The sequence below is a fragment of the Chlorocebus sabaeus genome, chromosome 18, assembly GCF_047675955.1.
Source record: "Chlorocebus sabaeus isolate Y175 chromosome 18, mChlSab1.0.hap1, whole genome shotgun sequence".
Classification (NCBI taxonomy): Eukaryota; Metazoa; Chordata; class Mammalia; order Primates; family Cercopithecidae; genus Chlorocebus; species Chlorocebus sabaeus.
This window is the reverse complement of record NC_132921.1, coordinates 62,076,344-62,364,701: the sequence shown is the minus strand read 5'-3', so window position 1 is coordinate 62,364,701 and position 288,358 is coordinate 62,076,344. Positions and strand designations below refer to the sequence as shown.

The following is a 288,358-nucleotide window of genomic DNA, read 5'->3' as shown; positions in this document are numbered from 1 at the left end:
GAACAAAGAGGAGAATAAAGACATTCACAGAGGAAAGAAAGCTAAGAGAATTTGCCACTACGAGATCTACCCCAATAGGACGGCTAGGAAGTTCTCTAAACAAAAAGAAAACGATAGAAGAAGGACCTATGGGGCATAAAGAGGGAAGAAACAACATGGTAAATAAAAATTTGGGTCAATACAGTAGGAGCTTTCCTTTTCTTCTTGAGTTTTTGGAATTATTTGATAGCTAAAGCAAAAATAACACTCATCTGGTTTAAAATGTATATACAAGAAATACCTAAGACAACTATATTATACATGAGGTAAAGTAATGTAAAGAGAGGAACATTTCTGTACGTTACTTGAACTGGTAAAATAATGATACCAATATACTGTGATAAGTTATGAATATATAATGAAATACTTAAAATAACCCCTAAAGAAGCTATGCAAAGAGACACACTAAAAAACACTGTAAGTAAATCAAAATGAAATGACTCACAGTGTTCATTAGCCAATATGAAGCAGAAAAAAAGAAAACAGAGAAATTAAAAATTGAGATAACATAGAGAAAGCAAAAACATAACAGATTCAAGCTCTTACATATCAACATTTACATTAAATGCTTCTACACCAGTAGAAGACAAAGATTGAGTGGATTAAAAATATTAAGCCGGGCACAGTGGCTCACACCTGTAATGCGAGCACTTTGGGAGGCCGAGGTGGGCGGATCGCTTGAGGTCAGGAGTTCAAGACCAGCCTGGCCATCATGGTTAAACCCCATTTCTACTAAAAATACAAAATTTAGCTGGGCATGGTGGCGTGCGCCTGTAATCCCAGCTACTGGGGAGGCTGCGGCATAAGAATCGCTTGAACCTGGGAGGCAGAGGTTGTAGTGAGCTAAGATCACACCACTGCACTCCAGCCTGGGTGACAGAGTGAAACTCCATCTCAAAAAAAAAAAAATTATATATATATATGTATGTATACACATGACCTACTACATGCTGTCTACAAGAAACTCACTTCAAATATAACAATACAAGTAAGTTGAAAGTAAAAGAATACAAAAAGATGTATCGTGTAAACATTAATCAAAACAAAGCAGAGTTGCCTATTTATATTGAGAAAACAAAGACTTCAGAGCAACTACAATGACCAGGGACAGAAGAAGACATTATATAATGTAAAAGGGTCAATCCACCAAGAAGTTATAGTAATTCTAAATGTGTATGCACCAAACAACAGAATTGTAAAATATGTGAAGAAAAAACTAATACAACTGAAAGGAGAAATTGACAAATCCACAATTCAAATTGCAGAGTTCAACACCTCTCTCTCTGAATAACTGACAGACTAAATAGACTTAACTCAGTAGGGTTATCGGAAAACTCAACAACATCATCAACTAACAGTACCTAATCATCACTTACAGAACACTCCAAACATTCCACCAAACAGCAGATACACTTTCTTTTCAAGTGCCACATATATATGTGTGTGTGTGTGTGTGTGTATGTGTGTGTGTGTGTGTGTATATATATATGCCAAGATAAACTGTATCCTGATCCATTAAACAAAGCTCAATAAATTTGAAAGAACTGAAACTCTATAGAGCATGCACTCTGACTACGATGGAATCAATGCAGAAAGATAACAGGAAAATGTAAATACTTGGAAACTAAACAACACAATTCTAAATAACAAGTTAAAGAAGAGGCATAGAAGGAAATTTTAAAAATACATTGAACTGAGTAAAGATTTTTTTTTTTTTTTTTTTTTTTTTTTGAGACGGAGTCTCGCTCTGTCGCCCAGACTGGAGTGCAGTGGCCAGATCTCAGCTCACTGCAACTTCCGCCTCCCGGGTTTATGCTATTCTCCTGCCTCAGCCTCCTCAGTAGCTGGGACTACAGGCGCCGCCACCTCGCCTGGCTAGTTTTTCGTATTTTTTAGTAGAGACGAGGTTTCACCAGGTTAGCCAGGATGGTCTCGATCTCCTGACCTCGTGATCCGCCCGTCTCGGCCTCCCAAAGTGCTGGGATTACAGGCTTGAGCCACCGCGCCCGGCCCTGAGTAAAGATTTAAAAACAGTATTTGTCGACATAGTTCAAATAGTATGCAGCACTAAGAAGTAAATTTAGAATACTAAATGCATACATCAAAAAAGAAGAAAAGTCCAAAATGAATAATGTAAGATTTCACATCGAATATATAGAAAAAGAAAAGCGAAACAAACCCACAACCAACAGAAGGAGAGAAATAACAAACAGCAGAAATCAATGAAGTTGAAAACAGAAAAGCAGAAAATCCATGAAACAAAGAGCTGATTCTTTGAGGGGAAAAAAGTCAACAAAATTGACAAACCTCTAGAAAGACTTACCAGAGAGAGAGAGAAAGAAAAGAGTGAGATAGTTACTCATATTAGGAATTAAACCAGGACCATCACCATATAGCATGTGAACATAAAAAAATAACAAGGGAATATTAGCAATAATACTACACAAATAAATTGTATACCTCAGATGAAATGGACCATATAAACTCATAAACCACAAACTATTGCAACTCACCCAGTATAAAATAGATAACTTGAATAGCTTATACCTATTAAGCAATCTGATTGTATAATTTAAAACTCCCCCAAAAGAAATCTTCAGCCAGGTGTGGTGGCTCATGCCTGTAATCCCAGTACTTTGGGAGGCCAAGGTGGGTGGATCACCTGAGGTCAGAAGTTTGAGACCAGCCTGGCCAATATGGTGAAACCCCATCTCTACTAAAAACACAAAAAATTAGCCAGGCGTAGTGGCAGGTGCCTGTAATCCCAACTCCTCCAGAGGCTGAGTGAGGCAGGGGAATCACTTGAATGTGGGAGGCAGAGGTTGTAGTGAGCAGAGGTCACACCACTGTACTCCAGCCTGGGGGACAAGAGGGAAACTCCAGCTCAAAAAAAAAAAAAAAAAAAAAAGATAAAAAGAAAAAAAAAAACCCCAAATCTTCAAGCCCATACAGCTTCACTGAAGAATTCTAACGAAACTTTAAAGAAGAATTAACTCCAATAATTCTTCCAGAAAATAAAAGAAGAGGGGCTGAGGTAGGTGAATTGCTTGAGGTCCTCTGGGCAACAGAGTGAGACCCCTCTCTACAAAGGAAAAATTTAAAAATTGGCCAGATGTGGTAGCCTGCCCCTGTACTGGAAAGGCTGAGGCAGGAGGATCACTTGAGCTCAGGAGTTTGAGGCTGCAGTGAGCCATGATTGTACCACTGTACTCCAGCCTGGGCAACAAGAAGACTGTCTCAGAAAAAATAAATAAATAAATAAGAAGAGGGCACACCTCCCAGTTCATTTTATGATGATAATATTACCTTAATACCAAATTAGCCAGGCGTAGTGGTGCGCACCTGTAATCCCAGCTACTGGGGAGCCTGAGGCAGGAGAATCGCTTGAACCCGGGAGGTGGAGGTTGCAGTGAGCCAAAAGCACACCACTGCCCTCCAGCCAGGGTGACGGAGCGAGACTCCATCTCAAAAAAAAAAAAAAAAATTACCTTAATATCAAAACCAGACAAAGACATTGCAAGGGGAAATAAAACCTACCAGCCCAGATCCCTCATGAACATAGATGCAAAAATCCTTAACAAAATATCAGCAAATAGAATTCAGCAATATATAAAAAAAAGAATTACACATCATGACCAAACAGGGTTTATTCCAGGAATGCAGGCTGGTTCAATAATAGAAATCAATCAATGTAACCCACTACAGTAACTAAAGAAGAAAATCACACAGTCATATCCATCCATGCAAAAAAATTTGACAAACTTTATGATATAAACTCTCAGAAAAATTGAAATAAAGGGTAACTTCCTCAACTGGATAAAGATTTAAAACACCTACAGCTAACATTATGCTCAGCAGTGAAAGACTGAATACTTTCCCCCCAAGATCAGCAACAAAGAATGTTCACTTTTACCACTCTTATTTTAATACAGTGCTGGAAGTTGTAGCCAGTGCAATAAGGCAAGAAAAGGGAATAAGAAATACAGACTAGAAAAAGAAACAAAACTGTCCTTATGTGCACGTGACATGATTATGTATATAGAATATTCTAAGGGATGTATTTTAAAAACCCCTAGAACTAAGAAGTGAATTCAGTAACATAATAGGAAAAAAGATACACAGGCAAACATCAATTATATTTCTATAAATGCAGTGTACAGTTGCTATATGCAATTGCTAATTGAAAATAATACAGGTTTGGGTTCAACATATAAACAGCTTGGAAGTCATCACTTCTGTCTTCAAAACAAGAATTAAGTTGGACAAATTGAAAATCAACAACTCTTCTTAGATTCATTAGAGAACTGAGGCTATGGAACAAACTCCAGCAGATGTTTTGTGTGCAGGCCCTTATACTTGCCTGAGTTTTACCTGCAGGAACCCCACCAGACTCTCAGGGTGAAGATCAAGAGAAATTCCCTTGTGCTTCCAACAGGGAGAGAGGAAAAGTAGCAATTTTGAAATACCCCCAGAGCTCTCTGTTCTCCTTAACAAAGCCAGACCGCAGGGAAACTATTTTACCACAGCTTGATAGACGGGTTTTACCAAAGCCTACCAACCTGGGATAATGGATACCTCCAACTGCAGGCCACTCTAACATGAGGAAAGGGAAAGGGGAATACTCAAGCTTATTAAAAGACTGAGACCTGATCACAGGACTGCTGAATACTTACTCCCATCCTCCCACCTTACCACCACATCAGCAGGGCTCCTGTATAATAAGAGGGGTTACAGGTAAAGAACCTCAAGCCTCACACCATATTCACGGAGACTCTACAGAAACCCAAACGTAACAGGAGAGACAAAAACAAGGGCACCAGAGGAAATTTTAGCCTCTGACACCAAAGCTATGTTAAACAGTAAACACAGCCTAACTCCAAGCCAGATAAACATAAAACCTCATATTAAAGGCCTGTTTACCTCAATTACTTTTATCTGATACATCATGTCTGGTTTTCAACAAAAAAAGATAAGGGACATCCTAAAAGGAAAAAACAGAGTCTGAGGAGACGAACCAAGCGTAGAAACAGACTCAGATATGACCAAGATTTTGGAATTATCAGGTTAGAATTGAAAATAACTATAATTAATATGCTGAAGGCTCTAATGGAAAAAGTGGACCATATGAGAGAACAAATGTGTATGTAAGCAGAGAGATGGAAACTCTAGGAAAGAATCAAAAGAAAATGCTAGAAATAAAAACCACTGTAACAGAAATGAAGAATTGCTGGGTATGATAGAATGGTGCATTTGTGCCACCTACTTGGAAGGCTGAGCTGAGAGGATCACTTGAGTCCAGGGGTTCTAGGCTAGCCTGAGCAGCATAGTGAGAACTGGTTTCGAAAGAAAGAGAGAGAGAGAGAGAGTCAGACAGAGAGAGAGAGAGAGAGAGAGAGAAGAAGAAGAAAGAAGAAAGAAAGAAAGAAAGAAAGAAAGAAAGAAAGAAAGAAAGAAAGAAAGAAAGAAAGAAAGAAAGAGAAAAGGGGGGAGGGGAGGGGAGGGGAGGGGAGGGAGAAAGCCTTTGAAGGGCTTATTAATAGACTAAACAGAGTCAGAGGAAGAATCAGTGAGCTTGAATATCAATAGAAACTTCCAAAACTGAAACACAAAGAGAAGAAGGAATGAAAAAGAACAGAAAATGCAAGACTTGTGGGACAATTACAAAAGGTCTGACATATGTGTGAGGGGAATACCAGAGGGAGAAGGAAAAAAGAAAGGAGCACAGACAGGGCAAAGGACACAAGCAGACTTCATCAAAAGAAGACATACAAATGGCCAATGGGCATATGGAAAAATGCTTGACATCACTAATCATCAGGGAAATACAAATCAAAACCACAATGAGATATCATCTCACCCCTGTTAGAAAGGCCATTGTTAAAAAGACAAAAATAATAGATGCTGGTGAGGATGCAGAAAAAAAGGGAACTCATATACTGTTGATGGGAATGTAAATTAACACAACCATGATGGAAGAGTATGGAGGTTTCTTAAAAAACTAAAAATACATCTACCACATGATCCAGCAATCCTACTGCTGGGTATTTATCCAAAGGAAAAGAAATTGGTATATTAAAGGGATACCTGCACCCCCATGTTTATTGCAGCACTATTCACAATAGCCAAGATATGGATCAACCTCAGCATTCATCAATGCACACATGGATAAAGAAAATGTGGTCTATATAAAGAGTGGAACACTATTTGGCCAAAAAAAGAAAAAACAATGAAATCTTGTTATTTGCAGTGACCTGGATGGAACAAAAGGTCATTATCTTAAATGAAATAATCCAGACAGAGCAAAACGAATACCACATGCTCTCACTCATGTGTGGGAGTTAAAAATGCTGATCTCATGGAGGTAGAGAGTAGAATGATAGATACCCAAGGCTGGGAAAGGTGTGTGGGTAGAGGGGATGAAGAGAGGTTGGTTAATGGGTACAAACACCCAGTTAGATAGAAGGAATAAATCCTAGTGTTTGAGAGCAGAACAGGGTGACTAGTTAACAACAAGGCATTGTATAATTCAAAATTATTATAACAGAGGACTTGAAAAGCTCCCAACACATACAAACGACACATACTCAAGGTAATAGCCCAAACACCTTGACTTGATCGTTACACATTCTGTGCAGGTAATGAAGTATTACATGTACCCCAAAAGTACGTAACATATCATGTATCAATTAAAAAGTTGGTGCAAGTTAAAAAAACACAAAGGAACAGAAGAAATATTTGAAGTAATAATGACTCAGAATTTTCCCAAATCAATGACAAGACACCATACCACAGACCTAGGAAGCTCAGACTACATCAGACAGGATAAATAGCCCCAAATCTACACATAATTATATCATATTCAAACTGTAGGAAATCAAAGACAAAGAGAAATTCTTGAAAGAAGCCAGAGGTATGAAACCACCTTACCTGCGCAGAAACAAGAATAAGAATTACGTCATTCTCTTCAGAAACCACATAAGCAAGAAGAAAGTGGAGTGAAATATTTAAAGTATTAAAAGAAAAATACGGGCCGGGCGCGGTGGCTCAAGCCTGTAATCCCAGCACTTTGGGAGGCCAAGATGGGCGGATCACCAGGTCAGGAGATCAAGACCATCCTGGCTAACACAGTGAAACCCCGTCTTTACTAAAAAATACAAAAACCTAGCCCGGCGAGGCGGTGGGCGCCTGTAGTCCCAGCTACTCGGGAGGCTGAGGCAGGAGAATGGCGTAAACCCGGGAGGCGGAGCTTGCAGTGAGCTGAGATCCGGCCACTGCACTCCAGCCTGGGCGGCAGAGCGAGACTCCCGTCTCAAAAAAAAATAAAATAAAATAAATAAATAAATAAATAAATAAAAGAAAAGAAAAATACACTAACCGAGAATTCTTCCCGTGAAATTATCCTTCAAAAATTAAGAAGATTTGAGACCATTCTGGCCAACGTGGTAAAACCTCGTCTCTACTAAAAATACAAAAATTAGCTGGGCATGGTGGCAGGTGCCTGTAGTCCCAGCTACTCGGGAGGCTGAGGCAGGAGAATTGCTTGAACCTGGGAGGCGGAGGTTGCAGTGATTCGAGATCATGCCACTACACTCCAGCCTGGGTAACAGAGTGAGACTCTGTCTCAAAAAAACAAAAAACAAAAAAACAAAAACAAAAACAAATAGTGGAACTAACCAGTGATTGCCCTTGACTGAAGATGTCCACCTTGCTCGAGGTCATCCCCCCTTCCTGGGGACTGCTCATGCCCAGTGACTGACAGTCAATGAGAAGTTTTAAAGGCCTAAATTCCTCGTCCCAATTTGGAATGCCTTGGGACCAGCCAATCTCTATCTCTCTTTTTTTTTTTTTGAAAGAGTCTTGCTCTGTCAACCAGGCTGGAGTACAGTGGCATGATTTTGGCTCACTGCAACTTCCGATCACCAGGTTCAAGCCATTGTCCTGCCTCAGCCTCCCACGTAGCTGGGATTACAGGAAGGCACCACCATGCCCTGCTAATTTTTGTAATTTGAGTAGAGACAGGGTTTTACGATGTTGCCCGGGCTGGTCTCCAACTCCTGATCTCAAGTGATCCACCTGCCTTGGCCTCCCACAGTGCTGGGATTACAGGCGTGAGCCACTGCACCTGGCCAGTTCTTCCCAATCTTTATAGCCGTGTTTCCTCATCTGCAAATAGTCGTCTGCAGATTTCCATTGAATTTTTTTGTGTTCTACTTTTGTAAAGACTAAGAGACATGGCTGGCCCAGCCAATGTATGATTAACTTATCTTAAAATTTAAATGCCGGTTTAGGCTTGTTCCAGTAGACCCTCCTCCCCTTGTCCCCATATTCTCTAGAGTATGAGCCTATTGAGAGGCAGGAGAATGCACTATTCAGTGAATTGAGAGGTTCTTCCCTGGCAGTGAGTGGGATTCAGAAATATTCTGGAGCCCCCTTTCCTTGTTTGGAATGGACCATGCCCTCAGGTCACCCCTGTAAGGCCTGAGGTGTGTGGCCAGCCCGACCGCTGGGCTTCAGCCTGGGTTCCTGGTTTTCTCTTCTATCATCTGCTGGGCCAGTAGCCAAGACTGAGCCCAGTCCAGTTGGCTGAGACTCTGCTTCTCCTAGTTTCTGCCAACTTTCTTTGTTTCTGGTATTTCTACTTTAATTCATACGTTGATCCTTGGGCCAAGACTCTGGTCAATAGTATACCAGGAACTCATGCTTCCCAGAATACCCCCTCCTCCCCCCGCCCTCAGATCAGGCCCTTCATACTGATGTTGGCCCAAGTTGCACCTGTTCCCATCCTGACTGCCCCTGAGTCCACACTAAGACCTTGAACCTGAACCATTAGCATCTTGCAGCCTGGGTGAGTTCCCCTGCCCTGTGCCAGGCACCTCAGCAAAATCCTCACAGTGAATGCTTCCATACCCATCACTTCAGCTAGTACTGCCGCTTTGACAAATTAGTCCCTGTTAATGAGAAGTAAGTCCAGGGTAGTTTGTTCCCCTGATTAGATCCACACCCTCTGAAGGGTAAAATTGCTGGCAAAGCAAGTGAAATGTTCCCAGAATTTGAGCATTTATTTTAATGGGGCTTTGTATGAGGATTTAATTTAGGTTTAGTTGTGACCAAAATATCCTGCCTTTTTGTTTTGTTGCCTATTATTAAAACACTAGTCAAAGCCTCCATCTCAGCAGATCTATTTATTTTCCCACAATTACATTTTAAAAATTTTCTTTAACTTCAGATTTGTAGATATTCAAAACGATAGATATCTTACTCCAAAGCAAGAAAGAATTTATAACAGAAAACAAGCAGTATTAACACATAAACAAGCCACAGTGGAACAGTTTACTGGGATTTGTAAAATAGAGCACTACTTAAATGGCAGACACTCTAACATCAACTATATGTCAGAGGGGCTAAAAGTCAAGTACCAAGAACCAAGATGTTCTAAGGATTGGCGGGGAGAAAGTGTCTTATAATCAAGCAGTAATAAGATGACTAAGGTTATAATAGTCTGATAACTAAGATATTTGTTGATATTTCCAAGGACTGTAAGTAGCTTAAAATGTTATAGTAAGGTATTCCCTACAATTTCCTAAACTAAGATCCTACATTTGTAGATATTTACTCAAAATCATTTGTTAGCATAACCTCTTAAGCAAATTATACTTTGCTTGGGCCAGTATTAGATTTTATTTTTATTCTGTAGCCCAGGTATACATACTAGCCCTAGATAAATGCACGGTGGACAATTTACACACAAACGAAGAATCAGTGGACAATTTACACACAAACGAAGAATCATTTGCACGTATGAAGCCAGTGAATAGTCTAAATTGCACAACGTACTACCACCCAAGCAAGCCTATTCTTTATAAGATTATCTGTCCTGAGCTTAGTAAGTTTGTAAGTGGCCACTCTGTTTTCCTTTAAACTGGTATTCAGCTAAGTGGACAGGCTAGGCAAATCTACTGGCAGATTCCATCTCATTATGCTGGAACAATGACTGGAATTTAAGGAATGATATATGAAGCAAGATAATTTAAGACCACCAAAGAAGTGACAAAGGCAATCACATTTTTGTGTGTCCCAGAAGTTGTCCTGCCTCCAGCTCAACGGATGTCTCTGCAAGTTCAGCACAGGGCAAATGGAGGGCGCACTCAAACTTCAGGGCCCTTTGTTTAACCTTATGTGCTCCAGGTTGGCTCTTGAGAATTAAAAACCAAAACTCACATTACAAGCATCTTTCAAATTCTATAATTGAACTACAGATATGGAAATAGATCTAGACAAATTATGGGGGTGAGGGGGTGAAGAAGGGACAGGCAGCCGCCGTCCTCTAAGGTTTCACAAAATGGAAGCGGGGAACCCAGAGAGTCACTTTAGCTTCTGAACCGACTTCAGTAAAGGTTGGTCTTCTTCATGATCCGAAGGAACTCCTCCTCATTCACTTCGCCGTCCCCGTCCCGATCAGCTTCGTCGATCATCTCCTGCAGCTCCTCATCCGTGAGGTTTTCCCCCAGCTCGTTGGCCACGCGCTTCAGGTTTTTGAACGAGATCTTCCCGGTCTCATCGTCATCAAAGAGCCTGAAGGCCTTCAGGATTTCTTCTTTGGTGTCCTTCTCGGACATTTTCTGAGTCATCACGGCCAGGAAGTCATTGAAGCTGATCTTCCCCGTGCCTTCCTTGTCCACCTCGGAGATCATCTTCTTCATCTCTTCCTTCCTGGGTTCGAAGCCCAGAGCTCTCATGGCCACCTTCAGCTCCTTCACGTCGATGGTCCCGCTTCCGTCCGCGTCAAAGAGGTCAAACGCTTCCCGAACTTCTTGCTTCTGATCTTCAGTGAGCTCGGGCTTAGGCGCCACCTTTCTCTTTTGGCTGGTGGGGGCGGCGCTAGGCTTCTTGAAGCTGGAAGCCATTCTCCCGCCTCGGCTGTGATCCCAACGGCGCCACCCCCCGCTCGCGCTCGGGCGCCCCCAGCTGGCGGGGCGCGGGGCCACCCGTAGTTCACCGCCAACCCCTAAGTCCGTTGGGGGTTGGAGCGGGCCTGAGGAGACTCTTCCTACGCCCCCACATCTGCGAGATCCTGTTCACGCGAGAATCCGCAGTTTCTTCGGTATTACCCAGTTTCCATGAGTTGACGCCTGAGCTGGAAAACAGCCTGTAGCCGCCGTGGTCTTCCGTAATTGACTGGCGCTGGCAGTTCTTTCCAAGATATTTGCTAGCATCCATAAGACCCCAGTTTCATAGTTTTATAGGTTTATTTAGAGCCTCTGTTTCTCTCTCTCTTTTGACAGGAGTGCACTGGTGCCACTCGGCTTACTGCAGCCTCCACCTTCCAGGATCAAGTGATCCTCCCACCTCAGCCTCCATAGTAGCTGAGACTACAGGGCATGCCACCACACCCTGCTAAATTAAAAAAATCTTTTTTTTTTTTTTGTAGAGATAAAATCTCACCATGTTGCCCAGGCTGGTCTGAAACTCCTGGGCTCAAGGGATCTTCCTGCCCCAGCCTTCCAAAGTGCTGGAACTATAAGCATGAGCCACCAAGCCTGGCCTCTCCTTTTGATACTAATTTAAAAACCCTCTTGTTCTGGCTGCAACACACAATGGGGTGATAGATTCTAAGGGTAAATTTAGGATAATCAAAATTGAGTGTGATCACTTGACATTCAATGTGGGGAAGGAGAAGGAAGAGAGAATATTAAAAGTCATACCATGTGTTCAACTTGACATAAATGGGAAACAGAGAAAATGGAAAAATTTATGTATAAAATTTGTAGAAGTTTGTCTCCTGACATTACACTCAACAATAATAAAATGTTTCTGGAATGTTCTCAAATATGAAATGTAATATCCAAATGTATGATTTACTTTCAGTGTTTCCATTTTACATACTCAGTATAATTACACTTGAATAATGGTCATAATTTCATTCACAAGGCTTTTGATTTGGAGGGAGGAAATTTGAAATACTACATTCTGGTATTCTAGTTTTTTTTTTTTTCCTCTAACCCCCTAGCAGCATATTACTCTCCTTGCTTATCATCCAATCAGAGCTGTGCTGAGACCCACGCTCTGGTAGCCTGCCTTTGGCGGTGGGCACAGGAGATGATGCAGGACATGTTGGGACTCAAAATTGCCTCCTGGGAATAAAGGAGTTCTCCTACAAACCAAAGAGCAAGAGAAAAATGGAAAAGAAAGAAAAAAATTACCAAATAAGCCCACCAAGGAATTGCCTGTAGGATTACTTTGTATTTCTTTAAATGGTTACAGAAAAGAAAGCTGACTTATTTTTTAGCATTCTTTCCCCCAGCAAATCTCAATCTTTTAATACCTTTTGTAACCTATGAAGGTTAAAAGATGGCATTTTGAAGAGTTTGTGTTGAAAAGTTTTACTGGCCGGGCACAGTGGGTCACACCTGTAATCCCAGTAATTTGGGAGGCCAAGGCGGGCCGATCACCTGAGGTCAGGAGTTCAAGACCAGCCTGGCCAACATGGTGAAACTCCGTCTCTACAAAAAAATATGAAAATTAGCCGAAAGTTGTGGCACACAACTGTAATCCCAGCTACTTGGGAGTATGAGGCACGGGAATTGCTTGAACCCAGGAGGCGGAAGTTGCAGTTAGCAGATATCATGCCACTGCACTCCAGCCTAGGCAACAGAGTGAGATTCTGTCCCAAAACAACAACAACAAAACAAAACAGTGCTTGATACACAGTAAGTAGGTGAATAAATATTCATTGAATGAATGCATGACAATTAATGTTGGTCCTAAAATACCTTCTGAATACAACAAGTGAAAACCCCAAAAGATTAAATGATGCCAGGAGTGTTTTACAAACTGTTTTTTAAAATTCGTGGTCAGGTATTTTTTACATGGCACATTTAATTAGCCATATATCACTACCTCCCCCAGCTCGATATGTGACTTAGTTGACAAAGAGCCTGGACACAGGGTTTCTTCTAAAAGCCAAGGAAACTTACATAGGACCTCCCCTCTCCTGCCTTCCAGTGCTTGCTGTGGACAGTGTCAACTCAAGGCACACTTTGGCAGGCAGACGCTACAGCCGCTGTTCTTCCAACACCGCAAATCCTTGTGACCTGCTTTCTTCCATGACAGAAGCCTGGGATCTTATCCCAAGTCCTTGCCTTATTATCTCTGTGACCTTGGAAAGTCACTTAAACCACCCAGAGTCATCGAAACACCTGCAAAGTAGGCATCATCATAAAGCTTCCTACTGCATTTTCGCATTTTCAGTGGGAGAATGGACACGAAAGCTCCAGGAACAGTGCCCCAGTGGGGCCATACAGATCTGGGTAATTGTTAGTTGAATACGAATTTTTCCCAGACATTGTACATTTCCTTTGGCACCCACCCCTCTGCCCAAACTCAAGCCAAGCTATGATGTGTTGGGAAAAACTGAAGTATAGAAGCTGCCTTATATAGAGCCACATTTGGGCCAAGCTGAACTCAAAGCACAACGGTTGTCATGGTTTCCAGATGTGTGCAATCAACAGTTACAACAAAGGGCCACCAAGAGCTCCCTTCATAGAAACAGTGCCCATAGTCAGAGTCAGCTCTTGGTGGGGAGTTATATTTTATGTTCAGAGTCCAAACTCTGACTTAAGAAGGGAAGGGAAACACATTTAATGTGTGCCTAGCTTTGGGCTTGCTTCTTATAGTTGTCATCTTATTTGATCCTTGCCATCACTTCCCATTTTGCAGATGAAAAAAAATGAGGACCAGGAGAGGCCTGTAACACATATCTAATGGTACATGGCCAATAAATGGTGGCTCTGGGATTTAAATCCTGGCCTGTTGAAGCTTTGTTCACTACATCGTGCTGCCTTCTCCACAAGTTGATTCTATATTACCAAAATAAAGAATCACTGGGAAGACAAGATACTGATTTTGTTTTTTTTTTTTTTTTTTTGAGATGGAGTCTCGCTCTGTCACTCAGGCTGGAGTGCAGTGGCCGGATCTCAGCTCACTGCAAGCTCCGCCTCCCGGGTTTACGCCATTCTCCTGCCTCAGCCTCCCGAGTAGCTGGGACTATAGGCGCCTGCCACCTCGTCTGGCTAGTTTTTTGTATGTTTTTTAGTAGAGATGGGGTTTCACCGTGTTAGCCAGGATGGTCTTGATCTCCTGACCTCGTGATCCACCCGTCTCAGCCTCCCAAAGTGCTAGGATTACAGGCTTGAGTCACCGCGCCCGGCCAAGATACTGATTTTGTTAGAGTAGGTAGGTAGTCAGGCAGGAGTAGGGCAGAGAAGGTCTCCCCTCCCAGCTGGCCAGAAATGTCAGGTGACGATCAGGGGATGGTTTGGCAGTTCTCACACTGCCGCTCTAAAATGATCATTGATCATGGCCGCAACAGGGAGAGGCAGTTTCCCAACAGATGAATACACTTGAAATTGGTAGTCAGCAGCTTCCAATTAAGATCTCAGGAACTGGGCCAGTGGGCTTGAGCATGCGCATTAAGAGACAGAATGGCAGAGTATGACCTTCTAGCGGCGTTCCACTGGAAAAGGGAAGAAAGCCTTAGGTGAGCACGCATACAACTTCTTAAACACACTGCACATGCTCACCTCCCAATCACAAGCAGGGCACTATGCACGTGGGAGGTTCACCCTAAGGGAAGAATGAGGGAAAGGGGCACAAGATGCCGGAAGTAGGCCAGCATATAAAATCCTAGGTTCAAGATCAAACGGGGCACTTGACCTCCAAGGTGTCCACTTGGCTCTCTTCCAGGTGTACTTGCGAAGCAGCCTTGTTGGCTGGGATGACACCCAAGGCTCTCGGTCTCACGGCCTTGGAGGTGAAGGATGCGGAAACACACAAAGGGTGGGGTTTAGAGCAGAATTTTAGTAGGTGAAAGAAAGAGAATAGCTCTCTGCCCCAGAGAAGGGTCCCGAAAAAATGAGTTGCCTATCCGTGGTTAAATGCAGGGGGTGCTACAGAAGAGCTAGTGGGGAGGTGGTGTCTGATCTACATAGGGCGTGAAAAACTGGTTAGGACCATGTGTGCCATTGGCATAGGGCACGAATCTCTGGTAGCCCCCACACCAATCTTTTATTATACAGGTGAGTAGCTACTTCATGTTGCTTATTTCTTTCTTTCCTTCTTTTTTTTTTGAGAAGGAGTCTCACTCTGTCACCCAGGTTGGAATGCAGTGGTGAGATCTTGGCTCACTGCAACCTCTGCTTCCCAGGTTCAAGCGATTCTCCTGCTTCAGCCTCCTAAGTAGCTGGGATTACAGGCGGGTGCCACCACACACGGCTGATTTTTGTATTTTTAGTGGAGACGGAGTTTCACCTTGTTGGTCAGGCTGGTTTCGAACTCCTGACCTTGTGATCCGCCTGCCTTGGCCTCCCAAAGTGCTGGGATTACAGGCGTTAGCCGCTGCGCCTGGCCACTTATTTCTTTCTTACTGTGCATGTGCTAAAAACAGAGGGGAGGTGGAGCCCCCATGGTGGACATTCCTGGCCCCAGGCACCTCTTTCTAACTGTGCAGCTGCTGACATCCCCTCGTGCAAGTTTCCAGCTTCCTTCTCTGTGTTTGCAGCCCGATCTCCCAGGCTGCTCTTTGTTGGAAAAGAAGTGATTTTTGGGCTCTTTGTTAGAAGCCCTTCTGCCGAGGACTCTTTTGCCCTCATTATCTGCTTAAAATAATTTCTGTCTCCTGTATCACTTGCCTTATGTTCCTGCTCTCAGGCGTACATAAACTTCCACTCCTGCTCTGAAACTTGCCTCAGTCTCTTTTTCTGCCTATGACCCTGAGTTGAATTCTTTCTTCTGAGGACGTAAGAATAGAGGTTGCTGCAGACCTATACGGATTCTCTGACGATAACTTGGATATTCACTACCAGTGATACATTTTGGTGCCATGTGACTCGGATACCTTCTGCCGATAACAATTTTCTTTCCTACACATAACAATAATTAAGCATCTTGCCTAGAAGGATTGAACAGGAATTTGTAGGATCTAAGACAGGCTCCCATTCTGGGGCAAGTCACTGAACCTGCAATATGCTTAGTATTTACATCTGTTCTTCTTCCATTCCACTTCACCCCATTCCCTGCTTTCAACTCTGTATATAAGCTGGGGAAAGCAATCTGGGCAAAATGCCTTTGCTTGGCATTAGTGAAAGTCTGTACAAGGCATGTGAAAATCAGCTTTATTACTTTAAAAGTAATTTTTAAGTTCTAGTGAGACTGACATAAAGTAAACAAGACATACTAGAAAATCAGTGGAGATGAGTGGGTTTCTGTTTGGTTTTGGGTTTTTGGGGGGCCCTCAATTTGTTTGTTGTACCACAATGTCCTAAGTTTTATGCAAAATTGGTGGTTGATTCTCTGAGAAGGGGAGAGGAGATGGTTATTTAAGTCCGGTCATGGAGACTTAACAGCTGGAAGCGGGGAGAAAAGAAGCACTGGAATTGCACAACAGGGTCTGGAGTCAGTTGAGACCAAGAGAAAGGACCCACCAGCTTGCTTATGCTGATTATTTGGTTTTCCATTTGACTTGCATGGCATGAAAAAGGTGAGGCTCAGGAGCCTTTTAAACTTTAAGTTGCACTCAGCAAATTCAGCAAATTCCAGGTGCCACCCAAGTCAGAAAACATGCATAATACAGCTTCTTTACTGCTGCTTATTTACTTTCCAGCAAATGCAGAAGAGACAAAATGTGAATGCTGGATGCTGCTCCTACAAACCAGGATAACTGTGCTGGGGCTGTGGAGGGGGACCCCAAAACCAACACTAACAGAGCTGAATTATTTATTCTTAAATACATGGAGCCAGTTACAAGAAATGGACTCAGCAGCAAAAGGTTTTACAATCCCAGTGGTCTCCGAATGGGAATTTGAAGTCAAGTCCAGTGACTCAACCCAAGTCTTTTTGGCAAGTCCAGGAACATATTTAAGTGTCCAGCCAAGGGCTACATGATTCCTTATTCCATGAACCCCAGAAATAAGAAAATACTCCTCTCAGATACAAAAGCAGACTTTTCTAAAAAGATCTGCCAGAATTTCACACGGTTTCTCAAACTTTCACCCAAATATTCCTACTAGCAAAAGAGAGTTGAAAGCTATCCCCTGAGACACAGGGAAACATTTGGAAGAAACCTGCACAAAGCATCAAATGTCTTTATAATCCTGTGTTTTAGCTTTTTAAAAAGTGAATGTTGCTTTCTGTTTCATAGTGCATTTGCTGGTTCTATGATAGTTTTAAATGACTGACCATTCCAAAAAAGTACACATTGCTTATTTTATGACTTTAAATGGTCTCCAAGGACATGACCAGGGGTTACAGAACCTTATATGTTTTAGCAAACACGGATGTGGGATTTAATGTGGGGCTTGAGGTGAATAAAATAAAGATCTACAATGTTTCTCACCCCTACCCAACCCCTAGCTGCTCACTTATACCCCATTTGGGTTTGGGAGTCAAAGAAGGGAAAGGATGGAAAAGTGTGAGGAGGAAGGGAAGGAAGAATGAAAGTCTAGAGCATTTTGAACTTAAGGTAGAGTAAAATTAAATGCATCCAGTGAAAGAATGACTGTCCTCTCCCCTTCCTTCCCGGAGCCCAGATCAGCCCCAATTAAGCATTACTTTGATGGAAACAGGCTGAGAAAAGACGAGATCTATGTTGACATAAACTCCAAGCAGAACCTCATGGGGTTTGCAATTCTGCAGTTGTCCCACCCTGTAAGTGGTCTTCAGAGTGCCCACCAGGTGCAGGCTTCCAACAGAAAATGCAGAACCAGGAGGCCCAGGAGTGGCTTCATTGAATTTTTAAATCTCATTTAAATCTCAGTCTATGAGCGATTGGTTTACTCTTTGATCCACCTTTTATTCTCCAAGGGCCCTGGAACGTCAGGACCTAAAGCTGTTTCTGAGGCTGTTAACGGAGAATTTTTCGTTCACCGGAGGGTGAAAGGTCAGAAGCCCACAGTGGTGTTAGGTAACACAGAATGAGCCGAGTGCGCTGCCTAGGAAGGGTGGATTTAGGGATTAACAGTGACCTGGAGAGTTTGTGCCCTTTTTAAAGACACTGACATTGAAATTAAAAGAAAAAAGAAAAAAAGAAAACTGTGCAGGTCCAAGAAAACAGGTGAAGCAGAACTTGGCCTGTAGGGTACACATTATCCACCCAGCCCTTGCAGAGGCCACCTCTTCCGCCGAGGTTCAAGCAGTAAGGACACTTCTCAGAGAAAAGGACAGAGACAGAGGGAAGATGGAATTCTAGCCTAAAGTCCATCTGTGCCTAGTCCCTTTAGCATAACTATCTTTACTAAAGGTTAGGCCTTACTACAGGACCAGCCCACAGGGGAAAGTCACCTAATGAAGATGTAGCAATTAACCTGTTTGATTTTTCTCCCCAAACCAGCTTGGAAGGAGAGAAGCCCACTCTGCCTGCCATGTCCCTGTGTCCTTCCCACTGGAACCTCCTTGGGCCTAGCAGTCCTCTAGGATTGGCAGCGAGGCTGATCTAGGTCCAGTCTTAGAGGCCATCCATGAGGTACATGGCACAGTGAGGGAACAGAACAGCTGGGGGCTAGGACTCTCTCCCATGCACTCCACAACAGTCTTGTTTCCAGAAGTCTGCTCCGAGCTCAGAGGGAATTGGAGAAGCCAAATGAAAGTGATGAGATGGGAGAGGAAACTTATGCCTTTTGTGAAGAAAAGACTTGCATTTTTAAAAATTCTGAGAAGTGGATTTTAGATAAAAATCAGTTCTCTGACTGAAATATATGTTTAAAAACAAGCTTCTGAACTAAATTAGAGTTCTACTGCATTTCAAAGTCCAGCAGTTGTGTCAGCAAACAAAACATCAAAGGAAAGCAATAGGTCATTTCAGTCTCCTCTGAAGCAGCAACTAGAAATCCCTTTCTCAACAAGTAATCATATTACAGCCCCCTCCTGCTGAGCTCTAAGTAGGAAAGGGGGGGTGCAATTAGGCAAGACGATGATGTCTCCCTCATCCTTTTGAGTTGGCAACTGACCATGCCCAGGGAGATTTTTTCATTTAGATGCTGCTTAAACATCTTTTGAAGCTCAGTGGGTTCCCCACCCCGAACTGAGGCCCTCTTAGTTTTCTTCATGTTCTGCATTTGCTCCTTTGCGTCTATAAAGTCTTTCCCAAATTCCTTTGGTTTCTGGATCATTCTTATCTGAAATCCATGTTCTTCTCCTTTTTTTCACGTGGCACTGGTCAGGGCTTCTTTTGCCTTGAATGCTGCACAGGGGACAAAGCTTAGAATGGAAACTGGGTTATTTAGTTGTACTAGTGTTTTCAATTACACCTCATGCAAAGTGTTTGCCTGCCAGGGTGATCTCAGACCCCATTGCATTACTATTGAGTCCATAGTTAATCTTAAAGCTCCCACAGCCTGTAAGAACAGATTTCATACAGGCACATTGAAAAAGAATATTTTACAGATAACATATGAGAATGAGGCAAGTGGGGGAAAGAGGAGGCAAACTCACTCTCAAATGTAAACTCACATCAAACTCATCTACCAAGCTGGACAAAAAAGGAGGGATACATATCTCACAACAGAAGTGTCTTCGTGAACTCAAAATCATGAGTATTTAGTGAATCCTAAGAAAGTGGTAGACATTCTTAGTCTCTCTTTCTGCTTTAAAGCTGTGAGCATCTTTTTAAAATATTTATATGTTTATACATTTTTAGAGACAGGGTCTCACTCTGTCACCCAGGCTAGAGTTCGGTGACACAGTCAGGGCTCACTGCAGCCTTGACCTCCTGGACTCAAATGATCCTCCCCCTTCAGCCTCCTGAGTAGCTGGGACTATAGGCACATGCCATCATGCCCAGCTAATCATTTTTACTTTTATTTTTATTTTGAGACAAAGTTTTGCTCTTGTTGCCCAGGCTGGAGTACAGTGGCGTGATCATGGCTCACTGCAACCTCTGCCTCCAGGGTTCAAGCGGTTCTCGTGCCTCAGCCTCCGGAGTAGCTAGGATTACAGGCGCGCACCACCATGGCTGGCTAATTTGTGTATTTTTAGTAGAGACGGGGTTTCACCATGCTCATCAGGCTGGTCTTGAACTCCCGACCTCAACCGATTTGCCCTCAACCTCCCAAAGTGCTGGGATTACAGGCGTGGGCTACCTCGCCTGGCCTCAGCTAGTTATTTTTAAAAATATATTTATAGAGATGAGGTTTTGCTCCGTTGCCCAGGCTGGTCTCAAACTCCTGGCGTCTAGTGACCCTCTCACCGCAGCCTCCCAAAGTGCTGAGATTTCAGACCTGAGCCACTGTACCTGGCTTAGACTGTAAACATCTTAATTTCCCAACACAGCCAAATTTTAGAGACTAAAACATAAGCTATATGTGTTATGCTTAGGTACTCTTTAAGATAAAGAGGTACCTTAGAATTCCTGATTCATTAAGGATGAATTATAATACACACAAAATAAATAAATTTAAATTTAGCATGAGGGCACTCCAGAAATTTATCAGACTAGGACTAATGTCTAGATAAATGAGATAAAATTAAGAATGTGTTCAGAAATTGTATCCCTGGTCTTAGGAAAAAGCAGCTCCCAGAGAGATGTCTGTCCTCTGATTCTCATCATTCCACTTCTGCCCGAGCCTGTTAATACTGCAGTGAGGAGAAGGCAGGAATGTCGCAGCTATAGAGTCCGTTTGAATCTGAGACGGGTTGTCCACATTACGTCGGTGGCATGTAAATGTGTAGGTAGTGGCCATATGACCACGTGTACAGGGCAGCAGTGTGGTGGGGGGCTTGAGTATGGACCCATAAGCCCTTTGTGACTGCCTTTGAACATCAGCCTCCTCCTTCTACTAGTTACTTGGCCACGGGCAAGCTGAACTTCAAATTCCTATACCACAAACAGAAGAATAATTAGCTCATAGGGTTGTAGTGGTGATTAAATGAGATTATCCACGTAAAGGACTTTAATACTGCGCATGGCCCACAGTAAGTAAATGTAGTGCTTTATGGTTTATAAAGCACTTCTCTATACACATACACTCATTTAACATCTCCAAAAGCCTGTGAGGTAGGTTGTATTATTCCCATTTTATCAAGGAAGTGCCTGAGGTCAGGCAGTCTCAGCTGTTTTCCCATTCACACAGAGAACAACACTGGTCTTCTGATCTTTTTATTTATTTATTTTCGAGACAGAATCTTCCTCTGTTGCCCAGGCTGGAGTGCAGTGGCACAATCACGGCTCCCTACAGCCTCGACCTCCTGGGCTCAAGTGATCCTCCCACCTAAGTCTCCCAAGTAGCTGGGACTATAGGTGTGCACTGCCACGCCCAGCTGACTTTTTTATTTTTTGTAGAGATGGGGGTCTCACTATGTTGCCCAAGCTAGTCTCAACTCTTGGGCTCAAGTGATCCTCCTGCCTCAGCCTCCCAAAGTGCTGGGATGACAGGGTGAGCCACCGTGCATGGCCGAGTCTTCTGATCCTGACATCGTGCTCTTCCTTTATGGCCCTCCCTTTAAGCACCAGGTGAGCAAGCTATTTTAGGTATTCTAGTGTCCCAGAGAATATCAGAGCTAAAACTTTCTTCAATCAGATTTAGCATAATGAGTAAAGCAGAGACTTCTGAGTCAAGCATACCTGGGTTCAAATCCCAGCTCTGCCAGTTTCGAGTTGGGCCACTTTCATCAAGTTATCCCCCACTCCCTGTACCTACTTCCTCCTTCGTAATGTGGCACAGATGTTTCCTCAAGTCAGTATGTGCACTTTGAAGGAAAGCAGTTAACACAGTCCCTTTATATATCTTATTCAAGGCTCTGTCAAATTTAGTCACTAGCTAAAAGTTTATTCAGTGAGGGGTATATTTAGTGTGCTAAAGCTATATCAATTCTTAATAACTGGTATGATACAATGATATAAAATAATCATATTTGTAAAAATCATCATTACATTGCTTTAGCTTAAAATACAGTGTGCTAAGGCTAGAATGTGTATATTTTATTTTATTTATTTACTCATTTATTTTTTGGGGACGGAGTTTTGCTTTTGTTGCCCAAGCTGGAGTGCAATGGCACCATCTCAGCTCACTGCAACCTCCACCACCCGGGTTCAGGCAATTCTCCTACCTCAGCCTCCTGAGTAGCTAGGATTACAGGTGCCCACCACTACACCTGGCTAACTTTTGTAATTTTAGTAGAGACGGGGTTTCACCATGTTGGCCAGGCTGGTCTCGAACTCCTGACCTCAAGTGATCTGCCCGCCTTGACCTCCCAAAATGCTAGGATTACAGGCGTGAGAAACTGTGCCTGGCCTAAGAATGTGTGTATTTTAAAAAGTATTTGGAGGGGTTGTGTTTGGATGGCAACCCATCCAGCGAATTCAATAATTCAGTGCCAGTTGTCACAATTGTTCTTTGGTGTTGCGGACTGAGCCAAACAGGTGAAATTTTCAATGTGTTCATCATACGGACCATGGCTTTGCTGCTTAGTAACACCTAAACTTTTTATTCGCTGGTCTAAACAAGTCTCTCCAGTTTGATGTTTGTAGCTCATGATTATCAAATGTACTTTTTATTAGTTTACACAGCAAGGGTTGCTTAAATGAAATAGATTTATTTCTCTCTTGTACAGCTCAAGTTCACATGGCTACTTAGATATTTCCAGGGTGCCAAGATCCTTCAGTATTATCGCCCCAGGCCTCCCAGGTGGTTTGCCCTTGTCTACATGGTCTGAGCTGGCTTACTACCACAGGCATCTTACCCAGCAGGAAGGGAAACTACTTAAAGATGACTTCAAATCCTCTCAGCCCCACCTAACTACTCCTGTGATGATCAGATCTGTGCAGACTTTGCCAGTTTGCACAATTGCAACCTGTTAGTACCTCACTTTGGCCCATGCCCCAAGCCTCTCAATTTCTGTTTTGGGGCTTCTAGACATCACAGCAGTGTAGACTTAACACCTTGATCAATGGCAGACTAGTATCAGTGGATATTTCTCCCTTGTGTCTTCCCATCAGAAGGTCCTGTGGGATTGAGCACCAGTCATCCATAAGAGTGTCCAACTTAGTACCTCTTTCTTACATTGACCTCCGCTCTTTCTTGCCACCCTCTCTATCCCTCAGCCTTGCTCCCTGAGATCACTTCCCAGATAAACCTGCAGTTGCGTTTTAGGTTTAGATTCTAGTCTCAGGGGGACCTTGGCCAAGACAGGGGAGTGCACAAGCCTTTTATGTACCAAAAGTTGTCTTCATCCTTTCTGCTCACATTCCACTGGACACGTGAAGCTGCAATGGGGGCTGAGCGGTGGATTTTTTATTCTGGAAAGACTTGCTCTCAGTTTAAAAGTTCATTACTGTGGATGAAGTCTCTGGGCATGCTTCATAAAATTTGAATTTGCACAACTAAATACATCATGGATAGGCTAGAGGTTATGACCACTGAACTGAGAGACCTGAGTTTTCATCCACACTCTTCCACCCATTTTCCAGGTGAACTTAGGCAAGTTGCTAAGTCTTCTGAGCTGGAACTTCCTCATTTGTAATTGGTGATCATCATAACTTCTTTCTCTGAGTGACTGCGAGAAAAATTACATTGCAGATGGGAAAACGCTTTGAAAGTTTTAAAATATGATGTATTAGTTTGGTGCAAAAGTAATTGCGGTTTTCTGCCATTACTTTTAATTTCTTTTGCACCAACTTAGTAAATATAGGTTAGATCTAGTATGAAAACAATAAACCAGTTGTAGAACATTTGATTCCATTGTGTTACTGTATTACTGGTTACACCTACAGAGCACGATCCAGTTTATCCATAGGTGGATGAGATTGCCCAACTCACCATCCCGAGAAGCAACCATCAGCACCAGGTAAGCATTTTCCAACTTAAAAGGTTTCATTGCGTGGGTCTCTTGCACATCATCTCTCATCATTTCATCATTGTTTTCCAAAAGGTTATCCACCTCTGGAATTTATCCTTTTAAAAATAATCATAAAGAGAAGAAAGGGAGAAAAAAGTTGCCCATGGTACTCATTATGTGAGCCCAAGGGACGAAACAGCATTCTCTCTCCCCATTAATAACCTAAACTTTCAAACATGTAGCCATGGTTAAGGATTCCTTCTGGACTATTTTAAGGAGCAAATTTATTAGTTCTATAGCATCTCGTAATCCTGAGGTATTTAGGAAAACTACATTCTTTGGATTCTGAAACCCTGGCTGTTTCCCCAAGCTACTTCAAACAATGCAGCTTTTGCTGACGGGGCATTCCGTGGGCCAGCAGTGTTGTTGAATTGTAAGTAAATAATCTGGAAACAAATCCATGGTTGACACACTGTCATATTATGCTTACTGCTCCAGAGGAGGGATTTATTCTGAAGATATTGAAAAATTCCATTGCTGTTTGGGGGAAGTGACAATTGGGATCACCCATAAATTAGAGTAATTGCCCTCTGTTCTGTTCCATAGATATGATCCAAAACATTGCACATGTACTGTATCATATGTGAAATAGAACAGTGCTGGATAAAAATATACAACATTACTAAATAAAAACAGATACCATGGATATGACAGAAGTTTAAATCGCCAAGTTTGGCTACAGCTAGCTTTGTTCTTCTTGAGCATGGGAGCCCAAAACTAGAGGAGAAAAATGAACCAGTCCAACCACATCCTCCTTTTTAGCATAGGTTTCTTGATGTAATTTTAAAAATGATTAATATTTAATTTTATTTTTTGAGATGGAGTCTCCCTCTCTTACACAGGCTAGAATGCAGTGGTGCAATCTCAGCTCACTGCAACCTCTGCCTCCCAGGTTCAAGCTATTCTCTTGCCTCAGCCTCTAGAGTAGCTAGGATTACTGGCGTGCACCACCATGCCTGGCTAATTTTTTGTATTTTTTGTAGAGACGGCGTTTCACCATGTTGGCCAGTTTGGTCTTGAACTCCTGACCTCAAGTAAGGAGTTCGGCCTCCCAAAGTGAACTCCTTAGCCTCCGTGCCTCAGCCTCCCAAAGTGCTGGGATTACAGGCATGAGCCACCGTGCCCAACCTAATGTTTAATGAGCCAGATCTCTCTTTCCCTGTAAGAAGAGGACTGGTGTTATAGCTTTTTAAAACTCAGTACCTTCTCTCTTCCCTCCTTTTCCCTCCACCCTGGCTCACTTAGGGGTTGGTGTGACTTTGCCTCTGGTGGAGGTTGGTGAAAGCGGTCATTTAATATGAAGGAGGAACCAATACACAGGGGAGGAGGGCATCAACTGCAGTCCTTTATTTCAGCAAAACTTGTCTAGGCTAACTTAATCTAAATCACAGCAACACATAATTATGGAAAATCGAAAAGAACAAAAACCAGGATTAAACTGCAACATCCCCTTGCAAACATAATCGCCCTCCTCTGATACTTTCTACAATCATTGAAATAGCAAACATATATTTTTGAGACCATTTTTCTATGTATAATGGTGGTCACAGAGATAGGAGATTGTGATTGGAAGAGAACATTTTCCTTCATTTTCTAGCTCTAATGAGTACCTCCTAACATAGAGCTGAAAACTCATCTTCGGATTCCTTTATAAGAGGGTCTGATATTTAGCAGAGGAACAGTTCAGCAGGGTGGAAAGAGCCAGCCATGTTGCAAATACTCATAGCCCCGAGGACGATGCTGTGTAGCAGAGGACGAACAGCTCTGCTTGGCCTGCGGAGTCAGGGAGACGCCTCCTTGGAGGAGGAGGACACACTTGAGCCCATTCTGGTAAAATGACTGTGAACTGCCCAAGAGAACAAGGGGTAGGGAGGAGCAGGAGGCTTTTATGCAGAGGGAAGAACGTGTAGAAAGGAGTAGAAACCAGAAGGGGAGCACGTTCAGAACTGCAGGGGTCTACTTGGTTAGGCATAGGAGGTGAGCCTGTGAACTTGGAGGGTGGAAGCTGGGGGTGGCCTGAGTCCTGTGAAGGGCTGATGGGTACTCAGGTATGGTGGGAACTGGGTTGGCAGCTGCAAGCCATGGAAGTCCAGAGTCAGGGTCTTCAAAGGGCAGTCAGAGTCTCAGAGTCTTGGAGTCGGTCTTAGAAGGGGAGAGTCTGGTGATGGGGCTTCCTCTGTCATAGACCACCCAAGTCGGGTGGCTGATAGCCAGTGTGGCACTACAGGATGGCCACAGCGTCCTGTTTGTGGGCTTCCTCTGGCCAGCCCAAGGGCTCAGGGCCACAGCACTGCTCTGAAGCTTTGCAGCAGCAGCAGCAGCAGCAGCGGGATGGACTCATACATAGCTCTAGAGCTGTCCATGCCGGCCTTCCAGATCCCACCTCCTCCCCCGCCTCCCCTGCCAGCCTGGCTGGGTCTTTCGTGTTCTCATGCTTGCACATTTTATGTGTTCTGGCCAACTAGACTCTTTCCTGCATGTAAAAAGCTGGCGAGTCCCCCTTCATTTTGTTCCCCTTTCTTTTTTAATCTCCTCTGTTTTATGCTTTATAGCAGGGAATGCTTAGCATTCAGATAATCCATAAATATCTTCACTTGTTCCAGTTATCTTCTGGTGAGGGTTCTCAACCCTTGTCCCCTCTTACCCCTCCTCCTCACACATACACAATAGGAGGGAGAAGAGTACAAATGAACCCAGCTTCAGCAGTGGCCAACTCGCGGTTGATACGTTGTATCATTATCTACCCCTGTCAGATTATTTGGAAGCAATTCCCAGATATTTCATCTCCAAGTATTTCAGTGTATGGGAACAAGAAAGGATTGAGTCACATGCCAATTTGAAGTCTTTCCCATGGTCATACATGAAAGTATCATTTTTCTGTTCATGTCATCAAGGTGTTTTGTTCTCAGCAATTTATTGAAAGATCCTTGCCACTTTAGAAATGCATTCTAGGCCAGACACAGTGGCTCACACCTGTAATCGTAGCACTTTGGGAGGCTGAAGTGGGTGGATCACTTGAGGTCAGGAGTTTGAGACCAGCCTGGCCAACATCTCTACTAAAAACTCCATCTCTACTAGAAATACAAAAATTAGCTGATGTGGTGGCGCATGCCAGTAATCTCAGCTACTTGGAAGGCTGAGGCAGAAGAATGGCTTGAACCCGGGAGGCGGAGGCTGCAGTGAGCCAAGATCGTGCCACTATACTCCAGCCTGGGCAATAGAGTGTGACTCTGTTTTTAAAAAAATGCATTCTATGTGCAGAATGTGTATATAATCAATACTCTCAGAGCTAAAAATATTTGAATAATATTTGAACAAACACCTATATAACTATGATTGAGCTCAAAGGAGAGAGAGTGAGAGAGAGAATATTACCAGTATCTTTGAAGTCCATGTTTGCCTCCTCCCTCTCCCCACTCCAGTTACCCTCAATTCTGAAATTTGGGCTAAGCATTTCCCTCATATGTGTGTGCGCGCGCACGCAAGCGCATTTAGAAGTTTGGCGCTCTAAACAATATATTGTTCAGTTTTCCTGTTTGTGAGCTTTGTATATAAATAGAATTACACTGAAATCACCTTCTGTGACTCTCTTCCACTTCAACATCATGTTTTCAAGCTTCATCCACATTGAGGCATATCTAGCTGTGGGTTATAGTATTCCATGATATGAATCCACTGCCGCTTATTTCTCCATTCAATCATTGATTGGCATTTAGGTTGTTTTTAGTATTTCCCCCCAACCTCCCAAATCCTCCTAAGAATATTATTTTACGTGTCTTCCGGACATATGTACAAGAATTTTCCCAAGAGTGGGACTGCTATGTATATACACTCATCTTTACTAGGCGATGCAAAATTGTTTTCTCAAGTAATGTGTAATTTTATACTCCCATTAGCTATATATAACAGTTCCCACCAATACTTGGTCTTATCTGACTTTCAAATTTTCACTCTTTGGTAGATTTAATATATTTTTCTTGAATAATGAGGGTAAACATCTTTCCATATGTTTACAGGCCATTCATGTTTCTCTTCTACGGATGTCTGTGTTTTTGCATTTTTCTATTTTTATCTTTTTCTTGATGATTCATGGGGATCCTTTACATATTTTGGATATTAAAACCTTATCAGTGCACAGAATGTCTGCAGAAAAGGCTGCCAACAATTCCTCTCATCCCTGCAGGTGCGTGCCACCTGCCACCTTTCATCATGAGGTGGGGTTATCGCACCTCCTCTTGGATTGGAGGTGGCCCTGTGTGTTGCTTTGATCAATAGAATATGGCAGTGATGCTGCGTTAGCTCCAGGCCAAAGCCTTAGAGGCCTTATGGTTTCCATTTCACCATCTTGGAAGTTAGCGGCTGTGTGAAAAGCTTCAGCTATCCTGATGGAGAGAGAGGCCATGCAGAGAGACTCTCCACAGGATGAGACATGGTATGCAGAGAAAGAGAGGCCCAGGCAGCCGCTACTCATTCAACCGCCTCAGCTGATGCTCTATCCATACAAATGAAACTGTCTTGGAAGCCTCAGCCAAGCTGCCAGCTGAATGCACCTGTGATCCCCACTAATGCCCCAGGAAAGAGAACTGCTCATTGAGCTCAGCCCAAATTCCTGATTCAGAGACTCACAGGTAATAAAATAGTTATTGTTTCCAGCTAGAAAATTTGTAGTTATACAACAATATAGAATAGAAACAATTCATCAAATGTGCTCTAAAAATCTTGTTTCAAGGCATACCTTTTTTACTGTCTTCATAATACAAAAGGCCGCCCTTATCCACTGTTTCACTTTCTGAGATTTGTTACCTGTGGTCAATCGAGGCCCAAAAATATTTCAGTATTTTGAGAAAGAAAGAGAACTAGAGACCACATTCATATTACTTTTATTAGAGTATAATTGTTATATTATTCTTGTTAATCTCTTACTGTGCCTCATTTATAAATTAAACTTTATTACAAGTTTGTAAGTATAGGAACAACTATACATACTATAGATAGGGTTGGGGACTATCTGTGGTTTCAGGCATCTACTGGGGGTCTTGGAGTGTCTCCCTAAGACATAAGAGGGGACCACTATATCTTTTGACTATCACAAATTGTAACATATACATGCGGTCCCCAACCTTTTTGGCACCAGGGATCGGTTTTGTGGAAGACAATTTTTCCATTGACAGGCGGGGTGAGGTGGGGGGTGGTTTTGGGATGATTTAAACACATTACATTTATTCTGCACTTTATTTCTATTATTATTACTTACTCGCCATAATGTAGAATCAGTGGGAGCCCTGAGCTTGTTTTCCTGCAAATAGCCCCATCTGGGAGTGAAGGGAGACAGTGACAGATCATCAGGCGTTAGATTCTCATAAGGCACATGCAACCTAGATCCCTCGCATGCACGGTTCACATGGGGTTCGAGCTCCTTTGAGAATCAAATGTCCAGGCTGATCTGACAGGAGGCAGAGTTCAGGTGGTCAAGCTCACTCGCCCACCACTCACCTCCTGATGTGCAGCTGGGTTCCTGACAGGTCACGGACAGGTACCGGTTTGTGGCCTGGGGGTTGGGGACCCCTGATTTATACTGTAGTTGAATTCTTCAATATTTTATAGCTAGTGATTTTTATATCTTATTTGAGAAATCTCTCCCTACTTTAAGGTACTGCATACTAAAAGTTTAAAAGTTTTGCCTTTCACGTTGAAGCTCCTTAATCTGTCTTGAATTGATAAATTCCTTAATTTACCTTGAATAGTGTAAGGTAGGGACACATTTTCATCTTTTTAAATATGGATCATTGCTTCAGCACCACAGATTGAATGGTCTCATCAGTTTTCCATGTATGCTGGGTCTGTGGCTGCTCCGTTGATTCGGTTTGTCTGTCCCTACACGATGACTGCATCATTTAAATTAATATAGTAGCTATAGAATAATAAGTCTTGATACCGGGTAAGCACATCCTTCTCTTTTATTTTGCATGTCTTTGCTGTATTATTGACTTTTTGGTCTTCCTTATAAATTTTAGAATCATCTTGTCAAATTTCATGATAGACCCTTTTTGAGATTTTGATTGGATTTACATTGAATCCATAAATCATTGGGGTGGGGGCATTTGTGACTTTAATTATTGAGTCTTTATCTATAAACGTGTCATCTTTCCAGTCTTAAAAACGTTTTGGCTGGGCGTGGTGGCTCACGCCTATAATCCCAGCACTTTGGGAGGCCAAGGTGGGTGAATGACCTGAGGTCAGGAATTCGAGACCAGCCTGGCCAACATGGTGAAATCCCATCTCTACTAAAAATACAAAAATTAGCCGGGCATGGTCACTGGCACCTGTAATCCCAGCTACTCAGGAGGCTGAGGCAGGAGAATCACTTGAACCCGGAGACAGAGGTTGCAGTGAGCCAAGACTATGCCATTGCACTCCAGCCTGGGTGACAAGAGAGAAACTCTGTCTCAAAAAAAAAAAGAAAAAAAAATTTTCTTTAATGCCTTCTTTAAAAAGTTTTATAATTTTTACATATAAGTCTTGTATATCTTTTGTTGGACTTACTCCTAGATATTTCATATTTTTATTGCTAGTATTAAATTATTAATAAAATGTTTTTATTAATTAAATATTCTAATTGACAGTAGCTGGTGAAGAGAAAGGCAATTAACCTGGTATATTGATTTAGTATTTGGAAATTTTACTAATCTTATTTTAATTCTAATAATGTGTAAGCTTCTTTGGGTCTTCCATGTGAACAAGTCTATCATCTCTGAATGGTAGCTTTGTTTTACCCTTTCCAACCCTATTAATTTTCCAAAAACTTTAATGTGCTGGCTGGAACCAGTTTTAGCATTAAGGTTAAGCTGGTGTCATAATATGAATTAGGGATTTATAATTTGAAAATATTGTAAAGCTTGAAGTTATTTAACCCTTAGATGTCTGGTAATATTTAACAATAAAACAATGGGTCTCATATTTTCTTTAAGGAAAGATTTTGAATTATTTCAATTTCTTTTATGAATTCTATTTCTTTAATTTTTTTTATGATTCAGTTTCTTTAACGCATATGAACCATTATGATTTTCTGTTTCTTCTTGTATCAGTTTTTGTAATGTATAGTTTTCTAGTAAATTACATATTTCATTTATGATTTTGAAATTTATTGGCATAGGCCGGGCGCGGTGGCTCAAGCCTGTAATCCCAGCACTTTGGGAGGCCGAGATGGGTGGATCACGAGGTCAGGAGATCGAGACCATCCTGGCTAACATGGTGAAACCCCATCTCTACTAAAAATACAAAAAAAAAATTAGCCGGGCGTGGGGGCAGGCGCCTGTAGTCCCTGCTACTCGGGAGGCTGAGGCAGGAGAATGGCGTGAACCCAGGAGGCGGAGCTTGCAGTGAGCCGAGATCGTGCCACTGCACTCCAGCCTGGGCGACAGAGCAAGACTCTGCCTCAAAAAAAAAAAAAAAAAAAAAGAAATTTATTGGCATAAAGTTGTATATAATATTATTATTTACTATTGTACATTTCTGCTATAATTACAGTTATGTCTTCTTTTCTATTTCTAATATAATTTATGGATACCTTATCTTGTTTTCTTGATCAGTCTTGCCAGAGATTTGACAATTTTATTAGTTTTTTGAGATAACCAATTTCTGGCTTTGTTGGTCCTCTTTATTAAAGTTTTTTCCACCATTAATTTCTGATCTCTTTATTATTTTCCTCCTTTTGCTTTCTTTTTTTTCCCCATTACTCTTTTTAACTTCTTAAGCAGCATGTTTAGTTCACAGAATTTCAGCCTTTATTCTTTACCACTATGAGCATTTATGGCTAGCAAATTTTCAAGTATTTGGATATGTAATAGTTAATAATAAGTATTAATATCTAATAATCTAAAACACTTATTAATGTTAAACAACCTTTGTTCTCACTTTACTGAGACATTAAATACTTCTTCATATTTTAAAATCTTGGTTTAACAGTTTAACCCTCAAAGGGTTTGGTTCTCAGTTCAGTTTATTTCCATATACTTGATTTTAATGGCTGTGATAGCAGAAAAAGATACCTCACAAAAAATATATATATACACAAAACTGAAAGATGTGAGTTGTTGGGTACAGTTACAAATAATTGTGTGTGTGTGTGTATATATATAGTATAAATATATATATATAGTATAAAATATACATATATATATTTTTTTATTTAGTGCCAAGCACCAACTATACAAAGGTTTTTGCTAAAATTTGGTTAGAAAATTTTCACCTAGGGCCCGGGCGCGGTGGCTCACGCCTGTAATTCCAGCACTTTGGGAAGCTGAAGCAGGCGGATCACAAGGTCAGGAGATTGAGACCATCCTAGCTAACATGGTGAAACCCCGTCTCTACTAAGAACACACAAAAAATTAGCCGGGCGTGGTGGCGGGTGCCTGTAGTCCCAGCTACTACTCGGGAGGCTGAGGCAGGAGAATGGCGTGAACCCAGGAGGCGGAGCTTGCAGTGAACCGAGATCGCGCCACTGCACTCCACTCTGGGCGACAGACTCCGCCTCAAAAAAAAAGAAAAAAAGAAAATTTTCAGATTCCCTCATCGGAGGATGTTGCTTTTTTATGTTTTTGACAAATGGTTCAAAGTACGCTGACATTCTCCATTTTGAAGAGTTGAAAAATCTTTTTTCAAGTCTAAATAGGCAGATACAAGTGTTTTAATAGGTGAGGCACATCTTTCAGGCAAGAAAGGTACATAATAGTGAAAAGATTTCTTAACATACTCTGCAGGGATCATCTAGTCTCCAGTTTCTTATCTTTGACATAAGTCATGTTACTGAGTTTCAGTTTAGCTGATACCTCGTAGTGCCTGATGGGTATTTTATTCCATTTACTCTTAGTGAAAATTTTTTATGTCAAAGATTTAGACAATGGATCATTTGAACACATTTATTGTTATTTATTATTATTGTATATTTGAAATACACAGGCAGGAGGGAAAATTGATAACCTGAACATCTACCATCCCTTTATTTTTGACCCAGGTGGCGTTAGCGTTCACTCACATCCCTAGGTAACTAACTGAGTTTTTTATCGTGACCTCAATGTGCGGTACACACAGTACATAGTAGGTGCTCAATAGGTACTATTTGAATGAATGAATGAACAAATGAACGACCTAATTGTTTTGACTTCCATAGATGGTGATCTGACATGTGGGACCACTTCTTATTTATCTTTGTATCCCAAGTGTCTAGTATAATGTTTGTACATGGTAGGTATTAAATGTTTTTGGAAAAAAAGACTATAGGGGAGAAGAAAAGGAGAAAAGAGGAGAGGGAAGAATTCTGTGTGTTCTTAGCTAGATGTCTAAGTTAAAAAGAATACTTAGTGGGTTTGGCCAGTTTCACTTTGACCTTATTTAAAGCCTTTCAGTGCTCATTTTGAACCAGAGCGGTCAGAAAAGATTCCAGAGATAGTAATTACCTCTCTATATGTGAAAATGTTTTCCCAAGGGATAGAGGAAATACAGAATTCTGTTTTCATAAATTCTCAAGGCTACTTCTGATTGCCTATGGATTGGAAAAAGATCCTTTGTCTTTGATGTTTTTGTTTTTTGCTTTGTTTTGTTTTGTTTTGTTTTTTGACTGAGTCTCGCTGTTGTCGGCCTGGGCTGGAGTGCAATGGTGCGATCTCGGCTCACTGCAACCTCCGCCTCCCGGGGTCCAGCAATTCTCCTGCCTCAGCCTCCTGAGTAACTGAGATTACAGGCACCCGCCACCATGCCCAACTAATTTTTGCATTTTTAGTAGAAACAGGGTTTCACCATGTTGGCCAGGCTGGTCTCGAACTCCTGACCTCAGGTGATCCACCTGCCTCGGCCTCCCAAAGTGCCAGGATTACAGGCATGAACCACCATGCCCTCCAGATGTTATTCTTTAACCATCTTTTGAAACATAAAAAGCCATCAGAGGTCTGTGACTGAATTGCATTCTTCCTACCTAAACCCCAGAAGTCTGTGGTGGGTTAGGATATAATAATACTTCAATTTACTCAGAGGTGAAAGTGATAAAGCATAGCAAATAGATGGCTGTTAATATTGCACGCTGCATTTTTTAAAATTTTTAGAAATTATTTTTAAAATGTTTGTGGGTACATGGTGTAATATATTTATGGGGTATGTGAGATGTTTTGACACAGGCGTGCAGTGTGAAACAAGCACATCGTGGGGAATGGGGCATCTATCCCGTCACACATTTATCCTTTGAGTTACAAGCAATCCAGTGACATTCTTTAAGTTATTTAAAACTATACAATTAAGTCCGTGCTGCATGTTTATATGTGGGATACACATCCTCATGCTGATACTTTGCCTCATGCCAGGTTGTTTAATCAGTGGCTTTGACAGAGTTACACAGTTACCTGCAGTGAGACTCTAGTAATACTTTTAGAAACCAACCCACCATGAGCTCTTGCTGTGAAGGTATTTAAATAATTAAAAACATTCCTTTATCAAAGGAGTCTCCTTCTGACAGTGGAATCCATAACTTTTGCAGTTTTTCAAAACATTTAGATCAAAGAGATGGTTGTGTTTTGTGCAGCACCATCAATTTTTTTTTTTAATGAGACCAAACTTTGTTCAAAACTTCATGGGTTCAGAATCTTAATAATTTTAGATTTGGGTACCCAGGTTCGCATGAGGATATGTAAAGTCTTCTTCCAAGAGAAGGGAATGCTATAACTGTGCTACGTAAGGAGATGTTCATATTTATTTCTTTGGATCTGGAGAGGTTGTTTTTGTTTACACAGGAAGTTGCAGCAGTTGGTTTCAGGCTGAAATCTCTGAAGATCAGTGAGGAGGGAAACAGAAGGGCCTGAATGCGCGTGTGCACGTGCGCACACACACACACACACACGATCATCAGGTCTTACTCATTGTAGAGGAAACACAAATAGCCTCGAGAAAGGCCCTGAGAGTTAAGATGGGACACATCTGGAGGGGAAGGTCAAGAGAGGACATGACGCCCAAGTTGGGGAAATACCAGTCTCTGAGCATCATTTTATTATTAAAAAGTTTTTTTAGTGACAGCCCTCTACAACAGCAATAGCTTCTGAGATTCAAGCTATTGAAATTCACCCAGACAGGTCCAGATGGTCCAAAGCGCCTTCAGAAGGAAAGGCCCTGCTGTGGGGTTTAGAGACGCTATGATGAGATTAACATGCCTCCAGAGATATGAGAAGGAGCAGGCATCATCTTGTTAACGTCTTGTGGCTGGATTGTCACTCATGGTGAGAACTGGATGATATGGAGAATAAGGAGTGTTGTCACGGTGACAGAAAAAAGGAGGTCACCAGGGAACCCGGAGAAGGAAGCCTCTGTCCAGCACACCAAGGAACTCCAATTTGAGTGGTAAATTGTTCCTGCCCAGGGCAAAATATCCAACTGGATGAAGATCTCAACTCTTTGCATTCTAATCTTCCATTCTCCAACCGAAACTTATAAGGAAAGGCATGTCCTGGCCAGTGGGCCAAGTATTCCCCTCTCCACTGCAAACACATCAGCGCGTAAGTCAATTTTCTCAAGTTTGGGCATTCCCCCAACTCCAGTACCTCTGAGTGAACTGATCAGAGCAACGTTTTGAACCCAAAGATAAAACCCGAGGCCCAGCTTCTAGGCCTCAGTGACTCCATGACCTCAGCTGTTCGTAAGGCCCCAGCTGACCTGAAGGAATGCTGGGTCTGACTCCTGCCACCTTGAATGTCCGGGGAGGGACTAAGGGCCCATAGTGTAAAGCCCCCTAGGTTGCCTCAGTTAGCAATCAGTTGTCCACTTTGTGCCTTTTCTGACCTTGCATTTCAGCTTTCGGCCCTGGGACCGTAGACGCCCCACCTTCATTAGTCTGAATTCCTGCTCACCTTTATGGGGCACTGTACTGTCTGTGAAGCTTTTCACATTCACGATCTCATTTGACCAAAATAACAAGCTTAAGCAGTAGGTAGTATTACTGTCCCCATTTCATGGATGAGAAAAATGAGGCTCAGAGAAGCGAGGTGACTTATGCATGATCACTTACTTGTACCCAGACATTCTGGCTTGATTTCTATATGACATGTTAGTCATATCCTTAAATCACTGATACACAAACAATTTTTAGCCTCATATTGCTGTGAAAATGTTTCTGTAAACATAGGTATATTTATTCATCTATGAATTGTAAAATCGATGACAATGTTAGTGTATTGAGTGCATTATAGAAGATACAATAAAACATGTTTTAAACAGATAAGAAAAAATGAAATAAATGATGTTTTAAAGATAACTCTATTAATTAAAAAATTATTTTTGCTTTTGCTTCAATTATAAGTAATGTTAATTTTTAGGGATGTGATAGTTAAAATGTCGGTGTTTATGAAAATCTTCGTTTAACACTTTATGATGTAATGATTTTCAAGTTTTGTCCTCAATTTATTTTGATTTTTTTAACTTATTTTATTTTATTTTATTTTTTTGAGACAGAGTCTCACTCCGTCACCCAGGCTGGAGTGCAGGGGCACAATTTCGACTCACTGCAACCTCTGCCTCCCAGGTTTAAGCGATTCTCCTGCCTCAGCCTCCTGAGTAGCTGGGATTATAGCTGCCACTACGCTCTGCTAATTTTTGTATAGTAGAGATGTGGTTTCACCATATTGGCCAGGCTGGTCTCGAACTCCTGACCTCAAGTGACCTGCCTGCCTTGGCCTCCCAAACTGCTAGGTTTACATGCAAGAGTCACCACGCCCAGCCTAAAAATAATCTTTTTATTTTGGAATAATTTTAAATTTATAAAAAGTTATAGGCTGCGCACAGTGGCTCATGCCACTGGCCTGCCAGAGTGCTGTAATCCCAGCACTCTGGCAGGCCGAGGTAGGAGGATCACTTGAGTCTAAGAGTTCAAGACCAGCCTGGGCAACATGTCCAGACTCTGTCTCTACCAAAAATAAAAATAAAAAAAAAAATTGCCAGGCATGGTGGCGCATGCCTGTAGTCCCAACTACGTGGAAGGCTAAGGTGGAAGGATGGCTTCAGCCCAGGAGGTCGAGGCTGCAGCGAGCCATGTTCACGCCACTGCACCCCAGCCTGGGTAACAGAGCAAGATCCTGTCTTAAAAAAACAAAGAACTTGTAAAGATAGTACAGACTTGTGTATATACCACTCCCCTCGTTTCTCCATTGTTAACACCTTACATGGTACGTTTGTCAAAACTTAAGAAACTGGCATTGTTGCATTATTTTCAGCTAAACTCCAGACTTATTTGGATTTCATCACTTTGTCATTAATGTCCTCTTTCTGTTCCAGGAACCTACCAAGGGTCCTCAATTGCATTTAGCTGTCATCTCTCCTCAGTCTGCTCTGGTCTGTAAGTTTCTCAGTCTTTCCTTGTTATTTATGACTTTGGCAGTCTTAAGAAGTATTAACCAAATATCCTGTAAAATGCCCTTCAATCTGTGTTTGTCTGATTTTTTTCTCATGATTATGGTTATTTTTAATAATTTTTAAAGAACATTTAAAGAATTTCTATTTAAAGAATAGCACAGAGGTCAAGTGCCCCTCCCACTATGTCGTATCGGGGGTATGTGATAGCCATCTGCTGTCGTAGAGGATGTTAGCTGTCACTTGGTTAAGACATTATTTGTCAGGCTTCTTCACTGAGGAGCTGCTGTTTTCCCCTTTTGCTATCCTATTGTTTGGAAGCAAGTCACTATGTGCAGCCCACTTTCATGGCAGGGGACAGGGAGTTGAGAATTAAGTTCTACCCCCTAGAGAAAGAGTATCTACATACATTGTTTGGAATTCTGTAAAGGTTTGTCTCTCCCTTTTTAAAATGTATTTATCCAATCATTGACTCATGAATATTTATTTTATAATTTGGGTTATAATCCTGTACTATATTATTTATTTTTTTGCTCAAAAATTACTAGCTTTGGCCATTGTAAATTCTTTTATTTTTAAAATTTATTTATTTATTTATTTGTGTTAATGAGATCCCTTCCCCTTGAATCTGAGTTGAGATTTTGTTTTTCTATAGGTTTTTGGGAAACAGGTGGTCTTTGGTTACATGAGTAAGTTCTTTAGTGGTGATTTGTGAGATTTTCGTGCACCCGTCAACTGAGCAGCATACACTGCACCCAATTTGTAGTCTTTTATCCCTCACTCATTTCCCACCCTTTCCCCCTGAAGACCCCTGCGTCCCTGGCCATTGTGAATTCTTTCAGATTGGCTCCTGTGTCCCTTTGACTTGCTACCATCCTTTTGTGGTTTTGGGAGACAGTTTCACGCTTTCAGGTATTACAAGATGCTCCTGGTTCATCTTATATTTTCTTTGCCCCAGTCCTGGAATCAGCCATTTCTTCTAGGAGTCCTGGTTTCTTTAGTAAGAGAATGGTATTTAGAGATCAAGATCTAAGCACTGGGTATGTTTATTGCTATTAGGGTGTCATTGCTTCTAGCCTCATTCAGTGGACAGGATTAAGATAGGCATGTACACTAACTTATGTATTCACATAACACTTGGTTTTTAACGGACTACATAGAAAAAGATTTCTTACAATGATAAATAGACACGAATAGAAGAATTGCATGATTGGCTAAACTTTCTGAAACATCGTACTTAATTTTTAATTGGATCCAGCAGTTATGCAAAGCTCTTTTGTTCAAATTCAGCTATTCCCTAATGTTAGTCAGTTGGATCTTGCAAATTAATGAAAAAGTGTTGCATTTTTGTATTGTGGATTCAAAACCATTGAAATTTTTAAAATAGAAGATTTTTTAAAGGTAGAAATTATCTTCCCAGGTTTTTAAAATATGCAGATATTAGAGACTTTATAGATGTCACACACTATTTTTGACAACAAAACTCTATGATTGTGGAAATATTTCCATTCATCCAGTTTCATACTGTATAGCATTAATTCCATTCAGATAATATTTACTTTCTCACTCATTGTGAACCTATCACCTTTATTGGAAAGTGACAGAGTAGGAGTGTTTATTTTTTTATGTTTATTTATTTTTTATTGTCATAAAATATACATCACATAAAAGTTACTGTTTTAATCATTTTTTAGTGTACAGTTAGGTGGCATTAAGTGTATTCATGTTGTACAGCCACCACCATCAGCCATCTTCAGAATGTTTTCATCTTGTAAACCTGAAAACCTATAGTTAAAAAATAACTTCATGTTCCTCTCTCCCCACAGACCCTGGTAACCACTATTCCACTTTCTGTTTCTACTCTAGGTACCTAATGTAAGAAATAGAATATTAATATAATCAGAAATCTCTATTTTTTCTTCTCATATACCAATGGACCCCTGCTCTAAACAGCACAGGAAGTAGTGAGGGTTGGGGAGTCAGGGGGCCTGAATCCTCTCTTTTGTTTGCATGTCCTGCTCTCTCCACCCTTGACAGTTTTCTCTAACCACTCTGGTTGACAGAGTGAGTCCAGGCCCCTCTCTCCTGAGTGCTCTGCTGTTCCCCTGGTTGGCTGTGCCACTGACTCCCATTAATCACTCAGGTTAACCCCTTAATATTTCAAGTCCTCAGCCCAAGACACCTGGCTGAGAGTTCATCCATTTTCTTTATTTTCTCATAAGCAAATACAGCAGAGGGCTCTGAGGCCCTGGGGCACCTCTGTCAGGACTTAGAGTAAAAATTTGCTCAGTGAAATTGCTCTGGCCAGGAGCAGTGACTCACACCTGTAATGCCAGCACTTTGGGAGGTCAAGTGGGGTAGATTGCTTGAGACCAGAAGTTCGAGACCTGCCTGGGCAACATGACCAAACCTCATTTTTAAATAATAATCATAAAAAATTTTTAAAAAGAGAAAAAAGTTGCTGCTGGGCTCAGGACCTCCTGTCATGTTGAGAAACATTCAAAAATTGCTAAAAGTTCTTGAGATTAATTGATGTAGGTAGAAAAGTTCCTGCAGAGACCTAGATATCAGGACTTTGGCTGTCTATACATGTGACAAAATAATTACCAGCCATTCTCACTGCTTTCTTATGAAGCTCATTAGCCATAACATATATAGAAAATTGCATGGTCTGTGTGTGCAGCTATGTATATGTGTTCAACTAGGAGTTAGAATTGGAACAGACTTGGAATTATTCTGTTGTCATCCGTCTAGACCTTCTTTTGCTTCATTCGAAAAGACAACCATAGTTAGATAGTTTAGTGCAAGTACATTTATTTAAACTGTCAGGCAACCCATTTATTCATGCTGGAGTTTCTTCAGGCACTCCTGGTGTTTTTTGTTTGTTTGTTTGTTTTTCTTTGTGATAGGGTCTGCCAGGACACGGATCAGCACCCATTTCCCCCCAGATCAACACTGACACTATTCTGGCTGAAAAAGATTTTTTTTTTTATTTCAACTTACTCATTTGGCAGAAACACCATGCTTCCATGCCAATCAAAATAGAAAAGAGAGAAGGGGGCATATGAAAAGAAAGGGAGAACTGTTTTCTAATTAACCTAGATATACATATCAGCACTTCATTTTTTACCCCGTAACGGCATTGTGCCCCACAAATGGATATATGGGGCTGCAGTTGAAAAATGTAAGCCTTTTGATATCATGAAAAAAACTGTTGAAGTGAAAGAAAGTATAAAAGAAGTTGGGATCTTCATCACTGCTCTGTCCTACAAATGTGCTCCAGTGGATTAAAGACTACATTGATGCACACAAATCTTTCTTATCAAGAACTTTTCTCAATAGTAAAGCCGAATTTCCAAAACTGTTATTATCTATGTGCAAATGGTTTCCCCATGGTTTTTTCCAACAAAAGTAACCTCCAGCAATGCAAGGAATATGTCACAAGTACGGACCTGCCTGCTGTTCACACAGTCAGCACTGGGTCCATGTCCATGATGCACATAAGCAAAGAGCCAGGAGATGGCCAAGGCAGGACAGGTGGTTTCAGGCTGGGGAGGAGGGAGTGTGCAAGGTGGGGCTTGAAAAAAGGATGGTGGCCGGGCGCGGTGGCTCAAGCCTGTAATCCCAGCACTTTGGGAGGCCGAGATGGGCGGATCACGAGGTCAGGAGATCGAAACCATCCTGGCTAACACAGTGAAACCCCGTCTCTACTAAAAAATACAAAAAACTAGCCGGGCGAGGTGGCGGGCGCCTGTAGTCCCAGCTACTCGGGAGGCTGAGGCAGGATAATGGCGTAAACCCGGGAGGCGGAGCTTGCAGTGAGCTGAGATCCGGCCACTGCACTCCAGCCTGGGCGACAGAGCGAGACAACGCCTCAAAAAAAAAAAAAAAAAAAAGAAAGAAAGAAGGATGGTGAAGGGAGGGCATTCAAGGCTGAAGAAATGGTGCTTGTAATCCGAGTGCTTTGGGAGACCAAGGGAGGAGGATCACTTGAGCCCAGGAGTTCAAGAGCAACCTGGGCAACATAGCGACATCCCATCTCTACAAAAAATTTTTTTAAATAGCCATGCATAGGGCCAGGCACAGTGGCTCACTCCTGTAATCCCAACACTTTTAGAGGCTGAGGTAGGTGGATCACTTGAGGTCAGGAGTTCCAGACCAGCCTGGCCAACATGGTGAAACCTCCTCTCTACTAAAAATACAAAAATTAGCCAGGCATGGTGGCTAATGCCTGTAATCCCAGCTACTTGGAAGGCTGAGGCAGGAGAATTGCTTAAACCCAGGAGGTGGAGGTTGCAGTGAGCCGAGATCGTACCACTGCACTCTAGCCTGGGCGACAGAGTGAGACTCCGTCTCAAAAAAAAAAAAGAAAGAAAAGAAAAGAAATCCACCTTTCTTGGCCAAAGATTGTCATGTGACCCTATTTGAGGTAGTAGGAAGCAAGGGAAGGTTTACTGGAGTCTTCAGAGAGAGCTTCTGGAAAACTCGGCTGGTATCAGCGAAATGGGAAAGCCAGGAGGAAACAGAATTGGATGAGAAAAGGTCATTTTCGATATGATGACTTTTATTCTTCCTTTTGGTAAGTGTTGGGTGTCTATCATATGCTGGACACCATGTTCCTGCTCTCGGGGACACACAGACCAGTGGGGGAGACTGACATGTAAAGAGATAATAGCAATACAACCAGCAAGGGAAATGGACTGGGTTGTGTTCACAGGGTACTGTGAAAGGACCCGTAAGTGACAGGGTCAGGGAAAGCTTCTGCATCGGTTACCCCCTAAGAGGAACCCCAAAGTGAGGTGAGGTGGGAAGGGAAGAATGGGAATTGCAGGCACATGGGACTGCCCGAGCCGATGTATATGGCACCCCCCACCAGAGCCACATAAAGAGCTGAGATGTTGAGGAGAGACTCTTACCCAAGCCTTCATCTGCAGGCACAAAGTGGAACGGGGCGAATGGTCACCCTTGGCAATGTGACCAACATAAGTGTGTGTGCTAATACCGCCGACCCTTGAACAAGACAGGCTTGAACTGTGGAGGTCCACCTATATGTGGATTTTCTTCTGCCACTGCCACTCCTGAGACAGCAAGACCAACTCCTTGTCCTCCTCCTCTTCCTCCTCAACCTACTCAATATGAAGACGACGAGAATGAGGACCTTTATGAGGGTCCACTTCTACTTAATGAATAGTAAGTGTATTCTCTCTTCCTTATGATTTTCTTAATCACATTTTCTTTTCTCTAGCTTACTTTATTGTACAAATACAATATGTAATACATATACAAAATATGTGTTAATAGACTGTTTATGTTATTGGTAAGGCTTCCATCAACTGTAGGCTATGAGTAGTTAAGTTTTGGGGAGTCAGAAGGTATACTCAAATTTTTTACTGTGCTGGGGGTTGGCGCCCCAATACCTGAGTTGTTCAAGGGTCAACTGTAATTATCACCTCCCAAATCACATGCATCTCCTCTCAGGGAGAGGGAGGTGTAGGTGGAAGAACAGACATAGCTACTCTTTGCTGAGTTCCTACTACGTTTCAAGAACTGTCTTAGTGGCTGGGCACGGTGGCTCACGCCTGTAGTTCCAGCACTTCGGGAGGCCAAGGTGGGCAGATTACTTAAGTCAGGAGTTCGAGACCAGCCTGGGGAACATGGCAAAACCTCATCTCTACAAAAAATACAAAAATTAGCCAGGCGTGGTGATGTGCATCTGTGGTCCCAGCTACGTGTGAGACTGAGGCAGAAGGATTGCTTGAGCTCAGGAGGCCAAGGCTGCAGTGAGCCATGATTGGATCACTGCACTCCAGCCTGAGTGACAGAGCAAAACTCTGTCTCAAAAAAAAAAAAAAAAAAAGAAGAAGAACTGTTAGATGTTGTCTCAATAATCATAACAATTCTCATGCTAAAGAAGATACATTTGAAATTCTGATAGGTTCTATGATTTTCCTAAGGGCATACAGCTAGCAAGTGGTAGGGCAGGGATTTTCAGATCATTCCGGCTCCAAGGCTCAAGTCTACACTTCATTTTGCTTATGTTGAATCAGCTTGAAACTTCAGTTTGAATGTAACCACTTGGTATTAATTAGAAAGAAGGAGAAATTGGCAAGTGCTATTTTAAATGCTTTGAACCACTCTCTGGAGAGCACATTAAATACCCAAAAGCGAAGCAAAAATGTATATTAAAAAGATCACAGTCATTCAAAAGGCAATTGTTTGCCATAAGTTCCAAAAAGAATAAAAGGGGGGGAGCTCAATTTCCCCAATTTTTCATGCCAAGTGCTCAGGTTCCAAGTTTCCCTCACGGCTCTTTCTTCACCTTTTCTCCTAACACGTTCCCCGTCACAGCTTCACTCCATAAGATGTAAGTGGTATTTATAGGAAATACTGATCACTGCCAACAAGAGAATACTCACATTAAACACAATTTAGAACAACCTTCTCTCCAGTTGTTTGTAATAACCTCTTGGAAGTTTGAAATTAAAATCTGTATCCCATCCAGCCTTTCTCCCCGCCTCTTCTATTACACTAAGCCAAGAGCTTGCCCTGAACATCCTTCAGCTCCCTGGCCCACCACCCTGATGTGCTCTGCAGCTAATTATCTCAATCCCTAAATATTAGTCCTTTCTCTTGTCTCCTCTGGTTTCCTGGACATGATTCATCCTCCCTGGGTATTTCATTATTTATGTCAGTGAACAAACTCTTTGTCCCTTGAACACGCTCTTTCCCCTTTCCTTACCTTATCTTCTCTTAATATCTTTTCAACAAAATATGTGTAGAATTTCTCTTCCTTCACAGGAAAAGACCCCAATGTTGAGATAATCCAACCTTCTAATTCAAGAGACAAGGTCATTAAAACCCAGAGAGATTATGCAACTTATCTAAACTCACGCAGCTAGAAAGAAGCTAAGTCAAATCAAGAAAGAAGGACCCTTAGGTTCTAGCTCAACACTTGTTTCAAGACCCTGCACTACCACCGATTCACACCCACCCCAGCCACTTGGCAATTTGGTGTCAGATTGTGTCTGTCCAAGGCTGGGGTTATGTCCCATTTCATTTCTCAAGTGACATGTAACATAGTGGCACAGGTGCAATTGTCCTAGTGGCTTGTCTTGTGGCCCAAATGCTGCATATGTACTCATTATTCTGCAACAAGGTTCTTAAAAGAGGTATCTTCCAAAAGCCTTCCCTCCAAGGCCATTTGCTGGTGTGTGCTCTCCCTCCTCTAAGGAAGTTTTAAGGGGACAAGGCGAGAATTGTAAGTCAAAGTATGTGGCTGGGTGGGCTGGGTGGGGCTTCTCAGAGGCAGGGCCCAGAATTGCTAAGCTTTGCAATTGTGCTACAGAGAATCTGGGAGGGGTGTGACAAAGATGTTTTGCTTTATTCCTATTGCCTTAAGGTTCTTTGGGACTATTGCTGTTCTAATGAACACAGCAAACTACCCAGAAAAAGCAGCCATCAAAGCCAGAGTTTTCACTGTGGCATGTGGGTCTATACAACAGCAGCCCTCGTGCCCCTTTGGGTCATTCATGTCTTGACATTTGCCAGTGTGGATATAATCATTCATTGTTCTTTTAAAGCCTGAAATGATTGTAAGTACCAGGACACAAAGGGTGAGCTTCTGGACATGAGAGGAAAAGCCCCGGCACCTGAATTTGGTGGGACAGGACAATGTTGGACCCGCTACCCAGGGCTGGCTTTGTGGGCATGCAACTTGTGCTCGTTGTGATGCTCCGCTAGTGTTGTCTTGAAGTTTTTTAAATTTTTATTTAATTTTTAATTTTATTTTATTTTTATTTGAGACAGGGTCTCACTCCATCTTTTTTCTTTTCTTTTTTTCTTTTGAGACGGAGTCTCGCTCTGTCTCCCAGGCTGCAGTGCAGTGGCACGATCTCTGCGCACTGCAACCTCCGCCTCCTGGGTTCAAGCAATTCTCTTGCCTTAGCCTCCCTAGTAGCTGGGATTACAGGCTCCTGCCACCATTCCCGGCTAATTTTTGTATTTTTGGTACAGATTTTGCCATGTTGGCCAGGCTTGTCTCGAACTCCTGACCTCAAGTGATCCACCCACATTAGCCTCCCAAAGTGCTGGGATTACAGACGTGAGCCTCCGTGCCCAGTCAATTCTTAATTTTTGAAATGGTTCTCCCATCTCATTTTCCAACAAGGCCCACAAATCATGTAGCCAGTATCCTTCCCTTGCCCCATTAACTCCCACATAGAGTTCCTTCTCTAAGCTAGGCTGAAAGAGCTATGATCTTTTCATTGCTATTTTCCATCTGTGCCTAGAAAATTGTATATTGATTATCACTGGACCCAAACTTTTTTCTCCCTTGCCAATGCCCAACTTTATGAGTTCTCAGAACTTAATTACAAACATCAATCTACATGGAGAACTTGAATTTTATTTCTTAGCTTTCCTAGCTCTAAGAGTCTATCATTCTAATTTTCTTCTGGCTTGGATGCTAATTAATTCTGTAACTAGGGTTTTTTTTGTTGTTTTTTTTTTTTTTTTTGAGACAGAGTCTTGCTTTGTCACCCAGTCTGGAGTGCAGTGGCATGATCTCTGCTCACTGCAATCTCCGCCTCCCAGACAATTGTCCTGCCTCAGCCTCCCGAGTAGCTGGGATTACAGGCACGTGCCACCACGCCTGGCTAATTTTTGTATTCTTAGTAGGGACAGAGTTTCACTATGTCAGCCAGGCTGGTCTCAAACTCTTGACCTTGTGATCCACCCGCCTCAGCCTCCCAAAGTGTGAGCCACTGCGCTCAGGCCTGTAACTAGGTTATTTATAGCAACTTCTCAAAATTACTTTTAGAAAGCTGAAAAGACGAGCTTTTTTCACTATAAATGAAAATTAAAATGTTTATGAGGTTGTTCCTAAGGAAGATGTTTAAAACTTTTTTCTAAAACATGAATAAAACATCAGGGATTCTCAACCTGGGCAACAAAGTGAGACCCCATCTCTACAAAAACTAAAAATGAAAATAAAAATTAGCTGGGAGTGGTGGCACATGCCTGTAGTCCTAGCTACACAGGAGGCTGAGGTGGGAGGATTGCTTGAGCTTGAGAGGTCGAGGCTGCAATGAACCGTGAAGGCACCACTGCACTCCAGCCTTGGAAACAGAGTGAGACTCTGTCTTTTAAAATAACAAAAAAACAGGCCAGGTATGGTGGTTCATGTCTGTAATCCCAGCACTTTGGGAGGCTGAGGCGGATGGATCACCTGAGGTCGGGAGTTGGAGACCAGTCTGGCCAACATGGCAAAACCCCATCTCTACTAAAAATTCAAAAATTAGCCAGACTTGGTGGTGGGCACCTGTAATCCCAGCTACTCGGGATGCTGAGGCAGGAGAATCACTTGAACCTGGGAGGCAGAGGTTGCAGTGAGCCGAGATTGTGCCATTGCACTCCAGCCTGGGCAACAAGAGTGAAACTTTGTCTCAAATAAAAGAAAAAAAAAAACCAGGGAGTAACTTAAATTTCAGTTGGCCAATTATAAAATTTATCTTCTAATTATTTGCTTTTGGGCAATCTTTATGGATAAAAGAAAGTTATTAGGAATACTAAAGCTATTGGGACTAGTAATAGATAATATGCCTGGTGTATACATTAACAATCATTTAATGTTAATATTGTTAAGATTTTTATTAGTTATCTTTAAGTCTTTAGTAACAAGGAAATGAGTAGCCGGTAACTAATCTCTTGACTCAACAGACCCAAAACAAATAAAATGTAAAATAAACAAGCCAACACAAGAGACGAAACGCTCTTGTATAATTCCCAGTAAGTCTCAATTTCAGGCTCTTCTAAAGCAGGAAAGAAGTTGAGTTCCTTCCCTCTCACATAACCCTGTATTCTTTTCTCAGTTTTGAAAAGTAAGTGGCTTTAATCATTCACTTTATGTTAAATGTGCTCATCCCTTCGGTAAATGGTTATCTTCGACTCCAGGGAACAGATTGCTGAAGTAGGTGCCAGGTGAGCAGAGAGGGGACCAGCTTCATCCTTGCCTTCAGGCAGCTCATTCTCCAGGCAGGAAGACTGAAACATACGCTAGCACCTCATCCACCAGATTGCGAGCTTTAACGGAGATATAAGTGCCTTTTTTTTTTTTTTTTTTTTTTTTTTTTGACAAGATCTGGCTTTGTTAACTAGCCTGGAGTGCAGTGGCATGATTACAGCTCAGTGCAGCCTCAACCTCCCAAATTCAAACAATCCTCCCACTTCAGCCTCCTAAGTAGCTGGGACTACAGGCGTGTGCCACCATGCCCAGTTTGACTCTGTCTTAAGCCATCTTTGTCTAGCACATGACTAGCACAGTGGACATAACTCAGTGTGCAATAAACATTTCATAACTGACTAATTAAATAAATGCACGCTTATGAGTGGGGTACTAATCAGCTTCTCTTTTTCTCATAAACACTAGCTCCCTTTAGACAGCATAAATCAAAATATTGAACAAAGAGCTTTCAGGGATAAAGATTTTTGGAGGAAACCATACAGGTCTATATGTGAGGCTACATCAATGTGATCTTCTATACTCCAATGTGTTCATATTGTCTTCAAATAGGAAAGGAGTCATAACAAATGATTTAGATGTTACTGAGGTTTTCAGTTAGTAACATAAAAAATCTGAAACAACCTTAATTCAACAACTCAGGACTGGCTACAGACAATATAGGGCATATGTACGGTGGAATTCTATGCACCTACTACATATCCCATTATGGAAATAGATTTGTTGGTATGGAAACATTTATGGTATGTATAGCACTAAGTGGAAAAAAACGCATGTTACAACCTAGGCCTCCTAACAGCTTTAAGTGTCATTTGAATGTTATTACAATTGTGGATCTCAAGGAACCATGGACTCTGACAGATATTTCGTGTCTTTGTTGGTGTTCCTGCCCTAGACTGCAACTGCTCGCTCTATCCTGAGTTTCAGGATGAGACTGATGATAAAACAGATGAAATACTTAGGCCCTAAAGACAGAGTACTAAATTTAAGAGAAGACCTTGGGTGAATGTATCCAGATTGGCCATGATGCTTCCAGGCTGAGCCAGGAAGCACCATCTGAGCAAATGGACTCTTCCAGAATCATTTTATAGCATTGACTTCACACTTAGGAGTTTATTGCTTGAACCAGATCATTTCTGTTGCCATGCATAAATTTGTGTGTGCACCTTTGACCCTAAAATACAAGTGTGAGCATGCAGTGGAAGACAGCAGTTGGCCCAAGACTCCAGAGTTCAAGCCCTCCTTCTACCACTTAATAGACAGGTGGCCCAATGGAAGACACTCACTTTCTTAGCCTTATTGTTTTTATAAATAATAATAGGATTCATACATAGCCAGCTGGCCTGATGCCTAGGCTGAGTCCCATATGGGAAAGTGTGCTTCTACAGTGCAGATTTTATACATGTCTAAGGTGTTACTGTTATCAGATGGTGGTGGAGAATGTCTGGGTGCTGGGAGCCCCAGTTTTAATTCCTACTTTAGTTGTGTAACAACTGGAGACAGTCACAAAAGCTCCTCAAGCCTGTTGACTCAATGGTCAAATGCAGAGATTTGCGTAGGGACTTGCTAGATATACTTCTGATATGAAAATTCTATTATATTGGAAAATAATCTCCAGTGTTTCACTCTTGTTTTTAGTTTTCTCTTATAATAAAAGATTGAGTGTTGGATTTGGCTTTATGGAACTATATGTGAGCGTGCTTATGCAGAGGAGTTACTGGGGAGAGGGAGAGAGAAGAAGGGGAAATGGTTAAGAGGAAGGGGAGAGGAAATTGGAAAGCGGAAGAAGGATAAGATGTTACAACAGGCGTTGTAGATTGGGAAAACAGACCACCCGGAACTGAAGGCCCCTGATTATGTGCTCTGAGGAAACAGGAACCCAGGGACAGGGCGGATATCAATGCTTTGACAAAGCCTGCTCTGGTCGTGAGTGACTCATCAGACTCACCTCCCTCTGTCCCCGGCCCCACCACATGCTGCTTCTGCTGTGCCAAGTGTTCCTGATTTGGGTGTGGTCTTCTGCTTTCTCAACTTGCTTCTCTGAGAAAAATGAGTTATCTAATTTAAGCATGATGACTTTGATAAGTGAAAAATTCCTTGGGAGTAATTACAGACAAATCCACATTGAACTATGGACAATTTTCTATCAAAATGGATTTCTTTCTGCTGTTCTCAATTAAAATTCTGACTTCTGGGACTCGGCTTCAAAGGTTGTATTTTTCTCCTTGTGGTTGCCAGAGACATTGTGTTACAATGACCATCTGAACACCAGAAGACCTGATTGCATCTAGCTCAGTCCTCCAGGCAAGACAGTAGGACATCAGAGATTGCATTATTTGGTCAAAGGAGGTCAGATAATTCAGGCAAGGCTAAAAATTGGACTTCTTAGCATTTTATTATTATTATTATTTTAATGGAGACAGAGTCTCGCTGTGTCACCCAAGCTAGAGTGCAGTGGTGCAGTCATCGCTCACAGCAACCTCAACCTCCTGGGGTCAAGCAATCCTCCCCCCTCATCCTCCTAAGTGGCTGGAACTACAGGTGTGCACCACCATGCCTGGCTAGTTTTTGTATTTTTTTTTTGTAGAGTCAGGGTTTGCCATGTTGCCCATGCTGGTCGCGAAACCCTGAGCTCAAGCAATTCCCCTGCCTCAGCCTTCCAAAGTGCTGGGATTACAGGCGTGAGCCACTGCACCTGGCCTTGTTAGCACTTCTTTTCGGTCTGAATCATTCTGGACAGTTAACTTAGTTCTCTGTTTCATCTTCTAAGACACATGTTCTGAGAAGGGAAATAAAGTGCCAAAATTAAATTTACAAAACGTATCACTCTAGGGAGGTCCTTTCTATTTTTAGAAGGGAGAAAGCTGGAGATCCTGGAGGAATAGCTCCCAGGATTAAGTGCTGGGGAGGACCTTACTTCTCAAGGGAGGATTTGGAAGTCCAGAGAGGTTGGGGGACTTGCCTACAGCCTTCGGTTTGTTCAAGGCCAGCCAGCAAGCAGAATGGCTCCTAGTATATTCTTTTTATCTTAATTTTTTTTACTGTGAGAGCCACATACAATTTATTATCTTACCTTTTTTTTTTTTCTTTGAGACAGAGTCTCACTCTGTCACCAGGCTGGAGTGCAGTGGTGTGATTTTTTTTTTTTTTTTTTTTAGACAGAGTCTTGCTCTGTCACCCAGACTAAAGTGCAGTGGCACAATCATAGCTCACTGCAGCCTCAAACCTTTGGGCTCAAGCAGTTCTCCTGCCTCAGCCTCCCGAGTAGCTGGAGCTACTGGCAAGCAGCACTACATTCAGCTTCAACCTTTTTAAAGTGTGCTGTTCAGTGGTGTTAAATACACTCATGATGTGCGGCCGTCACCACAATCCATCGCCACAGCTCTTCATCTTGTAAAACTGCAACTCTGTGCCCATTAAACACTAACTCCACATTCTCTCCCCTCCCCCCAGTCCCTAGCAACCATTCCACTTCCTACTCTATGACTCTAGGTACCTTCTATAAATGGAACCATACAGTATTTGTCTTTCTGTGACTGGCTTTATTACTTAGAATAATGTTCTCAGAGTTCACCCATGTTGTAAAATATCTCAGAATTTTCTTCCTTTTTAAGGCTGAATAATATTCCCGGGTATGTATAGATCACGTTTTGCTTATCCATGCGTCAGATGAACACCTGGGTTGCTTTGGTGTTTTAGCTATGGTAGTAGCTCATTCTTTTTTCCTACCACATGGCAAAGCCTGTTGGGTTAAAAAGAATTTTGAGCCTGAAAACATAACACGTCACAGGTAGTGCTATGGAAAGACATCACCAAGTCAGCCTGACTGCATCTAAACAAGCCTTTGTACTGAAGTCTGAAGAAATAAGCACAGAGAGAGATCATCTAAAAGATACCCGTTTCAAGAGAACGCAACCTCTAAGAACAGATTATTACCCTACAAAAGGACGTGTTTTGAAGAAGCTCCAAAATTGAGTGGTAAGACCAGGCATAGTGGCTCATGCCTGTAATCCCAGCACTTTAGGAGGCTGAGGCAGGCGGATCATCTGAGGTCAGAAGTTCAAGACCAACCTGGCCAACATGGCGAAACCCCGTCTCTACTAAAAATACAAAAATTAGCCAGGCATGGTGGTGCGCTCCTGTAGTCCCAGCTACTCAGGAGACTGGAGCAGAAGAATCGCTTGAACCTAGGAGGTGGAGGTTGCAGTGAGCAGAGATTGCCCCACTGCACGCCAGTCTGGGTAACAGAGTGAGACTCTGTCTCAAAAAAAAATTTTTTTTTGAGTGGTAAAAAGTGTGAACTCCATTGGGATTTGAGTTCTGATCCTCTGTCATCTCATCAAATCCCTCAAGTCTCAGTGTCTACATCTCTAAAATGAGGGGAATAATAATATCTACCTCATTGGGCCCAAGACTAAATGACATTAAATACACATAGAGTATTTTGCTTAGTGCCTGGCACATTACACATGCTTAATAGACATTCGCTATTACTATAATTCTGGTTATTAATTTATAGGATAACCAAATTTCTTCATTGCATACATTTTTTTTTTCTTTTCTTTTTTTTCTTGTTGCCCAGGCTGGAGTGCAATGGCACAATCTCAGCTCACCGCAACCTCCGCTTCCTGGGTTCAAGCAATTCTCCTGCCTCAGCCTCCCGAGTAGCTGGGATTACAGGCGTGCACCACCATGCCTGGCTAATTTTGCATTTTTAGTAGAGATGGGGTTTAACCATGTTGGTCAGGCTGGTCTTGAACTCCCGACCTCAGATGATCCACCCACCCTGGCCTCCCAAAGTGCTGGGATTACAGGCGTGAGCCACCATGCCCGGCCCTGCACAAATATTTTTTGAGCTTCTCTGTGCCAGGCACTGAAGATAAAACAGTGTGTATGATACAATGTTTGACTTTGAAAATAAAAACAGATTATTATAAGGCAGTGAAAGGGCTAAGTTGGAGCCCCAAGGAGGGGTACTTGGCTTGGTTTTGTCAGGTCTGAGGATATCGTTTCTGGAGAAGAGCACATCCAAGTAAGCAGCAGGTAGCAAGGGTTAAAGGGGATGACAAAGGAGTGGGTGAGGGGAGCCCACAGTGGAGAATGCCAGGAAGGGGTCAGGGCTGAAGAGTGACAAGTAAATGGGGAAGGCAGTGGGCTGGAGGCAGGTCCTGAGTCCCATCTGTTTCCTCAATGGTGCTTTCCATATGCATTTTGAAAAAATAGTTTCAATGACTTCTGCTTAAGAGTTGTAGTAAATACGTAGATTAAAGGCAGTTGCCAGGCTAAAATGTGTCCTGGAAGTAATATGTTCCAATTGACAGATTGACAACGTGGTTCAAGAGCAAAAATCAAATTGTCATTTGATTCAACTGAAAAAAACCAAAGTTATTAATACAACAAGAAAAAATATTCACAAGGAAAGAAGGAAGAAAGACGGAGAGAAAGAGAAACAGAGAAAGGGAGGAAAGAAGGAATGAAGAAAGGATGGATGAGGAGGAGGAAGGGGGAGGGAGGAAGGAGGGAGGGAGGAAAGAAGGAAAGAAGGGAGGGAGGAAAGGAAGGCTGTTCCTTGGAAGTGAGAGTTTGTCACAGAAACTGTTCTCCTTTTCTGCGCTGTTTTGAACTCTCTCTCTCTCTCTCTCTGTGTGTGTGTGTGTGTGTTTAAGATTTAGTTTTATCTTATTTTATTTTTTATTTTGATTTTTCTTAGAGACAGGGTCTCTGTCTCCCAGGCTGGAGTGCAGTGGTATAATCATAGCTCACTGCAGCCTCAAACTCCTGGCTCAAGTGATCCTCTTGCCTCAGCCTTCTGAGTAGCTGGGACTACAGGTGCAAGCCAGCATGTCTAAGATTTAGTTCATTTTGGTTTTGTAATGAACTTTTTAATAATTGGTACTCAGGCCTGGCGCAGTGGCTCACACCTGTAATCCCAGCACTTTGGGAGGCTGAGGCGGGCGGATCACGAGGTCAGGAGATCGAGACCATCCTGGCTAACATGGTGAAACCCCGTCTCTACTGAAAATACGAAAAAAATTAGCCAGGCGTGGTGGCGGGCGCCTGTAGTCCCAGCCACTCGGGAGGCTGAGGCAGGAGAATGGCGCAAACCCGGGAGGTGGAGCTTGCAGTGAGCCAAGATCATGCCGCTGCACTCCAGCCTGGGAGACAGAGCAAGACTTGCCTCAAAAAAAAAAAAAAAAAAAAAATAATAATAATAATAATAATAATTGGTACTCAAATTCCTACTAATGCTATAATTATGAAAATGAGACTAATTTCATAGCCATTGATTCTCATGAGCTATCTTTCAAGCCCCTGAGGATTCTGGTGTAAAACAAACAGAATTACAAAACTCCGCCTGAGGGACTGACTTCGGATGTCTATCTTTGTTTTTCAGAGTCACTAAGGCAAAGTTCTGAAGCCTGGTGATCTTTCAGGTATGCTCAAATGATTTCAATCTTGCATTCATCAAGTGTACCTCACTAGAGGTGAGCTAGACATTTTTATTACTAATGGCTTTCTTCCACAGTGTCAACATTTTGATTTGAATGTCGGTAAAATTTAAAGATGTTAAAATCATGTAGATTTCAAATGATTCTCCAAACTTGAGAATTTCCAGATGGCAAGGGGGAAGGATTCTGCATAGGGTTGGAACACAAAGTGAACTTACGTCTCACATGTAGCACATTGTCGCCTCTGTGGAGACCTGGACTCCCCTGGAAACTGTCTCCCTCCTTCCCCGACTTCTCAGAACTGCTTACAAATCTCCCTCATAGCATGAATGACCCTACGACTATCTGCTAACTTTCCAATCTCTGCCACTAAACAGTCACATCCCCCAGGGGCTTCTGAGCTACCTTCAGCATCTAGAACACTGTCTGGCACCAAATGGATCATCAAGGAAAATGTGATAGTTTGTCAAATGACAGAGTGACTCCAGACAATGAGTGACGATTATCTGAGTAAACTCACTCCATTATGTGATTTGTCTAGCAGTCTGTCTTATCTCTAACTTAGTCTGAGGCCAATGAATAAAACGATGACATCATCTGAAGCTCCACTTAGACATACTTTTGATCTGATAACCAAGATTTCCTCCTGTTGAACCATAGCCATCTTTCCCCTTTCTCCAATGAAAATCATTGCACCAAAATTTCTTCGATCCAAAAAGTCAGCATCAGAATTTCTAGTCTGGTATTAAAGGATTTTGTATAATATGAGTCATGTTTCCGTCTCTGTGGATTATGGTGACTCCAGCTGTGAAGACTGAAACCACCATAGCTGCTCCAACTTTGACATTTTAGCAGGGAGGCTGGGTGTGTGTCAGTGCCGGAATCATGAAGGTGGCAGAGGGATACGACATCAGAGCACGGAATTTACCTGACAGTGTGAGGGTGTGATGAAATTTGGTTTGCATCTCTAAGCAGATTGGTGCAGAAGCAATTAAGAGCTGTTGTTCGGGAGAACAGTAGGTCATAAAACCGAGCAGGTCCAGCCTCTCAGCACTAAAAGAGATCACAGATTCCATTCACACACATATTTCCTCTGCAGCGTCCTCAGCTAGTGCCTGTGGTGATTGACCGTCAGCAAGAGTATAGACACTAAGGCCTAAGACTAGCCTTGAAAGGGTAGATGCTCACCAGAAACCCCGGCCTCCAGATGGAGCCCCTGATTTTTTCTTTTCTTTTTTTTTTTTTTTTTGAGATGGAGTCATGCTCTGTGGCCCAGGCTGGAGTGCAGTGGGGCGATCTCGGCTCACTGCAACCTCTGCCTCCCAGGTTCAAGTGATTCTCCTGCCTCAGCCTCCCGAGTAGCTGGGACTACAAGCACATGACACCACACCAGGCTAATTTTTTGTATTTTTTAGTAGAGATGGCTTCACCGTGTTAGCCAGGCTGCTCTCATCTCCTAACCTTGTGATCTGCCTGCCTCGGCCTCCCAAAGTGCTGAGATTACAGGCGTGAGCCACCACACTTGGCCGGAGCCCTTGATTTTGAAGCAAACTCCTGTCCCAATGGGAAGCTTCATAAAATTTTACCTAGAGTAGAAACTGAACTTAGGGCTCAATCTGCCCTGGGCCTTCAGGAATCAGGAATGTGGTAATGAAGCGGCATTGTTGTCTGGGGTAAATACCCGAGAATTGTTGTCTCATGGCCATAGAAAACTAGGATGCGGACACACAGAGTGAGGTTCAGACCAGAAGTTTAATAGACGAAAGAAAGAGAAGAGCTCTCTGAACGGAGAGGGGTCTCGGAGAAAATGCGTTGCCACTTACGCAGTGAAATGCAGAAGGTTTTATAAATGAACTTGAGGAGCCGGTGTCTGATTTACATAGGGCACAAAAGATTGGTTGGACTAGGTATGCTATTTGCATAGCACATGAAGAAGCTGGCCGTCCCACCCTAATCTCTTATTATGCAGATGAGTTCTCTACCTGGTTGTCGCCATGTTACCTGGTTCTTTACTATACACATGGTGACAAAGAAAAGGGAAGATGGAGCCTCCATGTTGAATATACCTGGCCCTCAGGTAGCCCTTTTCTATTGGCACAGCTGCTGGCATTTTACCCATGCAAGCTTCAAGCTTGCTTATCTTTGTCCGCAGCTCAATTTTTCAGGCTGTTTTTTGTTAGAAAATAAATGATCCAGCAGCTGCTTTTTTTTTAAAAGGGAAATTACACAGAGGGCTCTGTTGCCCTTACTATCTGCCTAAATAATTTCTTTCTAGCTCCTGTATCAGTAACCCCTGTCTAAGAGGTAAGGGAGGGTCGCAAAGAACAACCTCATCGGTCTAGATATTCAGGGGGCTCATAGCCCTCAAGAGGCCAACACTATCAATAGTCATAACTAATTTGGGACTGCAGATTATTAGAGAGTGCACTGTCAGACAAGAATAGAAGGCGTTAGTGGAGAGATCATTGAATAAGTCAATAGCATAGACACAGGCAGTTGAACTGATCACAAAGATGAGGCCCTTTTAAAAACATCTGAAAGACTGATTTTTGAAAACAGCCGGCATTTATTGAGAGATCACTGTGTTTTAAGTACCTTCCATAAATCATTTCATTTAATCATCACAACAGTTCTATAAGGGATGTACTATTGCCCTGATTCTTTGATGAATATGAAATCCAGAGAGGTTAAGCAAATTGTTCAATGTCACTGAACTAAACAAATGGCATAACAGGAATTCAAATTCAGTGTAGGTGACTGCAAAGCCTATTCTCTGCACCCCTGCACCAGAGGATCCACAGCTAGGGTCTCCAGCTGAGCATCCACAGTGTGATGGAATAACATGTCAATAGACTTATTCAAATAACAACCTGGTTGACAGCAGAATAGTGAGGTACTTGTACTTTAATCACTTCGAATGTGCCACCCCCAAATCCATATTCAGCAGTGTTCAGCAAACACAAAAAATTGAGAACCACCTCTGTATGCTATGAACAACGAGAAAAAAATCCGGTTACTATCATGGAAGATCCAGAAACTGCATAAATCGTTGCCAAAGGGAATTTCAATTAAATGAATATCTGTTCTTTAAAGAGGTCAGGAAATAAGATTAAGAACATCTACACGTTCTTGAGATAGTCCTTGCTTGGTATGTTTTCTTAAGAACCAGCGTAATTCTACTTTATCAGGAAGATTATGGCTGTGTTGAAATACTGTTAAAGTGGCAGAATAAATATTTCAAATTTTTTTTGCAATGGTAAGTTTACTAATGTATAAAAACATGACTCAGGAAAGGAAGGAGGATAAATGACTGTTTTTATGCCCTAAAAAAAGTCAGAAAAATTTTCAAACTTACAAATATTTCAATGAGAAAACCATTTTCTTCTCTCTCTCTCTCTCACACACACACACACAGGTACATACACACAAGATCTTTGAAAATTCTCACTTTTAAAATACGAGTTACGGTGGGAATAATGCACATTTAATTGGTGAAACTTACATGACTCTCCTTTTTTTTTTTTTAATTGGTGAAACTTACATGACTCTGTTTTTTTTTGTTTTGTTTTGTTTTGTTTTTGAGACAGGGTCTCACTCTGTGTGTGGCCCAGGCTGGAGTGCAGTGCTATGATCGTAACTCACTGCAGCAGGCTAAGTAACCTACAGTGTAAGCCACTGTGCCTGACTTCTCTATTAAGCTTATAGTTTTGTAGCTAATATGGTTTAGATTTGTGTCCCCACCCAAATCTCATGTCGAATTGTAATCCCCAGTGCTGGAGGAGGGGCCTGGTGGGAGGTGAACAGGGCTCACGGGTGGAGGTGAACGGTGACTCACGGGTGGAGGTGAACGGTGGCTCACGGGGATGGATTTTCCCCTTGTTCTCGTGATAGTGAGTGAGTTCTCCTGAGATGTGGTTGTTTGAAAGTGTATAGCTCCTCCCTCCTTGCTCTCTCTCCTTCCTTCTCTGGCCATGTAAGACACACCTGCTTCCCTGTTGCCTTTTGTCCTGATTGTAAGTTTCCTGAGGCCTCCCCAGTCATGCTTCCTATATAGTTTCCAGAACTGTGCATCAATTAAACCTCTTCTCTTTATAAATTGCCCAGTCTCAGGTAGTCCTTTATAGTGATGCGAGAACAGACTAATGCAGTGACTATCATAGAAATAAAATTGTATTTAAGGCTCAAGATAAAAGCAACCAGAATTTAAATTTTGTGATTAGAAAAAACTCTGTGCATATATATGAAGATCAATAAAGTACTTCTTTTTTTTTTTTTTTTTTTTTTTGAGACGGAGTCTCGCTCTGTCGCCCGGTCTGGAGTGCAGTGGCCGGATCTCAGCTCACTGCAAGCTCCGCCTCCCGGGTTTACGCCATTCTCCTGCCTCAGCCTCCCGAGTAGCTGGGACTACAGGCGACCACCACCACGCCCGGCTAGTTTTTTGTGTTTTTAGTAGAGACGGGGTTTCACCGTGTTAGCCAGGATGGTCTCGATCTCCTGACCTCGTGATCCGCCCGTCTCGGCCTCCCAAAGTGCTGGGATTACAGGCTTGAGCCACCGCGCCCGGCCTCAATAAAGTACTTCTAATGAGCACTACAATATTCAATATTACTCTTTTGAAAGAAAATGAATATTCTCCATGAAGAATCAAATGAGATCTCAACTATCTTTGAGAATAACAGAGAGAAAATGGTCAAAACAATTCATTCTGGCAATACACACCAGCCAATCCCAGTTCTCACTTTCTCCTCATTTTCCCTGCCCAGCAAAGAAACTAGAGCACAGCTGTCCATAGACATGCTGTACCTACTTCCTACAAACCCCACAGTGAGTCTCTGCAACTCAGAAAGCACGGGCAGGGTTAAAAGCAAACCATCTGAGGTCAGATAGCCATGAGTCTGAATCCTGGTTCTGACCCTGATCACCTGTGGTGCTTGGAACAAGTTACTTAACTTCTCAGAGCTTGAGTTTACTCATCTGTAAAATGCGGACAACCATAGTAACACTCATGTTCACAAGGCACTCAGTGGAGTATTTGCTCACAGAACATAATCAGTCAATGTTAGCTAGCTATCCTTACTACTCCCAGAGGGTGAGAGCCTGGAAAGGTGTGTGTTTGATACATTTTTTTATTTTCCCAAGTACCCAGAGAAGGGCCTCAGCCACAGAAGGGGCTGAGTAAAGGCTTACTGAATAAGTGCTGGCTGCCTTCTACAGCTTGCTGGTGGTAACCATAGACACAGTTTAGGTTGGATCTGAGCATGGGAAAGAAAGGGGTTTGCTTAAGGCTGGTTTGTCCTCCCTGACCTCCATTATAAGTGGGTTGGGGTTTGCTTTCCCTGGAAGATGCCTCATTTTCTTTCCATGGACTCACTTTGTAGTTGTTCACACTACTCTGACTCACAACTCATAAATCAGAGACTCTACACACTGGGACACTGGTTGTTTTTTGTTTTGTTTTGTTTGAAGAAACAGGGTCTTGCTCTGTTACTCAGGCAGAAGTGCAGTGGTGTAATCACAGCTGAGTGCAGTGGTGTGATCACAGGGCACTGCAGCCTTGAACTCCTGGGCTCAAGTGATCCTCCTACCTCAGCCTCCCCAGGAGCTGGGATTACAGGCATGTGCCACCTTATCTGGCAATTTTTTTCTTTTTCCTTTTTTTTTTTTTGTAGAGATAAGGTCTTGCTATGTCGCCTAGGGTGGTCTCAAACTCTTGGGCTCAAGCAATCCTCCTGCCTCAGCCTCCCAAAGTTCTGGGATTACATATGTGAGCCACTGCACCCAGCCCTTACTGGGTCTTATGTGTCTTTGGGGCCAACCTCTCACTAGCTTCAATGACCGAGAAACAATTAACTGTGAAGCTCCCTCTCCCTCTTTAAAAAAAAAAATGTCTCTTGCTATAAATCTACCAAACATAGCTGGATAGATGCCCTCAAAATCCAAAGAGCTTGCTCACATACACAGACCTGTAAAAAAGAAAGCCAAATTCCAAAAATAATCTGCACAAACTGATTTTTATTTCCACTTTTTCTTTCCTTGAGCTCCAGTTTCACACTGCTGCCCTTCTTAGAAGCTACTTCTTACTGGTCATTACAGAAATTATATGTCTGGTAAAATCATTACACATTTCATTTAGAAAGTGAGATGGAAAATACTTCCTTCTGAGGTGGTACAAGTTCCATTTAGGGCCAAACATTGAGAGGCCAGCCTCACTTCTCATAAAATCTAATCCTCTTTTTTCCTTAGATGACTTTTCCTCATCCTTTGGGATTTCATGTCAATGCCACTTCCTCCTGGAAGCCTTTTCTAATATATAAAAACTGCTAAGAGCGGTATGCATCGCCTTAGTCTCTTTACATGCATTATCTTATTTAATCCTGAAACTAACCTGAGGGGTAAGTTACTATCATTATCTCTATTTCACAGTTGAAGAGGCAGAGTACAGGGAAGGAAAGTAAGTTGGCAGAACTGGCATTCACACACAGGTGATGTAACTTCGGAGCTCTTACTCCTAACTGCTACACTATCCTACTTTCCAAAGTACTACTTGCTCTCAAAGCACTCTTGTTTCTTCTATCACAGCACTTGTTGTAAATGTCAGTGGGGTTCTAGCCCACCCCCCGCTCCTGCCCCTTTCCAAACACCTTTCTATTTCAATCTGGTTACACAGTGTCCATCCCTGGCCCCAAAGGTGAAACACGTGATGTAGGCTAAGCCAATCAACGTATTTCCTCCCATTGTGCACAGTGATTGGTTGGGATAGGGATATGCCCTAGGCTGACCCAATCAGAATTAATCTTGAGACTTTGGTCAGGATGCAGGGAATGGGATGCAGATTCCTTATTCCTCGCTATATGTGAATCACATAGCTTTAGGAGTTGCTTGCAGCCATCTTGGGAAGAGAACTATGATGACAAAAGAGCTTATCATGGAACCAGAGCTGAAAAATAAAGAGAAAAAAGTGCTTGGTCTTGTCACATGCTTTGAGCTGCCTGGAACAAATCTTCCTGAAGCCAGCCTACATCTGAACTTCACAGGTATATGTAAATTTCCTTTGTTGTTAACTTAGTTGGAGTTGGGTGTTCTGTTTCTTGCACTCAGAAGCTTCTTATCAGCATTTACACATGGTATTTTTCTTGTTTTTTTTGTTTTTTGTTTTTTGTTTTTTTTGTTTTAAGACAGAGAGTCTCACTCTGTTGCCCAGGCTGGAGTACAGTGGCATAATCTCAGCTCACTGCAACCTCCCCCTCCTGGGTTCAAGCCATTCTTCTGCCTCAGCCTCCTGAGTAGCTGGGATTACAGGCGCCTACCACCACACCCGGCTAATTTTTTGTATTTTAGTAGAGATGGAGTTTCACCATGTTGCCCAGGCTGGTCTCAAACTTCTGACCTCAAGTGATCCGCCCACCTCGGCTTCCAAAAGTGCTAGGATTACAGGCATGAGTCACCACACCCAGCCTTTTCTTGGTTATTTAATTGCTTTTTTTCCCCCAGTAAACACTAAGATCCTTGAGGGCAGGAACCACCACTGTCCTGTCACAGTTGTGTTCCCAGTGCCTGGTACCTGGTAAGGGTTGCATGAATATATGTCAAATGAGTGAAATGAATGGATGGCAGATTTTCTTGGGCAGTGAGTGACCTGAACCACACATTCAGTTTGCTTAGATTTCATGTCATTTACAGGTGCTTGAAATCTCCAACTGGAACCTGAAAACTTTGGGGTAGCCAAACCAGGCAAAGAGATTGAAAGGAATTTTCCGATTTTAAAACTATTTCAATTGTTCTACATTAGCTAAGGTCTCCATTGAACGGATTTTTAAATCCTTAAAACAACAATACCACAAAATCCAAACAACTGCAAATGAAAGACTCCCATTGGAATAAAACTATAATCAAATACTTTAAACAAAAATATAAATACTATATTAAAATGTCTGAAGTAATTACGTACAATATAAGCTTGCAGTAACATACCTTTTACCTGATGGTCTTCGTTTGTGTTTTATCTTTAGCTGAAAACAACAACAACAAAGAAAAACTCCCAAACCAGGAAAAACTAGAAACATTTATTAAAGCAACCATCAATTTTACTGCCATCATATTTTGAGAACTGAAACATCAAAGATTTACTGAAGTTACCTATAAATAATAATTTTTACATGAGTTACAGTTAAACTATACATTCAAAGCGTAACAATGGCAGGAGGAGTCTGGAAGAATTCTTACAGGTCATCTAGTCTAACTCCTTAATTTACCAAAGAGAAGACAGAAGACCTAGTGGAGGCCAGGCATGGTGGATCACCTCTGTAATCCCAGTATTTTGGGAGTCTGAGGTGGGTGGATCACTTGAGGTCAGAAGTTCGAGACCAACCTGGGCAACATGGTGAAACCCTGTCTCTAGAAAGAAAATGAAAAACAAAGAAACAAACAAAAATTGCCAGGCATGGTGGTGAGTGCCTGTAGTCCAAGCTACCGAGGAGCCTGAGGTACAAGGATTACTTAAGCCTGGGAGGTTGAGGCTGCAGTGAGGCACTCCAGCCTGGGCAACAGAGCAAGACCTTGTCTCTAAATAAATAAATAAATAATAAAACAAAACAAAAAAGCAAATGAAGGATGAACAATTGGAGGCAATTCATGGAAATTATTTTCTGAGTAGGTGGTTTTTGAGTCTTGAACATTTGCCAGATGAGCCATGGGCAGGGCAGGAATGGGGACTAGAGCCAGAAACAGGTTGACAGAGCTTGGCAATTGTCAACAGATTTGTTTTGTTAAAGCCAAGGGCAAGATAGCCAGAGCTGAGGCTGAGAGAGAATCAGGCCACAACCGTGCCTGTCCTTCCCTCTATGCTGCACTAAGGGCTTTGGACTTTTTCTGTAGCTGAGAAGTTTCAGGCTGTGGAGTCATAGAATAAGGTGTCCATGAACTTACTTCACAGGTGCGTGGAGGGGAGTTGGTTGTCAGATGGGATGCAGATACATATGGAAGGTGAGAGGAAAGAATAAATGAGGATTCTGACTTCAGCAAATGAGAAGAGGATGGGAATATTAACCAGAATACGGAATCCAGAAAGCAGTGGTTTTATGGTAAAGACATGATTAGAATTTTAGTTTTGTTTTGAGTATATGAAATTCAAGTGTTTGGTGAACCTGCAAGTCGAAATTCCAGGGGAATTCTGGTCAGAATAGCATTGTGAGTTCATAAGTTCATGCAGTGCACCCCCCTTTTCTGCCTGAAACTCACAACATGATGGGAAAAATATATTCAGAAAAACTGAAAAGATATTTCCATCTCAGGAGCAAGGTGACTCGCATCTGTAATCCCAGCACTTTGGGAGCCGAGGTGGGTGGATCACGAGGTCAGGAGGTCGAGACCATCCTGGCTAACATGGTGAAACCCTGTCTCTACTAAAAATACAAAAAATTAGCCGGGCCTGGTGGCAGGTGCCTGTATTCCCAGCTACTCAGGAGACTGAGTCAGGAGAATGGTGTGAACCCGGGAGGTGGAGTTTGCAGTGAGCCGAGATCATGCCACTCTCACCCAGGCTAGAGTAGCCTGGGCTACTAGGCTGGGCGAGAGTGAGACGCAGTCTCAAAAAAAAAAAAGCAAGGTGAACAGAGCATTGGGCTACATAAAGAAGAAAAAGACAAGCAAGACTGAAGCTGTGGCCTGCTGGGCCCAGGTGTGGAACTAGGTAGACATGGAGTTGGTGTCCTGTGGGATGATGAGGACTAAAAGAACCCGAGGCAAGGCAGGAACTAAGTGAGCCAGGCTGACCCTTACTCCTGCATCAATGGAAACTGACAAAAGCTTCAAGCTTCAACCACCTGCCACCCGGGTCTCCACGTATGTGATCTTCATACCTAGAGAGAGGGAAAGATGCAAACACAGCTCACACCCAGTACCTGGGCCAACACACACTCTGGCTGGAGGACTCTTCCCTCTATAACCAGGGATAGGACATGAAGCATCCACGGAAGATTTAGCTCTGGACACAAGGCCCAGGAGGCCTGCAGGAAGGTTTCTGAAATGTACTAACAGGCAGTGATAAGTACAGAGAAGAAGAGGAAACAAAAACTCTCACATTCAAAATAAACCTGTGAACCAAATATCTCAAAACATGAAGAAAACTAAATAAAGTATAAGGCATTAGTCGGCTACGGCCACAACAACACTGTGTAACAAAATTCAGAAGCTTCCACTGTTATAACTGTTTACTCCCAGGAACATGGGGCTGCTGGCAGGCTGTCACTTTGCTGGGTTTGGCTGGACTCCAGGCTCTAGCAGCCAGCCTCTGGGCTGCAGGCCCCAGGCCCCAGGTTGGCTTCAATTCTGACCCTTGTGTATCTGTCTCATCCCTCTGGGACCAAATTCTACTAGGCCATGTGGTCTGCTTCACATTTCTCATCCGGGGCCCAGGCTCGGGGGACAGCAGTTGTTCATATTCCTCTCATGACAGATCATCAGAGAAGGGAGAACCCAACAGCAAGGCGTATTCCACGTCACTCCAAATATGCCTGTGAGACAGAAGAACATCAAGCTGTTTCCTCCTCTCTACTCTCACACAGTCACTCAACGCTTTTGACACCAGGTATGTGGGGGATTTTCCAAAACATAGTATGGGGATTCAGATGGTAGACATGTAAAAGAAGCGAAGAGGGGTCCGCTTGCCCAGCGCAGTAAAACCAGATATTCACACCGAGGCTGTGCAGCGGTGGAAGGCAAGGCATTTATTTGCAGGGATCTAAGCACGGAGGACCAAGCAGCTAATGCTCAAATCCTGACATTCCTGATGGCTCGGAGGTCAGGGTTTTTAAAGGCAGGGGTAAATTTCAGGAAAACAGTAATTACAGACAAAATCATACATCAGTACATGAAGGCTACACATTGGTTTTGGCTTGAAAGGGCAGGATATCTTGAGGTGGGGACTTACAGGTCAGAGATTCAAAGAGAGGAGACATTTTATGTAAAAATTTAGGGTCAGCAGAAAAGAATGTTAGCTCTGGCTAATGGGTGTGACTCTCTCTAAGCCTCTCAGGAAAAATTTAGAACAAAGAACGGTGGTTAGAGTTCAGTCCTCAGTTTTCCCTTATCTGAGGTCTCTGTGCCAGCAGATCCATTTGGTGGGGGTCTGGGTTTCTGTAAACAGCTCAGGGACATATGTTAAGATAAAATGTTATCTTTAGTTTCCATAGGGGAACCAACCATATCCTGACTCCAACTTCCTTGGCTATTGTTTTAGGCTACTATTACCTTCTTGCTTATCAAGTTGTTTACTTCTCAAGGCTAGCTAGGTGCCTGGAATTTCCCTTCAAGGAACTCAAGATTTGCCTTTATTTCCAGGCTTGGGGGCCAAAAACCCCTAACAACGGGGATCCCTGCTCCATCTCATATACTCCAAAACAAAAACAAACATCTACCGCAATCCTTTGCTCCATCAACAAAAAAGTAAGAAAATTTACTCATCCGTATAAGTTAGCGTTCATCTAAAACAAAACCCTAGAGCAACCCAGCAAAACCAAAGAAATAAGGAAGAAAATAATAAAGATCAGAGCAGAAATAGAGAAACAAAACAAAATAAAAATACTATAGAGGTGAGCAGGGCTGAAGGTGTTTCTTTGAAATGGCAAACCTCTAGCAGATGAGGTCAAATAATATCAGAAGTAAGAAACAGAAATACAGACACAGATGAGGTTTTTAAAAAAATCGTAAGTGGGTACTGTGAACTTCACGACAGTAAATTTGAAAAACTGGATGAAGGGGCATGGTTTTGAAATATCTAGTTAGCAATTGGATATTTGTGTCTGGAGCTCAGAAAAGTCCAGACGGGAAACAAAGGTGACCAGAAACGGACAGTTATTCATTTAGGTCTAGGAGGCAGAAGTGATGGCAGGGTACGTGGGAGTGTCATCATTTTGAAAGTAGGCAGATAACGAAAAGCCAGGAATGAAAAACCCAAAATAAGTAATCACAGAGTTCGTGGAGAAATCAGAGAAACGCGATGACCCCTAACAGAGGGAGGGGAGAGAAGAAGTTGAGTGGTCCACAGAGAGACATTAAATGAGTCAAGGAAGGAGTGCCAAGTGCCTGCGGGACTGGGCGTTTCTACGGCCACGCATGTCCTTCGGTAGAGCAGGGTCAGCGCCACCGTGTGGCAGCAGACGCATGGCCGAGGTCTGAGGTGGGGTCAGGAGGTCTGGAAGGGCACGCTGCCAGTGTAGACTGCTACAGGAGCTAGGCGCTGACGAACAGGAAAGAGGGTAGGCAGTAAGAGAAGAATCTCCAGGGAAAGAGAGGGGAGCAATAATAGATGGCGAAGGCGTGTGAGCAGGGAGAGGCGGGGGTTGAGCAGAGAGCTGGAGGGCAGCCTTGAATGGCAGACAAATGCCTCTTCCTATGAAAATAAGGGGAATTGGTGAGGCCAGGAGCTGAGAGAGATCTTTGCAGAGAGAGTGGAGTAGAGGCAGAGTGCAGGAACTTGCAGGGATTCCTGCTAGATAACTTCTGTTTTCTTCTTCTTCTTCTGTGTGTGTGTGTGTGTGTGTGTGTGTGTGTGTGTGTTTGTGTGTGTGTCTGATGGAGTCTCGCGCTGTCTCCCAGTCTGGAGTGTAGTGGCGCGATCTCGGCTCACTGCAACCTCTGCCTCCTGAGTTCAAGCGATTCTCCTGCCTCAGCCTCCTGAGTAGCTGGGATTACAGGCGCCCGTCACCACGCCCGGCTAATTTTTGTATTTTTAGTAGAGACGGGGTTTCACCATGTTGGCCAGGCTGTTCTCAAACTCCTGACCTCAGGTGATCCGCCGACCTCATCCTTCCAGAGTGCTGGGATTACAGGCGTGAGTCACCGCGCCCAGCAGATAACTTCTGCTTTCGCAGGGGAAGAAATGAGATCATTTGTGGAGAGTATGGGGGTGGGAGTCGAGCAGGGCCCTCCATAATTCTGGAACACACTCTGGGCTGCCCATTTCCCCGGCAATCACTCCTAGACCAGGATTATTGAAGTACTGTTAGACCCCAGCTGACTCTGGAGGCTGCACAGCTAGCCATGATCTGTGCTGGACTAAAACCTGGGTTCTGACTTCTGGGTACATTCCTTACAGCTCCTTAAAATCTAGGAATCTGAAGTTTTAGAAATATTTCATTAGCAGAGTCGGGCACGGTGGCTCATGCCTATAATCCCAGCACTTTGGGAGGCAGAGGCGGGCGGATCGCTTGAGCCCAGGAGTTCGAGACCAACTTGGCCAGCATGGTGAAACCCCGTCTCTACTAAAAATACAAAAATTAGCCGGGTGTGGTGGCGGGAGCCTGTAATCCCAGCTACTTGGGGGGCTGAGGCAAGAGAATCGCTTGAACCTGGGAGGCAAAAGTTGCAGTGAGCTGAAATCATACCACTGCGCTCCAGCCTGGGCAACAGAGCGAGACTCTGTCTCGAAAAACAAAACAACAACAGCAACAACAAAACAAAATTCATTAGCCACACTTTCTCCATAAGAGATATTAAGCAGAATGTACGAATGATCTTTCAGCTATCCGTATTTTCCTGTTCCTGCAATTTATAAATCATAAGTTTAATTATAAAATTTACATTCATTCTTTTCAGTCTCAAGTTTTTCATTCTTCTGAATAGTGTATAAAAATGCAATTATTAGAAAATTACATTCAATTTGAAATGGACTTGTACCGGACACAATAGTAATCTTAATGGAGTCTTATCCTTGGCTACTATGGCTTTAGAAAAGGTGTGGGACCCATCTGGGCTGCAGCTTCCATTATATGGAATACTAAATATAGTCATCATCCTTTGCTATCCAGAGTGGATTGGTTCCAGGATACCACCTTATCATGGATACCAAAATCCATGATGCTCAAGTCTGTTATATAAAATGGTTTAGTAAAGTATCCTCCTGTATGCTTCATTTATATTTATTTATTTATTTTTATTTGAGATAGGGTCTCCTTCTGTTACCCTGGCTGGAGTGCAGTGGCACAATGTTGGCTCACTGCAACCTCCACCTTCTGGGCTCAAGCGATCCTCCTGCCTCAGCCTCATGAGTAATTGGACTACAGGTGCACACTGTATACTTTAAATCATCTCTAGATTACTTGTAATTCTTTATACAATGTAAATGCTATGTAAATAGTTGTTATACTGCCTTGTTTCGAGAACAATGACAAGAACAAAAAAGTCTGTACAAATTTAGTACATTCAAAACCTCCTTTTTTAAAAAAAATTTTTGATCTGTGATTGTTTGAATCCATGAATGTGGAACCCATGGATATGGATGTCAACTATATTTTTATTGTATGTGATTGCAAAACAACAACTTTTAAAGTTTATAAAGCAGGCCAGGGGTGGTGGCTCATGCCTGTAATCCCAGCACTTTGGGAGGCTGAGGTGGGCAGATCACAAGGTCAGGAGTTTGAGACCAGCCTGACCAACATGGTGAAACACTGTCTCTACTAAAAACACAAAAATTAGCCGAGCATGGTTGTGCATGCCTGTAATCTCAGCTACTCAGGAGGCTGAGGCAGGAGAATCACTTGAACATGGGAGGCGGAGATTGCAGTGAGCCCAGATCACCCCACTGCACTCCAGCCTGGGTGACAGAGCAAGACTCTGTCTTTAAAAAAAAAAAAAGTTTATAAAGCAAATAAACTTAATAGATGATGTGAAAATTCACTACAGCATAGGAACAATCAACAATGAACACCTTTGAAATTTAGCAAAAAGTCTACAAAACAAAAGATCATATTTAATAAATCATCTGCACTTCTAGTGCTCTTTATTTTTAATCTTTTAGAATATTGATATTCTTATGTGCTAAGAAAGCACACTCAAGATAAAGAAAAATTTAAACTCAAAGTATGTTGTATTGTCTCAATGAAAGATACAAATAACTAAAATGGAAAGAAGTATTGTCCCTTGACCTTGAATAAAAAATGTAGTGTAAGTTATTTATAGGAGTCAAAAACTCTGGTGAAAACTGCTAGTTATTTACAAGAAATAAGGAGTAAAGTAAAATTCTGCCAGTCTTCAAAGACTATAATGTCAACAGATACTACCACATAGGAATGAAACCATACTGTGAAACCTCACCAATCTTGATATACTTATTTGGAATTTGTGACAATTTTGACAAAAGTTTAGCAAAAGTTTACCTTTTCACTGTTATTAATCAAATTATAGAATAAACAATATTCATAAAGTTAATGTTTAAATTACTTTAGAGTACAAATTATGTTCAAATATCTTGAGCATACCATACTTAGTAACAATTTACAAGTGAATTGTAAATATTTTAATCTGTCCCTTAAATTAGTTCTCTTTAGGAGATCTACTATTTTTGTACTTGTTTGTTCTTACAAATAAAACTGTTTCTTTAAAGATATCACATCATACAGAGTTTAATTTTACTAGGCTCTTCCCTACCTAACCAAACTGTTATTTCATATCAAAAAAATTGGACAAAATTATTTTGCTTTTGTTCAGTTGTTCTCCCATTTTACTTTAAAAAAACAAAATAGAAAAAGGGCCAGTCAAGGTGGCTTATGTCTGTAAGCCCAGCACTTTGGGAGACTGAGGAGGGAGGACCATTTGAGGCCAAGAGTTCAAGACCAGGGCAACGAAGTGAGACTCCTTCTCTACCAAAAAAGAAATTTTGAATTAGCTAGGCATGGTGGCAAATGCCTGTAGTCCTAACTACTGTAGAGATTTAGGCAGGAGGATCCCTCGAACCCAGGACTCTGAGGCTGCAGCGAGCTGTGATAGAATCACTGTACTCCAACCTGGGTGACAGGGCAAGGCCCTGTGTCAAAAAATAAAACTAAAAAGTAAATTTAAAAAAATTAAAAATAGGCTGGGAGCAGTGGCTCATGCCTATAATCCCAGCACTCCTCCCAGGGAGGCTGAGGCAGGCAGATCACATGAGGTCTACCAAAAATATAAAAATTAGCTGGGCATGGTGGCAGGCACCTGTAATTCTGGCTACTCGGGAGGCTGAGGCAGGAGAATTGCCTGAACCTGGGAGGCAGAGATTGCAGTGAGCCAAGATTGTGCCACAGCACTCCAGCCTGGGCAACAATAGTGAAACAAACAAAAAATTAAAAGTAGAAAAAAATAATAAATTATGAGAAAAATAGGTGCAATTAAGGCCAGGCACGTTGGCTCATGCCTGTAATCCCAACACTTTGGGAGGCCAAGGCGGACAGATCACCTGTAGTCAGGAGTTTGAGACCAGTCCAACCAACATAGAGAAACTCTGTCTCTACTAAAAATACGAAATTAGCCAGGGATAGTGGTGCATGCCTGTAATCCCAGCTACTCGGGAGGCTGAGGCTGAAGAATCTCTTGAACCTGGGAGGCGGAGGTTGCAGTGAGCCGAGATCATGCCAGTGCACTCCAGTCTGGGCAACAAGAGCGAAACGCCACCTCGAAAAAAAAAAAAAGAAAAAAAGGTGCAATTTATTGAGCTTGTATTAAGTTAAAGGCAATGTGTGAGGCGTTTTAAAACGTTATCTCTAATCCCCCATCCCAGTTATTGCAAAATAGATATTATTGTCCTCATTTCTCAGATGAGGAAATTGATACTTAAAGAAGTAATTGCCCTAGGGTCCCAAGTATTTTCTGAATGTGATAAATAAGATGATCCATATCAAGTGTCTAAAGCATAGAAAGCATTCAATAAAAGTCTACTGTTATTACTATTAAAAAGAGGCTCTGGGCCAAGCACAGTGGCTCATGCCTGTAATCCCAGCACTTTGAGAGGCCAAGTTGGATAGATCACCTTACGTCAGGAGTTCGAGAATAGCTGGCCAATATGGTGAAGCCCCATCTCTACTAATAATACAAAAATTAGCCTGGCATGGTGGCATACACCTGTAATCCCAGCTACTTGGGAGGCTGAGGCAGGAGAATCGCTTGAACCCGGGAGGTGGGGGTTGCAGTGAGCCAAGATTGGGACATTGTACTCCAGCCTGGGTGACAAGAACAAAACTCTGTCTCCATAATAATAATAATAATAATAATAATAATAATAAAGCTCTTGTTAAAGGTAGGTGAGAATTCAAGGACATAAAAAATAACTCCTCTGTCTTTTGGGTCTGTTTCAGTTGCATTTGAATATTCATTCATTTAACATTTACCGAAAGTTTCCCATGATCTGGGAATATCAGCACGAATATATGAACAAAGATGTTACCTTTTAGCTAGTCCAATATTTTAAAAAGTGATCAGCCAAGTATCTCCCTCTCTCTAAAATATTTCTAAATTTCCAACTTTCAGATTTTCTATGTTTCTATTCTGTACTTAAATAGTGTTTATATGTTTTTCCCATTAGAAGTTTTGAGCTGTGAAAGACCTCGGAAATTAGCCCCCAAATCTTTCATTTTACAGGTGATAATTGTTAAGCCTAGAGCCATGAGAGGCCTGTGCTCCGTGGGACAGGGAGCTAAGAGCAGAGCAGTGCCCACTGTTGGATGCTACTGACCACCAGACGGTGGCCTTTATACACATCAACTTGCTTCATCTCCACCAGTGCAAATGAATGACAAAACCAGATGAAAGACGAAGCCAAAGTAAATCCCTTCTCATCTATGTCACTGCAAAATACATATAGTAACAACAAAAACAAGCTCTGAAAACCTTGCTTGTAAAATGTTTGGTAAAACTGTTTCTTTAAAGATATTCATCATTTGGACTTTAATTTTAGTAGGCTCTTCCCTACCCCACCAAATTGTTATTTCATATAAAATAATTGGACAAGGCCGAGCGCAGTGGCTCATGCCTGTAATCCCAGCACTTTGGGAGGCTGAGGCGGGTGGATCACCTGAGGTCGGGAGTTTGAGACTAGCCTGACCAACATGGAGAAATCCTGTCTCTACTAAAAATACAAAATTAACTGGGCATGGTGACGCGTGCCTGTCACACCAGCTACTCGGGAGGCTGAGGCAGCAGAATCGCTTGAACCTGGCAGGTGGAAGTTTTGGAGAGCCGAGATCACTCCATTGCACTCCAGCCTGGGTAACGAGCGAAACTCCTTCTCAGATAAATAAATAAATAAATAATTGGACAAAATTATCTCACCTTTGTTCAATTGGCTTTCTTGTTTTACCTTAAAAATATAAATTAATTAATTAATTGTGATAAAAATAGCCGCATATTATTGAGCCTTTTTTGTATTGGTCAATAGCCTGAAATGTCTATATATGATACAGCTAAAGCCTAATAGGAAAACAATTACTAACATATTGGAGTTGGAACAGACCTACAGGTCATGTCTCCAGTATTTGTACATCATGATGAGGAAATTGTGGCCAGAGATTTTAAAAGACTTGTCCAAGTCTCCAAACTGAGACTTGGGGGCCATATTCCATTTTCTTTGGCTCATGGCTTTCCACTGAACTTCAAAAGAGGCTCCAGTACCAGTCCTAAGAATCATCAGTGGCCTTAGAATAGTTTGGAGGAATTACTTCAGGCTGTTCCTCTGAACTGGGACACAGCAAATGGAATAAAATACTGGCTCTCAGAACAAACAGAGAAAGCAGCTCTCAATCATAGCCCTCTTTCAAAAACCATAAGTTTAAAAACTAAAGAAATAGATATATGAAGTAGCCAAAGAACCATATGCTTTTAAAAACCTAGAAGCCATTTCTTTATTTCAAAAAATTGTTCACATAGTTTTCAAGCATAATCACATCTTAGAGGTTGTAGACATTGCATCTGGTACCCATTTCAACATTAGTCTCTTTACTGGATATGTGTGTGTGTGTGTGTGTGTATATATATATATATAACATTTTAGTGGATGTGATTAACAGCACCATGGCTACTGTGCCACACAAGGTTTATTCTTTTTCAACTATGGAAGAGAATATCAAGTGACTTATTACCAAGCTGTAGAAGCCAATATCCTTTTTAAAAAACAAGATCACTCTCTTGCCATACTCAAAGACTTGATTTTCAGAGAATTGGTGGTTAAAAATTGTGACAGAACCTCTCAGTGAGTCACAACAAGATCTCCTAAGGGAAGTCCCATACGTTTTGCTACTGTTGCCCAGGGTGGAGTGCAGTGGTGCAATCACAGCTCACTGAAGCCTTGGACCATGTGGGCTCAGCTGATCCTTCCTCTTCAGCCCCCTGTGTAGCTGGGACTACAGGCAGGCACACACCACCACGCCCAGCTAATTTTTTCTATTTTTTTGTAGAGATGGGGTTTCACTGTGTCGCTCAGGCTAGTCTCAAACTCTTGAGCTCAAGGGATCTGCCTGTCTTGGCCGGAAGTCCTGCGATTAGAGATGTGTGCCACTAAGCTTTGCCACATTTTGCTACTCTTGCTCTGCCTTTTTAAGGCACTTCCCTCCATTGTTAATTCATTTCCCTGTATTCAATCTTTGATTGAATGTTAATTGTTAGAAGCTGTTGTTACGAAGATAAAGAAGACATGGTCCTTCTCTTAAGAAGCTCCTAGTCTATTGTGATGATTCTCCAAATTTAGTGAGCATGAAAATCATCTGAAGAGTGATATAAAACAGATCTGCACTTCATAAAATCACCCCAGGTCATTCTGATACAGGTGGTTCCCAGGCTCCATTTCTAAACCCACTGGTGTGGAGGGAGAGAAAGCATTTTCCTTGTTCATTGGAATTCTAACCATCCTTCAGGGCCAGTCCCAGTGGAACTTTCCATGTTGACTTAGTCATCATCCACTTTATTTCCTTCTCTAGCACTTAATCTGTGTCTTTCTCAGAACACTGACCACCCCTTCCCCAGTTTCTATCTTGTACTGTAGGTCCTTTCTAGAATGCCCTGTCTAAGCTACGTGTCTTCTGGATAGGGAATCTAGACTGTGTCTGATCCGACTTTGCATTCTCTGCAGCATGTGGCACAGTGCCCATATATAGTTATTATGTAAGTCATGCTTGTTGAATGAAGGGATCTGTTTTTTGTTTGTTTGTTTGTTTGTTTGTTTTAATTATAAAAGAGGTTTAACTGACTCACAGTTCCACATGGCTGGGAAGGCCTCAGGAAACTTACAATCATGGCGGAAGGCACCTCTTCACAGTGCGGCAGGAGTGAGATTGAGAGCCAGTAGGGGAAATGCCAGATGCTTACAAAACCATCAGATCTCATGAAAACTCACTATCATGAACAGCATGGGGGAAACCACCCCCCATGATTAAATTACCTCCCACAACACCTGGGGATTATGAGGATTAAAATTCAAGATGCAACTTGGGTGGGGATACAGCCAAACCATATCAATCCATATGTGGCTGAAATTTAAATCAGACAATAGTAAGTATCTATGTTCAAAGTCCATCAATGCTTTGAGATTCTGAGCTATTTTCTGGTATGGAAAACAGATTTAGCATCTCCATCTCCATTGGATGTATGCTGCCTCATGTGATGATCAAGGAATGCAATGGTTCTCCCAAGTCCACAGTACACATTTGCTGTAAAGTGCCTGCTGCAATTTTCTGGTCGTCTGCTCCAACCCTGCCTGAGCCAACACAAAGTGTCTCCTCGGTGATTGCTGGTTCTTCTCGTATTCTTTGATTTTGAACAATCGAAGGGATCTGTTTCTAAATGGAGAGTTGTATTTTTAAAGTGGATATGTGATATATAAAAGTGGACATGTGATATACATGTTTTGTGATCCTAAATGTCTCAAAATGGAGTCACTTATGACAAGTAACTCAACCCACAGTAAAACTGCCGACCCCTCAAAGTGATACGCATACATACGGTGGACTGTGATGTGATGATAAGATAATACCTGCTGTGGCCAGGCACCACCCCACCAAGAATCAGGCTAGTGCTCAGGCTGGTCTCAAACTCTTGAGCTCAAGGGATCTGCCTGTCTTGGCCTGAAGTCCTGAGATTACAGATGTGATACAGATTCACAAGAAAGTAAAGCCAAAAGGTGGCTGAGCTAATGACCATGGACTCTCCTGAGGAGGGCCATAAAACAGCAAAGAAACCGTGGCCAAGAAGCTTGAAGAAGCTCTGTCCATGAGAACTCTGAAGCCTCCTTTAGTCTTGCAGTGGAAGCTCTGCTGGGTCCTCCCAGCAGAGTATGGGGAGCAGCAGCAACTCTGCCCTCCCCCACACTTTCCCCCACAGGTCAGTTTTTTGAAGATTCACGTGGTTTCTTCCTCCTCTTTCTTATGTGTGTTTCTTATGTGTGTTTCCTGTGTGTTACATATGTTTGCATAGTTATTGGTGTATGAAAGCCTTGCAATAAACCTTTGAAAGCATTTAAATAGGCATTATTGAGTCATTGTGAAACCTCCCACGCCATTTAAGTAAGCACAACTCGGCTGACTGGAACCTGACGTGATAACATGGATACATGTAGTGATATAGTGCAGGAAATAGGATGTTTTAAGAGGCACAACACGAGGCACAAAGCATCATAGATGGGAATAAGCCCATGACATGTGGGGAGGCACTAAATAGCCTGGCTGACAGGGAGCAAAAGATGCTGCGTAAGGAGGGAAGAGATAGGAGTGGGAAGGAGGTAGTGGTAACCACGAACATTGCTGGAATGTTCTGGCGGCCAGCTGGAAAGGAAGCCTAGAGAGTGTGAGAGATCAAAGTATTGCAGTGATCCCAGCAGGCAGCGCAAATGGACTATGGCTCTCTCTCCTCCAGTGTTCTGCCTTGCCTTGATCTCCCTGGACTTTCAGCTTCTCTTCCACCCAAGGTGGCCATCAGGCCGTGCCCAGGTTCCTTTTATCACAGGCTGGAAACTCTCTCAAGGCAGAAAGCTGGAGAAACTGCAGCGTTTGACTTGTTTGTTTCCCGTCTCTCATCTGTCCCTCGTGGCTGCTGTGGCTGCTGTGTGTTGGAGTCCAGAGTAGAGAATTGCAAAGGTGGGCGTGGGGAGGCCCTTTGGAAGGTTAGTGCAGCGGCGCAGATGGGCTATGATGGTCTCTACATGGGGGATGCAGTGGAGACGGAGAGACAGAGAATTTGGAGATATATTTCTAAGGTAGAAGCAGGGCTTGGTGAGGATGTAGAGTTGAGGGAGAGGGAGGAGTCAAGGGTGATTGGGCTTTTTCCATCAGTATAAAGGTGATTGATACTAGCATGGGGCTAGGGTGAGGGGTAGATGAGATCTTGCTTCCTCCAGGTTCTGAAACTGCAGTCTGAATGCAGGGCCTGGCTGCTGCTTCTGGGAGTGGGGAAGATTGCCTATGACCCGAAGGACCTGTAGGCCATCTTTGAGGAGTTCAAAGCATCTTTAGCTCCATGGCTCAGTCCTTTCCAGTCATATTCTTCTCTTCTTTCCCTTCTTCTCTCCCTCACCTCCAGCTCAATTCTCAATTCCTCTCAGAGCTCTTGACTGGAGAAATCCTGATGATCTGCATGTGACCGTGACCTTCAGTGCTTGTATCCTCCAGAGTAAGGCTCAGAGGAGGCTCCACACTGGGGACCTGTGGGGCCTAGTTCACTCTATGCTGAAGGTGACAGGGTGGGGAGAGGAAGGCACTCACAAGGATTCCTTCTTTTTTTAGAGATGGGTTTCACTCTGTTGCCCAGGCTGGAGTGCAGTGGCATGATCCTAGCTCACTGCAACCTCGAACTCTTGGGCCTATGCAATCCTCTTGCCTCAGCCTGATGAGTAGCTGGGACTACAGATGCATGCCACCATGCCCAGCTAATGTTTAAATTTTTTGTAGAGACAGGGTCTCACTATGTTGCCCAGGCTGGTCTTGAATTCACAGCATCAACTGACCCTCCTTCCTTGGCTTCCCAAAGCTCTGGGATGACAGGCATGAGCCACCACACCTGGCCCCAGGACTGTTCCTTAAAATTATCCTTGGAAAAGTTGCTAAGTCTGTTTTCTCATCAGTAGATCTATGAATCTGGCTGGTTATCACAGCTGACATCATAGGCTTAGGGGTTTCTTGTTTGTTTGTACCTTATCATTCTTCTGTTTGAATTTTTTTATTGTAGTCAAATATATATGTATTTATCATCTTAGCTATTTTTAAATGTATAGTTCAGTGGCTTTAAGTATATTCACATTGTTATGCAACCATCACCCCATCCATCTCCAGAATTCTTTTCATGCTGCCAAATAGAATCTTAGTGCCTATGAAACAACTCCCCATCTCCCCCGTCCTTGGAGACCACCATTCTACTTTCTGTCCCTATGCATTTTACTCTTTTTTTTTTGAGATGGAATCTCACTCTGTCGCCAAGGCTGGAGTGCAGTGGCACAATCTCGGCTTACTGCAACCTTTGCCTCCTGGGTTCAAGCGATTCTTCTGCCTCAGCCTCCCAAGTAGCCGGCACTACAGGCACCTGCCACCATGCCCGGCTAATTTTCATATTTTTAGTAGAGAAAGGGGTTTCACTATGTTGGCCAGCCTGGTCTCAAACTCCTGACCTTGTGATTGACCCACCTTGGCCTCCTGAAGTGCTGGGATTACAGGCGTGAGCCACTGCGCCTGGCCGCATTTTACTGTCTTTTATAAGTAGAATCATATTGGTCCTTTCGTGACTGGCTTATTTCACAAAGCATAATGCCTCAAGTTTTATCCGTGTTGTAGCATGTGTTAGAATTTCCTCCCTTTTAAAGACTGAATCATATTCCACTGTATGACTGTACCATATTTTGTTTATCCATTCATTCATTCAACAGTGAACACTAGGCTGTTCCACCTTTCGGCTATTGTGAGGAATGTTGCTATGAGCCTGGATGTACATCTATTTGTTACCCTGCTTTCAATTCTTTTGGGTCCCAGAAATAGAATTCCTGAATTATATGGTAATTCTGTGTTTAATATTTGGAGAAAGCACCATACTGTTTTCCAAAGTGGCTGTGCCATTTTATATTCCCACCAGCAATGCACAGAAGTTCTGAATTTTTCGCATCCTCGCCAACACTTATTTTCTGTTTTGTTTTGTTTTTTTAAATAGCCATCCTACTGGGTATGAAGTGGTAGCTCATTGTGGTTGATTCGAATTTCCCTAACGATTAGTGACTGAGTATCCTTCATGTATTTATTGGCCATTATATGTCTTCTGTGGAGAAATGTCTATGTAAGTCCTTGGTTGATTTTCAAATTGGGTTGTCTGTTTTGCTGTTGTTGCTGAGGTGCAGGAATCCTTTATATATCCTAGATATTAATCCCTTGTCAGATATATGGTTTGCAAATATTTTCTCCTGTTCTGTGGGTTGGCTTTCTACTCTGTTTATACTGTCCTTTGAGGCACAAAAGAAGTACAATTTATCTATATTTTTTCTTATGCTGCCTGTACTTTTGGTGTCATATTCATAATTCGGGTTTTAAAAATGATTTTTTTTTCTTTCCCGGCAGGGCACGGTGGCTCACGCCTATAATCCCAGCTCTTTGGGAGGCTGATGCCTGCGGATCGCTTGAGGTCAGGTTTGAGATCAGCCTGGCCACCATGGTGAAACCCCGTCTCTACTAAAATTACAAAAATTAGCTGGGCGTGGTGGCCCATGCCTGTAGTCCCAACTACTTGGGAGGCTGAGGTGGGAGGATTGCTTGAATTCAGGAGGCGGAGGTTGTGGTGAGCCGAGATTGTGTTACTGCTCTTCAGCCTAGGTGACAGAGTGAGATCCTGTCTCAAAAAAAAAAAAAGAGCCGGGCGCGGTGGCTCATGCCTGTAATCCCAGCACTTTGGGAGGCAGAGGTGGGCAGATCACGAGGTCAGGAGTTCGAGACCAGCCTCGCCAACATAGTGAAACCCCATCTTCACTAAAAATACAAAAAAATTAGCTGGGCGTGGTGGCACGCGCCTGTAATCCCAGCTACTTGGGAGGCTGAGGCAGGAGAATCGCTTGAACCCGGGAGGTGGAAGTTGCAGTGAGCCAAGATCACACCATTGGTTGGTAAACTCCGGGCTGAGAATTCATATCCTGAGCTCCCTTCAGGGATCCCCATTTGCCCTGAAAACCAAGGCTGGTGCCTCAGTGAGATCTAAAACATGCTGCAGGACCGGGGGCCCTGTAGTTTCATCAACCCCAGACAGTGGGGAACGAAAAAGCATTGTGGTCTTTTTATTTGTTCGTCATGTTCAAGGTTCCTCCTTATGTTAAAAAATTTTTAAAAAAAAGAAAGAAAAAAAAGACAAAAAGAAAACTTCTGGAATGGAGAATTTATTTAATGTTTTAGAATGTATTCACTTTGGGGCACTACCTTTTACTAGAGCGAAGAATCCCGTACTTAGAGGGAACCAATGGATTGGTTACACCGTGTTACCAAGTCCTCAGGAGGGCAAACTGAAAAGCTGCAACCGCTGCCCAGCCGGGGGTCGATTGCTTCTGGGGGACTAGTGCGTCTGAGTAGTCATCTGTAATTTCAACATGTGGCAGAAAGTTTCTCCGCACCTCCGTCGCCCCAGCTCCACTCACCACTTAGTGTATGTTTTAAAGCAATAAAGCAATGAGTCTGCTTAGAGGGGGTTCTAAAGGGAAAGATAAACACGGGTTTTATTAAGTATACAGCAGGGCAATGTGACGGGCGACCACGAAAGGAACTCAGGGAGCCTCTCTCAGCAGCCCGGCCTCCTTTCGCAACAAAACTGGAGTCAACCTGATCATTTCAGGGGCGCTGGGTGGAAGGGTGGCTTTTCCAGCCAAGGCAGGATGTGCTGGCTTTTTCTCTGGAGGTGTCCAAGAGCGCAGAGAGAGTGTCTAATGGTGACTTCGGATTCTGGCGACTCGGGCTCTACCTGGGTGACAGCGAGAGCGTTCCCTGCTGCTCGGTCTCCTTCCGGCATCAACCAGCGCACGCACTTGGAAACTCTGAACCCAGAGGACATTCTGTAACTCTCCATGCCCCACAGCCATTTGGGGAAGGGCCCACCTTACCCCGCCACCCCCGTGGCACAGCAGCTCCCCATCCTCTCGCCCCACACTTGCTAGGTAGTTTGGAGTGTAGAAACGACCCCAGCAGCAGCGGCCCCTTAGGTGCACACCGAAGGTGAACGCTGGACCGCCCCGGGAAAGGCTTTGCTCCCGACTTCATCCTGATGCTGGTGCAATGGGAAAAAGAGAGAGCCCGGGCGAGCAGCGCCAGGGCGCGCAGAAGAGGGCAGGCGAGAAAGTGCCCAGCGAGGGCAGGCGCGGGCCGAGGGCGGGGCGGGCGCGGGAGGGCGCGAGGGGGGCGTGGGCGCGGCCGCCCGCTAGGCCTGGTCGGGCCAGGGGGAGGGGCGCTGGCGGGAGCGGCGCCTCCCGCCCTGGGAGAGCGGCGCGCGCGGCAGCCCCGCGGCAGCAGAGCGCCAAGCCGGGAGCGTGGGGAGCGCGGGCCGGCGGCGGCGAGGGAGGACTGGGGCGCAGACGGCCGGCGCGCGGCGCGGCTACCATGGGCGTGCAGTGAGCGGCCGCTCAGGACGACTTCCTCGGCTGCGCGGCGCTCGCGCGGAGCTCCCTGGCTGGCGGTGCGTCCCCTCGGTCACCATGAAAGGTAGGGCAGCGGCAGCCCCGCGGGGTTCCGGGCAGGGGGACCGGGCTTTGGGGCGCGCGGGAGGCGGTGGAGGTGCCTCTGGCGCGAACTTTCCCTTGGGCTGCTGGCCGGGGGAGTCGGGGCTGCCAGGGTGTCGGGTTCGTGCGCCGACATTGGGGGCGCACCCGGCTCCCGGGTCAGGCACGGCTGGAGACCTCGAGGTAGGGATTTTGAAGCGCGCAAGTATTCCCCTCCCCAACGCGTCTTTGCAAGTAGTTTGAAGCCCTTAGCCCAAGTCGTTGTTTACGGATTCCAGTTTCCAACTTTTTAATTGAAAAAACATGCCGAGGAGAGTGGAGACATCGCTATCCCTCCCGGTTGGTTTTCCACTTCGCAGCACTCCCCACGCTCGCCCCATCCTCTCTCCTCCCGCCTCTTGCCGTTTCCCGGCCCGAGCAGTCCCCGCGCTGGCGGCCGGGTGTTTTCTCCGGGACTGGGGATGTTCTCCGTGCGCCCTCGCCACATCTGGCAATGATTAGGTGCCCGAGGAGTTCAGCTGGCTCGGGAAGTGCATTTGGCATCTTTCTTCACCAGATTCACCGACTGGAAAATAATTGCTCTCGGTTCCGCGTCCCTTCCACGTGCCCGCCTGTGGGGTGGGTGTGCCCACGTGTGTTCAGGGGTGACACACATTAGCCGGTTCGTCGCCCCCTGCGCGGTGTCCTCTGCAGGCCGGTTTCTGGAAGTGTCAGATGTTGTCGTACTTTAAAAAGAAGCGCAACAAGAAGGACTTTGCTGGGCAGACTTCTGTTTAGTGGAAACACGGAGATTTGTCAGCGGAATCCTGATTTATGTATGAGATAAATAACTGCAGCGGAGGCATCAAAGACTCGTTCAGGAATGGGCCCGCGTGGTGTTTACACAAGGCTTCGTGTGAGAGTTCCTGGTTCTGTGCTAGGATAACACAGCCCTGCGCCGTGCCGGGCTGGGTGCGAAATGCCATCTGACCGCGGTGACCGAGCTTCCAGCCGCCAGAGACCTGGCGATGCAATCGCTTTGACTTGCCAGCTTGCTCTCCGAGGGAGACGCCCGGGAAGCCCCAAGGCGCTTGAAAAGTAACTTTGGCTCTGAAAAGTTTTTTTCTGAAGGGCAGCTCGCGCTGAACTATCCAGAGTGATGATACCCTACCAATTCACTCCTTTTCCAAAGGTGTGAGGTCTCCACGTCGGGAGACCTCGGGAAGGGAGGTGACTGACAGCCAGGTGAAAAGTGGTCTGTCCCAGGCAAAAAGAAACAAAAGACACGATACAACTTTCTGCCCAGAGAATTTCAAAATGCAGTGGTGTGTTTTCCTTCTGTCTCCATCTCAGTTTCTTTTCTGTCATTTACATTCTAGAAAATACATACATTCCTTAGCTAGCTCTAATTGAGGAGACTCCCTAGAGGAAAGAATGTCACATGGCTAAAAGTTATCTGGGGCTCAGTTATTTTAGCCAGAAGTCAGTCTTCTCTTTGCTGGTCATTAAGGCCACTGGTTTTTAAAGCTTGGGAAGATAAGCCACCTACTCACTCCATTAGCTTCCACGTGGGTTCTTAAACCCTGAAACTTTTGTTATGCTTTTTACTGGGTGAAGGACTGCTGTGGCACTTGAAATACTTTTCCACTTTATATCTGCACTGGAAAACATACCCAAAAGTCCTAAACACATTCTTGGGGAGATTTATGCTGCATTCTGGACCTACCCGCTGTGGTCTAGCACTGCCCAAAAGCCCCATACACTTTCTGCCCCAGTCAGGGAGGTTGATGGAGGGATGGACTGGTGAATCCCTGGGTAGACTAATCATTTTGAAGGCCTCTTTTAAAAATGAAAATATTCTGGCAGGGCGCGGTGGCTCACACCTGTAATCCCAGCACTTTGGGAGGCCAAGGTGGGCAGGTCACCCGAGGTCAGGAGTTTGAGAACAGCCTGGCCAACATTGTGAAATCCCGTCTCTACTAAAAATACAAAAAATTAGCTGTGCATGGTGGCGGGCGCCTGTAATCCCAGCTACTTGAGAGGCTGAGGGAGGAGAATAACTTGAACCCAGGAGCTGGAGGTTGCAGTGAGCCGAGATCGAGCCATTGCACTCCAGCCTGGGTGACAAGAGCGAGACTCCATCTCAAAGAAAAAAAAAAAAAAGAAAATATATTTCATGAGAGGTTTGCATGCCAATTAAATTATTACCACGTGATCTGTATTTATTATGTTTGAGTGGTGAGATGGGAACAGGAGGGGCAGTAATAATTGTTAGTACCTACTAAGTGCCAGCCACTGTACTATATACACTACAAACATATTGCAATTAATCCTCTCAACAGCCCTGGGAGTAGATATTTCAGTCCTAACAGTATAGGTATGAAAACTGAGTCTAGAAGAAATAGAAACTGGCAACTAGGAGGATAGGGTAGGCATCTAAAGACAAGCCTTGTCAGTTACCCCGTGTGACTTGGAAGGCCCTAAGACACCAGATAGATAACCTCTGGTGAAGATGACTAGAAAAAAAAGTGAATCTGAGACAACTAACTGGCCAAGTAACCCACAATTGGTGCTGTATCCAGGAAGAGGTGGAGCCAACCAGTTGGACGTGAGGCTTTGGAAGCCTAGACAAAAAGGAAAGCTGCTTTTACCAAGTGGAATTGTTTTGATCATTTGCCATAGGGAACCAACTAAAGGTTTTCCCCAGGTTCCTGATTACATCAAATAGTTATTAACTCACTGTGCTTCAGAAAGCCAACATGATAGAAAACAATGACAAGCCTTGTAAATTCTTAGAATAATCGTGTTAATCTAAAACATTCTTGGCCAGGTGCAGTGGCTCATGCCTGTAATCCCAGCACTTTGGGAGGCTGAGGCGGGCGGATCACCATATAGTGAAACCAGCCTGGCGGACATAGTGAAACCCCATCTCTACTAAAAAATACAAAAATTAGCTGGGCATGGTGGCGCATACTGTAGTCCCAGCTACTTGGGAAGCTGAGGCAGGAGAATCGCTTGAACCTGGGAGGTGGAGGTTGCGGTGGGCCAAGATGGCGCCACTGCGCTTCAGCCCAGGTGACAGAAGCAAGAATCTGTCTCTCAAACACACACACACACACACACACACACACACACACACACAAACACATTCTTTAGCCAAATTGAAAATCAGTGGACACCACAGAAGTTACAGAAGTTCATTTGCAAAAGCAAATATTCCTGTGCAAGTCAGATGCCTTTTTAGGGTACCAACGTGATTTTCTAATTCTGATGTTTAAACCTGTATATGGCCTTTGTAATGACGGGGCTCTTGGACTGTAATCCTACGTCTGCCGTCAGTCACAGCGCCACCTATCTGTTGCATTCAGCAAACATCCATTTCCTCCATCCCGGGAGTCACAAGTACCAAAATAATGACATCATTATACATTACCCAGAAGAAAATTACTTTCCCCGTTGCTGCAGTACTTGAAGTCTTCCAAACTGGTTAAAACATGAAGTTTGTTTTAATTTATTTCCAATTTCATTTTCAATTAGCAGTACTACACCATAAATCTCATGGCTTTTTGGATACATATTCACATTCTTGACGAAGGAATCTGACTCCTCTAGAGTTAGGTGTGTCGTTACTAAATCACATTCTTGGTTCTTAAAGTTGGGGATATTGGTTAGTTTCAGTGCAGCAGCACTTGTTGCCTAAGAGACAGCCAAAACCAGCCACCACCACCCGGGGCCACAGAGATCCAAGTCAGTGCTATAATTTAACACAGAGAGGAGGCCGGTGCCATGAAAACACAGTGTTCAGCTGCTTATTTTTTTACTTTTGTGCGTAAATATTTCTGAAATACTGTTTGACAATAATATATTTAAAATGCACTAGTAAGCAGTATACTTCTCCCAAAGTTTTTTGGGACTCACAGTCTTTTTGCTTTTCCAGTGTCTCTCTAAGATTTCTTGTTCTTAACTGGGATAAGCAAACAAGCCTATAAAGGCAATTGCATTTAACATTGAAAGAGTCATATTTTCTAAAGGAAAATGGAAACAGAATGAGGCCTTTCTCCCTTCACTGATTGGCAATAGGGGCTGCCCTTCTCTGGGAGGCAAATTTACAATCTAATTATACTTTTGACTTTTCATTAGTTTGGGAATGCTTGACATTCTTAATCTGAGGTTTAATTATTGCTAAGTATAGATCTTCTCTGTGGTCTCCTATGCAATTTCCCAGGGTTGTTCCAGTGGCTGCAACCCTTTGCCATGTGGCTCATCCACTGAAAATGCGGTGAATGGAAAAAACTAGCCGACGATGGCTTTCAGGCTGTGTCATAACAGAGCATCTCATTTTCCTACTAGATGCTTATTCTCACTATAATATTATTTCAAAACAACTCTCGCAACCGTTGCCAAATATACTTAAATGGACCTGAAGTGTTAGCTTTCAAATGGGAAAATGGACATTTAAATTTTGTGATAGAAAATACGTTTTGCCGTGGGTAAAACCAGCATGTGAGTGATCTCTCAGGGAGGCCAGCCTAACACACACTTCCCTTTAATAATAGCTGACATTTATTGAGCACCTGCCATGCCAGGCATTATCGTTTCCTCCATTTGATGGTAGGAAAACTTGGGTTCCGAGAGGTTGTGTTACTTGGCTAAGGGTACCCAGCTAGTTGGTGGGGGGTGATCAGTATTCATGCTCAGACTGTCTGATTCCAGAATCAACACGTGTAATCTCTAGCCCAGGCTCCCTCCTAGCTATACCCTAATAATGCATTCAAGCCCTACATCTTTGTGAAGTCCTACTGTGTGCTGTCACACTCCATTAGATACTGGGTGAGCATGGTAGACAGGGCTCTATCATCTGGACTCGTAACTGTAATGACCTAGCGTCAGAGGTCTGAAGGATTGATGTGTTCTTCAGTCAGCCACTGGAGGAGACGCTCTAAACTGGAGCTCTTGCAAAGATAAAGCAGATTCCAGGATTGCTGCCCTGTGTAGCTTATCATCTGGGAGGTTTTGCTTACCGCTGATTGCATGAGTGTGGGTATCCCACTGTAGCCATCAACTCTGAAAACGGCCCCTGCACTCGTCTTGCTAACAGGTTTGCACTGAGAAAATGAAATATTGTCAGAAGTACCATTTTCATGAACAGACTGTAACCACCGGTGAGTGGTCAGTAAAAATAATAATAATACTAAGTATTTTAAACCAGGAACAGGAAAGTATAGACATTTTTCATAGAAAGTTCATTCTTTACTGCTGACAACAGAGTTTCTAACCACATCAACCATCTAAACCTTAAGGGAAGTAACTTCTCAGTCAAGCAGTGATTTGATTCTTTTTCAGTGCGTGACATTTGAAGAACCAAAACCAGTATCATACCTCAAAAAGGTCCTGCTGATTGCTTAAGGGCGTTTTGTAATTATACAGCAGTGAAAGCCAATATAAACATAAATTAGTAATCCCAAGTTAAGATTTCAAAGAGATTCTAGGAGCTCTCTTAACTTCTGAATTTATCAGGAATATTTTATCGATATTCTTAAAAATAGAAAAGAAATGCATTTCTCAGCATGGGAGATTTAAAATGAAATACACTTATTGGACCTGGATATATTAAACATGACTCCTTTATGCTTCCTGAATGATGTGATATTATACCTCAGTATCATGGGAGGTATTATTCACTAGCCTGTGATGTTGGATGTTTTACATTTGGCGTGAAAAACTCACTTGTCTCTGGCTCTGTGGAAGAAGCCACATTTCTTTTGCCCCAGTTATTTTCTTATGACATAGAAATGTTAGGAAACTAGCTGATGTTTATAAAACAATTTATTATGCAAAGGCAAAACAGTCCCACTTTAAAGTAGATAATACATGCTTTAAAATATAACCATCTCATAAAATACAATTATGTTTAGTGATCCCAGGCGTTGAACCCAGTCATTTCTGTGTGCTGGCAAGGAGTGTGGACTCAGAAACCAGAGAGCCTGGTGACCTCAGGCAAGTCACTTAACCCCCACTTAGTCCTCAGTTTCTTTATCAATGTAATGAGGGACAACAATGGCATCTACCTGATAGAGTTGTTTTAAGGATTAAATAGTTGTTCAGAATGGTGGCTAGTATGTAATAAGAACTCAATTTGTTTTAGTAATTGTGATACTGTGTTATAACCTGCTGCTTCCTCCCAGCAATAAGTTAATTGCCAATTATGAGCCATCTATGTTAATTTAATCTGTGATGTAATTTAGACCATGAAGGCAAGTGTTCAGTTCTGAAATGAAAGTAATTTTCAAATTGCAGATGTGTTAAAGCAGACCTCAGGGATAGAAGGAGTGAGTTGTGCTCCACGTGGGGAAATATTAGTATTGGTTGCGTTCCAGCTGCCATCACTGCTATCATCATAACAAATGCAGGGACTATTCTCAAAGTGAAGTTTGTAATTGTAGTAATGAAACAGTTTTTCTTTTTGTTATAGTAGTGGTATAAAATTGATAAATATATGGAAGTATATTTAGATTACTTAGGAGCACTATTTTTTTTTTAGTACTATTGCTCACGTGCCTACTGATGATATGATATTTTTAAAGATCTGTGTTTCAAATCCAGTGTCCAGTTTTATCCAGTAAGGATATGACATCAAGGAATCACAACATTAAACAAATTTGTCTCTAAATAAGTATTTGGACAGATGTATATATGTATGTTTTTAAACTATATGATGTCATGTCTATTTCATCAGTAGTATTAATTTTCCATTAAGCTGTCATGTTTTTGTTTTATTATTTATAATTGGGCCACCAAGTTCTAACTAGCTTTCATTTATTCTTTGAACAAATATTTAGTATGAACTTTCTGTGTGCAAGGCCCTCTAGAAATGCCAAATAAAATGAATAACATATAGCTTCTGTGCTCATGGAGCTTGCAGTCTGGTGGGCAAGACAAGACTCATGTGTAAACAACTGGAATCCAAAGTAGAGAGTAGAACATGCCCTATTTGAGGTTCAGATAATCTGGCTGAAGACAGGGACATTTTCTTTTCTTTTTTTTTTTTTTTTTTTGAGACGAAGTCTCGCTCTTGTCCCCCAGGCTGGAGTGCGATGGCGTGATCTTGGCTCAATGCAGCCTCCGCCTCCTGGGTTCAAGTGATTCTCCTGCCTCAGCCCCCCGAGTAGCTGGGATTACAGGCACCCGCCACCACACCCGGCTAATTTTTGTATTTTTGGTAGAGATGGGGTTTCACCACGTTGGCCAGGCTGGTCTAGAGCTCTTGACCTCAGGTGATCCACCCACCTCAGCCTCCCAAAGTGCTGGGATTACAGGTGTGAGCCACTGCACCTGGCCAAGACAGGGACATTTTCATTTGCAGGAGAGATTTGAATTATAGTTCATGTTTCAGATTACATTATATTTCATATTACATTAATAGGGTAAGCAACATTAAAGAAAAATATCTTAAAAGAGAGGAGGGCTGATGACTCATGCTTGTAATTTCAGCACTTTGGGAGGCCAAGTTGGGAGAGTTGCTTGAGGCCAGAAGTTTGAGACCAGCCAGGGAAACATAGCAAGATCCTGTCTCCACAGAAAAGTTAATGGGTGTGGTGGTGAGTGGCTGTAGTCCCAGCTACTTGGGAGACTGAGGTGGGAGGATCCCTTGAGCAGTGGCACAGTCTCAGCTCACTGTAATCTCTATCTCTTGGGTTCAAGTAAACCTCCTGCCTCAGTCTCCCGAGTCGCTGGGATTGATTACAGGTGCGTGCCACCATGGCCAACTAATTTTTGTATGTTTTGTAGAGACAGGGTTTTGCTATGTTGCTCAGGCTTGTCTTGAATTCCTAGCCTCAAGTGATCCCCTGCCTCAGCCTCCCAAAGTGCTGGGATTACAGGCATGAGCCACTATGCCTGACCTGAAATCTCTTAAGTGTGACGTTTCAGTGTGGGAGGCGAGAGGAGACCAAATTCAGAATCTTCTTGAACTGTGTCTCTTAAACTTGAAATGTTGGTCCAACATTTGTAGATAATTATAGTATATTGCTTTGGCATAATTGTTTAGATAATCTAAACAACGTTAATGGATTTCAAAACAAAAAACTGTGTCAGTATTATTTTTAAAACAAAGACCTTTTTTTTTTTTGTCTCCAGAGAAATGGACAGCATTAGTTTTTCTTGCCAAATCACCCATGTATTTTAGGCTCTGCCAAGGCCCTTATTCAATTTAAGGCAGAGATTCAAGGCCTCATCCTGACTCTCTTATTAACATGATTAAAATGATTGGATGAGAATTTTCCTCATAGAAGAAAGGGAAGCACATCGCCTCCCCCATAATCATCTATAAATGATAGATGCAGATGTCAAGGTTTTGGATGGTGTATTTACTGATTACTTCTAAGTTCTTGCAGTTGGTGGCTGTGGGGAAATCTGATTTAGCCCCCACTGCCAACTTAGGGGTAAAAGTAACAAAAACACCCTTTCTCAGTTTTGTTAGACTGTAAAGGAAGGGATAGGGAACCCATGCCTCTTTATTCTAAAAGCGAGTGTCTGCTGTTTTTACAAGCATCAGCATTGCAAGTTGTGCCAGAAATTGGAGTCATTTTATGTCTATAATTTTGACTTTTGACTTGAAGAAACTATATAATTGAATCAAAAGTGATCCGGTTGTTGCAAAACATAAATTCAGTAAGCAACTGAGTAATCAAAATGAATCTCCTGTGATACTTTAAAATAATCTACAAGTATTTAAACTGCTACAGATTCCTTCATCCATTTGGGATAAAACAGTTGAATAGAAGGCCGATCTGATTCCCTGCGCCTACCCCCCACCCCCTGCAAAATATCCTGAACCTCAGATACTTTGTTACGCTGCATTGAGTTCATTCACCAGAAGAATACATAATAACTATGTTCCAGAAATGCCAAGACTGGAAAATGGAAACCACACAGGGAGCCGGATAAAGGTTTACATTTGTAAAGCTATAAAACCAGGGCAAATATTACCCATACTGTTCTTAGGGACATATCAAGATTAAAGAACACCTTTCTTCAGGTTTTACAGCCCAAAATACATTAAGATAAATTTTCTTCAATATCAACCAAGTACTTCAGTGCCAATTTGCTGAAGCCCAAATAGAACCCGCAGCACGTATTACTCTTTTTCTTATCAAGCTTTGCTGTTGGTCCTTCCCCCAAATAGTCACCTCAGAATGGAGTTTTGTGTCTTTTGAAGCCAAATGATTAAAGTCCTAAGATATTTATTTTGGACCTTAAAACACAGTAGCTCTTACCACTGCCTCTGTCCTCTTACTTCAAAGAAAACTCATATTTATGAAGCAGACGGTATGTGGTGGATGTTTTCCACGTATCGGTTCACATTTCCCTCCCCAAAATGTGTGAGATAGGAATCATTGGTTCCAGCTTATAGGAGACTGAGAGGCAGACGTGAGCTTATTGCTATTACAAGGTGGAGCCAGTCTTCAAACCCAGGTCTTTGAATTTCAAAGCTCACACATTACCATTAATTCTATCAGCCTCTGGTGTTAGGAAAGAAGTCTTCCAGGATATCACAGCGACAGAAGGTGGCATTCCAAATATTTAGCACCTCAGGAGACACACTGTGGAAGCCACCGTTCCCATATGAAAGCAACTCCGTGGAGCACTGGCCAGTGGAGAGTGACTGTAGACTCAGGGGTCCTGATGGCATCAGTCATCTGGCCCCAGGGATACAGGGGCAAGGGCGTGCTACAGTGGGTAGTGGTGACAGTAGACACACACAGGGACAGCTTGCAGAAACGCTCAGAGCAGAGGCCATTGTTCTTCAACCAGTTGGTTTGGAAACACTTAAATATTTTAACAACCAATGATACCATACCATTTTGTTCTAAGAGTAATGACAAATGTACAAGAGCTGGGAATGGATCCTGTTTTAAACAGGATAGAGCAACCGATGGATACTCATCGGTTGACAGCACCACTGGGCCAGCATGGAAGAGAAGTCTAACTTCAGCCTAGTCCGTGTCCGCGGTCCTTCAGGCTGGCTCCTAAAAAGGTCTGCATTTGGCCGGGTGCGGTGGTTCACACCTGTAATCCCAGCACTTTGGGAGGCCAAGGCCGGTGGATCACGAGGTCAGGAGATCAAGACCATTCTGGCTAACATGGTGAAACCCCATCTCTACTAAAAATACAAAAAATTAGCCGGGCATGGTGGTGGGCGCCTGTAGTCCCAGCTACTTGGGAGACTGAAGCAGGAGAATGGCGTGAACCTGGGAAGCCGAGCTTGCAGTGAGCCGAGATCGTGCCACTGCACTGCAGCCTGGGCGACAGAGCAAGACTCCATCTCTAAATAAATAAATAAATAAATAAATAAAATGTCTTCGTTTGCTATGATGTTCGGTTTGGCATTTGTTGGAAACCTGCTTTGTGCCAGGTATTGAAGGCTCCAACTTCAAACTGCGTCTTCTGTGGCTTCAGGTTCATCTCTATACTCTGGCTCTTTGGGTGCATTTTCTGGTAATCTGATTATCAGTGCTGGTTAGCTGTTGGACCTGAATACTTTTGTTTTTGTCTGCTGACTTTTCCATTCATATGATCTTATTTTGCTTGTTTTACATTATTTCTTATCAAAGTTAGAGATGTACATAGTTTAAAGAGTCAGATAATGTTATAGGTTTCCTGAAATTCTGAAAAACAGCACTTTCCTGCCCAGGCCACCTTCATTTCATTTTCCATTCCCCAGAGGTAACCTCTTGATAACTTTTTTACCATTTTCTTTTGGCATTTACCCCTCTGTCAGTTACCTGCTAATGCCTAAAAAAAGCATCCCGAAACCCTGTAGCTTAGAACAGCAGCTGGTTTTTTGCTCATGATTCTGCAACTCAGCCTGGACTGGACACGTGGCTTCCCTCAGGAACCTGGAGAATCACTGGGGGTTGTCGGAATGGCTGAGGGCTCCCTGGCTGGTCTCACGTTTTCCCTGCTCTCATCCTCCAGCGATTTTCTCTCTCCAGGTGGCCTCTAGTCCAGCAGGGGAGGTGAACTTTTCACAGGGCCACTGGCTGCCAAGAGTGTAAAGACAGAAGCCACAAGGCCTTTAAGGCCGGGGCCCTGGAGCCACCCACTCCCACTTCTGCCACATTCCATGGGACAGAGTAGGTCATGGGGCCTGCCCAGATTCCACGAAGGAAGTGGATTTGCACGTGGAGGGCTGGAAGGAATTGCTGGTAGTCCTTTATGATGATGATCTGCCAGGACCCTCGTATCTCTCCGTGGCATGCTTATGGTGCTCTTGCCTCTTTTTTTTTTTTTTTTTTTGTCTTAGGCATTATATACAGACTTCCTTTTATAGCAGAGGAGGGTTTTGTTCTCTTTCACCTTTTACCTTCCCCTAACAACCCTCGCAGGTATCTCCTGTTCCCATCTACCTTTCTAATACAGTTACAGCATAATCTCAGATCCACATTCAGTGTCGATATTATTGTGACAATGTCAGTGCAATTCACAGCTGAGTCATATTTCTTGCATACTTTTTTGTTTCCCCCCCACCAAGTTAACAATCCTCTTGCTATTTTAGTTCCTCATACATACTTCATTGTTCATCTCCAGAGTCCCTTCTACTTTCCCAAATCTCTCCTCTGTGTGTTCTAACATATTAGGAATTCTTTCATTTCTGTCTTCTCAAAGAAATCTTTTCTGGAGCATTCTGACCAACTGAGGGTTAGAGTTAGGTTAGGATGTTCACACACAGACACCCTCAGACATGCACACACACAGTCACACGCACACACACTGGGTTTGTTCCTTATTTTAGTGCAATGCGTTCTCCAATAGCTTCCTGAGACTGGTGTGTGTGGGATGTACATTTTTGGGGATTCTGCTGGTCTGCAAAGGTCTTTATGTTACCTCCTCGCTGAATTGAGAGCTTTCTATATTGGAAATAATTTATCCTTAGAATTTTGAAAGCACTGCTGTATTTACTTTAGCTTCCAACTTTGCTGCTAAATGTGAAACTGTTCTTTTTTTCTTTGTAAAATTCTTATAAACGTTCCATTTTTTTTCCTCTGTCTGGAAGCTTTTAGGATTTTATTTTTGTCTTCAGTGTTCTGAAATTTTATGATGACGAGCCTTGGAATGACTCTCTTTCCTTTCTTTGTTCTGGGCAGCGATGGGCCCATTCATCCTGGAAACTCATGTCCTTCAATGCTGGAAAATGTGGTTCACTTACTCCTCCAGTGCTTCCCTCCCTCTGTTCTTTTTCTGGGAGACACCTGTTGTGTGAATATTAGACCCTTTAAATTAATTTTCTTTTTTTTTTCTTTTTTCTTTTTTTTGAAACAGAGTCTTGCTCTGTGCCCTAGGCTGGAGTGCAGTGATGCAGTCTCAGCTCATTGCAACCTCAGTCTCCCGAGTAGCTGGTATTACAGGCGCACACTGGCACGCCCAGCGAATTTTTGTATTTTTAGTAAAGACGGGGTTTCACCATGTTGGCCAGGCTGGTCTCGAACTCCTGAACTCAGGTGATCCGCCTGCCTTGGCCTCCCAAAGTGCTGGGATTATGGGCTGCAAAGTGATCCCAGTAAGCCACTGCACCCAGCCTCTAAACTGATTTTCTAATTTTTCCTTATTTTTACTTTTTTTCTATTTATATGCCTTTATTCTACTTTCTGTAATATTTTGACTCCATCTTCCACCCCTTCCATTGAGATTTATTTCTGTGATCATATTTTTAATTTCCAAGAGTTCTTTCTTTTTCTCTTTTTTGAGATGGAGTCACACTCTGTCACCCAGTCTGGAGTGCAGTGGTGCGATTTCAGATCACTGCAACTTCCACCTCCCGGGTTTAAGAGATTCTCCTGCCTCAGCCTCCCTAGTAGTTGGGATTATAGGCATGTATCACCATGCCTGTCTAATTTTTGTATTTTTAGTAGACTCGGGGTTTCACCATGTTGGCCAAGCTGGTCTCAAACTTCTGACCTCAAGTGATCCACCTGCCTCAGGCTCCCAAAGTGCTGGGATTACAGGTGTCAGCCACCGTGCCTGGCCCTTTTTCTCTGATGGTTGGTTTTTTATAGCATCCTGTTTTCCAGTTATATTATCTTCTCTTATCTCTGTAAGTGTATTAATGGTATTTTTTTTCTGAGGTATTAATTTTCCTGCATAATGTAGATTTCATCTCAATTGCTTTATCTGGTTTCTTTATTTTCATCTTTGTCTTTTCATGTTAGAGGTTGTGTCAGTTGTCTGATGACCCTCAATTGCCTTATTTAAGAGCAGAACATTACACAGGTCAATTAGAAACTTTTGTACTAGTCGTTTTGTGAACTGTGACCATCACTCTAAGTTTATCTGGTTGGGCTGTCCACTGGGGACCTCCGGGAATTAGAACCATTAGTTTATTTTTTTCTTAGCTGGTCAAATTCCCCAGAGAAGAACCTTCTAATCTTTACTATGGAGGGTACTTTCTGGCTAAGTAGGAGAAGAGGACCCAGGATCTGAGCATTCAGTTGGTAAACTTTCACCTTTCCCCTGATTTCATTACAGTTCTTCTCATCTCCTGTTCCTGGTGTCCACTAGACAAGAGAACTTTTGTTTTAATGTTTCCAAGTAATAAACCTTGAATCTTCTGCTGTGGTTAGGGAGGGGCAGTCACCCAGCTCTTTGGGTGGGCAGCTCCAACTCCTTCTCTTTTTTTCACATACTATACGAATCATCCACTTAACGTGTACAATTCAATGTTTTTTTGTTATATTCATATTTTTTTATTCATCATTATAATCAATTTCAGAAGTTTCACCACCCTGAAAAGAAACCCCTAAACAGTCACTCCTCAGTTACCCTCAAAACCACCAGCCCTAGGCAAACATTAATTTGCTTTCTGACTCTAGACTTTCCTGATGTAAACATTTCATATAAATTGAATCACACAATGTGTGTGTGTGTTGTGACTGGCCTCTTTTACTTAGCATAATGTTTTTAAGGTTTATCTACATTGTAGTATGCATCAGTGCTTCATTTTTTATTGCTGAATAATATTCCACTGTATAGACATACCACAGTTTATCCATTTATCAGTCAGCGAACATTTGGCTTGTCTCCCCCTTTTTTTTGCTATTATGAATAATGCTGCTACAAACGTTCGTGTGCAGATTTTTGTATGGACATATGTTTTTATTTCTCGTAGGTATAAACCTAGGAGTAGAATTGCTGGATTGTATGGTAACTTTATGTTTAACTTTTTGAGGAATAGCCAGACTGTTTTCCATGGTGGCTGCACCATTTTACATTCCCACCAACAGCGTATGAGGGTTCTAATTTCTCCCTATCTTTGCCAACACTTATTATCTATCTTTTTGGTTATAGCCAACTGCTTCTTAAACTTATGTTCCACCAGTCCTCCTATTTTAGCCTCATCTTTATTCCCAAATTCCTAAGCCTGTTCAGGATTCTGCAATATCAGTCATTGCTTCTTAGCTTTCCCGGCTGCTAGCACAGGCTTCAGTTTTAGGAGTGTGCGGGTCGGTCACCATCATGGTGTGGAACTCCTGAGCCCCACAGACCTGTGTCTTCCTCTTTCTTGGTCTGGCCACTCATAAGCTGTGAGACCTTGGGTCAAATTAATGTAATTTCTCTGAGCCTTGGTTTTCTCATCTGTGAAACAGAAACATAATAGAATGCGGCCAGGTGTGGTGGCTCACACCTGTAATCCCAGCACTATGGGAGGCTGAGGCAGGCAGATCATTTGAGGCCAGGAGTTTGAGGCCAGCCTGACCAACATGGCAAAACTGCATCTCTACTAAACATACAGAAATCAGGCAGGCATGGTGGAATAGGCCTGTAATCCCAGCTACTCCGAGGCTGAGGTGGGAGGATTGCTTGAACCTGGGAGGCAGAGGGTACAGTGAGCTGAGATGGTGCCACTGCACTCCAGCCTAGATGACAGAGCAAGATTCTGTCTCAAAAAAAAAAAAAAAAAAAAAAAAAAGAAACATAGCAAAATGTGAAATAGCTGGCATACAGCAGATACTGACTAAATATATTAGTCTCTTCTCTTCCCCAAACATGGTGAGTATGCAAAAAGAGAAAGACTTTATCTTTTCCCTTTAGGAATTCATGAACTAGTGGGAAAGGGAGAGACATGTATAACTCTCATTTCCTTAATTTTGAACAACTACTGTTGAGTGCCTATCAGGCATCATAAATGTGTTAGTTGTTGAGGGTACAATGTGACGAGTTTCATGTCTTCAAATGGCTTTCCATCTGGAGGAGTCAGAACCAGAACTGGAATATGAGGCAGACAGAGTTAAGTGCCATCACACTGATACAAGGGAGCATACAAGAATGAGAGGTAAATTCTGACTGTAGTGCTAGTGCCCTACTTGGTCCACAGATTGACTGGAACATGTTAATATGGATGACTCTCAGCTCTAAGCCAACAGAACCAAACTTCACTTGGAGTCATGGTACTCTGAAATAGCAAGGCACAAAGAATAAACCAGCAGCCAAATTCTGTTCAACATTCTCTGTCACAAAATCTCTGGCCAGTGTGGCTCTGTGCCAGTTACCAAGGAAAGTAGAAAAAGAAATAAAAATCACATTTTAAAAGAGGTGAGCAAAATGTAACGTAGCCTGTAGGATTAAAATGAAAATGCAAAAGTTCAGCTGTGGGAGCCAAGAAAATATGAGCTTATAGAATAAATCTTAAACACTTTCTGTCATTTAATATGTTAAGGTTGCTTCTTCCTCACAGACAAACTGCTGTCAGAAACAGGGATCAAGTTATGACCACTGCAGGACTTAGAGGTCTTAAATCTTAACCAAGTCCTTATTCACATCAGAGTGTGGCGGTTGTGTGGCTATGACTGTCAGAGATAGACATTGGAAAGTGTAAGTTGCTAAAGAGACTGACCTCAGAAGAATCTCCTTATCTGAGTACATCACCTTTGCAGGTCCTGATACTGTAAAGACAATCTGGGGTACAATACATTGAGCTTGGATCTATATGGTGTGAGGAAAAGGTTTTGAGAATAGAATATAGCATTGCACATCCTATCAGGCTATTTGTCTTCATGAAAACCTGCCTGTCAGCCCTTGTGGGCCCTAGCATAGCCTTCTGCCTTCTAGCATGTTTTAGTCATTGGGAACACTGACTACTCATTCTCTCTCCTGTGGCTATTGTTGCTTGATGTAAATCATCTCCACAACCACAAGCCCCACCAGCTTTACCCTCTTCCTCTTCCTCAAGTTCCTAAACACCCAACTGTTCCATTAGCCTGAATCAGCTGTTTGCTAACTGACCAGCTGGGAACATCTGGGAGTGGGTCTAGGGGAACACCTAAGCGAGTGAACTGTGCACCAAGCTTTTTCTGCCCTGAATCCACCCAACTCTTAAGGGTAGCAAAAGAGGATTCTAAAGTCAACTTTTGAAAATACTGACTAAAACAAAGTTAACCATTTTTTTTCTTCTCTTAGCACATCTCACAGTCTCTGATAGTTTCAAAACCATTATGAATTTCCAAGAAAGGGATATAATATGTAATGTTTTCCAATCTCTATCCTCCCCCACCACCAAAACCTCAAAAAACAAAAACATTGAGAGAGACCGATTTAAGGCACTTCTGTATAATTGCAGTCAGAAGTCATGTGTGGTAACTTACTTGTACCCCTCATGTCTCTTGTGATTTTCTCTCTAATTTTAGAGTTGGATGAGATAGAGATTGTTTTATTGTTTTAGTGGCTGTTGTAAGAATCCCTAATCCTTTTCGGATGAGGGTTGAGATGAGAAGCAGGGAACCCACCCTGTGCTTTATGATGGGTGGCCTGTGAGCCCTTTGTTTTCTTGAACTCCTCATGGTTTTGGACATGTTAATTTGGAGGTAGAAGCAGGACACAGCTAAATTGCTTTAATAACAAAAATATGTGAAATTTGAAGTTCCCAGGGAAATTTCAGGAAGGAGAGAGAAGTCAGTCAGACTAAATGCTGCATGGGAAAAAGATTAGAGAGGGAAAAGAAAACAAACAAACAAACAAGCTAATGGTAGCCCTGCTGAAATGAAGCTTTTGGGGGAGAATAGACATGTCTAATGGGAAATTTTAAGCTGTTTGCTATCAGGGATGCAGCATGAACCTCCCCTCTTGTTTCCACTGTGACATCTTCAGTGATGTTTCTGTGGCCCACAGTGCCTGAGTGTGAGTGGATTTGCTGCAGAGGTGGCACAGTGGTGGAAAGGATAGAGCTGGCCAAGGGCACGGATGTCTGGGTATCATTGATGCTGATATTCATGTCTCATCAACTCCGCTAGGCTGTAAGCATGTGTTCATTGAATGAATGAAAAAACAAACGAATGGATATCTAAGCATACACAGCAGGTCAGAGTTTCTCTTTAACGGAGAACAGACGAGACTGCAGCCGTTAATACAACAGATTACCACATCAAGCATTAATATGACAGATTAGTAAGTAAAGCAGGAACAGAGTATGGGTTTGATGTGTATTTGTGGAGGTAACTAATCACTGAATCAGAGAAAAAGGTGCTGTTCTTTTGGTTGTAAGCAAGTTCTTCCATGCAGAAATAACTAAAGCTTAAATCCCTGCTATGCGAACACTACTTTGATTATAAATACGTGGCCTTCTAGATTCCAAACCAAGATCTCTTCCCTTTCTTCGGAATAAGGAGACAGTGGTGAAATACAAAGATATCACACCTCTCTGTTTTCCGTTAGAAGTAAACACTGTCTCACATGTGATGATGATGATCATTTTTTTGAAACGGAGCCTCGGAGTCTCGCTCTGTTGCCCAGGCTGGAGTGTAGTGACACGATCTTCGCTCATTGCAAACTCCACCTCCTGGATTCAAGCGATTCTCCTGCCTTAGCCTCCCGAGTAGCTGGGATTACAGGTACCCGCCACCACGCCCAGCTAATGTTTTGTGTTTTTAGTAAAGATAGGGTTTTGCCATGTTGGCCAGGCTGACCTGAAACTCCTGACCTCAGGTAATCTGCTTGCCTCAACCTCCCAAACTGCTGGGATTACAGGCATGAGCCACCATGCTCTAGCATCATGTGTGATTTTATAAATACTTTGTAACAAACAAGTATTCTGAGCTCCACCACATTGTGCTTGTCGATAGCATACATCTTGGGTTCTCTATAACATTTCAAGGTTCAGATATAACTAGATCATGTCTCTTTTGGGGATTGAAAAAGACAATCACAGAGGCTTCATTTCCCCTATATGCCTCTCTTTCTTGAAAGCCAAGATTGGGCAGGCACGGTGGCTCATGCCTATAGTCCCAGCACTTTGGGAGGCCGAGTCAGGCGGATCACCTGAGGTCAGGAGTTCAAGACTAGCCTGCCCAACATGGTGAAACCCCATCTCTACTAAAAATACAAAGAATTAGCTGGGCATGGTAGCAGGCGCCTGTAATCCCAGTTACTTGGGAGGCTGAGGCAGGAGAATCGCTTGAACCCAGGAGTCAGAGGTTGCAGTGAGCCGAGATTGCACCACTGCACTCCAGCCTGGGCGACAAGAGCAAAATTGTGTCTCAAAAAGAAAATCAAGATAAGGGACCATGACTTACTCACCTCTGAAGCCATAGCCTGGCAGTCTCTGCCATGGTGAGTGCTAAGAACATGCCTTTGAGCTGAGCTGCCTGTGAGAGAAAGCTGTGTGCTGGGGCAGTAATGAACCCAGTCAGACAGGGTCCCCTGGAAAGGCCTGGCTTTGGCACCTCTTACTTGTCATCAAAAAGTATTGACTGGGCCCAGTGGCTCACGCCTGTAATCCCAGCACTTTGGGAGGCTGAGGTGGGTGGGTCACCTAAGGTCAGGAGTTTGAGACCAGCCTGACTAATATGGTGAAACCTTGTCTCTACTGAAATTACAAAAATTAGCCAGGTGTAGTGGCAGGCGCCTATAATCCCAGCTCCTCAGGAGACTGAGGCAGGAGAATCGCTTGAACCCAGGAGGCGGAGGTTGCAGTGAACCAAGATCGCGCCACTGCACTCCAGCCTGAGTGACAGAGCGAGATTCCATCTCAAAAATAAAGAAAAAAGTGTTCCTCCTGGACAGTAGACACTGGGGGCTACTTGAGGGTGGATGGTGAGAGGAGGATGGGGATTGTAAAACTGCCTGTTGGGTACTATGCTCACTAGCTGGGTGATGAAATAATCTGTCCAGCAAACCCTGCAACACACAATTTACCCATGTAACAGACATGCACGTGTACCCCCTGAAGCTAAAATAAAATTTGGAAAGAAAAAAAAGTGTCCTTTAGTTGTGCAATTAATACAAAATTGTGTCTGCACAGTGCTTACCCCTCCTAGACCTTTACCTGGCAGAACTGTAAGTGAGCAGTTCTTTATAAATGCAATAAGGAATCTCGTGTCTACTTTAGGAATGAGATTTTAGGTCTTTTGGTAGAAAGGTTGGGTGATAAAACATCTCTCTCTCTCTCTCTTTCTTTTTTGGAGATGGGGTTTCATTCTTGTTGCCCAGGATGGAGTTCAATGGCATGATCTTGGCTCACTGCAACCTCAGCCTCCCAGGTTCAAGCGATTCTCCTACCTCAGCCTTTCAAGTAGCTGGGATTACAGGCATGTGCCACATCTGGCTAATTTTGTATTTTTAGGAGAGATGGGGTTTCCCCATGTTGGCCAGGCTGGTCTCGAACTCCTGACCTCAGGTGATCCGCCTACCTCGGCCTCCCAAAGTCCTGGGATTACAAGAATGAGCCACTGTGCCCAGCTGACATCTCTCTTCTTTCCATGGTGGGTCTACATTTAGGGATTTCCACAGTAAGGCTGCCTTTTGAAATGCATTTACTGCGAAACCATCAGCTGGTCCCAGTTACCCAATGGAAGGAGGGTGGGAAGGGTTTGGTTGTCGTTGCAGGAGTTATGTTGGCTCCTGAGGGGCAGCAGTTAGTGAAGGAGATGACCCTGGAGCCCAGACATTTAAAAACAGGGGCTTTAGCATCAGTTGCCTAAAGATAACTTAATCCCTTGGGCGGTCGATTATTTCTGTGAGCAGAAAAGGTTTCTGTTCACAGGAAGCATGATGACAATAGTAAATTCCTGCACACGTGTGAGGAAGATATCAGAGCGAAACATTGAATTAATGTAGCGTGACGGGGGTGGCCGGGTGGTCCAGAAAGGCATCTCGAAGGGTTGCACTTTAGCTAAGACCTGATTTAGAAGGAGTCACATTAAGAACAGAGGACAGTGCGGAGACCCCTGCTCTCTTTTCCAGAAAGCCTGGTGTGATCCGCCAGCAGAAGGAAAGCTGCTGCGACAAGGAGGGGCGATGAAGCAGGTTGAATCCTGCCCCACCCTCTGCTTCTGTGCCCCTTGCCAGGGTTAACATTGTGTCTCTTCTTCTCTCACAGACGACTTCGCAGAGGAGGAGGAGGTGCAATCCTTCGGTTACAAGCGGTTTGGTGAGTCCTAACAAAGCTGTGTTCCTTCTCAGTGGTCAACCTGGGATGCAGCCACAGACGCTCAGAGGCCATTGGCAGGCCACTGGCAGGCCCTTTATGCACATGGGTATTTGCGACTCTGAGGTCCAATTTTGGTTGGAAAGTGAGTGTCTGTGTCCCGGGGGAGGGTTTCTCACGGTTCTGAGGGGACATGGGACAGGAGCTGCACCCAGGCATGGGGAAGTGATGGGATGTTTATGGGTCTGCTGAATGTAAAAGAGACAGCCTGCTAGACAAAGTGTGGTGGGAAAGGCAAATCTGTGACAAGACAGGAGCAAAATACCTGGAATTTTTCGATTTTGATATTCAGAAAACATCTTTGCTCAGGCCTTACACTCCTAACCTAGTGTTCATGGATGAGTGAGAGGGAGACTTCTTCCAGGGATCCGCCTGGACACAGGTGCTCTGTGGCTGGGGAATAGCCCCCAAAGGTGACAGCACCCTGAATCCTGAAACCTGAATGTTACCTTATGTGGCACAAAGGACTTTGCAGGTGTGATTAAGTTAAAGAGCTTGAGATGGGGAGATGATCCTGGGTTACCTGGGTGGGCCCTGAAAGCCATCGCAAGGGTCCTTGTAAGAGAGAGGCAGAGGGAGATGTGACTGCAGAAAGAAGGTGATGTGAGGATGGAAGCAGAGATTTTTGTTATGTGCTCTGGTCAAGGAATATAGGTGGCCATTAGAAGCTAAAAATGCAAAGGCATTAATGGATTCTTCCTTCAGAGCCTCGGGAGGGAGAGCTGTGCTTCCCATATTTCTATTTTAGCTGGCTGAAGGTGATTTTAGGCTTCTGGCCCCCAGAACTATAAGAGGAGAAATCTGTATTATTTAAACCAATATGTTCATGGTAATCTGTTACAGCAGCCGTAGGAAACTCATACACACCCTCTGCCTCCCAGGCTGCTGCACCGGGTGCTCTTCTCTGCTTTGACCTTGCTTGTCTTTGACCTTGAAATGCCAGTGGTCATTGCAGAGTTTCAAAGGCAGTTCTAGGGATTGGAGGATTTTCCCAACAGCTTGTTTCTGTGCTTGGCCAGAGGAAATGGAGAAGAATAGGGGAGAAAAGAGTGTGTGTGATTGAGTGTGTGTGTGTATGTGTGTGTGTGCATATGTGTGTGTGTGAGAGAGAGAGAGAGAGAGACAGAGAGTGAATGAATCTACTTCCTGTTGCTTAAAAAAAATCCTGGCTGGACTTTGATTAAAATTAACAACCCCCAGCTGCTCTGGCTCCCGCGTTGCTCTAGCATTTTTCCTTCTGGACACACACATCTGCATTACTTTCTGGGAAAACATACGACTTTAAAATAGGAATGCAGAGGCACCAAGCTCATCTCTCCTGCATTGGTTCCCGGCAGAGTGGCCGCATGCAGCCCCGTCGCCCCTCCTCTGTGCTCCTGTTCCTCATCTACACGATTCCATGTTTCTGCGATGGGACCTTGGCCCTGTGTTCTCCTTTCCCAGGGGGGACTCACTGAAGGCAGCAGTAGGAGTGAAGATGAAACCAAGAATTATAAAGGAGAACAAAACAAACAAAAAAACACAGAAAGACAGGAATCAAGAGGAAAACCAAACTTTTCAAAATAAGGCAAAATAAATGTGGAGATGCCTACACATTTTGGAACTCAGTAGAAATATGAAGAACCAAGAGAGAAAGTCTCTTTAGAAAGGGTGACCTTGAGAAAAATTTCTTTATAAATTTATCAGCCATGTTACCAGTTAGATGGGTGGGGATTAGATGAAAAACACACAAAAAAGCACATTGCTGACAGGTTTTAATTTATGGTGCTTAAGTTATGCATGGGAGTTGCAACAGATGACTCACAGGAGGCATGATAACCACTTACAAATATTAGCACAAACAGAGGCTGGAAGAGAATGATGCCATGCGGTACAAATAGAAGAGAGGGACGAAATTAAAATGGGAAACCTTGGAATAGTCTATGAAAGAGACATTCCTGATGCTGAGAATTCTTGGATTCAGCCTCTAGGCAAGGTGATGGATATCCAGCATAGGGCCAGAGTAGATCTTTGCAGATGGAAGAGTCTTTGAGATGTTTGTTTTATTTTATTTTATTATTTTAGTTTTGAGACAGGGTCTTGCTCTGCCACTCAGGCTAGAGTGCAGTGGTGCAATCATAGCTCACTGTAACCTTGAATTCCTGGGCTCAAGCAATCCTCCTGCCTCAGTCTCTCAAATAGCTGGGCCTACGGGTATGTGCCACTATGTCTAGTTAATTTTTAAATTTTTTGTAGAGACAATGTCTTACTATCTTGCCCCAGCTGGTCTTGAACTCCTGGGCTTAAGCAATCCTCCAGTCTCAGCCTCCCAAAATGCTGAGATTACAGGTGTGAGCCACTACATCCAACTGAAATGATTTAACTCTGCCTTTATTTTCACCAATAAGGGAGCTGAGGCCCAGATAGATTAAGTCCTTGCTGAAGCAAATTAGTTGGAGCTGGGGTTAGAAGATTCTGGATCTTCTAACTCTCAGGAGAATGTCGTTTTGGGGAAGGGCTCAGCAGTGAAGTGAAGTGGAGGTGACCTTTCAACTTGTGTGTTGTGGAGGGGACCCTGCAGCTCTGCAACCCTAAAGTGGACTGGACACCCAATCTGGTTCCACTGGGGAGGCCTCATCATGGTTATAGGGCTAGGACTCTGATTCTTTAGAAGGTAAATGGGTTTTCAATTCCTAAGAAGTGGCCAATTGAATCCAGCAGAACCCAAGAGCCCATTTCTTCAGGCATGATTAAACTTTAACCATTAAAGGAAGATCAAGTCCCTTCCATGCAGCAGGTTGATAGTACGATGGTAGGTGGAAGGTGTCCAGAGACGTGTCAGCGCTCTAGGCCCTGCCCCTAATCACTCCTGTGTCTTGAAACCAGCTACTTAAACGCGGTGGGTCTCAGATGCTGCCTTTGCCCAACCAGCAGAGTGACACCTGCCAAGGTAGGTGAGTCTACCTTACAGGGCTTTGGTGAGGTTAAGAGAGACGTCAGATGGACAAGTGCTTTGAAATTACAACACTATAAAAACACAAGACTGTATTATCACTCTCCTGAGATTTGGGGCTATTCGCACTCTCTCGACATTTTGGTGCCTCCAATGCATAATATCAAAGTGTGACAGACCTGAAAACTTATTCCTGAAGAAATGTAAAGGTGTGATTTTCTTCTAAAGATGGTAACATTGTAGCCTTTTATAGTTGCAAAAATAGACTGGATAACATAGAGGGTTCAGTTATTGTTTAATTTTAGGTATATGTTGCTTATGCAAGTATGATAAACACAGCCCAAAATTAAGACTACAGATGAGCCAGAGGTCGGTTATTCACAGGGCAAAGGGTCATTGTTTTAGCAAATCACTACTGAGTGGGCCTGTCTCCAAAGTTAATTCATATAGAGTTATTATTCAGAGGTGTTTGCTACATAAATTCAAGGTTGTTTACATAATAATATTGTGCTTTTTCAAATTTAGCATATTATTACAGTCAAGAGCAAAATGCACGATCTTTTCCAGTGATCTAGCATGGTATTCTATTTGGTGCAGTCATCCCTTGTTTACTCAGGGATTCATTATTGCATTTTAGTCTCAGCCAGGTCTTCTGTTTTTCTTCAGTCTTTCCATATACCAAGCTTGTTCAGCCCCATTCCCAAAGTTCTGGGCAGGTGTCTAAAGAGGAGATGGAGTTTGATCTGATGGTTTTGCCACTTCTTTGCTCCTCTAACAAAAGCGCCAATGAGGGGAGACTTTGAAGGGTTAATTAAGTGAGCATTTTCAAGCTTTACTTAGGCTTTGAGGGTCAGCGTTTGTTGGCCTCAGTATGCAGAGCTAATTGGGATGTAACTATAGTTACAATTTGGCAGAATTCCTTTTGTGGGACATGAGGTACCAGTATATTAATTTTTATTTTCCATAGATATGATATATACTACCACGAAAGTGATATTTTTCTACTTATTTCCCAGTTAACTGTTTTCATTCGAAGCATCACACATGGCTCTAGAATCCTTTATTATTATGCTTAGCAGAAAGGGAAAGAGAGGCAGCACCACCCCCATGGCCTGGGCCCTCCCTCTGGAGCCTGCATTCTCCATTTCTGCGCTGGGGGGCGCTAGACTGACTTTGTTTGATTGGTCGCAATGGGTTCTCTTCTGTTATTTTTGGAATCTGATCGGGTATGATAATAGACGTCCAAAGCTAGGATGATGGAGGAGCAAGAGATACATGGTTCAGCCTGTGAAAATCACGGGTGGAGTTAAGGGTTTCCAGTGAGCAACTGTGGGCAGCTGGGAACATTTGTTGTTTGTATTTGACAAACAAAACTTTGAGAGAATTGCTTCTTTGGGGCTCAGGGATAGGAATTATTAATAGCTATGAGAGAAAAAGATCTGAAAAATGGCAAACTGTGAAACAGTAACAAAAAAGTAAAAGGAAGCATTCTCTATGGAGTAGAATTCAAGTTTTTTTGTGAAAACTAAGTGGGAGAGTTCTAAGAGGATTTTTGAAAAATTATTTAGGGGTTACAGTCCAAAACGGGGTATCAGATGCCTTTTCCTTTGAGATCAGTAAGTGTGTTCTTTGAAGCATGTCCTTGAATAGTTTTGTTTATCCACAACTTCACAGGCCTCTCTATAGCTGTAGCTTCAAATAAGCTAGGCTTTGACTTTCCCCTTTCTTTCCTTGAAAAATAGTTGCAGATTAGCAAGTGTATTTTTAACAGTTTGGCCCACACGGTGCCGGGCATGTTGAAGCAGCCTGATAAATCTGTGTTGAAGAGAACTCAGCCCTGCCCCTCAGTGCCCCTGCCTCATGCCTTACCGTCACCTTCCCCTCCTTCTAAACCCAGCCTCCAAAGAGATAAACATATGGAACTTCAAATTCATGACTCTAGTTAAATTATTGAGCTGTTTCTTGCCGAGAGGTTTAGAGAAACTGATGTCTAAAAGCATACAGGACTACTGAGGCTTCTGAAAAATCACAGCACGGATATGCTTAACCATATAGCCAGAAAGGAAGGTTCTTTCTGAGGCGCATGGTGAGTGTATGCTTTTAATGCCAAGAGATTGAAAGAGTTTACCAAGAGGATGCCAAACTCTCTTTGGGAAGCCGCTCAAGATAAACATTTGGATGCCTCTACTTCTTGTTGCTCGGCTTGCAGGGAGCAGGCTGCCTGTCTCCCCTTTCCTGGGACTCTTCCTGGAAGCCTGGCTTCATCTTCTGATTTGGAGAAGGTGTCGATTTGAAGCCATCTATCTCCAACAAGGAGGGCTCCAGGCATCCCTCTCACCACAGCCCTGCAGAAGGCTGACCCATTCCCTAATGGGAATGCCAGGAATTTCCATCATTTCCTGTGGGGAACGACTGAATAAGGCCAGTGAGAGGCTGTCTTTCCAGAGGCACCTTTTCCAAACATTCCTAAGTGAGGCACAGGACTGACACTGGGAGGAAGTTGAAGGGCAAGGGAACAGTGGAACGTGGTACCCCCGGTGGGATTTCTTTGAAATGTCCAAAACCATTTGCATCAAGTTAAGGAGAGAGTTTCATTTATGTGGTTTTACAAATCCTAATGGAGTTGGTATTTCTGATTTTATTTATTTATTTATTTACTTTTTCGAGACAAGAGTTTCGCTCTTTTTTGCCCAGGCTGGAGTGCAGTGGTGTGATCTCAGCTCACTGCAACCTCCGCCTCCCAGGTTCGAGTGATTCTCCTGCCTCAGCCTCCTGAGTAGCTGGGACTACAGGCACCCACCACCATGCCGGGCTAACTTTTTATTATTTTTGGTAGAGACGGGGTTTTATCATGTTGGCCAGGCTGGTCTTGAACTCCTGACCTCAGGTGATCCACCCGCCTTGGCCTCCCAAAGTGCAGGGATTATAGGCGTGAGACACCACGCCTGGCCTCCGATTTAATAAGAATTCGGTGTCAAAATGGCATGTGGGGAACTCAGTGCAAAAGAGATTCTCAGGCTGACTCAGCTGGAAGGGAAGTCACAGAGTAGCTCTTTATCTGGCCCCTGTATCTTCTGCTTCCAGGCAGACAGGTGCGGCTCCTAAATGCCGAGAAAGGGAGTTCCTTGGCTGTCACTGCTTTTTATATAACCTGAGGAGATTTCATACACTTCATCACTATACATGATAACCACAGGCTCCCTTGGCAACACCATGCACCTACGTTTCCCTTCTGCCTGCCAAGAGGACTTCTCACTGGGTCAGACCCTTCTTGCCTTGTCTTTCCTGTCCATCAGTAAAAACAAGGTTCAACACTACATTCCATGTGATTATGAATTTTTTTTTTTTTTTTTTTTTTTTGAGACGGCGTCTTGCTCTGTCGCCCAGGCTGGAGTGCAGTGGCGCGATCTCGGCTCACTGCAAGCTCCGCCTCCCGGGTTCACGCCATTCTCCTGCCTCAGCCTCTGGAGTAGCTGGGACTACAGGCGCCCGCCACCAGGCCCAGCTAATTTTGTTTTGTATTTTTCAGTAGAGATGGGGTTTCACAGTGTTAGCCAGGATGGCCTCGATCTCCTGACCTCGTGATCTGCCCGCCTCAGCCTCCCAAAGTGCTGGGATTACAGGCGTGAGCCACCACGCCCGGCCGATTATGATCTTTTTTAAACCATGTGAAGAGAAAGTCACGGGAAAGAAACCATTAAACGCTCCCTTGTGGATATCTATTATGTGCCAGGTGGTTTCCCACCCATTAGTTCATTGAATTCCCCCAGAAACCCTTTGAGGTGGGAGTTATATGTGGTTTACAGGTGAGAGCCAAAGCTCCCAAGGTTGGTGGCATGGCCAATGTTGGAGTTAAGCCTGATTTCAGGCCTCAGTTTTCTTTCTGCTCTACTCGTGGCTCGGAAGCTCACAGACGCAGCCATACTCAAGCATCCTAAAATTTTAATGGAAAAGCAAGTCACCATAAATGATCCTGGACTAAATCAGCAGCTGTTGATATGGTCTCATATTTCACAATTTCATAGTATGTGTCGTATTGAACACTTGAGCCCTGATTTTTCCACCATTTAAAGTACAACTCCTCCTCTCCACTCTCCCTGGTTTTCATTCACTTATGAATCCTGGTAGGGCTGTGGGAAGGAGAAGGGTGGAATAATTTGTTTATCCAACAATTGGGTTGAAACTGAATGTGGTTTGTTTTTATTTTTGGAAAAGTTAAAGAAAAAAAAATCTACTCAGCTCTGTTTTGGTTAAGACAGCATGAAGGCATTTCGGTTGTTTCCAGTGTTTGTTGTTAAGGGGTAGAGTGGGAAAGAGTTTCCCTTTTGCTAGCAACTGCAAGCAACTAAGACAGATGGACTCTGAAACTTTCCTTAAAAGATTTGAGTTGAGGCCAGGCGCGGTGGCTCATGCCTGTAATCCCAGCACTTTAGGAGGCCGAGGCGGGTGGATCACCTGAGGTCAGGAGTTAGAGATTAGCCAGACCAACATGGAGAAACCCTGTCTCTACTAAAAATACAAAATTATCTGGGCATGGTGGCGGGTGCCTGTAATCCCAGCTACTTGGAGAGGCTGAGGCAGGAGAATCGCTTGAACCTGGGAGGCGGAGGTTGCAGTGAGCCAAGATCGCGCCACTGCACTTCAGCCTGGGCGACAGAGCGAAACTCCGTTTCAAAAAAAAAGAGAGATTTGAGCTGGAGATTTGACCTGTTCATTTGGAGGCCCCTTGGGAAGAGGAAAGCGGTCTCCCTGGGCCATGGATTTTGAGAAAAAACTACGGTCCTCTGCAAAGTTGTAAACTAGAGTGTCTCTTTTTCTCTCTCACTTTCTCCCTGGTGCCCTTTGTGTTCAGTCTATACTCTGGGGTTGTGGGGAAGGTGGTGCCCCGGAAGCAAGGCTTTAGAGTTAGACAGTCCTGATTCGCATAATGGTTTTGTCTTTCACCAGCTAAGCCTCATTTTGCGTATCTGTGAAATGGGTATGACGAGTATATGGTGTGTATTCTTTGCAGGATATATTGATTATAAAACTGTAATATGTATGGGAGCCAGATATACAGTAGGTCTGCACTAAATTGTGGCTATTATTAAACTGCTGACTGCTCCCACCCCTCCCACTCTGCTCTTTACTCTCTCCCAGGCCCTGACATTCTATCTTTGGTGTTGCCCCAGGTCTCCCCTTGTGAAGCCCAGCAGTCCCCATTCTCTCTGATCCTTCTCACCTTATTCCCTCCCTCCATCAAAATCTTACTACCCTCCCTCCTATGTTCTGTGCCCTGCAGCAGCCTAGTAATTTGTTCAGGGAATTCCAAAGCAGTCTATTTTCTTTTCTTCTGTTATTTCTTCTTCTTCTTCTTCTTCTTCTTCTTCTTCTTCTTCTTCTTCTTCTTCTTCTTCCTCTTCCTCTTCCTCTTCCTCTTCCTCTTCCTCCTCCTCCTCCTCCTCCTCCTCCTCTTCCTCCTCTTCCTCCTCTTCCTCTTCCTCCTCTTCCTCCTCCTCCTCCTCCCCCCTCCTCTTCCTCCTCCTCCTTCTTCTTCTTCTTTTTTTTTGAAACAGGGCCTCACTCTGCCACCCAGGCTGGAGTGCAGTGGTGCCATCCCTGCAGCCTTGACTTCTGGGCTTAGGCGATCCTCTCACCTCAGCCTCCCAAGTAGCTGGGGCCACAAGCACAGGCTACCACTCTAGGCTGATTTTTTACAAATTATTTTTTGTAGAGATGGGGTCTCATTATGTTGCCTAAGCTGGTCTCAAACTCCTGGCCTCAAATGACCATCTTGGGCCCAGCCTCCTAAAGTGCTGGAATTGCAGATGTGAGCTACCACGCCGGGCCAGGAGTCCATTTTCTTGCAGGACATTTTAAAAAGTGTAAAGGGTTAGTGGCCATCAGTAAAGAATAATACTTTGAAGGAAGGTAGCATACTGAGGGGTTGGAGCAGCTGCCATGGAGAGTTGGCCTGTCATCGTGGCTAAGAGAATGTATGCTGGAGCCAGACTGCCTGGGTTCAGTTTCCAGCTTTGCCAGTTACGAGTGAGTAGCCTTGGGCGAATTAACCTCTCAGTGCCTGAGTGTCCTCCTCTAGAATATAGGGATAACTATATTGTCTACCTGTAGGGTTCTTGTGAGAACTGAATGAGTTAATATTCAGAGTAATGCCTTGTGCCTAGAATATATACATAATCTATTTGAGATGGATGTAATGTATGTATTATGAAAAGTGGCACAAATGGTCACAAGGTGGCTACAGTGGGTACAGGCTTTGTTTCAGTGCCTTTTTTTTAAGAGGCAAAGCAGCTTTCCCAGGGGCCTTCTGTCTACTTTCCCTGTCATCTCATTGACCAACATTGAGTCACAAGTCCTTTTCGAAATTAGTTATGTACAAAGGGAATGGGCGGTCTCGGTTGGCTTGGACTAATTATTTGGGGAGGAATGGTTGGTGAGGAATTTAGCACTCTGGCCACTATTATTACTTGTAACAATAATATCTATAATACATAATGTAATATGATTATATTTCAAGTGTAATACTGTTATACAATAATTATTAAAAAGCAATATAATTTATATTGTTATTTATATAATCAGATACATTATTTATAATTTGTTTCACTTATAAAATTACCTTATTTTATATAAAATTTAAAAATTCAGTTTATTCATAAAATAATTATAAGTTTACTTCCTAATTGTAACCTTGCTATAAATGAAGCTACAAGGTGCTGTTCTAGTTTTTGACAGTTTATAAAAAGAGAAGACATCAAAAACAAGACATCAGCATAATAGAGAAGTGAATGAATGAACAAAAGTCATTTTGTTTTCTGGCTCAGTATTCTCTAGAGTCTTAAGCAGATTTTGAAGAAAAAAAATTTTTTTTTCAGAAGAGGAACTAAAAAGAAAAAAGAAAAAAAATGAGAAAGTTCCAAATCTTAGTGAATATAGCTCTTGCCACATGAAACATTGTGAAATTGGTCTCCTGCTCTGAGTCATCACTATAAACACTTTCTGCTTCTTCCGATATTTTATTTTTATTCTTTTTATAGGTTTTTTGGGGAATACTGACATTTGGCCCTGATTGGCACATGCTCCTCTTTTTATACACTCTGGTAGTTGTATTTTTTTAATAAGTGTGAATATTTCCAGGCACAGATCAATTTCTTTCACATGTTGCAGAAGGTGGAGGAATTGAGACTTGTCAGGAAAACGAGAGAATCAAACTCAGAAGTCTGCAGAGGTTCTGGCGGAAATCCACACTGCATTCTTATTCCCGAGGACTGCAGATGCCCTGTAATCTCTAATATTTGAAACAACCTTTCTAACATATCATTCTCATTCTGTGAAACAGGAAAATGTAAAAGTAAAATTAGTGCTGACATGTAAGATCTCAAACCTTCAACCTAAGATCAAGATTTCCACAGCAGTTTAAATATGTAAGAAATAACTATGTTCTTCCTCTTGTTAAAAGCATTTGGATGTTTAGTTAGTTATTTTAGAGACAAGGTCTTAATCCCTCACTCAAGCTAGAGTTCAGTGGCATGAACATAGCTCACTGCAGCCTTGAACTCCTGGACTCAGGTGATTCTCCCACCTCAGCCTCCTGAGTAGCTAGGAATACAGGCATATATCACCATGCCTGGTTAATTAAAAAATTTTTTTGGCCGGGTGTGTTGGCTCACGCCTGTAATCCCAGCACTTTGGGAGGCCGAGGCAGGCGGATCACGAGGTCAGGAGATCGAGACCATAGTGAAACACCATCTCTACTAAAAATACAAAAAATTAGCTGGGCAGTGGTGGCCGCCCGTAGTCCCAGCTACTCGGGAGGCTGGGGCAGGAGAATGGCGTGAACCCAAGAGGCGGAACTTGCAGTGAGCTGAGATCGCACCACTGCACTCCAGCCTGGGCGACAGAGTGAGACTCTGTCTCAAAAAAAAAAAAAAAAAGATAAAAAATTCCTGGCCTTAAGTGATCCTCCTACCTTGGCCTTCCAAAGTGTTGGGATTCCTGGGGTAAGCCATTGCACCTGCCTGATAAAATATATCAAGATATAATGATTGTCCCACCTCATGTTTTACATAGAAGTCTTATGATTGAATTGCTTTTGGAAATCATTGAGGGGAAATATAAATACTTATAATTCTGATACACATTCTCCAAATGCCTTCCATATGCCATGAACCGTGGTACAAAGATGGATAAAACAAAATTCCCTCTTATCATTTCATTTGCCAGCATCAACACTTATTCATTCATCTTGTTTCAATTTCTTGGAAAACAAAAGTTATAAAAAAAAATCTTTATGGAAGCAAAAATTTTCTCCTAAAGATGTCCATGCTGGCAGTGAGGCCTCATCAAAGGCTTCCCAAACACAGTCATAGAGTATATATAGAATCAGAAGCTCCCATTTTGTGCTGAAAATGATAGGAAGTAGGGTGTCAGGGATCCACATATAAATTCTGCAGGTGTGAGTAAAAAACGAGTAAAACAGTTGGGGGCGGGGGAGTCCATTAGCCCAGGGAAGAAGAGAGTGCAACATTAATGGAAATATGGGGACGAGATGCAGGCCTTCAGCAGTTCCCTTTTCTTGGGAGATGTATGCACCTTGTGAGACTTGTTGAGAAATAGAAGCAAGCAGGACTCTTGGGAAAGTGTCATTCTTAGTCCTGCATATGAAAGTGATGTGACGTTTACTACCTAGCCATAATGTGTTGGGCACCATGGACAGTAAAGAAGGGAGACATGGCCTTTCGGCTCTGGGAATTTCACATGTAATAAAAAATAGGTTTTTCAAACAGCAGTGTATTTGCATAAGAGAAAAATATCAGCCAACCTACAAACTGCCTCCTCTCACCCGCAGAATTTCCACAGGCACAATACAGGGCACTACATGCCAAATGGACGGTGAGCCCTCTCTTCCTTCTGTCTGGGGGTGTTCTAGGTTCAGTACTGGCAAAGCTTCAATGGTTTCCAAATAAGGTTGGGAACTCCTCTTTGCCCCCACCTCTCTCCCTCTGTGCAAGTGAAGAAAACTTGTATGAAGTCTCTTTCCTTTGTCCCTCAGAAAAGGTTGGGGACGAGGTGTGAGAATCTGTTTGATATAAACCTGTAAAAGAAGTTTGGAAGGCAATATCCTTCCATATGCTGAGCACGCCATTGGCCACAGCTGTTACTAAACTGCTGCCATGTGAAGCCACTCTGCTGATGAATAGCAGCTACGTTCATTTAAAGCACAATTCACAAAGAGTGTAATAAAATAATGTGGTTCAGAAGCCTTTGCTATTTGGTCCACTCTTGATAGACTAAAATGTACCTCTGATAAACAGTGAAGTCCGTGAATAAGATATCAGAAGGCCCAAATGACCTTAAGTAAATTTGCACCGCCAGTCTTTAAATGTTCTTGTTATGGAACGAGGGATACAAGACTACCTATGTTTCGGGGACATTGTGAGGATGAACTAATGCAAGTGAAGTGCTAAGGGCCACAATGCCTGGCCCTTAAAAGGTACTCCTTAAATGCTCATTATTTACTAAGAGAGAAAGACAAAGATGGGGAATTAAAGTTTACCAAAAAAAAAAAAGAGTTTATGAGTTCAGTATTTCATTTTTGTCTCTCATATGTGTATGTGAATATACACTCTGTGTGTTTGGCTATTTAAAGAGTTCTGAATTGGAAGCGTGGAGATCAGAATTATAGCCTTTCTTTTGCTACACACTAACTAGCTACGTGAATTTTGCAAAACGATATAAACTCTCTGGGTCTCAAGCTCTTCTGCAAAATAAAAGGGTTAGGGCAGATGATTTCAGAGGTTTCTTTAGGCTATACAGTGTTATGGGTTTGCATCTATATAATGTGATTCAAGGTTCAAGATTCTATTCTGCCACTGCATTTGATTTTTTTTTTTTTTTTTGAGACAGAGTCTCACTCTGTTGCCCAGGCTGGAGTGCAGTGGTGCGATCTTGGCTCACTGCAAGCTCCGCCTCCCAGGTTTAAGCGATTCTCCTGCCTCAGCCTCCTGAGCAGCTGGGACTACAGGCACACACCACCACACTCAGCTAATTTTTGCATTTTTAGTAGAGATGGGGTTTCACCATATTGGCCAGGCTGGTCTCGAACTCCTGACCTTGTGATCCACCTGTCTCGGCCTCCCAAAGTGCTGGGATTACAGGTGTGAGCCACTGCACCTGGCCTGATTTTTAAAATATATTATTTTTTACTCTTCCTTATTCCAACATTTCAAAATAAATATTTTGTATCTTCATTATGGATCTATCTTCCCAGGTATCTGATGTAAAATTTAGTTGGCAAAAATTGTCAGATGGAAAACTTGCATTAGTTTTGTTCACAAATCTTAGTAATCTCAAAACTATTGGTTTTCCATTTGGCTATAAGTTATTTTCATATAACTGTATGAGTATTGAAGCATTTTCTAGGCGTATTTTGAATGAACTCTGTTCCAGATCTCTAGACTCAAACATGGAAGATTCTTTTCTTTCTGAGCTTCATAAAAGCAGTTAATTATTCAAATGCAGGTGTCTGTAAATTTAATAGAAAGCATAATGTTTCCATTAGCAATCTGAAGACAGTTGGCAGTTTCAATTCATTAATCTGTTTACATTTATCATGAAATTTTTCTTGGTACTTATCATGCGAATGAAAAACATATTGGACAAAAAACGTAAATCCACCAAGTTACCAACAGAGGAAAATCACTTTAGCTGTGGCCCTTCTTAAGAAGATGGCCCATTGGGAGCTGTGACTCCCTCATCTTTTCTGGTTAGTTTTCAAGTATTAGAATCCATATACACAAAAAGGTATCCAGTGGTGCAAGTGTCTTGAGGCTTTTTTCCTTCCTCCAAGAGTGTACTTCTGTAAAGTGGGAACATGTATATTTAACAAGCTTGTAAGTGAGTTGTTTTCCCAGCTGGGAAATCATTAGGTCAGTTCTCTCCTTCTCTGTCTTTTTGGAAATAGTTAACCTCACTTTGAAAATTGAAGTCAGCATTAGAATGAATGAAGAAAGGAGGAAAAGAGGGCAGGAAGGAAGGAAAGAAGGAATAGAAAGTGTATTAGGGTTTTTTTTTTCCTATTTATAATTGCAAACACCTAGAAAGGGTGTATTCTGATAAATTGAAAGTCTTTTCTTTTCCTTGCTGAGTACTTGGGTGGATATAGGTACACCCACAGCTGAGGAGAGCTGAATATTTTGGAGTTTCTGAAGTAGTAAAGGAGGGAAGAGATAGGAGAGGGGAGGAAAACAGGGCTGGACATGGCAGGAAGTTCTGCAGGCTTTGGGGTTGGGGATAAGGCCATCTTGTTCAGTTCTCAAGGGTCAGTGACTTAGGAAGAACGGAGTGAGCAGCTCCTTGCATACTTACAATTCCTTACTTTGTAAAAAAGTATATATTTTTTCTTGTTATATTGTAAGTTGAATGAGGACAGAGATGGTGTCTATTTTGTTCGCCATTGTACCTGGTACAATTCCTCAGCTCAACATATATTTGAGAAAGGAAGCGTAACAGGTTTGAGTGCTTAGAATGTGCTTTGCACTCAAGGTGCTTTCTTAAATTCTACCAGAGCTCATGATCTAATAAGCCTGTCCCTGAAAGTGCCTGTGTGTGGGCTAAAAACATTTTCTATAGTCAGATTATGGGGAGACACAGCCTAGACCCCAAATCAAGCAGTAAGTCACAGCACACAGGCTCAAATCCAGGAAAAGCAGAAAATAGAGCACGGATAGTCTGAGAAGACAAACTGGAGCTGTTGGCAGGGGGCGGAGGTCCGGAGAACTTCTAGTGTCAGAAAAGACTGAAGGAAGCAAGTAACTGCTCTGAAGGTCCTGTAAGTCTCTAACTAGGGTTGGTCTATGTAACTATTTTTTAAAAATTATTTATTTATTTTTTGTTTTTTTTGAGACAAGGTCTCACTCTGTCGCCCAGGCTGGAGTGCAATGGCATGATCTTGGCTCACTGCAACTTCTGCCTCCTGGGTGCAAGTGATTCTCCTTCCTCAGCCTCCCTAGTAGCTGGGATTACAGGCATCTGCCATGGTGCCCAGCTAAGTTTTTTTATTTTTTATTTTTTTTGAGACATGGTCTCATTCTGTCCCCCAGGCCAGGGTACAATGGTGCAATCTGTACTCGCTGCAACCTCCACCTCCTGGGTTCAAGCAATTCTCCTGCCTCCCAAGTAGCTGGGTCTACAGGTGTGTGCCCCCACGCCCTGCTAATTTTTATATTTTTGGTAGAGACTGGGTTTTGCCATGTTGCCCAGGCTGGTCTCAAATTCCTGACCACAAGTGATCTACTTGCCTCAGCAGCCCAAAGTGCTGGGATTACAGTCATGAGCCGTGAGCCACTGTGCCCGGCCATAGGTAACTGTTTACTCCTTTAGAAAGACTGGGAAGGTCCTTTTGCTTCAAAATAGTAACCTTGCTTGAATTTATTTTATTCTTTGCTTAAAATTAATTAAGATAATAGGCCTCTTTTGAAGTACAAATACACTAGGAAATTTTAGAAATGATGATGGTTCTTAATAGTCACCCGTACTTTAAGGTGGATTATTTAATCAGATTGCTTTCTTCCTGTAAAATCAAACTGAAATCAGCGAATTGTTTTTAAGAGATTTGTATTTCAGAGAGATGAAAGATTCAAGGAACTTTGGATCTTAGCACTTGGGATTGGGAAAGAAAAATTTCAAGTGGTGGGGCAGAAACTCAGAAAGGAGAATGTGAAACATAAACTTTTCATAATTAACAGTTTTGGCTGGGTGCAGTGGCTCACACCTGTAATCCCAACACTTTGAGAGGTCAGGGTGGGCGGGTCACTTGAGGTCAGGAGTTTGAGACCAGCCTGGCCAACATGGTGAAACCCTGTCTCTACTAAAAATACAAAAATTAACCAGGCACAGTGGCGCATGCCTGTAGTCCCAGCTACTCGGGAGGCTGAGGCAGGAGAATTGCTTGAACCCGGGAGGCAGAGGTTGCAGTGAGCTGAGATCTGCCACTGCACTCCAGCCTGGGTGAGAGTGAGACTCTGTTTCAAAAACAAAACAAAACAAAACCTAATTAACAATTTTGTTTAAGTCTGTTCCCATCTCCCCTTTCTTCCCAGAAAGCAGGTAAAAAAGGGTCAACCTTAAAACAGCTTGAGGGAGAATGTGATCCCAGGAGAAACTTCCTGTAAGTGGAGGTCCCCAGTGTGACAGGGGCGTTTAGAACCTGAGCTTTGGAGAGCCCAAGAGTGTGCCAGTCCCCGGCCTCGGTGCTGAGTACACCCTGCTGGGACTCCTCAACCAAGTTCTGTGAACGTCTAACTCTCAATAGGAATAAGAAATGAGTTCTTTTCGTTTGCCTGAGTCTTAGGCCTTACAGTGAGAGTTCGTTGGATGAGATTGAACGGTATATGTTGCGTACCTGTTGTATGCTGGCCCTGATGCTGGACCCTGGGATTGAATTGCTAAGACATGGCACCAGTGTTGATGTTACTCCCAGTCTAGCAGGGGAGAAAAAAGATCAGTGTATCTCTACTGTAGTTTGAGAAATGCTTGAAAGGAAATAGAGGATAGAGGAGCCACATTCTGAAGTTATTAATTCTGCAGAAAGTGGGGGGAACCCGTGATTCAGAGAAAGAGTAAAGAGGGATGACTGTTTAAGGGAGAGGCATTAAAATGAGAAAGTCCCCAGATAGTCAGTGGGAGAAAGAGCCTCAAGGCTGAGGAAACAGAATGAAGATACACCAGTAGCAATGAGCAGCATTAGTGCCTGTCCCGTGGGGACATGGGGGCCCATTCAAAGGAGGGAAACACATATACATACACCCAGCTCTGGGGTCCATCGTCAAGTGATAGACTGTCGCGAGATGCGTGTTTGTTAGGGACCTCGTACACGATAGATGCTGAGGAGGCTGCAGAATAGTGACTCATGACTCCTGCTCTCAAGTTTGCTGTAGCCAAATTAAGAGGACAAAAGTGACTCACGTGGAACAATAGCAGATAACACAAGTCCAGTGTATCCCTGGAGGTTTGTGGTACAGATGAGTCCAGACAAGAGGAAATTGGGAAGGAAAGGAGAAGTGTAGCAGCAGTGCGGGCCTCTGGTGAGCACACGCGGAGAGGAAGGGATTAGCTCAGGGTGTGGGTGGGGATGGAGAGAAAGAACTGAGAAAGGGAAACAGTCAAAAAACCTTCCTTCCTGGAGCTGGGGCTGGGCCCGGGGCTGGGGCTGGAGCTGTAGGGCATAGGGTGCAGGTGCAGGGAATGGGCCAGGCTAGTGAGCTAGAAAACGAGGCAAAAAAATTTCAACTTGAGTTGATTAAAATGCCTGGTCTCTGACAGCCTTTTCACAGAGCAGTCTAATTTACTACATGGTTTTATATGAAAGAAGAGAAAGTGGAAATTGAGGGCTAGGGGAAGGGAGCTGTAGCTGTCACCGGTGAATAAGCTGGTGATGGATGTGTGGCAACAGGAATGAAGTGAGAGAGAAGAAAGATACGACAGACAAGACACTTTTATCTGTGACTCTGAGATGTCGCTGGCTCTGTGTAACTGATAGCATCTGTCCACTGAGATCCGAAGGTCAGGCGGGGAGAGAACAGAGCCGAGACCCCGCTGTGCAGTCTCAGCCAACTCCCAGCCCCCAAAGGAATCCCAGGCACACTCATGTTTACAACACATGCTGCCACCTTTCATTGCATTGAGATGATGAAGCAACTAATTATTTTTCTCTCTCTGTGTGTGTGGTTTATTACTTTCTTGATTTTAATTGATCTAGATCTTCTGAATTAGTTGTCTCTGGCCAAATGCAACAATTTATAGCTGGGTACAGATGCTAAGCACTTGTGACTAAGCAACTATGGCTTCACCTGTGTGCTAGTATAATATTGGAGACATTTATGATTGGGGAGAAAATGAAACAATAAACCAAGGCTAAAACAAAACATTATAAAGGTAGTGTGAAATGAAATGAAAATCAATGACTACTTTGCCAAGGGTAAGTAAATCACTTTCTAGAGGAGCTGATGCTGAAAGCCTGCACTGAGGTTGGAAGCTCTTTCTGGGTACGAAGCCTGAGGAGGAGGGCAGTGGGAATGGCAGGAGCAAGTGGACCCTCTCGGTTTGAGCCTGGGCTTCTTCAGAACCTACCACCCTCTCCCTGACTCCCCGCTTCTCCTGAGAGAATAGCTATCAGAAAACCTCGTTCTTCCATTGTTGCTGAGGAAGGCGTGAATCTGAGCTATTACACTTTATGTTCCTTAATAAACTTCAGCTGGGGAGAAATTAAACTGGGACTACCCTACTTTGCCTTTTTCAAGTAAAAGAAATGTATAGGCTTCACCATTTCAACAATTGTCTGTCATGGTAGAATGCTTATAAATCCATATCCATGTGGTCACATGCTCAACCTCATGATAAAATGGCAAGCCTGACCAAATGCATGCAGTGTGGGGTGACCTCACAGGCCAAGTGGGAGTCCCTCTCCGTTATTTTTAATAACAACTTTATAGAGATATAATTTACATATCATAAAATTCACCCATTTAAGGTGTACCAGTTCAGTAGTTTTTTGTAAATCCAGAGGTGTGCAACTACCACCATCAATTTGTAACATTTTCATCCATCCAGAAAGAACCCTTGTATCCATTAGCAGTAACTTTTCATTTCCTTCCAACTCCCTCTCACCCTTCCATCCTCAGCCACCACTAAGCTACTTTCTGAGTCTATGGATTTGCCTGTGCTGAACGTTTCATATCATTGGAATCACATCATATATTGTTTTTTGTGTCTGGCTTATGTCTTCAAGTTTCATCTGTGTTGTGGCATGTAGCAGTGCTTTATTTTTTAAAAATCTGGAATAATATTCCATGACATGGACAGACATTTTATTTATCCATCTTTATCAGTTGGTGGGCATTTGGGTAGTTTCTACTTTGTGGCTATCATGAATGATGCTGCTGTGAACTTTTGTGTGGGCTTGTGTTTTTAATTCTCTTAGGTGTATACCTAGGAGTGGAATTGCTGTGGTACATGGTAACTCTGTATTTAATCTTTGGAGGAACCACCTGAGTGTATCCCCAAGTGGCTCCACCACTTCATTATTAAGTATCCTCATTCCCTTCACCAAAAAAGGGAAAAAGACCAGCTTGAATTATTTTGCTGTAGTACAGGGATGATGTGTATTAACTAAAAAGAGAGAGAATTGGAATGACCTAAGAGTGGTTTTAGATATGATGTTATTCGTTTCCATCTCGTTATCTGTATGTCTCAATACACTTTAGTTTGCTACCATGTAGCCTGGTTAACATTCTTATTTTTCCCGTTTCCCCAAGTTCCTGTTGTATGGCGGTGCTGTACCTGAGCTTGCTAGTATGGTAGTCACAGGCTGCATGTGGCTACTGAGTACTCGAAAATGTGGCTACTTGAGCTTGAGATATGCAGCAAGTCTCAACTCCACCCTGAAGTTGGAAGACAAGATGAAAGAAAAAAAATCTCTTAGCCGGATGCAGTGGCTCACATCTGTAATCCTAGTACTTTAGTAGGCCAAGGCAGGAGAATTGCTCAAGGTCAGGAATTCAAGACCAATGTGGGCAACATAGCGAAATCCCGTCTCAATTAAAAAATTTAAAAATTAGCTGGACATGGTGGTGTATGCCTGTGGTCCTATCTACTCAGGAGGCTGAGGCAGGAGGACTGCTTGAGCCCAGGAGTTTGAGGCTGCAGTGAGCTGTGATCATGCCACTGCCATCCAGCCTGAGTGACAGAGCAAGACCCAGTCTCTAAAAGATAAAAATTAAAATTTTTAAATTAAAAAAAAATCTTTCATAATAATTTTGTGTTGATTACATGTTGAGATGATAGTGTTTGGTGTCTATTGGGTTAAATAAAATATATTATTAAAAATCACCTGTTTCCTTTTACCTTTTAATATTGCTACTAGAAAAAATGAAATTACACATGTGGCTTGCATTATGTTTCTATTGGGCAATGCTATTATAGATGATTTTCAAGGCATGTTTTTTGAAGTACTGGAAAAATAAAATTAATTAGTCTAAATATCCTTTGGGTAAACTCAGCCAATTATTAGCAATTTTTTTCATCACTGCAGAAAGACCAGGAATCCATTTGTTCCTTGAGTGAGAAGGTGAGTCAAAGACATGCCAGTCAGCTTTAAGCAGTGAGTCTTGCCTGACCGACCAACAAACCTTCATTCAAAGTCAGCTCATCACACAAATAGAAACGTGACCGTGAAGACATTAAAGCAAAGTCCTGTGATAATTGGATACAGTGCTTCTCTGACCCTCCCAGTGATATGTGCATCTAATAAGGGCTGGCCTGAGACAATGCCTGTCTCTACTGTATAACCCAGGAGAGTGAGCTGTGGACACTGCAGACCCAAAAAGGAAAGAAGAGAGGATGCACATAGCAGACTGCTTGGGAGATGCTAGGGGAGGTTGGTGACTGGGTCATCCTTCAGCTAATGTGTGAATACTACTTAATTCTAGAGAATTGGCCCTGGGCTTCTCACGTGCCTTTTTGTTGAGGGTCAATGTTCAGGTTGTCAGGAAAGCTATATTGAAGGCATAACATACTTGGCAACTGTCTTTTGTAAAACACACATAATGTACTGGTGTTTTTAATCTCAAATATCTGGACATGAGGTTACTACTAGTGGTTTCATGATTCAAAACAGAGAACAGACCTGTATTTTGGCAGCATCTCCAGGTAACATAATTTAGCTTGACTAAAGACCTTAAGACAGATAAATTCCTGCATTCTTCTCCATGGGGAAGAAAACCTCTTCCCTTGGCTGAGGCTTTCACTGATGTGTAAAATGAAACTTGGGTGGGGGTGGGGAATTCAAAAGGTGACACAAAGTCCATAAAACCTTAGGCGAATAGTAAATGAATCCCGGTCTGTCTTGTGGCACATCCCGAGTGACCGTGGAAGAAGAAGAATAAAATTTAGGTACGAGCTGGCCAATATTTTTTTCTTGGCTGACAGCAGGGGGACTCCACGTGTGTTTAAATGAAGTCTCTTGTCAAAAACGTTCTTACTGTTTTACTATGCTGCTTACTTGAGCTCACAGCCCAATCAAAATATCTGAGTCTATTTCTTTTTTTCCTCTTTTTTCCTTTTTTTCTCTGATGAGTTCTTATGTGAAGAATTCGGCAAGCTAATCAGTCATCACTCATCACTTGGCCATTTTAAAGGAGAAACTTCAGGGCGGTCCCCCTGGGATGTCCTGAGAGGTCACGATGGTTTACTGGAAAAGAAGATAATTAAGAGACAACAATCTGATTAGCTAATATGTGTGTTGAACACATGTATTTTGTTGGATTCCCAGACTGGTTTCAGGGTTATCCGTATGAGCAATCATCTCCTTTGAGACAGTACTAAGCATCCATTTCTCTCCCGTACTCTCATAGCTGAGAAGCATGGGAGAGGCAGGAAATTCTGTCTTGGCCCTGGCTCTGCTTCCACCATTGAAGCTTCCGGAAGGTGCAGAAGGGTTAGACACAGGCATTCCGGTGTGCATAGGGCACCTGCTGCACTAGATATGCAAAGAAAGCTGCGCTGGGGCCTCTTGATATGGACCTGGCTTTAGTAGAGTTTTAGAGTAGACAGAAATGGTCATAAATGCCCCTCATATCTCCTCTCAGGTTTTACATACCTCCCAATGAAGAAAGCTGCCTGATTTACAATGTCACTTATAAATCTGTTCCTTACATGTGTCCCAGACATTGTGCTTGCTAACTCTTCCAAGTGGTCATTCATTCAAAAGTAGACTTTTCTGATGGGCACTGCTTAACTCCAAAGAAGACACAGAAAATAACTTTCCAGACTTATGGCAGATGGACATTAACTGGACAGCAAGTTTTGTTGGCGTCTTTCAAATCTTAAGGAGGTTTTCTCTGTCTGAACCTAAGAGCCATCTGTCCTGAATCAATCCAGACCCCTCATTAGAGTCTGGGTGATCCAGCTGTAGCCACCAGTTTTTCAGATAGCAAGTAAAAGTTATCTGAGTGCCAGGTCTGGTGGCTCATGCGTGTAATCCCAGCTGCTCAAGAGGCCAAGGAGGGAGGATAGCTTGAGTCCAGGAGTTCGAGACCAGCCTGGACAACACAGGGAGACCTCGCCACCCTGGCCCCTGTCTCTACAAAAAATAAAAAATTAGCCTGGAATGGTGGAGCATGCCCATGGTCCCAGCTACTTGAAAGGCTGAGGTGGGAGGATCACTTGAGCCTGGGAGGTCAAGGCTGCAACGAACCATGATCGTGCCACTGCACTCAGCCTGGGTGACAGAACAAGACCCTGTCTCAAAACAAACAAACAAACAAAAAGTTATCTGAATACCTCGTGTGCAAAATGAGAAGTTCATGAGTGCAGTGGTGGACCAGAAATGAAACTGGGGCAAATGTCTTCATGTGGGAGAGAGAAGTCTTGAGGAGTGATCATATGGAGACAGAGTCTGTGATCCTAAGGTCTGGCAGACGACAGTTTAGATGAAGAGGTCCAAAATAACGAGGGGCTTTTGAACAGGTGGTCTGTCCAGTAGTGGGAGAAGCTACCTCATCAGGGAGTCCTCAGCTCCTAGGTCTTGAGCTGCCACCTATTCACAGAAGCGAAGGCTGCCTTCAGAAAATGGGACTGGACAACCAGGAACAGCAGTTTGCCGATGCCTGTGGCTAGAGGAGAGGGCCAACCCGGATCGTTCAGGTGTACTTCTCTCCCCTCCTCAGCCCACCCCCGTGTGTTCTCAGTTGTCTGGGCAAGTCAGCAAGCTCAGCTGGGGAAAGGAGAGTTGCTCTGAATTACCAGAAATCTCTGTCTGTTCAAACACGGGATTAAATTCAGTAGCAGTTAAAATGATCCTTGCTTTCTTAACATGAGAAACAAAAATATGTCCTTAGTGAGATGCTCCAAGGGTAAGTTAGGAAATTAGTGCTAGAGTTTCTGGTCCTGATGAGGTCCTCTGTGAGCTTCTTAAAAATACTTATGGAAAACAGTAAAATAACTGCAAATGGACAAAATCAGATCACAAGTGAGCTGAATGTTTTTCTCTTTTTCCAACTTTTGGACTTGAGGTTTATCTAACATTAGAGTCCTCCTTTTGCCTGAACTTTTCTGACAGGGTATGGCCAGTCTGTTTGCCACAAAGAAAATGCAGTGCTTCTGGCAAACCACATCTTTGTGCAGTCGTAGACATGTTTATGTAACTCAGTCAGAAGAACTTACATACATTTCCAATTCTGCAAACTTACTGTAACTGTTGGAAAACTACCTGTGTCCTGCCAGTAAGATATGCCATCTCCTCAATCGTAAGCACTGAACAGTCAAGGATCCAGCTTTCGTTGGCAGTCACGTTGAAAAATGTGCCACGAAGAAGGCTTGCTTTCATTCTGCCCCGCTTGGTATAGAATGCTGCGAAGAGCAGAAAGTCAGAAACAGCTGAGACATTTCGCAACTCTTGGGACTAGGAAGCCCTTCATGGAAGAGTCTAGTTAGCTTCATTTACACCTCATTTTAAGTATATAAACACCAGGCTTTGTGGGCATCCATTTCACAACTGCTCATCAAACTCCACCAAAAGATCGTTTACAGATTTTAACAGTTGTGTCCTCTTTTCGCAGAGATGGGGGAGCTCTAATCAACGTGATTTGGGCCCACTTTTGGGATATGTGTGCTTTGCTTAAATACTGTACTTGCCTTCATCAGCTCCAGCATGTGACACGGACATTCTTCAAGGCAGGGTTAAAAACATCTGCAGCCTAGAAATCAGCAGAGCTCCCCAGGGAGGGTGTTAAATCCAGAGTGTGCTGATCTGTTTCCTGTCTTTGTTATGATTTCTTCACTGTAACTGAATATCCTTCGGCGCTGCAGTGCCTGGGTACTCAGTGCAGCTGTGTCAGCAGGCCGAGGACTGTTAGCTTAGGGGGCTCCGTTCCCACTTACGCAGCTCGCGTCCGTAATCCCAGTCAAGCCTATTCATTCACAGGGTAAGCTGCGCCTTGACTGCAGATCTGCAGGCCTCCCTGTGCAGCCATGCTGTTACATGTAATCTAATTAAGATTAATTAAGAGGAAGAGCAGTTACCTAGCTGCACTGATCCTTGCCAAGAGAAAACCCGCGGGAATGTGAACAAACCACCATCCTAACAAAATGCCATGAAAATGCTGCAGAAAAGCAGTAAAATACTGTATTTAAGCTGAGAAGTGGGAGGGCTGAGCACTTCCCCATGAGAGAGAGTATGGGCTCAGGGTCATCAGGTATAGGGGCATGCCTGCCTAGCTCTTCCTTTCTGCGTAGAGCTCTGATCTTGCCAAACAGCCTTTGCTCCTCATGAACAATCTCTCCAGAGTCAAAATAGCGAGCAGCCAAGGGGCTGCCACTGCTCGCGGTCCACAGCGCAGTCAGCGGGCTGCTCTTTGTTGGAGAAGAAAATACGCCTTCTGGAAATCTTACGGGTTACATCGTTTATTCTCAAAACACAACATCAGCTGCCAGTGGGTTTCCAGTAAGCTGCAAGAGCATTTAACCCAAATGGGTTTGTGACCTTCCTAAGCGGAGGTGTGGGAAGGCTCTGGTGAAGTGTGGGGAACAGATCGTCGGTAACGCAGAAGTCATCCTGCTGTTCCGACACTGGAGGCAGAGCCTGGCCAGCTGAGTATTTCTCCAGAGGATGTTTCTGGGCAGCCTTTCCCTCCTTGTGTAAAGCGTCTCATCTGTGTGGGCCTGGTTTATGAGCGCAAGTTGCTCGCAGCACATGATTGGCCCTAACTCCCCAGTGCTTTCTGGCACTCTTAAACCAGCGAGGGGTTTGTGTTTTGTGTGAAGGTTGTGGAACTAGAGACAGCATAACGCCAAGAACTATTTTCGGTCTTCATTGAGAAGTCAGACTGGGCATAGCTACAATGGGCCTGTTGGGTTTTCATGCTGTCGTGCCTACCTCTGTGAGACAGGACGAAGGTGGAAGTCAAATGTTTTTCTCCATTCTTTGCCCAAGTTCAATTCAGAAAAGTAGTAAAATGCTCCATAGAAGGTACTGCAAGACCCTCTTAAACCAGCCAGCCTCCCGCCACCGGCTTTGTCCTACCACCTGAGGGCTGACATGTGGTCTGATTTCATACCCTGCCTGGGTTGTGCCTGATACACTTAAGTATTGTGTCAGTTAAAGTATGCTGTGCTGGGCACTATTTACAATAGCAAAGACTTGGAACCAACCCAAATGCCCATTAATGGGCAAAGAAAATGTGATGCATATACACCATGGAATACTATGCAGCCATAAAAAAGAATGAGATCATGTCTTTGCCGGGACATGGATGGAGCTGGAATCCATCATTCTCAGCAAACTAACACAGGAACAGAAAACCAAACACTGCATGTTCTCACTTATAAGTGGGAGTTGAACAATGAGAACACATGGACACAGGGAGGGGAACATCACATACCGGGGCCTGTTGGGGGGTGTGGAGCAAGGGGAGGGAGAGCATTAGGACAAATACCTAATGCATGCAGGGCCTAAAACCTAGATGACGGGTTGATGGGTACAGTAAACCACCATGGCACATGTATACCTGTGTAACAAACCTGCACATTCTGCATATGTATCCTGGAACTTAAAATACTGGCGAACACAGTGAAACCCTGTCTCTGCTAAAAAATACAAAAAATTAGCCGGGCGTGTTGGCACGTGCCTGTGGTCCCAGCTACTCGGGAGGCTGAGGCAGGAGAATGGCACGAACCTGGGAGGTGGAGCTTGCAGTGAGCCGAGATCACACCACTGCACTCCAGCCTGGGTGACAGAGTGAGACTCTGTCTCAAAAAAAAAAAAAAAAAAAAAAAAAGAAAGTAAAATAAAACAAAAATAAAGTATGCTGTGCTGTGTTTACCACATTGTAACATCACAGTGCCTTTCATTTCTATTTATCTCCCAGTGTAACTTTCCACTTTTGCAGCCACAGAATGGGATACAGTGATCTTCAGCCTTGTTTCTCTCCAGCCTTCTTGAAGGATGCTCTGGGTTTGTGCTAATAAAGGTGGCCGTACTGGTGAGGGGATGGGGATGTTTGTGGCAGGAGTAAAATCAGAAGCATCTGTGATTATCAAGTATGATTTTGTCAACATGTGTCTTTCATCTCTTTGAAAATAAAACTCAAAATTCTGAGTATAGGAAGCCCTTTCTAGCCAGTCCAAATGGCTCAACATTTATTTGTTCAGCTATTTATTGAGTATCTGTCATAGGCCAGACTCTGTTTTAGGCTCTGGGAATAGTTGTAGAATGAGACAGAAAAGACCTGACCTCATGGAAGATGGGAAGACAGGTAACAAACTAACTGAAAACCGTCATTCAAATAGTGATAAATGCTATGGAGAGGATGAGGACTAGGGAGCAATAGAGAGGAGTGGCTATTTTATTTTATTTTTTGGAGACGGAGTCTCACTTTTATCTCCCAGGCTGGAGTGCAATGGCGTGATCTTGGCTCACTGCAACCTCCACCACCCGGGTTCAAGTGATTCTCCTGCCTCAGCCTCCCAAGTAGTGGGGGTTACAGGTGCCCGCCACCACGCCCAGCTACTTTTTGTATTTTTAGTAGAGTTGGGGTTTTGCCATGTTAGCCAGGCTGGTCTTGAACTTCTGACCTCAGGAGATTCACCTGCCTCAGACTCCCAAAGAGCTGGGATTACAGGTGTGAGCCACCGTGCCTGGCTGATGAGTGTCTATGTTAGATGGGGTGGTTAGAAAAGGCCTCTGGGAGGAGGTCATGTGGGAGCGGGGACAAGAACAGAGTGAGGGAGGCTGTGATTTGGGAAGTGCATCGTAGCCTCATGGTGTGTGGTAAGTGAAAAGTCCCTCAGGTGGAAACAGCATGGAGTGTTGTAGGAATAGAACTAAGCCAGATGTAGCTACAATAGAGTGGAGGGGAGATGGAGGAAATGACATCAAGAAATAGGAGGGCTAGAATATGTTAAGACCAGAGGGCCCATGGGGAGGGCTTTGGAGTCTATGGAAAGCCTTTGGAGGGCTCAACTAGAGAACAGGCATGTTTCATAACGTAACCCCCACTGACTGCTGAAGTGAAGAAGCAGGGAGATCTGTAGGAGGTTGTGCCTCCAGACTAAATGAGAGGTGATGGTGTCTTTGATTAGGACACTGGTCCTGGAGATGCTGAGAAGTGATAAGATTTGGGATGTATTTTAGAGGCAGAGCTGACCAGGCTTGCTGATGTGGCTATCAGGGAAAGAGTGAGATTAAGGGTGACTTTTAGGTGCTTGAGCTAAGCATCTTGCTGAACAGGGGTACATTTATTGAAGGGAGGAGCAGATTTTGAATTTTGTCTTAATTATGTCAAGTTTGCAATGCTTATTGTACATTCAGTGGAGTATAATTGCATGAGTCTGGAGCTGAGTCGAGAAGTTGTGGCTGCACATAAAAATTAGGAGTCTTCAGCATAGAGCCCAGGGTCTGGATGAGACCACAGAAGAAGAGAGTGTAGACAGGGAAGGTGAGGGCTGAGGACTGAGCCCTGGGGCATTATTTAAGTTGAGAAGAGGAGGGAGAACTTAGCATTTAGCACTGACAAATCTAAATCCTGTATATCTAGTTCCTTCACTCCCAACCACACAGCTCTGTGTTCTATCTCCATCTCTGTCTCTGCCTCTCTCTTTCTCTGCATGTGGGTACCAGAGGTGGGGGGAGGTGGTGGTCAGGGGAAACTGGCTGATAATTTTTCTCTTCCTACTCCTTCCTCATCCTTCTCATTTTCCACTTTCTCTTCTTTCTTCCTTCTCCCTCCTCCTTTCTTTCTTAATTCTTAAATTCTAGAAATCCCCAACCTGGCCAGGAGTGCCTCCTATCCTTGTGTCTTCTAGCACGTTCCTGTCTTTAGTGATCTCCAAAACAAGCCAGTGACACTGATCATACGATGCTAATTTAGAATTCTTGCTTGCTAAATTCACTGACACATCTTAGGAGGGGAAGTTGGACTGGGGTGGAGAAAGAAACAAAATAAACCACCAAACCCCAGAGACCTCTCTTTGTTGTTTAGAAGTTCTCCTGTGTATCAGAAGATGGACTTGGCAGTGTGTAATAAAAGATGACTCTGGTTTCCTGCTGGTTTTTAGGATGATGTCTTTTGGTTACATTCTTTCAACTTGTAAAATATTAGCTTCCAGTTCCCATGGGGGAGGACCCCTGCTTGGTGCTATTCAGTGGGACAGAATCACGGCATTCTTTCCCACCTCCTCAGCTGCCCTCTGCTCCACTTGGAAGCACCTGTGGCCAAAGCTCATAGGCACTTATGTGGCAGGAAGAACAGATGTGAAGTTCAGTGGAAAAGAAATACAACACAAGTTGGCAGAACACAGTAACTTAAAAAATAAATCTGAAAGTCAGTCCTGGAGAGCCCATCTTTGGGTCCTGGTGTGATTGGAAGTATTTTGGTTTTGTTGGGGTAATAGCAGCTGATCTTTTGTCCTCCCACAGAATCCTGCCAGAGCCAACACTTGGAAGCACACAGCTAATAAGAAGATTTCTTCCAAGGTTCTTAACCAAATGCTCTTTGATGGTGGTGGTTGTGAGGAGGAGGAAGATGCTTCTGCTGAAGAGGGGGTTCCTAGAAGCAGCAACCAAAGCCCTTGAAAGAATCTACAGCCATCATTATATAGCCACCATTTAGTGAGAGCTTACCATATGCCAGGCACTGTGCTCTACTCCCTGTTTCATTTCAATTAATTCTTATTATGACTCTATAAGGAAAGTATCCCATTTTATTGATGAGAAAGCTGAGGCTTAAGGAGGTTGTATAAATTGCCCAAAGTTATAGGCCAGTAGATGGTATAAGTTTGAAACCACATTTGCTTTCAGAACCCAAGCTCTTAATCTAAATCATATATTGAGTACAAGGTGTACAATTCAAGTTTTTTTCCAACACTGTATGTGAGTAATCATTGATGCCAGTGAAATTTGTTCTTTCAACAATATGTATTCTGCTTAACACTAGATCACGCATAGTTAGACATTTAAAGATATGTGACACTATTCTTTTTCTCGAGCAAGTTACCATCTAGGTATGAGAAAAGGCTTCATCTTTAAAAAATAGAGAAGAGTTTAAGGCTGTATGTGATGAAGTGCCACAAAGGTCTCTGAAATGCCTTCCAGGCCTTCTCCCCATTGTTTTGGATATTATTAATAGCACTTGGCTCCTCTTTACTTATGTGAATTTGTGTGGGCAGCTTGATTTCCTCCTCCTGGAAATGGGCTTTTCTTTTTTACCACATGGCCAGGCTGCAAATTTTCCAAACTTTTACACTCTGCTTCCCTTTTAAATATAAGTTCCAATTTCAGGTCATTTCTTTTCTTTCTCTCGCTCTCTCTCTTTTTTTTTTTTTTTTTTTTTTTGAGGCAGAGTCTCACTCTTTCATCCAGGTTGGAGTGCAGTGGCGTGATCTCAGCTCACTGCAACCTCCGCCTCCCAGGTTCCAGCAATTCTCCTGCCTCAGCCTCCTGAGTATCTGGGACTACAGGCACGCGCCATCACACCCGACTAATTTTTGTGTTTTTTAGTAGAGACGGGATTTCACCATATTGGCCAGGCTGGTCTCAAACTCCTGACCTCGTGATCCACCCACCTCAGCCTCTCAAAGTGCTGGGATTGCAGGTGTGAGCCACTGCACCCAGCCTCGGGTCATTTCTTTGCTCATGCATATGAATATAGGTTGTTCGAAGCAGCCAGGTCACATCATGAATGCTTTGCTGCTTTGAAGTTTCTTCCACCAGATACCCCAAATTTTCCAAACCTTTACGCTCCGCTTCCCTTTTAAATATAAACTCTAATTTCAGATCATTTGGGTGGAAATGTCCAGCAGTCAATAAGATGTGAATCTGAAGTCCACAGTAGGGGAAATGGTCAGAACATATGTGAGAGTGAAAACCATGAGAATGGATGTGATCACTGACAGGGAGCAGGCAGAAGACAGGAGCAGGAGTCAAGGACAGAGCCCTGGGGCGTGCCTACTTGAAAGAAGTGTATGGAGGTGTGTGTTCATTCATATGCTCATGCATATGAACACAGGCTGTTAGAAGCAACCAAGCCACATCTTGAATGCTTTGCTGCTTAGTAGTTGCTTCCACCAGGTACCCTAAATCATCACTCTTAAGTTCAAAGTTCTACAGATCCCTAAAGCAGGGGCACAGTATGGCCAGACTCTTTGCTAAAGCATGGCAAAAGTGGCCTTTACTCCAGTTCCCAATAAATTTCTCTTTTCCATCTGAGACCTCCTCAGCCTGGCCTTCACTGTCCACATCACTATCAGCATTTTGGTCACAACGATTTAACAAGTCTATAGGAAGTTCCAAATTGTCCTTCATCTTGCTGTCTTCTTCTGAGTCCTCCACACTCCTCCAACCTCTGCCCATTACCCAGTTCCAAAGTCACTTTGATCTTTTCAAGTATCTTTGTAGCAATGCTTTACTTCTCAGTACCAATTTTCTGTATTAGTTCTTGCACTACTATAAAGAAATACCTGAGACTAGGTAATTTATAAAGAAAAGAGGTTTAATTGGCTCACATGCTGCAAGCTGTACAGGAAGCATAGCAGCTTCTTCTAAGGAGGCCTCAGGAAACTTAAAATCATGGTAAAAGGTGAAGGGGAAGCAGGCACATCTTACATGGCCAGAGCAGGAAGAAGGTGGGGGAGATGCCACACACTTGTAAACAACCAGATCTCAGATACAATGACACAGTGTATCACTCGTGATACAGTGCCAAGGGGAGCTGGTGCTAAACCATTCATGAGAACTCTTCCCTTATGATCCAATCACTCCTCAACACTGGGGATTACAAATCGACATGAGATTTGGTGGAGACACAGATCCCAAACCATATCAATGACCCAGTGAAATAGGCTGAAAAGACATTTTCCGAGAGCTAGAAGGAGAACCAAAAGAGTGTGGTGTCATGGAAGCCAAGAGAGTTTTAACAAAGAAAGTCCTTGTGTTTTCATCAGTAATTTTGTTCTGTATCAGTGTTTTCCCTTTATGTAACATAAATGGCCACTAATGCAAGTGAAGGCAATCTATGCCTAATTTCTTCATTAAATGTTCTACTAATAAATGATTTACTGACAAAATGAAATTACGTAACTGAAAAGGTTTAAAAATGATAAATATCCCAGTGGAAGCTATTTTTTAGTAATGTTATTACTGTCAGTAACAACATTATTTTCAAAATGTTATGTAATTTTTGAGAATACACTTAAAAAAAAAAAACAGACCATTTCCTGGCTAGAGCTACACCAGAGGTTTTGTTTTTTTTTAAATTATACTTTAAGTTCTAGGGTACATGTGCACAACCTGCAGGTTTGTTACATCTGTATACATGTGCCATGTTGGTGTGCTGCACCCATTAACTTGTCATTTACATTAGGTATATCTCCTAATGCTATCCCTCCCCCCTCCTCCCACCCCACAACAGGCCCCAGTGTGTGATGTTCCCCACCCTGTGTCCAAGTGTTCTCATTGTTCAATTCCCACTTACAAGTGAGAGCGTGCGGGAGCTACGCCAGGGTTAGTATCAAGGTACTGCCAGCCGCTCTGCAGCAGAAACGGGAAGCTGGGTCTGAGCAGGAGAGCACAAGTGTTTTGATAAAGTGGCTCAGACATTTTCATCTTGAGATCTGTCTGTGTGCCACAGGTATTCCAAGAGTAACGTAGCATCCTGCTTTTCTTACAAGAATGTAGGTTGCATTAATTTGAGTCCTCTAAACAGTAGTCCCCAACCTTTTGGCACCAGAGACTGGTTTCATGTGGAAGACAGTTTTTCCATGGATGGTGGCAGGCGGGGGTTGATTTCATTAGGCATTAGAGTCTCATAAGGAGTGTGCAGCGTGAGTTCCTCACATGTGCAGTTCACAACAGGACTTGTACTCCTGTGATAATCCAATGCTGCCGCTGATCTGACAGGAGATGGAGCTCAGGCGATGATGCTTGCTTGCCTGCCTCTCACCTTCTTATGTGTGGCCCAGTTCCTAACAGGTTGTGTACAGGTCTGCGGCACACGGGTTAGGGACCACTGCTCTAGAAAGCAGAAGCCAAGACAGAAGTATGAGAGGTTTGGTGGTGGAAACACCTGTGGACAATACTGGGATGAGACTGCCCGAATAACCAGGTCGAGCCTTCACATGATGACACAGGTCCAACACCTTTTAAAAGAGAGGAGGTAAAAAGGAGAGTTGGATATGAAGAATCTCAGACTGCAGCACAGCTCTGCGAAAGTCTCAGCCACGTACATGGGTGCCCGGGAGCAGAGATTACCTGTTAGAAGGACCCCATGAGGGGCAGAAGTGACCTGGCTCTCGTGTCCCTGCCATGCTCCATCATTGGCTGTGAGCAGACCCCGCCCGGACTGTGTGGCCTCGGCAGGAATCACGTGGCAGATTGAGAGGGGCAGTGCTGGAGGCTGTCAGCTGGCTAGGTGTCCCTTACTGCCGAATAGCTTACTGAGGGCGTACCTCCGTGGCCGCCTAGTGAGTCCCTTTCTCTAAAAGCGGTTCAGTATGGGAGTCCCTGGGAGAGAGTTTGCTGCCGAAGCTTCATTACGGTGACCCATAAAGCAACTGACAGCTTTGCAGAGTTTGTTTCCATTGTGTTGCAGTCCTCTTCAAAACAAGTTTTGGCACTTTCAATGCCAACTAGAGTGTAAACTATAGTTTAGAGTGACTAGTTTATAGTGTAAACAACAGTAAGTGGAGCAGATTTCCTCTCAACTTAGCCTCAAAGATAACCTCTCACACTAGAGTTGTTTTTTTACCTAATACTTTTTTTTTTCTGGTTACTGAAATCATACACACTTACTATAACAATCTATAGAAATGTGTAACTTAGAGAATTAAAGTCTTCTATAACACTCTATCCCAAAATATAATCATTGTTTTAAAAAGGTATGTATTCTACCTTAAAGTCGACTTTTATTATTATATTTTACTGTAACATTCTAATTATAATATTTTAAAATCATTTTTAGGTTTCAGTATGATTTCAATGAAAGATGAATTCTAGCAAACAATATTTATTCTCCTTTCCCCCTCTGGGTGTCATTTCTTTGGGAATAGAAAAATGACCTTGTTTTGTGTATCTAGCCAACAATTCTTTTTAATATTTGTGAATATACCAAATGTACAATATTCCTTCAACTGAAATAACTTTTTAAAAGAAGCAGAATTTATTCCTCCATGTGCTATAACAAAAGATACTGCTTTATTTTCATGAGGTTTGGGTACAGTATAGTAAATTTAAAAATCTTTTGAACTCATTAAAATGGTCTTTGTACCTATATAATAGAAAAGGATCTGTTAAAAAAAATTCTTGCCACAAATTCCTTTTGATCATTTTCATTTACTTAATTGCTCTAATTTATGCTTATTTTTGTCCACTGACAACCTAATTAACCTCACAGACTTCTCATTTTATTCAAAGTCCAGCAGCAGTTGGTTCTTTTGAATACTACCCTCCTTTGGACTCCACAGGAATTTGGACAATAATTGTGATGGGTTTGGCAGGGGCGTGGGGGTTGGGTTGCTCATATATTATGAAAAGCCTTAGTAGAGAAAAATTACATTTCAAGTTAATTTGTTTTTACATAACAGAGTCTGAGCCTAAGCTTTCCTTCACCACATACCCATTGAGGGTTTTAGGAAGTCAACATGTTTACACTGTATCTTAAGTCAAGGGTCCTGTTTTTATACTGAGTTTGCCAAACCAAGTTCTACTACAGTGGTGTTCTGCCAGCACAAAGATTACAGGATCAGACCTTAGTGAACGCTCGTTTGCCAGAGTCATGTTTTATCTATTCAACCCCAACCGCCCTGATTCATTTTGGAAAGTCTACTCTGTTTATCCCACGATGATGACAAAGTGGTTAAAAAAGAAGATTACTACAAAAAGTGATATTTTCAAGAGAGACACAAAGGCACTGATACAGACAGGCTTCAGAGAAAGACAAGCTTTGTGGCACCACTTGGGTATTTGAAAGCAGCACAATTATTGTTTGTCAGTCACAGGAGTACAACATTTTCCCATTGAACTTTTTGGATACATATTTTCACACACACTGTTCCCAAAAGTCAGATTCTCTCCTCCATCCCACCCCCTCCAACCCAAATTACAATTTACTTTGACTGCTGGCTGTTTTTGAAAAGAATTCTGAAAGTGATTGACCGTTACCAAAGATGAAGGTTGTAGTTTTTCTTCTGATATGATTATATTATTGATACATTCTTGCTATAGGGGACGAAAAGTGTTCAATAACTTTATGCTTAGTAAAATGAGAGAGGACAGAACTTGCAATTTAATGGTTTTACCTTTATGTTTGCTACGTATTAGCAAAATATCCAAGCTTTGGAAACTGTGTTTCCTTGTAATATTGTCAAGTATATGTGGAGAGGTGAATTTCACAAAAGGAGAAACTGGTCCCACTTTTTACAGTGGCTCATAAAGAGCAATGTACTAGATTCTCAGCACACGCAGGTTATGGATTGCTGTTTTTCCTGGAGTGCCTGTATGGTGGATCTGTTTCACTTGGTCTGGCAAAGGAATCAGATTCTATTTGCAAAGCCAGACTGGGTGGCCTCTGCTCAGCACGCCAGGCAAGAGCTGTGGGTTAATTTCCAGAAGTGGCAGGCTGCTCCCGTTTCCCTCCACCTCCTTGAGAAACAGAGGAAGTTCATGCTGCCCCAGGGGAAGTTGAAGGGATGTCCGATGGCCTCTGATTAAGTCACATCCTGCTCAAGAAGCACGATCTCTTCCAATGTAGGAAGGTGCCACTGACACAGTATCTCTTAGATGGCATAATCATAGATGACCCTGAATTATGTATAGAAAAGGGGCTTTACTGGAAGATACTATTTTTGTTGGTTAACAAAGGGCTGTAAGCCAAGTAAAGCCTGAATGTATGTGTCATCTGCATAGTGTGAAGAGGCTTTCATAGGGAGAGATTCCAAATGTGACTATCTGACCTAAAGGCCATGTAATTCCCATGGTGAAGTCCCTCCCTCCAAGCACAGGAGCCAGAGGAGCCCTTAAACAGTCGTCCTCTTGGACGTGGAAAGATAAACAATATAAATAATCAAGAATAACTGTTCAGGTGGTACTGAGCACTCTAGGTAAACTGTTAGGAATTGAACATAGTTAATTTTTTCAAAAGCCTATTGATGTGTTTGTGTGCCTCAGGACCTTTAAATTCTGAAGATAAATGGAGAGAATGATTCAGGATGATTTAGGGAGAAGGCAGATGGAAAATGGGAATGAAATACATGCCTTTTTGTTTGTTTTTAGGGGTGCTCAGTCATAAACATGAAAGGCTGAGAAAATGCTGCATTGTGCAGTAAGATCAACTGGACGTGTTTTAATAAGACAATAATTTGCAATTAGTAAACCATTTTATACAAATAGTGCTAAAACTTTGGAAGGTCCTCAATCTTCTGGGCTCAAGCAATCTTCCCACCTCAGCCTCCCAAGTAACTGGGACCACAGGTGTGTGCTACCATGCCTGGCTACTTAAAACAATTTTTTTTTTTTTTTTTTTTTTTTACAGAGATAGGGTCTTGCTCTGTTGCCCAGGCTGGTCTTGAACTCCTGGGCTCAAGTAATCCTCCTGCTTCTGCCTCCCAAAGTGCTGGGATTACAGATGTGAGACACTGCACTTGGCCCAAAAATGATTTTTATAGTAAAAATATAAATATCATAACAATCTGGCAGTTCCTCAGAATTGAATATGAAGTTTTCATATGACCCAGCAGTTTCACTCTTAGGGGTGTGTGTGTGTGTATGTATACATATATGTGCACACACACATATATACACCAAGGAGAAATTAACACATACCCACATAAACACTTGTACATGAACGTTCATAACAGCATTATTCATAACAGTGAAAAAGCGAAAGCCACCCAAATGTCTACCAACCGGTAAATAATAAATAAATAAAATGCAGAATATACATACAGTGGAGTATTAGTCATAAAAAAGGCAGTATTGGTACATGCTGCAACATGGGTGAACCTTAAAACTCTTATGCTGAGTGAAGCCAGGCACAAAAGGCCACATATTATAATTCTATTTATGTGAAGTGTTCAGAACAAGCAAATCTATAGGGACAAAAAGTAGATTAGGCTGAGTGCAGTGGCTCACGCCTGTAATCTCTACACTTTGGGAAGCTGAGGCAGGCAGATCACTTGAGCTCAGGAGTTTGAGACCAGCCTGGGCAACATGGTGAAACCCCATCTCTACAAAAAGTAAAAAATTAGCTGGGTGTGGTTGTGCACACCTGTAATCCCAGCCACTCAGGAGGCTGAGGCAAAGGAATCACTTGAGCCCGGGAGGCGAAGGGCAGCAGTGAGCCAAGATTGCACCGCTGCAATCCAGCCTGGGTGACAAGAGTAAAACCCTGTCTCAAAAAAAAAAAAAAAAAAAATGTAGATTAGTGGTTTTCTGGGGGCTGGCAAAGGTATGGGATTTATTTTTGGTGTGACGAAAATATTATAAAATTGGTTATAGTGTTGGATGCACAACTCTTTGAATATACTAAAAACCATAGAATTGTATACTTTAGATGGGCACATTGTACGACGTGGGGGTTATATCTCAATAAACTGTTGTGTTTAAAAATATAACAGATAACTGTCAGGTCTGCCCCATCAGAATTTCATAATTTGGCATAATCGGGGCTCAAACAAATGAGGTCTTGTGTTGCAAATATAGGCAACATCTGGAAGTTACCAGGAGCAAAGTTGAGAAATGGTAGCTGTAACCTAGGAGAGATGGGTAATGATTTTTCCAGGATGCTCTGAAATCCGCACTAAATGGAATCTGCTGGTGCATACTTGATGCCACATTGAAAGAACAGTTGCATGTTATTGCACTCTCTGGCACACATTTCAGTGAGTTCTCCGTATGAAAATTACTGCCCTGGTCAGATTTGATTACTTTATTATATGTTCACCCCAGAGTGCCAAACTTCATGCGGGGAAACCATTTTCAACAGGAAGAAATGAACTGTGACTATCCTAAGAAGAGGGCGACAAGTCATACTTGACCTTCATTTAAAAATAATACGTAAGGAAAAATATCTTAATAAATAGAAATAGCTTAAGCTGACAAACATAAAACATAAAAAACCAAGCATATAGTACTTTCCTAGATCTGGAAAAGCACTGCACACTCAGTCATGTATACCCTTCAGAACTGCAGTTACTGTGGGCTTGAGACCCCGCAGGCTGATTGGAGGCTATTGTTTCTGACCACTTAAATTGCTTGCCTTAAGACAATATGGAAATATCACATGTTGATCCCATTTGTTTGCAGATATATCTTTTTTAAAATAAAAGTTGTTTTCACATTGGACATCATTTTCTTGTTTTCGTGCCTATATTTTAACCTATTTTAACCTTTTCTCTCCCTTCTCTACCTCACCCCCACCTCCAAAAAATTAAACTATTGCTCCATAAACAAAGCTGAGAGTGTGAGGATAGGAAGCCACTTCTGAGGATATCATTTCAAAATTATATTAATGTCATGAAAACTGCTTCTTTTATTTTACACTGAAATGTGAATATGGGCTTATATTTTCTATTGGCGTGGTTATTCTCGGTACTGATGGTGTAGAATTTTTAGGTTTAACTTCAATTATGTATTGTTTTTACCTGCCACAGCATTTTCACTGGATCAGCCCCCAGATATAGATTCTAGACTCTATCCCAGTGATCTCCAAAGTATGGTATAAACATAAAATAAACAAAAATAAACATTTGTTTATTTTCTATCTGAAAGAGAGACAGTTAATTTATAATACTATTGAATATATCCATCATTGTAGTGTATGTATATAATTTATAAATAAATATGTGCATACTGAAGGATGCCTGCTCATACTTGTTTGTGATGAGGTTGTTTCATGAAAAAGTTTGGAGATCCCTTGTGTTAGCCCATTCTTGCATTGCTATAAAGAAATACCCGAGGCTGGGTAATTTATAAATAAAAGAGGTTTAATTGGCTCACAGTTGTACCAGCTGTACAAGAAGCATGGTACTGACATCACTCAGCTTCTGGGGAGGCCTCAGGGAGCTTTTACAATCATGGCTGAAGGTGAAGGGAGAGCAGGCACGTCACATGGTGAAAGCAGGAGCAAGAGAGAGAGTGGGGAAGAGACTCCACACACTTTTAAATGACCAGATCTCATGAGAACTCACTCTCAAGAAGACCAAGAAGAACACACTACCAAGAAGATCAATGACACCAAGTCATTCAGGGATCCACCTCCATGATCCAGACACCTCCTACCAGGCCCCCCCTCCACTACTGGGAACTACATTTCAACATGAGATTTGGTTGGGGACAAATATCCCAACTGTGTCAGCACTCTCGTTTATTCTTTGCTTTCTCCTTCCCGTGGTAACAGAACCCTTCTCCTTAGGCTCCAGCCACATGGTAGATTTCCTCTGATTCTCGCTCCCCTTACCCTACACCATTAGACGGAGGGGATGCAGGCACATATCTACAGCCAAGAGTACCTTAAAGTTCATGAACAAACACACGTTCTCACGAAAACCTGAACAGACAGCCACACTTCCAGAGCCAACTATTTTTAACCACCATTTAAATAGAAGGCCCAAGAGGATATTTAAACAAAAAGTTAAAGTGGTTTCACTTTACTAACCAAAAGACATGAAAGTGAGATACAAGATAATTGAGTTTCCTTCAGATTTGACCTTTAGTTTCTTTCAGCCATGAGAAAATGGATGTATCAATTTTTCCAGATTTGGAGATTTTGAACAATAACTCCAATCTGAAAATACCAAAAGTCAGCTAAATATCCCTCAAGTACATACTATATTTTAGATGCTGTGGGGAAATCAGAAAAGTATGTGTTTTTAAGAGCTTACAGAGCAATTGGAAAGAGAATATATACATACAGAATATGTATTTTTCGTATACTGTGTAATTCCATATTAACTAATACATGTATAGAAAACTAATGAAAAGTTAGGATTCTATATCAGACAGTCTTGACACATTAGTGAAAAGAGATGACTCCTGCTAGCAGGTGGCTGGACCAGATGAACACTGCAGCGACTTGCAGCTTTTATTTTATTTATTTTTATTTATTTATTTATTTTGAGATGCAGTCTCGCTCTGTCACCCAGCTGGAGTGCAGTGGCGTGATCTCGGCTCACTGTGAGCTTCGCCTCCCTGGTTCATGCCATTCTCCCGCCTCAGCCTCCTGAGTAGCTGAGACTACAGGCGCCCGCCACCTCGCCTGGCTAATTTTTTGTATTTTTAATAGAGACGGGGTTTCACCATGTTAGCAGGATGGTCTCGATCTCCTAACCTTGTGATCCGCCTGCCTTGGCCTCCCAAAGTGCTGGGATTACAGGCGTGAGCCATCGCGCCCGACCAACTTGCAACTTTTAGACAGATGCCTGTAGGATTGTGCAGAAGAGCTGGTAAAAAGGTTCTATGAGTTTGGAGAAAGAAGGGGTCTCCCCGGGCTGGAATGCTGAGAGTTTCACAGGCAAGGGAAACTTGAACTCCCATAGGAGCAGCAATATGTGTAGAGAGCAGAGGGCAGAAATACACAGAACTCAACAGCTGAACCTTCCTTACTGAGGGGGCTAAGGCCGAGCGTGGTGCTAAGCATCCGTGTGGGTTTTCTCACTTGGGCCTCCCAACGGCTCCGTCAGGCCAGGCTTTGTTGTTTACCCAAGGTCATGGCAGTCAAGTCCCAGAGGCAGCCTCAGGAGAGAAATCAGGGCTGAGGAGAAAGATTCAGATGCCCTCTACATAGACATCACAATCAAACTTGAATTTATAATCCATCTCTGAAGGAAATATTGTGGGGATGGAAAATCGGAGAGCCACAGTAGCCTGCATTTCACACCTCTGTAACTTCCTCTTTTCTCTCTGTGTCATTTTCTGACTCTTACTCCTCAAACATTCCCAGCGTTAAGGAATACAACATCGGATACAGGCTCAGGAATCCTGCCCATTACCCTTCTCAGTCTCCAGTGACAGTCCTCAGAAGCTGTGTGTGTGTGTGTGGAGAGAGAGAGAGAATGAAAGAGAGACAGACAGGGTCTCACTCTGTCACCGAGGCCGGAGTGTAGCAGCATGATCACGGCTCACTGCAGCCTCAAACTCCCAGGCTAAGGTGATTTTCCCACCTCAGTCTCCCAAGTAGCTGGGATTGCAGGCACGTGCCACCACACCTGGCTAATTTTTTGTATTTTTTTGTAGAGATAGGGTTTTGCCATGTAGCCCAGGCTGGCCTCAAACTCCTGAGCTCAAGCAATCTGCCCGTTTTGGCCTCCCAAAGAGCTGGGATTACAGGCGTGAATCCACACCGTGCCAGGTCAGTTTCCTGTTGAATTGTGAACAGCTACAGCTATATAAAGAAAAACATTGTTAGTATTTGTCCTAATGTGAATTTTTATTGGGGCATATTCACTGGTAAAAGGAAAATATGAGCATGAGGTAGAATAGACACCATTGTTGTACAAGCATACGGACAGTGCCCTCGTCTGATCCATGGCCGTGAATGCCCCAATCTGGGGTCTGTACGCCGCACAGGTCAAGGCTGTGTCTGTGTTGCTCACCGTTATATATTCAGCATTGTGTAGGGTCATGAACAGTTTCAAAGAACACTGAATGATTAGGAGTTTTCTCAAAGTGTTTCTCGAAGTGTGTTCCTAGAACATAGTTTCCAAAGATGGTCCTTGTAAAAGCGTCCCTTGATCACATAAACTGCAGAGCGTAGTTTTCTGTGGAGATGTACAGTCTGCATAGCACTTTAAAATGAAGTCCCACTGTAGGGAGCCTATTTATATCTCAGTGTAACATGACATTTCCCCAAATCATCTGTTATTGTGAGTAGTTGAAACTTTCCAAAACTCAGGTATCCTATAGGTGTGATGCAGCTGACAAAATCTATGTATGTAACTCGAATGTTGGAAGAATCCAATGCATTAACATATGTGAAAATGCTTTTAAGTATAACTCTGTACAAATGTAAGGTATTAGTACTATTTCCTAATTGCAATTGGCCCTCTGAATCAGTGGACGAGGAACCCATGGATACAGAGGACTGATAAGGGACTTGAGCATCTGTGGACTTTGGCATCCCAGGGCGTCCTGGAATCCATACTGCACAGATACTGAGGGATGTCTCTATTGTTGCTGTATGTGCTATTCTCCAAACTCCTGAATTTTTTCAGCTTTGTTGAGGTATAGTTCACAAATGAAACTGTACATATTACAATGTGATGATTTATGTATGCAATGTGAAATGGTTACCATCCCTTCACATAGTTACTGTGTATGTGTGTATGTATGTGTGTGTGTGTGTGTGTGTGTTGAGAACATTTAGGACCTACTTCTTTAGCAAATTTCAAGTGTATACTATAGTATTATTAGCTACAGTCACCATGCTAGACATTATTAGATCCTCCGAACTTATTCATCTTATCTCTGAAAGTTTGTACACTTTGACCAGCATCTCCCCATTCCCCATCCCATCTCGCAACCGCCGTTCTACCTTCTGTTTGTGTGAGTTTTTTTTTTTTTTTTAAAGATTCCACATATGGCGATACCGTACAATATTCGTCTTCTCTGTCTGACTTACTTCACTTAGCATAATGCCCTCCAGTTTCATCCATGTTGTCACAAATAGGAGGATTTCCTTCTTTCTTATGGCCGAATAATATTCCTCTGTGTGTGTGTGTGTGTGTGTGTGCATTCATACACACAACATTTCATTTACCCATGAATCTGTCAATGGACATTTAGATTGTTTCTGTATCTTGGCTATTGTGAATAATGCTGCAATGAACATGGGAGTGCAGATACCTCTTTAGGATACTGATTTCGTTTCCTTTAGATATATACTCAGAAATGAAATTGCTGGATCATATGGTAGTTCTATTTTTACCTTTTTTTTGCAGTGCTTCATATTATTTTCCATAATGGCTGCACCAAATTGCATTTCCTCCAACAATGTATAAGGTTTTTCTTTTCTCCACATCCTTGACAACATTTATTATCTCCTGTCATTTTTATAACAGCCATTCTAACATGTGTGAGGTAACATTTCATTGTGGTTTTGCTTCCAAATAGATGAATTTTATGATATGTAAATTATATTTCAATAAAGATTATTTTAAAAATATGTTGGAAAAGTGCAAAAAAGAAAAAAAGAATCCCTGCTCCTTTGAGGTTTAGAAAATTTGGATTGTTGTGTGTGTGAGTTAGGGTATAATTCCCTCTGTGTGTGTTCCAGGTTTCTCTCTCTTGCTGGCCTAAATACCTCTTTGCATTCATTTGTTCATTGGTTTATTCTTTCATTCATCTGACAAGGACTGAGCGCCAAAGACTGTATGCCATTTTGGTTGGTACAGGCACGTGGACAGTGACTCTGCATAAAGCAAAGACTATTTTAAGGAGTTCATGGTTTTAAGAAAAGGCAGACCTGGAAACAAATCACTATAAAACAGTGAAGAATATACCATTGTGATAGTTTGAACAAGGAACAATGGGATGAAGTTGATTTCTCAGAGCAAGGAAACTTGCCTCATCTACCTGGGAAGATCTTGCCTCATCTTCTATTTTTAGAGGAAGGCAGAGAGAGAAGTTTGAATGGGATCTGGAAAGTTTCCCAGGTAGATGAGGAATGTTAAAGGCAGCCACTTCCGCTCCAAAAACATTATTTCTGCTTCCTTTATTTATTATTCCTTCTTTATAGTTGCCCCTTTAACTCCTCACCATCATGGCCTCATCCCCTAACTTTAGCTCTGGTCTTCTTTCTTCTGTAGCTTTTGAGCATTTGTAAATGTCCAGGGTAACTGGGACTTTCCAAAATGAGTTTTTTGTTTGTTTGTTTGAGACAAGGTCTTATTCTGTCGCCCAGGCTGGAGTGCAGTGGTGTGATCACAGCTCACTGCAGCCTTGACCTCAAGTGATCCTCCCTTCTCATCTTCCCAAGTAGCTGGGACTACAGGCATGTGCCACTACACCTGCATAACTTTTTAATTTTTTGTAGCGATGGGTCCCACTGCGTTGTCCGGGCTGGTCTCGAACTCCTGGCCTCAAGTGATCTCTTGCCTTGGCCTCCCAAAGTACCAGGATTACAGGTGTGAACCACAGCACCCAGCTAGAATGAGGATTTTTGATCTTCCATTGTATCTCTAATATGGCTTCTTTTTTTATTAAGTGCAGCTAAACTTGACTTATAAATCTTTAAAGTATGGAAATTAAAATGACACATGCTCACTGCAGGTTTTAATGTGTTTGAAATTGAGAAATATGAAGAGTTGGCAGAAATATGGAGTATATTAAGATTGGGAATGAATTTTAGCTCCACGATATGGTTCTACTTTATATTTGAGGCTAAGCTATCAACTTCGAAGATAAGAGAAAAAGTGAATTATCCTTCTCTCAGGCTGGGTTGTAATAGCATGAGGTTTATGCTGGCACTTTGACTTTACAACATCTGAAATCACTCATGTCTACTTTTTTATATCCAATAGTATCTCTATGACCAAATTAATTCCTTTTTTACATTTTATTCAAGAATATGGCTTTTACATTACAACCTAGCACATATGTCATCTTACTCCTTTTATAATTTTTTATAGGTTAAACTCAAAATATATTCCGGAGTTCAGAGCTGAATTATATTTGACTGTATACACGTAACATATGTATGTAGCCTATAAATTTCTAAAGAGTCTATTTCTTCAGAACTATGTGTGCTTTGAGATGACAGGTCAAAGCTTTAAATCCTGTTTTCCCGAGTCTATTTTATTAGTTGTCAGAGAAATGTTAGGAATTTTTTTTACACAATTTTTAGCTCAGTTTGTTAAATGAACTAATAGATGCGAAAAAGCTTTGAAGAAAAGTGTCTGGCACCTGGGAGAGGCTCACTTAACGCAACCTATTGTCATTAATATTCCTTCTCCATAGACTTCATTTCACTCAAATATTGTCACGTGAAGTATCACCATCTGGGTTGACTCAAGCCACTTATCCAAATCAGAATAAAACTTTTTATCCCTGCAGTCATTTCCTGTCCTTTCTAATCGTACTTAGGAATATCCTAAAGAGACATAACTCAGCCAGCCATCAGCTGAGCAGATGACTACAAGTTCATCATCCTGTGTGTGCACATACCCCACCAGCTCAGCCAACACCGACCGACATTACAGCTATGATAGAAAGGAGACTATGGAAACAGACTTGAAAAAATTCCATTTTAAGTGGAGAGTCATGGGACAGGTCACAGTGGGCAGGGGAAAGAATTTTAGAGAAATGAAAATGCTGTGCAGGTGGTCACCCTGAAGCTAATTTAACTTGGGTCATCTATGATCTCTTCCAGCTATGAACATGTGCCTGGTGGCCCAGTGGCCCAGATATTCTTCCTTGGTCTTTATGTTGTATAGCCCATGAAATTAAAACAGGATTGGAGTTCTAGACCTTCACAGTCCTATCATCAGTATTCAGTGGAGCTATTTTCTGAAAATGTAGGGTCCAAGAGAGGCCTTGGTTTGGGCCAAGACAGCCTACTGTCCCCTGTAATTTTCCCCCAGTGACTTCTGCTTCCATCTCTCCACTGCCTCCTTCATACCAGTCTCCAATTTTATTCCGCTCAGAGAATGGCTTCTCACCTTAGAAGCTCCTAGCTCATGTAATTGTGTGTTATGAACTAGACATTTCTGAAAAACACAAGTATTGTGCTACTCATCGTTTTATGGCAAAATCAATTAATAAACAGATATTTTTTGAGCAGGTATTAAGTATTTCAATATTGCTAACTCTACCAGCCATGTGAGGGATACAAAGAAAATATAAAACCTGGACCTTGGCCTCATGAAACTTGGCAGCTGGTTGTAGAGGAAAGGAGAACACACAGAAGACCATTGGAGAGCAGCCCCTAACCCTTCCACCACTGCCGGGGAAAGCCATGTGCCCCCTTGCGATGTCTCCTTCTGCTTGTGACTTTTGGTTCAGGTGACTCCCAGATAGATTGGAAATAAGGCCTGCAAATCCTAATTAAATACAGAGGAGATCTGTGTAATATCTAGATCAAATCTACCTTTATAGCATAGAACTCCAAATTTAAATTCCAGAAAGCCACCCCCATTTTCCCCTTTTTTTTTTTTTCTCTTTGAGATGGAGTCTCGCTGTTGTCGCCTGGGCTGGAGTGCAATGGCATGATCTCGGCTCACTGCAACCTCCGCCTCCCAGGTTCCAGTAATTCTCCTGCCTCAGCCTCCTGACCAGCTGGGATTACATGCACCCGTCACCACACCCGGCTAATTTTTGTATTTTTATTAGAGACAGGGTTTCACCATGTTGGCCAGGCTGGCCTCAAATGCCAGAGCTCAAGTGATCCACCTACCTTGGCCTTCCAAAGTGTTGGGATTACAGGCGTGAACCACTGCACCTGGCCCTGCTTTGCCCTTTATTGCCTGCAAAATAAAAAGACCTCTTTCTCTAGCTAGTTCCCCGGCAGAGCAGAGCCTATGTGAGCAGAATTTTAATCACTAACTAGAGCTCTTTCACTTGACCAAGAAGCAAGAAGCAAAGAGTTGATGGCTAACTGGAGGTTACTTGTTTTGTAGCAATAATGTGGTTGACATACTGTGCCCATTAGTCACGGATTCTGACTTAAATTCTCTCCAGAGACAACTTCCATACACATGGAAGATGAAAGGGGAAAGGTGAACAGTTATTAAGAATATCTGACTGCCAGAAATGCCATCCGAGTCTTTTGCCATCCAAATTTCTGTTTTGTGTTATCAGAAACAAGTGTGTAAAGTTCCAGGAAATTCTTCAGGCTGACCCATCAATATAATAGTTATTATCGTTCAACACTTTTTGCATTTTGAAAACAAATGAACTTCAACTGATGTGTAGAAGGCTACTCAATATAATGTTAATATTAAGATTTGGAATATCCAAGATTTTTTAAAAGTAGGCAGAGTTCTGAATGCTTTGTCCACCTCTGGATATTCAGAAAAAGCCAGTGTATAAAAAGAGACTTCAAATGTGTATTAGCCAGATAGAGAGAGAGAGAGAGATTTGGATTTAACTTCTGATATGGTTTGGCTCTGTGTCCCCACCCAGATCTCATCTTGAGTTATAATCCCCATAATCCCCACATGTCAAGGGTGGGACCAGGTGGAGGTAATTGAGTCATGGGGGCGATTTCCCCATGCTGTTCTGGTGATAATGAGCGCATCTCACAAGATCTGATGGTTTTAGAAGCCTCTGGCATTTCCTCTGCTTGGACTCACTCCGTCCTGCCACCTGTGAAGAAGGTGCCTGCCTCTCCCTTGCCTTCTGCCATGATTGTAAGTTTCCTGAGGCCTCCCCAGCAATGTGGAACTGTGAGTCAATTAAACCTCTTTCCTTTGTAAATTACCCAGTCTTGGATATTTCTTCATAGCAGTGTGATGGACTAATACAACTGCCTATCCTTCTTCAAATTGGAAGTTCAAGTCAGTTACATTTTTGTGAATATTAATAATATGCAAGAGAGTGTGCTGGGAGCCAGAATCTTTAAGAACCTCAGAGTCCAGCTAGGGAAGTATAAATGAAAAGAATTAAAATATCAGAGTAGTTACTAAATAAACACCAGAAAGCTGCTAGTCAGAATCAGGAAAGTTGTTGCCGTAACAGGCAAGGCTGAGAGGATTCACATTCCAAGCTGAGCAAATGTTATGAACATGGCCTCGAGGTGGGGCACTTCTGGGAATGGCAAGTGGTTTGGTTCAATAGAAGGATATGTGGATAGAAACAGAGCAGGAAAAAGTGGTTTAGGCTAAATTGGGATGAGAGAACAGAGCAGGAAACAGAGCAGGAAAAAGTGGTTTAGGCTAAATTGGGGGAGGGGGGGTGCATTGGAGATAATGTTTTCATTAAAAGCTATTTAAAGGAGTCTGTAAGGAAAAAAAAAGAGCCACTGTGTGTTCAGCTGGGGAGACTGAGCTTCAAATATGTGCTTTTGGGATGATGATTTTGATGGCAGTATGACCAGAGAAGTGGTTGGAGAGAGAAGATATCTCAGGCAGGAATTTGAGTTTCATAGTGCATTGCATCACTCCAGGCAGGCGTTACTGGCAACCTGAGCTGATGAGGACAGTGACAAAGAACTGTCATAAGGAAGAGTGGCCAAGAGAGGTTTTGCAGAGGAAGAATGGGCCAGATGTGACTGCTCTTGCAATACAGTAATGGAAACAGGGACTCTGAGCCAGATCTAGTTCATAGCTGATTATGGAAGCAAACGTTAGTCCCAATGATAGAGAGTTGTCATGAAAATACTGTGTGCTGTATTTATCTTTCTGGATTGTTATCAGTCATTATTACTTTGTATTTTTGAAAATACCTGCAATTTTAAACATTGTGTATCTTCTTTTGTTTCTGGCAATTTCAAATGATGCTTTGAACCACTTTTTAATTGTTAGCATATGCACTTACTGTATTTTATTGTAAGTATAAAGCATATATCCTAATAATTCTCCTTCCTTTTTCTCAGGCAATGAGAGTGACTTAATGGTTTGTGGATAATGTTTCAGTAGTGTTACATTTTTAGTAATAGTAGCAATGACCTCATATAAGTGTAATGACTCACCTAGGGTATGAGTATGATTTTTATAGTAGACTTTGCAGGGTATTTGGCTCTTCTCTTTTCTTTCTCTTAATTATGTTTGGAAGATTATAAGCTGCTACAAGCAAGTCTCTTCTTAGCAGTTTTTTTTTTTTTTGAGACAGGGTCTTACTTTGTTGCCCAGGCTGGAGTGCAGCGGTGCATTCTTGGCTCACTGCAGCCTCAACCTACTGGGCTCATGTGATCCTCCTGCCTTAGCCCCCCAGGTAGCTGGGATTACAGGCACACACCACCACATGAGGCTAATTTCTGTACTTTTTGTAGAGACAGGGTTTTGCCATGTTGCCCAGGCTGGTCTCGAACTCCTGGGCTCAAGTGATCCACTCAGTTTGGTCTTCCAAATTGCTGGGATTACAGGTGTGAGCCACTGTGCTGGACCTCTTCTTAGCCTTTTAATAAGCAGGGCAGACTCGGGATACAGGATGCGATGATCAGCTCTGGCTTATGAAGCCTTTTTTGTCTTCTGTGAGAGACAACCCCTGGAGCTGGTTGGCTTTTGGGCTGAGTAACAGCTTGATGTCAGGGCCTCCTGGGGAATGCAACATCTTCTAAGAAACTAATGGTCTAGTTGCCACAGGAGTCTCAGAGAAGAAACTGGCAGTAGTACTCAAATAGCCTTCAGACTATCTGAGGTTTCTTGGGACTTACCAGTCCCGCCTCACATGAAGCCCCAGGCATCCTTGGTTTGGGGGTAGAAAACTAAAGGGCAGCCTTTCTAAAGTGCCAACTTTCCAAGCTCAAGGAAGTAGGTACTTTCCCCTGGGGAGGAGCAAAATCGATAGCAAGTGCGCAACCATTTTAATGATATGACTTGATCCTTTTTTCCCTCATAGGAAGAAAATGTAAGCTCAGACTGAAATAAGTGCTGCTGCTTATTTTCAGCCTCCAAGTGGTGTGGTTCAGCATGTTAACTTGTTTGAAGGAGTACCATGGGGAAACAATCCACGAACATAGAGAAGTTAGGCAGAACTGAATGTTTAATTTGGAAATGATCTCAAGAGAGTCAGTTCTGCTGTAATCCAATGTATTGCCTTCCTAACAATCATCACGCTGTGCAAAATTATGCCATGAAAGCCACAGGCTTACAGGAAAGGTGGAGTAAGGGACACAGTATTCCAAAACTTCATCAATGACACATGTGAAAAAAGAGATAAGAACCTAATAAAACTGTCAGCACAGTTTTATGCATGTTAACTGGTTAAGAAATACATAAATACTAAAATAAATATGGTACTTTACCTTGAAAGGTTTGCTTGGGGAGGTGGGCGCCAAAGGGTTGCAGCTTGTGAGATTTCGTGAAGGGGTGCAAGGAAGATTGTCCAAAATCAGATAGACAGTTGTAATATCAGATGTAGATGGGTGTGGCTCACAGCACATGGCGAACTGAGGGAGCTGGTAGATTATTGAGGTGTGTGCGTGTGTATTTTGTGGATTAGTCCAGCTGGTAGAAGTTTTCTGCATTCACTTAGTGTTTTTCACAAAAGATATCATGTACAAGCAAAAATGCAAAGTTCATGATGCACCCAAATTTTTCCCTAATATATCAATTGAGTTGGAATGAATTTGGATTTTCCCCAAATAAGCAATACAGCAGAACTGATTGCAGTCTTACCCCTTAGTTTTTATATAAAGAAATTGAGACCCAGTCAGACTAAATGAAGTTTTGTAGCCAGATTAGTGGCTGAGCTGAGTATGGATTCCTAGACATAAGTTCCTTTTCTAGTGGGAGCGTCCATCATGCTCTGTTTCCTCTTTCGCTGTATTTTATAAATTCGTGCTATTTGCTGATGATAATATTGTTTTCGTACTTAACTATCTTAATGTAGGTCTCAGAGCTAGCTCTTTAATGTAGATACCAGAACTTAATAACTGGAATCCAATAAATGTTAGTGAATGAATGAATGAATGAAGGTAGTGAATGGACATAATCAAGTCCAGGTTCACTGTGAATCCAGTTCCAGACCTAAGAGTATAGATGAAAAGATGGAGAAGATGTGATGACATTCTTAAAGTTAAGGACAGCAGTGATCTTTCCATGTTCTATTCAAGCCTTCTTGGGTTGGTTTGGATTTTAGTAAAATGATTTAGAGTGTGGGGGGCTTTGTGACAGAGCACAGGCAAGTTATTTAACCTCTCTAGATAATATGGGATCTACCTCTTTGGTTTTTTGTGAGAGTTAGGGGAGATATATATATCTTTGGGTTTTGTAAGAGTTAGGGGAGGTTATATATATCTTTGGATTATATATATATGAAATCTGTATCTATATATATATAAAATCTCCCCTCTTACAAAACCCAAAGATATATATATCTTGTATATGTATTTTATATGTATATATATGTGTGTGTGTATATGTTTGTGTGTGTGTGTGTGTATATATATGTGTGTGTGTGTATATATATATAAAATCTCCTTAGCACAGTGCCTGGCACATGGCAATAGTTCAAGTGGTGACACTTATTATTACTACTGCTACTGCTACTGCTGCTGCTGCTTTCCCAATATACTGTGTGTTGAAGGGAACCAAGGACCAGTAAATGTGGGAGAAGGAGCCCTGGCACTTCTCCTAGGCACTGGACCAGTTTGCTTAACTGCTTACTGGACCTCTCCACCTAGCTGTGTAATAGGACTTCAAACTCAACATGTCACACTCATGACCTTGCTTCTAATGTGCTCCTCCTCATGCATTCCCACCACAGTAATGCCATCCCTATTTACCCAGACTAAACACCTCGTTGTCCTTGACTTGGCTGTCTTCTTCCACCTCCACAGTCCATAGGTTATTCATTCATTCAGGTCTGGTTTTATTGATAACCAGTTGGGTCTCAGGTATCTGCCAACGTGATTCAGGAAATAAACATGAATGAGCCATAATCCTTGTCCTGAAGAGTCTTTCAATATGAGGCAGAGATGTAAACTATGAAGACTCTGATCCAAACCCCACATCAGTAGGCCAATCATTATAAAATGTGTATAGGTTGGGCGTGGCAGCTCACACATGAAATCCTAGCACTTCGGGAGGCCAGAGTGCAAGGATTGCTTGAGCCCAGGAGTTCAAGACCAGCCTGGGCAATGTAACAAGACCTTGTCTCTACCAAAAAAAAAAAAAAAAAGAAAAAGAAAAAGAAAAAGAAAAAAAAAAAGAAAAAAAATTTAGTTGGGTGTGGTGGCACGTACCTGTAATCCCAGCTACTTGGGAGGCTGAGGTGGGAGGATCGCTTGAGCCCAGGAGGTCAAGGCTGCAGTGAGCCTTGATCATACCACGGCACTCCAGCCTGGGCAACAGAGCAAGACCCTGTCTCTAAGAAAAAAATAAAATAAATAAAATAAAATGTGTAGACCAGTGCAAGAGGCTGCAACCATAGTTCCTATGTGTTGCCACCCACTTAAATGCAAAGTGGACATTGATTTTACAAGTAAAATTGACAAGTATAATCATGGAGTCATTCTATATTTTTAAAATTTTGGCCCCATGGGTTAACAAAATATATTTGTTGAGGACATTAGTTTTATTACTATGTTTATTTTGTGTCCTAAAAATGTTCTTTCGTATGACCATGGCTTTACATTAAATGGTTTCCCTCTTCATTGGGATATTCAGTATTTCAGGTGGATGTCTGTATGATGATTGTGGTGAAAGAAAAGTAGGTTGAAAATAAATTAAAATGGACTTTTCAGTTTAAAAAAAGTGACTACTTTTTAGATAGTAGGCTGGGTTTATAAATTTAGCTTAGCCTATTTATACTCAAATTCTTAGCAGTTTTGTCTATACCAATAAATTCTTAGAGATTTTTATTCACTGGAAGTTTAAATTTACCATATAAGTGAAAAGGAAAGATTATTTTTCAAAATGTACTACTAATAATTAGGAAAGAACTCTGGAAAAATATAATTTTCCAAAATAGAGGTAATTAATATGCAAAGTTATCTAGATATGGAGTATGCAGTTCTCCAAAGGATTTATTTGTTCTTTCTTCTGCCTTTTTTTTTTTTTTTTTTTGAAACAGAATCTCTGTCTGTTGCCCACGCTGGAGTACAGTGGTGTGATCTCAGCTCACTGTGACCTCTGACTCCCGGGTTCAAGTGATTCTTGTACCTCAGCCTCCCTAGTAGCTGGGATTACAGGTGTGCCACCAAGCCTGTCTAATTTTTGTATTCAGTAGGGACAGGGTTTCACCGTGATGGCCAGACTGGTCTCGAACTCCTGGCCTCAAGCTATCTGCCTGCCTCAGCCTCCCAAAGTGCTGTGATTACAGGTGTGAGCCACCATGCCCGGCTGGATTTATTTATTCTTTCAACAAACATTTATTGAGCAAATTCCATAGGCCAGGCCCTGTCCTGGGAGCTGGTGATGCAGAAGTGAGCAGAACAGAGTCCCTACCCTGAGCCAGCTTACATTCTATTTGGAGAGACGGAAGTTAACAATAGACCTGTGATGCCAGACAGTAATTAAAATAAGGGCGATAAAGATTAGAAAGCAAAGGGGGTGCTAGTTTGGGTAGATAGGTGGATGAGGAATCTTAACTATCATAGGGCCGCATTTATGCTTACCTGGGTCTGGAATCAGCCATTCGTATCCACATCGATCATCGTGCGGCTAGCTCTACGTTGTCTTTCTCTACGGGGCCTGTTCTTTGCTAGCTTGTGTGGGTAAAGAATTACATGAGGCTAGGCACAGTGGCTCACACCCGTAATCCCAGAACTTTGGGAGGCTGACGGGGGTGGATCACTTGAGGTCAGGAGTTTGATAGCAGCCTGGCCAACATGGCAAAACCCTGTCTCTACTAAAAATACAAAAATTATCCAGGCATGGTGGCAGGCACCTGTAATCGCAGTTACTCAGGAGGCTGAGGCAGGAGAATTGCTTGAACCCAGGAAGCAGAGGTTGCAATGAGCTGAGATTGTACCATTGCACTCCAGCCTGGGTGACAGAGTGAGACACTGTCTTAAAAAGAAAGAAAGAAAGAAAGAATTACATAAAAAAATAGCTTGTGTTATTTACAATCAAATCAGCCAACTGTAGAGATTGTCTAGCATTGTACACGTTGTTCTGATAATAGTTGAAATACTTTGAAATTTGCATCATTACCATGGGGGAGACAACATGTTCTTGTTAGAAAAACAAAAAACAAAAAAACACGAAAACACACACAGAGCAGATGATTAACTTACAGCATCTCAATGTGAGCAAATTTTTAGTTTCAGGTTTTGTGACTTCATAATCTCTGGGGAATTTTCCTTCTTAATGTTTAGGAAAAAATCACTCCCTACTGCTTTTTAAAGAATTAAAAGTCTCACTTGTGTGTTAAGAATATGCACTTAGGCCTGTTAAAAAATTATGATTACCCCCAAAACGGTGGGCCTGTATGACCTTTTACATTTTTAAAGTAAAAAGCCTACCATCTGGTTAAAAAATACCTTTAATAAAAGCCCCTTTACTGAGTTTGTGTTCCTTAGTAAATGCTACATTTGTTCCTTAGAAAATTTACTCTTGAACAAGTCTATTTTGACCTGATGTAATTTAATCGAAAGGGAGAAAAACATTAAATTAATGAAATTTTACTGAAAAGACATCATATTTATATATAATAGTTTGGTGTCTTAATTATTATTCTCCCATGTTATGTTAACTTGTATTTTTTAATTTAATTTTCAAATAAAGATAGCTTTCAGTCACCTAATTAAATGCAATGCGGCTTCATTTCAGAAATAATACCTTATTTAAAGTAATTCTTTTTTAATGAATTCCCAAAGACATGTGCCTAAACATAGTGACTGAATATAATTTCTAATTAATGACTTTTTTTAAGCCATAATAGCAGATGGTTGAGCCATCGATGGGGTGTGTTGTGGTCTATTTGTTTAGTCACCCAATGAGTTACTCGAAATAATCACTTAGCACTAGTTTTAACAAAAGGATCTGATTTTTCTGTTCTCATCTCACACCAAATGTAAATAAACTCTATAGGAACAAGGACTTTTCTGTTTTAATCACTGCCATATTCCCAGTGCCTAGAACAAGGCAAGGCCTGTGGTAAACATTGAATCAATATTGGGTAGAAAAAGCTCTTCTTTTTTTTTTGAGAAAGAGTTTCGCTGTTTTTGCCCAGGCTGGAGTGCAATGACACGATCTCAGCTCATGCAACCTCTGCCTCTTGGGTTCAAGTGATTCTCCTGCCTCAGCCTGGCAAGTAGCTGGGATTACAGGCACACACTACCACGCCCGGCTAATTTTATATTTTTAGTAGAGACAGGGTTTCACCATGTTGTCCAGTCTGGTCTCCAACTCCCGACCTCAGGTGATCCGCCTGCCTCATCCTCCCAAAGTGCCGGGATTACAGGTGCGAGCCACCATGCCTGGCCAGGAAAAGCTCTTTAGGTAGGACCTCTGGGGACAAATAACAGAGTGTGTAGAATTGCATGTTTTCAGAAGATGATAAACACCAAAGGCAATGTTCTTTTCAAACATTGAAAGAGAAAAAGAATGCCCCCCAGACAGCCAGAGAAGAGAATATGGAATCTGGGGAGCACCCTGAGGTGGGCTCAAGGTCTCCTTCATCCTGGGATAATGCTGGGTGTGTGGTAGGCCCCAAATAAATGTAGTCAATATGTGCGCATTCGATTCAATTCAATGCACATTTGAGGACCAGTTATGAATTGTGCAAGTCACTAGAGAGGATACAAGAATGAAGAAGACAAGGTCTTTTTCCTCCAAGGATTAAAGCATCGGATTTTTTAGTCCCAGTAACAGAGTTTTACTTTTCTTTCAAGAGGGCTGCATCCCTGAACCACTGTCCAGGGACTCCAATGAAGAAGCTCTAAAGAGCTAGGCCTGAGAAATCACCCAGGTCAGCTCTGCCCAACAAGCACAAGACAGAGAGCACACCTATCAACGTGGACTTGATGACCTCAACTTCTAAATGCTTCTTTACCTGTCTTAAAATGAGGATTTCGGCCGGATGCGGTGGCTCAAGCCTGTAATCCCAGCACTTTGGGAGGCCGAGATGGGCGGATCACGAGGTCAGGAGATCGAGACCATCCTGGCTAACACGGTGAAACCCCGTCTCTACTAAAAAATACAAAAAACTAGCCGGACAAGGTGGCGGGTGCCTGTGGTCCCAGCTACTCGGGAGGCTGAGGCAGGAGAATGGCGTGAACCCGGGAGGCGGAGCTTGCAGTGAGCTGAGATCCGGCCACTGCACTCCAGCCTGGGTGACAGAGCGAGACTCTGTCTCAAAAAACAACAACAACAACAACAACAAAAAACGAGGATTTCTCTCCCCAAGACCCACACAGGATGCTCACCTGGTTTGCTGGGAGTCACCTTTGTTGGCATCGCTGGCGTAGCTGAATTTGGCTATGCTTTTGCTAAGCGTATTGTCCACTGACTCATCTTTACTATTCAGATGAGAACGAGAAAGGTTAAGCGGCTTGCCTCAGATCATGCTGCCTGTCAGTAGCTGAGCCAGTCCCAGTGTGCAGGTCTTCCAACTCAGAGGCCAGTGCTGTTTCTGTGACACCCTCTTCCCTCAAGTCACTCTGTGTGTAGGAGACAGAAAATATTGAGTACACCCAAATTGCCTATCAGTGGAATGTTAGTCAGCATTGGAGATGAGACTGTTTACAACTGCAGCCTGCCACGCACAACCGTCCTGGAGGGACACATGTGTCTACCTTCTTCAGGGGTCTTGCAGCCCTAGAAAGTTATTTAGTTCCACATATTGCAGACCCTAAGGAAAAATAAATAGTGATGGCCTCAGAGAGAAGGGAGGGAAAATGATCCCTTCCCTTCCTGACTGTGGGATCTTGAGCAAGTTATCGAATCCTTCCGAACCTCTCTCTTTTCATCTCTAAAATGGCTACAAGAGTGCTTGCCTTATGATTGTTGTAAGAATTAAATGCATGTAAAAAGCCCTTAGTAAGGGCTTATACTGAGTGCTTAATAAATGTTAGATGTTATTAAACAGTTATTATTTTTAAAGATAAAATCATGACTCATACATACAGCAAATGAACATGTGTCAAAGATTTGTTTAACTGATTAATTAGTGAGGGAATCAATAAGGTGTTACAACCAATTCACAGGAGAATTCAAAGAGCACGTCCATATAGAGGCGGTCAGGAATGCTGAAGTGAATTTACCTAGTAGATGCAAAACTGGCTTCTTCCATAGAAAGGGAGGGAAAGCAACTGTGCTTTCACTGCACAAAATTTGCTCATGTCTGAGTAAAAATCGCTTACATCGCTCTTCATTACCTACGACTTACCCAGTAGTAAAATTGTTCACAGACCCCAAAACACACAGAGACCTCATAGAATCATATAACCCAGAAGGGTCTCTCCTTGGCAATGCCTAGTTTTCCATTGACAATACCCATTAATCATTCTGGTTCATTTCAACAATTTTCCCAATTATATCCTACACAGTGTATATTATTGCTCGTTCCTTAATTACATCCTAGGAATGTTTGGAGAGCCAATAAAATATGTGAGAAGTGCCATAGAAGCCCTGATGCATTTTACAAATAGTAGTGGTCGTCTAAAAGAGAGGAGTGAGGCTGACCTGTCTGAATCCGACCTCTGATACTTTCCATGTGATCTTGGATAAGTCACTTAACATCCTGTGCCTCTGTTTTCTTAGCTGTAAGTAAGTATATTTAAGATTGACTGCACAGGGTTGCTGTGAGGATTAGATGAGGTGACATATGGGAAAATATTTGGGAAAATGAAAAACGCTATACCAAGATGAGATGTGATTATATTATGGCTCTCAGCTTAGCTTGGGGTTCATTTTTCTTTAAGAAGAGGAGCCTGTGGGACAAGAGATGGGTGGTGAGTTCTTAAACTCACCAGGTCATTATTACTGCAAGTTGTAAATCACATGGAGATGTCTTTAACTCAGTAACAGTAATTTATGGTACTACTGTTAGTCCAAAAGCACTGCTCCAATGTTCACCCACAAGCCCTCACGGCTGCAGAGAGGTTAGTGGTGCCAGGAATGGTGATGTTGATGACCGTGGGGGCTGTGTGTCCTTAATTAAACCTGTAAGGACTGTGTTTTATTCTCCCCCACCTCTTCCCCCGTGCTGTCATCCCAGAGTCTCTCTTGGTGATCATGTACAAAGAGACTCATTTTACCAGCCTGGGGGGACTCTCAGGAATTTGCAGAAATTGGGAAGGAAAAGCTCTGGCCCAGCACACTCCCCTCCTGGTCCGGTCTGCATTTTGTAATTGAGAAGGGATAGGAGGGTTTGGAGTGAGTCCAGGACGTGACACTGAAATCATGGAAAGGAGATGAAGAATGAGCCCTGGGTGGGAGGGGCAGTTGCCCAGCCTGGAAAAGAAGAAGGGTGGGGGGCGTGACCCCATGTGTAGGAACATGCTTCCAGGAGACTGACTCGCCAACAAGGCTGGTGCAAGGGAAAGTAACTTCAGCTGCAACTCATGGGTTCGCGTTATGGAGGCTGAAGAGCTTTCTGTGTACATTGGTGAATACCGTGGACACTCTCAGAAGGTTGCACTAAGTTCTTCTCTGGAGATTTTGAAGAATAAGAACAGCTCTCTCTCAATCTGAGAGGTTACAAATCATGCCTCCCTAGAGGCAATAGCCCGATTTGGATTTGAAGAAGGAAAAAAACCAAGTACAGGAAACCACACCTCGATTGTCCTGCCTTGTTTATTGTAAGGGAAGGCCGGCCTGCTCGCCTCCTCTCCCCCACACCCATGAGGTGACCCAGCACAGCCCACTCAGCTGTGACATGGCATTCACTCCCCTGCCTCCTGGTTGTTGGCAGACTTACTGCCTCTGCTTAGACTGAGCTCTCCCAGGCAGGTCTTGGTTTCTGCCTCTGTGTCCCCAGATCCTGGTGCAGGCCTGACACAGAGTAGGTCCAACATACTTGTTGAACCAGTGCATTGACGAGTGACTTGTTGACCGGCTGAGGTCAGGTCAGCAGAGACCTGAGTGCCTGAGATGATAACGTCAGAAATTCTCTTGCAAAGCCAGTTTAGTAAGCCAACCTTTGGGCTGGAGCTCTGGTGAGCTGCTCACCAGAAAATAGTAAGGGAAGCCTACGTCTGAATTTCAGTGTTCATAGTGAGACTATTTTCAGCTTTCTCAGAGACAGCATCTGTAAATAATCAGGCAGAAGCCTTTTATAAAACAACATAGGAAAAACCTCAAAGACTATTCTAAGGCTGCAACATTTAAACAAGATTTTGAACCCATGGGGACGCCAAGATCAACATGGAGCTTCCTGCACATAAAAGTCTGGAATTTCATGGCAACGTGGGGACAAAAGCTATGATCGCATTTCCCCCTTTCTAAATTATATACTGCTTAGTGTTAATGTGAGCAGAGGGCTGGATGGCGACGGGCTCGCCGCTGACGTAAGTCCCACTGTGATCTTCATTCCTTCTGTAACGCAGGATCCATGGTGATGGAGGATGGGGGAGTCACCAGGCTGGCTGCACTGATGTAAGGCAAGAGGGTCACTTGTAGGTCATGCCAGGATTTAAGTCTTTGGTGTAATTTATAACAGGGCTTTCATTCCACATAGAAAAATGATCAGGGATGTTGGTTCTATAATTGTTTTCTCTCTCTAAAAGATGCTGTTCTGAAAACTCGGTTTAGTGGCAGCTATACATGCTCATCTGTAGCACCTCGCAAAGCCATTTTCTTTTCCCTCCCGTTTGGAAGAAGGAGCGAGAGACTATCTTCTAGGATGAGAGAGACGAGAGAAATGGCATTAAAGCTTGACATCAGATGAACCCTTCAGCTCTCTCAACCTGCATCATTCTCTTCTGGGGAGGAGAGACTGGTCTCCAAGCACTTCTTACACCTCCTGTGAACCAGGAACCATATCAGCACATTCTGACTGAGCTAACCTCAATTGTGAAAGAGTGGGAAAAAAAACCAAAAAAAACCAGAATGCCCTAAAGTCGTTCTTACTATCAGACCAGCCCTGGGCGTGTGTGATCAGTATGACAGGAAAGCTACTGAAAGTTCAGTCTGTTTCCCTTAAAATCTCATTTACTGGTTTCTCAAGTTACCTGAAATTTCCACTAGAAAGAGTAATTTCTTAAGATTTTTCTGGGAAGGCATTTACTGATACTGGGAAGGCTAATATGTAAACAACTATCATCACGGCACCTGATAGTTTATGCAATGTGAAGAAGAAAAAAATGATTCAAAACCAAAAGGATTTTTGAGATTATTTTGTTAAAAAGAAGGAGAAGAATTTTGTTTGGAAAAAATAATACTTATTTTAATTTTAATCCTGTGTATTCTAGACTTGAGGGAAATGTCACATCTTCATTTTCGTATTCCTGGTTAACACGATGCCCTACACATGTTCTAGGCCAATGAATAATGGTTTTGTTTTGTTTTGTTTTGTTTTGTTTTGAGATAGGATCTCACTCTTCACTCTCTTGTCCAGGCTGGAGTGCAGTGGCATGATCATGGCTCACTGCAGCCTTGACCTCCTGGGCTCAAGCAGCTCATCTTCCCAAGGAGCTAGGATTACAGGCATCAACACCACACCCAACTAAATTTTTTTTTTTTTTAGAGATGGGGTCTCACTATGTTGTCCAGGCAAGTCTTGAACTCTTGACCTCAAATGATCCTCCAACCTTGGCATCCTGAAATATTAGGATTACAGGCATAAACCACTGTACCCAGCTCCAGTAAATATCGTTTTGAACAAATGAGTGAGAAGCATATTTACAAGGTAAAAGCTTCTGGGGCTAGCTGGCTGTGGGTCCAGTTGTGTCTTATTTCTAAAAACTAAGAAATTTATATAAACGAAAAATCCGAGTAGGAATTTAAAGAGAGCATTAGTATAATTTTTAATAACTTGTACTTTTATCTCATGGGTTTCAGAATGTACATGAGCAGATAACCGGACTTGCCCAATACTTGCATATGTGTATGCTTAGAATGTGATGCCTAGACTCTGTGTGCATGTATGCTTATATGTATATGTATTTTGTAAATAATCTACAATAATCTATAAAATATATTTATAAAATCTATAAAAATATAGATTATTAACAATAGTTACCTCTGGGGGGTAAAATTGGAAAAGGTAAAGGAAACTCTCACGTTTTTACCTTATATATTGCTCATTGTTTGAATTTTTCTTTTAATGAGGACGCATTTGTGTATCTTGAGTTCTTAACATATGGCCTGGCACTTAATAAACATTTATTCAATGTTTTACAAATAGGGGAATCAGTCAATTGGGTGGCACAAAAATTATACTCAAACATTTGATTTTGAGAGGTTTAGGAGAGGGTTGATGATAAAGAAATTGAACTGAGGGCTTAGGAAAGAGAGCATGGTCTGGATCTATTGCTAAAAGAGGCCATCAGAAATAAAGGAATAATTTGGGGTTGCCATTGCTAAACTGCATGTTTTCTACCCTTAAAGATGCCCCAAGTTAGATACCTATCTGGTATTGGCAAATTACGTAGTCCTAATCATAGGTGTTCTTAAGGATCTATGTCTTGACTGAACAAGGGACAAATCACCTGGCAAGGAGGCCGCTAACTAACCCTGGTGACTCTTACCTTATAGGGCTGAACAGGCATGACAGTGTGAAAGGCCTTTGTACTCATAGCTATGTGGCTTGCTGGACCATCTGAAGGCCTACTGAGACTGTCCTGGGAAGGGGACGGCAATCCAGTGACTCACCCAGCAGTAATTTGCCTGGGTTGACTGGATAGGCTTGTCCTGTAGATTGGTGTCCAAAGATTAATATGATGGGTGAGAAATTTAGCTCCTATCCAGCTGGTGTGACCGAAATGCATAAAACTCACCCTTGGCTTCTCATCGAGGAACTAAGTTGGAGATATTTTAAAATGCTTGAATGGCAGTTTGGAATCTATTTGCAAACGCTGGCAGGAATGTCTAGATAAGACTACCATCAGTGGTCAATTCCTGGAAGCACTGAAGTATTTCAACTGAGTGAAGGAAGTGCCACTCAGCTTCAGTCTGGGTGGCAGAGTCCTTTCAAATGTGGCTTCAGCACAGACTTTCTGTGCATTACTCATGCTGTGAAGTAGGTGATTTAAGCCACTGACTTTCTAAATTAAAGGCACAAAAAGGCAGACATGTAATTCTTTTAATTACACATTCATATTTCTCCTACATTCCTCTGAGTCGTTCATGTCTGCCTCCTGCCTCGTCAGCCTACCAGCAGAAAACAAGCCACGGGGAGCGTGGAAGATCTGTAAAGGGATGAAAGACGCAACTCACTCGTTTGTACTGCAGCTTTTCTCAAAGAGAAGTAAAAGCACCGTGTCTGGAAACAGACAATGGGAGATCGGACTTCTACTGAACATAGGGATAGTGAAGTATTTCAAGATAGGAATGAGTCATACCTTTATACATTTTTTGCCATCTGTTCTCTATTAACATGAGCTATTAATAAAACATATTTGGTTTATATCAGCAGGCAAGGAGATTGCATTCATCTTGTTTTTCTGTCAACGTATATGTTTATAACCTTCATATAGAGTTTTCACAACTTAGCAATAGAGACAGGTTTTGTTTTCAGATGTGTAGTCCTGTACAAGTTAAAGCTGTGTGGCTTTGTTCACTGCCTTTATTAGGGTTTCCATGGGAAAGGCCAGGCAGGGCAGGGTAAACAGGTTAGGAATGGCTAGTTTGAATAATTTCTGGTAGGTGTAAACTATAGATGTGGTCCCTAGTTGCTTGATACCTGGCCCTGGGACAATTAGGACAGAGGAGCATTGCTTCCTGGGTTCTATGGGCCAGGCAGAGGAGGTATGGCTCTAGGTTGGTTAGTTTGCATATCAGGGGCATGCTCCTTTCCGGGTCCTTGGCTGTCTTTAAGAATTAGCTAGCCCCAGAAGGAGGAGTGGTCTCTCCCCAGCCTGAAAGATGTTTTTTTTTTTAGGATGTTAAAACATCATCATAATATACAAAAGATAAGAAATATATACGAACAAATGAGTTTAACATTCGAATCTTTCTCAGTCACCTCTCTTGGAGTTGCAAAATCATTTGCCAAATATGTTCTCATTTACACAGTCTTTAAGTCACTGTCCAGTCAGGCATTTAACCTCTACCTTGAAGGAAAGATAATCCAGAACCCCCTTTGCTTTACCTAGAAAATTTGTATGGCTTTTTGGAATTTTAGACTCTTTTTTTTTTCTTCTTTTTTTTTTGAGACGGAGTTTTGCTCTGTCGCCCAGGCTGGAGTGCGGTGGCCGGATCTCAGCTCACTACAAGCTCCACCTCCTGGGTTCACACCATTCTCCTGCCTCAGCCTCTCGAGTAGCTGGGACTACAGGCGCCCGCCACCTCGCCCGGCTATTTTTTTGTATTTTTTAGTAGAGACGGGGTTTCACCATGTTAGCCAGGTTGGTCTCGATCTCCTGACCTCGTGATCCGCCCGTCTCAGCCTCCCAAAGTGCTGGGATTACAGGCTTGAGCCACTGCGCCCGGCCGGAATTTTAGACTCTATGTTTCTGCTATATATATACAGAAGACATTTAATCTACATATATTTTGTTGATTTATAAAACCCAATGAGGCTTTTTTCCTTTTCGGTGTCCTTGTAAATACTGAGGCATCACTGCAGTTTGCCGTGATTTCTCACTGCAGCTGGGCAGAGGAAAATCTTTCCTGTTCTAAGACTGGAGCAACGTTGGGGCTGAAATTTCATTTTAGTGATACACATGTTAAATTGCCATTAAACATTTTATCATCTCATGTTTGGATGATTTTCCAGGTATCTATTGCATGAAATAAACCATTTTAAAACTGAGTGTCTTAAAGCAATTTATTATTATTATTATTATTATCGCTGTGATCCTGTGGGTCAGGAATTCAGACTGTACAGCAGACACAACTCTCCTCTGCGCCACAATCCAGGGTCTCAGCTGGCATGCCAGGCAGGGATGAGAGCTAGAATTGCTGGGGGCAGCCCGGCACTCTCTCCTCCTAGGCTCTCTCCGAGTAACCAGCTTGGGCTCCCTCCAGCATGGCAGCCTCAGGGCAGTCAGATGACTTGCAAGGGCTCCAAGAACAAGTCTTCCAAGAGTCAGAAAGTGGAAGCTGCTGGTCTCTTAAGGCTTAGCTTGGAAATTGGCACAGCATTCTTTCTGCTGTATTCTGTTGGTTAAGTTTTCACAGAGATCCCCGCCACCAACCCACTCTGCAGGTTCAAGGGGAGAGGACACAGATATCACCTTTAATGGGGGGGAATAGCAAAGAATTGTGTGGTCATTGTTAATCTACCACAGATGACATCAACAATCCCAGACATTCAGCACATCTACAAAAATTATTTTTATCTCGCTCTGCATCTGCTTAAGAAGGTAGATATTTTTTTTTTTTTTTTTGAGACGGAGTCTTGCTTTGTCGCCCAGGCTGGAGTGCAGTGGCCGGATCTCAGCTCACTGCAAGCTCTGCCTCCCGGGTTTACGCCATTCTCCTGCCTCAGCCTCCCGAGTAGCTGGGACTACAGGCGCCCGCCACCTCGCCCGGCTAGTTTTTTGTATTTTTTGGTAGAGACGGGGTTTCACCGAGTTAGCCAGGATGGTCTCGATCTCCTGACCTCGTGATCTGCCCGTCTCGGCCTCCCAAAGTGCTGGAAGAAGGTAGATATTTAACTGCAGTTCATTTCAGAGTTCTTCCTGTATAAAGATTGTTGACAGCAAACATTTTGATAGAAACATTTTGACTTCAAACTCAGTGATCGTGTATCATTTAAAATATACGCAAGGCTGGACGCAGTGGCTCTCACCTGTAATCCCAGCACTTTGGGAGGCCAAGGTGAGCAGATCACCTGAGGTCAGGAGTTTGAGACCAGTCTGACCAATATGGTGAAACCCCATCTCTACTAAAATTGCAAAAATTAGCCAGGTGTGGTGGCATGTGCCTGTAGTCCCAGCTACTCAGGAGGCTGAGGCAGGAGAATTGCTTGAACCCAGGAGGCATAGGTTGCAGTGAGCCAAGATTATGCCATTGCACTCCAGCCTGGGCAACAAAGCAAGACTCCATCTCAAAAATAGAATAGAATAGAATAGAATAGAATAGAATAGAATAGAATAGAATAGAACAGAAGTATGATACCTTATATTGATTGGATATTTTCCAGACAGTTTTAAGATATATTAGCCAATCCTTACATCAGCTCTTTTCATTTTGTGGATGAGGAACCTGAGGATCTAAACGGTTGAGTGACTTGTCCCAGATCACACGACTGACTACCAATGGGGGCAGAGGTGTTACAGGAAAGGGGTCCAGATTCAGACCCCGAGAGAGAGTTCTTGGATCTTGCACAAGAAAGAATTCAGGGCGAGTCCTCAGTGCAAAGTGAAAGCAAGTTTATTAAGAAAGTAAAGGAATAAAAGAATGGCTACTCCATAGATAGAGTAGCCCTGAGGGCTGCTGGTTGCACATTTTTATGGTTATTTCTTGATGATATGCTCAACAAGGGGTGGATTATTCATGTCTCCCCTTTTTAGACCATATAGGGTAACTTCCTGATGTTGCCATGGCATCTGTAAACTGTCATGGCGCTGGTGGGAGTGTAGCAGTCAGGACGACCAGAGGTCACTCTCGTCGCCATCTTGGTTTTGGTGGGTTTTGGCTGGCTCCTTCCCTGCAACCTGTTTTGCCACCTGTTTTATCAGCAAGGTCTTTATGACTGGTATTTTGTGCTGACCTCCTATCTCATCCTGTGATTTAGAATGCCTTAACCATCTGGGAATGCAGCCCGGTAGGTTTCAGCCTCGTTTTACCCAGCTCCTATTTAAGATGGAGTTGTTCTGGTTCACACGCCTCTGACAGAGGCAGACCCAGGGTTGAGTTAGTTTGTACTTTCACTGATAGTTTCCTTGAATTCCTTAATATAGGTAGAAGTAAGCTGAAGACCATGGTAAGGACTTTCTTAAGAAATATCATCATTTGGGATATTTTATCTCCTAGAATGAAGAAAAGATCCTTTATTTCAGGCAAATCTTGGTGTTTATGTGGCTCTTAAACTTACAAAGTATCTCCATACCCATTATCTACTTTGCTTCATATGCCGATCCGATGAGAGAGGTATTAATAACACCATTTTCAAATAGAAAAGCAGAGGTACAGAGAGGTTAAGCAAATCACTTAAGGGTCACACAGCTAATCATAGAACTGGTGCCCAATCCCAGAACTTTGAACTCTGAATCCTGCCATTTCTCATTGTGTTCTTCACCCCTCCCTCACCCTGGTTTCTTGGGCCTTAGAACAGCATATGCATGGCTTAGCTGTGCAGCGCAGGACCATCCTCCTCAGGGACAAAAATGGGAGGCCTCCAAGGACTGAATCGCCCGAAGTGGTTAGAGGAAGGCAAAAGTTTCAAGCCGCCAGCAGCAACATTAGAAGAAATGGGGAACCCTCTCTAATTGTGGACAGTTCCAATTTTGTGTGTCTCCAGGGAGAACGAATCCTGTTATGATTTCTCCTGATGCATGTGAAATCAGTTGCTACAGCAATGACCAGTGTTTCTTGGAACTTGCTGACAGCAACAGACCTCAGAAATGAAATTTTTCTTCTGTGAATCATGTTTCTAACGCTGAGTCCACTATTTCAGCACCTCTACCATGTCCACTTCGTGTGATGATCTCTTCCTGCCCAGCAGGTAGGGCAAGATAAGTCTCTGCCCCAGTCACTAGATAGACATGTTGATGATGGCCTTGGGAACTGTGGCTTGGCAGTGGTCCTTAGGGGAAGGGAACTTGTCTGTGTTGGTCACCACTACAACCTTTAGAGCAATGCCTGGCTCAAGTGCTAAAAAAAAAATACACACAGTCATGCACTGCATAATGATGTTTTGGTCAATGACAGACTGCATACACAATGGCGGTCCTGTAAGATTATGATGGTGTTGCCTTATACAGGTGTATCATTGCTTATCTTTTATATCATACTTTTATTGTACCTTTTCTATGTTTAGATATACTCAGATACACAAATACTTAACATTGTGTTACAGTTGCCTACAGTATTCAGCACAGTAGCATGCTGTATAGGTTTGTAACCTAGGAGCAGTAGCCTAGCTGTGTAGTAGGCTATACATCTAGGTTTGTGTGAGTACACTCTGTGATATTTCATAATGATGAAATCACTTAGCGATGCATTTCTCGGAACATCTCCCTATCATTAATTGATGAGTGTGTGCACATGTGTGTATATATGTAAAGTTAATGAATGATTGCTAATTACTGCAGTTCTTTGAACGTGGCATACTTTCCCATACATCCATGCCCTTGCCCATGCTAGACCCTCTGCCTGGAATGCCCCTCCCTTCCTTCTTCCCTTTCTACCAAGCCTCTGCCCCCAGCCCCCCAACTGCCCCTACCTATTAGCTTGCCAAGTTTTATCTCATGCTCTCCAGAGCGTAGGGCAAGATAGGTCTTCTAACTTTAATTATTATATTATTTTTTACAACTTTAAGTACAGAGACCTGAAGGACCTTAATCTTCCGTAGAGCTGGTGCCTTCCCCATGACCCCCAAAGAGAAGGATCTGAGCAGTGTTTGTGTCATGGCAGGCGGCCCAGCAGGGCCGTGGAGGAGTCCCAAAGCCTTGTAATGTGAATGGAAACTTGGAGTTACTGCTTGCTCATAATGAAAGAGATTCCCTACAAGAGAGGAGGCACAGAAGCCATTTTCAGTGAGTCATGGAATTCCTCTAGGATGTAACAACAAGCCATTTAACCAAAATGTTGAGGGAGCAGTTAAAGAGGCCCATAAGTCACAGAGAGCCTTGCACTGACTCCCATTAGATCTCTCGTCAGCCTCTGCCCTGATTCATCCTGTTTTCCATCCTTCCCTCTGTATCAGATCATCTCATAATCCCCAGCTCTGTTGAGTGTTTCAGTCACCTCCAGCAGCCAATGTGGGATCAGTTCTTCACTAGATTCCTGGCTGGTCTTTACTGTTTTCAGCTTGCTTTTTCTTTTTGATGAAACAATCCCCAAAATGAATTTTTTCTGGGGGTCAACACATGTAAAATGTCAGGTTTGCATTGTTATCTGTTAGATTTTTTGCTTTCTTTAATACGACAGGAACTGGAGAATCTAGACAAAGAGGTTTAAAATTTGAGTCATCTCCCCACAAATATTTCACCCACATCTACTAGCATGATGATAACTCAGTTAAATGTTGTGGAAATCAATAGTCTGACCAGGAACTAGTACTATTGATTATCATTTCTCATTATTTTTCTCCAGTCCAAACTTATTTTAATCCTAACATATTCAACACCAGAGTATTGAGTAGTTGAAGAAAGGCAGATGTGAATTACAGTGTAATTAGGTTCATAAGTCACTATGACAGGCAATTGAATAAACCTCAGTGTTACTGCACGTTTTGCCAGAAAAGTTGTGAAGCTATTTATTATTCCATTTCTCTTAGTTCCTGAAGAGCCACACCTTTTCTCTGGTGACACATACCTGCTTGCCCCAGTGCCTTGGAGGAACTTCCAAAGGTCTAAATGCAAAGCCTTTTAAATTTCATAGAAGTCATGAAGTCATGACTTCATACATGCAGCCCAATGTATGTAGATGACAAGAGAGGCAACTTTTACAAATGTAAGTCAATTTTGTAGCCATCTATTGTAGGGGATAAAAATGTTAGTCTATGACAGGTAAACACATAATTATAGTTCAGTCAGCCACAGTAACAGCATCTTGTGCAAAAAGATGTGATGGTGCAGAGAAGCTCTTGAGGAGGGTGGTGAGGAGTTAGGCCTAACTTGCGTCTGGAGACTGGAATTATATCTGGGATGGAGTGAGCTCTGTGAGGATTTAGGCACTACGTCATCCCTAGGCCTGGGAGAAGAGAATATCACAATGATACAAGGAAAAGGCAGCAGTAACTGAAGATATAAAATCTAGGTAGGAGCTCTCGTTCTGCAGTTTGCTAGTTTCCTGACTTTGAGTTGTCTGTTCACTTCAGTGAGGGGTAGTTGTCTCATCTATAAAATGGAAATGGCATTAATTCCTACATCACACAGAACTGTTGCTGCAATCAAATGAAATAATGTTAGTAAACTGCAAAGCTTCCTGCAAATGTTTGCCATCGCCTTGGCTCTCCAATGTATGTAATGCTGGTGACATAAATAATAGCTTCGTTCCATGTTTGCACAGATGCACTTTGAATGTAACCTTTGCAAATCAGGATCCTCTCTTGTCTTTGGGACAGTAGTTTTATTAGGTGCAGAGAAGCGTTTGAATATTCCAAGTGTAATATTAGGCAATAACTCCTACAGTCCTTCCTGGCTTTGCAGGTGATTGCACAGTTTTAAAAGGTGCTTGAAATCTCTTGGTCACCCTCACAAATATATCCCTGGACTTTAATCAGCAGTTCTAGAGAAGCGGCACCTGTTTGCTGTGGTCTGCAGGCTGGGTGTCTGAGAACAAGCCTGTTTGGGGATCGGAGGCCCAGTTCTATCCTTGGGCAAGTCACTTCATCTCTGGGCCGCCCTTTCCTAACTTCAGATTCAGAAGTCAAACACTTATAATTAAGGGCTCTTCTATCCTTAAAGATCTGTGTTTGCAAAAGAGTTCAGTTTTGTCTTTTGTTTGTTTTTTGAGACACAGTTTCGCTCTTGTTGCCTAGGCTGGAGTGCAATGGCAGGATCTCGGCTCACTGCAACCTCCGCCTCCCGGGTTCAAGTGGTTCTCCTGCCTCAGCCTCCCAAGTAGCTGGGATTACAGGCATGTGCCACCATGCCCAGCTAATTTTGTAGTTTTAGTAGAGACAGGGTTTCACCATGTTGGTCAGGCTGGTCTCAAACTCCTGACCTCAGGTACCTCAGTTGATCCACCCACCTCGGCCTTCCAAAGTGCTGGGATTACAGGTGTGAGCCACTGCACCCAACCCGAGTTTGGTTTTTGTTCATTTATTTTGTTGTGCTTTTGCTTACTCTCTTTATCAATTTGCAAGTCACCCCAAGAGCATCCCATTTTAAAATTAAATTTTATTTTGGAAATCTTGTAAATTCACATGCAGTTGTAAGAAATAATATAGAGAGTTCCTGTGTACCCCTTACCCAGTTCCTCCCAATGGTAACATCTTACAAAACTATAGTACAGTATCACAACCAGAATATTGACACTGACAAAGTCAAGATACAAAAAATGCCTGTTATCACAAAGATCCCACATGTTTTCTTCCCCTTTCCTCCACCTACTCCTTAATCCCTGGCAACCACTAATATGTTCTCCATTTCTGTAGTTTTGTCATTTCAGAATGTTGTATCAATGGAATCGTACAGTATATAACCTTCCATGATTGGTGTTCCCCAACCCCACTGAGCATAATTGTCTAGAGATTCATTAAGGCTGTTGCATGTATCAGTACTTCATTGCTTTTTATTGGTGAGTAGTATTCCATCAGGTTTTGTGTACTGTATCATAGTTTATTTAGCTATTCACCATCTAAGGACATCTGAATTATTTCCAGGTTGGGGACATTATAAACATTCATGAACAGATTCTTTTTAAAATTTTTTGTAGAGATGGGGTCTCATTATGTTGCCTAGGCTGGTCTTGAGCTCCTGGCCTCAAACAATTCTCCTGCCTTGGCCTCCCAAAGTGCTGGGATTGTAGCACTGTGCCTGACCAGTATGTACATATTTTTGTGTAAACGTAAATCATCCTTTCTCCAGAGTAAGTGCCTAGAAGTGAAATTGATGAGTCATATAGCTATCGTATGTTCCATTGTTTAGGAAACTGCCAGACTATTTTCCAGAGTGGCTGTTCCATTTTACATTCTCACCAGCAGCAGATGAGTGATCTAGCTTTCCAACATCCTCTCCAGCATTTGTGGCCACCGTTTTTTTATGTTAGCTATTCTGATAGATGTCTAGTGGTATATCATTATGGCTTTGATTTACATTACCCTAACGGCTAGTGATGTTGAATGTCTTTCTATGTGTTTATTTGCCATCTCCTGTCTTCTTCAGTCAAATGTCTCTTCATGTCTTCTGCCCATATTCAAATAAGATCATTTGTATTTTTGCCGTTCAGTTAATTCCTTTGATTAGTGTTTGTGTGGTATACCTTCTGCTATCCTCTTACTTTCAACCTTCCTGTATGTTATATTTGAAATGAGTCTCTTGGAGACGATATATAATTGAGTCATATGTTTTTAATCCACTATGCTGTTCTCCATCTTTAAATTGTAATACTTTAAATGTAATTATTGATATGTTAGGGCTTAGGTCTGCTGTTTTATTTTCTGTCATTGTTACTTGTTTTTTATAGCTCTGTTTTCATTTTCTTGCTTGCCAGTGGGTTATCTGAACAATTTTTAGAATTTCGTTTTGACTTATCCATAGTGGTTTCCAGTGAGTCCCTTTGCATGACTTTTTCAGTGGTTGCTTTAGGTGCTGGATTATATATCTACATAACTTATCAAAGCCTACCTCTATTGTCATTTCACTGGTTCTAGTGAAGTATGGAAACTTTGCTTCCCTTTATCTTTTCCATTTATGTTTGTCTTTAAATTTGCCTACATATATTAAGAACCAAACCAAACAGTTTTATAATTTTTGCCTTATCATCAAGCGTAATTTAGAAAACTCAAGAGGAAGAGAAAAGGCTATTGCATTTACCTGTATTTTTGCTTGCTTTGTTCTTCCTTCCTAATATTAAAGGTTTCATCTTCTTTTCTTTTCTTTCTTTTTTTTTTTTTTTTCCTATTTAGAGCACTTTCTCTAGCTAATTTTTCAGATTAGGACTGTTGAAGACATCACTTCGTTTTCCTTCCTCTGAGAATGTCTTTGTTTCCCCTTTCATTTCTGAAGAATATTTTTGCTGGATATGGGATTCTAGGTTATCAGTTCTTTTCTTTCAGTGCTTGAAAACTCTCTCTCCTCTTCCTTCTGGCTTCCGTATTTTCTGATGATAAAATCACCATCATTCAAATGGTCTTTCCACTATAAGTAAGCGTTTTTGTTTTGTTTTGTTGTTTAATCTTGCTGCTTTTAAAATGTTTTCTTTGTCCTTTGTTTTCAGAAGTTTCATTACGATGTGTCTTGATGTGTATTTTTTTGGCTTTATCCTGTTTGGGGTTCACTCATCTTCTGAATAGGTAGGTTTATTTCTCTTGCCAAATTTGGGAAGTTTACAGCCATTTTTTCTTCTAGTACTTTTCTATCTGCTCCTCCTTTCTCCTCTCCTTCTAGGACACTGATGACATAAATGTTAGATTTTTTGTTATAGTCCACAAATCCCTGAGGCTCTGTTATTTGCTTTTCAATCTATATTCTGTCTGTTATTCAGATTGGTCATTTTTACTATTCTGTCTTCCAGTTCACTGATTCTCTCCCCCATTTTCTCTGTTCTTTGTTTTTGTTTTTTTTTTGTTTCTGGTTTTTGAGACAGGATCTCACTTTTTTGCCCAGGAACTACAGGTGCATGCCACTACGCCTGGCTAATTTTTGTATTTTTTTGTAGAGACGAGGTTTCACCATGTTTCCCAGGCATGTCTCAGACTTCTGGGTTCAAGCGATCCACCCATCTTGGTTTCCCAAAGTGCTGGATTTACAGGTGTGAGCCACTGTGGTCAGCCTGCTCTGTTCCAATGAGCTTTTTACTTTGGTTATTTATTTTTTAGTTCTAAATTTCCATCTGGTTCTTCTTTAGGTCATCTATTTCTTCTCTGAGATAGTCAGTTTCTTTTCCAAGGCTTTTTTTCCTCTTTGTTTGAAACATATTAATAATTGTTCATTGAAGTTATAGATCATGGCTGCTTTATAATCTTTGTCAGGTAATCCTAAAATCTGTATCATCTCAGTGTTGGCATCAATTGATTGACATTTTTCATTGCATTTAAGATCTTCCTGTCTCTTGATATGACAAGTGATTTCAGTTGAAACCAGGATATTTTAGTATTGTGTTATGAGACTCTGAATCACATCAAAACCTTTTGTTTTAAGCTGGCTTCCTCTGGCAGGACTTCAGCAAGGGACAGGTAGGCATCACCTCATTACTGCTTAGGTGGATGCAGAAGTTCAGGTTTCTACTGGATCTCCATTGATACCCGAGTGGTATCATCATTATTAGTGCTAATTATTAAGCATTACTGGTGGGAAGTGATAGAAATTCCAGCTCTCCACGTGGTTCTTTTGATAGCGCACTAGGGGTGGCTCCATTACGGGTAGGCAGTAGTAAACATCCAGTCACTCTACTAGGCATTCTCTTACTCCACCCCAGGGGGGTGTTGGGTACCTCCGTACAGCCCAACAGGTGAGGATAGTCTAGGTTCCCCACCCAGGCTTTGCTGGCATGGGTGGAAGTGGGGCCACAGTTTATTTTGTGGTGTTTGGCTGGTGTTGAGCATTTATTATTGAAAAGTTTTCTATCTTGCTAGGCTGCTTCATTCCTAAAGAGATGGGCTTCTTTCGGATTTTTTTTTTTTTTTTTTTTTGTCTGTGCTCTTTGGCATTTCCAGGTTGTTGTCTTCCTCACTATAAGTCTAGGATAGAAATAATTGCCTGGTGTGGTGACTCATGCCTGTAATCCCAGCACTTTGGGAGGCCAAGGCGGGCAGATCACCTGAGGTCAGGAGTTCCAGACCACCCTGGCCAACATGGTGAAACGCTTTCTCTACTAAAAATACAAAAATTAGCCAGGCATGGTGGTACATGCCTGTAGCCCCAGCTACTCGGGAGGCTGAGGCAGGAGAATCACTTGAACCCAGGAGGTGGAGGTTGCAGTGAGCTGAGATCACGCCACTCCACTTCAGCCTGGGCGACAAGAGCTGGACTCCATCTCAAAAAAAGAACAACTCAGCCATGTGTTGTTCTGTGAGTTCTGAGATCTCTAGCCAGGCTGCCTTTACTTCACCTTTCAGAGTCTTCTTATGTTTGTTTACTATCTGATTTCAGGGTTTTAGTTATACTTGGCAGGAGAAGTGGGGAAAAGTATGTCCACTTCATCTTCTACAAGCGGAAGTCCTGGAACTTTCATTTTTAGTTGACTTGGTTTTTCAAGCTCAATATTTTATGAACATGCTGCACCACTTAACAAAGCAGAAGGATACCAAACCACCTGCAGGAAACATTTGTTTCTACGGTTTGTGAAGGGAAAAGTGTCTACCATGTGCTTGGCACTTTATGCTTAATTTCACTTAATCCTCAGAAGAATGCTACAGGGAGGGTATTATTCACCCTGATTTACAGAGGTGAGAACTGAAGTTCAGAGAAATTAAGTAACTGGTTCCAGATCACACAGCTAGTAATTGGAAGATGTAGGTCTTGAAGCCAGTTTTGCCCACATCTTTCTCCCCGCCACATGCCTCAGTCAGCCCATTAGCGCAACGAGGACAGAAATGATCTTTCCTCCTTCTTGTGCTTATCTGTGCCTAGGAAATCCATGCAACTCCATGTCAGTTTTCAGGTAGGCGAAACACGCTCATATATGCATGGTTATAAGTGTAGGTATAACTGCCTAATAGCAAAGGAGCTCTATACTTACAGTGGGTAATTAATATCTATGGTATCAAATTAGTGAACGATTTCACAATGTTAACATGTTCTAGTATTATTGCTATATAAAGTATATTCATGATATAAGAGACTGATTTTCATGAGTGAATAAACACCTACAAAATCATAAATAACTCATTGGTACTCTTTATAGGAATGCTTGCTTTTTTGGGAAAGTAGATATTTTTATTTTTTGAGACAGAGTTTTGCTCTTGTCACCCAGGCTGGAGTGCAGTGATGTGATCTTGGCTCACTGCAACCTCTACTTCCTGGGTTCAAGCGATTCTCCTGCCTCAGCCTCCCAAGTGGCTAGGATTACAGGCGTGCGCCACCAAGTCCAGCTAATTTTTGTGTTATTAGTAGAGACGAGGTTTCACCACAGTTTGGTCTCAAACTCCTGACCTCAGGTGATCTACCCGCCTCGCCTCCCAAAGTGGTGGGATTATAGGTGTGAGCCACCGCGCCTGGCCTAGGAGACTTTTATTTTACAGCCTAAACCATTTGCATGCAGAATATCCAGATAATTTTCTTTTAGTTGTGAAAACTCATTGGTTCTGTTTAAGAGGGATAAGCTCATAATAAGTGTGGTACATGGCCCGGTGCGGTGGCTCACACTTGTAATCCCAGCACTTTGGGAGGCTGAGGCGGGCGGATCACTTGAGGTCAGGAGTTTGAGACCAGCTTGACCAACATGGTGAAATCCTGCCTCTCCAAAAAAAATACAAAATTTAGCTAGGCATGGTGGCATGTGCCTGTAATACCAGCTACTCAGGAGTCTGAGGCACGAGAATCACTTGAACCCTGGAGGTGGAAGTTGCAGTGAGCCAAGATCACACCACTGCCCTCTAGCCTGGTCAACAGAGCGAGACTGTCTCAAAAAAAAAATAAAAAATAAAAATTAAAATAAAAAAATAAGTGTGGTATACAATCATTTCTGAGTTAGGCAGTTCAATCCTATTTTAGTGTGAAATACATTATTATGGCTAAATTATTTCCTAAGGAGCTCTATCTGTACACATTAATGAATTTAGACCTATTTCCTCTGTCTGAAATTTGACTTAAAGAAATAATCTTAAATCTCTTTTCCTCTCGTGCTTTTATTTTCCCTGTCTCTTTTCTTCTTTTTCTCAATATTTGGTAATACTTGAATTCCCTGAAGGATTTCAACTTTGAGACAATTATGAATAATTCAAGCTTAATCTTCCCTTCATTCCTTTCCAAGTTCAAAATCTGACTTTTTTTTTTCTGTTTATGAACCACAGGGATTTTTGTTATAATGATTGAAAAGAAAGACCACTAAAGGAGATGCAGTATGTGATGTATTATTTATTGAAAACATAGATGGGATTACATGTATGATGAGAATGTTTCTGATTCTTAAATTTAAGAATCTGATTCCTGCTGAGTTAGGAAAAAGAGACTGACATTTGCAGGTATCAGGGGCCAGGCACTGTGCTGACCTTTTAATAATGTTTTCTCAGGTATCGTTGTACCTAGTTTCCCAATTAGGAACCTGGGGTTTAGGGTTAAATAACTTGTGATAAGGCTGGGATTGAACCTAAAGCCCATGGTCTTCCCAGGACACTGTCCCCACACCATGCTGAAAACCAAAGAAATTGACTTAACCTCTTGCATTCTAAACTGGAGTTATTAAAAATTCATTTCCTAAGTTAGTGCCAACTGGATTCCTTCTCTGCATGAGTCATATTCATCATTCATCCAGCCATTTATTATATTCCTTCTAGCCCAGAGTTTTGCGATTCTGACTATATATCAGGATCACCTGGGGAGCTTTTTAAAAATATAAATGTCAGGCCCCACTCCTCAGAGATTCTGATCATTGGCCTGGGGTGGGCTCCAAGCAGCTATTTTTAAAGTCCTTGAGTGATTCTGATGTGCAGCCAGGATTGATACATTGCCGTCTCATTGCATCCTCTCGTCTCTGACATCACTCCCTGTGGTGTCCATTTTATGTGTTGACTTGACTGGTTGTGGGGTACCCAGGCATTCGGTCATACAGTATTGTGTGTCTGTGAGGATGTTTCTGGAAAAGATTAACATTCGAATTGGTAGTGTGAGTAAAGTTGGTTACCTTCCCTAATGCGGGTGGGTTTCATTCCGTCAGTTGACGACCTGAATAAAACAAAAAGGCTGATTCTTCTCTGAATAAAAGGGAACTGTTCCTGCCTGACTGCCTTCGAAGCTGGGACTTACTTTCTTTCCTTCCTTCCTCCCTCCCTCCCTCCCTCCCTCCCTCCCTCCCTCCCTCCCTCCCTTCCTTCCTTCCTTCCTTCCTTCCTTCCTTCCTTCCTTCCTTCCTTCCTTCCTTCCTCTCTTTCTTTCTCTCTTTCTCTTTCTTTCTTTCTCTCTCTTTCTCTCTCTCTCTGCCTCCCTCCCTCCCCCCCCTTTCTTTCTTTCCTGCTTTCTTTTTTCCTGCCTTCAGACTCAAATGGAAACATTGGCTCTTCATGGGTTTTGAGCCTTGGCTTTCAGGCTGAAACTAGCGCCATCAACTCTCCTGGGCCTCCAGCTTGCCGACTGGAGATCTTGGTACTTACCAGACTTCGTAATTGCATGAGCCAATCCCTTGCAATAAATCCCTTTCTGTATATACACTACCTATTGGTTCTGTTCCTCTGGGAGATCACTGACTAATACACTTCCTTTTTAACTAAGACCTCTAGGCACCTTTGCTGTTTCTGAGGTTTTTCATACTTTATATCCGTAGAGACGAAATCAAAGAAAATTTCTTTAAAATGGGGTTTAGATGGACATCTCTCTGAGGTCCACCTCAACACTGACACAGGGCAGATGTGGCTCAGCCTCAGGAAGCTCAAATTCTTACCCCTATGTTTCCCTCAGCCGGCTGAGACCTTTCAACTGCGCCCATCTAGCAGAAGCAGCTGTGAGATCAAGGAACACATGACCCTTGCTAACAGGCCCCAGCCTTGCTAAGTGGTCCAGTTGCAGGAAGAGCAGCCTAGGGAGCGAAGCTGCCCACTACAAACTCACCTTGTCCAGTCATCACTCCTGGGGTCTGTGGTCAGTCCTCTCAGGGTGCTGGCCAGATGTCAAAGCTGAGCTTAGGGCCTGGAGCCCAACACCAAGCAAGGAGATAATTACCCGAAGACACGAGAGAAAGACACACCAAAGTGGGGAGCAGATCAGTCCTGGAGAGCACTGAGGACCAGGCCAGTGCCTGACTCCAGTCCAGTCGTCACAGGAAAGGGGTCCCCATCCAGACCCTGAGAGAAGGTTCTTGGATCTCACACAAGAAAGATTTCAGAGTGAGTCCGTAAAGTGAAAGCATGTTGATTAGGAAAGTAAAGGAATAAAATAATGGCTACTTTATAGACAGGGCAGCCCCGGGAGCTGCTGGTTGCCCATTTTTATGGTTATTTCTTGATGATATGCTAAACAAGGGGTGGATTATTCATGTCTCCCCTTTTTAGACCATATAGGGTAACTTCCTGATGTTGCCATGGCATCTGTAAACTGCTGGTGGGAGTGTAGCAGTGAGGATGACCAGAGGTCACTCTCATTGCCATCTGGTTTTGGTGGGATTTAGCTGGCTACTTTACTGCAACCTGTATTATCAGCAAGGTCTTTATGACCTATATCTTGTGCTGACCTCCTGTCTCATCCTGTGGCTTAGAAGCCTTCACCATCTGGGAATGCAGCCCAGTAGGTCTCAGCCTTATTTTACCCAGCCCTGTTCAAGAGGGAATTGCTCTGGTTCATATGCCTCTGACACAATGGGCAAGCAGATGAATGGCAGGCCAGGTGAAAGGGCCAGAAGCCCCATGGGTATGACCAGAAGAGAAAATGTTGGGATGGGGTGAGAGGTCGATGGGAAGGTAAGTCAGAAGTCTCCACTGTTGCATACCTGAAACTCATTTGTGGTGACCACCAGCCATATGGCCATGAATGGATCAGTGTGATTGAAATACCTGTGTTGGGGCAGCTGATTTTTCATTCAGCGTATACAGCCCCACCCTATTGGGGGAACCTGCCCCCAATATTTCAACATAGGTTCTTTCTATTTTCCATAAGTGTCAGCCAGCTGAGAAATAAAGAGACAGTACAAAGAGAGGAATTTTATAGCTGGGCCACTGGGGGTGACATCACATATCAGTAGGACCGTGATGCCCACCTGAATCTCAGACCAAGTTTTTATTAAGAGTTTCAAAAGGGGAGGGGGTGTAAGAACTGGGAGTAGGTACAAAGATCACATGCTTCAAAGGGCAAAAAGCAGAACTACTAATAAGGGTCTAACAAAGATCACAGGGAACAGGACAAAGGGCAAAAGCAGAACCACCGATAAGGGTCCAACAAAGATCACAGGGCAAAGGGCAAAAGCAGAACTACTAATAAGGTAGTGGTGCACGTATTGTCTTGATAAACATCTTAAATAACAGAAAACAGGGTTCAGGAGCAGAGAACCAGTCTGATCACAAATTTACCAGGGCGGAGTTTCCCAACCCTAGTAAGCCTGAGGGTACTGCAGGAGACTAGGGCGTATCTCAGTCCTTATCTCAATGGTATCAGACAGACATTCCCAGAGTGGCTGTTTATAGACCTCCCTCCAGGGATGCATTCCTTTCCCAGGGTATTAATATTAATATTCCTTGCTAGGAAAAGAATTTAGTGCTATCTCTCCTACTTGCACGTCTGTTTATAGGCTCTCTGCAAGAAGAAAAATATGACTCTTTTTGTCCGACCCCGCAGGCAGTCAGACCTTGTGGTTGTCTTCCCTTGTTCCCTAAAAATCGCTGTTATTCTGTTATTTTTCAAGGTGTACTGATTTCATATTGTTCGAACACACATGTTTTACAATCAATTTGTACAGTTAACACAATTATCACAGTGGTCTTGAGGTGACGTACATCCTCAGCTTACGACACAGGATTAAGAGATTAAAGACAGGCATAAGAAATTATAAAGGTATTATTTGGGAACTGATAAATGTCCATATTAAAATGAAATCTTCACAATTTATGTTCCTCTGCTGCGGCTCCAGCTGGTCCCTCCGTTCGGGGTCCCTGACTTCCCATAACACCACCCGTCATCCCAATTTAAATTCATGTGTGACTTCATCCTGTCTTTTGAATATTTTGCTTTATTCAGTAACACAAATTCATGACTTGGTAAAAAAAAAAAAAAAAAAGCCTCGGCTTACAACATGATAAGCTGGTTCCCCATAAATTGCTGCCACACCGATAATACCTTTAAACATAGGAAACAGCATTTTGGAATTCTGTGTTGTTCAAGTAAATTTTAGTTCATTTTAGTGTCTTGCAAATAGCAAGGAATGATACGTTTAGCATTTGCTTTTTTTTTAAACCACATTTTCCCAAACTTTGAAAAACAATTGCTAATAAACAAACCAAGCCACATGAATTATTTCAGTTCAAGAGAATAAACAGATTTCAAGAAATCAAAAGAAGTCACTGAAGTTCATCTAGCAATGCTTTCATTCCTACATTATACTCGCGCATCAGCAGCGTGGTGTGTGAAGATAACGGCATCAGAATTTCCATTTCATGCTGAATTTTCTGATGGTTTTTGCTATCTTCATTTTACCTTAAAGATAAATAAATAACCCAAACAAGAATACATTTGGGGAAAAAGGAAGATGCCCAGGGTTATATATTGGAGTTCTTCCAATTCCAGAGCAGCAGAAGAAAGCCTCTTCTAATCCCTTGTTTGTGCCATAGGTATGAGAACAAATGGCAAGACATTCCTCTTACACGTTGAATCCAAGGCTGCCCAGTGACCTGGCAAAATTGGCTATGGAGATAATGTAGACATATTAGATTTGAAAAGATGACTTTTCTCTTACTTTGGCCCAATTAGGACCGTTTCCTCAACTCTGCACTTAGGTTACCTAATGTAGCTACAGCTTTAATAACCAATTCCATTTATCTTATAGAAATTCCCAAAAGAAATGAGATGGATGTGTTTTCAGTTAAAGCTGTCTTTCAAAAAGGTAGACAGTCATGGGTCACTGAAAGGAAAACAAGTCACAAGCAAAACACACTTTACCTCACACACTCTTCTGTCGTGAATAACAATGTGTAGTGTTAGTGCGAGCACCCCCAGGCTGTCTGTATTCTGTGGGGCGAAGAGAAGCAAATGGGTGCTGCTGCCCTAGATTTTCCCACTCTAGGCATTAGAATCTTGTCTTTCCTAATCACCTACTGTTTACCCAGTTCATATATTTATAATGACACCTGCAAGGAGTTTCTTTCTTTTTTTCCCAAACCCAGAGACTTTGAAGACAACAAAAGGATAACTTGGGTGATTGAAAACACACCCAGTGGCGAGAACTCTCTCCAATTTGTGTTCATGTGTATATGTAACAAACCATGAAGAAGATCATGTAGGTCCTGAAATACGTTGCCAGTTGTGTCTCACTGAGGACTCAGCCATAGCCAGAGGCTAAGTCCTTTGTATCATGATCCCGTCCCACTTGAGCCAGTTTGCACTTCTTATTTCGGGATCCTTAATACACTGGCCATACATAGCTCTTAGTCTTCAGTTCTGAAGTCTAGTCCTTAAGAACTGAGTATTGAAAAGTCCTCTCGGTGGGATTAGCATTCTTCTGAGGCTAAGACTGTAGCCGGGAAGTTGAAAACCCCTTTTGAAGGGCAGAGTGACTTAACCCTTGAAGGAGAAGTGGCTGTGGATGGCTTATTGTCAGGAACAGGGACACTGACTCTTCCGAGAGATGCTTCAGACCCTTTCCCAAAGTGGTAACTCAGGCCATGGCTTCTAATCACTTCATGCCCAATTTTATGTACTTGCTTGTGTGCACACTCCTGCTGACCCACCAAGACTCACACACGTCTGAAAGCAAGGCACAGACTTTCCCAGCAGTAGCGATAACCCTCATTCAGCTACTGCAAAGACCTTTTGTTAGGTGAAGGTCAAACACTTCACAAGGGAAGACTTCTGGATCTTTAGATCTCTGCTAGATTTCCCAGGTGCAGCTGAGGAGCCAAGAGATGTTCCCTCCTCCCCACACTCCGGTTAGCCTTTGTGTCGTCCAGTCAAAAGTACCCTCTTTCATACTGTTGTGTTGCCTTTTTACTCTACCACCTTCTGCTAGGGCCGTGGTGCTGAGGCAGGAGAACAGGGTCTGGAGGCAGGAAACCTAAGTTGCCCGGGCAACTCCCTTTTCAACCTCTCTTTTTTCTGTGGGGCAGTTGGTACCTGGCAGTTGGAAAATGAAAGTACCTCTGATTGGTCCACTCCCACAACCAGACTGGTCACGGGCCTACTCTTCAGCCAATCAGACCGAGTGTGGGCCAATAGAGTGAACCAATGGGAAACCTCTAGAGGTTATATAAACCCCAGAAAATTCTGTAATCAGTGCTCCTGAGTCTCTTGCTTGGGCCAGGTCCCACCTTGTGGAGTGTACTTTCATTTAACATAAATCTCTGCTTTTGCCGCTCTGCTTGTATGTTTTGTCCAATTCTTTGTTCAAAACACTAAGAACCTGCACAACTACCCTCACTCAACTGGTAACAATGCTGAGTAGAACAGAACTGTAGAATCACACAAATTAAACCCGGAAGGGGTTCTGAAGGTTAGTGGCTATTTCCACACCCTCATTTACAGCTGAATGTAAACCATGGGAGGGTCACAGATTAAGAACTTATTTATCATGCCTTAAAGTATATCACTTTTTTTGCTGTCTTAAAGTGGAGGCCCTTGTTGGACCCACATGTTAACTCCTTCAGAAGTCCTGTGTCCCTTTCAGGCCCTCTCAGGTCCTCCAAGTTTCAGATCATCATGCAACATGGCCAGTGTGTTCAGCTTTTCTGTCCTTGAAGCCTGAAGAGAGAGGGCTTGAAGCCTGCTGTGAAGCCTCAATACATTGTACCCAGTACCATGTCCCCAAGAACTATATTAAAGTAAATTTTTTATTATACTCCCTTTGAGGTATTGAAGTATCTCCAAGGGATGATAACTCAATTTTGTAAGCAAAAACATTGAGATGCCAGGAGGATGCATTGTGAATCGAAGACCAGAACACTGACCCTCCACGTTACACCTCAACACTTCTAGTCTGAGGCAGTCACTGAGCACTAAGACAAGTCCTTGGTGACAATTAAAAGGATCTTTTCTGATGATAATAATTATACTTTCATCAGCAACTAAGGAGCCTTGGCTGTAGCAGCCTTGCAATTGGCCTTTTGAAATCCTGGTCTGTTTCCCTTGGAATAAGGGTTGAATCCCTGTCAGGAAGCCAACGGTAACTGCATTGCTTTGAGTAGCAGTTACTGGAGATTTTACAGAGGAATTATTTAAAAGACCAGCCAGGATGAGTGGTAACAGATCTGAAGAACCATAATGCAAATAAACATATTTGACTTCACTCATGAATAACTGATTTTATATTTCTAAATACTAAGAAGGTTGTACAAGCCTCCAAATGTAGGTAGTACCAAAAAGAACATAGGAGGCTTACTGGTGAGAATAGCCGGATTTTGATCAGAACACATTTGCATGGAAGACAAAGTCTACCTTCCACTCCACCATTGCCTTCTCATGCTCTAATGAGATTGGTGTTTCCATGTGGATAAGTCACAAGGAAGAAAAAAGTTCCTTCTTTGATTTAGTCTTAGTTTCACTAGGGATGCGTCTTCACAAAATGAAGAAGAAAAATTTACTTTTCAGGAAGCTGGGCGATACGTTCCCAGATGCTGCTTTGCTCCACAGTTCACGGAAAGAAGGTTTAGGCTACTTCTTAAAACGCACAGACACACACACACACACACAAATTGTTATTTCTTGAAACAGAACAACACACCCTCCAAAACAGTAAATGTTACCAGAACAATAATAAATAATGGCACACATGCGCATCTTTAAAACACAGCCAGTCACGTCTTCCGTTGCATAACTGACAGCCATGTGCTCAGGCATTTCTGCGATGATTGAAGACACATTCCGATGGTCATAAACATCCATCACAGATTCAAGTATGAGTTGCAGGATTCCAAAACCACAGCCTGCCAGTTGTTGGCCATCAGTGACATACCAAGTGTTACTGAGATCTCTGCGCGACCTCTGGGTTTGCACAATACGGCTGAAATGCTATTCAGAAAGTACTAGGGTTGAAATTACCCTTCAGGAAGCCTAATAAAGAAGAAAGGAAACGTGCCGTTTAGAGCTAAAATTGCTTTACTGAAGCACAGTCAAGTCATACATGAAATACAATGGCCTTTCCATGCTCAGTTCCCCTGCATGCCTTGAGCCCTCTTTTCCCTTAAGTTTTGTCATATGTTTAAGTGTACATTACTGGTCATTCTGAGAGCTTGAACTATGACAACCTGAAAGGATCTACTTATCCTATAAACTGTTGAACACAGTTGGCATGAGTTGGACCAAATTTGGACCAAATTTTTTTTTTAGAGCACACCCAGACTTCATCGTCCAGTATCCAGAGATTGATTATCCAGATTAGAATTTTTCAGGGCCCTTTCCATCTCCTAGATACCCTTGGCCCCTGTCTTCTTGCAATCTCATTCCTCTCTAGTGATACCAGCAGACCTGCACTGGGGATACAAATGGAGATGAAAGGGTTAACCATTTATACTAAGAGAAAGCTGGAAGTCCTTGCAAAAGCTATGTCGTGGGATTTCTATACACTCCCAATAAACAGAGCCTCTTCAGTCACTACCCCCCACCCCTCACCACCCTTTAACAAGCGTTGCCTGAGGATTGAGCCAAAAACTGGGGGCTGTTAGAGGCTGGGCTATTCCCAAGCAAACTGTGAAGCAGATGAAAATAAATTTGCCAATGCGCCAGCATAGTCCTCACCACATATCTGCCCTCAGCCTCCTTCCTTCGGTGGTAGTCATGGAGACTGGAGAATGAGGGCATATTCCTTCCCAGAGCTCGGTATCCACCCCAAATTCCGCATCCCCGTTGAACTAACAACGGGTATTGAACTAACAACGGGTAACAGCACAAAGTAGGGTTCTTCCCCAAAGCGGCTGCATTTTAACTCAGATTCAAACTCAAGCAAACAACCTGCCAGGGAAAATTAGACAAAAGCGTCAGATGAGGGTAGAGACCATGTGTGCTCCGTTCCCCAGCATATCCCCAGGGCCTGACACTTAGGAGGAGGTCAGTAAATATTTGCTAAATGAACATTAGTGAATGACACAGTACGAAACAGCAGAGTGTGGCCTGCTCTTGGGGCTGGTTTGACAAGGAAGGATTCCAGCCAGGCAGGGAGTGGCCGGGCAGGGGCACAGAGCTGCGTGCTGCACAGTGATGAGACCCCTTTCCAAACAGCCTGGCCCTTGCCACACACACAAGGTCTGTGGTGCTGGCGGTGCCCGTTCCAGTCATCTGAAGTAAGATCGACAGCATCTTACGCTTAGCCTGAGACCCACGTAGTAGAAAAATCTTCTCAACCTCAGACACCGCTGTGCATTTTTTGGATAGTGTTTCAGATTGGGGTGTTTTTTGTGTTGTTTTTGGTTGGTTTTGCTTTTTAAACAGTTCCTTGAGCTGCTGACAGAGTAGCCCAGTGTACATGGGTGGCCCCGAAATGCTTTGCACTATTTGGACCTACTCTGTTGTATTACATGGGTAACAAGATCAGAGGAATTTGGATGTGTTTAGGTTAGGATTTAGATCTGGATACTACATAGAGACCTGCTTTTAATTCCCTCTTTCCTTCTTGTATTATTTAAGTCCATGGACACTTAGAATCAGTATATAAACATCTCCAAGAAGCACAAAAAGAAGCAGCATGTGGGACATGAGGTCAAAGCTGTTAGCTCACGTTTCCCCTCCCCAGAAAAGCCTGGAGATTTTGGAGTTCTCAGTGCATGTCTTCAGTTGGCTTCAATGTCAGTTTGCTTCTTGTTCTTTATGTAATTGTTGACTTCTTTGAAGTTCATTATGGACATCACTGAGTCAAATAGTCACACATTATAAGCAGACTCTTCTAATTCTTCCACGGTGTGAATTTGCTTTTCCCATCCGTGAGATTTCCATGTGACTGACCCGGTGACAGTCAGTTGCCTGCATCAGGGACCGCCGAGTGTACAGAGCTGCTTCTTTCCTTCAGAGGGAGGCTTGGACCTGGAGAGGGTACTAATTCAAAAGAGCCGACTGTTTTCAAGCATTAGAGAAGCAGCCCCAGAAAATCCTTGCCTGGCAAAATTGGAGAAATGCGCTGATCTTGTGTTTTTACCATAGAAGTGGTTGGAAAGGGGAATTTGCTGCTAGTTCTTTTCATCTTGATGGTGGTTGCTTTTCTTGGATAAAGTCACAAAATTCTTCTGAAATTAGAAATTGTGACCCTTGATATTCAAAAGGTATATAAGGGCTCTAATTTTTTCAAACCTACTATGGGGTGACAAAATCCACTTACTGAAGGTGTTAAGACTGCAGATATTATTTCTGCTGAATAAGAAACAGTGTGGACTAATGGGAAGAGACACAACATATTCTTCTCCAGTTTCTTGTAGCTTCAACGTTTTCTTGAAAGTGCCTGTGAGGCAAACATGCACAAAGACATGTTCTGCTTTTTGCTGTTTTTTGTTTTTTTGTAACATAGAAAGTTAGGTCATAGACCTAGGCCATAGACCTGTGTAAGTATTTAAGACATTTGGACATATTTTGTATCTGTAACTTCCCTTCCCTTTTAAAAAAAGTTCTCTGAACTAGAAATGACGTAGATATGGAATCAGCTGTGAAACTATCCTTCTCTGGCAGCTCCAAAATCCTTTACATTTTTTCCTGGCTGGGTGACACGGTTTTAACCCTAACTGAATGGGCCAATCTTTGGCCTTTTCTACAAGTTCTCAAACTCAAGGGCAGAGAGTCTAGTGGACCTGGATACTTGTACCTGGTTAAATGGATTTACCAGTGAGGTATTATCTAGCTTTAACCTTTACAAGATGGACACATGGCTTAAAAAGCCTCCTCTGGAGAAACCATGGGTTAAAGATAGACTAATGACACAGGTCCCCCAAAAAACCAAACTGACAAAAACAGCAAAGGTAGCACTTCTGCTCGCCTTCCCGAAAACTCTTTGGCAAACACCATCACAAGAAAGAAAGACCAATGATCTGATGTGCCAAGCAGCTGGCCAAAAGAAAGACACAGAATACCCTTCAAAATTATAAAAATCTAGCAGGAAATAGGAATGAAAAATGTACATCTATAATTGTTATCATATATCTTACACTCAAAGTATATTTTGCGCCTGGGACTATGATAATGGCCAATGATAATGGCTTGTGTACATAATTTATAAGGTCACAAATAATGGATGAAATAGAGCATGGGGGGGGTGGTGTATGTTCAAAATGCTTGGAACCTACTGCTTAGGGAGTGTCATTGACTAGGGTTGATGTTCAAAAGTAGGGGTGGTGGCCTCAGAGGACAAACCTGCCTGCAAACAAAGTCTGAATGGGTGATAGAAGCCACGGAGAAGAGGGGAAGAACTTGGAAGACATACCGTACAAATCAGAAAGACAGGAAATCTCCTTGTCTTTCTATAGATGCACAGAACTAGGGAAGGACCCAGGGAAAGTAGACACAGATTCAACAAAGCAACAAGGTCCATCCACGAGCTGGTTGCAGAGCTGACTGGGCATTCCAGGTCCCTTGACAGATGGTGGTGGGAGATGCATTCACAGGACCCGGGTGGTGTACATCAGCCAGGCCGGCCTCTCCAACCTGCCCTCAGTGTGGTCCAACATTGAGAACACAGGCAAAGGTAAAGAGTAGGTTTTGACTTAGGCTTTTGGCCTCTTGCATTTAATCATCCAAGTGTGGCCTTTCCCAGTTAAGGCAAACAAACCTTAGAGTTCTCGTCACTGTTCAAGCTTTCTGGAAAGGAAAGGCCTATGAGCTCTTGCCAAGGCGGCTGCATTCAGTTGTCAGTTGTGCAGGTTTTGCTTTGCAGAAAGGCTTCCAGGAGGGCCGGTCCGTCTGGAGGGGACACCTTTTTCTAACTCACACAAAGACATCTATGTTGACTGGCCTTGGCCAGGGCCTTGCAATAAATTTTGGCAAAATAGAGCCAAAACCAGAAAAAGAGATCCAGTGGACAAAACCCTAAATTGGATGAATTTTCACTTTTCAACCCATAATATGGCTTCTGTAGGCCCTGCTGAAATCAGTACATGTTATTGGAGAAGCCACTGAGTAGGTTAGTAGGTTGTGTAAGTCCTGGTTAATAGATTTGGAGTTGTTAGAGAAGCCACTTGGAGTCAGATTGGATGGTGGAGAGGAACTGATGTGAAAAGGTCTTGCAATTACCAGGCCTTGAGACTGCCGGGATTTGGAGAAAGAAAAAGCACATCAGTTTTGTTTTGTGACCAAGACTTTTTGAGTTGTTGCACAAATGCTGTTTGTGTCCAGAAACTCAGGAGCCCTGTGCCTCTTACTCATTACCTGCTGCCACTCTTTCCCAAACACACCGGTGTTGGGATCCTCCCCTTCCCCAACTGGCAAAGAAGGAAAGGGTTCTTTGTGACTCAGGTTAGGAAGTGACAGGAGAGCTCACTGGAGGCTAAGGGGTGCCATCTCCACTTACAAAGCTGATAGCAAAGTAATCAAACCTAGCAGCACCAAGAGCCCAGGGCAGCTCCTTGGCAGTGCTCTCCGCCACATCGTGTGCTCTGGGTCACACAGGGCCTGTAAATTGCACAGTAATGGCTGGGTCCACGGCAGGAATAAACATGTGCTTTGAATTTTCCAAATGAGTCAGACGCATGCTGCGAGATAAATGCTGATAGCAAGCAGATGTGACATGTGCTTTTCAAGAGGACGGACAGGGGGGAATTGAGGATTGGCATCTTCCACACTCTTCGAGTCGACGGACTGACACCTAATGGGACCTGGTCTTTTAACAAGAAACACTGGGTAATGGGTGACATTTTCCCCACTTCTTTCTTTCCATAAGAGGAATCTACATTTAAGTCTCAAATGTAAACGTGCTCTGGCTCCAATTTGTCAGCTGACTCTAATCGCCTCGGAACTTATATAAACTCTAGGTGAGTAATTTCCCCAAGTACAGTACCCTCTTGGAATGCATGTGCTGTGAACTCAGATTAAACTTTTAACCTCACATTTTTCTGGGAGGGATTATTATCCCTGTTTTTATCGTTTGAAAAGGCAATCAGAAATTCCAGAAGGTCCAGTGCTCGCAGGGGTTGAGCTGGTGCACTCTCTCAAGAGCCCGTCCCCTGTGTTGAGTATGCCTGGCCCCCTAAAAATGGGATGAGAGGGTCTGTTGTGCCAGAATTAAAACTACGAGGCACCAACTCTCTCGCCTTCCTCATAACACTCCCAACTAAACTGTGCACTGTTTGGAAGGCCCTGCGCTCTCCCAGCTCAACTGCAAAAGCCCCTGAGTGTTTTTGCTGATGCACGCCATGTGCCAGTTGCCAAGCGACATACATAACACATTCATCAGCAGAGCGTGAGGTCTGAGTCCTAAATTTCTGCTGCATTCTTCCACACTTGGCTTTCATTCACCTTGTCTCCTTCTTCCAGCAACTGGATCAACAGATGTTAGACTTTCCCAGAGTGTTTGGCACAATCAGTCCAAGATGCCAAGCTTGAAGATATAACATCTCTTTGCAACCTCTAATTCCTGTCACTGTACTCATTAATCACTTGCACAAACCTTTAACCGAGTCCATTAGGACTTCAATACCAGGTGGTTTTTGTTTTGTTTGTTTGTTTGTTTGTTTTAACTGAGTTGGCATCAACATGGAAACAAGTGGACCGGCATATTCTCCCAGAAGCTTCTCATTATTTGTACTTAGTTTTTGTTTGATGACTACCAAGAGGCAGCTGGCACGGTGTCATGGGAAGAACAGTAGGCTGGGAGTCAAGTGGTGGTTCTGCGACCAACTCATGGTGGAGCCTTGGGCAAGTCAGTATATTCGAAAGGGCCTCAGCTTTTTCTTTTGTAAAATGAAGATGTTGGACTCAGTGGTCCTCCTGTTGAAACAGTAATAATCCCATTAGTTTTACTGTGCAGTTTCAAAGAAAAGCAGACACCAACGCAAGAAGCAAAAATGGGAAACCTTCAAGGTCAGAAGTTTCAGTTCACTGTCTTGAACGTTGCTCTGCAGTGTCTTTCAAATATGTTTTGATACAACATTCTGCTGTAAACACCTTGATGTCATTTTCATGTGCTGTTACATCACCCAATGGATATTTTTGGATTCTTAAACGAGAAACACACTATTCTAGCACTAGAAGAATAAGGGAGGCTGTGATAGCATCATTCCCACTCGCAGCCCCCTCTGGGGTTGGAAAATGGATCGAGTAATTGGTTGCTAGTCTTAAATTTCCTCAGCACTCATGTGTGTTTACACCCACCCTGACCCCAGTGCCAGGTTGCCTCCCACCCTCCTTTCTGGGCTTCTCTCCTCTGTCCTGTGGAACCACAAAACAGAATCAGGCACAATTTCTCTATTTCTGACTTCACTCGATTGCTATTCTGGTGTTGATCTCATCAATGGACAAGCTGCTGGAAGTTGACTGAGTATAAAATGCTATAAGGGAAATGTTGTAGGAAAAAAAGCATCTCATTATTCCTGTCTCCAAAAGAAACATTGAAGATTGGGGTCTTGTCTAAGCCAGATGCTACCACCTGCACCCTGGACCTCCAGCAACCACCGCCACAAAGCCTGTGTGAACACTGTGATGTGTTTTGTTATCAACCTTGAAAACAAACATCTTAAGGTTCCCTCATGTTGGTGCTGGAACAGGAGTGTTCAATTACTAATTTTGTAGACATTTGTTGAACATCTATTAGGCATCTGGAACTGAGGATACAAAGATAAATGTACATGGCATTGCCTGAAAGGAATTTATGACCTAGCAAAGGGCACAGACGTGTACACAGTCTGCTGGAATATATTATGATAAGTGCTATACTGGTGGTGTGGATGAAAGGCCGCAGGGGAACAGACTGGAGCTATGAGTTCTGCCAGGGTTTCACTTAGCTAAGAGACAGGCAAAGGGCATTCCAGGCAGAGGAATATGCATTGGGAGATGCAGAACAACAAGAAAGTGCATGGCAGATTCAAGGAATGTGGCGGGTCGGTGTGATGGCATCACGGATTCATGGTAGAGAGTGCCTTGTTTATATACAGTTAGTTTATGTACAGCTGTTAGAAGTGGGAAGAAAATTTGACTCCAAGCTTCCTAGATACCAAAGCAAAAAGGGAAATATGAAATTTGCTGTGCCTACATGAAAAAAGCCAATTGCTCAAGAGTAACAGGCTTCTTCTGGAATTAAGAGCCAAGGGAAACTTCTCTATTGATTCTCTTCAAAGGCTCAGGATGGGATACGGTGAAAATATCTTCAACAATATCCCCGCACTAGCAATTTTTATAGGATTGTTTCTTGTAATGTCCCTCAGTGCGAGCCAATGGCACCCCGCCAAAGTGTAATTCAGTAAAAGCAGCTCTACATGGGACCAGAGCAATTCAGCCTAAGCCTGCTGTTTTTTGATGGTTTGGCTTGATGTGTGAATACAACTTAGGGTATCTAGAGGAATGGATGTTCTTCATATCTTTCAGGCAATCATCCATGAATATTATTTCTTACAACAGGGCTCTTAAAAAGCATTAGGTAGCAGGCAGTGAACTTGAGCTTCTATTCATTGGTGAAGACCTCAAGAACAAAGGAGTCTGAACATTGGGTTATGTAACAAAGAAAAGAATCTTTTCCAAAGATGTTTAATCGTGGAAGAGAAGTAACCGGTCATTCTGGTCTAAGCGCAGTCCAATGGCTCAGCTCATTCTGGCCTGCATTAGGGCTAGGTTGTTAAGTAAAATTTCGTGCCCTGACAGCACATGTCTTGCTGTGAACTCTAGGCTGAAAGTGGGCCCATAAAACACCCTCACATTTTAGAAGTAAAACTGTGGGCTAAGCATCTTTTGAGATTTGACCGTTTTTCCTTAGTAACTGAAATGATTGTGTGATGCACAAACATGGGTCCAGAAAGTTGGGGCAGGGATGTGGTATTTCACCAACTAGCATCTGAAATGGGGGTTAAAAGAGAGTGTAAGTTTTGCCAAATAGCAAATCCTACATATTTATATAACGGGGTACAATTTATAAACTATATTCCCATCCAGTATCTAATTTAAATTGCATAAAAACCTTGTACAGGACTCATGTGATTATCGCATTATAAATGGGAAAACTAAGGCTTGATCAAGTTAGCGTGGATGTTGGGTGACAAAACCAGAATTGTAACCCAGGTCTTTTGATTTTAGTGCAGTTATTTTTTACCTTTCAAGGTTCAGCCGAGTTATCCAAAGGAGTAGCAAATTGTAGGTCATGATAACCATGTCCAGCAGGTACCAAGCTACAGTAGCACATGTTGAAAAATTACAAACCCTGTAGGTAGGGAAGGCTTCCTGCAGTTAACTTAGAAAAAAGCATCCATTTGATTGGCAAGAATGCTCCAAGGATGCTCTTTGTTCATGGAGAGACAGGCACAGTCTGGTTCCTGGATCCTATGAGTGGCCCCAGGTATACACTGGCTGGAAACAATCCAAAGATTTGTTCTTTCCACCCTTTATTTACCAAACATGCAAAGTGTGGCACCACATGTGAGTTGTGGATGAGGGTATTCTCAGCAGAATGCAAGATTATTTTCACAATCATTGTAGAAACTTGAAATAATCTTGCCTGTTGATATTTAATAGCCAGATCTTCCCAAAAGTACTTATTCATTGTAAATATAAGGATAAACTTGAACTCTATGTTGTAATGATTGCCTTTCTGAGTGCTATAATTAAGTTTTTTAAACTATTGCCACCTCCTGCCAATGTTTTCATTAAACATCTGAAAAATAACTTGGTGTGTGGTGGAGAATGAGTGGATAGAGACTGTTTTCTCTGGTTCCCCGTGAAAATACCAAGATGGGAGATAAATTCAGACATTGATATCTCTGCTGCCACCGTGCACTGAATTATAAACTAGTGTCCCAAAAGACAGGATTCTCCTCCCAATCAACAAGAGTACTTATAACCAGAGAGCCACAGGTGCTCAATATAGCACCAAAACAACAACAACAACAACCACCCCAATTTATGGTCAGGGAGGAGATTCCAGACCTCAGTACAGTAGGTGGACCTGGTACCACAACACACGTGTATTCGCTGAAGAACTGAGACACTTTGATGCAATTATATGCCAAAGGTTTCCAAAAGCAATCCATCCCCACATTGTGCAGGGTAAAGTGTCTCAGAATGTCCTTTCCTGTTCTCTTCTCTGGGCACACACAGTACCACTCACCGCATTCCACTTGGCACCTGCACACACTCCTAAAATAAGAGAAAGTGTAATCTCCTAAGTCTCTTTTGGCTCAAAGCACTGAGAGTTTACAGAGACTGGATCTACAAGATGCAGGAAGCTACACACCAATAGCCTTCCTCATGTTAAGTCAATAGGAATAAGACTACCCGACAGCCAAACCTGAGACTTTGGTTTAGAAAACCCATCATTTAGAAATGGCTTTGTAATAAAACCAGAAATTCAGTTTTTTGTTTGTTTGTTTGTTTTTTTAAAGTAATAGAAAAAAAGAGTGAACCAGTTCCCCATGGACACACAGCCACCCACAGCTGCTGCATGGTTACTTCCTGACAGACACGGGTTTGCTGCTATGAGAACAAGGTCTGCCCCACAGGCAAGGAGTGTCCCTGTGCCCGTGTGCCCACTGCTAAACAGTCACAAGGTCATTAGGAAAACAGGGTCTTCTTAACTCTTGAGGATGACAGTGCATACACCAAAGAAACCAAAGGAGTCATTGCCTCTGCTATCATTTTTCTTCTTTCTTTTTTTTTTTCAGAGACAGAGTCTCACTTTGTGGCCCCGGCTGGAGTACAGTGGCACGATCTCAGCTCACTGCAACCTCCCCCTCCCAGTTCAAGCAGTTCTCCTGCCTCAGCCTCCCAAGTAGCTGGGACTAGAGGCATGCACCAGCATGCCCGGTTTCCTATTTTTAGTAGAGATGGGATTTTACCGTGTTGGCCAGTCTGGTCTCAAACTCCCAACCTCAGGTGATCTGCCCACCTTGCCTCTCAAGTGTTGGGATTACAGGCATGAGCCACCGCGCCTGACCTTCTGTTGTCTTTTTAATCTTTTAACACAGAAAGAATTATTTGCTGAATGATCTTTAGCCCATTGAAATGGTTTAATGGAACATACAGCAACAACAGAAATCTAAGTCCCAGAGAGTAGTTTCTGCTTTGGAAGAGTGTAACTCAAGTTTGTCATCCTGCCTCTTTTTCAGAAATAGCTCGAGGGAGGAGAGGTATGGCCCATCTTTCTGCTTTTATAGCAAACCAACATTTGGGCAGCAGGATGGCCTCCCTTCCCAGGTTTTAGGAACACCTGAGGCCTGTTCTTGGGAAATGCAGCTGTGATTGGTGGGGACCTAGCCCACTGCTGGGCAAAGCACTTCTAGGTCCTGGGAACTGCCTCGGTTGAGATGGCACTGTGAAATAAGTCTTCGTGTGTTTGCTCAATACTTTCTGTTTTATTTATTTATGCTTTAATATTAAAGAAAAAATTCCATCAGACTCTTATCTTTAGCCTTAGATTAGAACAAAAATTGGAACAAAAGTCACTCATCAGAAAGCTACAGATGTGATCTGTAAATTCCTCGCTGGAAAATGAATTTGCCTTTGTGGCCAGATCTGTGAGTGTGATTTGACCGCGGAAAAGATTCTCATGTTTGTTGGTTGGGCTCAGAGACTACTAGCAACTTTTCAGAAGTACTCTGCTGAGTGCTGCAGGCTTGAGTCTGTGGGTGGTACTGAGTAAGCCTGATTCTCTCAGGGAGTAGAGGAAGGAGAGGGATTATTGTGAATTAGTGGAGAAAGTTCAGGGATGACCTTATTTGTGAGTTTGTGGCTGGATTTAAGAAGTCCAAAAGGGGCTTGTTGTTACAACATCCTGGAGAGTTTTCATTTCAGTATATATAGTGCTATGTCTCTTTTCTAAAAAAATTGCTGCACAGTGAGCTGGACGCAGTGGCTCATGCATATAATCCCAGCACTTTGGGAGGCTGTGGCCGGGTGGATCATGAGGTCAGGAGATCAAGACCATCCTGGCTAACACGGTGAAACCCTGTCTCCACTAAAAATACAAATAATTGGCTGGGCGTGGGGGCGAGTGCCTGTAGTCCCAGCTACTTGGGAGGCTGAGGCAGGCGAATGGTGTGAACCCGGGAGGCGGAGCTTGCAGTGAGCTGAGATCATGCCACTGCACTCCAGCCTGGGCGACAGAGCAAGACTCCATCTCCCCCCAAAAAAAAAATATTGCTGCACAGTATTATATATCATGGCCCTGTGTGTGTGTGTGTGTGTGTGTGTGTGTGTAATGGATATATATATTTATATATATCCCCTACTCTTCAGAAATTCTTTTCTAATTCTGCATGAAATAACTTCCTTTGCAAAATTACTTTAGCTGAAATGCTATCAATTATAAATCCAATTGTATCAATAAACTCATCTTTTCTATTATTAATATGATTCACTGAATTGTGAATAATGTAACTGGGCTGCTTTCCTTCCCACACCTGATGTAGACACGCCACCGGAGAGGGAGTGTTGTTATAGGAGGAAGAAGTACTTGGAGAGAACTGGAGGAGGGCACATGTGAGCACACTTGGACACAGGAAGAGAGGGTTCCAGAGAAGGAAGAGCAGGAGTTGGAGGCAGGAAGACCCCAAGAATCCACCTCTTCATTGCCAGGAATACCTTCAGTTGTTTGTCTGATCTCATCTCTGTTTAGTCCATTTCTGTGACATGCCAGCTCTGGGACCTGGGTGGCCACAGGTAGCTCGTGAAATGACTTCAGCATTATTAAAACTGGGAGCATTACCTGAGCCCAGGAGGCCGAAGTTGCAGTGAGCAGAGTTCATGCCACACACTCCTGCCTGGGCAACAGAGCAAGACCCTGTCTCAAAAAACAAAATAAAGCAAAAAACCCTGGAGTTTACAAACATCACTGATGTGTGGTTGGCATTTGGAGAGACCCATGCACATACAGAAACTTGACAAGTGAATCGTTTCATAAAGAGGCTGATGGACGACCTGGTTAGCTGCTACTTTAAAGCCAGTGAGCATGCGCAGTAACCATGGCGCCTCGTTAATTAAGACTAATGGCCCAAGGAGCCGTTGCAGATGATCCAATTAGGCGGATTTAGTTAGAGATTATACAGATAACTCTGATTGAAACATCAATCTGGGCCTCTGTTTCAAATGAGGTGTTATTTGACTATAATAAAATAGTATGCTAAGTAGCTGACTGTGTCTTACAATTGTGGAAGCTGAGGGCTACTAACAGCCTTAAAAATTAATATTTAAGCTTGATTTTTTTTCAAGAACCAATTATGTAGATTGTTTATTACCAAGTTCGTTCTTTTTGTTCCTTACCCCTCCTGCTGTCTAGTTGGGACTGTTTTACAGTTCATTAGCCCCTTGACTAGAAGGTAGAAATGAAAGAAGGTGCAACTTACATCTGTCTGCCTACTAGCCAATTCCATAAGCTATTTTGTGGGGAAGATACTGAAACTATTGGCCAAAACAGACCTTTGCGTTCCCTTCCCCGTGCATTAAATTTTCCTAGATGCCAAGTATGGGAGAGAGCTAGCAATTGACTGAACTGACTATTTCTTGGTTGCATAAAATGTATTCAGTGGAATTTTGCTTAATGTGATCCCAGTTTTGTCATACATAAGGAAAAATGTTCTGATAATCCCCACAAGCTAGTGAAGCATCTTAAAATTACACACTGGGTTATACAGTGATTACACTCATCAAAATGTTTTTTGCGTAACTTTAAATTCTCTCAAAAAAGATCCCAAATTTTCCTAGAGCACGTATTTATTTTTAAGAGTTATGAAAATACACAGCCGTATATGGTTGTATCTGAATCCATAGTGCTGTGAGAGACTGAGCAATTCTCAAGTATTAAGTGAGAAATCATCACTGAAGAATTGCACTGTGGCACTGAAGCCTTCAAACATGCCCACCATATTTTACTGGTGGAAATTTCATCATTAGGCTTAAATTAGAAGCCACTGATTCTCTTCCATGAAAAAAAAATGGAGTTCTAGCCATTAAGCATGATTTTTTTAAAAAATTGTTTTTGATGGGGAGATGAGAAAGAAGGAATGAAAGGGTTAAGAAAAGGAAAAAGGCTAGTAGAGGGTGCTGTCGTCTGCTAATTTTTTGCTTTTACTAAAGCACTTCTTCTGCTCACTGCCATATGGTAAATTCCTTAGTTAATTAATTATTCAGAGTCTTGTCCTGATGCAAATGACACTAAAAAAAAAAAAAAAAAAAAAAAAGCAGAACATTCTTTATCCCTCTAGGAAAAAGAAATAACAAATAATTAAGGCCACAGCGCTCAGGGACCCAAGTTTATTGGCAATAAAAGGTAGCTGTGCTGACAACACTGCCAATTAATCTGCCAAAAGTGAGCATGTCGCTGTGTTAGAAAACAGGACTGGAGACATCCAGGGATCTATATAAAGCATAGACAACAGTCTTAGCGATCGTGGAGCAGCAATGTGGGCACCCTACCTTCAGCAGATATGGTACCGGTCTGCATTCTTTCCGTAACAAAACTCCTCACCACGTGGAGAACCCCTCAGTCCCGAGTCAGTTGTACACCTGGCCTCTTTGGAAGCTGTGTGTGCCCAGAAGGTGCTGGTGGGAATAGAAAAAAAATTGGAAACTAAATTTTATTTTTTGAGACCTCTGGAAACTAGGTTGCTTAGACTTGAGAAAGTACTTGAGGAATATTTGAGGAAGTATAAGCAGCCTAGTTTCCATAGATGAGGAAACTGAGGCTCTCAGCTTCCAAATGCAGCTCTGCCGGGTTCCCATATCCATTCTTTTCTTGTAATACGTGTTTCCAGATGAAGCATCAAGAAATGTTTGTTCTAAACCTGGCTGCTATGAATGTATGGTGTGACCTTGAGCAAGTCACCTAACTTCTTTGAGCCTTGGGTTTGTATCTGAAAGGTGAGAGGTTAGAGACTCTGAGGTCTCCAGTGGCAGTGCTTCTCCAAGGTTAATAGACATAGGAATCACCTGGGGAATCTTGTTAAAATGCAGATTCTGATTCAGTAGCTCTGGGGACAGGCTTGAGGTTGTGCATCTAAGAATATTCCAGATAATGCTGATGCCACTAGTCCCCAGACAGTACTTTGAGTAGTAAGGTCTTGTAGCATCATCACTCTAGGGTTCCAAGATGGCAGCGACCACATTTTAGTCTTCCAGTCACCCCTGCATGCCCATGTATGGTTACAACATGCCTCATACAGTTGGTGCTCAACAATGTTCAGTACTTTGGATTTAGGTAGAAAAGCATAAGTAGTTCAAAGGGACATAATCTAAGGGAAATTTGTAGCTCTGGAAGCTCAATAATTCTGTAATTTCCTGAAGGCACCATCCCTCAAGGGTCAAACTGAAGCCTAGCCTCCTCCCCCACCCACAAAAGGTACCCTGGTAATCCTAACTTCTCCCACAGTGGGTTTAGCCACCCCTACTGTATCCCTAGCTCACTCTGACTGACTTGATCTGAAATCAGATCAACCTTAAAGGACATCTAGTAAATGCCATTAGGAAGCACTCTACTCTCCCAAAGATTTTATTTTGTAGATTAAATCATATTTCCCCTAGATACATTCTGACATATAAAGTTTCTTCCTCCATTCTGACACCCCTCTTTGTTCTGGTAACCAGTATCAGCATTTTACTAATTTTCTGTGGTATTTCCATCCTTTCTCCCATGTGCAGTAGTACTTTGCTGTTCTTAGAATGGTTGCAGAGGCCAGAAGCCAGATTTTCATTATCTCTTTGGGGAAACATTCCATAAACTCAAGACAAAAAAATATACGATGAATTGAAGAAACGGAAATAATTAGCCACTAAAATCTCTTTTCTTTCTGTCTTTAAAAAAATTCCCATTTTTGGCCAGGCACAGTGGCTTATGCCTGTAATCCCAGCACTTTGGGAGGCCAAGGTGGGTGGATCACAAGGTCAGGAGTTCGAGACCAGCCTACCCAACATGGTGAAACTCCATTTCTACTAAAAATACAAAAATTAGCCAGGTGTGGTGGTGCGTGCCTGTAATCCCAGCTACTCAGGAGGCTGAGGCAGGAGAATAGTTTGAACCCGGGAGGTGGAAGTTGCAGTGAGCCGAGATCACACCATTGCACTCCAGCCTGGGCAACAGAGCGAGACTCCGTCTCAAAAAAAAAAAAATCCCATTTTAAACCACTTGTTTAGAGTTGGGTCTAATTAGAGTACTTTAGAAATAAAGGCTATGTTGTGCCTATAAAGAAGTGGATGCTATTTTTTTAACCTGATCTTTGTTATAATGCCCAAAAGTACAACACTACGTATTTTCTTATGACTGTCAAGGGACAGAGTAGGTTCCAACTATTTGACCTAGATAAACAGATTACCATTCACTTCATCTGAAAGTACAGGGATAATTAACTTGGACAACCATATAAACAGCAGGGGTCTCCTCCAGAGTGTCTGCCTTCTTAAATCAGCAGATATCCTTCTAGAGAGCTGCCACAGCAAGGCCATTTATTGTGATTGCCTTTTATTGCTATATTTTAAGTTGTTCTCATGAACTGTATGGTGCTGTGGAAAGAACTTCTAGGCATTTCAGGCTTCTTAGGCTTATTCCTATGTCCCAGCCCGTTTATGCTTATGCATTTGGTAAGGTTTATGATGGATTTGTTCTCCTGAGTTCAACAAAATGTTTTTATTCATTCTGCAAAGTTGCTAATTAGTCCATGACAAGCCATTGAGCCCCTAGAATCAAAGACACCTGGAATCACAGTTACACAGGACCTTAAAGGTCATGGAGTTCAATTCCCTGTGTCTTGTGCCGACCTCTTTCTACAGAATCTCTGACCAACAGGGTTTCACTCTAGCTTATGTGCACAGCATTCAGCAATAGGTTGCACGTTCTTTTAACTGTGCCTCCTACTCCCTGCTCAAAGAGTTCTCTTTTTAGGTTGAACTGAAATTCAATTCTCTCTAGTTCCCACCTTTAATAGCAATGCAGGGAAAACAAAATAACTTCCTCTTATACGTGGCAGTCCTTCATATGTTTGCAGGTAACAACCACACTTCCCTGAGCCTCCTGTTCTTCATGTCCTTTTCCAGCTGTCTTTATGTCAAACATTAGACTTCTCTCTATCCTGGTCACACTCCAGCCTTCCTCAAGTTAGTGGCCCAGAATGGGTACCATCCTCCAGGTGTGAGGTGGACTAGCATTCGGGAGCAGTTGTTCTCAACTTCGGCTGCACGCTGTAATCCACTGGATGCATGCCTGGGACCCACAAGCAGAGACCCTGATTTAACAGACCTGGAATGTGGTCTAAGCATCAAGATTTATAAAAGCTTCTTGGGTATATTAATTGTAGCCAAGATTGAGAACCACTGATGCGGTTTGGCTGTGTCCCCACCCAAATCTCATCTTGAATTGTAGCTCCCATAATTCCCATGTGTTGTAGGAGGGACCAGTGGGAGATAATTGGATCATGGGGGCGGTTTCCCCCATACTGTTCTCGTGGTAGTGAGTAAGTCTCATGAAATCTGATGGTTTTATAAGGGGAAACCCCTTTTTGCTTGGTTCTCATTCTCTCTTTGCCTGCCACCATGTAAGATGTAACTTTGCTCCTCCTTCACCTTCTGCCATGATTGTGAGGTCTCCCCAGCCATGTGGAACTGTGGGTCAATTAAACCTCTTTCCTTGATAAATTACCCAGTCTCGGGTATGTCTGTATTAGCAGCCTGAGAATAGACTAATACAACCACTGTGCTGGATTCTTTCTTTACTAATCAGAGGCATTGATGGATGCCCAGGTAGAGTGTAGAGAAGGAGTGGGTAGAGGAGCAGTTAGGGGAGATGGGAAGTTACAGCCTATTGTTGAATGAATTGATCTCTCCATAAGCTAAAACTCATAGTTGTTTCTTGGTTTTTAGATTTTATCTTGATTTTTCTTTTACATTAATACAAAACCAACATAAGTTCCACAGCTAGGGTAGCTACACTCATCTTTTATCATGTTTCTGGCAGGTATTATTGTATTTTGTCCTCTGGGACTTTATGGTGAGACATACAGGGAGTTGGGCACATACATCTCCCTCCTGAGACCTCACTCCCCCCTCACCTCCATCTCATGGCATATTAACAGCGCCACATCACTAACTCATACTAAATATGCTACTCACTCAAACTCCTAAGTCTTTCTTACTCATGCTACTGCTAAGCCGTTACTCTCGTCTTATGTTCTGGTCATTGCTTTTTTAATTAAAAAAAATTCACCTTTAATTCTGATAAAGGCCCAAGTGAGAGGATATGTGTTGGGTGTGCCACAAGAATGAACTTCCCGGTCCTGGACTCCAGATTAGACAGCTTTGCCCACGCAGTACAGGCAGTCCTGGAAAACCACAGAGTCCCGTTGGGGGAATTGCCTTGTAAAATGGGCAGTATGGAGGTGCAGGCCAGAATGCATGTTCTTTGTCTGCAGTTGACACCCTAAAAAATATTGCATTTTTAAAGGATTCTGAAAGATCACAACACAAAAAAAAAGAACTGATAAATGTCTGAGGTGATGCTCAATGCTATGATTTGATCATTACACGATGTATACATGTATAGAAACATCACATTGTGCCCATGCATATGTATAATTATTGTGTGTCACTTCAAACAAAATTTTAAAAATAACATTTGCTTGAATCAGCAAAAAGGAGAAAAGAAACAGGCACTTACTATACACTGGCCCACTTTGTGCCACATATACTGTATTCACTGCAAATGCATAACTTCATTTAATCTATACAATGATCCTATAATGTGACTGTAATGATGTCCACACTACACATTAAGAAACTGGGGCTCAGAGGGGCTTAGTGCTAATAAGTGGAGTGTCAAGATAGAAACTTGAGCCTAAGGTAAGAAAGGACTTCATTCCTGTTGAATTTCATGATACTGGGTTTGCTCCAGAGTTCCAGCCTTTGAAAATCTTTTTGAATCCTGTTTTTTCGGGTCATGTATTTGTGAGGTTAGGAAAACCTACTCTGTTGTGATGAGACACAGAACGCTCAGAAGACACTCTTCTTGCCTATGAGTAAATTTGCTATATAAAGTAGTAAGACCACATATCTGTGAAGCTAATTATATTCTTGATTCTGGGCATGAAAAGCAGAAAGAAAAAGGGATTTTTTTTTTTTCCATCTGTATCTGATTTATACAGGTGTTCCCTAACTTAACACAAGAAGGGTGAATTATTAGACAGATTTTGATAATTTAAAGGCATATTTTGACCTAGAAATCATGTTTTTTGTTGGTAATCAGATCATCTGGCCATCTGCAATGCCTGTTTGACCCACGGTATACCTGGTATGTGCTAGTAAAAATACTGTTCCAGCTCCATCGCGGGTGTGTTGCAGATTATGTAGCAGTGTAGGTCCTAGTGATGCTTCTGTCTCTTCCGTGGCAGCTGTAACTCTTTTTTTAAGTCTCTAAGATATCACAGATCTGTTTACTTGTCTAACATGCCCGAATAATAAGTTCTTGGCATTTGTGAATCCAGTCATTATTTTCCTGATGAGAGGTGAGCTTTTTTAAAAAAAAATTCTTTCAGCAACTTGCTTTATTTTACTTGAAGCTATATATGTCATGAGGATGTATCTCCACGCTACTGCATATGAATTTATTGTTTTATCTGCTGCACAGAATTTCAGACCATGATGCCCCGTGATTTATACAATAATTTCCCTTTGGATGGACATTAAAAGTTTCCATTTTTTCCTTCATGACAAGTAATGTTTTAGTGAATATTCTCATTCATACACCTGTGTATTGTTGGAATATTTCAGTAGAAATTATTTCTATAAGTGAAATTGACATATCAAAGAATATATACACTTAAAATTTTGGTTGCCCTCCAAAAAGGTTATAACAACTTACTTTCCCACCAAAATGTGTGGCAAAAAGGGATTATCATTTTGTTTTAATTGGCATTTCATTTATTATTATGATTTTAATTAACACGTAATACTTTTACTTATTGATGGGGTACAGTGAGATATTTTGATACATGTATGCAATGTATAATGATCAAATCATGGTAATTAGTATATTCATTACCTCAAATATTTATCATTTGTTTATGTTGAGGTGAACAGAAACTACATCAAATTTCAGAACTGCAGAACCCTTGAGATTTCAATATCCCTCTTCTCTGCTGCCAGTTTCATGCCAGACATTGAAAACTGGGGTTTTAGAGCAGAAGTATGTCTCAATACAATTGACTCTTGCAGAAACTCCTTCCTACATAAATAGCCATTTCTGCACTTTTCTTCACCTGCCTTGCAGTGCAAGGAGTTCCTTCCAGTACTTACCTTGCTTTCTCTGAGCCTGGTTCTGTTTGCTTTGACATTTATAAAAGGCTCAACTTCTTTCAGCACTTTTGACATTCGGTGGCTCTTTGGGAAAGGGCTCATTAAAAATGGAATGAACATCTATGGAAATAATATATGGCTCTCCAGATAGAACTACTCATCAGGGGGTGGTTGCCTAGGGAACTGGAAGGGAACCATGTGGGAGGCTCCACACAAGACCCTGTACCTCTTTCTTTCTGCCCTCTCTCACGTTTATCTACTCTACATTCTCATGCAGACATGCGTGCTCTGCCTGAGTTGAAAGCTGAGGACTGTGTGGATGAGGTCTCTAAGAACTTAAAGACATTCCCAAATTTCAAACTTGATTTCTGATACACAGCTCACTTCTTTCCATCACATCCATATTATATCACTGGGGCATGATCAGAAACTTCATGGCAGGGTCTCACCTGGAACCCACAACCCTAGAGATGCAGGAGAGGACATATTGCAAGTGTGCGTGCGTGAGTGTGTGTGTGTGTGTAATTAAATGTGCATCCATGTGGAATTCAAATGAATGCTGCATTAATCATTGACACAAATTTGGGGTACTTCCTGTGTTAGGCACTGTTGATAAAAAGAAAAGATAACATTCTTGTCCCTATGACAATGACAGATGATTAGCACGATGGGATGGCATTCAAGTGCAGTAGGTGTTTAGAAGAGGGAACCCCTGAGAACTCACACTTCACAGAGGAGTGTGAGTTTTGAGATGGTTATAGAGGAAGAGTACAATTTAGCCAGGCAGGGGAAGGTGTACCAGGCAGAGGGAAAAGCATATTACACAAGGGAGGGAAGAGCCAGCATAATGTGCACTGCAAGGGGCCAGTACTCTGAAGCTGCACTGAGGAATGCAGAAAGATGATGGTGAAGAGTAAGCTAGGGATTCCATCACGAAGGCCTCATATGCCATGCTATGAATTTTGTTTTACACTCTAGGCAATGGGAAACTACTCAAAATTTATAGGCTGTCGAAAAGACACTGCCGGACGTGTTGGGCACCAATGCTGAGGCATATATGCTAAAAATAATGCAAATCAGAGGGAAGTAGGATTCTTTCTTCATCATTGGAAAAAAAAAAATAAAGCACTTACTTCAGCTTTGGGTAGAACTCTTTGCTTTCCTCCGGAAATACAGCTTCATCTTCTCCTTTGTGGTTTTTGTGGTGGTGCTTTCTTAATCTGGTCTTGCAAGCAAAGCTACCAGATGGCTCTCGTTCTGCGCACTGTCCCAGCCATGCTCACATGTCGGGTTGATGAATGAACTCCTCCCTTATTCATCTGACCTTTGCATCACCACCTTCCTGACTGGGCAACTCTGGCTTTCTTGACCAAATCATTATGCATGAATATTTGCAAGCCCCTTTGGGAGCAGACCACTTTACTCTAAATCACTTGTCAGAAGCACCGAGAGGCCACTACTTAGTGGAACATTAGAAACAGTTTTAATATTTTGGGCTTTGACTGGAATAAACTGTGATCACGCTAAAGTTAGGTCTTTCTCTTTGCTCTTTGTTCCTTTTATTTCTTCCTTTTTCCCTTTGTTGTCCTCCTTTATTTTCTTCACTTTTCCAAAACTTTTAGTTGCACACACCTGCTTTGGAGTAAACGGACCTTTCTGCTTGTTAAAACTTTTTCTCCAGGCTAGATGCAGTGGGTCACATTTGTAATCCTGGCATTTTGGGAGACCAAGATGGGAGGATCTCTTGAGTCTAGGAGTTTGAGACCAGCCTGGGTAATATAGTGAGACCCCATCTGTACAAAAAATAAAAAATAAATTAGCTGGGTATGGTGGCATGTGCCTGTGGTCCCAGCTATTTGGGAGGCTGAGGTGGGAGGACCACTTGAGCCTGGGAGGTCAAGGCTTCAGTGAGCTGTGGTGACTCCTCCATACTCCAACCTAGGTGACAGAGCAAGACCCTGTCTCAAAGAAAAAAAGCAAAAACAAAACCTTCTTCTTCTAATAGAAGGAGATAAAAAGATGGCACCATCCCTCCAGCCTTAGTCGACCAGAGTGAACCCTGCGTTGGGGAGGGCATGGTTGCCAGAAACCACTGGCATGGCTCAATCTTCACCCAAGGCCATTCAAGATTATGGCTGGCAGTTTGGGTGTGAAGTTCCTGAGGGCACTGGTGGAAAGAAAGAACTAGGAAGAAGAAAAACTGCTGAGGATGGCAGAGGAAAGCAGATACTTGGGGAAAAGAAGGAAGGAGATGTAAGAATGGAGGGGAGAACAATCTCGGAATAGAAAGGAAAAGGGGAAATAAATTGGGGAGGAGTACACCATGTCAAGAAGAAGGGTCTTGAAAGGACAAGACAAAACATGGTTCTCCTAGTAGACCCTTTGACACTAATGGAGACCTCATGGAGAGCACAATAGGCTATGGGTAAGGAGCTAGGTATCCACCTACAACTTTTAATAGTAATCACCAAGAAATGGATTGCAAAGACCTCCTGATAAGGTCCTGGAGGGCAAGAATTGGGTGCTGTTTGCTTCATTCTTTCTCCCTCAGTGGGCACACCCTGCGGGCCTCTGTGTTGGCTGAAAAACCAGTGCCAATTTCATCGGACGTTTCAGTTCACCAAAACACACAAGAATGGAAGAATATTCTCCACGCCCTGGCTGCTGTTCCTTGCAGCTACTTTCCCTAAACAGTGGAGCAACTTAAAATAGCCATCCATCTACTTTTATTTATGATGGTTTTTGTTTTTAATTCACAACTTCTTCTGATGTGCCCTCAGCTCTGTGCAGCCTGGCCAGCGCTGTGCAGGGTGCCCTCCAGGAAGAGTGCCAGGCAGTTGAAAACTTCTGCCAACACTGGAAAATGTGTTGGCTGCCCGAGAGATTCCACCGACAAGTAACTGCAGTGGTAGTTTTTTAAATGTCTCTGCTGGGGCACAGGCAGGGCTGATACTCAACTGGGCAGCAGCAGCGGGTATCCCTTCTCATTGATCAGTGGCAGAGCATTTGTTAAATTTTTGGATTATCACCCGTGGATAGTGGGTTAGGGCTGATGATGTGCACAATTCTATATTCTCTTTTTGGTTGAGTTGGTATTTGGGATGTGGGGTGTTTCAACATCCAGATGAAACCACAGCGCTCTCAGTGGGGAAGGAGTTTAAGCCCCAGCCTGCCCCACCGCCCTATTTCCCCCAGCCCCGCCACCCTATTTCCCCCAGCCCCATCCTCACCAGGCTCCAACCCAGGAGTGAGTGCTTCTAAGTGCCCAGCTGGTGGCGTCCTTTTGATCCAGGCCCTGTCTTTCTTGGGCTGCTTACCAGGTTTTGTCTCTGTGGATGGCAAATGCTCCAAGCTCAGGCTCTGAATAGACAAAGGATTAAAAGCTTTGGAAATCAAAAATAGGTCTTCAAAGCTGCCAGCAAAGGCCAAGGATTCCCTCCACCACAGCAGGGTCCAAAAATCCAGTCCAGTGCATTTCTCCCAAATGTTTTGGGAGGCCCCTTTCCTTGGAGCAACAAGGCCTGTGTTGTCTGTGGGTCTCAGACTTGGATGCTGAAGAATAAGCATTGCTAGAAGGGGTAAGAAAAGTGGCTTCTATGCTGCCCAAGACACCGCAGATTGCAGGGGATATGCCAGTTACAGGCATATCCCAGCGCACACTGTTAGATCTAGCCAGGGAATGCAAGCTTGCTGGGGGTTCCAGTCCTGATTCATATGGGTTCTTTATGAGTTTCAGGCGGCAGCCTGACCAATGGGCATCAGACCCCTCAGGCCCACACGTGCCACAAGCATCATGCTGCTGGTTGCTCTTCTGCCATCTGGAAGCCATTAGCGTTGAAATGGTTTCAGCCGCTTGCTGAGCACTGGGTTTTACAGGAGTCACAGCCCAGGGCAGCCCAGGTCCCAGGAGCCAAGAGCCTTCACTTCCTGTAGGATTTCCAGTTTAAAACCCACTGAAGCTCTGCCCTCCAGGGCACCACCAGGTCCCCCATCCCCTCTTCCCTTTCCTCCCCTTTTGGATCCTAAGAGCAGTGGCACATGCAGGGGAACCCTGACATCTATTCTTTTTCTATTTCTTACCAACTTTGTAGGTTGAAAGGGAAGGGGGTGCAGAAAAGCCCTGTTTAAAAAATGCTTCAGGCAAGAGATCGTACTTTATACATTATCTGCTGCATGCATTTTGTAAAATGCAGTATCTCAGGAGAGCCCTGAGGACTCAGACTCAAGCCTCTAACCATCTAATTTCATGATAATCATAGCTGCCTGTTACCTGCCTGACACTGTGCTAGGGTCTCTATTTGCCTTACTCTAATCCTTAGGATAATCCTGCAGAGAAAGACAAGAGTCTTGGAGAGTTAAGCAGCTAACAAAGGAAATGTAGGATTCTCATCAAGGACTTTGCCATTCCAAAGCTCTTTCTGCTCTACAAACTTGTGTCCCCATTTAGGCCTTAGCAGGGTAGGAGCCCCCCAAGGACAGAGAAGCAAAGGAAGAACAAACATCTGCAGTTCACACTAGATAGTCCAGTCATGGGTTTTTTAAGGAAGCAAAATGATCTTTTGAAAGGAAACTCATGCAGTCTGTCCACTTCTTGCCAGCTCTGCTACAGTGCAACCTGCCAAAAACAGCCAAACCTTGTTTGAGGTATGAAAGCAGCTGTTATAATAAACTTCTCTGCTCTACCTCTTTTCCTGTTATGGTGGAATGGCTGTTTAAAGTAAATGTCTCCGATCCACGGATTTTCTGGGGTCATGAAAACATTGTTTAATTGGCAAACTCTATTAGATTTTTTGGTGAAGTTAGGAAGTAAACAGAATGCCACACGCCATGTCAGGTCCATGCAGTGTAAAGTCTGACAGGAAACGGTCCCTGGGTTCTGGAGCCGTTATTCCCCACCCCCCGGGGTGGACCAGCCTTCTCAGGTTTTGAGCTTGTTCCAGAAAGAATGGATTTCTGCCTCTCTTCTGTCCCAGGACTTCCAAAGCAGAGCAAGGAGAGATTAGTGCACAGAATGGAGTCGATCTGGGTTTGAATCCTCGCTCTGCCAGTCACTAATGTGGAACTTCAGGTAAATTACTCTGAGCCTCCATCTTGGAATCTGTAAGATGGATATGGTAATAACTACCCAATTACCTTCATCACAAAATTTAAAACAAAATCAAAATTTTAACATATATTGCTGCAGTTCTTAGTATAGGCCCCGTGCTGTTCAGGTGTTTTACAGGCGTTAATTCATTTAATCTCTTCAACAACTTTGTGAGGCAGATACTGTTCTAACCATCTTCCAGCCTCTGGGAAGACGATGGGCAGTTCAACCAACAAAGATCTCTGCCTGCATGGAACTCACGTTGTTGTTGGGAAGGCCAAAAGATAAGTAAAATGGATAAGTAAATTAAATGGTGGTAAGTGCTGTGAAAAAAAATAAACAGAGCTAAGTGTGGTCGTGCGTGCCTGTAGGCCTACCTACTCAGGAGGCTGAGGTGGGAGGCTCGCTTGAGCCCAGGAGTTTGAGGCTGTGGTGAGCTATGAGTGCACCTAGGAATAGCCACTGCACTCCAGCCTGGGGAACATAATGAGACTCCATGTCTAAATAAATACGTAAAATAAAACAAAGGGAGGTAGAGGCGAGGGGAAGGGGGATTGCATCTTTCAAAAGAATGGTCAGGGAAGGCCTCTCTGAGAAGATGATGTTTAAGTAAAAACCCTAAAAAAGGGAGAAAGCCATGAGGGTACCCACAGGAGAGAGTCCTAGGCAGAGGAAACGGCCCATGCAAAGGCCTTGTGGTGGCAGGCCTGGTGTATTCGAGACCTGGAGAGGAGGCCAGCATGGCTGGAGTAGAACGAGCAAGGTGGGCAGCTTTGGCAGGCAGACAGCTTAGGGCCTCATGAACCTCAGCTCTTTCTCTCAGTGAGAGGAGAGGCTCCCAGAAGAGCTTGAGCAGAGGAGGCACATGACCCAGATGGAGCTGGGTGTGAGGAAGGACACTTCTGATTCGTGCACTGCAGCGGCTGCTCCTGCTGCTGGTTCCCACGAGAACAGTTGCCAACTTTTCCAGACTAAGTAGGACATTTCTTAATGGGACATCTGGGCCTCCACTGTCGACATTGTACTTGTTGATTTTAACAACAGATGAACTTTCCCCAACTTCCCATGTATCTGCGTCCAGCCTCCTCCCTTCTTTTGGGTGGTTCTGTCCTTTGCCACTGCTCCGCACTGGATCGTCTTGACGATGCTACTTAACTGGCTACACAGACATCTGCAGTCTGAACTCACCATCCATAACGTGTTGCTGTGTTGAGTTAGTTATTGGGGCCAGCGACTCACAGATAAGTATTGCTTGGGCCGGGAAACCACAAGAATGAATGGGGAAGAAGGGTGAGGGAAATGTTTATAAACAGAATTGCCCCCTCAGTGGAGACAAGGAAGCCTATCAGTATAACAAGCTGCCCAAAAACTTGCTAGTCTATACAAATTCTGGTGGGAAAAATTAGGACATCCTTGTACTTCCTATGGGAGGCCACGTATCACAAGTTCCGAGCCTTAGGCCTACAGGTGGTTTCTAGAGCCCATGGATCTCCTGAAATCATGTCCAAACAAATGTCTGTGGGTGATTTTCAGGGGCGAGGTCATAGTTTCCATGTGGCTGGTTCTTTGAATGGTTTGAATGGCTTGATTGCAATTTCAGGTCATACTTTCAACACTGGATATGCTGGTGTGTTACTGTATGTGCAAACATGAAAAAATGTATGTATTTCAAAACAGAGTTTAAAAGGCTCTTTTAATTCCCTAATATTAAAAGTCCATAATATCTGTATTTGACAAATATGGTGTTAGCAATATAGAAAGATAAATTATGGTCTCTTAGAAATTAAGGGATGTGTTTTTGAAGACATCAAGGTGTGCTGTCTCCCAAGCTCTGTTTGCCCCTTTTCTCAATGGCTTTAAATCACCAGGAATTCACTCTCTGTATTAGATCATTTATTCTCCTATGCCCCTCGCTGTCTTTGAAACACCTCCAATTCCAGCAATGCTTTACAGACATGCACATGAGCCAAGTGGCTTAAAACAACACTCTAGGACTTAGGTGTTTGGAAGCCCCTTATCCCCTGGAGTCATTTGTGGAACAGGGCCTATGTGCAAGAGGAGGCCCAAGCTCGGAAATGAACAAAGAGCACGACTTAGCAGGGCGCTGTAGCAGCTTCACAGCAGTTCAGTGAACAGAATTACATGTTCCTCAAGTCCCATTGGCTCATATTGGCACCATTCGGTACTGGACACAGGGTGTGCCCCAAGTATACCTGTGAGTCGGTGCTCACCTGCAGATGTACCACGAAGCACACCGGGCCGAATTCTAGAAGTGGGGGCTGCTGCTTCCCCCAGGCCCTGGGTTCTGTCACAGTATTTGATTCTACCCAGTTCAGATAAGCCCTTAAGGGGATTCTTAGCTGAGACTTACAGAAACCAACAACGAGATTTGTTGGGAATGGCGGATCCCATGCCCTGGCATGTAAGCCATGCACAGTTTATGGTACATAATTATATACAATAAACTATAAAGGACATACAGTGGGTTTTGATATCGGGTTCCAGTTCCTCCTCACTAAGGAACTAGTAAAAACCCTTCATCTGTGTGGCTAAGGAAATAGTTCTGGTCCTGCCCGAATCCGTTTCCATGTGTCCACACGGCCCTTTTCCCCCACTATGTAGTCTCACGGGAGAGGTGTGCGCCTCACATTAGGATGGAAAGCTTCGTAGGAGAAGCTGCAAGGTGTTCCCTTTCCAGCGATCACTGTGGAGGAAAAAAGGATAACCGTATGACTGTCAGAGACGTGATCAAATAGGATGAGCTTACATTGGATAAGTAGATAAAATCAGTAGTAAGATTATGACACAGAAATCTGTGTATTTGTTCATCAATTGCATACAAATTTCCCGTTTTTCATCAAGATGGAAATTGAATAAGAGGAAAACTAAGAGACTCTTACCACAGATGAGCGTGTGTTCCAGTTCACCACGGCCACCATCACAGTTTCGTCCTGGTCACACGCAGCTGTAGTCTGTGTTCCTGTCTAACTAGAATACACTCATCCCTCAGAGGGATTCATCGTCTCTTGCCACAGAGCTGTAGTCTCTGTTTCCTTTGAAGATGGGAGGAAGCTTTAACATATTTGGCCAGAAGCATTGTTCTGCTCGAATACGGAACTACACGTGGATCCCCTCTTCCTGAGTCATCATGACACTTCCTGTGTCACAGCGTTAAATGTCCCCTTGGCAGAATGTTCTGGGTACCTCCTTGAATCACTAAAGCTCTATTTTGTGTGAATCGTATTATCCAGTGTCAGTAAACAACACTCTTTTGGCCGGGCGTGGCGGCTCATGTTGTAGTCTGCGTACTTTGGGAGGGTGAGGCAGGTGGGTCGCTTGAGCTCAAGAGTTTGAGACCAACCTGGGCAGTATGGTGAAACCCCATTTCTACACAAAAACACCAAAATTAGCTGGGCGTGGTGGCACATGCATGTACTCCCAGCTACTGAGGAGGCTAATGTGGGAGAATTGCTTGAGCCCAGGAGTTTGCGGCTGCAGTGAGCCAAGATCACGCCTCTGCACTCCAGCCTCAGTGAGAGAGCAAGACCCTGTCTCAACAAACAAACAAACAAACAAACAAACAAACAAACAAAAAACACTCTTTCAGTTATACCCTCCAAAATGATATGGGAAATTATTTTGCCCCTACTTCTGCACCAACTTCAAAGATCTGGATTGGCTGCTCCCACCTTTGGCTCAGTGACTTCAGGACTCTGGTGCTTGATTTAATAGAAATGAGACAGTACGATAAAAAATTAGTGGATCTGGTTTGGTCTTTTTGATCTATTACCTATTTTGTGTTTCGAGAGCAGGATTGAGACTGGAGGAGAACTGTGGAATGCATTTACCAAAGAACGCTTTCGCTGTCTAAACCTAGCGTCTCTGAGTAGGGAGAGGTGGGATGGGTGGGTGGGGTCACAGTGTTTGGTTCACAGAGTTGGCGCTGCACGAAGGCACCTGGGGGAAGAATGAGAGCAGAAGTCCAGCTGCACTCTGCAAACCAAGTGTGCAGATGTAAAACCTTCGCAGGAATCACCACAGTGCCTACGTCGGAACTCACATACTTGATTGATTCTGCCCTGGATATCCAAGTAATGTGACTGCTGTGCCGCTGACTGCGTGCAGATGTTAGTTTCATGCCTCGGTGTGTTTCCCCTCACTCTCTTGAACCTGTTCTTTATTAGGAACAGAAAGAGTTTGTGTCCTCTCTAGGTCCCAGTGAGCAAAGCACAGATCCTTTGCCTCAGGCTCTCCCAGCTTGTCAGGACACAAGTTACCCGCCGGCAGGGACATTCCTACAGTTAACTGTCACAAGGCCTGTTATTGCTTATTTTCATTTTCCTGTTGCCGCAGCTCCCCTTTCTCTTGTTCTGTCCAGATAATCAGAAGATTTTCTTCTCTTTCTTTAAAAAAAAATTGTTTCTATCCCCTACTCTGTGATCCTTTCCATCTTACCCTAGGCCCATGCAGCAGAAACCTGTGAAAGAAGGGGTCCTCCCTGCACCCCAGGGCCCTCCTGGGGTCCTGGCTTTTCCAGCTCCACTTGGATAAACATTTCGTTTCCATGATTTGTGCCCAGTTGCGGTGTGTCTGGGAAGTGAGCAGGAGTGGAAACAGATGGATCTTCCACGAGCTCAAAGGCAAGAAGATTGACTTCTATGCAGTAGTCCTCCGGATAAAGTTTAGTAAACATATAATCACACCATCATCTGGGGCTCTGTGTACCCTAATAAATTAGTGCTTCTAATTTTATAAGCACTGTCATTACCACAGTTGTACATGAGATTTTCCTTTGACTGTAGTATATGTTCTTTTGCTTTACTAGGTGTTGTTTATTAGGTGTTGTTTCCCCTAAGTCCTGTAGAAAGTGACAGATTGTTTCAGGGCAACCAGTAGGTTGTATTTACAGGTGGTTGGTTGTCTTGACCAGCTTTGCTGCACTAACACAACTGCTTTCCAGCAGGAAGGAACATTGCATAGTAGTGAGAGCTGTCCAGACTTCATTGTATTCTTCATTTAGGAACAAACATTTTCTGAATCACTGAATCCTTCTTTTTCAGTTCCTCTTCAGGGCTGTGCATAATGGGAAGGTGATGAATGAGCCCTGTCTTTGTGCATGACAGAGATGCAAAAATGGTATTCCTAGTCCATCAGCAGCAGGACCTCAGCTTCTAGTTGCTTTTCCAGAGTAGGGTTGAGAGGCCTGGCTTCCCCAGGCAGGAAGAGCTCTGGCTAAGCACCATTTAGAAGGGGTGTGCTTCCTGGGTCCGTCAAGCTGAGACCATCCCTAGGATCCCATTGTGTGGTGAAGCTCTCAAGACAAGTACCTCTTCTTAGTTGGAAGGGTCTCTCTTACCACAGGATATTGTAAAGAATAATAAGCAATGAATTCACATAATGTTCTAAACCACATACAGTGTACTGGGAGTTAATGTAAACAAATATATGCTGCAAATTAAAAATAAAATGTATGAGTGAATCCCTATTGGGTGATTCCGGTACTAATTCCAAATTCTACATTCACTGGGGAGGTGGGGAACACCTCAGCGAAGTGCAGACTGGACAGTGTTGTTAAGTCCTCACCCAAAGCCACTCTTCGTTAAGCCTGTTTAACCAGTTTACAACTGTAATTAGGAGCTGTTTGGCCATCGGGGAAATAAAATTCATTTCTTTGGGCATGAAATACAATGAAGTGATTATACCATAAAAATTTCATATCATATGAAATTGTATGTGTATTTTCTGCATCTCTGATCTCCATTATTCACTTGTTTCCAGAGCTGATGTGCTCCTGGTCACATTTTCTGATTCTCTGCTCTAAGAGCTGGAGTTCAAAAGGCCTTCTGCCTATAGAATGACTCAGCTGGTAGAATCTGATTTTTTCCATTTTGATTTCTAAGTCTGCTGCTGTTACAGTCATTTATGCATCTCATGAATGTAATGAAGTGTTGCTTTCCTCTGAACTCTTATTTTTTTTCTGCCTGGTAGGTGGGGTTTTAATCCCTGCATGATTTTGAGAGGTAAACAGAATATCTTCCAGATGGGGGTTGTTCTTCAAAGTCCTTTCCTCGGTGGTGATTCCTCCATCTGAATCCAAATGTGTCCTCCACAGCTGCCTGTCCTAGGCTGATCCACCAGGGCTCTACTTCTTGACTTTGCCATGCTAATGTCAGGTGGGTGACAGCTCAGGCCAGTCCCTCTGTACCTCATTTCCACGTGAGAAGGAAGTGCACGTTCAGGGTGGTGGGTCAGAGTTAAGTCAACCTGTATCCATGGTGTGAAATTAACAGACATGTGGGAATTGAACCTTAAACATGCTCAGTTTCACTAGGAACCTAAAATTATAATCACCCCACAGAGATTGTAAATTTGAAATTTACCTTGTTTCCATGGAAATTTTGAATCCAAAACATTTAATGTGTAAAATATCACTAGTAAGAGGGCATATAAGATCTGTATCACCTCTGGGGAAGGAAAGGAATGATGCTTCATGTCCAAGCTTGGTGGTGCCAGTGATCCTGAGCTTCTCAAGTAATTACTCTATATGGACAGATAAGTTCTTTACTTGTTTAAATGCAATGGATCAGTTGCACTAGTTTGAGTGGTATGCTGGCAAATGTTTAATAGCCAGCTCTCCAGAAGGCAAAAGCCCTGATTTGGAGCTTTTTGCTGATTTCAATGGTGTAAATACTTCCAGCATGACCAATTTCATGCTACCAATATAAAGTCACTGAATATAGAGTTTTGAAGAGATAACAATAATTGGGGGTCATCAGTCAGTATAAACTGGCTCCAGTCACACCCATGATAAACCCATGGGAAATTGTGATTTTTGTTTTGTTTTGTTTTGTTTTTGACAGTCTCTGTCTGTCACCCAGGCTGGAGAGTAGTGGTGGGATTTCGGCTCACTGCAACCTCTGCCTCCCAGGATCAAGCAATTCTCCTGCCTCAGCCACCCAAGTAGCTGGGACTACAGGCATGTGCCACTATGCTCAGCTAATTTTTTGTATTTTTAGTAGAGATAAGGTTTCACCATATTGGCCAGGCTGGTCTCAAACTCCTGACCTCAAGTGATCCACCCACCTTGGCCTCCCAAAGTGTTAGGATTACAGACATGAGCCACTGTGCCTGGTGATTTTGAATTTTGCTTTAGAAATCCTTTTCTACAAACATCCCTACTGTCTGAAGAAAGTTACTTTATGTGTGTGCATACAAACGTGTGTTCCCATCTAGTTATTTCAGTTTTAAACAATTTTCTAAATTTAACTGTCATTTCTAAACTCCATATAAAGGCATGGAAAATTAGATAAGCCTACATGTTCCCATTTATTTTATATTCCATAATTCATTGCATGCCTTCTGACTTTTTGTTTAATTTTTTTTCATTTTTATTTCCAGTTTCATTGCTTTGACCTCCAAAACTGTAGCTGTCTGCCCCATGAAAATATTTCTGTCCCCACCCTCCTTTGTCTAGTTTTGTTTTGTTTTGGTAGAGACAGCATCTCACTGTGTTGCCCTGGCCAGTCTTGAACTCCTGGCCTCAGGGATCCTCTTGCCTCACCCTCCCAAAGTGCTGGGATTACAAGCATGAGCCACGACACCAGGCCTTTGTCTAGTTTTAATAACAAGGATGTGGCTAGTGATAGGGATGGTCATCATTCAATCTGGAGCCACACTCCCCCGCAGCCTTCATGGGTCAATAGTCTATTAAAATGGGTCCCTCCCAGTTCCCTCCTTTTTTTTTTTTTTTTGGTGCCAACTTTTCCTCAATTGGATCATTTCAAGTCGATGGACTCATTTCTCATTAGGTTCAAGACTGAGGCCACATTCAACGCAGAACAGAATGATTGCTTTAAAACACTGATGGTGAAATCTCTTGCTCTGTCTTGGCTTCCTTCCCTTAATTTTAAGTGTCTTCGACTATCATCTTCACTTGAAGAAAGTGAAAAACACATATTCTTGAGGAACGAGGAATGTCTGTCAGGCTGATTGATGTTTTCATTTACATTGAAGTCCACGTTTTTTCCCCATCAAAACACTAGTTCTGGTGGTTAAAAAGAATCAAACCGGTATGTGAGGGAAAGTGGATGTAGGCACGTCTTTGTCAGCACCTGCTCGGCAGCGTCATTTTCACAGGCCCCAACACTGTGTCACTGACAAACAGCAAATACCTTGTCATTAACTGAGATTTGTCCTGCTCAGTGCTGTTCCCCCTCATCATTATATCAGTCCTTCAGCTGTCCCCCAAATGACACTTTGTAAAGCAGCCACACTCAAGGCAAGTGTTGGATTGCAGGTTTACAGTTCTCATCTTGGCCCTATCAGATGGAATTTTGTAAGTGCTGAGACCCACAACATGGAGAAACGCTGTAGGGTCTTGGGATTCACTTTGGTCTGGGCAGGGGTCTGAAGGCATGTTTTGCATTCCTTTCATCAAAACCTCCATTCCACCCTCCACTGTTGAGGCCGCGGCTCCCTGTGGCATCAGCCTTGGATGTGTGGGAGGAAGGGGCTCTCATCAGTGTCAGCGTTTTGACTGTCAGACCCCTGAGCTGTGCCCCTCTCCCAGGACATCCATACCCCAGCCCACAGGACAGTGAGATCAGCAAATCACCTAGAAGCCTGGGGACAAAGGTGGGAGAGGAGATTGTGAAATCCCTTGCACCTGCCAGCAGGTTCCAATTTGGGGACAGGGACATTGCTCGTGGAAGCGAGGGCCCTCTTCCCACTGCCAGGATCTGTACTCCAGTCATGTCTTTGTTAAACCGCAGGATGTGCCGAGTACTAGCGGGTGCAGCTTTGCTTAGGGAAATGCAAACGCAACACCACAGAGAAACAAAACCCTGATGCCTGTGCAAGGAGGTAGCGATGAAGATGATCGTGGGGAGTGTGGATGTGTGCAGTATCAACCACATAGGTGCTTAGGGATTGAAGGCAAATTAGGAAAGCGTGCATTGAGGAAGAAATCTGTGAGTAAGCACAAAGGAAGTTAGTTGGTAGAGGGGAAGAGCATTTCAGGAAGGAGAAGGGCAAATCTCACAGCCCAGAGTGGAAACGAAATGAGCAGAGCCCTGTCAGAGACCACAGCCATGCAGGTGCCCGGGGTCCTTCCTATGCATGCTCAAACTCTTGCTCAAATGTTACTCTGCGGAGAGGGCTCCAGACACCATACTTAAAATTGACGTCTACGTCCCCCGCTACGTGCCCTTCGCCCAGTGCTTGCCTTGTTTTTACCATAGCATTCATCACCTTCTGTCATATGAAGACATCCTCCCATTGGAATACAAGTTCCAGAAGGGCAGAGATAGATTTTTGTCTGTTATGTTCACCATTATAACTACTGCCTGCTACTTACACCTTGAATAAATGAATAAATAGGATGTAGCAGGAACGGAATGTGGTGATGTGGGCAGAATTCTGGGGTCGAAGGAACTCCAGCTGGGAGGTAGAAAACCTGAGCCCTAAAGCCAGGCTGGCAGTGTATGAACTTGGGGCAGGAGGAGTAGGAGAGAGGAGTGGAGTTCCTTGGGCCTCAGTTTCTTCACGATGAGATAGATAATAGCCAAGGTGACAGCCAGCGCCCCTCCTGGCCTCAAGATTCTGAGTGCCAACATGGTCAGAAGGTGCGGGAGCAGCTGGAGAATCACTGTGGATTCCTGAACCACGGGGTCAAAGAGGTATTGGTAAAGAAAAAAATATTATTTTTTGCCAGTGTATTCCAGATAACTTTTTTTTTTAGAGGGAGGCTGAGAGGTTAGAGGTAAGTAAATTTTTTTTTTTTTTTTTTGAGACGGAGTCTTGCTCTGTCGCCCAGGCTGGAGTGCAGTGGCCGGATCTCAGCTCACTGCAAGCTCCGCCTCCCGGGTTAACGCCATTCTCCTGCCTCAGCCTCCTGAGTAGCTGGGACTACAGGCGCCCGCCACCTGGCCCGGCTAGTTTTTTTTTTTTTATTTTTTAGTAGAGACGGGGTTTCACCATGTTAGCCAGGATGGTCTCGATCTCCTGACCTCGTGATCCACCCATCTCGGCCTCCCAAAGTGCTGGGATTACAGGCTTGAGCCACCGCGCCCGGCCGAGGTAAGTAAATTTTTTAATCACCACCTGATCAACGCTCCTTTCACCTTCTTCCTTGCCTCTGTCTAACCTTGCCCAGCTCCTGCAAGCTTGAGCCACAAGCAGTTTTTTGGCTCTGTAGATGAAGGAGCCATTGAAGACTAGCTTTTGGGGTTCCCATTTCAAGCATACTAGAACTTCAAAAGAAAACCATGAGGCACCCAATCTTTTGGTTTCAAGCTTAAGCTGATCAAGGCCCCTGCATATCCCATAGTTTGCTTTGAAATGTTAAAGGTACCTTCTTCCCCTGGCCCGCCTCACTCCAAAAACTCCCTCATCATTGGGGGATATTCCCCTGAGGGGCTAACATTGCCTTACCAGCCAAAACCCCAAGACACTCTTGACCTCTCCTAGAGAGAATGAGCATTTATTTAGGGCAGAATTAACTTGCTGCTTAAGTGTGTCACCACAGAATAATAAAGGAAAAATTATAGCCGACAGAAGCATCAGGCCTGTAATAGTTAACCCACTGGAGACTACATTTTATGGCTCATTTTGAAGAAAGGCTTATCTATCAACATGTGAAGGGATGTTTCTGCACCCCTTTATTTTGACAGAATACTTCATCAAGTCTAACTGGTCCATTTTCTAGATTATCTTGTTGGACATCCTTTATCTTGCTTTGTTTTGTTTTTCACTTCTGGAGATGAATAAACTTGGAGAAGCAACATGCAAAAGATTTGGGTTCAACTCCCAGCTCAGCTACTCAGTGGCTTGAGTACTCACCTTCTTTGAACTCCCCACTTTCCTAAAATCTATAAAATTACGGTCAGAATTCCTACTCTGCAGGGTCGTTAAAGACATCGTAAGTAACAAGGAGAGGGTTCCTGACCCATATCAGGTCCTCAGTAATAGCCATCATCCTCAGCAATTCCTCTTCACATTCACAGCAATAGCAAACTCACCCACTCAAGAAATGTCTCATGGCCTTCCTCAGTTACCTGTCAGAGTCAGTGTCAGGCTCAACTCTACAGCACATTGACGACCCAGGCTAGAGCTGCATTTTCATGAGTCCTTTTAATGAAAAGATTCAGCACTTAATCCCAGAAGGACATTGTCTGGTAGTGCCAGATAATGAAGTAGTCAGGCTGCTGAAATGTTGACAGTTCACTCTGTGCCCATAGCATAAAATGAGTAGGAATAGAGCCAAGAGGAAGGGGCCAGCTAGGAGAGATGACTGCAAGAGATGTGATGGTTGAGCTCCCCAGTGAGCAAGGATTCCTCTCCTTGGAATTGAAAGCATTTGTGGACAGTTCATCTAATAAAAGATTTCTTATAAAAACCACAAAGAGAAAATAATGGCGTTCTTTTGAGCCACTATATATTCTGGCAGACACTGTGTACTCTGAGTGGGACCCTTACATCTGGTTTTTGCCTACAACAATTCTTTTTTAGTAGGCAGGGTATAAATTATAAAGTTTAAGTAAATAATGCATAATCTTAAAAAAAAAAAAAAACAATAAAACCAAACCAGAACTGACTGCCTTTTCTTTTTATACACATGAAAAAATTTCAATGAAAACAAACTATACCCTTGGTAAATGCACAGAATTTGAATGTAAGTTCAGAATGAACGCCGAAGAGTTCATGCTGTCATAAAACTCTCTTCTAAGTCACTTTTCTGGTTTGAACACATCTTTATGAATACAGAGCTGCTGTGAGGCTTCACTTATTTTTGCACAGAAAGTGATTTCATTTCCAATTCTTGTCCTGCTTCCGTTTTCATGGCTATCCACATCGTTAGGAAACTTGGCATAGTAAAGTGTCCAGGGCTGGGATTTGTATTTGGGGAACTAAATTACTCACTAATAAAAAAAATTTCTTTACTAACTAATTCCATATTTCATCATTTAGTAAGTAGCCTTTATTGTAAGGAAAAGCTAGTTATTTCAGTGGATAAACTGTTTTATGTATTTAACTTTTGTTCCAGTGATATTGCGTAACAACTAACCAGGTTGTTAACTCTTACTGTTTTGTTGCTTTTGAGGGCATTTTAATTATAGGAATTTATTTGAATCATCCGTTTTACTGTTAGAGCCAAATCATTCTTATGGGTTTATGGGAATCTATACCACCAGGCAGTAGATTAATAACTGTAAAAAAACCACATGAAAAGGTCACTGCAAATCTCAGATCAAAACTCGTGGTTTTCTGGATTTTGCAATTGACCCTTTTTAAAGCTTCTCTTTGGTAACATGATCTTTATGGCAACACCACTGAGCTATAAGACACTTGTGATCATGAAAAGAGCCCAGAAGTGCCCGCACACTCACCCACAATGCCAGCCTCTGCCTACCAAGGAAGGGGATGGATCTGCAATGTATCCATTTTAACACACAAGCCCACCTTCAGTGATACACATGGCAAAAAAATATGAGAGTGAAGGAGACTCTTTTTTTTTTCTACAAAAAGATCGGAAAAACAGACTGGATTGAGACTGGACCACAGCACTTGGGAGGGCTCTTTATGGAGAACCGCAGCAGAAAGGAATTCTCTTTGCTGGTGAATTCTTCTGGCCCTTTGCACTGTCATTCCTGGAGTGTTTCAGTTATTCCCCAACCAGCAAATGGCTCACTGATCAGCAGCCCCCATTCCCCCACTGCCAGCTTCCTACTTGAAATGTGTTGTTGGAACCAGGGCAGCCCAAGGGACTCTGAGTTTGGACACTGGGGACCAAATTGTCAGCCTATTCTGAACTTCCATGGAACACTCAAGGAGTTAACCAGCGCGATTTTGGCTTCACTGGGCCCCCACACTTTTTTGTATAACAAAGACTTGGACACTGGAAAATACATTCAAAACATGAGCCAAGAGTGGAGTTCAGCAGGAGATAGTTCAAGAGGGAGAAGCAGCGGAACGGCATGCACCCTTCAGGTCCTTGCTGCCTGTAGGCCACTGAATTTCAAATGTGCTCTTGGGGCCAGGTTCTTTGGGACGCTGGATCTCTTAATGCTGAGGGGCAGCACTGCTTCACTTCCTGAGCTGGAATCTCTCATCTGCAGCACTCTGTATACCAGTCCCCAGCCCTTCCTTCCCTGCCCACCCCCACCTCCCATGGGAACAAAGTCCCCAGGCTCTGGAAAGTAATGCTAAGAAAACAAACACTACAAAGGCTGGTAACAGGGGGATATCTCTCTTGAATGTTATTTTGTAACCATCTAGGTTCAAGGAGGAGGGGGTGCCCCAGCTACAGGAGCCCGCTGGGTCCCTTTGTAGTAGGCATCCGTGTGTTTGGCCAGATGTCCTCCCAGCGGAGGGCAGAGAGGAAGATAAAACAGAACTCTTATTAAAAAGAAGTCAGGGGAGGGGGAAAACAAGACAGAGAAAGTGTGTCAAGTGGAAAAGGAGGCCAGGCAGTGCCATCTGATATTGATTAAATGCTGATAGAGTCAGCAGAGAGAAATGCACACAGTGAGGAGGTGCCCCAGCTCTTCGGAATGTGAACCAGTGACAGCTGTCTGGGAGTGGATCTGCACGAATACCACATGCACAAGATGCCTGGCGGCCACAGGGCTAGCTCACTGGGAAGGATGGGAGGGAAAGATGAGTGTGCTGGAGTCAGGACATGTGGCTTCTGATCCTGCTTCCTCTCTCTGGGCCTCTCTTTTCCCATCAATGACACAATGACGCTTGATCTGCACAACCTTCTAGCTCCCAGATTGTGTCATCTACCATAATCTCTGCTCTAACCAAATCCTCTGCGGCTCCACTAAGGTGGAAGGTAAGAAATCATCCTGAAGAGGCATAAGAAGCTCACCCAGCATGGTCCAAAAATCCCAAAGGAATAACCGCCGCCCATCAGCGTGGGAGTGCCACCCAGTCCTTCAGCGGGAGGTCAGGCCAGCACCCTGTGTCGGTCGCCCTTCTGTGCTTCACAGTTGCCACCAAAGCAAGTTCATGGTTTCTCAGCATGGAATGTGGCGTGTCTGTGGGTCTACCTATATGTTCCTTTCTCTAAATTTCAAAAGTATTTTTACTCTTATTGGTTGTAAAGAGTCTTTTTTCATTTTATACCGTCAGATTACAGAGAGCTTACGCACTGGTGTGTATGTGTGGTGGGCTGGGGGGAGTGTGGGTGGGTGTGTGCATGCGCACATCCTTTAGTTAAGAGTGCCTTCTTGAAAGTTTGTTGTTTTGGTTTTTTCCTTTTTAGCAAATGTCACGAGGACAGTGGTATTTTAATAAAGGGTGAGGCTAGATTCCAGTGGGAATGGAAGAGGAAGCTTCCACTGAGATGAAAAGATCTCACACTAGGGTGGTGGCAGGGGAAATGGAGAGGAAAGGATGGCTATAGAGAGGGACCATGGCCTAGTGGAGAGATCGTGGCATCTGGAGTCCGACACAGGTTGGTCAGTTCAGCTCTCACTATGATGCCCTCTTGCAGTCTTTTTATGGATTAGAGATGCTGTGTGTAAGGGACCTAGCTCAGAAGCTGGCACACTGTAGGCAGTACCTGAACATCAGTAAGCTATAGATGATGATGATCATGATGAGAAATAGCCCACTGGAGGATTAACAAGACCTGGTGACTGAATTGGAGAATAAGTACAAGAGAAGAAATGATGGTGTCTTTGAGTTTAACCACCTGAGGAATTGGGGTAGTAATAGTAGTTAAGTTGAGTACAATAAGAAAAGTTGGGTGGAAGTTTGAGATCTGGTTTGGCAGGGCTAGAAGTGAAGTAAGTTTTAGACATAAGAGATGGTGCTGAGATATACAGGTGGCTATAAGGAAGTAAGACAGAAAGGAAAGAGAGGGGGAAAATGGAAAAATTATAATAAAGAAGTTGATTTACTCTAGGTTTGTTTGATCAGTGAGTCTAATTTTACAGCTTCACCTTCAAGGGATTGGTTAACCAAAGGTCAATTCATCATGACCAGCTTCTAAACTAAACCCTTGCTCCTTGAAGTGTGGTCCTCAGACCAGTTGTCACCTAGACCTTACAGAAATGCAAAATCTTAGCTCCTCCCTCAGACCCACTGAATTGGAACCTGCATTTCAACAATGTGATGTGTAAGCACTTTAAAGTTTGAGAAACATTGTTCTGAAGTGTGGTCCCCAGACCACAGCATCATCAGCATCAGCATCACCTGGGAACTTCTTAGAAATCCAAATTCTTGGCCAGGCATGGTGGCTCATACCTGTAATCCCAGCACTTTTGGAGGCCGAGGCAGTGAGGCAGGTGGATCACTTGAGGTCAGGAGTTTGTGACCAGCCTGGCCAACATGGTGAAACCCCGTTTCTACTAAAAATACAAAAAGTAGCCAGGCGTGGTGGCGGGCACCTGTAATCCCAGCTACTTGGGAGGCTGAGGCAGGAGAATCACTTGAACCCTGGAGGCAGAGGTTGCAGCGAGCCAAGATCGTGCCACTGCACTCCAGCAGAGCAAAACTCCATCTCAAAAAAAAAAAAAAAATGGAAATCCACATTCTCAGTTCCCTTCTCAGACCTCCTGAATTAGAAACAATGTGTTTTAATGAGTGCTTCAAGTGACTCTGATGCACCCCAAAGTTTGAGAAGCACTGCTCTAAGTCATGAAATTGACAGATGCACCTCCTCCCTTTGTGTCTACAGCCAGAGAGATGTGCTGAACACCAGAGGGATTGGTTGAACCCTGAAAGCTAAATTTAAGTCATTGTTATATGCTGTTTCTCTCATCATTTTGCATTAAACACAGCTGAAGAGCTCTTTTCACTGAAGAAGGGCACTATGCGTAAAATTACAAACCAAAGGAGAGAAACTTCGACTGTGGCTTAATCCTCATGACTTACCCATCAAAAGTTATTGAGCACAGTTATAGGAGATCAGTCCTCTTTATGTGCTGTTGCTCCTGGGGGACGCTATTAGTAAGACACACATAGGGAAACAGGTCGGGGAAACAGGGAATCTCCTGATATTCCTTACAATGTGATTTTTACATTAAAACATCCACAGTCTTTGTCTTGTGTGTCTTTCTAATCTATCAGATGGAAATTCTCGTTTTAAAGGTTAGTTTCTGGAGTCACTTGCAGCAGTGATGCTGGTTTACTGCTCAGACAAGAATGTTTTTCCAAAACTTGAACTTTTAGCAGTAAAAATTTACCTCCTCTCATCAAAAGTGTCTGGTTTTTCTATTTGTTCTACAGTCATTATTCAAATCACTATGATAACATATATAAGTGTCAGTGTCTGTTTCTTGTATACATGTAATATGCAAAATTTGTTATATATTGGGCAGTTAATTATAAGATTACTTGTATTTTCTGCCATAGGTTATAATACATTACAACCGGTGGCATGCTGGTAAACTAGTTGTTTGTGGCCAGCGAATGGGGGTCATCCTAATTTGTAGTGTTTGCCAATTTCTATGGTGTAAATGCTCCCTGCAAGGCGGATTTCAAGCTACCAACAGTTTCACAACCAGCTCTCAAAATTCTTACAAATTTAACAATTGGCTCTTACAAGCCAGTAGAACCAACTTCAGCATGCCACTGAAACAAACATCAAGGGATCAATCAATAGGATTTTTTTGTTGTATTTGAATTGTTGTAGGTCTAATAATGTCTGAAGTAAGTAAATTTGAGTGTTTAAATATTTTGTCATATAGAGGTTTTTACTGAACTTATCATTGTAATTATCATAATGGAATTTGATTTGAAACTACAGTCATGTGCCACATAACATTTCAGTCAACAATGCATAGATGATGGCAGTCCCATAGGATTATAAAACTGTATTTTTATTGTACCTTTTCTATATTTAGATACAGAAATACTTACCATTGTGCTAAAGTTGCCAAAAATAAAGTTGCCTGTCAGTAGAGTAACATGCTGTACAGGTTTGAGCCTGGGTGCAACAGGCCGTACCATGTAGCCTAGGTGTGTAGTAGTCTATATCAGCGGTCCCCAACCCCCAGGGCCATGGACTGGTTACCTGTTAGGAACTGGGCTGCATAGCAGGAGGTGAGCAGCGGGCGAGTGAGTGAAGCATCATCTGTATTTACATCCATTTCCCATCACTTGCATGACCACCCGAGCTCTGCCTCCTGTCAGATCAGCGGCGGCATTAGATTCTCATAGAAGCGCGAATCCTGTTGTGAACTGTGCATGCGAGGGATCTAGGTTTGCCCTCCTTATAAGAATCTGATGCCTGTGATCTGTCAGTGTCTCCCGTTACACCCATACGGGACCATCTGTTGACAGGAAAACAAGCTCAGGGCTCCCACTGTTTCTACATTATGGTGAGTTGTATAATTTTTTCATTATATATTACAATGTAATAATAATAGAAATAAAGTACACAATAAATGGAATGCATTTGAATCATCCCGAAACCATCCCTACCCCTACTCTGGTCCATGGAAAAATTGGGGAAGAAGATGGGGACCACTGGTCTATACCATCTAGGTTTGTGTAAGTACACTCTAGGACAGTGGTCCTCAACCTTTTCGGAACCAGGGACCAGTTTCATGGAAGATAATTTTTCCATGGATGGACAGGGGGCGGGAGATGGTTTCAGGATGAAATCGTTCCACCTCAGATCATCAGGCATTAGTCAGATTCTCATAAGGAGCACGCACCCTAGATCCCTCGCATGTGCAGTTCACAATAGGGTTCGCGCTCTTAAGAGAATCTAATGCTGCCGCAGATCTGACAGGAGGCAGAGCTCAGGTGGTCACGCTGGCTCACCTGCCACTCAACTCCTGCTGTGCAGCCAGTTCCTAACAGGCCACCAGACTGGTACCAGTCCATGGCCTGGGAATTAGGGACCCCTGCTCTAGGATCTTCACACAGTGGTGAAATTGCCTAATGATGCTATTCTCAGACTGTATTCCCATTAAATGATGCTTGACTGTATTCTATGAAACAAAGTTATGTGCAGTTATTTTAAAGTCATATTAAATACAGCTATAACAATAGAATGGTAATATTAAAGTACTTATGTTGCCCAAGCAGTGTGTTTACTGTCACAGTAGTTCTCATAGCATAGTAAGGCATATGTAAAAATTATTCTTAGTCCCGGTATTTGAACCAAAATGCAAAAAGATATATTTTTAAATGACACCTTTGCTTACTGTTATTAAAATTTGACTTCTCTTACAGGTATTCAGGAAGGAACACAATGTACCAAATGTAAAAATAACTGGGCGCTGAAGTTCTCTATCATATTATTATACATTTTGTGTGCCTTGCTAACAATCACAGTAGCCATTTTGGGATATAAAGGTAAGTATGCTTTCTTTTTTTTCTTCCAAATAACAAGTGTTCCTTCATTAAGTTAAGCATGAGAAAATTCATATTTGCAAGTATGAAGTATTTCATTCATACAACTCAGATGCAAAATAACAACATGATAAACTTCATCTCTGTATCTTGAACTTACAGCTATGAGATCTGAAAGGGGGGACACAATAATTCCTTTTGACTCATTTCAGCAATAATCAGGGTCCTCTCTGAGAGTTATAATGTTTTTTTTTTCCCTTGTTGCTTTTTCCTACCTATTTCTAGCTACTCCTTCCTCTATTTTTTTCATCTTATCTCTTGGAGGCTTTATGGAAACCCTGGTGTCAGCACACAGGAAAAACTATATTGACAGAGAATAAGCAAAACACAAGATCTCCAGAGATACAACATGCTTCACCCAGGGATTGGCCAACTAATTCCCTTTTTTCTCTTCAGCACATTCACTGTGGTCACTGTTGTTTATATAGCTCTATAAAAATACTGCACTGTAGAAATTAAGCACAGAGGCAGCACTCCCACCTCAACCCACTTTATAGGATGTTGGGCCTAAACATATCTGGTTTAGGGTAAGGGCAGAATTTTTGCCCGAATCCTCCAGACTTGCAGACACAGTAAGCTCCCCACACACCTTTCAGAGACCATAGGTAGAAGGTGTCGTGATTCAGAATCGCAAAACTACATAAGCCCTTTTCTAGAAAACAGCCAGGCGAACCTTCCTGTCAAAAACACGAGAGGCAAATATGGCCATTTGGTTTCAGAACAGAGGCTGACGTAGAGTCTGTGGATCATCAGGTCTTCCTTCTGCTCTGTGGTCCACAGACTGACCTAGGAAAAGAAAGATTCCAAGTGAATTCCCTCCAACTGGTCATTCCTCCCACCTCTCTCCCAGCATGTAGTAGTTTCCTGAGAAAGCACAGTGTGTATTGGAATGAGATGGGTGTCAGGGCCAGACAGTCCAGGTTCAAGCCTTGATCCTACCATTTGTCATACAATTGTGAATGTTCAGTAAGTGCTTGCTAGTGTGCCAGGGGCCATGCTGTGTCTTCCACATGGCTCCATACCCAGGTATGAATCATACCCTCTTAGAGTTTCTGATTTCTTATCTGTAAAATGGCAATAATAATGCTACTTGTCAAAGTGATTGGGATGAGCAAAGATGATGTAATTGAAGTATCTGTCCTGTGCTTGGTCCCAGGAAATCATATCTGTGTCTCTGTTCCTTGCTTCTTCCTGACCACATTACACAGATCTAGCCATTAGAATGGCAAAACCTGTTAAAAATCCTCAGTATAGTCGAGGCTTTTAGTCCCATCTCTAAGGCCATATACGTGGAAAATAATGTGCATCATTGGGTGTGTTGACTGATTAGTCTGGGCAATGGAAATCTGGAAAATTACCAGGTCATTCTATCCATTTGTGATGAGTTAGACCGTGATCTAACCCGGAGCATCTTAAGTTTTTAGATGAAGCAGCAAACAGAGTAAGTGATTAAGGAAGGCTATTAAATCATGATTAGCCCAGGGCAGAGAGGTGGAGTGGGAACCTGGTGAGAGAAAGGAGGGTTTTCCATGTCCCAGGTAATCTGGACTATTTCTCTTCCTGTCGTTTAGATTATTTAGGTCATTACTCACTTCTCCATGACTTTTCCTAGTGAGCCAAGATAAAGGAGAAGCTTGAAATCAAGCAGCCATTTAATAAGTATCTTTAAGTCTCAGTACTATGTAATCACATTTACTGCTAAAAGAGAGACGAGAGTGGTTTGGCAAATATATTAACATTTTGTACTTTTTACCTCTGCTAGGTAATAAGGTCTAGGACATTTATGCATTCAGAATTATACAAAAAGAGTCAAAGAAGAGGCTTTGTTTCCCCCTTTCTTTTTTTTCTGTGTGTTTGTTAAGGTACAGATATTTCCTCCCTTTTTATCCATGGAAAGCCCGTCCTGGCTCTGGCATGTTTAGCGTGTGCTGGTCCATTTGCCCACAGCATCTTTTCTCTGCTCTCCAGCTAAAGTGCTTCCCTCCTACCCTTCATGTCTCATGTAGACACATGGCAGCTCCCGAAAGCTGAATTAGGCCCCTTCCTGTTTGTTCCCATAGCACCCGGTATTTACTCTTAGCTCCTGTCACACTGTGTCATTAGAGTCAATGGACTTGAGTGTGTCACCACCCAAACTACAAGTTTCCACGAAGACAAGAGACTACCTTTTATTTATTGTATCTCCCACCAGCACCTGGTCTCATGACATTTAACCGGTGCCTAGGAAAGTTCACTGGATGAATTAATGGGAGGATGGATGGATGGATGGATGGATGGATTGTGCATTAGGGCTGCCTTCCATGAAGGCAAACAATAGATGCTCAGGGACCTCTAGGCCAATCTGCAGGTAGGGGATAGCTGCCCTAAAAGCCCTCCCTGGAAACCTAATGTTTTGGAGATTGCCTTGGCCTGCTTTGTGGGGGGCAGTCTCACCAAGGTGAAGGGAAGAAGAGATAATGGGGAGCAAGTACAAGGGGAGACGAGATGATGTCTTGCCCCTCTTTTCTTTCCTTTGGTGCCTCCCTCCTTCAGGCCTCTGCTGACAAAAAAATACATAAATAAAATAATACAACATGCACTTTTGCTTTCCAAACACACCATTAATGAGCTAAAATGTTGATATTTTCCAGATGTGCTTTCTCTTTATTCACAGTGACTCCTCTTTCTTGCTGGTAAGATTCTAGTGACCCAATGTTGTAAGAGGCAGAAAGATAAGACCCAGTTCTCCCTTCACACATTCCCCCTTTGAAGTCTAGAGAAACTGTCTCTGTTAAAAAAGAAAGAAAGAAAGAAAAGAATATTCAATGAAAGAAGCGCAATAAAGCATTCCTCTGGAGGAGAAATTGAAAGGAAAGGAGTAAAAACTTTCATTTATCAGAGTTGGCAAAGGCAACTTCATACTGTTTTGCTCAAAATTGTTCTTTACTTCTTTCATGTTACTTCCATAGCCACAAGTTAGAATACAATGAGCTTCCTTCAAGAGAATTTGCTAAAGAAGCCAGAGAATCGCTTAGTCACCCAGACAGGGTCTGTGCAGTGGTCGTGACTGTGAGGCACATCAGCCACTTTGCAGAAAACATGTTCTTGGACAGTTAAGCTTGGTACATCCTCTGCCCTGGGCTTTTTATCTTTAGTCAACAGAGCTTCCATAGCACGAGTCATCTCTTAAGTTCAACGGGTCGTGTTTCTTCCAGAATATTTCCTCAACAGGAAAATCGTACTCCATTATCCTTTCCAAGAGGCAGCCTTCTAAAAGTAATTAGGATAAAGAAAAAAGACAGAAATCTGAATCCTTCTCAATAAGGATCTCCTTTAATTCAACATTCCTAGTCATTGGTAGTCTACTTTGCTGCTAAGCTGGGTCAGTGTAGAAATTTACAATTGGATTACTATTTAGGCTTTCAAAGTACACATCAAATCACACTGGAGAGCGCTTTAGGATCCAGGATAACACCCTATAATCAGATTTTCTGTATTTCTCTAAGGAAACCTAAAATGGTGTTCAAGGTAGAAATGCCTTCATTAAATTCCAGGGGAGTATAACTGATGTTACTGGGAAACCCCAGGTCCCAGAGAGAAGTATTTATCCCACAGTGCCATGATCAGTCTGGTACAAACACATGTGGGCACCAGCTAGGAGCTCTGTGCTCTGTCCTCAGGGCCAAGAGCATGGCCTGTGTCTCTTGAATCCTCAATATCTAGCACTGTGCCACCTACATGGCAGATGCTTCATAAATGCCTGGTGATGTTAACTTTAAAGAGAATATAAAGAGAAATAATTCTTCCCCTTAAGGGATTCTTTATTGGAGGAAACCAGATTTAGGAAAAAGAAATACCAAAAGAGAGGCGATATGGAGTTATAGAAAGAGCATGGATTGTGGAGTTAAACCTTTCAGCCTGGTATCCCACATAGTCACTGACAAGCTGTGTGATTTTTAGCAAGTTACTGAACATCTCTGAGCCTCAGTGTCTTCATCTGCAAAACAGCAGTTGGAAGGATTAGCTGCAGTGATGGTGCAGTGCATCCGGCAAAGAGCAGGCACTCGATAGATAGAGGCTGTTATGATTATCATTCAAATGGAGATCGAGTTGGTGTGCAGTGGAATCAAGTTGTAGGTGTGGCTGAGTACAATGGGGTAGTGAGGTGTGGAGTGGACCTTCAAGGAGAAGTGGAGTCAAGAGAAGGGAAGAAGTTAGTGGCCCAGGCCAAGGGACGATACCGAAGTGCTTTTATAAAAAAGGTTTTATTGTCAAAGTGTCCTAGAGAATTATACTTTGGATACTTGAAGAGGGACAGATCTTCAGGTATAATACCTGAAACACCAATATTCTATAGAAAAATTCTACCTTAAGAAACAGTTCCCAATACAGGAGAGCACATAAGAAACCAGACTGATGGTCACCCTTCTGTGTGTCCTGCTCATTTTTCTCGTATGAGAATGGTCTACAAACTGAGGTCTATGTCTGCAGGCTGGGAATTTCCAGGGTAATATAGGATGGCTCTGCGACTATATTCCTGATTGAGAATTGGTGCTAATAAATTCAGAATAAAAGCCAATAAAAGTGCTATGTGCTGTTAACAGCAAGGGTAAGTTCTGGATCTCCACCAGTTTGGTATTTTTATGCAGTAGCAGGTTCCAGCATTGCAATCCTAACATTTCCAGCTTTATACCAGGTCCTATTTTTAAACAAAGACACACACCCCCCAATGCATGTAAGCTGTTTATTAGCACTTGTGGGCAGGGAAAATAGTTTCCTTGCTGCACAGAAGAAAAAGTCAACAGATTGTTTTGTTCTTTTTTTTAACAAATGTATTTATCCCTTTTGTATTTATTCTACACAAACCTGAATTATCTGCCTGTGACGGTTCTCTGTTTTTCAAAACTAAAATGGAAGAAAAAGAAGAAAGGGTAGAAAATAACTGACTGTCAGCATATTTGGAGGTTTCTTTGGCTTCCAGGAAAGAAGGGCAGGACTTGAGATCCTGCATGTGGTTTGAGGATAGACCGAGGCATATGTTTTGATTTGAGGATCAAAACTGAAAGTAAACTTGTAAACATTCTGTATTTTAGTTCTTAAAAATTAGCTTAGCTAAAAACACATATGAAACATTTTATTCTTCAGAGTTTTCAGGGATTTAGGAGTATGTGTACCTATGAAACATACTAGAAACATACTAGATTATTGTAACTGCACCTCTGTGTCTATGTAGTAATTTTAAAAATAATAATTATTCAACGAAATGTCCTACTCATTGCCAGTGCTCAGGCTTCCCTGGGTTGGTTGGGAAACGCATGTGTTGGCATGCCCTGTAGCTCAGCAGGCAGATTGCTACTTATTTAAATAAATCCCTCATCCCTGTAATCCCGGCACTTTGGGAGGCCGAGGTGTGTGGATCTTCTGAGGTCAGGAGTTCGAGACCAGCCTGGCCAACATGGAGAAACCCCATCTCTACTAAAAATACAAAAATTAGCTGGGTGTGGTGGCAGGCGCCTGTAATCCCAGCTACTCAGGAGACTGAGGCAGGAGAATCACTTGAACCTGGGAGGCGGAAGTTGCAGTGAGCTAAGATCGTTCCATTGCACTTCAACCTGGGCAACAAGAGTGAAACTCCGTCTAAAAAAAAAATTAAATAAATAAATGGCATAATAAATATATATTCATTGACTACCTACTAGTGCCACACACTGAGCTAAGAGGAAGAGATGGAACTAAATGTAAATTTTCCTGCCCTAAAGGATATAACAGTAGAGAAGTCATGACAGCACAGTGCAGTGAGTCCCATAATAGAGAAAGGACTGCTTGCCAGGGGAATTCTGCAAGGTGCACCTCAGGAAAGGGTTCCCACAGGACGTGACAAGCAGAGTCTTGAAGAGCAAATAGGACTTACCTCAGTTAAAAAAAAAAAAAAAAAAAACAGGGAAGAACATTCTAGGTAGAGAGAACACATGGAAAGGCTCATGTGAGACAGTGTTTGTTGCAGTGCACACATTTCATTATGACCAGACGGTAGAAGCTTGAGGGAAAACATAGTGAGCTTCTCCAGGGACAATTCTAGGATCCAAGGAGCCAGTTCACTTTGGGTCACACAAACACATGGGAACTTACTACTTCTTCCTGAGAGGAGCCAGAAGAATCTCACACAGTCATGCGTGGGTAGAACATGTGATGAATACAATAAATTGCATCCGTTGGCTCATAATTGGTATATAAAGCATGTTCTCATTTTTTGAAGTCTTTTTTTTTTTTTTTTTTTTTTTTGAGATAGTCTTACTCTTGCTCAGGCTGGAGTGCAATGACACAATCTTGGCTCACTGCAACCTCCGCCTCCCAGGTTCAAGCAATTCTTCTGTCTCAGCCTCCTAAGTAGCTGGGATTACAGGTGTGTACCACCGCAACTGGCTAATTTTTGTATTTTTAGTAGAGACGGGGTTTCACCATGTTGGCCAGGCTGGTCTTGAACTCCTGACCTCAAATGATCCACCCACCTTGGCCTCCCAAAGGGCTGGTATTATAGGCGTGAGCCACTGCGCCCGGCCTGAAGTCTTTTTTTTAAAGCTATTGATACCAAGAAGGACAATCAGACTTGATCCCAAGCTGCTAGAAGCTGGATCTCACATAAGTCACTTTCGGAGAAATGTCCTCTTAACATTTTAGAAACGTGTACTTGAATTCATAACTGTAGAGAATTACTGCCTTCTGAAAATGAATAAGAACTGAAGCTTTTATTTAGTGTTGCTGTATTAGTCCGTTTTCATGCTGCTGATAAAGACATACCCAAGACTGGGAAGAACAAGGAGTTTAATTGGAATTACAGTTCCACATGGCTGGGGAGGCCTCAGAATCATGGTGGCAGGCAAAAGGCACTTCTTACATGGCAGCGGCAAGAGACAATGAGAAAGATGAAAAAGTGGAAACCCCGGATAAAACCATCAGATCTTGTGAGACTTATTCACTACCACGAGAACAGTATGGAGGAAACTGCCCCCACGATTCAAATGGTCTCCCACTGCGTCCCTCCCGCAACACGTGGGGATTCTGGGAGATATAATTCAAGATGAGATTTGGGTGAAGACACAACCAAACTGTATCATTCCACCCCTGGCCCCTGCCAAATCTCATGTCCTCACCTTTCAAAACAAAACATGCCTTCCCAACAGTCCCACAAAGTTTTAACTCATTTCAGCATTAATCCTGAAGTCCACAGTCCAAAATCCCATCTGAGACAAGGCAAGTCCCTTCCGCCTATGAGCCTGTAAAATCGAAAGCAAGCTAGTTACTTCCTAGATACAATGAGGATACCGGTATTGGGTAAATACAGGCTTTCCGAATGGGAGAAATTGGCCAAAACAAAGGGGTACAGGCCCCATGCAAGTTCAAAATCAGCAGGGCAGTCAAATTTTAAAGCTCCAAAATTATCTCCTTTGACTCCAGGTCTCATATCCCGGTCATGCTGATGCAAGAGGTGGGTTCCCATGGTCTTGGGCATCTCCGCCCCTGTGACTTTGGAGGGTACAATCTCTCTCCCTGCTGCTTTCATGGCTGGCGTTGAGCGTCTGTTGGTTTTCCAGGTGAACAGTGCAAACTGTCAGTAGATCTACCATTCTGGGGTCTGGAGAACGGTGGCCCTCTTCTCACAGCTCTACTAGGCAGTGCCCCAGTAGGGACTGTGCGGGGGCTCCAACCCCACATTGCCCTTCCACACTGCCCTAGCAGAGGTTCTCCATGCATACCCCGCCCCTGCAGCAAACTTCTGCCTGGGTATCCAGGAGTTTCCATACATCCTCAGAAATCTAGGCAGAGGTTCCCAAACCTCTATTGACTTATGTGCACTCGCAGGCTCAACACCACATGAAAACTACCAAGGCTTGAGGCTTGCACCCTCTGAAGCCACGGCCCCAGCTCTACATTGGCCCCTTTCAGCCACGGCTGGAGCATCTGGGACACAGGGCACCGAGTCCCTAGGCTGCACACAGCATGGGGACCCTGGGCCCGGCCCACAAAACCATTTTCTCCTTGGCCTCCAGGCCAGGGATGGGAGGGGCTGCCGTGAAGGCTCTGACTTGCCCTGAAGACATTTTCCCAGTTGTCTTGGGGATTAACATTTCAGGCAGCAAGAGAAAATAAGATGCGAAAGTAGAAACCCCTGATAAAACCATCAGATCTTGTGAGACTTATTCATTACCACGAGAACAGTATAGGGGAAACCACCCCCATTATTCAAATTATCTCCCACCAAGTCCCTCCCACAACACATGGGAATTAGCGGGGTATAAGATGAGATTTGGGTGAGGACACAGCCAAACCCTATCAATGGTTTTACTTTCCCTATCATATACAATCAAGAAAATGCTATCAAAAAATACTTGGCAAATCATTGTTTGGAAACACCACTCAGGTATCTACTTGAGAACTGATAAACTACAGAATCAGTTGTCACTAACAAAAAGCAGATTTCCAGGGCGTTGTGGTGGAACTCATAACAGAAAGTGGCAGACACTCTTGACTTTGTGTCCTTTCTATGACGATTTTATGTATAGACTTGAGCTGGGTTTTCCTTGCCAATGGAATCCTCTTCTAGGTAAATGAGTCCCACCTGCAAAGAATGTTAGGCAAGCTGATGAGTGACAACATTTTGTAAATTATCACAGTGTTCTGTGCCTTCGTCTATGGAAATTAATATAGGAAGTAACAGATTAGGGACTTCTAAAATGCATGAAAATTTTAAAATTAGTTCCAAATGATTTCTGAAACATCCAAGGCGTTATAGAATCATAAGAATCGTTAAGAACATACAATTCTCAACTGAGTAAATTGTACCCCTGGGTTTTGTGACAAGTAAGTTATTTTTCCAAAAAGATGGCTTTTCTTTCCTGTATTTGATTTCAGTTACACTTTTTTTGTTCAATCTGTTTCCTTTGTTCCATAATGAAATGATCTCTTGTTTTGAAACTGAAAAATAAAATATGAGCAGGTGTGTGTACTAATGCATCATTTTCCAAATCTTAGTTGTAGAGAAAATGGACAATGTCACAGGCGGCATGGAGACATCTCGCCAAACCTATGATGACAAGCTCACAGCAGTGGAAAGTGACCTGAAGAAATTAGGTAATCTGTGACAAGACTGAACCATTCAGTGAAATCCCCTGACTCTACATAAATGACCACAGCCTCTTAGAATGATGTTGCTATACACTCCCCATTCACCCAGAAGGACATTCCATTTTTGTGTTGCCTGTTGAGTCTTCCCTCATGATTTAATTCAAATGCTTAAATTTTAAAGTTAAGGGTCCATTTTGGAATTATGTCCTGCCAAAAATACTATTATGCGCCAAATAATATCTGAAGATCAATCCTGACTGAAAAAAACCACAAATACCCTTTATTAAAAACTATCAGATAAATAGGAATTCACTGAGCATTTTTGAAATAATTTAAACTACATAGAAGAATTGTAGAAATTAAGTTATAAAGTAAAAGATCCTAGCATGTTCTATTCCTTGATTTTTGCTTTCATTAAAAAAATTGGGAAATTTAAAAGGTTATTTTCTTCTTGACATCCTGCCCACTGCCCTAAAATCTAGTAAATTCCCCCTCCCTCTTTGAGAAAAATGTTCAGCCAAGTTTGTCATTCCTAGTGCTGGGCATCCTTTCTGATTCCCCAGGACCCAGTTTTAATAGATGTGTACATCTTACTAATGCAGAGCTGTCTGCTTATACTGCCAATTTTGCATCTAAAATACAGTGCATACCAGTTAAGTGTGTTTGGGATCTTTGGCCTTGACTGAACACTTCTCCATACCACCAACGTAAGTCACAGATATTTCTTATTCTAGGTGACCAAACTGGGAAGAAAGCTATCAGCACCAACTCAGAACTCTCCACCTTCAGATCAGACATTCTAGATCTCCGTCAGCAACTTCGTGAGATTACAGAAAAAACCAGCAAGAACAAGGATACGCTGGAGAAGTTACAGGCGAGCGGGGATGCACTGGTGGACAGGCAGAGTCAACTGAAAGAAACTTTGGAGAATAATTCTTTCCTCATCACCACTGTGAACAAAACCCTCCAGGCGTATAATGGCTATGTCACAAATCTGCAGCAAGATACCAGCGTGCTCCAGGGCAATCTGCAGAATCAAATGTATTCTCATAACGTGGTCATCATGAACCTTAACAACCTGAACCTGACCCAGGTACAGCAGAGGAACCTCATCACGAATCTGCAGCGGTCTGTGGATGACACAAGCCAGGCTATCCAGCGAATCAAGAACGACTTTCAAAATCTGCAGCAGGTTTTTCTTCAAGCCAAGAAGGACACGGATTGGCTGAAGGAGAAAGTGCAGAGCTTGCAGACGCTGGCTGCCAACAACTCTGCTTTGGCCAAAGCCAACAATGACACCCTGGAGGATATGAACAGCCAGCTCAACTCATTCACAGGTCAGATGGAGAACATCACCACTATCTCTCAAGCCAATGAGCAGAACCTGAAAGACCTGCAGGACTTACACAAGGATGCAGAGAATAGAACAGCCATCAAGTTCAACCAACTGGAGGAACGCTTCCAACTCTTTGAGACAGATATTGTGAACATCATTAGCAATATCAGTTACACAGCCCACCACCTGCGGACGCTGACCAGCAATCTAAATGAAGTCAGGACCACTTGCACAGATACCCTAACCAAACACACGGATGATCTGACCTCCTTGAATAATACCCTGGCCAACATCCGTTTGGATTCTGTTTCTCTCAGGATGCAACAAGATTTGATGAGGTCGAGGTTAGACACTGAAGTAGCCAACTTATCAGTGATTATGGAAGAAATGAAGCTAGTAGACTCCAAGCATGGTCAGCTCATCAAGAATTTTACAATACTGCAAGGTAAGTCGAAATTCTGAATTTGTATTTGTATTAGTTGTCTATTGCTGCATAACAAGTTACTGTAAAATTTGGCAATTTAAAACAATAGATATTAATCATCTCATATGTTTCTGTGGTTTCTGTGGACGAGGAATTCAAGAGCAGCTTAGCTAGGTGGTCCTGACTCACTGTTGTTCATGAGGTTGTGTCAAGATCTCAGCCAGGGCTGTAGTCATCTGAAGGCTTAACTGTGGCTAGAGGGTCTGCTACTAAAGTGGCCTGTTCACATAGCTCTTGGCAGGAGGCCTCAGTTCCTTGCTGTGTGAAATTGCTTGTGTGTCCTCACAACATGGCAGCTGGCTGCCACCAGAACAAGGAATTCAAGAGAGAGAACAAGAAGGAAGCTGCCATGACATACTAGCCTCAGAAGCCACACACCATCACATCCACTGTATTCTGTCTCTTAGAAGTAAGTCACTAAGTCCAATCCACACTCAATGCAAGGGAAATTAAGTTCCACATCTTGAAAAGAAGTGTAACTAAGAATCTGTGAACAGTACTTAAAGGGGTTCCATTAATTATTTGTTGAGTGAAAGGTTGGTTAATTTGAATTTTCTTCGTCCTTGAGCCATTTCAGTGCAACATAAATTGGGCTCCTCTGAAAGCAAGATCAAGTTTTTCGGGTCACAAAGCTACCATTAAGGGAGTTACATGTCATGAGTAGATGAATGGTTGGCCATCACAGTAACTGTAAGGCCACAGAGGAGTTCTGGTAGGTGTGGTGGCTCATGCCTGTAATCTTAACACTTTGGGAGGCTGAGGTGTGAGGATCGCTTGAGACCAGGAGTTTGAGACCAGCCTGGGCAACATAGCAGTATCCCATCTCCTAAATAAATAAATGAATGAATACATACATATAATCTGAATTTTACTGTTATCCAGATCATCCAAGTAAATTAAAAGTCCTTGACTCAGATTAAGTCTACAGTTGAAGATTTGCAGCATCATATATTAACAGTATTTTCCAGTCACAAACTATTTTCACAGTTTTTATGTTGAAAGTACTATGTGGAAGATGCTGTGCTCAGCAGTCTGGGTAATACAGAGGAAAGCAAATGGTCCTCACCCTTAGGTAGTTTAACATAAAGAGAATTTCAGGGCATGAGAAGATGGGCTGTAAGCAAACATTCAAGGGGAAGGGATTACACAAGGGCATGAGTCACTAGGGGCCACCTTGGGATATGTCCCCCACACTGGCCGAATGATCAAGGATAACAAGTGGTAGTTAATAAGTCCCTGTGAGGCTGAAAGTAGATCCGGATAGCAGATAGCAGGACTCTGTTCAATAGCTTTGTCAGTGACTAGCATGGATGACCTGCTGAAGCAATGCTTGTGTGACTTGAAACTGTATATGCCAGCCAGTGGCTGATATAATCATAATCTGCAATGATCTAGAGAGGCCAGAAGAGTATCAAGATGTCAATCAAATGAAGTAGATAGGAATACATGTAAAATCCTGCTCATAAATAGATAAGACAAAACAGATAAATGTTGATGGGAAGTCGTGGCTGGAAGGAAGTGTGCATGAAGCTTGGGGATTTTAGTTGACTGGAAGCAGTTAAATGTGTCTTCCAGGGAAGGTAATGTGATCTTTAACTGTGTTAATAAGAAGGGAAGTAATATCTGACTCTGTTCAGTATGCCAAGACCACCTCTGGAACATAACGTTTACTTTGAGGAGCCCCTTTCAAAAGAGACATTCCCAGATCAGCATGCTCAGAAAAGCAGCACCAGAATGATAGCAGCTAGAAACCATGTGCTGTGAGGAAGGGTTGAGGACCTGGGAGCTTTCACCCCTAGGAGAGACTGCTCAGTGGAGAACACGACAGCCATCTGTACTTATTTAAAGTTGGTCTGTCTCAGGAATGAACAGAGTCTGGCTGTCTGGTGCCAAACCCCATGCCATTAACTCCAAGGATAGTCACCGAAAGTGTGTGCCCCTCCCCACTGTACCTGGTCACCCCAGAGGGAGCCTAGAAGGTCAGGGAGTTGAGATTTTATTCTAAGTGTGAGGGGGAGGTTTTAAGCAAGGTGTTGAGATGATAGAGAGCAGGGAGGGGTCAGTGAGAGCATGGACCAGCTGTTGGCCTAGAATGCTGGCAGTGGAGAAGGGAGAAGTGGGTACCCTCATTTAGGAGGAGAGTTGGAGATAGAATCAAGGGCTTCCCTTTCCTTGCCCTGACAACAGGGACCCCAGCTTTAGGAGGTCCCAGCGGCCTTCCCCAACCGAGCCTGTGCTGAGGTGAGGAGTCTATGGCCTCAAGGTGCTGTGAGTATTCAGAGCCCACACCAACCCCTGCTTGTCCATGTTTGTGCCCAGGACCCTGGAATTCCCTACCCAATGTGCCCAGAAGCAAAGGGGCAGCCAAGAGATACCTGTGTGTCGTAGGGATTGGGGGTGATGTGGACAGAAATTGAACACACAGTAGGGGGTTGGTGTGAGTGTCCGGACGAGACTGGCGGGCATGACCTGCTGATGGATTGGCTGTGGGGAGTGAGCGAAAGAGAGGAACAGGATGTTTCCTAAGTCTTTGGCATGAGCAATGAAGTGGATGGTGATCCAGACTGGGGAGCTGCAGAAAAAGAGAGGTCCATATAGACACGTTAAGAGGAAGATGTCTATTATAATAGAATGAGGTTTCTGACTCATGGAAAAGCATGTGATTAAAAAAAAAAAATCTCAATTCTGAAACCAGGCTCCAGGGTGCTTCAGAGACACTATCACATTTATCCCTGGTCTTGTTCACTGCACTTTCTGTGAGTTGATCTGAGAAGCTTCCCAGGCCAACCAAGCTGGTCCCTTTCTATTCACTCTCTTCCACTGCCTCCAGACCAGCAATACCCAGCAGGTATTCCGAGGGAACGAGAGACTGAGGGGAAGAACGAACTCCATTTCTGAATGCAAGTGTTTTCTTCTACACCTTTTCTCTCTAACACCTTTCCCTTTCTGTACATGCAGATCTCATCCCCGAGGATGAGGGGCAGATGGATAAAGCAGGATAGATTAACATTGGCTTATGTGGGGCTGGCGTCTGCAAGATTCAAAATAGTCTGATGCTTTCCAGAAAATTCCTGTTGACTTGCACTTAATGAACCCCAGTGCTCACTGTCCAGTTCAGCCACATAGACATTTGCCGCATTAAGAAGTGGGAGCTGAAGCTGACTGACTGTGCTGAAGGCAGATGATAGTGTAGAGATAGATGTTCACATTATCTCTACATCCATCAACCAAGAAGGCTTGTTAAGAAAACCTTATTTTTTGGGAGTTCACAACCAGCCTGACCAACATGGAGAAACCTCATCTCTACTAAAAAGACAAAATTAGCCGGGTGTGGTAGCACATGCCTGTAATCCCAGCTACTCAGGACGCTGAGGCAGGAGAATCGCTTGAACCCGGGAGGCAGAGGTTGTAGTGAGCTGAGATCGCACCATTGCACTCTATCCTGGGCAAAAAGAGCGAAACTCCATCTCAAAAAAAAAAAAAAAAAAAAAAAAAAAAAAAAGTCTTATTTTTTGATACAAATAATATAAAGATTTTTCTTCTAATCATGTACATAGAGGACTTCTCACACATGCTTCTAGGTGCACAGATCACTCCACCTCCTGGGCTGTTCCTCTGCAAACTAAGGAAAGGTCAGTTGCATCCTTTCTGTACAACCAGACATTTTCCCTCTCTGCTCTTTTGAGAGGCATCAGATTTAATGAGTGAGAACAAGAGCTCTGGAATCAGACAGGGCTGGATTCATGTAGCAAGCTCCTCATCCTCTCAGTGCCTCTGTTTGCTCATCTGTGTGTACCTTTTAGAGTTATGAGGACCCGAAGAAGTAATATAAAGAAAACACTTAGTGCAGGGTCTAGAGTGGGGTCAGCATAACATCCAAATGTAAATAAAGTCACTTCCTTCAAAGCTTTCCCTTCTGCTGCCCCTGTAGCCAGTACATCAGTGGAAAACAAAACAGCTTCATATGCACAAGAGTAAAATCACACATGCAGGGTTAAGGATGATTTGAGTCTAAAAGTACTTACTGCTGGGTTTCTAGTGCCCAGCCCTAGAGATGAATCAGACCCCAGGGATGCTGACATCTAGCTAGCTTTCATTCATTTTCTCAGGCCACATTTCTGGGGTGTCTGTGCTATGCCAATCACGCTGCTAAGCCCTTGGATAAATTATCAGCTTTCATTGTTACAACTCTTTAAGCGAGGAGTTATTGACATTCCCCATTTGCAGGGGAGGGAACTGAGACTCAGAGAGCCTGAGTAACTTATCCAAGGCCAAACAGCTAGTAAATGGCAGACAGTGCCAAACTCAGGTCTGTCTAGTTGCAAACTCATGCTTCCACCATGAATAGATAACATGTTTGGAGAGGTGGAAATGACAGAGAGTTTATTGACAGCAGAGCAGCTGGTTAAAGTTTCAATAGGGATTGACATTTGAGCTGAACCTTGAAAGGTGCACATGAAGGCTGACGGGACAGGGGACAGCACAGTGTGGGTCAGGCAGGGGCCTCAGTTCCTCCCATTACCAACCACTCCCTCATGCTGCACTTCCCCAAACAAGACGGCATGGCTGGAGATTCCAGAGGGCAGCCATTAACAGGCTCAGAAGCAGACCATGGACAGTTGGCAAGAAACAGTGGTTAAATACACCCTCCTCTGTGGACAAGGCACTTCCAAGACTTTCCAGAAGCCCAATTGTATTTCTTTTTAAACTGTACATTCCATTTCTCCTCAGTGAAGCACAATGATTTTTTCCTATGGTAGGCATTTAATAAATATTTGATTAATTTAAGTGCATTCAAAGTACATTTTTAAATGAGAAGAAAAACATCGTATCGTATCGCTGTTTTTCCTCTACCTTGTCTATCTTCCAATCTTACCACCAGTGGGTCTTAACACTGAGTCTCTAAGATTTTGGATGGCAGTAAGAATTAAAGCAGTTTCTCTTCCTTTTGTTAAGCACCAGCAGTTTTGTTGGAAAACACATTTGAAACTTCTCTTGCGTAGGAAACTGGACTGGGCACTTCTCAGGCCTACAGTTTGATTTGTCAAAGCACAAACAGCACAATGATTTAAAGTCTTCCATCCTCTTTCACTGCTTGTTTAGAAAATACAGATTTTCAAGGCTTCCAAAACTGTGGGGCCTGGGGACGGTGGGGTAGAGGTGTCACTGACAGCACAGACCCCGGGCTGCTTGGAGGTCTGGTATTGGTCATATTCAGGCATCTCTGGAGCTTGTGACGGCTTTACCAGCCACATGGGCATCCTGGCATTTCAGAAACCTGAGCCAGTGAGCCACCCGTACTTGGCCTTGATGTTGACTTAAAATTTCACTCAGTTTGAAAGCAAACCTCAAATGTCCTTCCACGTAGGACATCACGTGTTACCACGCAGCGTTGTGGTTTTCTCAACCCTGAATTCAAGCTGTTGCTGCACAAGCTCATAAATACTCTGTTCTTTCTTTCTTTCTTTTTTTTTTTTTTTTTTGTGCTTTCAGGCACTAAGGGCAGCTTCTATTTTATTTCACTATTTCATTTTATTTTCACCTTGACAGCTGCCCAATAAAAGATTCAAGTGAGACCTCAAAGCCTGAGATCATCCAGATGCTAATCAGCAGTGCCAGCATCCCAGGTCCTAGAGGAAAACCAGCCCTGGCATTAATAATCTACTTTTTATGAGGATCCAGTGTTGACTTTTTAAATGGCTTTAGCTCTTTTTCTCAACGATTTTTTTTTAAAGAAAAAAAAATCCAGGAAATTTCTAGCCTGTCTTAATGAACCAAAGTAGATTATGTGAATCTCCTGATCTGTAAGACATATAGAATATGTTTTGACCTAACCCAGCATCTGAGGGCAGAGAGTGCCAGCTCCTTTGTGGTTTTTGGAAGGCTGGGGCAACTGTAGCGGAAGATACCAATCACAGTGTGCTTGCCAGTTTAGTCAGTCAGGAATATTAAGCCTTATCTGATTAAGAGAAAGACAGGTAACCTATTTAAGATGGATGTAGTTCTTCAGATTGGGAAATTTGGTTTTTATACTAACCCAGCTGGGAAATCAATCACAAGCAGAACTGTAGATCTTTATTAACGGCAAAAACATGCATTTCCCCCCAGTATTTATTCCCTTCCTTCAGAAGATCTGGAGATTAGCACCTGCTGGAATCTTGTGCTACCTGTGGGATCCACGTTTGATGTCGTTCTTCACATAAGCCACAACTTACACATTGAGTGGGTGGGGAGATTCAACAGCCACTTCCAGTCCAGGGGAAAATAGCGGAACACCATAAACTACCCTACCCCAGAAAGAAGTAGGATGAATGAAAAGCTTCACCCCAGGTGAGGGAGGCCTTGGATTCATGTCAGGAGAGGAAGGGAGCGTTGTGTCTTTGGAACTCTGTCAGAAGCTAGAAGAAGGTATTCTGAAGAAATACAGCTCCCCCCACCAGCAGACATGAGCCTGTGATCAGTTCCTCTTTCATGGCCACAGGTAAACTCATTTTCTGTAACTTGCAAGGATAGCACTAGCCCCAGATGTAAGTGATGGAGAAACACAAATTATCAGCAAAAAAAATAATAATAAGAGAATAAAGCTAAAGATTATTTCTTAAAACACTTGAATTTCCCAATATGCCATCTTCATTATTTGGATTTCCTAAAGTTAAACACAGAACATAAGTAAAACAGAAATAGTTGAGAAAAAAGTTTAATTTTGCAGTTACTCCACATATACTAGAATTTTTTGTTTTGTTTTGGCCTAAATTGTCAGTATGTTTTCCCTAGAACTATCCATAATGCTACGTCCGTTGTGGGGGAACGTACGTGGCACCTTCACCACTATTCATCTCTGGGATGCTATTTCCCAGCTACACAGAGGCATTAAGTTACTTTTTTAAAGGAGATAGATCTGGCAGCAAAAAGTCTGCCTTCCCTATCTTTACTAAATGGGATAGGCTATGTAGGTGAGCCTGACCAGGTTAGGCAGAACAAAAGTCCAACTGTGGATGTGGAGACCCACTGGATTAATTCATGAGGGTCAGTAGCAAGGAAAGATGGATCTCCTTATGATTATTTCATAGTGGCAGCCACAGCCCACCTGATACAGAGATTATTATAAGATGCGGGGCACCAGGCAGGTCACCCTTCCCCAAAAACCTATCCCTTCTGATCTCACCTGGGGCACAAAATGTGAGCATTAGAGTGCTGGACTTTTTAACCATGATGTGCATGTATTTGATAAACACTTGCTTAATAGTGACTGTGGGCCAGACCCTACAAGGGGCTAGACGTGGAGAAGGATCTTGAGTAGAACAAATAAGAACTATAAGATTAGAGAAGAGAAAACTTCCATCTGAAGTGGCCTGGGAGGATGCCAGGAATATTACCAAAGGACATGGGCAGAGGAAATTGTCAGAGAAGAGATGTGCAGAAAGTACAGAGGAGGATAGAATAAACACAGGCGAGACTAGGCTGGGAGGAGCCTTCATGCCAGACTGATCAGGTGGGGCCGCATATTCTTGAGCAAGTGGAGATCAGAGCTGGGCTTAAGGAAGACAAAAGGCAGAGTGGAATGAATGGAGAGGAATCACAGGTAGGAAGATCAATTAAGAAGTTACCGTGAACACCTTCCAAAAAAGACAGAGAGGTGGGAAGAAGAGAGCCTACACTAGGGTCATGACCAGGGTCAGGGCGAGGAAAAGAGGGTTGTGGCAATGTGGTGGGAGAAGGGATGATGGAAGGAGAACATGCACAGCAAAGAGACAAGTTCAGCTGTGGACATGCAGGTTAGAGGTGCTGGCAGAACCAGAGAAAATGGACCCTTCAACTAGCAGGTGCAAATAAGGGCCCAGAACCCAGGGTTGCTGAAGACAAGTAGGAGTCAACAGGAGCTGTGGGCAGAGGTCAGTGACATAGGTCTAGGTAGAAGTGACTTCATCCCTAAGTCTTCTAAAGTCTCCCATTTATGGAGCAGATGACACTAGAAGGAATGCATTTAGGCCAGTCCTTGCCATTAGCATAAACTCTCTTACCACTGGAAGAGGGTCCTGCTAATAAATCTGTGAGCAACATATGGGTAGCCTTCCATAAGCAAACTAAGTCCAGAGCCTAAGCTTCTGCTAAGAGAGAACACAGATGGATTGGCTTGACTGGGAGCCATAGATGTTAGGGTACAGTAGACATCCATCAAGACCTAGGGTGGGGAAGGAGACAGGGAGATCCCCCTAGAGAGGTGGGAAGGACTGTTTCATGGTTCTGTCCTCAGACCAATGGGAGAGGGAGGACAAGGAGCAAGAGGGATAAAGCAACTTAGGGTAGATCTGCCACCCATCCTCCATTGCTCCAGCACTTCTATCCTTCTAACTTTACAGACTTTCTGCTTCTGTAGAAAAAGTAAGGCCAGGCACAGTGTCTCACACCTGTAATCCCAGCACTTTGAGAGTCCGATGGGGGAGGATCGCTTGAGGCCAGGAATTCGAGGTCAGCCTGGACAACATAGTGAGACCTCCATCTCTACCAAAAAATTAAAAATTTAAAGAAAAACAATGTGGCACAAGCCTGTAGTCCCAGCTACATGGGAGGAAGCTGAGGTTGGAGGATTGCTTCAGCCCAAGAGTGCAAAGTTGCAGTGAGCTATGATCATGCCACTGTGCTCCAGCCTGGGTGACAGAGTGAGACTGTCTCTAAAAAAATAGAGTGAGACTCTGTCGCTAAAAAAAAGAGAGAGAGAGAATAAGTGTGGCCTTTTACTATTCATGCAGAATTGTGAGATTTCAGAAACTCTCAGATTCATTCATTTCAACATCAGAAGACTTGAGTTCATGCCCCAGCTCCACTACTAGATTGTGGTTGACCATGTCTTACTCTCCTTGGTATCTGTTCCTAGTAGCTAAGTATCCTCAAACAAATAGTTTGGCATCTCTGGCCCTACATGTACTCGTCTGTGCAGTGAGAATTCCACATCACAGGCAAGATCAGGTGGCATAATGTATGTGAAAGTACCTTGAAAATTGTCTCACTATACAGTTCCTGGTAGGGGGTTATTTGTGTGAAATTTCCTGTTACCTCTGAGAAATTAAAGAAAGAAAAACAATCCTGTGTTACGTGGGCCTGTTTATGGGAGGATGGGGATAGCAGTATTTGCTTTTCTTCCCAATTTGATGGTCCACATAATTTTTTCTCTAGCCTACCTTCCTTATATATATTATTAGACTTACAAAGCAACCCAGAGAGTTTGGACACCTGTCCACAATGGGCAGCAAAGCCCCACCAGGCTTTCCCACAGAGACCTCCCGTCCCTCTGAGCTGGCCCACGGGTGAGTGAGGCTCAGCCCTAAGGACACCAGCATCCCCACAGCTTTGGTGGACAGCACAGGCATGCCAGCTGGGGTAGCACAGAGAGGAAGGTTATAGGGAACTTACAGGCTTGGTTATAGGGAGAGAATTAATACATCAATGCCTGTCAACACCTGATGGCATGTTTTGGTCTCCTTCAGTTCTTTATCCCACAATACCTTAACACGGTGCTTGTCATATAATAGGTCTTTAATAAATATTTATCAAATTAAGGAAAACAGGAAATAAATAAGAGGAAATCCTAACCCTGGTCTGCACAACTTTCCTGCTGATGACAGCATAGGTCCAGGTGACTAAGAGAACCCAGTTTAATCGTGCGAGTCACTGTGAAGAATAAGCCCCTGGCTGTCAGTGTCACCATGAAGGACATCAGTGGGGCACTGAAAAGTTGTGCACGGTTACAATACATTATCAAAGCTTGAAGAGGAAGGGTGAGCTTACTGAAGAACACACAGTACACTGGCTTGCTCGGGCTGCCGTACCAAAGTTCACAGACTGGGAGGCTTGAACAGCAGACATTTCTTTCCTTATGGTTCCAGAGGCCGCAAGTCCAAGATCAAAGCATCAGCCGCGTTGTTTCCTCCGAGGCCTCCCTCCTTGGTTTGCAGGTGTCCGTCTCCTCCCTGTGTCCATCTTCTCCCTGTGTCCGTCTTCTCCCTGTGTCCGCCTTCTCCCTGTGTCCGTCTTCTCCCTGTGTCCGCCTTCTCCCTGTGTCCATCTTCTCCCTGTGTCCTCAGGTGATCTTTCCTCTGTGGGTCTGTGACCTAATCCCCTCTTCTTTAAGGACACCAGTCCTATTGGGTTAGGGTCACCCATGTCACCTTGTTTTAACTCGATGACCTCTGTGAAGGCCGTGCCTCTAAGTAAGTCCCATCCTGAGGTGCTGGGGGTTAGGACTTCAACATAAGAATTTGGAGGAGGACATAATTTAGCCCATAACAGTCAACAGTCGTATGATAAACAAATAATCTTTCCCTAATGTGTATATTTTATATGCTAGGTTTTTTTAGTTTGGAGATTTTATAAGAAGAAAAATCATTCATAACTGTCATTCACAGTGGATTTCATGTTGACACTTTTTTTTTTTTATGTTTTAGGTCCACCGGGCCCGAGGGGTCCAAAAGGTGACAGAGGATCCCAGGGACCCCCTGGTCCAACTGGCAACAAGGGACAGAAAGGAGAGAAGGGGGAGCCTGGACCGCCTGGCCCTGCGGGTGAGAGAGGCCCAGTTGGACCCGCAGGTCCCCCCGGAGAACGTGGCGGCAAAGGATCTAAGGGCTCCCAGGGCCCCAAAGGTTCCCGCGGTTCCCCCGGGAAGCCCGGCCCTCAGGGCCCCAGTGGGGACCCAGGCCCCCCAGGCCCTCCAGGCAAAGAAGGACTCCCTGGCCCCCAGGGCCCTCCTGGCTTCCAGGGACTGCAGGGCACTGTGGGGGAGCCTGGGGTTCCTGGACCTCGGGGACTGCCAGGCTTGCCTGGGGTACCAGGCATGCCAGGCCCCAAGGGCCCCCCCGGCCCTCCCGGCCCATCAGGAGCAGTGGTGCCCCTGGCCCTGCAGAATGAACCAACCCCGGCACCAGAGGACAATGGTAAGTCCAAGTCCTCCCTCCAGCCAGGGGGACAGGGCAGTGCACGTGCTTGAGACTGAGCCAGCCCCTAGTGTGTGGCCCCAGCCATGTTATTTGTTTTTGTTTTTGTTTTTGTTTGAGACAGGGTCTCACTCTGTCACCAGGCTGCAGTGCCATGGCGTGATCTCAGCTCAGTGCAACCTCTACCTCCTGGGTTCAAGCAATTCTCCTGCCTCAGCCTCCCAAGTAGCTGGGACTACAAGCGTGTGCCACCACGGCCAGCTAATTTTTATATTTTTAGTTAGAGAGGGGGTTTCGCCATGTTGGCCAGGCTGGTCTCAAACTCCTGGCCTCAAGCCATCCGCCTGCCTTAGTCTCCCAAAGTGCTGGGATTACAGGTGTGAGTCACCACGTCTTGTCCCCCGCTCCGTATTATTTAACAGCAAAGGCATCTTAGGGGCTGGCACAGGAGCCCTGCTGCCAAAACAGGTCTCCACACCAGTCATGTGTTTCTCTGTAAACACCATCAGATTCTCTAGCACAAATTGTTTTATGTAGTATGTATGTATGTATGAATGGAACAGGGCCTCACTCTGTCACCCAGGCTGGAATGACGGAGTGAAGTGGTGCAAACATAGCTCACTGCAGCTTTGACCTCCTGGGCTTAGGCGATCTTCCCAGTCAGACTTCTGCGTAGCTGGGACCACAGGGGTGTGCCACCACACCTGGCTAATTTTTTATTTTCATTTTTTGTAGAGACAGGGTCTTGTTATATTGCCCGGCCTGGTCTTGAACTCCTGGTCTCTGGCAACCCTCCTGCCTCAGTCTTGCAACGTGCTGGGATTCCAGGTGTGAGCCAAGGCACCGGCTCTTGCACTTGTTTCTTTATAGGGGGCAGCGCTCAGAAGACAAACACAATGCAAAACATTTCCTTCAGGGAAGCCTGCGGCTGGCCACCCTGACCACTCTTGCCTCGTTTTACATCCTCACTCTGGGGATAGGTGGGCTCCCTCCGTTAGCTCCATCAGCATGCGGATGGAACCCTCAGCTATTGATGACTACAGTTAATTTCTTTTTGAGGTATTAGATGTTACGGTGCCTTCTAGTCTTTTGATAATTAAACATTTGACAAAACTCAAATGTTTGGTTAGCAACCAAGCCTGTTTTTCTCTCCTTCAACTCAACCCCTATTCTACTTGATTTTGGTCGGTGAGGCCTGGGTTATCTTTGTTGATCCATGAGCCCAGTTTTGGTGCTGGGTTCTCACATCCAACTGTTCATAGGTTCCATATGATTCCAGACTGACGCTGAACATCTGTGCCTGCCCTGCTTCTTGTTGTTGCTTCTGTTATTTCTGTCACTGTGAAGACGGATCCAGACGCAGAAGAACAAAGACCCAGTCAAAGATCTTTTCCAGATTATGTGGTTTTGGCTTGTGCTCTGCAGTCCACTTTGGGCTCATGCTTGCTGCGAGCTCGTCCGTGAACATCAGCTGTGGGCCTCGTGCAGGGACGCTCAGGCTGCTCCCAGCAGGACCACAGTTTTGGCCTCTGAAACGCAACTGAAGAAAAGCAGAGTACTTTCTGTGATTTTTTAATCAATGTTTTCCACTTTTGCATTCCTAGGCTGCCCGCCTCACTGGAAGAACTTCACAGACAAATGCTACTATTTTTCGATTGAGAAAGAAATTTTTGAGGAAGCAAAGCTTTTCTGTGAAGACAAGTCTTCCCATCTCGTTTTCATAAACACTAGGGAGGAACAGGTATGCCTGCCACATACTTGCTTGGGGAAACTATAATTTAAGGATAGTTTACATCTGGAAATTGCAGGCTTGTTGGGGATTCGGAGATATCACGAATTCCTAGTCACGTAAACATGGGAGGCAACATTACAGAGATTTGGATTTCATCCAGTGGCTAGAAGCGTTCATGGCATTGGGATTGTATCTTCATGATTCTTCCTGGAAGGTATTACTTATCAAGCCTGGAGATGTGTGGCTCCTTCTGGTGGCTGTTGAAATAATTATAATGCAGAGAAGCTTGAGGGCTGCCACCAGGCACCTGTGGGGGCAGAGACAGAGGCATGAACACTGTAGGGATGGAGTGGGGTGCAAGGGACCATGCATGGCCCCAGAGGAGTCAGGAAGAGCAAAGAAGGCTGAGGAGGCAGGGTCCACACATGGTGATGCTAGTGTCCACTCATTAGACCCCTTCTGTATGCCAGGCACTGTGCGAGGCATCTTCTCCCTTAAACCTCACAACAACCCTGGAACGTAGGTATTATTATTGTCCTCATTTGACAGATAGGAAAACTGAGGCCCAGCAAGGTTTATGCAGACTGAGACCAAAACTGTGGCCTGTCTAGCAACAATGCAGCGCTTTCTTTGATACCACACCATTCCAGCGGCCTCCTCCCTTTTCCCTAAGTTATCTCCAGCAGACACAATCCTGTAAACAGATGTTTCCTATAGTAACTGACTGGAATGAGCACACGGCAGAGAGTGACCAAGCACCTGGGCTTTAGAATACACAGACCGGGCCCAAGCCCAGCTCAGTTGCTTCTCATGCTTGTTCAATGGGTGGTTATAAAAGCTTGAAGACACACTGCGTGCAACACACTGCACATGGGGCCCAGCCCAGAGGAAGTGCCCAATAATATCATGACTATTCCTATGATTAGGACATGGGAGAAAGGGGTGGGTGGTAGGAGGCAGTGGAACCAATGGACATTCACTGAGTTATCTGCGTGATTTGGAGGAAGAGCCTCACTTTAACATCAGTTGTAAACTTGTAAGAGGAAAAAGTCAAAGCCCCCCAAACAGTGCAAAACAGAGCAACTAGCAAGAAAAAAGCAGAAAGCAAAAGCAGGCTACACGTTCTGACAAACATCCTCTTTTAAATTGTCCTTTTTTCTAAACGTTAAATAAAAGAAGGCGGCCTGAGACATCTGTTCTGAAAAATAGTCACGCACCATCCCTGGTTTGTGTTTCAGCAATGGATAAAAAAACAGCTGGTAGGGAGAGAGAGCCACTGGATCGGCCTCACAGACTCAGAGCATGAAAATGAATGGAAGTGGCTGGATGGGACATCTCCAGACTACAAGTAAGTACTCAGAAGCTTCCAGATTGGTGGTCAGGCTCTCACTGTTCTGTTGTCACTTCTTGCCCGACTCCCAACAGTTTCTTCCTTAATGACCTCATGTCCTAGACACTCCTCCCAAACTGGGGCTCCTGGTACTAGTTGCGTATTTCCCCTGGAGAAATCGTGGTTGACAGTTGATACGCTGTCAAATAAGGCTTTCCTTTCTTCTTTTCATGGAGTGAATTTTTTTTCATTTCTAAGGAAAAAATCATGAAACTCATAAAACCACACGGCGTAATACTTCTGGTCAAGGCATTTTCTTTAAATGCTATGGGAAAGCATGATGAAGCCCAGGCAACCTCAGGCATGATCAGCGTTCGCCCCAGGCGTGTTTCCAAGAACTGGGGAGCTCCCTTCAGGATCACACTGTGGATGCCCCTGACAACCTAGTTGGGCTTCTAGGCAGAGTGTGATTAGAAACTACAGATGTGTAATTTTCCTGGCTCACGCCTGTAATCCCAGCGCTTTGGGAGGCTGAGATGGGCAGATCACTTGAGGTCTGGAGTTCAAGACCAGTCTGGTCAACGTGGTGAAACCTCGTCTTTACTAAAAAGAAAATACAAAAATTAGCCAGATATGGTGGCGCATGCGTGTAATCCCAGCTATTCAGGAGGCTGAGGCAGAAGAATTGCTTAAATCCAGGAGGCGGAGGTTGTAGTGAGCCGAGATTGTGCCACTGCACTCCAGCCTGGGCCACAGAGCAAGACTCCATCTCAAAAAAGAAAAAAAATAAAATAAACTACAAATGTGTGATTTTCCTACACATAGAAAGTTAAAATACACTATAAACAAAGTTGCATTTGTGGGATAACCATCCCCTAGAGGTTTCAAGATTCCCTATAAGTCCCCTGTGACCTAAGTTCTATGAAAAGAGCAACAAAAAACAGAATCACTTTGAGGTACCTTATCAGCTAACCCAGAAGTCTCCAGGGTCTCATCCTACCCCAGGGATGTTAGCCCCTTCCCTAATTCTAACAATGACTGTATTGCATCAGTTTGATTTTCACATCTCCGTACTCTGACTTTGCCTCTAACGGGTGTGAAAATTGCAAGGAACTGTAACAAATGAAGCAGAATTTATTTTAAAAAAAAAACAAAAAACCTCTGAGTAACCTTTAGTTTGCTGGAGACAGTGAGGCCAGACCCTGCAGAGGCTCCACCAGGCACAAGAGCATCCCTGCATTGGAAGCACTTTCTGAGCATTGGGCAAAGGCCATGGTATGGCCTCTGGGGCTGTCCCAGGAAGGAGAGGAGAAAACAAGGGTGTTTCAGGCCTAAGACAGTCTCATGGCCATGGAGGCCTAGGCTTGTATCAGCCGAGCAGCAAGGAGGAGGGTCAGAGGTGATGGAGAAGCCAGATCGAGTTTTTAAATGTCCCTGTGTGCGTGTGCATGTGCATTTGGATAAACAGGCTCTTTCATACTTTCAAATTCTCCATGTGAATAGGATCAGAGGATAAAGGAGGAAATCAGAATAAGGCCATCTCTATTTTTGTTTGTTTTTAAGAGACAAGGTCTGACTCTGTTGCCCAGGCTAAAGGGCAGTGGCACGATCATGGCTCACTGCAGCCTCTTATCTCCCCAGCTCAAGCGATCCTCCCACCTCAGACTCCCAGGTCCCTGGGACCACAGGTGCACATCACCACACCCGGCTAATGGTTTCAGCTTTTGTTTAGACGTGGTCCACTATGTTGCTCTGGTTGGTCTCAAACTCCTAGCCTCAAGTGATCCTCCCACCTTGGCCTCCCAAAGCACTGGGATCACAGGTATGAGCCACTGCAACTCGTCAGGCCATCTCTTTATGAAAAATAAACACGTGGCCAAATATTGATTTGGAACATTAGAAGATTTTAGGTCGGAAGGTGAGCCTTAGACTTCCCTTAAGGGCAAGTGGATGTCTGCTGCGGGCCTGTCAGAGACCCGTCTGCTTCTCTGCGCTGTCCTGGGGAGAGGAAGGGGTGCCCCCTGGCATCCCCTGGCACTTGAGAATTTGCCTGATGAGCCAAGGAGAGTGCCCAACACCTCAGGGACACACTTTAGGAGACCCAAAACAGTTGCAGGAATCACCGTCTGAAACAGTAGCTGCAGAAGCTTGGAGCTGGGGATAGGAGACAGAGACTATTTTCTTAGAAAGACAAATTCTGCTTTTTTGACAGCCAAGAGTGCCAGGGTCTTTTTTTTTTTTTTTTTTTTTTTTTTAAGAGAGTTGGGAGAAGCTGGAAAAAAAATGATCTTCTCCACTTTTTTCACTGCCATAAATGCACAAAGGTCTGGGTTAGACTCACTAAGAAATTCAATCTTAAGCCTTTCCTCAAGAAAAAAACTGGATTGGCCCATATGGAATGGATTGGGCTGGAACATTACTGTCTGTGCCAGCTCTCCCAATGTCACATTTTTCTCCTCTTCCCTGGGGTCCAGCAAGAATGATATGATTTGGATGGAGCGCACCGGCTTGGTACCCAGGACCTGAGAAGAATGACGTCACCAGACACCTCACTGGGCACCCAGTCCCCAACCACAGCCATTTTGGAGCCTCCCAAATCCTCAGCTCTGCACCCCAGCCACCACACAGGCTGTGCTTCTCGTTTTCCACCCAAAGGAATACACAGGCACATAAAAATCCCCAGGATCAAATTTTAAAAGCAAGAATAAGTTAGGCAGGCATGTTATGAGGTCTCAATAACCAAAGGCTAATTTAATTTGACATATAATAATAAACATTGCACACACTAGAAAGCAAGCCAGTGCAGTCAAGGGAGGGAGTGCATGCTCCAGCATCAGCAAGATCGGGGTTCCGCGCCTTGAACCAGCAACTCTCAAAACTGCAGAGCCTCATGCGAGTTCCTCAGCCCCACAAAACCTCCATGTCCCCATTTAGAAGAAGAATTTTACGGCCGGGCGCGGTGGCTGAAGCCTGTAATCCCAGCACTTTGGGAGGCCGAGACGGGTGGATCACGAGGTCAGGAGATCGAGACCATCCTGGCTAACCCGGTGAAACCCCGTCTCTACTAAAAAAATACAAAAAACTAGCCGGGCGATGTGGCGGGCGCCTGTAGTCCCAGCTACTCGGGAGGCTGAGGCAGGAGAATGGCGTAAACCCGGGAGACGGAGCTTGCAGTGAGCTGAGATCCGGCCACTGCACTCCAGCCTGGGTGACAGAGCGAGACTCCGTCTCAAAAAAAAAAAAAAAAAAAAAAAAAAAAGAAGAAGAATTTTACAAAAGTACCTATGTCAGTATTGTGAAAATCGAAAATCAAATGTGATATCTGTATGTAAAGCCTTTAGTACAGGGCTTGGCACGTAGGAAGTGCTCGAGGAATAGTACCTGCTGGTATTGGTCTATTATTACTATTATCATCATAATTATTATCATATTAGTTAGCAGTTGCTGATAAATACTACATAGCACGTATATATTTTACAGTATCCTGATTGGGATGTCCACACAGTGTCTTACTCAAGTCCCACAACAGGTTTGTGAAGAACACAAGAAAAACGTTCTCTGCATGGCCTGGGAATGGGGACTGGGCTTTAGGCTCTCAGGGGTCTCCCACAAGTATAAACTGCCCCAAATACGTCTCCTCCTAGTCGGACCCACTTTTTTTTTGGAGATGGAGTCTTGCTCTGTCGCCAGGCTGGAGGGCAGTGGTGAGATCTCGGCTCACTGCAACCTCCGCCTCCCAGGTTCAAGTGATTCTCCTGTCTCAGCCTCTCAGTAACTGGGATTACACGCACCCCCCACCACGCTCGGCTAACTTTTTTGTATTTTTAGTAGAGATGGGGTTTCACCATGTTGGTCAGGCTGGTCTTGAACTCCTGACCTCAGGTGATCCCCCCACCTCAGCCTCCCAAAGTGCTGGGATTACAGGCGCGAGTCACCACACCCAGCCATCAGACTGACTTTTACTCGCCTCGTCTTTGCATCTGTGGCCTCGAAGCATTGGCCCATCCACCTCCCTTACCCCTGCCACCAGCAGTGATTTCTGGAACAGATCATTGCAAGAGACTATTATGAACAATTATTCACCAAAAAATTGGATAACCTAGAAGAATAGATAAATTCCTAGAAACCTATAGCCTACCAAGACCAGATCTAGAAGAAATAGAAAGCACAGGCTGAGGTGGGAGTATCATTTGAGGCCAGGAGTTCAAGACCAGCCTGAACAACAGAGCAAGACCCCCATCTCTTAAAGAAAAACAAGGAAAAAAAAAAAAGGAAGAAATAGCCTGGCCAGCCTAATAACAAATAAGGAGATTGAAGTAGCAATCAGAAACCTCCCAAAAAAAATAAGCCCAGGACCAGATGGCTTCACAGCCAAATTCTACCAAATATTCAAAAAGCATCAGTCCTTCTTAAACTCTTCCAAAAAATAGAAGTCGATGGGCCTGGCACCATTCCATCCCTTGCCCAGGCTAAGAAGAATTAAGTACCACTGCTTTCCCCTTACTCTTTTCTCCCAGCACACGTACCATCCTTTTAAAACAGTTCGTGGGTTTCGTGGTTACTGTTAAAGAGAAAATAGACGAGGGGTAAAAGGCTCTATCCTCTGCGTCTCGGCCTCACCTCGTTTTTCATGCTGAGACCTGGTTGTGAAAGAGAGTGCTGGAATGGACAGCAACAGTGACATGGAACAGAAGCCAGAGGCTTAGGGGACACACAGATTGAGCTCAGGCCTATTTCCTATGAAACACTCAAGCTGACTTGCTGAATCTTACGGCTCCTTCTGCACTGCAGCAGGACAGGACCAGCTGAGGGGAAAGGGTGGCGTGAGATGCCATCTGCAATGGCCCAAGACAGTTCCAAGGATGGGTCCCCAGGGGCTTTGGATCCACACACCAATACAATTTCAAAACAAAGATTGGCAGGTCCGACACAGATCAGCAGGATTTTATTTGCCGATTAAGGACAAGGCTTTAAAAAAGCACCAATCGGCAAATCTCAACATTAAAGAAAATAGTAAACCTGTAATTATTTCCAGGAAGAGACAGCTGGCCATCTTACATTCACACACACACACCACACCGTCCTTATTCTTCTCCTTTCACCAGGGCCTGTGAAAACTTCATTCTTGGTCAACACCCAGTCCGTGACTGGAGATTAGAGTCCATTGGCCCATAGTCTCATGATAACATCTGATGAATTACCTTGAAGTGTCTGCCATGAGCCAGCCTCTGTCCTGGCCTGCAGGATCTTTTCTGGAGTGTGGGGGCAGCAGTGTGAGTGAGCAGTCGTCATTGGGATCATGTTTTAAAAAGGCAGGTTTCCAGGGCCATGTCACAGTCAATAGAACATAGCAACCCTAACTGTGGATACAGCAAAGAACAGGCTTTCAAAGGAGATTTCAACATTCCCCTCTCAGTTACTGATGGACAAATTGATAGGGATATAATAGACACAATCAACTAACTTGACTTATTTGATATTTGTGGGACATTTCACCCAACATCTGCAAATACATATTCTTTTCAGGTGCGTGTGGTACATTCACCAAGATGAACTATATTCTGGGCCATAAAATAAGTCTCAATAAATTTAAAAGAACTAGAACTATAAGGCCAGGCACGGTGGCGCACGCCTGTAATTCCAGTACTTTGGGAAGCCGAGGCAGGTGGATCACCTGAGGCCAAGAGTTCGAGACCAGTGAGGCCAACATGGTGAAATCCCATCTCTGCTAAAAGTACAAAACATTAGCCAGGTGTGGTGGCAGGTACCTGTAATCCCAGCTACTCAGGAGGCTGAGGCAGGAGAATTGCTTGAACCCGGGAGGTAGAGGTTGCAGTGAGCTGAGATCACACCACTGCACTCCAGCCTGGGTGAGACAGGAGACTCCATCTCAAAAAAAAAAAAAACAACCTAGAACTATATAGAGTATGTTTTCTGACCACAATAATTAAATTAGACATAGATAGAAAAATATCTGTGAAATCCCAATTATTTTAAATCACACATTTCTTAATAACCCATGGGTCAAAGAAAAAAAATCACAAAGGAAATCTGAAAATGTTTCAAAGAAGATGAAAACATATCAAAATATGTGGAGTGCAGCTAAAATAGTATTTAGAAAGGTATAGTTATAGCTTTAAAATACATATATTAGAAGCATTGTTTAAAGGTTGAAAATCAATTATCTAAGCTTCCACTTTACCAGGGTAGAGAAAGAAGAACAAATTAATCCCTAAGTAAGTCAAAGGAAGGAAATAATAAAGACTGGAAAGCAGTGAAATAGAAAGACCAACAGTAGAAAGGATCTATAAAACAGGAACATGTCAAAGTTGATCTTTTCCTTTGGGAGGCCAAGGCAGGAGGATTGCTTGAGCCCAGGAGTTCGAGACCAGCCTGAGCAACATAGCAAGACCCCATCTCTACAAAAAACTTAAAAATTAGCTGGGTGTGCTGGTGTACATCTGTGGTCCCAGGTATTCAGGAGGCTGAGGTGAGAGGATCACTTGAGCTTGGGAGGTTGAGGCTGCAGTGAGCTGTGATCACACCTCTGCATTCTGGCCTTGGCTTTTTTTCTTTTTTCTTTCTTTTTTTTTCCAAGACAGAACAAGACTCTGTCTCAAAAGAAAAAAAAAAAAAAAGGGCTGATCCTTTTACTCTTGGTGTAATGAATGTAGGTATAAGCATGTCACTGTGCACACTGTCATTGTTAATGAAGGCTGCTGCTAGACCTGTGGGACCCGAACACATATGGGACCTGGGTACTGCCCACCTGCTCAGAGCAGAATGCTAAGGGAGCTTTTTTGCCTACCCTGCTTGCAGTTGCCTACCTTGGATCACCAGAGATGTGACAGTCTTCCTGAGAATCTCCCAAACACACTAGAAGCTCTTCTGTTCCTCTGTCCACAGGACATCATTTGGTGGGAGTGTGCTATCACAATTACAAGTCACAGCTTTCATCTTCACATCACAAAGATAAAATGTGCTGCCTTTCTGTCTATGCAGACTGCTTCATATAATATCATACATTGTGCTTTTAGTTTTTTGTGTTTTATTTTTTATTTTTTAAGATGGTCTAGTTCTGTTGCCTAGGCTGGAGTGCGGTGGCACAATCATGGCTCACTGCAGCCTCAAGCTCCCAGGCTCAAGTGATCCTCCTATTTTAGTCTCCTGAGTAGCTGGGACTTCTGGCATCAGCTGCCATACCTGCCTAATTTATTTTAAATGTTTTATAGAGATGGGGGGTTCTCACTGTGTTACCCAGGCTAGTCTCGAACTCCCGGCCTCAAGCGATCCTCCTGCCTTAGCCTCCTGAAGTGCTGGGATTACAGTGTGAGCCACTGCGCTAGGCTGAATTAGAGGATGCTAAAGGTTCTCTTCCAGGCTCTTTCATTCTACGGCCCTATATTCTAAATCCTATTTTTTTTTTTTTTGAAATGGAGACTCGCTCTGTCGCCTAGGCTGGAGGGCAGTGGTGTGATCTTGGCTCACTACAACCTTCACCTCCTGGGTTCAAGTGATTCTCATGCCTCAGCCTCCCCAGTAGCTGGGACTCCAGGCGCCTGCCACCAGGCCTGGCTAATGTTTGTATTTTTTTAGTAGAGATGGGGTTTCGCCATGTTGGCCAGGCTGGTCTTGAACTCCTGACTTTAGGTGATCCACCCACCTCAGCCTCCCAAAGTGCTGGGATTACAGGTGTGAGCCACTGTGCCCAGCCTCTAAATCCTATTCTAAATATCTTATATTTAGATATATATACTTGATGTGTGTGTGTGTGTTTCCAGCTCACTAGAGCAGTCAGTCCAAGCATTTCCAAGATTCCTGGTGTACTCAGAGTATGATGTCCAAGTACATGTATGTGCTGCTACCACTCACTTCTGTGACATGTGTATGATAATGTAGAATTCGGGGCTTTGAGCCCCAGACTTCAGCCATTCATCTTGCCAGAATCTACCTGTGAATGAGGTTAAGGCACTGTTTAAGCTGACATTCTTCTCCAAAATATATACATTATGCTTATTTGACATGTTATGTGCTATTTTATTATAAACACGCAGACTGAGGGGTTTTCCCGCAAATCTCTCCATGTGATTTTAGCTTTGCTGAAGAGATGCTTTGAGACTCTGGGTGGTCAGTCCACAGAATAAATTGTCCCTGCAGCCTGCCTTCAGGCTACCCACTTTCCACCCATTCTGGCCTACTGCAGTCACCTCTGCTCATAGAACTGCATTCTGCTTTTAGTCCTAAGGAAAGCCTTGAGCACTGTATGTAAAGAATTCCAGTGACCTGGAAAATCAGATGGAGAAAGATGATAAAGATTATCTCCTTTCTTATCACTCAGTTATTTCTCTGCCTGGTTGTTACATCCTTTTTATTTATTTAACTTAAAATGACTTAAAAGGAAACGCAAAGGGAAAATATTAAGCAGGACTTCTAAGCCCAAAGAAGTCGTAGTTATACAATTTCCCAATTAACTGAGAAATCAAGAATATCAAATATCCTATCATTATACATTCAGGAGTCATAGATCTCAAATTTTATAAACAAAAGTGGAATCAAACCCCCTCATATTACTGGCAGAAATGAATAAAATGTACATATGTACATCCACAAGATCAAACTGCTCAGGCATTGCTGACATCGCCAGAAGAATCTCACAAGGTGGAAAGAGTTACACAAAAAAAGCAAATGTGAAAGTAAACTACTTTTCCTTCCAACTTCATCTCTATCTGGTGTCGGGCTGAGATTGTCACAGGCTAAAATGTTGAACTCATTGTGACTCGTCTGTTATGTAAGCTCTGAGAGTTGGGATTTTGTCTCTTCTCTGCACTGCTATGTTGCCATCACCCAGATGATACCTGGCTTGTAGCAGGAGGGCTATGGATGCCTGGTATGAGTGAGTGAGTGAGTGAGTGAGACTATTTTCTAACTCTTCCTTCTAAGTAGCATCCCATTTTTACTCTCACCAATCGATGGTTTCCTCTGAATTCTCTTTCATCACTAGGTTTATTTAATTGAGGCCACTCGATTAATATCTATATTTTTTTTAGATGGAGCCTCCCTCTGTCACCCAGGCTGGAGTGCAGTGGCATGATCTTGGCTCACTGTAAACCTCCACCTCCTGGATTCAAGCGATTCTCCTGCCCTCAGCCTCCCAAGTAGCTGGGCCTACAGGTGCCCACCACCATGCCCAGCTGATTTTTGTATTTTTAGTAGAGACGGGTTTTCAGCATGTTGGCCAGGCTGGTCTCGAACTCCTGACCTCAGGAGATCCACCTGCCTCAACCTCCCAAAGTGCTGGGATTACAGGCATAAGCCACCACGCCTGGCCTTCATATTCATTTTTTTTAAATCCCAAAATACACATTTGGTGAGTGGGAGTCAGTTCTACCCTGTCCCCATCCTTTGACTATGGACTTCAACTGTCCTTTCACGCTGCCCTCTGGTTTTGTGGGTCTTATTGTCCAGAGATGCAGGGCCATACAGGCTGTCTTCTCGGGTGACCTGAGGACACTCTGTGGCCAGTGCGGTAATGAGTCATTGTTTATGGGAAGCACCCTCTGCTGCAGATGTTCTTCCAGACCCTCCACGTGAGGCTGGCTTGTCCTCTCAGGCAGCAGCCGCAAGCTTCTGTGAATGAATCTGCTGCTTAGACAAGATTGAGCCTTCAGAGAGTAGGTCTGGAAGCACACCTGATTGATTCATGGAAACAGAATCAAGGACTGTTATCTGTGGCAAAGTGCTGTTCCGAGCCGCAGCATCCAAGTTAAAAGCCCCATGTGAACTCGTCCTAAAGAAAACTTGTTTTTAAGAATCTCTCTCTCAAAAAAGGCAGTGAAATATAGGAGTCATTTTCAGTAAGATTAAATTACTATTTCTTTCTAAAGCAATCAACCTTCTACAACTCAGCCAGATAATCATAACCAGTTATTTGTAATTGTAGGTTCTTGTAAATGTATTTCAAAAGTCTTTCACTTTCTCTTCCTGGCTCTTGGACTTGTTAGAGGCAAGATATTGAAATGTACAAGGTCCCTCTGGGTTCTCACAGGACCGTGTGTGTGTGTGTGTGTGTGTGTGTGTGTGTGTGTGTGTATCATGTCCTCATAATGAATAGATATTCACACACATATATGCACTCATGCCCAGAAGTGAGCATTCCAGTACACATTAGAAAATCATTCATCTAACTGTCCCAAAGCAAGATCCACTCCCTCCGCATTGTGATGAACCAGCATAGTGAGTTTGGTTCATGGTAGCAAAGATCACAGGCCTGCAGGGAGATGCCGCATTACGCATTACTCTGCAAAACAGCTCCTCCTTACTCTAAATAAGAGCACGTACTGCTTCTTAAACTGCATTTTCATTCCAGCATAAATGACATGCTTCAGTTTTGTTTTTTTATATTTCTCTGCTGCTCTTGAGTAAAGAAAAGCTGTGCATTACTGTGCAAATAACATTCAATTTCTGTTTTGCTAAAAGAAATTGGAAAGCTGGACAGCCGGATAACTGGGGTCATGGCCATGGGCCAGGAGAAGACTGTGCTGGGTTGATTTATGCTGGGCAGTGGAACGATTTCCAATGTGAAGACGTCAATAACTTCATTTGCGAAAAAGACAGAGAGACAGGTGAGCCGTAGATGGGATTTAAGAGGGAGCTGCCAGCTTACGTCCTATGAAAGGGTGAGGGGTGGTGAGTACAAGGGCCCTGAATGCAGGCTCTGCAATTAGGTTTCAGTCCTGGTTCTGCTATTTATTAACTGGGCAGGTGGTTAACCTCAGGGGAATAGTAATAGCATCTTCTTCACGAGGTTGTTGTGAAGATTTAAATAATAAGTGTGCCTCACATGTAGGAAATACTCAACGAATGCTAAACTAACTGACCCAGATAAGTATCTTATATTGTGAGTTAATTGTTCTTTAAGATATAGCACCGGCCGGGCACAGTGGCTCATGCCTGTAATCCCAGCACTTTGGGAGGCCGAGGCAGGCGGATCTCCTGAGGTGGGGAGTTCGAGACCAGCCTGACCAACATGGAGAAACCCCATCTCTACTAAAAATACAAAATTAGCTGGGCGTGGTGGCATGTGCCTGTAATCCCAGCTACTCAAGAGGCTGAGGCAGGAGAATTGCTTGAGCCCAGGAGGCAGAGGTTGCAGTGAGGCGAGATCGCACCATTGCACTCCAGCCTGGGTAACAAGAGTGAAACTCTGTCTAAGAAAGAAAGAGAGAAAGAGAGAGAGAGAGAAAGAGAGAGAGAGAGAGAGAAAGAGAGGAAGAGAGGAAGAAAAGGAAGAAAGGAAGAAAGGAAGAAAGAAGAAGGAAGGAAGGAAGGAAGGAAGGAAAAGAGGGAGGGAGGGAGGAAGGAAGGAAGGAAGGAAGGAAGGAAGGGAGGGAGGGAGGGAGGAAGGGCACCAATATTAGTCCTTTTTCATAGACATTCATACACAGCTAATCCAGGTGGCTACGCATTCAGTTCCATGAGTATCTACTGAGCATCTACTATAGGCCAGATCCTGTGATCCATAATAGAGAGAGATCGTCTGTGCTGCTTATAAGCTCATAAGCCAAAGTAGCTTGTGGAGATTTTCTTGACTTCAAAGGCTGTGTACCTACAGCTTCATTTAACACACGACCCTCTTTGGCATGCGGCATCTTCGTTTTCTTCACCAGAATGAGATTAAAAGTTTGTGATAGGGGATGGGGGAAATGGGGAATGAAGGCAAATGGGTATGGGGTTTCTTTTTGGGGTGATGGAAATGTTCTAAAATTAGACTAGATTGGTTCTAAATTGCATAACTTTGTGAATATACCAAAGGCCACTGAATTATATACTTTAAATGGGTGAATTATACAATTTGTGAATTGTATTTCAATAAAGCTGTTCATTTAAAAAGTTGGCAGTAAACAAAACCCTCAAATATATTTTGGTCAAACTATTTTTGGAAGTAACTGGGGCATAAATTATCCATATTGCCATTCAGCAGACAATTATTGAGCACCTTTGATGTGTCAGGCATTGGTCCAAGTGCTAGGGACCTTAAGACACATAGGAACTCACAGCTGGGTCAGTTGAGGGGGAAAAACACAGATATCTAAACAAGAGATTATAATTGATGGTGACAAGTAACTCAGATTTGTCTTTTGTATGCTTTGTTTGGCCATTTGGGATTTGAGTAGGGACCAGGCTTCCCCAGAATAGGCTCTTTCAAAATGGAACTTAGCTTTTCATCTGAATAAGATCTTCTAGATGTTTCTTTGAAAATATAAGCATTGTTGAATGATGTATTTTAGACACTGTTCTATAAAAATACACGTTTCTTTTTTTTGAATTGCACTTTAACTTTATTATTTCAGAAAAACTAATGCCCATTCTTATTTCTCTCTTTTAGTACTGTCATCTGCATTATAATGGACTGTGATGGAATCACATGAGCAAATTTTCAGCTCTCAAAGGCAAAGGACACTCCTTTCTAATTGCGTCACCTTCTTATCAGATTGAAAAAAAAAAAGCACTGAAAACCAATTACTGAAAAAAAATTGACAGCTAGTTTTTACCATCCATCATTACCCAAAGACTTGGGAACTAAAATGTTCCCCAGGGTGATATGCTGAATTCCATTGTGCACATGGACTGAATCACATAGATTTTCCTCCATCAGTAATCATGCAATTATTCAAATTATATCTTCCGAAGTATGGAACACTACAATCAGAAAAAGGCTATCATTGATTGTTGAGTTATAGGAAGAACTTAAGCATATACTGTGTAAACAGTACCATACGTTTCTAAAAATCCCAAGTGTAGGAAAAATATGCAGACATACAGATATATAGGCCAACTCTTAGTAATAATATGAAATATACTTAAAGAGCTTTTAAAACTTTGTATTTTTGTACAAAATATTTGCCTTTTACAATTTTTTTCCTTTTTTTTTTTTTTTTGTCATTTTACTGACATAATACATGGAGCCAAAGAAAACAATAATGGTACTAATAAAAACTCCTAGGGTTTCCTGTCAGATTTAATTCTACTCAGTGGCAAAGAATTTTTTCAATTGTGGTTTAAAAAAAAAATTAAATATATATGTATATATATATATTTTTAATGTTTCATTTCCTCAGAGGAGTCAATCACTTGGAATGTCTAGAAATATCCTTACAGATTTTGCCAGTGTCAATCAAGCCTGCACGCATGCACGACTCAGTGAAGTGGGCTGTGCCTTGAGCCCATCACCAGCCAACATTCTTGACATGTGCCTGATCAGATGCAGAAGAAGTGGGCAACTCAAGACATGCTTCCACTTCATTTTGGTGGAGTCAGGAGGTGTGGGGGATGGAGAGGCATCTGTTGGGAAGGGCACTGAATCTGGCCTATCTAGAAGGCCCTATTTCATGGCTGAGCTATGACTGTACTTGGCATCAGACCACTACCAGAGCCGACGTTAACTGTCAGGAACGTATGGCGTCACATCAGTCAAAGACAGAGATGCTAGAAAGATGGGAACCAGCTACATATTACCTGGAAAGTTTGTTTTCTTAAGACGTTTCCAAAAACATAACTCCAAGGCATATGCATGATGAAATGCAAGAACAAACTTTTGGCCACTTTGTGGAACTCTTAAAAGAACTTTTCCAGCCTGGCACGGTAGCTCACACCTGTAATCCCAGGACTTTGGGAGGCCGAGGCAGGCGAATCACTTGAGGTCAGGAGTTCGAGACCAGCCTGACCTCATGGCATGTCTGGCCAACATGGCAAAACCCCATCTCTACTAAAAATATGAAAATTAGCCAGGCATAGTGGCACATGCCTGTAATCCCAGCCACTGGGGAGGCTGAGGCAGGAGAATCGCTTGACCCCAGGAGGCAGAGATTGCAGTGAGCCAAGATCACGCCACTGCACTCCAGCCTGGGTGACAGAGCGAGAATCCATCTCCAAAAAAAAAAGAACCTTTCCTCTGAGCCCATCTTCCTTCCAGTCCTTGACTTTCCTTGACTTGCTGTTGGAAAGTCTAATATGAAAAGGGCTTAAACTAGGCATTAAATATAACTGATGCTCAAAGGTAAGATTTCCATCCAACAGATTCCTTCTCCTCCTTCCCAAGGGTCTTCCCAGGTGGTGCTGCTACCTATCCCAAATAAAATGGTAAAAGAATAAAGACAGAGTTTGACTTTCCCACCTGCAAACACATGGACTGTATTACTTTGCCCACAATCCCCATTCCCCATTCATGCTGTTTTCACAGCCCAGTAGTGGCCAACTGCTCAGCACCTGTGTGCCCTGCTGTCAGGCAGGTGGGACCCACGGTCATCTGGGCCTAAACTGCTGAAGCCTGCAACACAAGGCAGGCACCGCATTCCAGTACCTCTTCAGGCTCAACAGCCTTTAGAGACTACCCTGAGTCCTCTTTTTCATGCTCTTCCTGTTTTTCAAGTATCAATTAAAATTTGTCTTCAGAAGAAACTTGAAAATAAGTATCTAATGCCATCATCAGGGTAGACTAGTGTTAGCTTTCGCAGCTGAAGTTATTCCTATCCCAGGCCTAATAATAACTTATCGAATGCATGTTATTTATCAGGCACTGGTCGAAGTGCTTCAATCAGATTGTCTCACCTGATCCTCCCAACAGCCCTGGGAAGTAGGTCTTACTACACTCCCCATTTCACAGGGACTGGGGCTTGGGGAGGTGATGTGGTTTCCTGAGTCACTCCATCACTGAGTAGACAGGATTCAGACGCAAGCTTTGAAAATGTTCTAATTTTCTTTAGAAGCAAGGGTCCTTCTTAATAGCACACTGAATAAAATCAGATGAATAATCACACATTATAAGATGCCTCCTGTATGTCTCTATATTTGGCTATTTACATACCAGGTTTGTTTTTTGTTTGTTTTTGTTTTTAAGATAGTCTCACTCTGTCACCCAGGCTGGAGTGCAGTGGCGCGATCTCGGCTCACTGCAATCTCTACCTCCCAGGTTCAAGGGACTCTCCCACCTCAGCTTCTGGAGTAGCTGGGACTACAGGTGTGTGCCACCATGCCCAGCTAATTTTTGTATTTTTAGTAGAGACAGGGTTTCGCCATTTTGACCAGACTGGTCTCAAACTCCTGACCTCAGGTGATCCACCTGCCTCGGCCTCCCAAAGTGCTGGGATTATAGGCGTGAGTCACCGTGCCCAGCCTACACACCAGATTTCTATTCACCTACACAGAACTGATGCTCTTTTGGAGTGGAGAGTTTTAGTAAAATATGATGGGGTCTTCAGGCACCTGACTTGCTACTTACTGTGAGAACATAGAAAATGTTTCTTACTCTAAATGGCTTTTGAAAGAATGAATGCACAGCAAGGCAAAAAATAAAAACTTTCTTTTCCTTTTCTACAATCCATGTTCAACAACTCGGTCCTTCCAATTTATAACAGAGTTTAAGCTGAAACAGACAAAAAGTAGTAATAGCTGCTCCCATTAAAAAAAAAAAAAAAAAGTTTAAGGAAACAGACAACTGTATAAATCAAGAAACAATACCAAGCATGTGTGTTTTGCCCCAGATGACAAAACTGATCTCTTCTTGAGACAGTAAGCATGTTACCCGAATCATGACTCAAAGTCATATAATAGTTGACATATACCACTTTTCACATACATCATCTCTTCCAGTCTTCATGCACATCTATTGCTCCTTCTGGGGAAATGAGGAAACTGAGGCTCAGGTTGAAGACTTACCCATGGCTTACGTTTCTGTCACAGTCACTTTCCAAAAAGCAAATCTGATCAGGTTCCCCACTGAGGTCCCCAAATCTGAGTTCATCCTACCCCTCACCCTCGGCTTAAAATCTTCCAAACGATCCTGGTTGGCCGCAGGACATACCTGCAGGGGCCATAGGGCACTTGGTACCTGGTTCCCAGCTCCAAGTCTAGCCTTCTTTCCAGCTGGGAACCATCACCCACGCCCTGGCACTAGCACAGCCAGACCATGCACCTGCACCTTCCACTAGCCTCTTTCTCACCTCCATACTCCCCCTGGGTTTTCTTTCCCTGCCTCCTTTACCTGGAAAACACCTCCTTTAAGACTCAGCTCAAGCATCACTTCTCATCTGAATCCTTTCCCAACAAACCCCGCCTGGAGGTAGAGCTGCCTCCTGCACCAAGTGCTCTGGGTAATAAAAGACAAACCTCCTTCACTGCGTTAGATAATCTACAGGTTAGCTGAAAAGCCTAAAACTTACTGGATTAAGAGAGGCCAGCATGGTGGTTTATGCCTATAATCCCAGCACTTTGGGAGGCCAAGGCAGGAGGATGGCTCAGGCCCAAGAATTCGAGGCCAGCCTGGCCGTCATGGTGAAACCCTATCTCTACAAAAACTACAAAAATTAGCTGGGCGTGGTGGTGCTTGCCTGTAGTCCCAGCTACTGAGGAGGCTGAGGTGGGAGAATCACTTGAGCCTGGGAGGTCAAGGCTGCAGTGAGCTGAGATTGTGCCACTGTGCTCCAGTCTGGGTGACAGCGAGACCTTTTCAAAAAAAAAGTTAAAAGCCAGGCGTGGTGGCTCACATTGATAATCCCAGCACTTTGGGAAGCCGAGGCAGGTGGATCACCTGAAGCCAGGAGTTCGAGACCAGCCTGGCCAACATGGTGAAACCCTGTCTCTACTGAAAAAAAAAAAAAAAATTAGCTGGGCATGATGACAGGCACCTGTAATCCCAGCTCCTTGGAAGGCTGAGGAACAAAACTGCTTGAACCCAGGAGGCGGAGGTTGCAGTGAGCCAAGATCACACCACTGCACTCCAGCCTGGGTGACAAAGTGATACTCCATCTCAAAAATAAGAAAGAAAGGACGGACAGAAAGAAGGGAGGGAGGGAGGGACAGACGGAGAGAGGGAGGGAAGGAGGGAAGGGAGGAAGGGAGGGAGGGAGGAAGGTAGGAAGGAAGGAAGGAAGGAAGGAAAGAAGGAAGGAAGGAAGGAAGGAAGGAAGGAAGGAAGGAAGGAACTAAGCAGGAGAAGTGAAGGAATTCATGATGTTGCTAATAGTTGGTGTGTGTGTGTATGTGAATGGAAGATTGAGTAAAAGAATCACATGGTAAACCAGACTCATTCTCTTCATTCTCTACCAAAATCTGGCCCTGAGTCAGGGAAACATTTTAGAACCTGTCCTGAATGGCAATGTGATGGCGCATCTCATTTCTTCGTCATATTCAGCAGTTTTAGAAGTGCAAGCAAATTTTTCAGTCTTTCTAAGAATCTGTTTCTTTGTGCAATAACTTCATTTTTCTCGGAAGGATCCCTTAATGGCATGGCATCACATTTATTTTCTAAGTCACAAGGCAGATGTTGACAACATTTTATTCCACTCTTGCATCCTTCCTCTCCTACATACCGCTGTTCAAATAAGTATGTAGTATGCACAGGTTATACCAGATGAGCAGAAGGCCAGGGGGAAGCAGCCTTATGAAAACCAACTTTAATTTCTCAGAGGTTTTGAGTGGTTTTCACATTTTTTTCAGTGAATGAGTATATGAATAACCATCTCCAGCCAGCCCTGCCTTCATAGATGGGATTGTACTCCAGCCTCCTCCAAGGACTTATTAGCCTTGAGTTTGCAAAGCAAGGATCACTGTGCAACTTGGGGAAGGGGTCAGCTGCCAGGGCTTGGGCTCCTTCTGACAGTTCATCCAGACAGGTAATTAAATGGGCTTAACCAAGGGGTCTCCATTTAGTCCTCTGGGCCAGGGATGGAGAATTGTCCATTGGCTGGTCTTCTAACATTTTGTGCCAGAGTTTGCTATATTCTTTAATCATCACTCAGTGCCTGTATCCCACTAAATCATGCCTGGAAACTGCAGGGAGTTGTAAGATTCTTAAAATCACTTTCTACGCCATGGAGCAAAGGAGCTGGATCAGGCATGACATAAATGAGTATGAAGTGCTGGCTCTGGAATAGCTATTATAACACCTACTGTGGTTAGGAACTTGACCTGTATTATCTCCAGCTCCTATCCAGGGAAACTGAAGATCAGGCTGGTTAAATAGTTTTCCCACAAGCTGGGATTTGAATCCATGGTCTTCTGGTTTCCTCTCTGTCATGTTGTCTTCTGTGTTTTAACGCTAATCTTATCGACTGCCTGGGCTTTGTGCATTGTATTCTGTTGTTCTTGGCCACAGGAAACAGATGAGCCACCAAGAATACCCTCTCTTTGTAAAAGAACCAAGGAGGTGTAGGAATCCTGATTTGTACACTTTAGATAAATGCACTAGACCAATCCCTTCCTTGTCAGTGAGCAAAGAGTGATTTTGGCCTCCAACGCTATGGATGTCAAAGAGATCTAATTTGGAGAAAACACCCTAGATTCTAGAGTCACTGAGCCTCTCAGAGTCCTCTGCTTTAATTAGTGTTGAATGAATGGAGCATGGGCTTTGAAGCCAAACAGGCCCAGGTTTCAATCCTGCTTGCTTGCCTCCTTCCTTCCTTCCTTCCTTCCTTCCTTCCTTCCTTCCTTCCTTCCTTCCTTCCTTCCTTCCTTCCTTCCTTCTTTCCTTCCTTCCTTCCTTCCTTTCTTTCTTCCTTTCTTTCTTTTTCTTCTTTCTTTCTCTTTCTTTTCTGGGAAAATGGAGAAGAGTTGGCCTTGGGAATGTGAAAGGAAATTACAGGTGGTCTGGGGTCTGTCGAGGGCCAAGAAGTCCGGAATTTCTATATTCCTGATTGGCTTCCCCAGGTGGAATACCCCTCATCCACACCTCCACCCAATGAAATCTGGCCCTCCTTACAAATTCTGCCTGAATGCTACATCCTCCATGAAGACACCAACCAGAACAACTTTTTAAACCCTCTCATGCATCCTTTGTTCCTTTCTGAAGGCACTGACCCTCTTGCGGGGATTTTTGAGTTCCCAGAGTATTTGTCTACCCCATCCCTCACTAGGCAATAGACACCTCTTGAGGCCGTAGCTAGGTCTTTCTTTTCTTACTTTTTTCCCTTCTCATCCCCCAACTGCAGAAAAGAACTATTTTACATTTTTATTGCCACCTGGCACAATGCCTTACACATGAAATGCACCCAATAAATAGGAATCAGACTGAATTAAGAAACAAACAGAATCCTAAACTGTTAATCTGATCTCAAGCTTGTCATATTTGTTTCTAGAAGAAATGAAACAAACAACCAAGGGTTTGTCACCACAGGAGAAGGTGAGAGGCTATCTGTATCTGTCCCAGCCAGGGATGCACCATTCTTGGCAGAGCTGCTGTTTGAGAGTATGCGTGACATTGTCATCATTGGTCGGACACACGGGTTCCAATCGCATAACTGATGGCAGCCACTCTGCCCTCTCCCCAGCCCTGTCTCAGCTCCTTACGTGGTTAGTATGAGACCATAAAGCCGTGTAAAACTCAGGAGAGCCTAGAGGTGGCATAAGCCACATCACTTGAGTGGACAGAGCTCTGTATGGCCATTTTCCTTGGAAACTTGGCTATCACAGGGCATTTAGGAGGCAGTTCCAGAAAGAAAAAAAATCTGTCATCCAAGACAAAGACAGCAGCTAGCCCTCCTGGGGTAAGATAACAAAGACTGCATGCCCGAAACCATTTACACAGCTGGGGAGGGTTTGCAAACTGATGCCACTTATTCCGAAAATAAGAGAGAAACCCCAGATATCCTTAGACCCTCTCCAGGGCCAGAGAGACCTTAGATATCTTTAGACTGTCTCCACGTCCCCCCACAATTCATATGGGGAAATCCTGGCCCCTAGTGTGATGGTATTAGGAGATGGAACTTTTGGGAGGTGGTTAGGTATGGAGTGGAGCTCTTATGAATGGGATTAGCACCCTTACAAGAAAAGACATGAGCAGAGCTAACTTTCTCTCTCTCCCGTTGTTTCTCTCTCTCTTTCTCTCTCTGTGTCATGTGAGGACACAGCAAGCAGGTGCCATCTATGAACTAGGAAGCAGGCCCTCACCAGATACTAAATCTGCCAGCATCTTGGTCTTCACTTCCCAGACTCCAGAAATGTGAGAAATAAATGTCTTGTTTACAGGCCACCCAGTTTATAGAATTTTGTTATAGCAGCACCCCGAATGGACTGACACCTAGCAATGGCTGAGGGAACGCCCTGGTCAAATGAATTTCAGGACAGTCTCACAGAACCATAAGCAAAAGGTGCCTGTGAGCCCCTCAAGGAACAGGAAAGTGACTGAGTACAAGCCACAATACCAAAGAAGCCAGGGCTAGAGACAAGAAGAGTGTGTGATCTTCACAAACATGAGAGGAAACCCAACAGGACCATGAGGACCAGAAAAGACAGCTCTCAACAGAACTCAGCAAAGGCAGAGGCCGGTGTGCAGCTGAACCCCTGTCATCGCAGGATGATACACATGCCAACCCCCCAGAAACCTAGAACATCCTACTGGAGGGGAAAGGAGGGGGAGAAGGAAGATCTTGCATTAACTGAGTTTGAAACTGCAGGAACCATTTTTAAATCCAGAAGTGACTGAGTTGCTTTGAATTGACGAAATTAAATTTTCTGCTCCCTGTGGAAATTGGGATGTCAGGACTCAAGAAACTGACATATATGAGAAGCTGAATGTGCTAACTGTAAAATTAAACACATGTACTAAAATACAAAATGGGTGTACTAATACCTATCTCACAGAATTCTTGCAAATTTCATTTCATTAATGTAGGAAAAGCACCTAGCACAGCATCTGGCTCCTAAAATGCAAGCCGCAGCCTTGATTCCCTTCCCTTCCTTGTCATTCTGTCTTTCAAGTCCCCAGTGCAGCTTAGGAAATAACAGCTTTTAGTCAGCCCAGACACCTAATAATATGGCCCAGTTGAGTGGCTTAGCAGTTTTGTGGATAGACAAAAGAGCTGCTGCTCCTTGAAGAGTAGGTTAGCTCCACCCATAGGGAAGATGAGACCCTGAGAAGAGAGCAAGGAAGTAGCTGTGTTTTTTAAAGAGTTGGGGTGAGGAGTTTGAGACCAGCCTGGGCAACAAGGTGAGACTCCATTCCTACAAAAAATTAAACTTAAAAAAATTAGCCGGTTGTGGTGGTTCCCATCTATGGGCTCAGCTACATGGGAGGCTAAGGCATGAAGATTGCTTGAGCCCAGGAGGTTGAGGCTGCAATGAGCAGTGTTCTCACCACTGCACTCCAGCCAGGGTGACACAGCAAGATTTTGTCAAAAAAAAAAAAAAAAAAATAGAGTTCGGCTGACGAGCAACTCCTTAATCCCACCTAGGGACTTTTTAGTCTGTGAATCAATACAGTGGTTAAATTATTAAATGTCCTCCCTAGCACTGTATTTGGAAGAAATCTCAAGAGAAAGGTTATTTCCTTCCATGCTCTTACTAGACCGGGAATCATCATCCTACAGTCCACAGGCCAAATACAGCCCACTGTTTTTTGTAAATAAAGTTTTATTGGAACACAGCTGTGCTCATTGTGTACTGTCTATGGCTGCTTTTAAACTACAATGGCAGAGTTGAATCATTGCAACAGAAACCATAATGGCTTGCAAAGCTGAAAATATTCACTATCTGTCCCTTTGCAGAAAAAGTTTGCCAATACTTATAGTAGACATATAATTTATTCTTCTATAGTGCTTAGAAATTTTTTCACACAGCCGGGCATGGTGGCTCATGCTTGTAATCCCAGCACTTTGGGAGGCCAAGGTGGGTGGATCACCTGAGGTCAGGAGTTCAAGACCAGCCTGGCCAACATGGTGAAAGCCTGTCTCTGTCTCTACTAAAAATGCAAAATTAGCCGGGTGTAGTGGCCCGTGCCTGTAATCCCAGCTCCTCGGGAGGCTGAGGCAGGGGAATTGCTTGAACCTGGGGGGCAGAGGTTGCAGTGAGCCGAGATCACACCACTGCACTCCAGCCTGAGTGAAAAGATTGAAACTCCATCTCAAGAAAAAAAAAAAGAAAGATTATTTCACACACATAATTTTATCTATTTAGTACCAAATACCTCTATGGATTAAGATATTTTATCAGTCATATTATTATTACGTTGCTATTATGCTTCTACTTTACAAAATGAGGACCCTGGGGCTCTGAGTGTTAATGGACTTGCTGCTGGGTAGCAGAGCCCTAAGCCTAGTCTTATTTCCATTCCACTATTTTCCCACTCTCCTTACAATATAATAATAATATAATTGGGAGTCATAATGTGACCTACCGTTTCAGGGCACACAGGATGATCCTAATTAGCTTTAAAAGCAAAGTAGTACTTTCAAAACCACTCTTGTAAGAGGGCACCAACAATAGCACCACTGGTCAGAAATGTTCCCTTGACTCAGCCTTAGAAGTTCCCACCCAGCCCAAGGCCACATCAAAGTTCCTGCCTATGGAAATGAGGTTAGCGGCAAGTCTTGAAGTCAGGTCATGTGGCATGTACCCTATGTCACAAAAGCAATATTTACATCATCCTAGAGGCAGAGGCATTTTATGAAAGTAGCACATCAAGTCATGATTGTCAAAAAGTTAAAAACATAATTTTTGTGCCAGGCATGGTGGCTTGCACCTGTAATCCCAGCTCTCAGGAGGTTGAGGCAGGAAGATGGCTTGAGGCCAAGAGTTCAAGACCAGCCTGAGCAATTAGTGAGACACCATTTCTAAAAATAATTTTTTAAAAAAACATATTTTCCTACAAATATACAATGGGTACATGTTATTAATGATGGAGCTAGCAGGATGGAAAAACTGGCTTAAAGTAATCAGGACATGGACATCCACGTCTTATGGAGTCAGGATATAGATAGTGAAAAAAGGTTTATAGGCATGAATGTTTGTAGCACCTTTATTCATAATGCCAAAAACTGGAAACAACAAATATGTTTTTCAGTAGATGAATGGATAAACTAACCGTGGTATGCCTGTCAATGGAATGTAATTTGGCAACAAAAAGAAATGAGATATCAAGCCACAAAAAGCTAGGACATAACCTTAAATGCACATTGCTAACAGAAAGAAGCCAGTCTGAAAAGGCTACATACTGTACAATTCCAATTATGTAACATTCTGGAAAAGACAAGACTATGGAGACAATAAGATGATCAGGACCAGGTATGGTGGCTCATGCCTATAATCCCAGCACTGTGGGAAGCTGAGGTGGGAGAATTGCCTATTTTAAAATACTGTTCAAATAAATGATTGAATACTTTACTAAGGGTAGGAGAAGAGACAACTCTCCCATGAAGAAGAATCCCAAATGATTTATGTAGCTACTCAGTTCTCAAGGAAGGGGAGTCCAACTCCTCACTCCTTAGGTGTGGGCTGCAGATAACCGCCTTCCAAAGAGCACATCATGGAAAGGAAGAGGAAAGCTGAATTTGCAGTGGAGAGACCTGACAAAGGCTGCCTTAGCCCTGGTGATGAAGATCAAACTCAACAGTCATAAATCCTGTTGATAACATGTACCCTTGCTATGACGTAATGAAAATGGCAGTTTACCTGTTGGTCTTTTCCTCCAAACCCATAAAATGGGTCTAATCATGAGGAAAACATCAGAGAAATTCCAATAGAGGGACATCCTACAAAATACCTAACCAGTACTCCACAAAACCGTCAAAGTCATTGAAAACAAAGAAGGTTGAGAAACTGCCACACCAACAAGAGCCTAAGGAGACTTGACAACTAAATGTAGTGTGGGATCCTGGATGGGATCTTGACACAGAAAAAGATAGTAGGTCAAAACTAAGGGGCCAGGTGCGGTGGCTCACACCTGTAATCTCAGCACTTTGGGAGGCCGAGGTTGGCGGATCACCTGAGGTCGGGAGTTTGAGACCAGCCTGACCAACAAGGAGAAACCCCCTCGCTACTAAAAATACAAAATTAGCTGGTCATGGTGGTGCATGCCTGTAATCCCAGCTACTCAGGAGGCTGAGGCAGGAGAATCGCTTGAACCTGGGAGGCAGAGGTTGCGGTGAGCCAAGACTGTGCCATTGCACCCCAGCCTGGGCAGCAAGAGCAAAACTCTGTCTCAAAACAAAACAAAACAAAAACAAAAACAAAAACAAAACAACAACAATTAAAAAAACACTAAGGAAAACTTTGGTTGATAATGATGTATCAATATCGGTTCACTCATTATAACATGTATCATGTTAATGTAAGATATTCATAATAGGGAAGACCAAGTGCAGGGTATAAGGAAACCCTCAGTACTATCTTCTCAATTTTTCTGTACTTCTAAAACTGTTCTAGAAAAATAAAGTATATTTTTTTAAAAAAAAGATTGTTAGAATAAGACCACTAAATTAGATACAAAACTGTCCCACAGGGCAATGGAGTCATAACGTTTGGAATTATATTTTAGCCAAACAGAAGTTAACTGCCCCTCTGCCAGACAAAAAACATTTGCAGCTTACCAATTATCTTCACTAATGTCTAACTTTATAGTGTTTGAGCCACAATCAACATAGTCGTCAAAGTTACATTTCCCTGGAGGTTCAGATGGCCCTTGGATGGGCTTGGGGGTCAACACTGCAGGGTGACATTTGCATGCATCTATAGTCATCCTTTTACCTAATTTTTGGATAACTTTATCTAAACAAACATAACTCATCACCCTTGTGCTTCTTTCTTCACAGAAGCCATCATGACTAGCCAGACCCATGGTTCTTAACTGGTAGGTTACATGTAGCACTGTGGCATCCCACAAACCCACTGCTAACATGCAGCCAAATTTTGATCATGGTATAAATTTCCTTTTTGGTACAACTGGAATACTAGCTGTTGCAGACATGTTCAAAAGATGAAACACAGAGGTGAGAAGGCTGTGAAAAGGAATATAGAGCTATGTGCAGCTCTCTGTAATTATAGGAGCAAAACGTGTTTTTTATTTTTATTTTTATAGATTTAAGGGGTATGAGTGCAGTTTTGTTACATAGATGTATCATGTAGTGGTGACGTCTGGGCTTTTAGTGGACCCATCACCTGCATAGTGTACATTGTCCTCAGTAGGTACTGTTTTCAACCCCTAACCCTCTCCCACCTTTTGGAGTCTATTATTCCACTCTCTATGTCCATGCATACTAATTATTTAGCTCTCACTTATGAGTGAGAAGATGTGATATTTGACTTTATGTTTCTGAGTGATTTCACTTAGGGTATCGGCCTCCAGCTCCATCCATGTTGCTGCAAAAGACGTAATTGTATTCTTTTTTATGGCTGAGCAGTATTGCATGGTGTATATGTGCCACACAAAATGTATATTTTTATGGGGCCAGTACCAAAGTTGAATTTTATACTTATTTAAGCATGTCATTGAAAGGTCAAGGCAGTGAAAAGCTCTTCTCAAACACCATCGGGCTGAAAAACTGCCAGGTGAATGAGGCAATAACTGTGGATGCTTGTATAGACACCAGGACAAGTGTTAAACCCTAATAGTGATGGCATGGTAATTACTGCTTACTCGTTTACTGTGGTTTTGGGTATTTCATTCTCTTCAGGATGCCACCAAAAATTTTAGCACTCGAGAATGGGCTGGAGACCTGTGAGTTGAGAATCATTGAGCCAAATCATTAGTATGTCAAGACTAAGAGGAAGCAATATTATGGGAATTGAGTGAAAGCCTGATAGATTTTATAACCCTATTTGCAAGGTTTCTGCTTTCACGATCAGGAGCTAGGCAAAAACACTTCTGGGCCCATCCAGGCCATTTCAAGAAATAGCTCATAAGTTGAGAATTCATCTCCAGCCAACTGATCTCAGAAGAGAGAAATGAAGGGGTGGAGGGAAAGCAATTTTTCATCTCACTGAGCCTTAGACCACTGTCAACACTGTAATTACATTACACGCACTGGCTATTTTGGTCATTTATCAAAATAAGGTACATGGCATAATTTAAAAAGTAAATTCAGTCAGTCACTTACAAAAATATCCAACTGGTTTGTGTGTGCAGCAATAAAGTATGCAAGTGACACTGCATTCAAACTGTAGCCATGTGTGACTTGGCTTTTTTATTTGAGAGAAAGAAAACGGCTAGGCCCTAAGGCTTGTATTTCTCTGTGTCGCTCTGACTTGCAGGAATAATGAATTCCCGCTGGTGACATAGTGTCTTGGGGAGGCAAGCAGAGAGGTGGTGTGGCGCACTTCCAAAGTTGTGTGTGAGCCTTCAACACAAGAACCCTGGTTCTGTGGGAGGGACACGCAGAGGACCTTGCTGAAGCAGGAGCTGGGAGTGCCATGCATTCACATGCAGACTCCCCTGAGATGCCGAAGCACTTCTCAAGCATGAATTAACTTGAGCACTTTCACTGCAGGACACTGCGCACAGTTACTCATTCACACATTCATCGAGATTCATACAGTCAACAACACAGGGCCCCCCCATTATGTTCCAGATGTTGTGCCAGGTGAGGGGGCCATTCTTGAGTTCCCTGGAAAGCAGATCCCAAGATAGATAAAGGCTTCACTTCCCTCCCTCAGCCCCGTTCTTGATTTCACTCACCATTGGCCAGCACTCTGGGGAGTCAAGGCTGCCTGATGGGCAGACCCAGAACTTCAGCACTGAGTCCTTGTCTGCCTTGGCCTCAATGAGTCACAGCTATTGCACTTGCCCATTTCCTGTTATCCCCTGAGCATGGAAGAACCAAGAGATGCCCCACTGAGTCCCCCGGGTTCCAGTCACACTCCATGATGTCACAGCAGCCCTAGCTCCTCTTGGTAATTAGGGTCAATTTCACCTGTCAATGTAGTAATTATTTTCTTTGCCAATTTGTTCACTGACATTGAATAGCCTCAAAGGACCCGGCAGTAGTCACAGCTTCAAGTTCAATGACTGCCTGGTTTCCCCTGTGAGAACCAGAACCATGAATATGGCAGAACCTAAAGCCATAAGCCTGAGAAACAGTGATTGTAAAAGAATCCAAAGCTACTTCTACTCCCCAGCTCCTGTACCTGCGAGTTCTAGTTATCGGGAAGATAGTACTGTAGCCACTGTTTTCAAGCATATACTACACACTAGAGAACAGCACCCTAATCCTACAGGCTATTGCCCCAAAGCTAGCACCCTACCTAAGCCTTCAAATAATCTTTCCACTCTCCTGTTAGACTAGCTACTTCCAGTTGACCCAATAGCTGATGAGAGCAGTGGATCTCATGGCCATGTGCCATGAGTACTACCATCGGGTATTCTGTGCGTACTGGGATGGTGGTGCTAACAGAGACACGTGGGCAGCATAAGGACAAAGTGAATTTGGAATCAATCTGCTGCCAAGTGGCTGGTCTGGTCTCCTTAAGAAATGGTGTCATGGTGAAGGCTCAGCATTAGCTGTTCACATCTATGAAAGGAGACATCCTGTTCACCTTATTGTTGAGAGCTTCCTCTATAGTGGGAGCTCCCTGGTGGACATTAATTTAATCTAAGGCACAAAGATACACATACTTTGTATCTGCAACCATAGGTCCATCCTCATGCCTCTCCCTTTGTTCTGTCACGGACCTTCCTGTCTGGTTCCTTCTGGGCCCTGACCACTTAAGCAGCCAAGCCATTCATCCTTGCCCCAGAGTCCATGCTAATCTGTTCTCAGGCCATTTTTCCCTGTTTATAAAGTGAACCACCAAGTGTACTGCTTACATTTCTGCCCATGTTCCTTAGGGCCACCCCGAGTGGGACTATATAGCAGCAGCAGTCCATTTTCAGCAAGCACCAAGACCCTGTGATCTTTCTTTTTCACTCTGCTGGTAAGTGGTAGGTAGCTGTTAATTTTCCTGCCGTGGAAAGTTCAGGGCAGATATGTGATGTGAGACTCTTTGGCACTTAAGTTTGTGCATTTCTTTGGCAACTTACCCTGGGAGTAAGGCGAGGCTGGGGAATGCGTAGTTTCTCCCATAAGCTCCTTGCCCAGTGGGTGGTCACTCCTACTCAGTGACTGGCCAGAACATGACACCCTCTATGGAGCAGATCAGAAAAAATGCCTATAGTGCCAGATCCCACTCTGCCTAGTTTTCAGGTGCACACTTTAGGCTGTGGCTGTGATTGCCCATTTGGAAGCCACTGCTATAGAAGAATGAAAAGCCACAATTTGGATTGGGCCAATCCTGGCTCACAAATTGTGTTCCAGCCAGCTGAGAGACTGGCATCTCCTAGGAGAAGAGAAAAGTTAAGAAATCTGCAAGAGGCTTGCTTTGTGTTGATTTTTCCAGGGATTTAGAAGTTGCTGGATGCTTCAAAGTATTGAGTGACGAATTTCCCTTCCTTTTTTCTAAAATCTCACATGGTGAGCATTTGTTTCCTGAAAACCTGCCAAAACAATAATTTTTTTCCAGAGGTGGCATATTATTTTAAAATGTAAAATGAAGTCCTGATAGCAAATATTATCAATATGGGTACTTGAATCTGCATATAGCAACTTAAGAAGTATTGTCTTCTTTTGGTTTAGGGGCTTGGGGCAGAGAGACAGAGAGAGAAAGAGACCTTGCAGTGTTTCTGAAGTGCTGATATTTCTGAGATTCAGGCTTGCTTATTAGATGAGAGTAGTCAATCCAGGACAGTTGGCAACTCTAGGTAAAAATGAGCCTATGATTTGTTTTCAGTTGTGTTATTACACCTCTTAAGCCAAGGTTGCAGTGCCCTGGAGAAAGTAGAGAACTGGACACCACCCACACCTTCCTTTAGGGAGGCCTCCAGACAGCCTGGAGCAGGGTCATACTGGAACTGACCATGCCGGGCCTCCCTGAGCTGTCCTGAATCGCAGCAGTACCCTCCAAACCAATGTTCACATAAGTCTACTCTGCACAGGCCTGTCTAAGTGCAGATGCAGGTTTGCTGCATGGATGTTTGTCCATGTCATAAGAAGTTAGGCAGGAAGATGGTGATAAAACAGTATGGGAACCACTACCTGTTCTTGCCATTTAGTAAAGGTGTAGACCCTGTATTCCAGAAAAGTGCTTATTGAAAGTAAGGTATTTTGTCTCAAGAAGCAGATGTGCTTGGGTACGCACAGACATACAGATGGGAACAACAGACACTGTGGACTCCAAAAAGGGAGATGGAGGGAGTGGGGAAGGACTTAAAATTCTGCTATTGGGTACGATGGTATGTTCACTAGCTGGGTGATGGGATCAACAGAAGCCAAAACCTCAGCATCATGCAATATACCCTTGTATGAAACCTGCACATGTGCTCCCTGAATCCAAAATAAAAATAAAAGATAGGAAAAGAAAAAAAAGAAGGAAATGTGCAATTAATCTTGAATTTTAAAATGTTTTCCAAAAATAATAACAAACCTTATTTTAAAAGAAACAGTGAAAATACCTTGTGTATTATGAAATTTCTTTGATTAATGTCATGTTATTTATGAACTGTTGCAGGATCAACCTTTCAACCTACTGTACAAATTGCCAATTGATCATTTGGGAAAGGAACCAAAGGAAGTCCTTTTCATCACACTAATGCAAAAAGACACACAAAGCATGACCCAGATATTAAAAAGGGGTCAGCACTTTCAGTGGATGCCATTCATAGTTGAACCATGGAGGCTGCCGTCTGCAAGCCTTAAAAACAAAGAAAATGATAAAGGAAAGGCCGGGGAAAATACTGGCCAGGGTAAGACACAATGGTGGGATCAGGAGGATCTGAAAGGGATCTGGCTTCAATAAAAAGACAGGATGTAAAAGGATCCCATTTTTCTAGCTTCTTCCCCACTCAACTAAAAATTTGAATCCAAATAGACAGCATCCTTGATTGCAATGCATGTACCCTTTCCATCATGGTTCCATCAATTAGAAGAAGAATACATTAATTAGGATAATACCAGTTGCTATAACAAACAGACCTTTGTAATAGTATATAAGGTTCAAAGACAAATAGAAGTTTACTTCTTGCCTTAATTCAGTGTGAGGTAGATATTTCTAGTTGCTTGACGGCTCTCTTCCACATAGTGATTCAGGAACCCAGGTTTTGTCATTTCTCAGGGCTTTGTCATCTTCTGCATCAAGAATCTAGAATGGGAACGAGGATGAAGAGGGCACATGTGCCTCTTTAAAACCCTGGCTGAAAAGTGACATATAAAAAACTTCTACTGACAAACCATTGGCTAGAACTCATTGATGTGCCATGCCTACCTGCAAGAGTGGTAGAAATGTAGTCTAGCCACAGGCCCAAGTAAAAGAAGGAATGGATTTTTTGGTGAGCAGCTAGCCAGCTGCTCAGAAGCAGATGAATGCTTTATTCATGTCTGCATGAATACCTCCTGCTGCACATTGCAGGGTTTGCAGTAAGTAAACATTAGTGAAATAAAGGAACACCTGAATGACTACTGAGATCATAGTAATAATAATAATAAAAACACTTATTGGGAGCAGATCATATGCACCCTTCTAAGTCATTTTCACATATTGTCTTATTTAATCCTCAAAATTTTGTGTTGTTTAAAAGTGAGGAAACATGCACAGAGAGATTAAGTAACTTACTGAAAATCATATTGCTGGTAAGTGGCAAAGCTGGATTTTGAGTCCAGGTTTCTTATTCTTATCCACTATGTTTTGCTGCCTCCCAGAGTGTAACTTTTAATCACAACTTTTATTCATGCTCACAAGAAACCAGCTTTTAGAATGCTATAACCCAAAGTTGAGCATAATATAGTGTAGTGTTTCTCAGATTGGATTCATGGGTGGAGCCCATTGAGATCATTATGACAATTCTTAAGCTTTGGATTTCCATTGCAATGATAACCTTTAAAGCAAAACCATGGAAGAAATGAATCCCAGTGTGCAAATCTATATATGTAAATACATTACTTAATTTTCTATCATTAAACTTAATTTATAATTTTGAGTCTACCATTCCACCAGGAGGACAGGCAACTTAACCTCAGGTCTCTTTCTTCCCCTCACCCCACATCTCCAGGGTTTTGTCACAATTTCATGGCCTTTCACAGAGCCCAACACCAAAGGACGTGGGGAGTGTGGTGTGGGAGGAATGACATCTGTCTAAACAAGTGGCCACTGAGATGTGGCCCTCCAACCTCACCCTAGTGCCTCCCACTGACCAAATCTAAGCAGAAGCCAAAAGGCAAGAGGGCCCAATTTTGCAATTCATAAAGGTCAACCCTCAGGGGCACAGATAAGGGTGGAGATGGAGAGTAGATGTGGAGGCAGGAATGGAAGATAACCAGCACACTGAGGAAGGGTGTACTCTGAAATGCCTCTATCATCTGGGAATTTAGGGAACACAAACCAAGAAGCTTGCAAGCAATAGTTGCTTTTCTTTTTTTTTTTTTTTTTTTTAACTTTTATTTATTTATTTTTTGAGATGGAGTCTCGCTCTGTTGCCCAGGCTAGAGTTCAGTGTCGTGATCTCGGTTCACTGCAACCTCCACCTCTGGGCTTAAGCCATCCTCCTGCCTCAGCCCTGCCAAGTAGCTGGGACTTCAGCGGCATGCTACCATGCCTGGCTAATTTTTGTGTTTTTCTGTAGAGACGGGGTTTTGCCATGTTGCCGAAGTTGGTCTTGAACTCCTGGGCTCAAGCAATCTGTCCGCCTTGGCCTCCCAAAGTGCTGGATTACAGGCATGAGTCACCATGCCCAGTCCAGTTGCTGCTTTTCTGACCAATCAGATCTCTCCCATGAGGTCATCGGCACAGAACCCAAGCACCTGCTTGAATGGCTGGGGTAGGAAGAAAGGGAAGGCCTGTAGGAGAAAAACAGAGAGAAATCAATAAATAATTAATTTCTCAGAACACTGTATCAGCAATGTTAACACATTGTTTAAGCCTCTGGATGACCACCTGACAATGTTACTGCCCCCAAGGGTTCAGGGTCTGCATTTGCATATAATAATGTACTAGAGCCAAATATTTCTTCATTCATCAACTCCTACAGTCAGGAAATATTTACTGAACACCTTCCATGTGCCACACACTAGTCTAGATAGTAAGAAAACTACAGTGAAAAAGGTAGACAAACGACCCACCCTCAAGGAGTAGACATTCCAATAACATAATTCTGTTTTTATTACCATGGGCTGATGAAACAAGACCAGAGGTGGTGTCAAAAGAAAAACTTCAGCCGAATTAAATGTAAAGGAGTTTCATTGAACAATGAATGATTTGCCAATCAGGCAGCCCCAGAATCACAACAGACTCAGACCAGGGGTGCCTCGTGGTCAGAACAGATTTATAGACACAAAAAAGTAAAGTGACATACGGGAATCGGCAGTGAGGTACAGAAACAGCTGGATTGGTTACAGGTTGGCATTTACCTTATTGAACACAGTTTGAACACTCAGCAGCGTATATGACTAGTTGAAGCACAGCCGCTGGGATTGGCTGAGACTTATCTGTTGTTACAGGCACATACTCCTAAATTAGGTTTTTAATCTTGTCTACTAATTTCGTTAGGTTGCAGTTTATCCACAAGGACTCAAATATAGAAGTATGGAGTCCTTCTCAGGCCATATTTAGTTTGCTTAAACAATGGATTTCATAATAAAATAATCGTCTGAGTCAAGCAGAGGCTAAATGTTATCACTATGTGCTATAAAAATCTTGAATTTTTCACAGTAGTTCAAAGAGAAAATAATAATGTCAAAATAGAATCATCCCACAGCAGATAGAAATGCCAAGTTGTAGAGAACAGTTTTAAACTTTAAACATTAAAAGTAATGGCGAAAACCGCAATTACTTTTGCATCAATTTAATATATTGCAAGCCTCCATTTCATTTCAACAAAATGATATTCATTGCCCATTAGTAATGTTAGTTTGAATTTTATTGATGTTTTGTTCCCATTTAATTTGTATATTTATATTTAGTTCTGTGGTTTTATAAAGGCCATAGGCATGAGATGCTTACATCTAGTTTTATGCTTGTTAGGCACGGGTGATTTATAAACAGATTTGAACACAGAGTTAATTAGGTCTTGAAAGCCATTTGGAACCACTGAAGGATTTTCAGTTAGGGAATGGATTGATCAGGTTTATTTTCATTAGGGAAGACATTAAACTAAAATGCAGTGAGCTAAACACTGTGGGAAAGATATTTGAATCAAAATGCTATTTTTTTTTTTTTTTTTTTTGAGACAGTCTCGCTCTGTCACCCAGGTGGAGTGCAGTGGCACGATCTCGGCTCACTGGAACCTCCGCCTCCCAGGTTCAAGAGACTCTCTTGCCTCAGCCTCCTGAGTAGCTGGGACTACAGGTGCGTGCCACTATGCCCGGCTAGTTTTTGTGTTTTTAGTAGAGTAGGGGTTTTGCCATGTTGGCCAGGCTGGTCTCGAACTCCTGACCTAGGGTGATCCATCCACCTTGGCCTCCCAAAGTGCTGGGTTTACAGGCATGAGCCATTGTTCCCGGCCTCAAAATGCTATCTTAAACTCCCAGTGTATAATTTGTTGCCATCAATGCTGAAAATCTAGTGTAGGTCTGGTGCTAACTTCAAAACAGGAAACTATTCATTTCTTTCCACTTTTTCACCAAGTGGGTGGAATCTGGTGTTGGGTCAAAAAACAGTGTCGTGGAAAGTCTAACCAGAACCAAGTGGCAGATCTCTCTTCCAGCCCTGAGGGCAAAGTGCTTCATTTTCCTCTTGGACGTATTAATAAAATAATACATGCTAAAGGTCACAAAACCTTGTGAAATGATCACAGTTTAGTAATTCCCCCTGATGCAGATCTGTACCACTTATTTTCTAAACAGCTGTTGGAAAAGAAACAGGTTGAAAGAAAACCACCACCAAAGTCCAGATGAGCCTTCCTGACATCTGCGGCAGAGAGATGCTGAGTGACTCGAAACTAATGAAAATGAAGTATGGTATTCCAACACAACAGTGGCTGTGACAGTAGCTTACTTACAATTTCCATTGACTAAGATAGTTGAAGGTCAGTGTCAGAGTCCACTCCAGACAGTAATACATCTAAATACAAAAAGTTTGTGTGTGTCTCTGTTTTCCCACTATACTACTTTGAAGGAGATATTTCCATGCAAATACTGTCCTCGTGTGGTCGGAACCAGTTACTTCAAAGAAGATATTCCAGTGGAATTTAAAATAATTTGTGTTACTATGGAAAGAGACAAAGTAAGTTAAATTATCATATTGTAATGGGTAAAAAAAAAAAAAGGGGGTTCATCTCCAAAATGATTTTTCCTTGGCAATCCCCAAAATTTTCTTTCTTTTGTGGCTTTCTCATTAAAATCAATTTTGCTGATTTCATTCCTGTAGAAAATTATGAAAGTATAAAACATAATCACTGCAACCAGTGAAAGAGACTTGTTTGTTCTTTCATTTTCACTGCTGGACACACTTATCAAATGAGTATTTTAAAATTTATTCATCGATTCATTGATTGACACTTGGCATTTCCAATTCTGTGGCATTGTCAATGATACTGCAATAAACATTTTTCTGTGTCTCTGTGTATACACAGTTGTACATGCGTAAGAAATCCTCGTGTTCAGACCTAGAAAATTCAGGGTGGAAGGGTATTACATCTTCAGCCTTACTAGAATGTGAGATTCTTCCCCAAAATGGTTGTACCAAATTACATTCCCATCAGCTGGGTACACTCGCCCAACTTCCTCACTCACATTTATCATGTTTTTTAACTTGTGTCAATCTGCGAGATGAGAAAACGATGTTTCAGTGTTGTTTTATGCATTTCCCTGATTACTTGTGAGGGGTTAAGCAGTTTTTCATGTTTCCTCTTTATCAATTTCCTGTTTATGTCTTTTGCCATTTTCTTACCGATTTGTAAAAGTTTTTAATATATTGTAGACACTAATTACTAGTTATATAAGCTGCAAATATCTTCTACCACTCTAAGTCTCATCTTTCACTTTTATTATGTCTTTTGATAGGCTAATGTTAATTTCAATGTAGCCAAAATTATCAGTCTTTTCCTTTTTGGTTGATTTTTTTTGTATTTTGTGAAATCTCTCCCTACTCAAGATAATTAAGATATATTCTAAACAATTTAGTTTTGCATTTCATACTTCGTCTTTAATCCACTTGGAATTTTTTTGTATGATACAACGGATCCAATTTTATTTTATTTTGTTTCAAGATGGAGTTTCACTCTTGTCAGCTGGGCTGGAGAGCAGTGGCGCGATCTTAGCTCTCTGCAACCTCTGCCTCCCGGGTTCAAGCGATTCTCTTGTCTCCGCCTCTGGAGTAGCTGGGATTACAGGTGCCCGCCACCACGCCCAGCTAATTTTTGTATTTCTAGTAGAGATGGGGTTTCTCCATGTTGGCCAGGCTGGTCTCAAACTCCTGACCTCAGGTGATCCACCTGGCTCAGCCTCCCAAAGTACTGCAATTACAGGTGCAAGCCACTGCGCCGGGCCTGTTTTGTTATTAATGACACTACGGTCCTCGCCCTTATCCAATTGTAAGGAAATAATTTCTGAAACATTGAACAGGCCCATGGTAAAGATTCAAGAGTTAAGACTTGAGAAAAATACAGGCTTTGGGATAACAGCTAGGCTCAAATCCCAAACTTAGCTTTCTCTAGCCACGTGAGCTAGGGCCAATGAGGCTGTATCCTCATTAATATATAACTAAGTAAAAAATTGTTGTAAGGACTAGAAGTAATATAAGAAAAGTGCCAGGCCAGGCACAGTGGCTCATGCCTGTAATCCCAGCACTTTGGGAGGCCGAGGCAGGACCACTTGAGCCCAGGAGTTTAAGACCAGCCTAGGCAACACAGCAAAACCCTGTCTTACAAAAATTAAAAAATTAGCTGAGCATGGTGGCACACCCCTCTAGTCCCACTATGTGGGAAATGGAGGCAGGAGGATTATTTGAGCCCAGGAGTTTGAGGATACAGTGAGCTATGATCAAACCACTACACTCCAGTCTGGATGACAGAATGAGACTCTGTCTCTTAAGAAAAGAAAAAAATGTACTTGCCTCTGAGGTCTTAGTTGTGTTCCAGATGGTTAATAGTCATCTGTAATATGATAATACTATTACAACAATTACTATCAGATAAACACAGTATAGTTCTGAATTAAATCATTTTTATTTTGCCAATTTGTAAATTTAATGTATACAACCAAACCTGAATGATCTTGCTGATTCTTAAAAAGCCTGCAATGTTTCAGGTAGTCCTCATTGTTCACCATTCCCACTTAGGAGTAAGATTCTGCAGTTATCTTTTGCTTAGCTTCCTGTATTCTTATTGCATATGTTAACTCAAAAATCATAAGATCTATAGATTTAGAAACGGAGAGACTTTGTTTCTTATAAGGAGTTACAGCCTGCAAGGTGGCCATTCTGCAGGCTGGGAAGCATGCCTCCAGCCAAGACCAGATACAGACACTTCAGAGGAGCTGGAGTAGGAACTTTATGCTGAACAGGTTGGCTAAACATACATATTCAACCAGTTAGAGAGCGGCTATGAATATTCATGAAGGTGGTCTTGACACATGCATATTAAACAAATATGCATGTTTAACAGACAACCCATGTTCACTTTGGGGTGGAGACTTAACATTTAAATGTATTACAATTAGGTCCTATATCGCAAAACATCTTTTCACAACAGAAAGGTACGTAAGCATGCAATCACTGTACACTGGCCAGAACTAGTCCATGGTCAGCAACTTTATCAGGAGAGTTACTGAAATCGATGAAAGCTGTATTTACGGCTGGTGGGACAGGGTTGTTAGTGTCTGGTGGTCGATGAGCTGCAAATTGTTTTAATATTGTGAGGCCAGTGCTTGTTCAGCTGCTAAAGAAAAAGAAAAACCTGGAAGCATAGTGAGAACATAGTTTATTTTATAAGTGTAGGGATGCATGACTTTTAACCCTTGCCTGGCATGGGCTTACGTCCTGTTTATACTTTGGTATCTTACTGCCATGGAGTCAGTTCCATCAGTCTTATCATCTCCGTGTTTTTAAATTAATTTATTTATTTTTGAGACACAGTTTCACTCTTGTCGCCCAGGCTGGAGGGCAATGGCACGATCTCCGCTCACTGCAACCTCCGCCTCCCGGGTTCAAACGATTCTCCTGCCTCAGTCTCCCGAGTAGCTGGGATTACAGGTGCGTGCCACCACGCCCGGCTAATTTTTGTAATTTTTTAGTAGAGACAGGGTTTCACCATGTTTGCCAGACCTCAGGTGATCCATTCCTGACCTCAGGTGATCCACCTGCTTCGGCCTCCCAAAGGGCTGGGATTACTTACAGGTGTGAGCCAGCGCGCCCGGCCTCTATTTTGTGTGGCCAGTCAGCTGACTCCTCTAAATCACAAAAGGGGGAGGGTATAACCAGGTCCATCTGACCTCCCATCCCGTTATGTCTGGACACTCGGTTGCTAAGATTTTTCTGGTGTCTCCTCGGCCAAAAGGGGGTCTGTTCAGTTGTTGGAGGGCTTAGGATTTTAAATTTACAGACTTCGAAGAAGGGAACAAGATACACGTGTAAGGGAATAAGAGGAAGTTACCCCGAGTCTAAGTCAGTGCTTTCTTCTCCACCGTGTAACTCCAACTTAAGAGTTACTGCCACTCGGCTTTTATTGGCCACGTCTCTCCTGGGAAGGGAGGCAAGGGACGAAATGGCGAGGGAGACATGGTTTTTGCTAGGGAAGCCTCGGCCCAGGACGCAGCGCCACCCGTTTTCCAATCAGCGCCGCGAACTGCATTCCTCCTAGGTCTCTTTCAGTAGAGACCTTTTAATAATAAATACTATTACTTTTCTTTACAATTCACACTTGCGGTCATTCTTTCAGTCGAGCTTTTCAACAGCTCTGTGAGAT

At 43.1% G+C, this 288,358-nt stretch overlaps 2 protein-coding genes across 3 annotated transcripts; one reads left to right on the top strand and one right to left on the bottom strand.

Annotated features, from left to right (window-relative positions):
* Positions 1 to 9,206: 9,206 nt before the first annotated feature.
* Positions 9,207 to 10,969, bottom strand: CETN1 (centrin 1). The gene has a single exon (XM_007974494.3). The coding sequence runs from the start codon at positions 10,941 to 10,943 to the stop codon at positions 10,425 to 10,427; it is 519 nt and encodes a 172-aa protein (XP_007972685.2). The 5' UTR covers positions 10,944 to 10,969; the 3' UTR covers positions 9,207 to 10,424.
* A 68,996-nt stretch (positions 10,970 to 79,965) lies between these two features.
* COLEC12 (collectin subfamily member 12) lies at positions 79,966 to 265,128 on the top strand. 2 transcript variants are annotated; one of them, XM_007974490.3, is made up of 10 exons: positions 79,966 to 80,207; positions 100,569 to 100,619; positions 225,577 to 225,699; positions 234,766 to 234,864; positions 235,593 to 236,639; positions 247,121 to 247,609; positions 249,214 to 249,350; positions 250,580 to 250,689; positions 261,148 to 261,293; positions 263,057 to 265,128. In XM_007974490.3, exons 1-10 carry the CDS (start codon positions 80,201 to 80,203, stop codon positions 263,074 to 263,076), a joined length of 2,229 nt encoding a protein of 742 aa, XP_007972681.1. In that variant the 5' UTR covers positions 79,966 to 80,200; the 3' UTR covers positions 263,077 to 265,128. The 2 variants fall into 2 exon arrangements, with proteins under 2 accessions (XP_007972681.1, XP_007972682.1); XM_007974491.3 differs by lacking the exons at positions 79,966 to 80,207; positions 100,569 to 100,619 and adding an exon at positions 213,347 to 213,557.
* Positions 265,129 to 288,358: the final 23,230 nt, after the last annotated feature.

What these genes read in the sequence shown, in the direction of transcription:
- CETN1 (XM_007974494.3), bottom strand. Translation starts at nt 10,943, where the DNA reads ATGGCTTCCAGCTTCAAGAAGCCTAGCGCCGCCCCCACCAGCCAAAAG.
- COLEC12 (XM_007974490.3), top strand. An exon ending in GAATTTTACAATACTGCAAG is followed by an intron (nt 236,640 to 247,120) that starts GTAAGTCGAAAT and finishes TTTATGTTTTAG; the next exon opens with GTCCACCGGGCCCGAGGGGT. An exon ending in CGAAAAAGACAGAGAGACAG is followed by an intron (nt 261,294 to 263,056) that starts GTGAGCCGTAGA and finishes TCTCTCTTTTAG; the next exon opens with TACTGTCATCTGCATTATAA.